The sequence below is a fragment of the Pieris brassicae genome, chromosome 5 (assembly GCF_905147105.1).
Source record: "Pieris brassicae chromosome 5, ilPieBrab1.1, whole genome shotgun sequence".
Taxonomy (NCBI): domain Eukaryota; kingdom Metazoa; phylum Arthropoda; class Insecta; order Lepidoptera; family Pieridae; genus Pieris; species Pieris brassicae.
The window spans coordinates 3,360,401-3,648,758 of record NC_059669.1 but is presented as its reverse complement, the minus strand read 5'-3'; the positions used below and the strand labels follow the sequence as shown (position 1 = coordinate 3,648,758).

The 288,358-nt window shown below is 32.3% G+C and overlaps 11 protein-coding genes across 14 annotated transcripts; 5 read left to right on the top strand and 6 right to left on the bottom strand.

The window, feature by feature from the left end:
• Positions 1-3,629: 3,629 nt before the first annotated feature.
• Positions 3,630-6,547, bottom strand: LOC123710078 (juvenile hormone esterase-like). Its single transcript, XM_045661770.1, has 4 exons — positions 6,418-6,547; positions 6,077-6,272; positions 4,643-5,934; positions 3,630-4,058 (listed from the first exon to the last, which is right to left on the bottom strand). Exons 2-4 carry the CDS (start codon positions 6,209-6,211, stop codon positions 3,890-3,892), a joined length of 1,596 nt encoding a protein of 531 aa, XP_045517726.1. The 5' UTR covers positions 6,212-6,272; positions 6,418-6,547; the 3' UTR covers positions 3,630-3,889.
• A 5,730-nt stretch (positions 6,548-12,277) lies between these two features.
• LOC123710101 (10 kDa heat shock protein, mitochondrial) lies at positions 12,278-12,901 on the top strand. The gene has a single exon (XM_045661802.1). It carries the CDS (start codon positions 12,435-12,437, stop codon positions 12,744-12,746), a length of 312 nt encoding a protein of 103 aa, XP_045517758.1. The 5' UTR covers positions 12,278-12,434; the 3' UTR covers positions 12,747-12,901.
• Positions 12,902-13,063: 162 nt separating this feature from the next.
• Positions 13,064-14,591, bottom strand: LOC123710099 (glucose-fructose oxidoreductase domain-containing protein 1). The gene has a single exon (XM_045661799.1). It carries the CDS (start codon positions 14,452-14,454, stop codon positions 13,252-13,254), a length of 1,203 nt encoding a protein of 400 aa, XP_045517755.1. The 5' UTR covers positions 14,455-14,591; the 3' UTR covers positions 13,064-13,251.
• A 2,983-nt stretch (positions 14,592-17,574) lies between these two features.
• Positions 17,575-24,580, top strand: LOC123710100 (transcription factor 23). Its single transcript, XM_045661800.1, has 4 exons — positions 17,575-17,706; positions 18,415-18,502; positions 19,413-19,560; positions 23,884-24,580. Exons 1-4 carry the CDS (start codon positions 17,613-17,615, stop codon positions 24,154-24,156), a joined length of 603 nt encoding a protein of 200 aa, XP_045517756.1. The 5' UTR covers positions 17,575-17,612; the 3' UTR covers positions 24,157-24,580.
• A 2,209-nt stretch (positions 24,581-26,789) lies between these two features.
• Positions 26,790-46,727, bottom strand: LOC123710031 (arf-GAP with dual PH domain-containing protein 1-like). Of its 3 annotated transcripts, XM_045661693.1 has the most exons (9): positions 46,508-46,727; positions 37,388-37,613; positions 36,521-36,694; positions 35,087-35,176; positions 34,777-34,782; positions 34,315-34,491; positions 33,210-33,445; positions 32,079-32,273; positions 26,790-30,261 (listed from the first exon to the last, which is right to left on the bottom strand). In XM_045661693.1, the coding sequence occupies exons 1-9, from the start codon at positions 46,587-46,589 to the stop codon at positions 30,197-30,199; spliced, it is 1,251 nt and encodes a 416-aa protein (XP_045517649.1). In that variant the 5' UTR covers positions 46,590-46,727; the 3' UTR covers positions 26,790-30,196. The 3 variants fall into 3 exon arrangements, with proteins under 3 accessions (XP_045517649.1, XP_045517650.1, XP_045517651.1); XM_045661694.1 differs by lacking the exon at positions 34,777-34,782; XM_045661695.1 differs by lacking the exons at positions 34,777-34,782; positions 35,087-35,176.
• A 1,150-nt stretch (positions 46,728-47,877) lies between these two features.
• On the top strand, positions 47,878-54,700 carry LOC123710359 (WW domain-binding protein 11). Its single transcript, XM_045662189.1, has 10 exons — positions 47,878-48,078; positions 48,149-48,274; positions 48,535-48,632; positions 48,845-48,991; positions 49,493-49,606; positions 50,260-50,412; positions 50,978-51,252; positions 51,540-51,667; positions 53,529-53,786; positions 54,464-54,700. The coding sequence occupies exons 1-10, from the start codon at positions 48,015-48,017 to the stop codon at positions 54,670-54,672; spliced, it is 1,572 nt and encodes a 523-aa protein (XP_045518145.1). The 5' UTR covers positions 47,878-48,014; the 3' UTR covers positions 54,673-54,700.
• Positions 54,701-65,205: 10,505 nt separating this feature from the next.
• Positions 65,206-110,822, top strand: LOC123709257 (ATP-binding cassette subfamily G member 4). Its single transcript, XM_045660419.1, has 10 exons — positions 65,206-65,510; positions 81,162-81,226; positions 96,871-96,991; positions 97,390-97,647; positions 98,036-98,222; positions 103,941-104,055; positions 105,387-105,764; positions 106,274-106,438; positions 108,198-108,454; positions 108,568-110,822. Exons 2-10 carry the CDS (start codon positions 81,172-81,174, stop codon positions 108,907-108,909), a joined length of 1,878 nt encoding a protein of 625 aa, XP_045516375.1. The 5' UTR covers positions 65,206-65,510; positions 81,162-81,171; the 3' UTR covers positions 108,910-110,822.
• A 4-nt stretch (positions 110,823-110,826) lies between these two features.
• Positions 110,827-115,224, bottom strand: LOC123709258 (serine/threonine-protein kinase RIO1). Its single transcript, XM_045660420.1, has 5 exons — positions 115,168-115,224; positions 115,002-115,075; positions 113,777-114,919; positions 111,800-111,989; positions 110,827-111,017 (listed from the first exon to the last, which is right to left on the bottom strand). The coding sequence occupies exons 2-5, from the start codon at positions 115,062-115,064 to the stop codon at positions 110,860-110,862; spliced, it is 1,554 nt and encodes a 517-aa protein (XP_045516376.1). The 5' UTR covers positions 115,065-115,075; positions 115,168-115,224; the 3' UTR covers positions 110,827-110,859.
• Positions 115,225-116,530: 1,306 nt separating this feature from the next.
• LOC123710428 (cysteine sulfinic acid decarboxylase) lies at positions 116,531-119,122 on the top strand. Its single transcript, XM_045662295.1, has 4 exons — positions 116,531-116,884; positions 116,993-117,280; positions 117,894-118,261; positions 118,393-119,122. Exons 1-4 carry the CDS (start codon positions 116,627-116,629, stop codon positions 118,994-118,996), a joined length of 1,518 nt encoding a protein of 505 aa, XP_045518251.1. The 5' UTR covers positions 116,531-116,626; the 3' UTR covers positions 118,997-119,122.
• Positions 119,123-119,603: 481 nt separating this feature from the next.
• Positions 119,604-127,796, bottom strand: LOC123709866 (multiple C2 and transmembrane domain-containing protein-like). The gene is made up of 14 exons (XM_045661455.1): positions 127,349-127,796; positions 126,749-126,926; positions 126,227-126,375; positions 125,708-125,851; positions 125,040-125,220; positions 124,101-124,276; positions 123,453-123,654; positions 122,892-123,037; positions 122,135-122,274; positions 121,576-121,622; positions 121,406-121,509; positions 120,570-120,679; positions 120,300-120,397; positions 119,604-119,730 (listed from the first exon to the last, which is right to left on the bottom strand). The coding sequence occupies exons 1-14, from the start codon at positions 127,768-127,770 to the stop codon at positions 119,677-119,679; spliced, it is 2,151 nt and encodes a 716-aa protein (XP_045517411.1). The 5' UTR covers positions 127,771-127,796; the 3' UTR covers positions 119,604-119,676.
• Positions 127,797-137,316: 9,520 nt separating this feature from the next.
• On the bottom strand, positions 137,317-268,372 carry LOC123709913 (collagen alpha-1(XVIII) chain-like). 2 transcript variants are annotated; one of them, XM_045661516.1, is made up of 30 exons: positions 268,229-268,372; positions 203,864-203,893; positions 176,123-176,202; positions 172,322-172,869; positions 158,609-158,680; positions 158,080-158,130; positions 152,546-152,630; positions 151,322-151,368; positions 150,385-150,486; positions 149,922-149,936; positions 149,462-149,617; positions 148,826-149,023; positions 146,665-146,835; positions 146,283-146,400; positions 146,017-146,103; positions 145,848-145,888; positions 145,550-145,759; positions 145,291-145,434; positions 144,692-144,700; positions 144,197-144,286; positions 143,748-143,994; positions 143,584-143,661; positions 143,174-143,271; positions 142,834-142,926; positions 142,136-142,279; positions 141,084-141,214; positions 140,454-140,633; positions 139,721-139,864; positions 138,584-138,667; positions 137,317-137,671 (listed from the first exon to the last, which is right to left on the bottom strand). In XM_045661516.1, exons 1-30 carry the CDS (start codon positions 268,249-268,251, stop codon positions 137,572-137,574), a joined length of 3,576 nt encoding a protein of 1,191 aa, XP_045517472.1. In that variant the 5' UTR covers positions 268,252-268,372; the 3' UTR covers positions 137,317-137,571. The 2 variants fall into 2 exon arrangements, with proteins under 2 accessions (XP_045517472.1, XP_045517473.1); XM_045661517.1 differs by lacking the exon at positions 143,584-143,661.
• Positions 268,373-288,358: the final 19,986 nt, after the last annotated feature.

Genomic DNA, 288,358 nt, shown 5'->3' with positions numbered 1-288,358 from the left:
AGCCTGGGTTGTGTTGCAGTGTGAAAAATAATGTGTTATTGTAATAAGTCTTTAAAACCGTGTTGAATTTACTTATACATATTCATTATTAATCATCATTCATTCACAAGATACAAAACGGTTAGATTAGTGGAATCAACGATGACGTTACTACTACGTTAATGTTTCTTAACTTAAGTGTATTTGGGTCATTTAAGAATTATAATAAACACATAAAACTTGACGTTTGTTTACGTGTTTACAGGCATGGTACGTCATAGGGACTGGTGCGACGCTATTGGCTGGTTCTTGAAATTATGGATGTTTAGTTTGAATATTTAAAGCTAATAAATAAATACTTAATAAAATAACAATAGAAAAGATAACTAATAATAGATAATAATCTAAAATGGTTTTTAAATCTTGTCGATTGGCCTATTAACGCCATCGGGACTGAAACATTTAATAGTATATTGTGTACTTAGTTTGACGAAATCAAATGATGTTATACATCTGTGTCAAATATTTACATGAAAGTATTTAGTTTTACACGCTGTAACCACAAAGTTGTATTTTTTTTCAAAAGAGGTTTCATATACATTCATACGTGCCATTTTTTCGTATGTGTAAAAATAATTTATAAAAAATATACCTACCTAAAACTAATTTTTATACGATTACCATAAGTATTTTTAAAATGATACATGTAACACTTTGTTGACATAAAAAAAGTATACACAAAACGCCAATTCATCGTGATTTGGGCATTTTTTATTTGTTTTACTTATATTGATTTAATGTGGTTGGTTTACGATATATTATGTAAAAAAGTAGCTTGTTTTTTGGTATTTCGTTCATTTAAAGTCATTTATGTAACCGGTGGAATGTGAATTTATTTGTAATACCGTGTAAACCGGATTAATCTTATCAATTTTTGAAAGTCCCTCTCGAATGTAAAAAAAGTGAAGGCGCAGAAGGAAATCATAAAATACTTTAAACCTACTAGGTTATTTAATTAATAATTCGAAATTATATTTTGTCAATTAATTATGTCTTACACTTACTAATTTACGCGTTCTTATGTCATTCCGCAAATCAATGAAAAATACAAAATTTTAAACATTAATTGCTAAAACTTATGATCCCAATTTTAATGAATTTTGTATTATAACAATCTACGCAGATTCATCATCAAACAAATTAAAATCTAAATAAGTACCCAGTTGTTCCAGAATTTCGACTACGTGACATCTGACGTCATCCTAAGCCGAAACCGTTTTGGCGTCAAGAACAATTACCTTAATAGTGGAATGTAACTTTCACCCTTAAAATATTTTTTAAATCGCGAACACTATCATTAATCGCATTATGAGCATATCAAACATGCAAATTACGTATCATGTTTGCGCCAAATGGCAAACATGGCTATGCAAATAGCTGTCAGTTGTCACCCCTCACAAGCCGTAACAAGTGGCAATTTTGTTTAACAATGCAATTTATGAACAGAAAAATGGACTCAGCACTTATTGCATTAAAAACTATATTTAAATGATAAAATGAACTCTATTTCTATATTAATAAAGGTGATAGGAGTTTTTTCGAATAAGTCCGTATGTCGTCTAAGGCACATGTCAACATTGGTCGATTCACGATTGTTAACAAATAAAAGTACAATTGCGTACAATGAAAGTCATCATTATAGTATGAATGGTGCCAAATGTCAGCAATTTGATAATTGATGTAAAAAATACTTGGAAATAACTTTTCAATTATGGATTAAGTGTAAATGATTTACATCCTCAAAAGGGGATTATATTTACTCATAATTTTGCTTATAACGTAACGTATATTCCAACTTTTACATAGGAATATTGTAGTGTCGCAATAAATTACGAAAACCACTTCAAACGGTTAGTCCGTACCGGTCATAAGTAATGTTCAGTCGATAAAACTTACATATAAACAAAATGTGTGTTCATTTCAATAGGATTAAGAAATTATCGGGTAAATTGGATTCACTGAAAATCAGATCTAAATATCGCGTTCCCACGCCGTGCCGCGGCTGTGCGCACACCTGCAAGACTCAAGACAATACAAGCCTACATTCCACTAGTGCCTAACCCTCTATGCCTTTTTGGTAGTATGGCACTAAAAAATAATATATGATTATGAAGATCTTGATTTATACATAGCGGAAAATTGGAAAGACTAGACGTCACTTTCACAACTAAAAAGGGGTTTAAATTTGAGGTACATCATTTATATCAGCGAAACAATATCCGGGTTCCATATAAAAACACCAGGCGTAGATAATTGTTACAAGTCCTATTTTTTCTATAAAACGAATAAACTACAGATATTCGTTAATAAATTTCCATTTTAATGCGCTTCCTATTGTAATGGGATTGTCCATACAGATAGTAATTACGTCCAAAAACGATTAACGAGCGACATTTTTAAGAAAACACTTGGTTAATAATATACTTTCAACAAATATTTCCGATCCAGAATGGTAATATTCCTTAGGAAATAGCCACCAGAAGCGCATGCGCAACTTCAAACAGCGACAGCGATACCGATCCCAACGTTTTTGAATGTAGTTGTCTCGATATTATGGTGATGGCTATTCGGCCTGTGATAGCACGAGTGAACCAGTTTCAAGTTACAAATTATACTACTTAAGATATGCATATGCATGCATATATATATATATATATATATATATATATATATCTAAGAGTGGTGTTGACCTAGTGGCTTCAACGTGCGACTCATCCCCGACGTAGTAGGTTCGACCACGTTCGATTTCTTACGATTTTATTCAGAAAATATTTAACACAAAAGACAATATTGTATTGAGTAATTTCAATAATCAATTGATTATTCAAATTAGGATGCTACAGCAACCTTAAAAATAGAAATATGTACACGTATATAGCAATAAAATTAAGTTTCCTAAAAACACTTTGTGTCTGCTTATTATTTTGTACATATGTCGCAGGCAACTAGCTTAATTAGTCGTTCAATTAACAGCCTAGCCTTTTAACTAAACAGCGCCGTTAAACTAACGACCCGAAGATTTTGTAACATTTAATAAACGGGCTGGCTAACGCTTAGGCCATTATCATGAAACATCGGACATAAAAAATATTTTATTAAACATTAAATTACGTCACAGCTAAATTCACATTATTATTGTCGCTACACTCTTACATTGTACTTGTTGTTTTTCATTTAACTTTAGAAAACACCATCGTGGTTTGCCGACGACATATTGAAGAGTTTTCGAGTTTAAAAGTGGCAGAAAGTGAAACTAAATTTAAATTAACAGTCAACAGTTGTGTAAAACAAAAAGAAATGTATATTTCTTTTTTTTTTGACGTTCATAAGTGTACATTGTGTTACCTATATGAATAAATGATTTTTAACTTTGACTTTGAACAGGCTAAGCAAGTAATGAAACATTATCGATCAAAGTCATTTGCCTAGATCAACAGTCAACTGGCTGAATATCTTTCAGGCCGCTAATTAAACGGCGCTGTATAGTTAAGAGGCTAGGCTGTTGATTAAAAGGCTAGTTACGCTAGTTGGCTGCGACATATACAAAATGCTATATTAAATTGGAATATTACAATAAATATAATTTTGAGTCTTTTAGTAAAATTGTAATTTCCTTTAATTTATTAAACAATATTTATTACATACAATCACATTTAATCACATACAGAAAATTGTATACTTAAAGGCATGAACAGTTTCTATAAACACTGTTTTATGTTACAAATGTTTGAAACACAATAACTTTGTTATCTAATTTGTTTTCTTCTGTAATAATTATGTAACTAATCTAGCAGACTTTTCATGACAAACATGCACAGACGGTTTAAATATATAAAGATGTTTATGTAACCTATGATTTATAATAATTTTTATACAGCTCTTTGAAAAGTTTCATACGTTTTGGGTATAACTCTTGTTTGTTGGTCAAATCTTTATCAATTTTTAAATATGTCAATCCAGTTTCCGCTACAGGCTCCCATATACAAGGTAGAGACTTGTCAGTCTTCGGTGTAGGATTTCTGTGAAATAGAGTAATGTATTTTTAGAATAAGGGAGTAGTTATAAATAAATAAGTTAATTAAATAAAAGACAGTCTAACTAAGCATCTCTTTTAGGCTACAGCCGTTACATATTTTTTATTATTATGATTATCTTTAATATTCCAATTTACTTTTATAAGTTATTTTATTCATGTTTTTCTCTTTTTATTGTGTATATATAACATTTATTTTTGAGCAGACTCTCAAACCAGAACTTGAGGCCATGTAAACACAAATCTACTAAACATTTTATTAAGGCAACTATAGTTTCTATTTTACCTTTATATAAATTTAAGGACATGCAGTTATATTGATGTTTTGAAAAAAAAAATCTTAAGACAGATAAATGAAGAAATAATATATTGTTATCATTTTTAGTGTATATGTGGACTTAGTAGGTGCTTACTAACACTTATGTGCTAAATTATTATATATGTTAGTTTTATGATGCATAATCAAATATTAGTCATATTTTATCTTAACTAAAACTGATATAATTATGTCTTAATTTCTCTGTCTTAAGAAATGTATTTTTTGAAAGATATAGAATAAATAAAGCTTACCCAAATTTAGCAAAATTAGTCCACATAGTACATAGTCTCTCCTTCACTAATATATCTGTTTCTGATAAAGGATCTTTCAGGATTTTACTCTTCACAAGGTAACCTCCATCATCCCCATGGCATGCACCTTCTCTCTCAATCTTCATTTTCTTTTTTAAATAATTCAAACTTCCATCATACGCAAACTCATACAAGTAAACTGGTGAATTGTGTTTTGCAATTAACATTGTGGAAACATAAACACCACCAAGAAAATCTACATCTGAGAAGAAATCAATTGCAAAGGAATCAACATCCTTGTAATTTTTTTCACCCTCCATATAAACACATTTTAGTTGAGTTTCCATCTCAACCTTTTGTGTTGCATCAATCTCAAAGGGAAGGTGAGATAAAAAGTTTTTCTCCTCTGTCAATTTTTCTAAAATGGGGCCTCCATGAGACACCATCAAAAGACCTTCTCGGTCACAAAAACCAGCCATATAAGGAACTTTATTAAACTCACCCTGAGCTAATAAATTATAAGTTGACTTAGTGATAAAAGGCTCCCAATCACCTTCTTCTTCAATAGTCGGTACAAAACCAAAATGAATACCTCCTCTCCATTTATCTAAAGCCAATACAATCATAGAGTTACTAATCAACTCATCAAGTGGCATCTTTTTCAGGTACTCTAATAATTCTTTATTATTATTTGTATTTTTTTTCTTCAAAGTTAGTATCATTTTGGCTAGATCCTTTACTTTTTGGTTAGTTGTTTGCGCCCAGTGCAATAAGGAGGATCCTGACTGAGCTATTGCTTTATGAAATAAGCCTTTAGCCGTAGGTGAAAGCATTAAATATTCAACAGATGCTCCACCAGCACTGATACCAAAAATGGTAATATTTCCAGGGTCTCCACCAAAGCTTTTAATGTTTTGATTAATCCATTTTAGAGCTTGTACTTGATCTTTAAGACCCATATTTCCTGGGGCATCTTTAGTACCCAAACATAGAAATCCTAATATACCTAAACGGTAATTTAAAGATACAACAACTACATCTTTTTCAACTAAATAGTCAGCTCCATGAATAGAGTCATCTGTTCCACTACCAAAGACAAAGCCACCTCCATGGAAGAATACCATCACAGGTAGAGCCACACCATCGGTTGGAAGTTTAGGAGTATATACATTTAAATATAGACAATCTTCATCCCCAACCACACTCATTGTCTCTTTGTCAAACTGGGCACATATGTTGCAATCTTTTGTAGCATCACGGACCCCTTCCCAAGAGTCTGGAGCTAAAGGTGGCTGAAAGAATAAAATAAATAACAATAACAATTTAGGCTAGAAAAAATATGAAATGTGATTTGTTAAATCTTAATTCATTACAAGAAAATTAATGAAAGACAAATGAAGCTTAAGACCTATTGAATTTATAGTGTTTACTTACAGAAAATCTTAGCTCATTTATTGGAGGTTTAGCATATGGTATACTTTTAAATGTATAGAACTTGGTCCCACTATCACTTTCACTTAAAAACCCTTGTAATTTTCCTTGTGATGTTTCTACAATGGGATTCGACATCTTGGTGATAAAAATATTCTTTGTTTGCACTTTAAAAATAAATCATCGGCCACCGGCAAGTCTGAAAAAAATATTAATAAGGTTTTAAAACACTTAAGAAAGTTTTTTTGTTGACTGAGACCTGTAAGTTATCTAATGTCTTACTAATTAGTATATTTTTATACTAAACTCTCAGATTAAATCTTGAAATATCATTAAATACTAACGTTTAAATTCCCGAATGTTCGCCAAAGTAGGACGTATGACATATACGACTTCTGCTGAAATTTCCGATGGTGATTGGTGAAGCTCTAGCGAAAAGCAGAAGCTCTGCCTTCAGCCTTGCCAAAACGTCAACTTTTTACCGTCATACTCTCTCTGCCACAGAATATAGTAGCCTGGATTTATAAAAACAAATTAAAGTAAACCCCCATCCACACTCTCCACGAGGAGACACGAGTGGAAATTATAATATTGGTAGGCACATAAAGTAGCAAACGCAGTTACCCCAATTATGTCCATCTTATACTTAGTAGATATAGTGAGAAACTAAATCGAGTGCAACCTTGACTCGCCAGTGTTCGTGGCAAGGGCTTCGACAATGCGCCTCGCGAGAGTCTGGAGCCGGCTTAAGCTTATACACATTGCATAATTATGCCTAATAATATACCATATATACAATTATTGCTAAAATCTGTGGGATTTTTTGTTGTAGTACCGTGACCATTAAACTGCAAAGCAGCATTAGGAAAATCAACAGTATATGCGATAGTGCCACCAAGTTCTTGTGACATTCTGAAGTAAAAAAATAATGTATACATACAGGTTCACTTTTAAGACATCACTAGAGAGGAGAACGCCCGATAGTTTTTTTCCTGCAACCTCTATTCGAAACCGCATCAAATTATTATAATATAGCTTATAAGTCTAAATAACCGTGCCGTTATGCTAATTTTTGAATTGACAAAAAAAACCTAACGATGCAAAATTAAGATAAAGATATTGTTACGAGCTAGGGGATCGGATAGAAATGGCCAGAGATCTCTTCAAGGATTAATTTTTAAATAAAATAATGAGGAATTTGTTTACACGAAAAATGCCACAAATTACGCACCGAAATACACTAATTACACACACACACACACACACACACACACAAAATACGGTCACTATTTACTTCGATTACGCGCAATTCCCACAGTATTTAATGAAAATCATTTACTCTATAGATTTTAGTATTTATAGCTTGTTGAGATTTTTTTAAAGCACAATTATAGTACCTAAAGTAAAAACCGAATATGCTAAAAATTACATAAGATTATCTAGATTCTAGACCTTTAAAAAAATACTAATCTGTGAACAAATTCAATATTCACTGCTTAAACAGAACATTTGTTACTCTGCCCGTAGATTTAGTGTCGAAATTCTAACGCATACAAGAGCGATAAGCAACCTAAAAAATCAGGCAGTCTGCACTAATATATGACGTACGGCCAACATCATATATTGTTCGCGTCTTGTTAATTTTTTACCCTCAAGTCTCAATAACACCAAAAGTTTAGAAGGGATTGCCTTAAAAGGTATTTTGGTCAACGATTGCTTAGCTCCGAGAATTTAATATAAATGTATATCGTATAAAAACTTTTTTATCTCTGTTTGTGTAAGTTTTATTATTCTTTAGTTTTAATTTGTACTATACTCACTCTTCCCTTAGTGTTTTTTTGTACTTTTAGTGTAATTATAATGTTAAAGTAATAATATATAAGAATATAAGTAACTTGATAAGATTATTGTCTCACTAGCGATGACTGATACAAGCCTCCGTGTGCTAGTCTACTGTCTCAAAGTTGCCCGTTCATGGTGGCCATGACCATCGTGGCCCAATGAATGAAGGCTCTCCACTCTCCATTCTGATTACTTTATATACTTCTATGATATATACTTTAAGTTTATAGCAGTGTTCAAATAGTGGTTAAGTGTGATTCTAAACCGTTAGCTTCCGAGTTCAGTTCAGTGGTGACAGATAATAATATATTAATAACTAGAGATTGGCTTCTTTTCTACCCACTCTAATACTTTTTCACATGCAAATACAGTATTAATTTTTGCATATTATTTGAATATATTGACCTGCCTACGACTCGTACCTAAGTATATCTTTAAGATTTAGATGTTATGCAGGGATGCAAAATACAGGCTTATGTCAAAACGTATAAAGCTGATGTAAGCTTGCTTGAAACAAACAAAGATGCATTTTAATTTTACTGTGGAAAATGAACGGACGCAAAACTGCATTTATTAAATACTAAGTAAACATACGATTGAATATCACATCAGTTGTTTTATATTTTGACAGTTATTTTGAATTGTTTGACCTTTATTATGTACATTTTTTGTGTGTTCTTATTTTATTCTACATATTAATATTCAGCTAAGCTTTACAACATATTATCTGAACTATGCGTTTGACGTTGCGAAGAATGGCATTTGATTAGGTTCAAACCAATTTCTTAATCGGAGTATTTTAGATTTAATATCACAAATTAATTTTATTTATATTATACATAAAAAATATAAGAAATGCAACGGGTGGCCTTATGGATAACAAGCAAACTTTATACACCCCTTGGTAAAGGGAAATAAACTAAAAAAATAAATAGGATGGTTTAAGTGCAAAAAGCGCATAACCAAATATTATAAAAATAAACCTTAATCAAAAATAATACAAAAAAAAAATTGAAAGGCTCACGGATTCATTTTGAGGTAACCATTTTTTTTCTATTACGTTTGTTTATCACATATTATTTGAACAGCATACATATTATCTAAAACTATCTCGATATATATGAATATTTTATAAAATCATTGTAATTGGTGAAGCGCGATTTCTATCCAGCATTCCTTGAGACTGAGATAGCCGGATGCGCACCTGTGAGCCGTTGCCGTGAGAACAACGATTTATCCTTGTAAAACACATTGAACATTTAGATGTGCGATCAAAGGAATTTAGTCTTTATAAACCCTAAATAAGAGCTTGTGAAAGAGGTTTGGAATTAGCGGTAAAAGCCTTTACAATGTGGGCTGTTTGTTGTGTTATTTTGTACGATTTGAACATTCGCGTAAGACTATTACTACACGATACCGCAACTTTTTATTTACATTGTGACCATGTTCTAATATTTTTGAATGCTCCAAGTTATATGTGTAGATCATACTATCACTTCTTATATAACTACCCGACACAAAAGTTTTGTTTTAGCCCGCACGCAGCCTTTTTTATATGTTCTATCAAATAGATAAAATAATGAATGAATGAAGAAATGGTAGAGGCGAGGCCCTCCTCCAAATCCCGCCATTCCTGTCTATATTGTGCCAGTTTCTGCCATGTACCGCCTGCTGTTTTCTTAATCTGGTCTATCTAAAATGTCTTCCACTTTTGCGTTTATTGTACCAGGGGCACCAGTTCAGTACTTTCTTGCTTCACTTTTCTATTGGCCATATGCCCAGCCCATTTAAACGTACTTACGTTTAATAAACTTTTATTTATTTGTAACATCTGCTACCTTAGTTGTTCTTCTTAATAATGTTTTCTTTATATATTCTCGAAAGTGCAGTAATTCGTTTATTATGTTATTAATATTCTTACTTCTTATTTATTTATACACATAAGAAATCTTACAGTGTACAACAACGATTCTTCTAGTTTTAAGTCAATTTGTTGGAGAGATACTTAACTCTCAGAGCTCTAAATACCCTCAAATGATATATGCCCTAGATAAGGACTTTTAAGGTAAGATTCTTTCTCTGAGTCTCTCCATAGAGGCCGTATAATAAATATCCGTATTTTGAAGAAGCATCGATAAGAACTGTAGAACAGTATGGCCTAGTGGCTAGAACGAAATGAATGAAAAGTGAGGAAACTGTGCCTTAGACCCAAAAAGTCGACAGCGTGCGTCAGGCACAGAAGGCTAATCACCTAGTTGCCTATTCGATTAAATGATCCAGAAATCTGAGGCCCAATCCTAAAAAGGTTGTAGTGCCATTGATTTATTTTTTATAATTACTGTGTCCATTTTTTTCTTTTTCTGCTCTAATTGAAGAGGCAATACTATATCAAAAACATTACAACAATATTATTTCGCTAATAAAATTGCTAATACGGTTATAATTATTTAATTACAATTAAAAAAAATTTATCCCAGAAAATATATACATTATAGTCACCGTGTTGTTGCACGTGTTTCTGAATAATTCAGATTTTTGCGAAATTCGGTTCGTACTTGGCCGTGTGAACCCAGTCGCATTACATATTTTACTATACATTTGAAAAGGGATTTTTACCGCCTTCTTTTAAATACTTTATAACAAGAAATTTTCAATCAAAACCTTCGGGTATGCTGTAAGTTGCGTGGTTAAACTCATTTTGGCATTTTTGTTCACACATACAATGGAAAATAGAACATTTCTGCGACTATTTCATTGATATTTTTATAACATGGAAGTGATCTGCTTTATATAAAAGCGTAACACTTTATATAAAAAAAAATTTCGAACGCGGAGAATTGAGATTTTTCATAGAAATTTTACTCGGACTTTGGTCGCATACGAGGCACTGACCCAAAATAATTCCTCCTTTTCCGGGTCAATCAATCAATCAAACCTTGGTCGCCTGGATTACAGGAACGCACATTACACTACAAAGCACAGAGGCGGTAATAAAAGCATTATCTATTATTACCAACGCTATAATTACTTTGATGGGAAAGTTCCTTATGTGAAGTGTTATTTTATTACTAAAGTAAAAGTATGCCGTAGAGGTATTAAAACTATAATAATTAATTTACTATTTCTACTTTCTATACAATATTTTAGGAGGCTAACGGCATGCGATATCATCGGATATTGCATGCCAATTAAAAGGTATTTTAAACAATGGTGCGATCAACAACTTTATAATTCATTGTGGCTGAAAGAGAAACGAGCCATAAATCGTGATACGCACGCGAGCTGGTTGTACATCTACGAGTACAATAGTTAGTAGCAGTTGAAGACTTTAAAATATCGATATTTTTTTAATCAGACTCCACATATTTGTATTTAGGACCAACTTACAAGGTTTAACAAATAGTCATTCGTATAACCAAAGACTTCTTATGCATGCGCTAATTGTTTGTTTTATCTTCCCTCACCCCGCCACTCACTGATGCAATGCTTTACCCTTAAACTGACAAATGAATACGATTTTGTATAGTGTTACAATTAATGCTACGTAGACGAATTAAATTTTGGTCACCTATTTATAACACAAAGAACCAACAAGCGAGAGGTGGTTAGTCCGAATAAAGATCTGTATGTGTGAGTATCTGAGTAAATGTTGCGCGCGCAGGTGTGTCCGAGACTGGCCGGCGCCGGCTACATTCCATCGGCGGTCACAACGCGGCGCCGAGAGCGTACTTGACAGTTATGGGCACAGATTCAGTAATTTCTAATAAAGCTCCATTGTTGAAGCTTAATTGTTTTGGTCCCATGCAGTATTAAAATCTATTTATTATGCCATATTATTATTATATCTAGGCACATTTCTATATTTTTTTATATTTCTGAAAGTTATATTCTTATTTCGTTCCAAGTGTTATGTTCCCTTTTTATTTAATAACGTAGCGTATATAAAACATTTGTTGTTACCGTCACTACTCCTTACTCAAAAGTCGATGCTAAAATATATATTCATAATTTACATCATCATAATATAACTTAAAATAAGCATTAGCTTTCTAGACAAGTGACGCCATCTCTGTGGGAGTAGATAAGAAAATGTTTATTTTCATTTGCCTCCACTATAGTGACATCTACAGTAATCATGTATGCAATTGGGGCTATTCGCGAGGGAGTCCTCTGCGTAGTTATCCTACCTGCCAAAAGGTGACGCTTGTCTTTTAAAAAACTGGGTTGATTGATTTGATTATATTTTTTGTGTATTTTTAAATATACATATTTATTTTCATTATTTCATAAGTATAGTACTTTTAAATAAAATATATTAGACGTATCTAGGTAAAATAATATAGTTTACATTTTCAACTTAAATGGCAACACAGAAAACGCATGGACTTCGAGCTCGTCAAGTTTTTTCGTAGCAATTTCATTGAATTTTCTGGGTAGCCGGCTACGAAAGTTCTAGATTTTCGATTTTCATAATTTGACTTTTCTCGTCAAGCAAAATATTAAACGATCGTTGCAAGAAATGGCAAACGCTATGAAACGTCTTATTCCTCTTTTGGACCGTGTTCTCATCAAAAGGGCCGAAGCAGTCACCAAAACCGCTGGTGGTATTGTTATACCAGAAAAAGCGCAATCTAAAGTGCTTCACGGAGAAGTAGTTGCCGTGGGACCCGGAGCAAGGAAAGATAATGGTGAATTTGTTCCTGTACTAGTAAAAGTGGGTGACCGAGTTCTTTTACCGGAATACGGAGGCACCAAAGTTTCACTGGAAAGCGACGAGAAGGAATACCACCTTTTTAGAGAATCTGATATTTTGGCCAAGATTGAGAATTAATTTTACATAGCTTTAGTTTCGCTTCGAATTACATTTTTGGTTAGATTTAGTTCATAGTAGTTAGTGGATGTGTATGCTGTGGTTGTGTAATGTTCAATTCAGTGGAATTGTGAAGCTTACTGTTATCTCTGCATTTATTATAATATTGTTATAAATTGTGGTGTATTATTTAAAACTCCCTTATTTAACCTTTCCTCTAAATTCATACTTGTATTAAATATTTAGAGGTTAGTTTGAACCTAATTATATTAAATATTACACAATCTTTTCTTAAATTGCTTAATAAAACGAAATAATACTAAATATATTGTATTTACATGGATCTACATTGATAAACATGTTAAAATAATAGTTGTGTATCACAGTCTACAGATCTTTTTGTACAATTTCTTGCTTATTCAATATATCAATATGGCATAAAATTAATTAATACTGGCAAATTTAAACAGCATAGTCCACAAATTAAAAAGGCACATATAAATGGCTAATATTTGTGATTATATAACTACTGTAATGAAATAGCTGTACGCCTAACTGCTGCAGAAAATGCTGGATTTGGGTCTGGAGTTTCGGTGAGAAGTTGCACTGAAGTCCACCTACCATCTTCATTTGATTGCCGTAAAGCTTCCATTGTAGCCTGTACTCTTTGCCCATCTTCAAATGTCGCAGCTGATCTTACAGGTTCTTTTATCCAGTCCATTTGCTCTTTGACTGGTAAAAAGGCTTCTTTTAATGCACTTATCAATTTGCAAAGTCCTTTGATGTAAGGCTTTGGTATGACACTAGATGTGCAACTTAAATCTTCAATATCTACATAGATTACGTCTTCCTTATCTTGTGTTTTTTTAATTTCTTCTTCAGAAGATTTAACTGTAGTTTTATGCAATTTTCCATGCAAATCTCCACCTCGTACCACCAGATATCCTCTTTTACTGTAAACATAAATCTCTTGATGAAAGCACACACCAGGCAGATGGTTGTTTAATGTTGCAGTAACTAATAATCCTTTATCCATTTGTAATTGGAATGTACAAAAGTCAGGTGCAGTTACTTTTCTTATACCATTAATTTTTGAAGTCTCTTGAACAAATGTCCTAAGAATTCCATGAACTTTAACAACCTTTTGACCACTTAAATATGAAACTAAATCTATAACATGGCTTCCAACTAATGTAAGTGTTCCTCCTCCCATTGTATCATCACACAACCAGTTGTATGTGTCTCCCAAGAGAGATCCCATTTGTACTCTTACATCTATTAAAGTTAGTTCACCTGGATTTCCTAGGTAACCGTCTGCTATACATTTCCTCATATGGGTAAATGCTGGCAAAAATCTCAGAGAATGGTTTATAATGGAAATTAGAGTTGGGTAATACTGGGCAGCATGCACCATTTTTAGGGCCTCAGCCTGGCAAAGCCCAGCTGGTTTATCGCACACTACATGTTTCCCAATACCAAGTGCTTTGACTGATATCTGAGCATGTAGATTGGGGGCACAAACTATAAAGACCAAGTTTACATTTTTCTTTAATAAAACATCGTCAATTTTGTTTGTAAAAAAAGATATTTTAAGTTCTTTTGCAGCATTCTCGGCTTCTTGAAGTGTCACGCCCCAGATTGCTTCCACAGGAAAACCTTTTTCACGAAGAAATGGCACTAATACCTTGGCCACTGCGCCCGTTCCGAATACACCTATTCCAGGCAACATTATTTAAATTCATTAACTATGCCACAATCGTCATTCATTACTACTATCATTCATGGAATAGTTATAATCATTGGCACAGTACGCATTAATTGCAATAAATAAAAATTCTCAACAAATTACAAAAACAATTGTTTTTTCTATGCCACTGTCACGCTACAAATGTCTTTTATATTTGACATCAGTGTTTGGCGTCAGTCGTCAAAGACTGCCAACTGCCATTTCAATTTAAAAATCTAACTAGAAACTAATTCCTTTTTTGGTTTTTAAATATGTAATAGAATACTATAAGCTAAATATTTTCGATGGTTACTTTTAACCTCTTTTTTGGTAATTATTTTTTCTTTAATATCTTGCTCACAGCTTATACAAGTTATTGATAAAGATCTTTGATTTTATCTCATCTCGTCATTAGGTTTACTTTATTTGAATCGTCTAACAAAATGTTGTATTTTATTACTTTCAAAATAATTTCAAGGCTAATTAATAGTTATATGTTTAAAAATAAAGGTTACTCATGTAAGTGGTAGAAAGAATAATATTTGTTAAGAAAACATTAGGGCATCGCCGTAAGTCAAAGTGGATGGCGCTTAAAATGAACAGAGCGGGTAAACTCCATTCCATGATGTGTTACACCTGGATCATTAGGGATGTCGCTATTCAAATTTATGTATTTATTCTAATACTTAATATTTATAGAGACGAACGTCGCCTTTACGACAAACACCTTATTTAAAGTTGATGCAAAATTGCAAAAAGCTCAAGGCTGGTCATTAAACCATATGGGAAATGAAAATACAGTTTTACAAGCGGTTTTTTAAAGGAAGGGAGAGAGGACGAAATCTCTTAGCCATGATCTACGTGAATGTAATTTATGTTCATGTAATATATCATTATATAAATATCCCAATTTCAATAGTTATCAACAAATGGACCGGATATAGCGGATTTATGTGGTTTGTTAAAGTATCAATTACATTTCTGTTGTTATAAAAATATTATTACTAGTTACATAGTGACATGTTTACTTATTAAAAAAATGTGTGCGTGTACTAGTGCACAAACGAAAGAAGTGATACTTCTTTATGACATTATTTTTCGAAAAATTGATCTCCTATTACAGAAATTAGTTAAATAAAGTTTAACAAAAGGCTTTTAGTAACATAGACATGAATACCGATGATATAATTATTTCATTTTACCTTATTACTAAGATTATTACAGAATTTCATTAATTATAATAAAGTTATTGGCATCATTGTTATCGTTATTATAAATTTTCACGAAGTTTCACTTCTAAAGACTGTTAGTACCTACTAAATTTTAAAAACTGTAGAGGGAGGGCCCTCCTTCCATGCTGGTTCAATATTACGAACGAAGTATAGACGAACCGAGGGTCAACACTATTGTATAAATATATTTTGTTATCGATAATAAATAGTTAAATTAAAAATTAAATTCAGTATATATGCCAACCCTAACAACATCCTATAAATTGCCGCAATCTTCACACCTCGGCTGGAAGTTGACTGGTACTTGATCACTTCCACAATTAGGATTGAATGACGTAAAAGAGAAAAAAAATTTTCTGGTGACAATGGGAATTGAAATTGTAGAATGGACATTATTTAAGTAATTTTGGCAGAAGGAAAATAGGTAAATATTATAAATGATCAAAATGTACAGACTTTACAGTGTATGATCACTGGCAAAAAACAAATATATTGTCTTTGGTGTATATTAAAGGGTTTTAGTTTAGGCCATAAAATAAAAAAAAGTTTTAGTAAATTTTTACTTTTTTTAAACTAATTATTAATTATGTTTGAATACCAACCTAATCTTCAAAGTCGTTATTTAAGTGTTTTTTTTTGCATTTGTCAAAATATGTCTACTCAAGAGTCCCGAATGAACTCAGAATATCACAGAGGTAACGCTTATATTAATTATTAAAGCAAACTAGTAAGTGGTGTGTGTAGCACGTGGTGTCAAAAAGTATTGAATTCCACGGATGTGACCCCGCGTACCGAACTGTCAATCGTTTCGTGATGAGAAACTAGTTACGTAAATCCTAAACCATCAATTAGATTGTATAAAATGTAATATTATTTTATTTCTTTTTATTTTCGGGTACTAGACTATCTAAAGTAAATAATTCTTTGTTGGGAAAAGTGATACTTTTATTTAATAAAATCCCAGAATTAGAATTAATTTACGATATTTGTTTTAAAATAAGTGTTGTTTTCCGTAGTCATTTTGTATGAGGATTTGATATTTTAAAAGAGTACCGAGAGTTTTTTACGCCGGCTTTTTCTCTCGGCCTACACCCTCTGTCTTCTTTGCCGATGAGTAGGGATGTCTACCGATTCGAATTTAATGACGTGGAATAAATGATACCTGTATCTTATATTCCATAATAAACATATTTATTTTTACAAATTATCAAAAAAATCAAAGCAAACGAAAAATAGACACTTAAATCTCATTAATAGCGCAATAAAGGAAATTACGGTAAGCAAAAAGATTGTTGTGTATTATAATTTATGTTACTAATCAATTGTAATAGTGAGATAGGCCATTAAATGATACTAAATCTGTATCCACTGGAAGACAACCTCCTTAACGATGTCGTCAGTCCACCTAGTCGGTGGGTGGACGCGCGGTTTTTTGTTTTTCCAACGTCTCCATTAATTGAGCCTGAAATTATTATGTTGTCTGTCTAAAACTCAAATGGTTCTCTTGAAATATTTGTGGATGTTCCGGGATGGAAACATAAATAATAAGTAAAGAAAAATACTAAAAACCACACTTGAAATTTCTAATAAAAACTGTTTCTAGCACAGCTCTTTCCTTTTTAAACAATGGACAAAATAATACATACGTCTAACTAGTCCTCTTTTCTAACAAAAAAACTATAAGTAAACTTTAAGCATAAATATTTAACTAGTGAATTATATTTTGTTTCATAATTCACATATTGGCTATAAAGGAATAAAATTTTACAAGTCCAATAAATAATCCTGAAATTCGGGCGGGGCTTACATCAGCGCCGCCCAAAACGCCGCCCGCCTTGCGCCGACGCATCTTGAATTATACACGGTACTCATCACGAAGGAACAACACCCCTTAATGACTTGATTGTGTAGTGAAGTGATTTTTGTGAAATGCCACGTAAAAGAGTACACAAATCGCCTTCGTTTGATAAGAAGGATGATGATGACGATGACTTCTTCTTTGATGATACACAGTCAAGTTCTGGTATGTTCAATATTCATATATTTTCATATGCGATAGTTATTTAATAATAATAGCGTTCAATATACTACTCTTCAACAGATGTATTAATGATCTACTGCTTAGCTAAATTATGTCCCGTATTTCGTTTGGCAAAGGCCAAAGCTGCCTCTTCTAGCTCCTATCAAACTTGTGTGGTACTAATATCCTTGTCTTTGTCTTGGTAGACTATTTTCTTTTATAGCAGCGGGCAAATATAAAATAGTTTTTATTGAATTAATTATCTACTAATTATTTATTTGATCGGAACTAAGTAAAAATATATTATTTCAAATTGACTTCAAAAGGTGTTTAAAAATTAATTTTGTACGCGTTTTTTTACCAAATTTTGTATTTTTGTTCTTGTGGCTTTTTATTTATTACCTATAGTTTCTTTATATATTTTAGTCAGTTAGCCTAGATTGTAGATGGAATTACCATTGAGAATGAACATTATAGTTTACTGTGAAATAAAATATTGCACATTATTTTAATTAAATAAGTCAGTTAACCTTTATTTAACCTGGCTTTTAAATACTCTGTAAAATAATTGTTAAATTTTAGCAATATATATAATTTAAAAAATATATATTCCGGTCAGACCTTAACATAGCATCCAGACATGCGTATTCCATTTTTAAACTCGTGGAAACATCTAGTTAAAGATTTATTTATTTTATTTTATTGCAACAGGGAGAAGCGGCCAGGAACCTCAACACAGAAACGCAGCTAATGCCAGGGAACGAGCTCGAATGCGAGTGTTATCCAAAGCATTTTGCCGGTAAGACTCTAGCTTATTCTATATTTAGTTTGACGCTAATTTAAACAACTTTTGGTTCTAATTAAAATAATTTTTCGGTTAGTCCATTTTTAAAGAAAGTGGAAAGTTGAAACCAAATAAACTAGAACGAAGAAAATGTAGAAACAAACCATTATTTAACGAATATTTTAAAGAATTAAGTAGACACAGTACTAACGATCTGTTACTAAAATAATAACCCAAATATACAACAGTTTAAAACGGATTAGATTTAGTTCTCCGTAACAGAAAAAACAATTTTTTATGTACTTTAATCGAAAACCGACGGAGTTAGCAAAAGTACCTACAAAGTGTTACTAATTTACCGATGAATATTGATAGAAAAGTAATATACAATATACAAAGAAGAGTACGATTTATAATTAAATTGTTCAGGATTTCTTTTTAATTCTTTTAGAAATCCCAAAATAAACGTTAATTCTTATTACTAACGGACCAGACAGCCGTTGTTGGGTAAATACAAATAAATATGTTATAAAATCTCGAATCCACTGGACCACACATTAAAATTAATAAATTTATCAGAATAGCTCGCTAGTCGTTTAGAAGGAGATTAATCACAAAAATACGCACTGAAGATGTACATTTGAGTAAACAATAGCTATTTTAAGAAAATTAATCAATTCGAATTCTTTTGTTTTCTAACGGCATTATTGTATAAATGTTTAATTGAAAGAAAACACTTTTTTAACCGGATTAAAGATATTTGTATTATTATAAACTTATAATTATTTACATAATTTTAAATTGAATTTTTTTTTCGACGTTTCGCGTGCGTTACGCGTGCGTGGTCACGGTGAAAATGTTTTCTTTCAATTTGTTAAAGCTATGTTAACAAAAGACAATACTAAATGTTTATTTATTACATCAGATTAAAAACAACGTTACCCTGGGTTCCGGCAGACACCAAGCTATCGAAGCTGGATACTTTGCGTCTAGCTGCTTCGTATATAGCGCATTTACGAGCACTGCTCCACGAGCCACGCTCACAGCATACACCGCCACATCCATTAAGTTTGGTAAGTATTTAAATCTTTGATATTAAAATTGCCTCCGAAAAAATTGGGGTGAATTTCATCATCGGACGTCGAGGCAGAATGCAAAATTCCATCCTCTGTATCTCGACGCTTGGTGTTCCACAACACAGCGCTTTTTAAGGCATTTTCTGCCGCGCACCGGCTCATTGTGGAACCAGTTGCTTGTAGAAGTATTTCTGAACCGTTACTACTTAGTACCTGTACCTACATGATTGATACAAATGCATTGATGTTTAATATAGATTAGTATTGTACCAACATTCGTATTAAATAGTCGTGACTTGAAGAGCGTTTCATTACAATACTATATACAATATCTTATATAGGCACGAATACCAAATAGGTACAGACCCTTCAAAAAAAGACCGTACCATTCCCTAAGTGGTCGGCAACAAACACGCTAATTGCGGCGTTGAATATGATGGGCGGCGGTTATCAGTTTATTCAAAACCAGCTATCGTAACAGGGCCATAATGTTATTGGTTATTATGTATCGAAATTATGGTATCCACCAAGACAATCATCAGTTTTGTATACCCATAGAAAATTATCATACAATACAATAGTAGTTTAACATCATACACTATGAAATTATCCCATAAGAACGATGTTAGGAAATCTGGCTTAAAAAATACTTATTATTTCACGCTGTCCGTGACTACCTAAAACCTTGGTTATTGACATATCAAGATTATATTTTACGGGTGCCAGTTAGTGCCTACGTATCCAGCAAAGATATTATATATAACGTTAAGAAAGCACAACCCACTCGATCCCATATGTAACACCTTTTATTTATATATTAACACTTCGTGGCATACATTAATATAATTGACATAAATAAATGAAAAGGAGGGCAACTGGCAGCCTCGTCGCTTTCGAGCGATCTCTTCTAGGCAACCACTCTAGTTTTTTAATGTCCCAGAAACGAGAAGATTTCAGTGTCATGATGCGCAGAAGTTAAGTTCTTCTTAACATGCGTGAACTGACCTAGATCTTAGGATTTCTATCATTTGTTTTTTATAATTGTTATTATAAATTTGAATTGGTATTGGATCTTCCTACCAAATGTATTTTCAAAGTTCAATTTCTCTAAGCAAATAGACCGCTGATCGTGTAATTGTTGACAATTTATTATCTGTCGTCGAGTCTAGCATTTATAAAGTGACAATAAATAACTGGCTTTGCCAAACGCCATCGGGACTAAATTCTGTCAACGAAAGATTAGAGGCACGTTCCGCGAAGCGATTGATCAATGGTAGGATTAGTTTTTATATAAACACCAATTTTGGTTTAAGTTTTTACTCGTTCATCGTTTAAATTTATGGATTTTGTGGTTATGGTTTCCGACCGCCGAGAAACTGACATTTTGAGAACTTTTTGAAGGCGTTATTTTCGTAAATGTATGCGTGTTATCTTCATTTATATATTATTTTTGCCCACAATAAACATGTAATTCAATTAAAAATAGTATAGTAAAGGCCTTATCGCATAGATATAATCTACATTCCTTCCAAATAACCCGTGCTAAAACAGGTAGGAGTAACACGAAGACGTGAAAAAAATTTATAAAAACATAAAGTTATATAAATTCCTTCACCACTACAAGGATACGGTGCGTGAATCGACGCATTTGTTTCTTTTATTTTAATAATAATTACAAATACTTTTACGTATAAGAAATAGAACTCCAGTCCTTGAGATCTTCTATATAAATATATAAAGATTAATTATAATTTTTCGCCCCTTCCGTCGAGACCAATCACAATTTTAATGATTAAAACAGTTCTTTTAAATCTGTTTAACACAGCTGTGCCTAAAACAGCTGATAGGTTGAAACTATAACTTTTTAATAATAAGTTTCTACATTTTTCTAGAGCCTTTTTATATCTTTCAATATGTCATATAAATAATGGATTATATAGATGGATAAAGGGTAGAAAAATATTCCAAAACGTAGTATCGAACAAAGATAGAAACAAAAAGATAACAATAACAAACAGTCGTTTGCGCGCGCGCTGACCAAAAGTTTGCAGCTGTTACTGGTATAAATAAAATTTATCTCCGGACGTTAAGAGATGCTCAACTTTTATTGTTCCTTGCCTTGAGGTTTTAAACAAAAGAGTAGTCGGAAAAAACATTATATCTGATCAATCGTGGATTTGACTGAATTAAACGAAAATATTTGTTTAAAACTTTTACTTAGCTGGAAATAGAGGGTTGCATTCCTTTTATGTGTAGCCAAGAAATCTCAAATAGGGCTCAATCGGAAATACGGAAGTGCTTATCCCGACGTTAAGGTGTGTTAGTGAATCTTGAGTGAATTCCAACGATTTCAGAAAAATGTACAGCCTTAGCTCATACAGTGTGGCAGAGACAGAATGAAAGTATAATAAATGCCATGGAAATGACAGCGTTAAGAAATATGTGTACATACAAGTACCTAATAGTGAAATACGTGAGCCGTATTGGTTAAAAGGGAATTTTGTAAGTTTGGCCATGTTGTGAACGATTGAATAAGAAGCGGTTATCTGAATGACCGAAGCATTCATAGTGAATGTCATGAACGTGGACGTAGCGAGAGATGTATGTCAGAACCGTAGCGAGGAGAGCTCTGCTTTCCCGTCTGGGAAAAAGGTAGATATAAATATAAATATAATATATGTATATAGTATGTTGCAGGTTGAAATAAATAGACTGCATTATTATTATTCATAGCTAGTTAATCTCATTACACCGCATTAAGGTACTTATGCGACTCCTTTAATCATGAGATTCCTTGTGTTAGAGAATGGTATACTGATTTTTACGAATATGGATCTTCAATAAGTAAATAAAATAATAAATTAAAGATTAAAATTATATATGCATCGGGAAAGCGCGCAAAAATATGGAACATATAACCCTTAACCCTAATAAATTTAAATTGAGTTTATTATTGTTTACAATTTAATTTGAGACTTTATATTTATTTATTTAAGATCCGTATTCGTAAAACTATATCAGTATACCATTCTCTAACACAAGGAATCTCATGATTAAAGGAGTCGGATAAGTACCTTTCTGCGGTGTAATGAGATTAACTAGCTATGAATAATATTAATAAAGCCTATTTATTTCAAATCAATTACCTAAAACATACAATTTACATTTATTATATTTTTCTTATTCCTCGATGTAACGTTTATTAGTACCATTGATCGGAACCCTTACTCGGGATAAGGTATCCTCGTTTTTAAATCCTTTCCTAGGGCGCCCTCACCTTCCTCTTGGTTCTTTCCACATTTTATTTGTGCCCCACTGCCTCTTCTATCAAGGGCTTTAAGTAAGACGTCTAAACTTTTGTAAATAGTTTGTTTTGAAGGTATTAAATATTTTATATTATTTAGTCTTCGGCTACCTCAATAATCTGGCTAAGACATGTCTAAGAACATTCTACATTCCTGTGAAATTTCCTAATTTAAATGAATACGTACACATGCATTTATCATCTATTGAATATATGTTAATGACATAGTTTATGGTTTTGGTTGTTCATAAATTCATAAAAATAGGTCGGACACATGTTTATTTGTTTATGGAAGGGTCAAGCAAGTGTTTTTCACACTTATGATATCCGATGGCACTGTGTGGGGTCCCTGTAGAATATTATTTATTGTTTATACCATAGAAGGAAAATGTAGCGTTGATATATTCATGTTTTATGGGCTCCGGGAGTTTCACCCACCGCACGAAACACGATGAACCTATTGTATCACTTCACGCCGGTTTTCTGTGAGAAAGTGGTACAGCCCCGGTCGTGCCTGCCCATTTGGCTGAAGCCCCAAAGCAACAGCATCGCACTCCCACTAGGAAGGGGTTTGACTGATTGCGCTGGTGAAATAACTTCTGTCACAGGTTATTTCACCAGTGGACGATGAGGTCGTCAAGTCCAGACGCCGAATTCGATGAAATAATATTCATGACGTATATTATTTTGTTTTCACTAAATTCAGCTGCAAGGATCGAATTAAATAGACTTATTGTCATTGAAAATACGTACGTAATGGCTCTAAGATATAGTATAAATTTATAAGAATATGATGACTAGTATAATAATGCTGTTGAAAATGTATAAACCTTTTTGTTTCGTGTCTTAATTGTTTAACAAAAAACGTTAGTTTATTAATTCATTAAGTAAAATCAATAAGATCTATTGTTAGCAATTTTACAAAGAGGTTTTAAGTGAAGGCTATAGAGCGACGAGCTTGATCATAATTGTAAAATATTATGAAACAATTTGTTTTAAATATTGTTTTATTTCAGGCATGGCCATTTACATTTCAAAATGGCGGCGCGCTCAGCTGCACCGTTTCGCAAAGATGGAATCTAAATAACGAAAACACAAACCGAAGTTCCCAAAGAGATGTCGGCGAGGAAAATTATCAACAGGAGTTTTCGGAAAATGATTATGAAGAGAGAAATTATGATGAAGCGGCAGAGCCTTCCTATTCTAATACATATTGTAATTACGGATATAAGGAGAACTATTATGAAATGAGAAACGCATATTCTTCTGATGTTATGCATAATATTTAAATTGTAAAGAAAATTTATATTCAAAGGGCCTAAGATTTCTTATCGCAACAGATATTCATCAAGAAATCCCAGAGGAAGGTTTATAGAAAAATCTATGTAGTGTAAAATAAGACGTCTTAACCTCACATCTGTGGTGTAAAAGAAACGCGACATAGCATGTATAACTATGACTCTCTTATGTAAAAAACCAATACATTTTTGATAATCGGAAAATCACAATCCACGGTAAATGCACTAAGTCTCGTCTATGACCTCTAGATCTTTTTAATGCCACTGTGTTACCACGCAAGTTAGTCGGATATGTAACTAATGTGTGTGGAATTGCGATTAGGCAAAGCCCATATCTAGTGATGTGAAAAATACAGTTTTAAACGAAAGAATAACGATAATATTTGCATTTATGTAGTTTACAGTGATCGATACAATGATAAACTAAATATGGTCATTTGTAAAATGTATGTAAAATAAATAATATATTACTTTGTTACATTGTTTTCTTCGCGTTCATTCAAATTCATTTTATAATATTTCTCTATATAATTCTTGTTTCCATTTAAGTGTTTCACTTATAAGGACTGAGAGCGTAGTAAAATAACATCATGAATCATTTAAATAATTCGTTAAATCTGCACGCTAAGGGCTGATCATATCATCATCATCAGTACAGCCCCTTGTCGGCCTTATCCTCCTCAAGTATGTTTTGCAACCTTGGGGTTCTGTCGTCGGCCATTCGATTCACATTCAACCATTTGACCATAAATTCAAAGATGTTAGAGAGTTTTTCATTGCAGCGTATACACCGTCCTTGCAAATAGGGCGAAGCCCAGCTTTCAGAACCATAAGTGAGCACTGGTCGCAGCAGAATTTTGTACAGAACAAGCTTGGTATTCTTCCTAAGAAGTCGCGATCGGAAATATCTACTAAAAGCCATAGTAGCAGTGATCATATTGCGTCTACTGATCTGGGCTGGGATAATTATCTTAATGTAGTTATTACAAATTACATTTAGAGTGTCTGAAAAAATCGGAAACACAATATAGATAATAACGGCCCTGTTTTTTGACATACATCTGGTATAACATACCTAAAAAAATATAAATAATTTCCGTTTGAGAGTGAAAATGCTGTGTCGACACAATCTTTAGTACATAGTATATAACTACATAGAATCACGTAATTGATAATACCAATTACTACTTCGGCTAATTGGTTTGGGACGAAAATAATGTTATTTGATATTTCGAAAATCAAAGATGTCCAAACGTTTGCGCTTATTTCACAAAATGGCATCAAAGTGGTAACGTGATAGTTTCCCGAGGATCTGACAAAACAAACCGAAATAGTCCGCAAAAAATATCACACGTCGGGACTTTTTAATTTTGTTAGAGACAAAGCGATTTAGTCATAATTTTATTTTACAAACTGACCCGGCGTACATAAGGTACGTACGTATATTGCCATATAAAGATTATTACAGTACTAATATCGCTATTAAATGGTATTAGATGGTGTAAGAGTGAAATTGTAGAGTTATAATATTCATTTTTTATGACAAATCCTTCATCTAATGAATCACTATGGGGTATAAATAATATAAAAATAGTTTACGGTCAAGCCGTTTCGGAGGAGTTTAGTTACAAATACTGAGACACTAGAATTTCAAATATTTTAAGGATAAATGCGATTCTTTAGTACCGGCTAGTCCTTTCGATACTTAAAATGCATTTTTAGTACTTACTTAAGTATATGACTGACACGTAAGAGAGTAATATAAAGGGGCTGCTTAGGTATTAATGATTGGCAGTAATAATTTGTGTAAGTTTTCGATCATAAGAGCAGTGTTGAATTTGGCATCTAAAATTTATTTAGGGCGTGGTAGCGTAGCATAGTTTTAACCCAGCTATTTAGTTGTTATATGAAATCTCTAATCCATATAAGTACATAATGATTATGAACGTAAATAAATCACAGAAGATAATCTCGTACATATAAATAAGGCAAAATTTCAAGAGCAAAGAGCTTGATTTTGTTCCCTTTGGTGACTCTTGGTGCACAGGCGCTGACTAAAGATTTAAATTGGCGCTCGGTGACTCCAGACCTGGTGCTTTCCCCACTCAAAAGATAAGTATCGGAAGATATCGAGGAAATTCTGCCTGAATTAAAGCTACAAGCATAAAATAATAAATACACACACAATTATTTCTTATTTAATTTTTCTTAGATTTTAGTATACTGATAATTTTAACTGAAACCTCAATATAGCTTATGTATAAGATTGAGAACGAAAATTAGGAGAAACTCCTAGCAAAACGAACACAAGAATTGTGCAGGATTGATGCATTGTATTGTAACTCTAAATTATTATAAAACACGTTTGCCTTTAAAACCCAAGGTACTCGTAGTTATTGTCTCAAACAAAGCTTTAATGAAAAACAACTTTTTAATGCTCTAGGTCCACAGGGGTATGGGTATGTAATTTAGAATCCATGGCGACGTCAAGATTTGTTATATCGAATTATAATATAGGCTTTTATTAAACATAAACAAAATTTCGATCAAAGGCTGCCATTTGATGCATATAAAGGTTATTTCTATGTGATATCGTGAGGCTGAGGGTTAAATAAAACATATTGTCTTGTGAATGTTATATCAGTTGACATAAATATATTTAATCATAATAATATTATGCCAGAGCACACAAATGAGTTAAGAACTAATAAATCATGATTGTAACTTAAGCGAGGCAACATTTTGGTAAATTTCATTAAATAATTACGCTAAAATTAACTAGAGCGATGATTCCCTATTTCACGCTTACACCACAGATAATGAATACAGTAGGGACAATAGAAACCTGTCAATTTTCGATATGTCAAAATATTTTTTTAATCTTGACTGAATAATTATAAATAAATGTTTAACTATTTTTTGTGTATAAATTCAGATTCAGATTTTTTTCTTAGACAGTCTTCTATTATTAGAAGACGAAAGATGCAGTGTTTTAATGTCCTTACTGTTCACAATACCGGTGCCTATCTCCATCATTACAATAAATATTATAGTTACGCAATGTTTATACAATGTCAATATAAAAACTATTTTAAGGAATACACTATGATAATATCATACAAATTATTGCTTTACAGCTACAAAATCTAATTTCAGGGTACAAACATTTTCTAAAAATCTAATTTTGTCTATGGATATACGAATACACCTTACCTGCAACCTTTTTGGTCTGTATAAAAAAATTTAGTCTACAATTAATAATATTTTTGAATTTTCAATACATTTCGTGCAATTAATGGTTAAGAGAATATTGGCTAAAAGAACGATCGATAATACTATACGGACTCTGCCTGTGTTTTTCTACAGATACAAAATCTAGCATTATCTAGACGCTACATTCTACCCTATAGAATATAGATATGGGTACAATCAGAAACTTCACAATAATAAATTAAAAAGAAACTTTTAGTAAACTCTTTATATCTATTTCCGAATTAAAAAACAATTGAATGATTTCATCTGAATATAAAACAATAAAATGTCCCGTTTAGTAACTTCAAGCAAGAATGGCTTTTAGGTTATCCAGTTCTTTTTTTGACTCAAAAGAATAGCCTAGCTAAAAGCTTTTGTTAAACATTTTCAATATAAGACAGTTGGTCTTTCCATATGTCTTTCATGCTAATGGATGATAATGGTACTATTTTCAACTATCAAAGTAATTTTATAGTATTAAATATAATTTTTGTGTAAATTGTAATTTTTGCGCCAAGGACGTTGTCACATTCGGTCACAGATTAAATATTTCAGAAACACAAACCAAATATACCCTGTGTGATTAGTTATTTCTGCATAAGTGGGATAGTCCGCTTAACACTACAAATTTTAGCTGAGTGATGAACGAACGATAGATGCAAAATAACTTCAACTTTTACGACCTCATCTTCATATATACCTATAAAATAACATTGTCTTGTCAATGTCAATCCTTCTATATTTACGACCATTTCTCCAAACTGGACTAATGACTCAAGAGCCCTACAAATACAGAGTATTAAACGCAAAGTAACGTGTTTGACATTCGAGTTCGCGCTAAATCTTGACTTTGACTTTTATCCTAAATTATTAGAGCTCATACGAAAGCTTTAAAACTTTGAAAAACACGGTTGAGCTACTGTTGCGTTACTATGGTAACGACCCATAACCATGGTAACGCTAGACACGCCACGAACGCTATCCGTCGCCATTTTGATTCCAATTTCAAATGAATTTTATCCAGCGCAGGCTTAATCTAAGTTTTACTGCCCAAACAAAAGCACAGACAGTTGAATTTCATTCACACCATCAAACATCCTGTATTATCAAATCCGATAGTATACTCGCATAAAAATATAAATAAAATATTATTTCTACCATGTTTTTGGCAGTCTCCTAGCTTTAATATCCTATTTTATATCTAATGCTTAGTATGTTTAACTCATTATTTATCATTCATAATTAAATTTGTTACAAACAAATGTATAGCTGTCAAACCATTCAGACGCTTTAAGCAATTTAAAATATTTCGCATGCAAATCTTCAACGAGAAAATAACATTAGCTTAGTATTTTTGATTTAATTAAATAATACACAATTTCACTCTGCGATTACACACACACAATAAATAAATAATTCACTACATAATTGTGACAGGGAATACATTGGATTTATTAATATTAATTATTGCTATAGCGTACTATATAAGATTTATATTTCAAAAATTTAAGTTATATTCCCTGTAGAACGTCTTGTAATGAAAGAGAGCAATTACAATCGAGATTGTAAGAAAAATGGTTTTGTTACTGACAGTAACAGTTTGATACATATCGTATCGTATGCTATATCGTATCAGATTACGATACGATATTCTTGATACTATTTCTGTGGTTGCATCTATGGAAATTAATTAATAAATATCTTAAACGTTAGAATAATTTTGTATACCGTATTTGGTGGTGACGTTAAATAAAATAAAGTCAAGGAATGAAGAATTTGCTCTCCGTAAAATCGTTGATGAGCAGGGCTACTAAGTATCTCAGTTGAAAACTTTTTGTTAACGTGATATGCTGAACTACAACAAAAACTTGGATAACGCAACCCAACAATAGGTTAACTATTTGGCAAAATGGTATAAATAATGTAAAGTATAATATATTTATACATATTATACTAAATATCACAATAAGCATTTAACATCATTAAAAATAGTGATATGAGATGGCGTCATTGTTTTAACCCACATAATTTAAACATAGAGTTGTGAGTCGACTCTTTGAATCACTGAAATATAAAATAGCCCTGCTGTTGTACCTTGACACAAACGTGTTAAAGGAATCTTAACCATAAATTTTCTGTTTTCGTTTCACTATACATAATATGTAGCTGCCATATAGAACTGTCAATATAGAATTATTTCGAGAAAATGTTTTTGTGCGTTGTTAAAAAGGGATGTATTTTATTACTTAAATTGGATAAATATACGTGAAAGATACTTTTTTTAATTAATAATTAACATTACCGTCAAATACACAATACTTAGTGTACAACATCAAGATATTATTATTTACTGCCATTATTTATAACTTATTATGTATATGCTATTGACATCTTTTCAAGTACAATATAGTAAAACGAATCATATTTAATCTGTGAATCTAAATAATAACCATACATAAAACTCAGTAGATTCAGTCCGTCACTAAATTACATATCAAATAATTTACAACATTCATTATAAATTAATATTAACGTTATAAATTCATACTGCGAAATTATTTACAAATGTAAAAACAATACCGGAATAAATATTTTATCTCATAAATTAAAAATGTCAATAAGTATGTATACGACTAATATCATCAGTCGTACGATATCTGAATCACTGTGTTGTTGCAGTTGCCAGAAACATTAGTTTTATAAATCAAATTATTGCTTAATTATTCCGGCTGTCTACAACCACTAAAGTATTGCTTATATTAATTTTCGTACAACATAACTACCTTCCTGAAAATATGCTGATAGAGTTCGATGTCGTCCTTTTTCTAACCAGTGTTGCCTCAACTGAAAATTAAAATTGTGATGTATAAACAAACGTCAATATGAATTAAATTAAAACTAGAGAAAGAAAATACGACGTGCGATCACAGAGTTTTAATAAAGTATAAGGAGAAATTATAATCTTAATATATATAAATCTCCTGTCACGATGTTTGTCCGCTATGGACTCCTGAACTACTTAACCGATTTTAAATTAAATTGGCACACCGTGAGCAGTCTGGTCCAACTTAAGAGATAGGATAGCTTATATCTTTAATTATAGTCGCAATTTTATTTTATTGCAAATTATTTGTCTATAATTAATTGTCAGTCACAATTATCTGTTTACTCCAAAAGATTCTAACAGATGTCGATACTTTTCGACTGGATTGAGTAAGTAATCAATAGATGGCACTGCTATGGTAAACCGACACACGTGTCATATAAGCTACAATTCAATATCATGATTACCACGTGTTATTGAGGCTAAAGTATAAATCAAATTTATTTTGTAGTAAACGAAATACCGTGAAATTCAATTATTTTTGGTGTTAACATAGCCAACCACGTGTTACTTAGACCGAAGTGTAAATGAGATTCAAATTATAGTGACGATAATACAGTGAAATTATTCTTTCGTGTCACGGTATTAAAGATAGCTAAAACCGCATTAAGGAGAAACGAAGTTCGCGGGGGCAGCTAGTGTCATATAATTATTTACTCCTTTAGCTTAATTCACGTTTTGGAGAATAGTGGTACTAAGTCAAAATGTATGAATAGAAAACTTGGCTAATAAACATATTTTTAGCTACATTAATTTGGTAGAAGCAGTGATGTCTTACAGAATGTTACCCTTCGTACCCACAAACACCAATAAATATCAAAAAGCCCATAAAATGTTGGCTACACATTTGATTTGATAGATCATTTTAAATATGAATTTAATTATACATTCAAGTACATGGCATAACATAGCTGTTATTTTGATTTTGGAGACACAGACACGAGTTATGTAGGTTACATAAAATATGCATATGTAACATCTTATAGTTATGTTACATATACATATTTTATCGCACACTTCAAGCCAATATTGAGCCTTTTAGTTTTTTTTTAAACCGCCACCAAACTTAATTCCCGCTAGATATATAGATATATATATCATGCATATTTTTATGAAAAACAAAGAATAAAAAAAACTACCCTTTAATTAAGTAGCTCCTAAATAAATGTATTCCTAAGAAACCTCTGGAAAACTGCCCCTAAATTTGGGGAGAAACCCTCCTAGTTGGTACCATTGTCTCAAAAGTGTTTTAAACGTAAGCAATATGTTTCCGTTCGTAAAGTGTATGCTTATGAGACAATGTTTGTACATTGTGACGTGTGAACATTTCACATTGTATGGTAATACGATTCACGTCAAACTTTCCAGTCGTTATAACTATGGGATTTTCTATCGTGACGTTCTGTCAATCCACGTCAATGTGACGACAGTGTAACTGACGTTTTGTGACGTCAGGCTATTGTATTGTATGAATAACAGATTACACATATGGAACAGATTATACAATGTTATATATAGATTTTGAACTTTTGAAAAATTTAACAATGTAACTAAGAAATATAAGGTTATGTAAAAATTATTACATATATATATATATATATATATATAAAATTATATTAATAATTCTGGGCTTGAATTCCATTTCGTCCTACCCTCCTTTAGCAGCTTTTACGCGTTATATTTCTTAATATCATTTTTTAATTTAGAAGAACTATTTTATCTGCTATTTGATAAGTAATGAAATGAGGGTATTTCATTAATTCGTAAAAGTACTTACTGGTAGAATCCTGAGGTGTGAGGGGCCGTTTAAGCGTATGCTGAATGACCGTTAACCAGCCAGCTCGGTCCTCATGAGTGGCTGCAGCAAGGCAGAATGTCCGCTCTGGAGTCACCAGATAGAAGGGGAATCTCGCCTCTTTACAACCGTTGCCTGTGTTCGATACTTTGATGTGGTACCCAGTTGACTCGTGGCCTGGAATTGTTAGTTAAAAAAATTATGCCTTAATCAAGAAATCAAGATACAAGTGGTCTGATGTACTAAGTAGTTTATAAATGTGTTAAGCAAAATTACATAAAGTCAGCAAGGGACTGGCGAGTAGAATGTGTGTCACTGTCACTTAATAAGTTCTCTGAAAGTCGTATTTCTTGGTGAGGGTAGCATCCATGTAAGGTGCCTTGTGCCTTCTGCTTTGCTAGTGATATCTCTACATTTATTTGCAGAGATCTGTGAATATTGTAACTTGGTCCCAGTGGATTGGGGATTCGCGACCTATTGCCTTGACAACCAGTTCAGGTTATCTGGTTCGCGACAGGCGGTATGACCAACAATGTTAGAACTCTTTGGAAGCATGTCATTGAAATAATAAAGATAATATTTTAAAAAATATACTATTCGACTTTTCTAATTTTTTTTGGGAATTATATTTCCAACAAAGACTAGGAAACAAGTAATGTACAAAAGCTGTAATAGCCATTAAACTGTAGGCATGAGATACCCAGTAATTTTAAGTTAGTCAATGAATCCCAAACAATGGTACATTCATCATCAGACGTTTTTCGTCTATTTCAGTAGTCGGTAAGCCAACATCTCTACCACCGACTAAGTCACTTGTATTTTACAGATAGAAATGCTCACGTGACAAAGCATCAACTACTATCATTCTCATACAAATTCGTTAAGCGTTAGTGAGTCACGCCTATCGAAAAGTGCATTTGTCTCAAGCTGGGGGCTTAGACAAGAACTTTATCAACACGAACTGTCATTTTCATACAAATTAAGACTTCGACTTTCTACATACTACTGTTAAGTCATCTTGACTAAACACCTGGTGTTCTTCTTACTTCTATTAAGCCAATTTTGACATTTTACAGCTGTCAATAAATGACACTTGTTTTTTGAATGACATACCGATAAATATCTCCCCCTTTGGGTAGGCGTCTAGTGGTTCGTCGTGGTACATCAGTTTCCTGTTGTCCAACGTGAACCATCTTCTTCTGTGGACATCTGATGCCCTGGGTCCCGTCTTCCAAAGCCAGCCTTCACGAGCAAAGTCTTTCGGTAGACGTTGGAGCAGGTCTGATTGTGGTGTTGAGGGAAAAGCCACTTGTAAAAGATGGAGTTTGGCGCATCGGATGGCTGTGTACCTAAATAATGAAAAATATACTTCATTTTTATACAAATTTTAGATGTCGCTAGATAATATTTCAAGACAAAAAAACTAAAAAATACTAATAAAATCCATTAGTAGTAGGTAAGTAATTATTACTTCAAATACTAAAATATATATGTATACGCAACATAAAATAATAATTCGTTTAGCACTAACGTCATCTATTGACTAAATAAACTACTAACAATTAACAACATACTAATGTAATCAAATAATTGTGAACAATAATGAATGGTACGTACGAACGAATGATCGCCATTACTTATTATTTAAGAACATTAATTGTTTGTAAAATACCGGTAACGGTATTTAAATCGGATTAGTGCATAGACGTATTTTATTTGGTGTTTTTATATATGTATTATACATATAGGAAATATTTATATTTAAGAAAAACACTTTTTGAACGGATTAAAGCTATGTATTATTATTAAAACTTATAATTATTTACATAATTCTAAATTTTACTTTTGACATTTAACACCAGTTTGTCTTCAGTCACCGTGACCACGCACGCTGAAAAGTACGACGACGGTTTTTTTTAAATGTAGAATTATGTAAATAATTATAAGTTTTAATATTAATACATAGCGTTAATCCGTTTAAAAAGTGTTTTTCTTAATGTGTAAAAGCTATTTTAACAAAAGACAATACAATATCTATATTTATTAACTCAAAAACCACTGGACTATATAGACAGTTTTGTAGCTTTATTTCTAGAATACTTTTTAATATTCAGCCGTCTTTTGATACACAGATAACAGTGTGTTTTTAAGCGACATCCTGTGTGATTTTTTTATAATTGAATTTGTAAGTATAATTTACTATATTAAAAATACGAACCAGCAATTAATTACTTCGGCGTCCTCATGATACACGTAGATGTGTCGAGTTGAGCCTTCCTTCATAAATGTGAGCTGCATAGAATTCATGTGACCGATCTTCGCTGGGGCGAAAGAAACGTTAAGTTCAGACAACTTTAGGATGCCCTTGGGTTCCTTGTTCTCTTTTACGTGGTACCTATAAAGAAAATAATATAGTGGTTATGAGGGAATATTACTTTTTAAAGGCATAAAGGTATAAGATTTTCTATCTATACACTGACGCCTTTTTCCCGAAGGCGTAGGCAAAGGTAAAGTTATGGGTAATATTATATACATATAAGATGTTCTATACTCATTTAATAGACGTTGTATTTAGTAATAATAGTGGCGAATATAGTTGAAGAACTATCATTATAAATTTCTTAAGTAACTCTTATCTGATCTTTGGTATTGTACAAAGATCACATACTCATTAACTTACCTGCCGCTGAAAAACGTTAATTATTAGACCATTTTTAAGCTTTGTGATCGATCGAAGCATGCTATTGATAATGAAAGCTGACGAGGGCATGAGTTGGACAATATAGACTTTTCTCATCAATTATTGATCGCATTTTGAAAAGAGAGTAGTTATGATTTCGTTTTATTACCGGTATTCATGGTTTTAATAGGACTTTTCGTACTTTGAAAGGCAAACGAATTCTAAAATTACATTAAATATTTTTTAGAACTCTTCCTGACATGTTTTGTACACAATGCTATAAATTTTGAATCGTCAATACTCATCTTACCTCAAACGATAGTTTTTGAGTCGTAGCCGATTGAATAAACGGCCAAGACAACCCGTTGCACCAGAACAAGCGTCAGTAGGGCGCTGATACCTAGGAACCATTCCGTTGTTTGAAATTCTTATAGAAGAGCGTGCAAAGGACAGGGTTGATTTTAGACGCGTTTCAAACGGATTTTACGTATTGACCATGATTGGTGTATCTCAAGGTCATGGTGACGTCGAATCCACCAATCACGAACAAGAACGTCAATTCGCACGCGACCGATGTGTCGATTCCGAGCATTCGATGCGTTTAATACCGGTTTTAGCAAACCATTTGGTTTTATACCGTTGAACCAATATCGATTTCCTCTAAAATACCGATATTTAAAGTTTTATTTAACCCGGATGTATATAAGTTTAAAAAACATTTATTTATATCAACTATGCAAATATCAAGGCTCTAATAATAAATCGTTAACAGTTGTTTATAGAGTATTAAAATTGCCTTTTGTACGATTGCGTAGGCTCTGATGACGTCAATAGGTTATCCTTCCACCCGAGAAAATTCTAAAGGCGTCGTTTTATACATGCCTCGCTAACCGTGGGCGATAATTGTATTAAAATTTTACACCTGGTTACAATAACGGCGTTACGTAGAGTAAATATTGGCGATGACGTTTTGAAACGTGGAATTTTTTGTCGTGACGTTGGTATTCTGTAGGTAGGAAAACTAATTAGGTATGAGATATCGTAATCTCTTATCGCGCTGGCAATTCGGTAAACAATGTTTGCTGTTTGTTGACATTGGCTGGTAACAGATAAAATAATGATATAGATAAATATTTCATCATATAATGAAACGATGAATAGAGACGGTCCCGCAACTATAAAGATTGTTTGATAATCAACACAATAGTAATTTAGAGTTTGTGGTTTTAATGTTATATTAATTTCGAATTTTTTTACGGAATTCAAAAACATAATGTACGTGTAAATTTCCGCATGTATTAACAAATTTCTGGAAATATTACATTCCAATATTGGAATTACTTCAAAATTGGTATTATAGGTATTTTAAGTCGGTTTAATTAACTATTACTTTTAAATATGATATGCTGTATGTGAATGACAATGAAACATGCATTTTAAATGATTTTCTTTAAATTACGAATGGATGAAGGCCATGCTAAATTAAATACCATTTCATTTGAGATTAATGAAGCGCACTTAATAAAAATGTATATACATATTTTGGCCCCAACTAGCAAGTTGTCAAACCATACTCAGGATCGTTAATTAAGAGTTAAGTAAAGATTTAATACCATAGCTACAATCTGAAATCAATATATTAAATCATTCGTTCACTAAGCAGCCATTTTCGTAGCTTGTTCTTTAGATATATAATCGACGAGTCACGGCTATATATCTACTTACTTACTTACTTACTACTTACTTTAAAGTGTCCTCGTTTTCATTTAGAACAAATTTCCTTAGTTGATATCTGCTGTCTTCTTTTCCCCTCTTCATCAGAAAACCTTCCATAGAGCCAGAGAGGTAGCTTTGGCGTTCTGGATGGCAAAATTCTTCTCGCTCGTATTTAGCACGAATCCACTGTTCTATGAGTACCCTGAAAAGTTGTTCTTCTTTTAGTCTCAAAAAATATCATAGTTTATCATCCGAATTAGCTTAGCAACATACTTCCATTTATAATCAAGAACCCTTATTTATAAAGTGAAAATCAGTATTGCACTATTTAACTAAAGTTTCGTCTATTTCTGTGTTTACTCTGTGATTATGAGACGGTCGTTATTGTTAAAACGGTGCAATGATACTTTTTTTGTATAGAGCTGTCTATTTAAAACTTTACCATCATTGACGTGTACAATGCAAAAATACTCATATTCTGCGAAAACAACATTAGAGATAGGCGTGACTGGAAAATTGAAGATTTTGAATTAACTGGGAACTCTTTCTCTATAAATATCTCAGAATATTAAAATTTATTGATAGTCTTTTGTTATTAAGATCTAAGTTTACCAGAATTATAACAGAATATCAACACTAATTATAGCACAATTATATTTGTTAAGACTGTTAAGTATCGGTTACAAATATTGTTTTCTATTCTTTTAATTTTTTTTCCGGTTGTGTTTTGGTTCGTAAAAGTGAAAAATATCAAATATTTTTTTTACAAATGTTTTATTAACGACTTATGATCGTTGCAGGTTTATTTGTATAAACCCACAAACTCTTACGAGAGCAATTAAAAGCTTTTGTAATTTTTGTTTCTTTTCTAAAATCTTTTTTTTTAATTACTCACTGAGGATCACTCTTAGCTGGTCGTCTGTAGCAGGGCGGTACACGATCCTCATACTTATTTCTTGCGGCAACATTACCAACTTCCTTCATACGATGAACCTGTGAATCCTCCCATCGGTCGAGCTCCAAGTGTTTGACCTTACTAATATGAGCGCCCATTCCACGATGTATGCTGGCACATCGCATGCATATGAAGATACCGAGGTTGTATGATGCCCAGTCTGGATCTGAAATATTAAAGCCGTGTGTTAAATTACGTAGGGCCAAATCCAGTTGGTCGCGAGCGCTCCAAAACAAATATATATTTGTATCTATATAGAGATAGTTCCATTACGTACACAAGTAGGATAGGTGACCAGGGCCTTAAGTGCCTGACACACGCCGTCTACTTTCGTCTGTGTAGCCAAAGCTCTATTTCCTCATTTTCGTCTTAAATTTATAAATCGTAATTAAAGTAATATTGTAGTAAAATAGTTTTAGAAAGGATTCGAAGCAATATACAAACAAGCAGTGTACAAAACTCTGCTGCGACCAGTGCTCATGTATGGTTCTGAAACTTGGCCCCTATGGCAAGGGAGAGAGAGAGCGAAAATATGGAGAATATTTTCGAGCGGCAGATTCTTAGAAGAATGTTTGGTCCTGTATGCGAAGACGGTATTTCGCGTATCCGCTACGATAAAGAACTTTGTAACATCCTAGACGCGGCCAACATCGTCCAATTCATAATGCAATTCATCGTGCAACAGACTCAAGTGGCTAGGACTTGTGCACCGAAAGGCGAACGACATAACCCCAAGGTTCTCTCACAACATGATGGTAAGAGAAAACCCGGTAGACCGAGGCTGGATTGGTGGGATGGACTTGTCAAGGACCTTGAAACAATAAGGGTGCGCAATTGGACAGGCCCACCAGGGGCTGCATAACCATTGGTGATGGTAGTAAAATAGTGTAAATATTTTGAAATATTTTATGAAAAGTAAATTAATATACATCATTTTATCTTTATTTAGGTACGCTGTGAGAAGTAAATATCTAGACACTTCTTTTCAATTTACTCGTAATTAACATTATTATATTAATAATCGAATTAAAGCAGTTGTAATTCAATCACGTCAATGAATACGTAATAAGATACAGCGTCAAATCTTTCTTAAGAAACTTTATCAATAACAAAATATGGTTGTGGCAAAGTTGGTCTGATGCTAGTCCCCACACTAGGGAGTTGTGTAATTAAGACTGGGGTTGTGGGTAACTAGATTACAACCCTTCCGTAGTTCATGTTCAAAGAAATATAAGATAAATATTTTTTTAAATAATAGTCTTAATGTTAAATATAAATAAAATCGTGTATGCCTAAGTATTCGTGAGTGTGTGAGTATGAATGGCTGTGTATGTTATATTATTACTAAAAACTGCTTAAATATTATAGTATTTATTTACATCTACAATGATATTAGCTATCAATGATTTATCTCGGGTAAATATGCAGGATGCCAGGGTTATTGAAGAATTTTTGATGGGACACAATAGATAAGTCTATCGAATGCATATCTTATTTCTTTTAAAGTTTCATCATTTAATTGAATAATAGCTGATATCATAATCAATAAAAATACCAGTGGCAATAAAAGTACCTTTTTAGTTCTGGGCCTTAGACTTCTTTACACCTTTTGGATGTAAGGCATGCCGGTTTCCTCACGATGTTTTTCTTCACCGTTCGAGCGAATGTTAAATACGCATATAGACAGAAATTCCATTGGTTCACAGCTGGGGATCGAACCTATGACCTCAAGGATGAGAGTCACACCCTGAACACAACACTGCCGAAACTGCGCTCTTAGGCATAATTTATAGCAAATTTTATAGATTTGCATTCACATAAATTTAGCATGTTTACATAATTAAGTCATTAAGTGTTATTTGAGATCAGCAATAAAATAACACGTGTAACAATAATGTAATAAGCAATTTTGTTATTCTGCAAATCATCAAATATTTGTTATAACTCCATAATAAATAAATAGTTTGCATGTTTAGCAACCATAGACAATAATATAATCAATACTGGTATTAAGAGAAAATATTAAACTACTGGACCGATTAAAAAACTATTTTAACCCTTCGTTATGATGAATAGACTATAGAATAATACGAAGGTACGGTTCTGTGTGAAATAACAATAGTGTAACTCAAGGTGTGAAAATGCCTATATTGCGTACCCTGCGGAAACTATTCACAATAGAGCAAAGTCAATATATTATAGAAGACATGAATTTCTGCAAAAACGATGTCTAACAAAAAAAAAAAGTCTATTTCCCGAGGCTATATAGAACGTGATACGACGGAATTAATACAGATGGAACCATAACAAGTTTTACATAATTGTATTTTTAAATTGTGATTATAGACATTATTAATACTTATTGATTATTCGGTGGCGCCACAGCCCTTTATGGATTTTTGTCTATGCCTTCTCTGCCTGGCCCGCGTCTTGTAATGTTTCGTCTCTAAGGTCCATATTCTAATTATTATTTATATTAGTCTTGGGCGATGTCAAATACGTCAATCTTCATACAGAAGAAATGGTTTGACGGTTCTTGAAACTAGGGTTAAGTTTGATTGACGTTCTAGAACACAGATGTAGACATGCCGGTTTTCACACGATAGACTGTATGCTTTACTAAATTATTCTCAATTTCGACTTAACGTTTCATTTTACGTAAAAACAAATTGTTTGTAGCAATTAATTTAGATAAATTGTTGAGGTCATTCACCTCGGAATTCACACATCATGAAATAAGTAACTTACAAATTTATTTTCGCGGTCTGTTTTAATTGCGTTAATTATCAAGTCCAAAAAAAGTACCAACGGAAAACGTTTTTATTAAGTCGCAATAAAATATCTAAATGAACAACAAAGGTGTTAAATCTTTGGCAATCAATATCTTAAAAGCCGAATAAAGGAATTGTAATATGATAAGTACGAACTCCCAAAAGTTCAAACCCGATAACCATTTAACAGATGCGAGATTCTCTTGTAACTGTGTATGCAGATTCGTATCAAAATGCCTTAATGCATTCAGAGATTTTAATATAAAATTCTTTATCGGATATAAGCGCGAATTTACTACATTATTTACATAACTCGACGTTTCGAGGGCCCTTGAGCAGTCAGCGAGAGATTGAGGTTTATTAAAATGTGTACTAAGTATTCGCGGTAACCAAGGATTTTATATAGCAAAACTCTAAAGAAGTAAGATACCAAACGATTCTTAGCACTGAGCCTAATTACGTCAAAAATGTTTGTATTTAATTTTGACACATGGAAGTTCTAGTTCGCGCCATGTCTCATTTCCGAATCTCACCCTATGATCCTGAGATTAGAGCTCAAAGGTAAAATTCGAGTCACGGGTTTGGTTAAGATTCATTCTAGTTATAACTTTGGTAACCTTATCCCGCAAGGGAACAAAACAAAGCAATTAAAACTTGTAGACAGTGATAGAGACAAAAAAAAGAAAGGTTAGGTTAACAATGTGGACTACTCGATGGATATGGAGGCTTGTACAGCAAATTTAAAGGAAGGTAGAGAAGAAGCGAGACGGACCGGAAGTAATTCCATACTCATCTCACTCCAGGGATCTTAATTATTCCTTAATATGTCCAAAACTTGTCTGAATATTCATAAGTAAAAATAATACAACTGTTACGGGGACTTACCGACCAATATCTGTGGTTAGTCATACCGATAATTTAAAAGGTAATTGATAATCTTAATCAGTAGAAATGTTTTCAATGACGAACTATTAATAGTGTAGTCATAGCGATATAATTATTTTTACTTACATTCTTAAAACAAAATGTTTTGTTATACAATTAATTAGTTTAAAAAAAACTACAGCAGAATCAGGCACATTGCGAAATATAAGTTAGTACAAACAGCCTCACACAGAATACATAGAAAAATAGAGTACGCAAGCCTCAAGTAAATAAAAAGTAAAATACAAGTTAGAAATAATGACTTGTATTTTACTAATATTTTTATGTTATGTGTTGGGTACACATATTGGGTTGGGTCGCCTCTGAATCTGTTTCATACACAGGTATGGGTCTCTGTTGACGTTCATATATGTACTTAGATACCTATATGAATAAGGTGCAATACGTAGGTTAGGAATCGGTAACCTGACATTCAACCTGCCGGATTCCTATAATTAATATATCAAATAAATTCTGTACGAAGACAGTTTATGCTATGGCTCTGTTTGGAGAGGTCTTTGCAAATCATGACTAAAGTGTTATATTTATGTGACCGTTCATTGGATTAGCATGGTTATTTATTTTAAAACATATACTAAGTTACACACAGTTCACCTAATGACTTCAATCAGCCAGGCTTCAATCGCCCGTCATTGAAAACCATGAGTAACGAAAATAGCAATAGCAATTAGGGACGTACAGATAAGGGGCCTTACACTTATAATAGCAATGCTGATAATGAGTTTTTATATCGCAAGATTTCAAGGTTGCGACATTAGCGCGCTTCATCGAACTTGCATACAAAACTATGGGATCGGTTTTACTAAAAGTGCAATAAGGATTTATTTCTTTTATGTTCTTTTATTTTTGTTATCGTTGTTTACGTGTTGTTATTGATTTAGGTTATAAATGTGTTATTAGTCATTATGATAAGAACGATGAAAGACCAAACGCTCCACGACCAAAGCTACGAATATAATATTGGGGAAAGTCCCATCACATCAAGGGAACATGGTATTTGAAGGCAAATAAGTATTCAAGATAGCCCCGAGGCCATTGCATTGGATAAACAAAATAATTTATTTCTTCTCGTTTTGTTGGTACTATGCGTCAAGTACAGGAGATTGAGTATTTTAAATAAATATGTATTCGTTAATGGAATAATCGTAATAGCCTTGTACTAATTGTTGTTATTGTAACATTTTATTATTTATTGATTAAACCGCGTAAAAAGTTAGCAGCTAACTCACGCAAAACTCCGCGGTGGTTCTCCGAAAATAGGGGCTCCCGTAGAGTGTTTATTTAGTAATCAGTTAAAATTCTAAATACACAGGTTGCATTGAGCGATGAAGAAAATAGCCATCACATGTTTACGCGTCACGCACAGTGACGCACACAAGCGTCCGTGGCCTCTTCAATGTGTTCATAGTCGTCGTAAATAGCAATGTTTTGGTCGTAACAGCTGTGGGTGGATCTTCTCGCACGTTCGAATAGCGAATTACGATCGTTAATCAACACGAAATCGATATATACACTTTTAAAACTGTTTTTTACAAGAATTTAAATGGTTTAAGTCGGAATTACGGGTTGGATGCATTTTTCCGTTTATTATATTGTTGTAATGACATGTGACTTCTTCGATACAAATAGTCCCCACGGGAGTTGTTTGCTGTGATATTGCGGGATACTCGATTGTGAGGGAGTTGCATGGATCGGGTTAGCGCTGCGCGTTCTTAAGTTTTCATGTCAATTTCACACGTGACGTGAAATGATTTCGCCAAAAATCTAACTAAAAACTGCCGAAGAAAACAAAGGCAAAAACAGAAAAAATAATTCATGAAAATTATGGTTTGCGATTGCTGATAATTATCTTTTAAACAGGTTATAGCCAGTTAGAACTCTACAATACAGAGAGATAGTGAATTAGTAATTACCTACACTTTCAAGTGTTAATTTAATATCGGCACAAGTTTACTAAATGTCAATGAACTTTGCCAAGATTAATGTAGATATAATTAATTGGATAAGTGTATAATTTAATATTTAGTGTGAATTATGTATTCACTTTAAACTTTATTTAAATGCTTTATAAGATTACCAGTTTTACTTATAAAAGGGTCCGTTTACGTCCCTGATACGATTTTTTATAGTTATTACAAAATGTGATTTTCTTTCCCAATGTTAAGTTTTACTTATTATACATATTAAATGGTTATATCCTCTGTATCGGCTATAATCAAAAATACATTACAAAATTTATTAATTTGACGTTTCGACGACTTGTGATCAGTGTGACCACAAATGCTAAGTTTAATACTATATTGCTTATTCAGAGACTAATCCAAGCGTGACTCTATGCGTCAAATGGTTTTTTGATTTTGACGGATGATTAGAAGCCCGTGTTTAGACCATTCAATTATCCCTTTATATTTATAATAATATAAAGAACCGTGTAACTTAGATACAACATATACAAGACTCATTAGTACTACTGATTTAAAATCACAGCTGGAAATGAATCATTGTCCGATTGGATCTTTTGTGGACATTTAAATGCCTTATACTCGTATCGCTAATTAAAAGTTAACGGCTACAACTCTTAATGAACGACTACGAGTAATATATAATATATGTATTAACACTCTATCATACATAATTTGCTTTTAAAATATATGTCAGTTACGGTGAACATATAATTTACGAATTTTTAAAAAAAAATTCTTCCAAATAAGAGAAGAAAAATTCAACTATATAGTATTTAGTTATTTAAAGATTCTTATTCGTTTAATTCAGATTAGGGACCTAATGGATGCTTAGCAACGCTTTTATTTATTAATAAGCCCTATCGAATATATCAAGAATAAGTAGCGTTCATAATGTTGTATTATGTACCGCTTGACCCACGTTAATAGACCTCTTGTGCTATATATATTTTTCTGACATATTTGACAATTTTATGCCAGCTGCGATCTGGGCTCCAGCAACATGTCGGGTAGCCCATCCCGAAATACCTTCATGCCAGTCTCCAGCTCCAGTTAGCACCTGGCACTCGAAAGTTTGACAGACAACAAGTACATGAATCACCCGTTAGTCGGTTCGTTCGTCACAGACGCACGCGGGGCTTTTTTTGAAGCTCTGTAATGGATACTAATTAAAAAGGTTCGTGAGCAGTCGCAAATAATTTGAATATATATAAATGTTTTTATAATGGTTTTTAGCAACGTTACAGAACATATACCATTCGCGTTAATTTATATAAAAATATATAGAAGATTTCGATAAGAAACTCATAGTAGGTACGAGAACGAAAACATTTAGGAACTTTCATTGATAAAGTATTGTAATTAAGAATTAAAGTATGCGAACGATAATCGATTTGCTTAATTAATGTCAAAACGAAATTGATAACTTACATCCGATAATGTCACAAAAATAAATCCGTTTTTTAATTAATTAAATTAGCATGAAGGTTTTATATTACATTTTTAATTTATTATTAGATAGACATAGATAATTCGAAAATTAAAACACAGGGCTCCAAACGTCACTGTTTACGTTATATACTTTCAAAACCGGTTTTATACAAAGTATGATTTTAGTATATTTATTCTAAATTTAAAAAAAAAACGTTAAAGCGAACAAGACATATCAGAGGATGAAATTGTGTCAGGTTTAGGGCTGGCAATTTAGTCTCTATTGCTATAGAATATTACTTTTGATAATTAAAGCTTGCTATTTTATTTAATAATATACGACTGACCAAGCATCACAAAGGCAATAAGAATGTCTCTGACGCCGCCGAGCTGAAGATGATCAGAGATGGAAATAGCAGCATGCGAAGGAGGATTAAGAGATTATACTTTTAAATAACTCATTACAAAGTAGACATTTTTATATTTCTATTTTTCTATGTTTTTGTTAATTTTATGTTCACCGTAATTGTCATATATATATATATATATATATGACGTGGTGTAATGAAAAAATATATGTATTATATCTTAATTAAGAGTTAACGGCTCTCTTAATGAACGATTCCGAGTATAGGCCTTTTAAATAAGTTTACAAACGAGAAGAAAGAACGAACGAAAGAAAATATAAAAATCTCTACTAAAATGTTTCGCACACAAAAACTGGATCAATTTACAGAAAAGTAGATCAAATTGCAGAACATTACCAAATATGGTAAAAATTGTAAAGATTCGGAATTGTTAAGAAAATCATTTTACTCATGCTAGAAACAGCTGATTACTTTTTTATCAAACATATGTAAACCACGTGATAGGTATATGGATAATAAGTTCGGTATGTCATTAACAATACAAATAATTATTTCGTGATATAAGTATTTCTGAAGATATATAGTATAGTTAATTGACCAACGAGAAAGAACAATTTTAATACCTATACATTAGGTATTAAAATCTATACAAATAAACAAGAGCAAAGGAATGTTTTGTCTACCTACTTTCACTTTTAAATGGAATTCTTGGAACATTCTATACCTGAGTCATGAATTTCGCGGAATTTTTAAAGGTTTTTATGGCATTAGCGGCCCGCCCCTAACTTCACATCGGTTTTGCACACAATATTTTATAAATAATTGGTGCGTCTTATTAGAGAAAATAATTGTGTCTCTACTTCATTTATTAAACGTATATATTTAAACATAAACAAATAATGTAACGTAACAACAATTATTGTTTATAATCAATTTGAGGAAAATCTGCTATTAACGAAAAAGCTCAAAATATGTGAAGCATTGATAAGAATAATAAAATAAAGGTGATGTATGTATGTTGTATGAATCATTATTTAAAGTCTATGAGAATCAGTGACGGTAGAGGCTTTAATGTACATAGTCAAACAAAACTAGACTTACTACGACTTCATCTGTCTAGAATTAGAACAAATTTAGCCCATGTCCTTTGGCCAATAAATATATTTATATATATTATTTAGTAGATACTTTTGTTAAATTGGTAAAGCTTTTTATTTGTTAATTGGTTAGATAATTTTTTGATCCTAGGAGTAGAATTACAAAATGGAACGTATAAAACAAAATATTAACCATTTCGCTACGTATAGGTATCAATTTACATTAAGCGTTCCTTCTACGGAATTATAACCGGAAACTGTTTGCTCTGCCGCATAAACCAACGATAACTTATGACTTTTTTTCATTCAGAATAGTAATCTATCTTACCAGTTGATGTCGACGATTTGTTTTCAATGAATGCATTTTACTTTGGGGTCACTGAACTCCAGAGCATGGACGCACTTACGCCCCCCGCCTATACACCATCCCATGGAAATACCACGCTTTTACAAGGCGAAATGAATCATTATTAAACACTCAACATACCCTCGGCTCCACAATCTGCACACACTTGATTTCCGGGTTTCTTAAGCAATTCCTGTAATATTTTTTCGTTGTGATCAACCATCGTGGAACTTTTGCATCAATGATTAAAGACACGCTGTAGCGTTTGGCGCTACCAGAAAGTCGAACACACGCTTTGAACGCGTTCTTTGCCACTGCGCGAGGCCGGAGGCCGAAGGGGCGACGAGCGAGCGAGACTACGACTGCGGCTCGAGCCGAGAGACGCGACGAATTAGTTCACAGCGCCTTACCGTCAGCAACATTGTCCCCATTTCACTCACACCTCCTAAAAAGTAGTTAGACAGAAAGAGACAAAAACAGAGGTCTAGTTTCAATACATGAATGAAATCAGTGAGTAGTTGATTATACGTATTTGTGCAGACGTAGTTGATGTCTCGTAAAATTGTCATTGTGTGTGTTTGGCGTAGTACGTGATATACGTAATACAAGCGCCGCCGTCGTCTCGCGTAAATACTAAAATACTATCCAAGCACCTATATATTCAGTCTGGCGCTAGGCAGACGCAGTGCTAGCAAAACTAGAATATATAATAGATATTCAGTAGATTTGATGTAGACTTGCTTTCTACCACCAAAGCCACAACGTATGTTTTTATAGCTTACAATGAGACGGCGAATATGTATTCAAAAAATACAGTAATAAACCTTTTATTGTTGTTGTACGTTCGTACCCTATAGATAACTGATTTTATATGTTTGATTACGATACAAGATTATAGTAAAGGCAATAATATTATACTTTATTAGAATAAAAATTAAAAGGAATTCCGAAGTTTTTATTAAATTGTGATTACTGAATACTCAAGATTTAAATAATTTTCAGTAGAGAATCTAATGATGCATACATCCGTATTTGTCATTTTAATAATATACTTCAAATATAACTGTTCTACAAATTCAAATTGAATTATGTTAATAATCTAATAAATTCTCGTTTATATCCGATAAATATAATTTCTCCAAATGGTATTACGTGTGAAAACCAAAGACAATGTTCAATCCATACCTACTATTATTTTATAATACAACATTTAAACATTACAAATAATCTACCTAGTGACGGTTAAAGAAAAAAATCGTTCTATATATATTTTTATTTATTATCTATTTTAAGAAACATTCTTTAGGACTTTTGGCGCAATATATTTAAACAGCGTTGTAAGAAGATATTGCCCGACAAAATAATAATTGATTACAAAAATTAAATTTTAGTCTGTGGAAATAATGACAGATAACAAATTTAATTTAAACAGTCTACAATAATATTCAAACGTCGATTGAAATTAATATGTACCGTTCTACTCCGTGGGTTGTCATATACGATCTGCCGAAAGCTGTATTTCTACCTAGTCTGTGAAGGAGATGGAGCTATAAGCTAGGAGTTTGCAAATAAATGTGATAAAAATTGTTATTATATTGAAAGCGAATAAAATTTTATTTCTTATACTGTTTAAATATATCAAATCAAAATGGGTCGACGATCAATAAATACCACCAAGAGTGGTAAATACATGAATCCCACGGATCAAGCTCGTAAGTATAAGCATCTCATAATTCTGTTGGTTATAAACAAATTATTCAACTTATTTGTATTGTGTTCAAGGCAAGGAAGCACGAAAGAAGGAACTGAAGAAGAATAAACGACAACGACAAATGGTCAGGGCAGCAGTCCTCAAAATGAAAGATCCCACACAGATTCTGGATGAGCTACAAAAAATCGATGAAATGGGTACTTAATAGTATTATTCATACACTTTTATAATCAATATTGAAACTAATGTATTATCTAAATTGGCTTAGTTTCTTTTTAAATTGTATTGCATCAGTGTAGTTAAAATAAACTCTACCACCTTAGTAAGTCATATTGATGTGAATAGATTTGTTTTTGTAATTCTCAGTAATAATGGTTTATCCATCATCTAGATATACATAATATTTTATTATGATAAGAGATTATATGTAATATGAAAGTAATTTTTTAACTTACAGAATATAATGTATTACAACCCTCGCCGCTGAATGAAAAAGTGTTGAAAGAGAAGAGAAAAAAGTTAAAGGAAACATTTGATAGGGTGTTAAAGATGTATGTAAGTAATCATGACAGGTTCATTCTTAGTTAATTAAATTACATCTTTATATAGTACAGATGGTCCTAATTCTTTTGTTTCATACTGGAGAGTGAGGAGAATCTTAATTGCCTTTATAGACTATTTTCTATAAAGCTGTTATTATTTCTATTATCAATTAGAATTAAAGATATACAAATAATTAATTTAGTTGTTTTTCTTTGTGTTTGTAGTACAAGGATGATCCAGAAAAGTGGGTTGACTTAAAACGTCAAGAAGTAGAGTATGAGAAAAGAAGAGCTCATTTGATATCTTATTATGAATCTGTGAAACATGCACAATCAGTGCAAGTTGATGATATTCCTTTACCAACACTACAGGTAAATTTTATGTTTTATAGTTTTTAAATTTTAATTTAAAAAAATAAGTATAGTTCATATAAATTTTATATTTAAATGGAGGCAGTAAAAATATATATCAATTACTATTGTGTATGTCACTCAACAGTACATAGGTATTTTCAAGTCTATTACTTTAATCCTATAAACATTACTTTTATTTTAAAGTAAAGTTGTATAATGTAAGTGTTGGTAAGCATGAAGTTTCTCTTTAAGTAATAATAACTACATATATAGTAAAAAAAATGGTATACAAACCAATTTTTGAGTCCAATTTAGTTATGTAATAAATATAGCTTTAATAATATATATAGCTTTACACCTATTAAAAAATTGAAGTCTTGTACTATCTTGTTATTTAGTCAAAAAGGAATGAAACACAAAATCAGTTCAGAGAATTATTTTTTTATTTTAATGAAAACACCTGAATAATCATTATTATAGTCAATTACAATAAATCTTAAACCATTTACATTATTACAGGTCCCTGATAACTTGATTTATGGAAACTTGCCATTACAAATACCACTTCCAGCTGATACATTACATCCAAGTGTACCTATGAAACCAATTCTAAAGAAGGATTCTGCATATAAAGTATGTATTTATTTTATACTACTAGTTCAAAGACAAAGCCACAAACAATTTTTATATTATAATGTCATAGAGGCTATATGTCAAGTTATTCAAAATATCACTACTATATGAATGCCACGGGGACTTAATTTGTACCACTTTGCAATATCTGAAATCTATTTAAATGTAAAGAATGTTATCTTTTATATGGAAATAGCCATAAAAACAAACGCATTACTAACTTTAATTGACTGGTTTAATTTCCATCTAGACAATTGTTATTGGTTAAATGTCTTAGAAAACTCACATGCAAATATGTTCAATTATTAATGTAATAAATATAGAAATGGAACTTCTTAGAAATGGGTCTTCCAACCCCAAGCAATCTAGGGAAGTTAAATGCAAAATTTAATCTAATTAAAATTGAATAGGAGATTAGACTCAAAAAAACGAATATTTATTTTTCACTCTCAATCATATAGAAGATATAAACAAGTGTAAGTTTTTTATATAGTTTCAGAGGTAAATTAAGTATTCTTAACACTTGTTGCGACATATGTAGGAGTTATTAATAGTTAATAGTTTGGGGATTATAATATTTACTAATGAACATCTTTTAGTGACAACATAAACTATTTTGTCAACTTTAACTGAAGATTCAACAAACTTTTCAGGAAAGACCAGCAGGTGTAGAGCCCCCAGGGGTTCCCCCAGGTCCACCACCTGATTATGGATTGTTACTCGCTGAGGCTGTCAAGTTAAGCATATCTGAAAAGAAGACCATACGTTTCTCTGACGTTGCTGATGACGGACCACCGGGAATTAATGTAAGCTATAAGCTGTAGCGTATCTAAGTTTAAAAAACAAAAGAGTGTGACTCTTGTATGTTAAAAGCATATTGGACTTTGACATACGGGGGTCATATTTTGCATTGTCTTGTTTGTGAATCTTACCATACCTTCTGTGTGTGTGAATTATTAGTTTAGGGAAAGTGAATAGTTAAGAAATGAAACAGATTTGTCGTAGGAATGAAATGTTGCTTTGTGACATCAAACACCACAGAAAACTTATGTTGTTGGTTACAGCAACTTAAAGCTGGAGCCCTTTTTAGTTAAATGGTTACATTCAGAAATCGAAGCGAATATCTTAGAACCCTTATTGTGTTTTTGTGTGTTGCTTAATTTTGACCAAATAAATATTTTTACTACCAAACAAACAAATTTGAGTAATTTTATATTTTAGAGAGCTTGACATAGAGTATATGGAGATTGTATAAGTAAAAAATACCTAACCAAACATTTTATACTATCATTGATTGATTGATTGACACGTCTTAATGTGTTGTCTTAATTGTCATATTTCAATATATTCTTAAACTATTTGGTTATATAGTTCATACAAAAGCGACAGACAGAAGATGTTGACGGCGAAGCAATGGATGAGGATAGCCCACCCAGCCCAATCCCTCCAGGTGCCCAAAACGCTACTGGTATCGCTGATGCCCCTGGGGTCCCTGGAGCCCCCGGTGCTGCCGCTGCACCAAAGCCCACATCTCTACAACAACGAATGTTGGCTCTCTCTGGGCAGAATATTGATGACTTTATGAAAGAGATGGAAGAGGTTCACCGAAAGAGAGAGAGAGATAGAGCTGCTGATTTGAATGCACGGTATATACATTTAAAAGCATTTTCTAAACAATATCATATTAATTTTTAACATTATTTACAACTATTTGCCTGTGTTAGTTTATTTGGGGTTGGAATAGCTTCGGGGTCTGGAGATTATTGTTTTGGAATTTGAAATGAGAAATAGTTTGATCTCTATTAATTTTGATTTTTTTATGGCTATTTAAATAACATCCTATAATATTAAAGCATATAAAAGCATTTACATGAACTAATTTACTTTTTATTTATTTAATGTTTACATATTTTTTTATTATTTATTTTTACAGGTTGAGTGCACTTAAGCGGACTAAAGCCGGTCGCGATAGTGACTCTGACAGTGAACCCGAGAACTCAGTCGACGTGGAGCCACCAGGGGTGGAAGTACGGCCCATGATACCACCACCGTTAATGCCAGGTACAGCTTCCTGTAATTTTCCCTTCCAGCTAAACAAAACTGGCGCTACAACTCAGTCTTGCCAGATCGTTTTTCAGGCACTCTGTGCCGATTTATGGGTCTATATTGTAATTCATATCTCGAGTCACGATGTCGTGTTGCTGTCAAATATTTCAAACTTTATAAAAAAAAAGTTTCAACATCTCTAGTCAAGTCTAGATTTCATCAGAATTACCCTGATTAAAGTTCTAAAATATACGCCTAAGACTCCTTGCGATGTTTTACGAGAGACAGAAAGAAAAGTCCTTTAATTCAGCCGTGATTTGAATGCACTGCCTTAGGGTTGAGCAATAAGTAATATATGTAAGAATAAAAAAAGTACTATTATGTTTTTATAAGTCCCCCACGATTAATCTAAGCAAGATATAAATGAAAATAAGTATATTCTATAAAATAAATTCTTTAGTTTATGTATTAGTTTAAATTAATACTATTTTTTATTTATATATATGTCACAGTAAAGTAGTTAAATCAGAGAGTTACTTGAATCTCTAGAGAGTTAATTAAGAATCGATATTCAATCAAGTCGCTTGCATTTTGATTCAAATAAAGCAGCGTCGAAAATGTTTAACTATCTGTCTGACCGTTTAGAATGTACTAAAACAATGTGTATGCCTAAAAAATACAAAAAAATATGACATCTCAAATTTAACACATACACATCAATTACATTAGAACATAAGTAATATATCAAAGGAAAAAAACTAAACAAACAGCCACAAATTTTTTTTTTAATAAAAATTAATAAAAACTGAAACTAAAAGATAAAAAAAAACAATAACAGTAATAAACAATGAGAATTCTCGACAAGAACATCTTTCAGCAGAACAGGTTTCTTGCATCGGCTATCTATGGCGCGTCAGTGTTTAGATTTGTTTATGACGTTTTACGTGCAGTTTTAAATCGTTTGAATGGTTTGATTGTTATAAATTTACAGTTTATATGTCACTGGCCTTAGTATATATATATATGTGTGTTAATGATTTAATTATGTTCGACGTCCTGGTGGATAAAAAAACTGTGTACAGTTTGTGTTTCCACCACATCAACTTCCTTTATATTAAGTACACTTTTACAATAAATAAATAAAAAAAATAAAAAAAACAAAACATTTGGTCTAACCTAACCACATTATTATTGTGATAATATTGTTTAGCTTTTTATAAATTTGACGAATATTTAAATGATCCTAATCCTTAGGATTGATTTGCTACAGTTCAAACGATTTGTATGAACTCAAGACTTGTAGATTAATAAGAGTGGCGGAGAGTTTCTTGCCAGTTCTTCTTGCCCGCTCTACGCCCTTGAATTGCGAACTGGTAGTAAATGTAAATTTATAATTAGTTTAACATCGTTACTGTCAACGTATATGAGTGTATTTCTTTTTACATTATGGCAATAGTTTTGACTTTATGCCGGTTTCAAGTAAAAGGTTGGGAAACTACACGCGAGAAAAAATAAAGAAAGACATCAAAAGTAAACAAAGGGATAGTTAAAAACAAAATATGTACATAAACATCTCAATATTATTATTGCTGATATAAGTGAACTTAATATAAAGGAAGTTGATGTGGTGGAAACACAAACTGTACACAGTTTTTCTATCCACCAGGACGTCGAACATAATTAAATCATTAACACACATATATATATACTAAGGCCAGTGACATATAAACTGTAAATTTATAACAATCAAACCATTCAAACGATGTATATACGATATATGAAAAAAGTTAGTTTGAGTTAAGTAATTTAGTTTAATTTGTCAAAAATATATTTTTATTACTTAAGAATAATTTTTAAACCAAAACTGCTATTTCAGGTCTACGTCCCCCAATGCTTCGAGTTCCTCCCGGTGCACCTCCTGGTGTTCCACCTGGGGTGCCTCCAGCGCCGCCCGGTCTGCCCCTTGTGTTGCCCCCTGGACCCCCACCCGGTCTCCCCGGTCGGCCGTTACGTCCGCCTGGGCCTCCCCCTGGTGCTCCTCCGCGGCTCATGAGACCGTTAGTGCCCCCACCGCCACATGTATCAGTACTGACGGCTGCCCCTCAACTGATTCAGAAGAAGGATGCGTCACAAAGTAAGTATTATTTATATAGTATTGTTTTATATTAGAATCAGTGACGTCAATAGATGATTTGCCAAAACGCTTACAATTACTTCACTTCAATAATTATTCGCAAGTCTTACGAAACAAACGTTAAAGATTAATTATAGTTCTAAAATCGTAAACAGACATCAATCAACAGATTCAGACATATTAAATGTAAAAATAATATATTATTATTGTTAATTGTTATATTTTTGTAGTGCTTTTTATTTTTTACAACCCAACGTCGATCTAATTACGGAGCGTTTGGGGATTGTTGGTTATGGAAATAATTGTTGGCCATGGTTTATTTGATATAATAATAAAATATAGTTGGATTTATGATAAAAATAATTCACCTTCTAAGTTTCGACTTACTAGTTAAGTAACACGTTTTACTCCAATTAATTATTAGTTCACGACAGATGGCCTGAAAATATTAAATGCTAGAAGTTTTTATTAGAAAATTTTCATTTACCCTAATATACAGAAACGAAACTAAGCGCCAAGTCTGGCTCCCGTACGACAATAATGTATTGGATTTTGATATACGGAACTCACGAAAGATTTCAGGGTGTGAACACCTGTACCTTGGATGAGCACCTAGAGCTGTTAAGCTGTCCATATTGATTTCGATATTGTTGACTATATATAAAACATCTTTCCAGGTGCAACAATAAGTGCGAAGCCCCAAATCCGGAATTTGTCAGCGGATGTCACGCGATTTGTGCCTTCAGCGTTGCGTGTCAAACGTGAAGATAAAAGGACGAAGACCGAGATCAAGGCAACAATACATAGGGCTGAATTGCCAAAACAAGTGCCAACCAAAGATGACGCTTATATGCAGTTCATGAAGGAAATGGAAGGACTATTATAGAATTAAATAAATATTAAAAGATTTTTGACTTTTATTTTTTATTATGAGGAATTGGGTTACTGAGAACTGACAGTAAATGTTAAATTAGAAGCATTATGTCTTTCATTTTTGTTGTTCATAAGTGTACGTTGTTACCTATATGAATAAATGGAGGGTAGACCTAACGGTATGCAGGTACACTAAACAATGTGTGTGTGTGGGCTGAGAGGTAAAATATATAGACGATGAAACCTTACTTCAATTAAACTTTAAAACATAGTAGCTAACACTAGAATTGTGATGTATGGTCAAAGAATTATTAAGTGTAAGTTCAAACTTACATTAAAATATGAGCATCACAGACTTATAAGTAAAAGGCCATTCTTAAATCAGTCGTCAATATTAAATTTAGTAGCCGAGTCATCATTGTTTAGATAGTAAATGTAATAATAAATATTAGTTAAACTAGCATTCGATATAAGTTGCCAGGAGTTCTTAGTAAGCTAGTAGGTATTACAGAATGTAATTTATTATTAATAAAAATACAAACACTATTTTAACTGAAGTATTGATATTTCAGTTAAATTTGTCTTTAGATCAAAGCGGTATTTGATTGATAATATCAGGATATCAAAATAATTAAATTAACCGAGAACTTGATTAATGAAGATACCTCCGTCGAACGTTTATAATTGGTTTCCGATAAGTCGTGCCTGCCCAACTCGTTTAAAGCTATTATATAACTAGTTTAATTAAAACAACTTTTTTTTGCATGAACCTTCCGTTAAAATCGATTGTATTTGGTTTAAGAATTCAATTGTCATACGATAAGCAACAGTTTTCAATAGTTTGTTATACAATTTCGCTCAGGATCAGCAAAAACAGCTAATTATCATAGTGTTTATAAAGTTGACATACATACAATGTATAAATTAGTATAAATGCAGCCGATGTTTTCTTTCACACAAGAAAAATCTATTACTGGTACTTAACCTAGAACCATGTTATTTGCTTCTATCTGTCCACCTTCCGCGCTTGCTTACCTAGCTTGAAAAAGGATCTGTGGTAAACTTGCAAATGGCCTTATCGCTAACATGCAATCTCTACCAGTCAACCCTAGTAAGGGATAACAAAAAAAAACAATAGAACCTTTATCTAAAATAAAGCAATTAAAAAAATAACCAAACTAAAACCAACAGTCTAATCTCATGGATTCATAAATTGCGGAGCAATACAAAAGAAAAGGATAGGATATGGTTAAGAAATGTTTAAAAGATGGCAAGTAGTCAAGCCAAGGGAATTGTATGTGGTTGGGCAGCTTCTTCCACAATTTAATGGCGGAGATCCTAAACGAAGCAAAAAAGCATCTATTAGAGGAGCGTATCATATAAGGACCTGAGAATTTAAATTTATTTTTAAGATAAGCGGGAGTTTTGGGATAGAAAAGAATTGAGTATAGAAGTTGAGGAGATGAGCGTCACGTCTGAGTCGAATAGGTCACCCGAGCTGCTTGCGGAAGTTAGACACATGGCATAAATATGATTCCTAAGATCACCTATAAAACGCATTCAGAAATTCTGCAGGCTTAATAAACTAATTTAAATCCTTACTACAAAACTTGTAAACTTTTTATGCGATTCATCGATTAAGGAAGTATAATTTTTTTTAGATTAAAACAGGCTGGTAATCAAACAATCAGTTTGATAAGAATAATATACACTACTACATACAAGGAAATAATCAAACAGATTTATCTAGAAGTAATTTTATCAATTTTAGAATCTATGTAGAATTTTGTTTTTAAGCAAAACAATTTGGAAATGGCTTATTAATTAATCATTTAATCTGACTGTCAAATTTATATTTACTCACTCGGAAATAAAAATGAATCAACATTGAATAGTTATTCATTCTAAATAAGAGGAAAACAAATGGTTTTCCTCTTCGATATGGTATTTCCTTTATTGCGATATGGTATATTAAAATTAATTTTATTCAAAAAGTTAGCATCTACTTATAGAAATTAGCGTCGATCTTTAATAAATTTGTATTTAAATTATTTATAACGATATTACATTCTTTGTTATTAAATATAATAAATAAAATATTAAAATTATCTTTTATCCTATTACTAGATACATTCTTCCATTTGATGACAATCTTTAATCGTATGGACGTATCACAAATAGATCATAAAAAGTAATGTTTGTTAGAGCTGAGTTGCCTACAAATTAGTTTTTTATTCATTGTTACCAACGATTGATATAAATAGGTACTATAGTTGTACTATTTCCTGATCAATATACGAAACAAAATAAAACTTAAACTACTCGACTTTATATTAGATTTGATTTCGTTTTAGATTTAATTTCGATAGAAAAATATATTTCCATATACGAGTTCCCCTTCAGAACAGAACATAATACAGCTCTGCATGGGATTGATTCAGGACTCAAAACTGTCGTTCCACAGTCAGTTTTATGAGTTTGTACTATTTGCTCTATATCTATACATATATTAAATCCACCCGCAATGGAATTGATAGAACAGGAAGTTCCTAATTTAACTTCCTGTTCTATCAATCATATTATATTAAGTACTACTAATAGTATTTATGAATATCGTGAGATAATATTAAAGTTCCTTGTTTAATTATTAGTATATATGTTGTATGTATACAATTGGGGGTTTGTGCGAATTCCAATTAGAGCTCCGCTTTGATTTACCATTTCATTGGATACGTATGATTTCCTAATCATAATCTTTATATACCATTCTCTATGTAGACGGGGAGCATCGAAATTTGCGCACAAAGCTCGCATTGGAACATGAAACCATAAACAATCGTATGAATTTCCCGTCCGTTGAAGGTCCGTTGTTTTTGCCTGACATTATACATTGTTGTGTGATGCTTCGATTTCATGATGATATTTTCTATCACTCCTCTGCTTTGGAACTCCTTAGCTCTTGATATCTGACGAGTTCAGTCTTTAAATTTATTTAAGAATCTCCTTTTATAGCCTCGTGATTGGCCACCTACATATACCAATATTCCAAGTGTTTCATGTTAATTTATGTTTTGTTTTGTTAATTATTTATACACTTCTTATACTTTACCCTCAGTAGGCGTGTCTCTTTGCATACTAGGGTTGCCTGGAAGTAATTGCTTGTTATCGATAAGGCCGCCCGTTGCCTCATAACTTTTGTAGTATGTAACCTGTGTTTTTTAAATGTATGTTTAAGGTAAAAAAATAAATATTTTCCTTCAGCGTACGAACAAGTATTAATTGAGAACATTATTTTTTTAAAATTATCAATTAAAATCCTAAATAAAAATAAAAACAAATCTTTCCAAAATTCGAAAAGGAAAATCAAAGTCATTTGTAAATGTTCGAATAATTACTTTCAAGACTGTCAATGATATTCGGCGACTCCAAAGATGGTCATGACCTTACAGCATTAAAATACAATATGGCACAATGGTTTGAATTAAAAAACTGCAATTCATTATTTTGGGAATCCTGTTTTCCGCATTTCCTGACATTAACGGGTATATAATGCGTTAAATTTCCTACATCTCATTTCACGCAAGATGTTTTTATGATAGTAGATTTATTGCTTTGTAAAATAATGATGACTTAAACAACGCAAAGGTTAAATGAGGGATTTATTGTACTTATTTTTTTGGTTTGGTCTAGGTTCTGGGTTACGTTACCAGTTACGCCTCAGGATTCGCCTACGCCTCGCCTATTTATTTGGGATACCAATGGATTTTAGGATAATGTGGATATAATTGAGAGACTGGTCTACGGGTTCCAAGAAAGAACCTGAAGCGGAAGTCACAACTTTTGTATGTAACGCCACGCCAACTTCATTAGCGAAGCGTGTCTCATGTAATAAATAAGATTTCTATCGAGGTGGATCTATTTTTTTGTACACTTGTTGAGTTCACAAGAGCTGCTTATCTAATTAGTTAAAACATCTAGGTATATAAATATTTTTTAAATGTATTTTAATTGTAGAATTATCGCTGTATTCATTAATTAATTAGTGTTGTTTTATTGTGTAGTTCTATCGCATTAGTGGTTACGGTTAAGACATAATAATTATGTGGGAAATAAATTTTAATAAAAAATTAGTTTATGTAAAATTATATGTATAATGTTTTCAAGTCTGATCCGGCCATGGCGGTCAATTTCTAAGACTGGTCATATTCTCAGTAGATAAGACGGACGTCCGTCATGACGAATCTCATGGCAACAGGCACAGGAAAGCTTTACCTGCTCATCAGATACACCGGACTGTTGAACCACTACCAAATTCCAAACATCTAGAAGTTAAAATTAACTAACCTTTTTCAAAAAAAATGTCCCAACCTCCAACCAATTAGAAACCTCAATGATTTAGTGGTTGCATGTTCGACTGCAGCATGATCTGCACCGCTGTTACGGGTTCATGCATTCTATTTACTTTAGTCAGGTTCAGGGGATTTATCAAATTTAAATATTACTAGCGGACCCGACGGACGTAGTCCTGTACGCACTGCGTTTTATTATACCACGTTTTATGTCCCACGAAAAAAGAATAAAAAATAACATTCAGTATACTATGCCCGTCTCCTGTTTTTCAGCTCCACACCAACTTTCAGCCAAATCAGTACAGCCGTTTTGTGGAATAAATAGTAACTGACACGACTTTCTTTTATAAATATAAATATATTATATGTATAAAAGCGTTACCTTATTAATAATACATTGATGAAATAAGCTTATCTACATAACCCGTTGTAGGAAAATTATTCTAAAGCAATTTCATTCGTTTTATGCAAATCTTGGGTATGTTGAACTTGTAAAATTGCATTCTCGTGTTTCTTATCGTAACTTGAACAAAGACTTTTCAACTTCATACAAAATTTAAAATTACATTTAAGACCAAATTATTATTATTAATTAATACTTAAATATTTAAAATAACTCTTTGTACAGATATAAAATACATTAAATTCTCTTAATACGTTAACAATTGATAGCGATTCGTAACTTGACGAGATTTTGCTTTGTCCTTTACATTAAAGACAATTAATTTTATTTGTCCCCGTTACCCGTATGCAATGTTAATATATACTAATATTATAAAGAGCAATGTATCATTGTAACGAATTAACTCATTGTCCCCTACAATAAAACATATTAACCATCTTTTTGTTGCACTGAAATAAAATAAAAGAAAATATGTTTATTATGGGATCTAAGGAGCAGGTATGACTTATTCCACGTCATTAAATTTGAATCGGTAGAGATCCTTCATCGGCAAAGAAAACAGGGGGTGTAGGCCGAGATAAAAAGCCGGCGTAAAAACTTTCGATACTCTTTTAAAAAGGTTACCTCGGTACTTCAATGATCCTAATCCTTCGATCTAATTTTGTCTAGTTCAAACGGGCGCGTACGAACTTACTCAGAGAAGCACCATTTACGCGTTTCTTGCGCACCCTAAATGTTATTGCTTGTGAGACAGATGTTTTTATTTGCACTCTGGCTGAATTCACAAGAATTGCATTATTTATAATTAGTTATAAAATGGTTTAGATTTTAAGTTTGTACTTGTTATGTTTTTAGCTTAGTTTTCTATTGCATTAGTATTAAGTTACTGTAAAAACAGGAAATAAGAAAATAATTGCTCTTTATTCATTTAACTATAATAATTGATGGTGTGGTTTTGTGAATAACATGCCAAAATATCTTTATAACTATTGCACGCATGATATGTCCCACGGGAATATTGTGTATGCCGTCTTAATTGTAACACACTCGTCTGGTATAAAATATTAATTATTCCATTCAATATAACTCTTAATGTCAACTGTAGCCTGCAGAAGATTATTGTTATTTTCTAACAAAAAGAAAAAAACCAGTGGCGCTACAAACTTTTGATCTGGGATTTAGATTTCTGTATCTTGTGATCATTTGTTTTTCTAGAAGGCAAGTAGGTAAACAGCCTTCTGTGACTGACTCACATCGTCGTCTTTTTGGTCCAGAGCATATACGGTTTCCTAACGACGTTTTACTTCAGCGTACAAGCGAGAATTAAATGCGCACATAGACAAACATTGGTGCACGACCGGGGATCTAACCTACGACCGGGAAGACGGTCGCACGCAGAAGCCACTAAGCGCAACATAACAAAGACAGACATATATTTATATTTTTATGAGCAATTATCGTTATGCGAAAATCTTCGGCTAGAAATCAGTACGGTGATGTCATACAATGAAACGCCCCAAGATAGTTATTCTGACTGATTCTCTACACAGTGTCATATCAGTTGCTAATGAGTACATGGATTGTGTAATAATTAAGCCAATTACCGCCTTAAATTCAATAAAAAATGGCATTGAAGATACATATCGGAATGAGTTTAGTATACTAAAGTTAGAATTACTGATAGCGACGTATATCTCGTTCGTGTTAAGTTTTTCATGTAAATATCTTTTTTTGTAATGAGAAATACAGTTCTTTAAACATTACAAAAAAATATTCAAAACAAGATATTTGTCCATATCATATTTGATAACGGTACAATGGTACATGAGTCTTAAAATGTGACACGTATGTTAGATAATCAACACAGCATTAATAAATTATCATCCACGTTCCAAAAACACATGGCCGTGAGTGGCATTGATCAGGTATGTTTTTTAGTAATAGCTTAGTTTACTATTTAAACAAAATATGTCATCGGGGCCTATTGCTTTGGGCGTGCGCAGTTTATCGAAGACGGAGCAGGAGGAGGGCCTAACAATCAGTCGTAAACGAACTCGCACTTGAAAGACTTCTTTTGTTTACCTAAAGCCGGCTATACACGACACTAAAATCAGTGGCGATATCGGGGTGGTCCCTAGATCGTACTTTAAATCGGCACGTGTATAGACAAATCGTAACTGAAATTTTATTGTTTACCCTAATTCAAAAATCGCTTCGGGAGAACTCACGATTTAGGGACGATTATCGTCCACTGATTTTAGTGTCAGGTATAGCCGCTTTAACCTTTTTTGTTTCTTGTGATAACCTTTTGTGATAACCTGTTTAAATTGTTATCTGTTCGATTTTTCTGTTAGTAATTCGGAACCTGCCTTTACATAAATATGTGTACTTTTATACTAATTAGAGAGACGATTGCCAGAACCCAACTGGATTTATTTTGTCTTCTAACGAACTAAGCTACTTCATGCGTTAAGATATCTCGTATATAGATACCGGCAAACTTCTTGAGCATTAAACAAGGTAGCGGGGGAAAGTTTGAATCGTACACAGCGGGACACAAACGTCAACTGATTTACCAATCACGTGATCGACATGTCACTCTCCCGCCCACCCATGTGATACCTAAAAATCGCTTCTGCGCAGCCAAAGACATTTGTTCAAGATTTTTGCCGGTATCTATACTTACTTCTGAAATGCGTTTCAGGAATTAAACTTGGGTTCATTCACCGTTCAAAGGTCATAACCTCTTTACCTGACCTATCAGCTGTTCATTAACGACATAATTTACTACTTGTATTACGAGATTTAACATTCCACTTAATGTCTTTTATTTTGGTCATGAACTTTTAATACCTCATTACGCACGGGTGTCGCTTATTACCATTCTATAGTCCAAATACAAGTTTCAATTCTAAAGTAAAGATTAGAGTAGAATCTACAACGTCCAACGTTATCTGAAGCGCGATATTTAGTTTTAGTACTACGTAATTCCGTTTGCGTCATTAGCATTATTGCAGAACTACATTGAACTTGGAGTTCTTCATGGTTCTTTGTTAGGTAGTACCAATGCCAGTCAATGATTAAGAAATTATTAAAATCGGGTTTGGTTTTACAGAGTAGCGGAGCAGATGATATTAGTGTTTTACGTCAGGTGTCACATCATTAATTTATAATTATTGCAGAATGAAGATAACAAAAAATAAACATACTAAACGTTTTATAATTTCTCTATTAAAATGCAGTTAAGTTACTGTAACAATATTAACGTAATACTATTAGTTTATTTTATTTTGGGATTTCGAATCAAAATCGGTACCTAATTAAGAACGGAGAGAAAAGTTATTTCGAATTATAATATGTATTTTTCTGATTTTCTGTATGGAAAAAATATTTTCTAAAAGTCCGCGCTAGTGGAATACCACCACGTGCCTAACAAAACCGTTTAGTTTTTGTCTAAGCTCTAAGGAATGTCTCATAATGTTTTCCTTAACCTTAGACCTTAGACCTAGAAAGTCTGGAGTTTGATATCTCGTAGGTCGACGTTTCTCATCGTCAGGGATGAGAAGCGCCAACACTGCCTTTTGTATAAAACGAAAATAAAATTAACATCTTTGATGTACGCAAGTGTATTGACCCCCTCAAAGCTGCAAATTACTAGAAACGTTATGTAAATAATGTGATGAATACGATTTTCGTAAAAAAGTTTTTAATGATTACAAATAATATCTACTCCTACGATTGTCACTATGCACAATTGGAATGTGTGTATTATACGATCGTTCTTAGTATTTTCTCTCTTGGCATACATCGACCGGGACTTTTTGCTTCTTGTTGCTCTCATACGTTTTTGATGTAACAGTGTTTTATAAAAATTGCCATAGCCACGTCGCCTCTTCAAAACCATGGAACCAATTAGCTATAACCATAGCGCCAAATCACCTGCTTCATGAGCACCATTTTCATACCATTACAAAACATATCTGAATTAGTTAATTTGCAACTGTATTTGATATTTTTTATTGCTTGAACTAAAACGTAAATATTGAACCTATGTATGAATATAGTATGTATTCCATATTTGGCAATATCTCTAGTATAATGGTTATTGGTTTTATATAATTTATGTTAGCTGTAGGATAACGAAGAACGGGATGGATCCTGGTTCCCTAGGCATACACAAAACAATTTTTATACCTTGAAAGGAATGAGGTGGTCACTAATATGGCGAGAAAGACAAATTCCATTAAAATTGAAAAGTGTAGCAAATTATACAGGAAATAAAAACTATTACATAAATTTTTAAGTGCGCAATATAACTATTTATCTTCCTTATATATAAATTTTAGAATTGCTTTTCCCTAACATATTTATAACTTTTGATTTTTTAAACATATTTGTAATACAGGCCAGGCGTCGGAAGAACGACGGTTGTTTACAAATTTAAAAAGAGAACATTAATTTTTCATGAATTGCTTTGCAACTGAATAAAGGCGTAGATATTTATAATAAAGACACCACTTAAACACATAAATGAAGAGTAATGAACACAGTTTGGGTAAGATAAGTTGAGACATAAAACTAATGACTATAGTATGCAAAAAAGTTATTGGTTTTTGACTTGCCGAACTCTTCGAAGTTTGAATCTTACCCTAAGACAAAAACAATGTTTGGCCATATATAAAACACTACCAACAATAAGGTTTACATTTTATTTTATGAAATATTTTATAGTTAGACATAGTAGTAAATATTGATGTCTTCTATAAAATTGTAGTAAATCACTTCGGTCTATTGTCAATCTATTATTTGTATTTTAATAACACCATGATTACATTTTCGAACTTTTCATACGGACTCCCAAGTTTTATGAAAATATTCCGAGCCTATGTTAATTATGGATAATAAAGGCGTCTAACAGTGCGAGAATTTTTAAATCAATCCAGAAGTTTTGGATCATATTCAATACAAACCTACAATCAAATTCTCCTTCTTTATAATATCTACACTAATGAAGATATGCCAAAGCCTTTAAGCCTGGTGTGAGCTCTGCAGCATCAACGGGGACCTTGGAATGACGCGTCACATCACGACGGTTCAGTCAGATATCCGCTATAGAGGATTGTCACCAGGACTATGCGACCATGCAAAGGATAGAACGTGTAACGTGTCCGCCATATAATTTGGACAGTCTCATTAAATGAGTAGCAGTTTTTAGACTGTTTCTTACTAATATATGCGTCATTTTTTTCCCACACAGGAAATTCCCACCAACTAGATTTCACGCCGTGATTATTATATTAAATATCAAACTTTGTCTATGGGCTTATAGCATTGTATCATTAATATTGGTGTACAAAAACCAATATGTCTATGATAGAGGTATCTTGTCAATTGTTCTCTGTCAATACTTGCATCCATGCAATGAAAACGTGTTAAGCATTTAAAGTTATTTATAAAAATAAATAATTAACAATGATAGTTCAAAAATTACAGCGTTATATGTAAATAAAAAGTATACTTACTTTGAACTCTACATTCATCACAGTAAATCCAGGGCAATCTCGTGTATGACTTATGAATCATCTACTTAGTTCTCGAATGTGAGTCGTTTGTTTAAGAGCCAATGTAAAGTATGTAAAGAACGATGAGAAGAATGGACTCAAAAATGTAATGAAACAAATTATTGAGAAATAATTTAATTGTACTCGACGCTAATCTGTTTCGAAACGGCATTGAATTGATAACATATCGTTGAATAATATTACTGTTTTGTCTATGATTCCATTGCGTTGAATAATACAGGTGTGTTCAGGAGCGCATGCGCCCGTTGTGACGTAATTCGGGTTGACAGGGTTCACTTGGCAGCTGCTGGCTTGGCCTCAGCAAGCGTGTGTTCAAACATTCAGTATGCCACTGCGCGTGAAACAGCGCTGACTGTGAGCATAACGTTCGAATTTTATAAAAATAGTCGAATGATTACGCGATTATCAGCGCGCGTGAATTTTTAAAATCTAAGTGCAATATTGTGCATCGTTTTCTTTTGATTTGTTGCCATATTATTGTACGATTTTTAAGTGTTTTTAAGTGTCAGTGAAAAAGGTGAGTTATCGATTGAATATTACATAATTTATTTGGGTTGCGCGTGAATGTATGTTTTCAATTGATATCGATTTATTTGTGCAATTTATCTAATTAAAATACTGTTATATTGGTACTACGCAATACGCCGAATAATTGTTGTTTCATCAACATCAATATTAAACTCCGTCAAAAGTGTTTCACAAGGCAAAATTTCACATTTAACACTTTTAAATCGGGAATGCATATAATAATTATCATCTCTTGTTTATAGTTGTTACTTATTACTAATAGGGGCATAATTAAAATTTTCTACAAGATTTGTCAAAAAATATGTAAGTATCGTTATTTGTAGTTACAAAGTAGGTTAGTATTTAGTAATCGAAAGTAAAGAGTTTTTCATTCTTTTTATTTCTTTGAAAATATCAGTAATTCAGCAAAAATATATTTTTAGGACATTATTTAAAATACATCAATTAAGCGGGATCAGACAGTATCTTAATTAATATTTAAAATCGCAATTAAAAAATATAATTTCGTCGTGCGGTACAGAGTAGCGCAAAGAGTATTTATATAAAAGGGGAGACAAAGAAGTAAACAGATTCTTATTACTCTCCAAAATATACAATAGCGGTTCAATGATGTGTTCTGTGCAGTTTGCGATTGGGAATAATCACCACCATAGACCGCAGCGCTCGAATATTACTGTGCTATCAATATAGCAATAATCCAAATTTACCGTATATATAATATTATAGTGCATTGTTAATACTTCATACTCATTTATTATATTAAGTTCATATATATAATTTTTTTTACTGGAAGCGATTACGATAGATATTTTAAACTGAATTTTCCTGCCTGTAATCTAATTATGTATTCAAAACATTCTAATTAGCCATTACTGACGTGTTGACATTAGTTATTTTCGTAATGGAAAATTCCGGGATTTTCATATTACAATTATGTGAAAATTTTCAATAATAGTTAGGTTAATAATATTTTAATAGAATATTGATATCATATGATTTCCACAAAGTTCGTACATACTCATTAAAACCCATGAACGAAAGGATCTGCCAACAGCGTTTCAGCAGTCACCCCCCATTAGATTACGCTACATAACCGTTTCCTCAGTTCTACACCAACTAGATATATTTGTGACATGTTTAGGAAGATAGATATGATTTTTATATTTTTTATAAAATTCGTTGGTATGTAATGATATTTACTGTTTGGATCTATGCCGTAAAAATATATGTAAAGTGTACAAACTATAATCATAAATTTATTGAATATGCCGATTTAAAAGATATTTTTTCACATCGACTCGTATTATTATATCAATGATTATATGGTTTATGACCGTATAATTTATAACTTAATAAATATTACAAGTTAATAAAAGTGTAATTTGTTCTCACTATTTACAATGATTACTACAATTATAACTTAATTAAATGATCTGCATATTAAAAATACGTATTTTTTTGTATAAACGTGATTTCATTGTGCGAATTGCATACTTTTTTGCTATTATTAATTAGGTTTAATTAGCGTAACGTAGATAAGTACATATATAGTACAAAATTATTGTACTTCTAAATGTTAATGTCTTTAAATAAATTTTAGACCATTTTCTTTAATGTCGTTGTTTAGAAGTGGCTTTGGAGTGCGCCTCAATCCTTAGGTCGTAGGTTTGAGCCGTAGTTGTACTCTCAATTGACTTTCTGTCTATATGCGCATTTAACATTCGCTCAAAGGGTGAGGGAAAAATTTGCAAGGCCACTGGACATGCCTTGGACTCAAAAAGTGGACGGCGTGTGTCACGCACAGAAGGCTACTTTTCCATTATAAAAAACAAATGATCACGAAACAATAGAAATCTGAGGCTCAGACCTAAACAAAATTACGTCACTAGTTTATTTAAATTCATTTTGTAGATTGCATGGACACGTTTATATCGGATATTATCGCGTTTATAACCAATTTGCAATTATTAGAATCGTATTATATACATTGTTATAAATGATGTTATTTAATGTGATCTGGTACACTGACTTCATAAATGTTAGTTTTAATTAAACTCATCACGTGTCTCTTAACTTATATTTCCATAATAGCCAATAAAATATGTTCAATATAGACGCACTTATGTACAGGAATATTTGATGCAATTTGTTGTTCATTTGTGAAACGACATCTGAACTGTTTTACAATTTTAAGGGTTAAGTAAGTCTATATTTTATTGTTAGAAACTTATAGGTCGCTAAATTATCTAACAAGGGATATAAAAACTAATTTGAAGGCATCGGAAAAAGCCACGAGTGTGTTGTAAATAATGCCTTATATGTCCGCGGAACGACTGTTTGGCGTGAGAAGATTATGTTAAGTTACTTCTAATTAATTTGCGATATTTGTTTTAAAATAAATGTTGTTTTCCATAGTCCTTTTGTATGATGATTTGCTATTTCAAAAGAGTACCGAGATTTTTTTACGCTGGCTTTTTCTCTCGGTCTACACCCTCTGTCTTCTTTGCCGGTGTGTAGGGATGTCTACCGATTCAAATTTAATGACGCGGAATAAATGATGCCTGTATCTTATATTCCATAATAAACATATTTTTGTTAGCAACAGTGAGTAATTTAAAAAGTTTTGTATAACGAAAGACGAAACTATTTATTCGTTTGTCATTTAATAAACGTATGATAAAACATGACGCATCACCATATTAGGGGGCTGTAGAGCAAGCAACGTCGTTTCGTGTTTCATTATACATTCTCACTCCTCTGCGCCAGTCAGCATTAACAACGGATCCTTATCCACATAAAATGTAACAAAAGAATATGGCTACTTTTGTATATGTTTACAAGGCTCATTTTCTTTTAATTGTGACCCCACATCACACATGTTAAAATGAGGACACTCACACACGTATGAAAGAATGTCAAAGGAAGGATATATACACGCGTGAAAACGACATGAAACGCCAACCTGATCCATACAACTTCCTAACAATCGAGTAGCCCGCAATATTGCAGCACACAACTTACGTTGGGGCTCGTTATATTGAAGAAGTCGCATGGGTCGGCCAAGCGTCCACGGATGATAATAATAAAAGCCTCTTTAATTTCCAACAATTATAAAAAAGGATCTAAAGCTTAGATTTTTCACATTTATTTTTCTGGAGAGGATCTTAATATGTCATATATGTTATATCCCTTCAGTATCGTCAATCGGAACCTTCACCTTCACGGGTAAAGTCTACTACAGCTTTATAGAACTTACTCTGACCATGGCTTTCTTTCTCTATCCGCTTCTTGCTATCGCTTCTATTATTTCTATCCACATTTTATTGAGGCGCCCTCATCTCCTTCTCCCCCTTAGTCCTTTCCATTTAGTTGTGTTTAAAGTCCAACTTTTATCTGTGTATCTTGCTATGTGCATATATGCTCCGCCCATTGCCGCTTCTCCACGAATAATGTAAATACATAATTATATAGGAATAATGAAAATAATAGTAAGTAATTAACATAGCAAGGAGTTGCTAAAAATGTCAACCGAGTTATTTTTCATTACGTTACGTTATTCAGTTTTATTATAAAAATTTTAAGGATAACCTTCAAACATAAAATATCTGATCATTGCTATTTAGACGCACTGTTATATACTTTAATAGGTTCATAGGTATAGTAACTTGAACAATTGATACGTGCATCGATTGACAAACATTATGAGTAACATAATTCTTAGATTATTCACAACATGTCATATATCGATCTATTATATAGAATATTCGTATCTAAGGCACAGGAGGGAGGTGATTTAAGAGGAACTGTAATTGTAAATTAAGATGTGGCTGGTTTTCTACTCTGGATGTCCTCTGCCCCACTTGCAGGACAAATAACTTTAAGTAAGTCAAGTAATTGTGTGAGATAATGTACTCTTAAAGCGATCGATTTAGGTCACATTAGTTGTATCTATTGAATAGCTTTGTAACAGATCCGAAAGTAAGACAATGTAGGAAGGATAGGGGAGCTCCTCCATGGATCTCCTGGACCTGACCAATCCTATAGAAGGATTCAAAAAACTGAGTCTACGTAAACGTGACTATTTATCTATTTGCGTATTTAACACTCACTCGTACGCTAAAGGAAAATATCGTGAGCAAATCGGCATGACTTAGACACAAAAAAGTCGAGGGCTCGTGTCAGGCACATAAGGCTATCTACATATATATATAGGATCACCTACTTGCCTATATAATATCAATGACTGATATAATGCATCGCATATGAAATATGTATTTTTAATTTGTTTAATTTTTTTTTGGGAAAACAGTTTTTACTTTTTATACTATTCCGGTTAATAAAATTATCCCAAACACTTGCATCATGTGCAAAAAGTGGAAAATTTCGTGTCTTAATAAAAAATACGGTTTTTAAACATATTTTATTCTTTCATATCCGCAATGTTTAATAATTTTTGCGCAATCATTATATAAATATTGTGCTACTGATTGTAAGATAATTTGTAATGTTTCGTTTATACAATAGTCATTAAAAAATAATATATTGCTATATTATAATTCTCAATTAAAATTCATATAAATCTGTTGTAGATTACCAGAACAATTTTGTATAACTCTAAAAAGGCTCAGCCAATGTGTTATTATAACATACCTAAGTTATTTAATTATTATTTTCTCAATATAAAAAAAAAAACAAATAATTTTCAATAACAAACAATATTGTTGAGCATCGACAAAAAAATATTCTCGAATCGTCGCAATAAAGTTAATTAAATCCGATTTAAGGCGTCAACGCATTGCAATCGTATTTGATATGGATAATATTAAAAGTCGTAAATAACAGCCTCTGTTCTTCCTTGTTATGTCGAAACACGTGAGTACGTTGGTATTCGCTGAATATTATCTTGGCTAAGTTAGTCACACACCGGTGAACTATTCTAGGTCAAGTTTCAGGCAAATTAATTATAAGAATAATAAAACATAGAAACACGGATAATTATGAAATGTCAGCTAAACACAGTAACGTATTCATCTGTAACCATAGCAACAAATACGCTATTTATCTTTTGAATATGTTGAATAGTTTGACCGTTAAAAATAAAACTCCATCTGTGGCGCACTATAAAGTATAGAGCCAGGTGAATGCGTATGTCACAAGTCATTTTGATTTTTTTCTACACTTATTCAGCGAGTAAAAAGGGAGTAAAAATAAGGCTACATTTAAAAATAAGACGTAATATGAATGTATTTTTGTTTATAATAACATTCGGATAATTCACATCGTCGTTATTACATTTAATAATATAAACATTCTTATTCAAATACTAATATGTACTAGACTCAATAAATCGGTTAAAAATACAGTTGTAAAATGCAATTATCGAATTCATTAAATCAAATATTTAAAAAAAAACAAAAAAATTAAACACCAGGATTACATTTTAAGTTTAAATTTCTTAACAAATTAAAGTAATAAATAGAATACAAGCAATACATAATAAATCTTGGGACCAGATAAATTTAATCATACAATTTGTAGGGAAATATTGAGATAAAATGTTTTCTATAATTTTCTTGTCTACAATATCTATTTTGAAAGCATTTTGGGCTTAAATATAAGTTATGATTAAACCACAGACATGGGATTATGTCTTGGGTTAGCGAAATCGATTACAAATCGTACCATAGAGTATGCTTTTTTGTTGCCATTTCTTATATTATATGGAGTTTGCAAATACAAATGCTTTTCTCTACGCGCTTCCAGTATAGAAAAGGTCATTGCCTCTGTGGTCTGTGATGTTTACCTAAAGGCAGGTAATGTAATATAAAACTTCCGATAACTGACCAGTTACGGTAACATCTATAAATTTATTTATAAACATCGTTTTAAATATTTACCCAGACGTTTAATCTTTAAAATAGTATCTGATCTCATTAATATAAAAATACCTGTTTTTTAAAATTATACGAAATTTTTAAAAACATAACAAAAAATACGAAGTGTGTCATATATTTTAATTCAATTTTATTAATAAATGTATATCGTTCAATTATTTAATGTCATTCGATATAGACGTTATTTCAGTAGTCACCTTTCAAAGACAATAGTCAATAGAACAGATAGTCGCAAATACAACATTATTTAACAGATAAGAAATAAAAACTTATTCCGAATTAAAGTATTTCATTTTTGAAATAATGTTTGAAATTTTTAGTTCGAACACGAATTTTATTACAAACTTAATGTAAAATGAGTAAGCCAAAAAGGTCTAGACTCAAGGATCAATATAAAGTGAGTATCCGACTATATAGAACTTGTCTAGACTGGATTCTCCTACTATACCGACTTGGCCTATATATATTACTGTGTATTTTAGTACTCTTAATCGTTTATATGTAAATATTGGGCCAATAAAACCTTTTTACTGTAATCGCATACTGTAAGATAGCAAAGGTCAATAAAGTTATATGCTATAAAAACGTTCAAAACCATTTTAAGTTTGTGGTTTTTTTTTTCAATTAAATAAATTGTCTTAGGTTCAAAAAAATACTTTTGAAAGCGTTCTGTTTGCTCACAGTACGGCCCTTAATTTGAGAGACACGTAGATGGTTGCGTTAAACAGTTTTTTAAAGATTGAGCAAATATAACAGGTAGGTTGTGAAATGTGTGATATGTGTCACTATTCGAAATACCTTATGTAAGTCATTTACTAACAATATAGTAGGGAACGCTTCTTTGGTGAATACGAAGAGTTCCAGGTATCCTTCTTTCATCCAATCTAATATCTTAGCAAATTTAAAATAGTAGTTATTATTCACTAATATCATGTTTTTTTCGTAGCTATGATGTTTATGCTTAGGATTTTGAGTATTGGAAGTAATTTCTTTTAAATTTCGGAGAATCTTACTCTATGCTAACTGTTCCGTCTGTATTAAATTACAATTGATGTGTAAAAATAGTTGAGTGTATGTTTAATGCGATTTATTTGAAATTATCTGTAAGTGTGATTGGTTCTTTATGAATTTCCTCATTTATTTGGTACAAACATAAAAATACAGAACGTTCCCCTTGGTGAACCAATTAGATATTTTTTATGCCATGTTAGATGGCAGTTGTTGCATTTAAAACGCGGTTATTTTAGTTCGAGGATATTTATATTCGGGTTCATTAAATCAAAAGTCCGCGGCAAACCAAAATCAAATCCAGATTAGGGTAAAAAACCGCCTTTACCGGCGTGGACGTTTACTTCGTACTACGCATACTCCAGTGAATTTCCGTCCTGCCCTTTAGGTTTGGGTGATACCATCCCGCGAAGGCTCAGGCCAAGGACCGTGTCTCGCACGAGATGCCCATGCGCTATTCGCCGGAAAACGCCTATACCGGTCGAGCTACGCTCGCCGAAACAGCCCGAGCTGAGCTGTAAAGGCCCTTAAGGCGAGTCAGAGCCATACAAAAAAATTAAAAGAGAGGATATTAAGAGAAGTGTATAACGTATATATATATATATTATATACGCGTACGAAATTAGTTATAAATACGTAGTTGTAGCCTTATCATAGTTCACGTCAGAATTAGCACGAAGGACTCGTATTAGTTGTGTCGAAATGTATACATTTGTAACGCAATGTTGGAAGTTGAACATTCCTAATTTTCCGTTTTCCTTATAGAGATTTAATAAACCACTATATCACCTGATCGCTATTTAGGTTTTTGAAATTTGGAAGTGAAATTAATTAAGTATGAAAATTCAGGACTTGAACTTAAAAAACATATTTTAAGTTTACATTACTAAGTAATGTGAACTGCCTTTCTTACCTGCTCTTCCTCTATATGAGTTCTACTCATGAGTTATGGACGTTGTGTAAGTTATGTTGACTCAGTTCCATTTTCAGTCATTTAGTCTGTTGTGCATATATTCCTGGCTAATTTAGCCAGCCTAGCCATTTCCAGAAGATAAGGACGGAGAGACCTTACTGCCCCGAGGATTTCTGTTCGTTCGGCCAAGTCTCAGCTACGCATTTCAGGACTACGTGGGTGACTGATTCCTCTGCGCTGAAACAGCCTCATGACTCATGAAAATGTCTGGTGAAAGAACTCGTATCACTACTTACTACGTACTTCGTTGGATAAACGTGGAATCAGCAACTTTCAATATCTTCTAACCGTAGACAAATTAATATAAAGAGGTTTATAATATTTAAATTTAAAAATGGAGCACTATTTTTTAATTAAATCGACATCATCCTTCTTGATACAACAGCAATAAGACGCCTACAGAGAATTACACCTTTTAAATGTAGTAACTTAACCTATTCTAGTGAGAATATACAAGTGCAAGTGCGGTATCTCGGATACAGGAACATAGTGTCAGATCATTATAGAAAACTAAGACTTAATGAACATTATTCACTAGTATTGTAGAAAATTAAGTCAACTTATTACTTACTATTACAAAAACATAATTATTGTTTATGCTAGATTATGATTAATTTTTTTTTCATCTTTTTGGCCGGTTTGTGCATTAGCCAGCGTTAAGTATAATAAAGTCGCATCCTCTTTGGTGAACTTTATTGTAGGAAAAAAAGGTTTATATTCAATTATGATGTTAATGTTAATCTGTGATTCAGATTTGTCAAGGCGATTATTCGAATTAAGATGTCATGGCCGTACAATAATTGACATTTTTACGGTAATGAAAGAGAGTTAAATGTCATCAGTTTTTAAAGTTCTACTCTTATCATTTCCTCATTTATTGGCCGATAACGAATTTCAATGAGGTCACGCAAGTACAGGAAATTATTAATTCGTTCCAGGATAGCAATTAGTTTTTGCATTGATCTTTCCTCAAGAAATGCACGACATCTATATCTAGTTATTTTTATCTTGATGAAGGCCTATAGTTTGTTACGATAAACATTTTAATGATTATTTGTTTTTCTTAATTCTCATTATGCTGAGATGCATTATTGATACAACGAGACGCCTAAAGAGGACTAAGCCTTCTGAGTTTATAATACTATAGCAATGTATAAGTTTTAGCAGTGTTGGCCAAGTGGCTTCAGCGTGCGATTCTCAATCCTGAGGTCGTAGGTTCTGTGCACCAATTGACTTTCTTTCTATGTGCGCATTTAACATTAGCTCGAACGGTAAAGAAAAACATCATGAGGAGACCGCCTTGCCTTAGACCCCAAAACGGTGTTCGTCAAGCATGGAAGGCTAATCACCTACATTCCTATTAGATTAACAAATGATCATGAAACAGATACAGAAATCTGAGGCCCAGACTTATAAAGGTTGTAGCGCCATTGATTTTTTTTATATCCTATATAAAAAAATTTATTTATTAAGTTTTAGGTAATTATAAGTGAAACAGCGGTATCTCGGACACACGAACATGGTGTCAAAACGTTGTCGAACACTAAGAGTGATAATGTATATTACCTTAGTTTAAGCTATTCTCTAGTATTGTATAAATTTAAGTCATCATATTATTACTATTAGACATAATTGTATAGGCTAGTATGTTAATCATGTACATGAACTCCCTTTTGTGAAGTCCAATGAAGTCATTGTAAAAAAAAAATTGTTATGCGAAAATATCCAAATCTAAGCGAAATACGCAAAAGCCTTAAAACTACGGTTAATTATGGGAATAGATATTGGCTTAACGATTAAAAAATAATATATATTGTTGTGCAGCAGGAACCTGACTATGTCAGGTTTTTATGTTTATTTAGTTATGAAATAACATTGCTTAGGCCTCATTTGGCAATCTAAATAGCAATTGCAAATATCTTAGAAATTTGTTAACGGATCAATAAGATTTGGGAGGTTATATTTATTCTTAATAAAGTAGGCTTTATGTTTACCCTTTGCTTCCTTGAATAATGAAATTTCATTAAATCTTTCGTTTGATATTATTTTTTGACGAAAATGTAGAAATTACTCCTGGGTCACTACTAAAATCTGGAACTAAAATAGCGTTCCCTACTACAATTGCTACGGATATTGAACGTAATATCCGCAAATTGGGTTCAAAAACGTTGATATCTCTATCGCTTTCGGAGTTGCAGAGTTAATGTAAAAAAATGATCTAATGTCAACTCCTTTATTTCCTTAGGTATTCGTTGTAGTACATTAGACGTACAATATAATAATTTCTAAATTACCCCAGAAACTAACGCAAGTATTGTTCACGCTTTTGTAATTTACTGAAGGAGAAATTATTTTCAAATATAATACTTTAGCACAAAAAGGTACTAAGAATTTTATTATTATTATATACGAACATTTCCAACTAAGAAAGTAGCTAAGGATGCATCCATTAACCCTGACGTCGAGCTGAAACCACAGATGCGATGGATTTCTTTAAACCTGTGGACGAACACTGAAGGAAAGCATAGTGAGAAAACCTATATGTCAAGGATAAGCAAGGAAAGAAAATTTATCGAAAAAAACAGAACCTAAATTGTCATTCATAAATTCTGCCTATATAGAAGCGTCGCAGAGTTTTGAATCGGATTCTCATTTCCTAACCATGGTTACCAAAGCATTGAAACATAGCATTATCAGTTCAAAACGCTGCCTTCCATTATAACGTCAAAAAGAGAGCAAATTCAAGGCCGTTAGCAAGTTAGAAGCAAGTTTTGCCATCGCCCCTGGCCCTGTTACTACTGCTTGTGAAAGTGTCACGTTCGAGAAAGATCCATTCTGGGCGTGAGCCGTTTCACCTAACCGCGGAATGCCGCAGCTTCCGAGCGTGTGCAAACTGCAATGTACACGGAATATATTGATTATCTACTTGTATTGCGCTTGTGTTCGTCATACGTCGACATTTGGTGTAGAGAGCTGTAAAGCGAAATGTTAGAAGGTCGTAGAAATATTATTGATACTATTCTTGAATCTATTCCTTTATTTTTATAATTAACCTTTATATTAGAACATTTATCCTTTAGCACGCTTTCGGTTACAACAAAAAAGTATTAACAAAGAAACCTTTACCAAATTCAAATATACAAACATTTTAATCGACATTATATTCCACCCGATTGGGCTGAGGATACAATATCTTTATACGAGTACAACACAATATATAAATTTAAATACCATAAAAAATAGTTTCTTTTATCGCACATATGTTCGTAACGTAGTCTTAATAACTAAAGTAACTACGAATTAATTGTACGAACTGTTGTAAATGTTTATAAAAAAATTCAAGTCAATTAATTTATTACGTACATTTGTCTTAAGTGACTGTTTGTTCAACCAGGATCCATTAACACTATAAAGTTGAACACTTTGAAATAAGTGGATTTTTATTCTTATTTTACGAAATTATGTATATGTATCAATTACTTGTGGTTTTGTACTTAATTATTTTAATGATAATCAATCAATCTGTATAAAATAAATTAAATGTATTCTTGCTAATAAATCTATAACGTGTACCGGAAGCTTCTATGATATAATATATGAAGTAACTATGTACATGAGCTTGTCATTATCCAGCATAGCCTTAATTATGCAGCTGATTAAGCATAATAAGTTATTTAATGTCTCGTTTAAGAATCCGGAAATATTATGCACGGGTTTTCCATCAATTGCAAAATTGCAAAGGTGTGGCGGAAAAAGTACACCGAAATTAATACAGACCTTTTAGCTTAGTCATATAAAAAATTGGAATACCTATATCTCATAAATAACTTATACAAAATAACAAATTCTACAGTATTGTAAATATATAAGTCTAAATGATATAGGAGTCATAAAGACACCTTTATAAACCACAAAGCAAGTAAATTTCAAGTTTATAAAGTTGAAATTTACAATTTTGCGATTGTAATATCGCCTGCAAAGGGATTCCAATACATAAAGTACATATATTGATATAAGCTCTTTTAAATTTTGCTAGTTCACAACGAAACCAAAGATTTAGAATCTCTATATGTTTCCACAGTAGAGATATTTGACATTTGACAATACAGACACCACACCACAGCGTGGTATATTTATTGTCGTGTGTTAACGCGTATTTAACAATTGTTACACGCTTGCTTTGATCTTACTACACTACTGGAAAAAGTGTCGGATAAAGATCTCTCTTAAAGAACTCTTTACTACACATTGACTTTGAGATGATGAACTTTTTAATAACTGGTTAAACAGTTACATGGTTAAACTTTGCATACAAATGTTCCTATTAAGGTACTTAGAGGCTTTAGGCAACAAATGAAAAAAAACGAAAGTACACAAACGGCCTTGTAAAACCAATCTTTGAAAGGATTTACACAATCGTGTTAAACAATGGACGTGTAAAATCCATTATGGTACCAGTTAACCGCAAATACTGATAATTATAGAAGGACTGGGTGTTTTAAAATTGTTGGGCTCAGTCTAAAACGTAGTAATTAGCCGTGCAAAAACGTTCGAACGAATTATTTTCAAAGTACTCTTAATATCTAAATGGACGCGGATGGCGTGAAAAAGTAACAAGTAAAAATACAAATAGTAGTTTCTATACTGTTATTTCGATAGTATATAAATTACTTCAATATGCTTTTTATATAAAAAAAATGTAGTAGTTAATATAGCAAGAGGCTCATTTGATATTAAATGATACCGATAGACACTTTCAATGCCGGAGAGCTTCAAAAGCGTTGCTGACCTATTAAGATTTGATACGCTCTTTTCTTGAATGACCCAAAGTCGTATTGCGTTAATACCTTATCGGGCAGCTGGCCAAATAGTGGTGGTGGGCGGCAATAAAAATGCTCAGTTGTGGAACGACAAACGAAGACTTGATATTAGTGGATTTTCATATTCTGCGTCCGATGTCCGATGATAAAATTCAGCTTATAGGTATTACGCCAAGGAATTAAGCCTCTCAGCAAGTGACTGGTCGCCTTCAATACTAATTAGACCTTTATTATAGATTGATGAAGCGATTACACAAAAACATAAAATCTTTTATGCATAATTTTCAGAGATCTCAATATTATTATTGACGTTGGCACTTAACTTAGTCAGATTTAGTAAGGGAAATTGCGCGCATATTGTTGGAAATAACTAAACTACATCACCGCATCTAAATTCTATAAGACCCCTTTGTATTGTACCTAATAAACAAAAGAGATAATATGCTGACAAGGAATTCTTTTTTTACGTCTTTTACTATTAAAATTGCGGTTAATTTAAACGTGAGTGTTCCTTCCTTCTCTTACTATGTAATCTTAATAGATTACTTATAGTTATTCATATAGTTAGTTAGTTAGTTCGCCAAAACATTTTATGATCTGGTATGCTTTATAAATGAGTCATTCTTATTAGTGATCGTTTTAATGACTGTTTAAAGTGTGTAATCGTAATTTATACTACTGAAAAAATTTCATCGTGAATATACCAGGTTTTTTATTTGTTGTGAGTTCCCAATTATAATTCAAAATTAAAAAAAATCAAAATTCTTTATTTGTTGTTATATGTGCAATAGAATTCAGAAGCTCTTCTTTAAATTAACAAAGTTTCAACAAAGATAACCAACACAATTGGTTTTAAAACGAGGGTACTGTAAAAATAATAAATATATGAATATTTGATGATGATGAAGTGTTGACCACATCATATATAATACATTTTCTACAGCATAAGTTATCTATCTATTCTAATGCATATGATAATTACGGTAAACATTAAAAAAATATATTACAAGTACATAATTAACTATTTTAACAAATTGACTTGCCTAATTTCTCTTCTTATCACTGTCATATCTATTATAAACGTACATAAAAACGTACTAAAACAGTTAACCTGCCTATTTGCAGTATTAACCGTAAATTGTTGTGACAAAAGTACGTTCTATGTTAGTGAAAGTTCCAAGACACTGTTTTGAGAGAAAATGCTGGTACAGTGATGCGAATCTGTTGAATAGTGAAAGCACAAAGAGACCGAAGGAGGTCAAAAATCAATCGCCAAGGTTATGCACTTTTAAAAACGAAATAATCGTGTCGCGTGACTGTGTTTTAACCATCAAATTCACAATTTGATTTATTAATGGATTAATGCATGAGTCAAATCTCATATTTATTTGATCAAACTTTTGCACGAGGCTGACACATTGATTTTTAAATTATATTCGAATACATAAAACTGTTTAAAATTTTAAATATTGTTGAATTATAGTAAATTAATCAACAGTAACGAGTACTTGGATTATTTGAATCATGTTAAAATTTTGTTTTCATTTCAGTCTCAACATATACGTAATACCGATGTTTCGCATAAAGTTAATAATGTCTTAGTAATTTCGTAATAACATTTTTAACTTTGTTCATCTATAAAATCGATTTCTATTTGATAATCGTAATCATAAAAATGATAACCTATTGTTATTCAACAAAATGTTTCGATAATTTAACATTTTCATAAAGTATATTTTTGTATTTTAAATATTGAGAACTTTGATGTGGCGAAAAGTTCTAAGATGTCTAGATTGTAATAGACATTTTTATAATACGCTTTACAAGTACATTTGACATTTGAAATTATGAATCGTTCAATTAAAAAATAAATTATCGATTCATCAATCAACAAATTATCGTGATTATTTAAAATTAACCTTCAATTATATCAGAGGCCTAAGGAATTCATTGTTTTATTAGATAAATCAAAAGAAATGGAAGCAAAAACTGTACTTCCTCAAAAAATCTAAATATAGATTATATCTATATTGAAATATTTTCCCAACATCGGACGATGATCCTTATCCAAAAACATCCAATAACAAAATAAACATAATCACTAAAACCCATGTGACCTTAATTTATTTTGGGAAGTATGTATTAGATGATGTAAAATTATGCTAATTTAACCTTTTAATTTGACAAAAATAATAGTACCGTGATTTAAAATTGCAATGAATGAGAACTTGGCCTAGAAATTAATTATGTTAAGCACGCATGATTACTTTGCTACATAGGCATTATCTTTAACTTATGCTGACAATTTACTGATATCCGTAAGGCAGAGATCACTTTAATCTTTCTTCTGTCATCGATGAGCATTTTCTACCAACATTTGTGAGTGTTGCTAGTAATTAGAACGCTTTTTAAACATCGGGAGATTTAGGATATTTTTGTTGGCTTATCACATTATTATAAAGGTACACCTTACAATAAGTAACAATCACATTCCCACTGTGTAGAAAAGTCGACATGGTTTTAATTTAGGCGTGTCAAGAATATTTATTTTAATGGGATCGAATATGTCAGAATTTGAACAATGTATAAAGATGTTTTTATTTACAATTTTTTTAGTAATAAGTTTTGAAATATGTTACTTCTTTCGTAGAGCTGGGTAGGCTGTTCGATAACTAAAAATATTGACTTTAATCGCTGTTCCAACATTGGTACATGAATAAATCTCTATATAAAATGTTTTTTCGCAAATTCCTTGAGATTATTCGCTTTGATAAACGATTTTTCACGTAATAATAAAATTCTAAAGCCAGCGACAAATAAAAATATTGCAATTGGGTGTTCTATATGCAATTTATATGCAAAGTTATTTTAGGTTTTATCTTATTTTTTCTTTTTAAATGCTACAATTGTTTATTATGGGTTTTGATTTTGGCTTTTTTTTACAGCCGGATAAACATGGATCTGGAGTTTCGAAATTTGACTTATACGGTGCAAAGTCGCATCATAAGAGGTAAGATACAGATGTAATTCCTTGACTGAGGTCATGAGTTTCGCAAACATGCCTGATCTAAGCACGCATAGAGAATACTGACATTACAATTCACACACACACACGAGTGCCAAGGAGGATATCACTCATATCAGAAACCAATAATTTTATTCTATTTAATATTTCTATCGTTTTCGTACCAAATGTATAAAGTCGGCGACATCGGCGTTGTATGGGTTTAGTATCGTTACAAAATAAAATTTAATTTAATTCAAGTAAAAACTTGGATTTTGGAACTATACTCGATGTCCAATTCATGCCAAGGAAGCGAAAATCACAAATCATTTTGAGTAATTTGATATTATGATACAGAGAACACAAATTCTGTATGTTACGTCTTAGAAAAAAAATTAAAAAGTAACTTTTTGAAGTATATTAATTTATCGACATTACTAATATAATAGATTCCCTAAGAACGAATTATATAAATTAATTACAATAATCGCAATCACACAAAAATCTAACGCATAAAATCTTTATCAATATATCAGAACTATGATAAAACTAAATTAACATCTTATCAATAATATTATGAAAGTTACTTATGTCTTTTAAATGAAGGCTAATTATTTCTACTAATTAATAAATTAATATGATAACTGCAAAAGTCAATAAAAAATGTCATTGTAATCCGACACGACGTCGCAATCTTAATGTTGCCAGCTCAAAAAGTGTATTGAAATACAGTTCGTTTACAAACGTCTAAATAATATAGTCTGTTATGTACCACGAAGTGTGGCAAATCACGTTGTAGAAATAGAAGCATATTATTTTCATATCATACGGAATTAATTTATGTATGCACTAAGGTTGTATTAACTAGTTCTCGATGCCTACGTACATATGCGCGAAATATTTAATCCATTACAAACATGTATAGAAATACATAGGTAGTAAAATTTGGTGTTGACCTAGGGGCTTAGTCAAGTTGCCTTAACAGTAGTGTATGTAGAAAGTAGAAAACTAAATTTGTATGAAAATTTGTCGACACGAGATAGAGTTTGAGATAGAGTTGAGACTTTAGAGATATAGCAATAAAGAGGAATAATATTTGACATTTCTCCCGTCATCGACACAACGTATTATCTCGGGAAAACGTATTTTTTAATCAAATTGTTACACTTGGTCCCAATGGCGTAACAGCGTAAACGTATGTCATAATATAACTTAAACAAGGTCTTTATGGCATTAAAACGTAAGCTTATTATCGAAACACATCGGTTTTTACGAGATAATAGTGGTTAAATAATAGATAAGTGCAAAAACCGCATCCGCTTGGGTTGCGCGTTCAAACATTGGCTAAATTGATTATTTTAGGCTCCTAGACAGATTCATATTTCACATATTCATAGAAAAACATATTCCATAGAAAACTTACTAAAGCCTCGGGATTAAGATGTTCCGGAAAGCAACATCTTGGTTTTAAGTTTTGATTTTGCATATCATGCAGTTACTTCTCATTTTTTATCAATCGCGGTCAATGACACAAACCTGAATCTATACAAAGAAAAAAATAAGTAAAAAATCACTGCAATTTGACCCACTTTTGCGCATATTTTACAGAAACGCGACACTGTTTCAATTTTTTTGTTCTTAAACAAGTAACTGTATTCAATAAATGTTTAGATATATTGTTTGAATGAAGGATAAATAACTAAATTTAGTTGCTTGAAATGATAATGTAAACAAATCCTCGCATTCGTGGCAACCGTGAAGTAAATTGTTGAATAAATACTTCGTTTATTCAACAATTTATTTCACGGTTTTTACTTTAGTTGGTTGTGGTGGTTGATTAACCGTGGCGTGTACCTTCTGGTAGAAGTTATCTAAAATCATCTGCGACCAGAGAAAAATTATCGATCTTTATAATAATTGATATATTTTTCATATAATCGATCTCTATATCGCGATCAATGGCAAGAACGCGTAGACACGAAACGTAATAAAGGAATGTCACTCGTCAGTCGAAAAATCTAAAGAAATCATCTTTTAGATTACAAATCGATTTATTTCAAAGAGATAAACATCGTTTATTTTGTAAAAAAAATCTGGTGGAAAAAATTAGTATGGTAAGTGTAGGTCAAAAAGCGTGAGTATGTCATTATCATAAAAAATTGTTTATCGTTAGTGGATCATGCTCAAAAGTAATGTGTCTCAGCCCCTGTGTCCAATAACATCCGAACCGCCACAATATTCTTTGGTTCATGAAAGTTCTAAATATTGACATAAAACGTAACGGATACAAACAGAAATTTATTTATATAAAAGCTTACTCTGGGCGCTGTCCCTAGCCAATCGCGTGACATCTCAGCACAACGTTGAGTTTAGTTTATAATGTAATAAATTCCCAAGTACATAGTATAGTTTAAAGATTTATTTAAAAAATGATGCGTTAAATTAACACGTAAACGGGACGTATGCGGGACACTATTTACACTTTTACATTTAAATCTGATCTCAATTTCTATTCCAGTCTGATTTAGTATAGAGTATCTTACCATATTATAATCATTAGTCGTCATACGTTTTAATCTGTTAAAACAGGTTGTGTCCGGTGTTATTTATAAAGATAATTCTATATTTGGGGCAATCACGACTCTTGGCTCGTAAACAAAAAGCAGCTCGTGTAACAACATTGTATTACTACATTAATTTACTCAAAACCAAAGACAATTTCAATTGTCTTTACGCGTGCAGAGCTGAAATTAATTTAAACATCAAAGACGACTATATCAGTAAAATGTTGTTAATTGTATTGTAATTTGTGCTTGTTTTTTAGTATTGATTTTGTTGTATGACACAGTATTTTTATTATTTTAAATGTTTTGACTTTTAGATCTGGAAAATCCACAAGAGACCTTTTAGATCCTTTTTATGACATGCATTGTAATATTCGTTTTGATATGTTACCAATAAAATTAATGTACTTTTTAAAAATAAAATATAGATAAATTTATATTTTACAAAATTTACCGCTTTGACATATAACATATATTTGAAGTCATATTTTAGTGCCGTAAAAATCAAATAATTCAAATGAATTAGAATTTATACCACACACATAAAAGGATTGGATTATCTAATGTTGACCTTTGATTCTTCGTGCGTAGTTGTGTTATTTTTAAAACGAAAGTACAATAGCAAATATGTGTTTTACGTCAGAATCAAGGAGTTACCAAAAATAAGCAATAACAATTTCCGTACGTAAGCTTATCGAAACTTACAAACTTACTCGACGTTAAAAACGTTTCCTCGATTTTTAATAGAAATGGTAATTAATTCTAAATAATGGCATTTCTTAATTTTATGTAATTAAGCGACAAGGCTATATAAAAATAGAGACAGAGTAAATATATTATTTATTATTATCACCAAGTTACATAACGATTATAAAATGTTTCCGACAGGCTGCAATAAGAAAATCTGCCATGAAAGAATTATTGGAATATGTAATAATAAAAAACGTTTATGACTAATTCAGCAACCATAAATATAAAAACACCCTCCTCTATGTATTCTGGGTCACAAAAAATGCAGTTAAAATGTATGCAGCCAGTGTGAATTATGGTCGTTAAAAAGTTGGATTAAGCTTAGATGTAAATTATAGTAAGCTAGTAATAATAAATACATCGTAATTGATTGTCTAACATGATATTATTGTGTGAATTATTATCATATTTATTACGTATTATTAGCGGTCTTCTTAGTTTCACGGAACTATGATAATTCGACTGATATGCCGGCGTTAATTGTAAAATTTACAACCTGTCGTATTTTTTAGCAAATACAAATTGTTTTAAACATAACGAATGTTGAATGCCATATTTATTAAAAAACATTTTTTATGTGGATAAAATTATATTTGTTTTTTGCTATTATTATCTAATTTGTAGGTATAATACGAGTTGGTGTAGGACAGAAAGCCTTACTACTGAATATTCAAATAAAATCACTTAAACACCTTTTTATTTATAAATAACTAACCTATCCAACCGGTTTTCCAAACATCTTTAATAAACAGAAAGTCGTTTTCAGTAAATCCATAAATTATATTAAAGTAATCGGCGGTATGTACTAATCGGAGGTAGGTATATACCCAGGAAATATTAATATGCAAAAATACTGGCTAGAAGGAAATGTGAGACTGATATACTATATATGTTAATTTTATTAATCCATTGTTTTAAAAATTGCTCGTAGATTTTTTATTTTTGTTACCTGTCGCGTATTACGCAATCGAATCCGTCAATTAAAGATTTATGGAACCTATTAATTAAGTTTTAACTTCTATATTTTTTTATAATTCCTTTGTTATGGCATGATATTTTTTTTAATAAAAGATACACATTCAATGCATTCGCTACGGTGGCACATGTCGGCGTCGTTTGTTAATTATTGTAGAAAGGCTCGGCATCGAAAACTACAAAGTTAAGTTCATTTATAATCATTGGATCTTCTATTGATACAGCGTACGAACACTGGTCTTTGTGTACCTCACATTCATTTAGTTTCCGCATAGGTCCAGATAATTGTAGCCTTTAATTAATTAAAGTATAATTTGACCTATATTTTTAATCAACGCTAATTAACGTGTGAAGATTTTGTTTCTTACATAAGTTCCGTAAGTATAATAAGCAAGTAAAAAGTTGTGTGATATTTATTGTTTTTTCTATTTTGATTTATTAACACCTATTACTTGCAACTAACAAATTCCATTATATTTTTGTAACGTATTTTCTTGTACGTTTTGATTCAATCAATTAAAAAGTCCAACCTTGTAACAAAGGGCGGAACCCAATTGAATTTTCCGGCAGTCGTAAGTCGTTAACACCAGTTAAAATTATATGAAACATTTTTGTGTTCATGGTATCTCTATATTATTTCTCTAGGCTTAATTTATTGTTTATGAAACTGAAGCTGAAGGCATTATACGAACTTTTAATAACTCAAGTCTTCTGAAACATTAAAATTAAAAGAACTGGGTATCAATAGAAATAAAAATTATCAGTGACACGGTTTTTCGATTTCAGTATATTTTACAATATACAATCGCATAGAGGTGTTTGTGTGTTTTGAAGTATTAAATTTTTGACAAAACTGGCTGTTTCAATACTGGTGCTGAATGAAAGATTTATATGGTTTTGTTTTTAATTCATAAATTATAAGGGAAGCTAAAACGATGTGAAGCAATATGATAAATGTAGTCCACGTTTAATATACATATATGTTATCTATCCTTTTATTTCACAATACATTTTAAATCAACGCGTTTCCGATGGAGATAATTAAATTAAATTTATCAATGTCATTTATACAACTACCAAATGATTAAAAAAAACGTTTAAGATATAAACCATATATTGAAACATAACAAATGCGACTCTCATGTTTTATTTAATTATTAAACTGATGTCGATAAATTGAATACATTTCGCTGTATACATACATATATCAGTTTGATGATACGGTTTAAATTAAATTAAGCTTTTTAATTAATAATACAAATACCTACACGTTATGAGATAAATATATCTCTATACATTTGAAGGGATTATAGCTGAAGGGACTACCACAGGTTCTTTATAGATGCTACGCGTATTTATGATCATGCCACAGAGTATAGTCTATTTGAAGAAAGATACAATACATAATGAAAATGATTAATAGTTGATACACTTTTGAAACTTTGGTAAAGAAAACCGACTTTTATTATATTAATTATTAATGACATTTGTGTATTTGAAACCAGTTCTACTTTATATTATTAAAATTTACTTCTAACAGCACCATACATTTCCCGATCCATCACAAACAATGTCATACTAGGATTAAAATATATTAATATTTTATCAGTTCACAATCATATTGGATTCTTTCCGGTATAATTATCAAATATATTCTAGAACAACTGCGTATATGTTAATAATGAGAAACATTAATATTATTACATTTTTTTAGTAATGATTCCTAAAACAATCATTGACTCAAGAAGTCGGTATATTTCCAGTGTAAGAAATTGTTACGTAAACGTATGTGGCGCTAATTAACACCTGACTTTGATAACTTGACCTTGTTATGGTTTCATGGTCACGGGGTGTATAACCTTAAGATTAAATTTAGAAGGGTGAATAAGTATTGTATCACATAAAAAACAATAATATGACTGCAGCCAAGTTCAATGCCGATACAAAGAAATAAGTTCTAGTGGCAAGAGAAACCGATGATTTATTTACATTAGGAGATGATTTCGTATTCATACACTTTCAGGTCGAACTAAATATGCAATTTTGACGTAGTTCGCTTAATGTTCGCTTTGCTTTTGGAAGCTTGCGAATCCGTCATTTTCTTAGAATAAAAAATAAAGGATTTTTAATTAATATTCTAAAAAGTTATACGTAATATATGTAGATATTATACGATATGATTATAGTTTATGGGACTACCACAGATTAATTATAGATGCTACGCGTATCTACCATGTCACAGAGTATAGAAAATTTGAAAATGTAACACATAATAAAATTTAGTGATAATAACTACACTTTTGAAACCTTGGGAAAGAAACCCGATGTTAATTTAATTATTATTAATGACATTTGTGTATTTGCAACCAATTCTACTTTAAATTATTAATAAGAATTGCCTTTTTACGGCTAATACATTTCCCGATCCATCACAAACACTGTCATACTATCCTAGGATTAAAAGATATTGATATTTTATCAGTTCACAATCATATTAGATTCTTTTCGCAAAAAATATCAAATATATTCTAGAACAACTGCGTATATGTTTTTATAGAGAATCATTAATTTTATTACATTTTCTTAATTAACAAGTCCTAAAACAATAATTGAGTCATGAAGTCGATATTTTCCAGTGTAAGAAAGCTCGTTACGTAAACGTATGTTGCGCTAATGAACACCTGACTTTGATAACTTGACCTTGTTATGATTTCATGGTCACGGGGTGTATAACCTCAAGTTTAAATTTAGAAGGGTGAATAAGTATTGAATCACATACAAAACAAAGATACTTATGACTTTGCAGCCATTTCAAAATTTCAAAGCGATACAAAGATAATCCATTGATTTATTAACTTTACATGATTTCGTATACTTACAATCAAAAACTTACAACATCTTTTTTTTTTAATGGAATCTCGCTGTTGGCCTTAGGGGGCCTTTTCAGGCTGCTTTGGCGAGCGTAGCTCGGCCTGAAATGGCGTTTTATCCCGCGGCCAGCGCAAGGGCGTCTCCTGTGAGACTCGAACCTAGGCTTGGGCCGTCGCGGAGTGGTCAATCGCCTGAAGGGCAGGACGGAAGCTCACTGGAGTGCGAAGTAGTAAAGGTCCTCGCCTTCCCCGGTAAAGGCGGTTTTTCACCCTAATCTGTTTTTGGCTATTTTTATTATTATTGGCCGTATTTGTTGTTTAGTTTAAGGAATTAAATAGTATGACACTATCTGGTCAATATATTCTTGTAACCCAACAGGGCACAACAACGTTTATGTGCAACAAATTTTTAAAACAAATGGTGACTTTCACCAGTATAATACTCGAAACAGAACTAATTTCAGTGTATGACCAACCAGGCTCCAGAAGATAAACCACTCCTTATATGGAAATTGTATTCGTTTTTACACTGAACTCAAAACTTAGCGATTAAAAGAGTGGTGGAGAGTTTCTTGCCAGGCCTTCCTGGCCGCACGTCCTTGACTTGTTACTAAATAACTTGCGAACTGTTAGTAAATGAAAAGTAAGAATTAAATTAACTTCTTTTCTGACTAAATCTGAATGAAGTTATTTTGAGTTTGAAGGACGCTGCGTAACTTTGAGGTCGTCGATGGCGCATTGGCGAATCCACGATGTCGTCAATTTTCAGTCTACGACATGCCGGTTTGATCACGATTATTTAAAAAAATACAGAAGTCCACTAAGTTTCCTTCGAATCTAAATCTTACCCTAAGACTACGACATACGCAGCTTGAAACACAGAAAATAGATATAGCATTACCTAATTAACCCGAATTTATATTTTCCAGATCGCAAAATTTAAAACAGTTATCATCTTTTGTTTATACGCGTCTAGACATCCGGCAGTGACCTAAATACAAGAGAAACAAGCACAAATATTATCATATCATTGAACTTGTCACATCAATTTAATTTCTATGGCTTATCGTAGGTCAAATGTGACTCGTATTTCTAAAGTCAAATCTAGTTTCATAATTTGTACTGAGAATGTATCGAAAGCAATTGATTGTAGTTCAATATCAGAGGCTTAAATCATTTTTTTTTCTAAGCCAATACATAACAAACATATATTGTACTTTTTCTTTGGGAATCAGGAATTATATTGGAAAAACACGTTTTGTATCAAGGTTTATAATAATTTACCAAAAATATTCAAAGAATTTTCTATTAGTGTTTTTATCAGCTTAATATATTAGTTTGATAATGTAATTATATATTTTAATAATCTGATGCCGTTGTTATAAAACAATATAAGAATTGACTATGATCATATGTTTAATGATGTATTTTAATAGGTAACTACTATGTACAATACTACCTTTGAATTTATGTAAGACAAATGCTAGCCATTCAGTGTAGCTATTTTAGTAGAGATTGTTCCACCATGATCTTAATATTCTCATAAATAAATTATTCTTATCATTAAAAAAATATATATTTTGTAGGTAGCAACAGAAGCCACATAGTGTATGTGAAAATTCGTTATGTCCAATTTAGATTTTCATTAAAATTATACAAAAACTATTGTTTTACTTTTCTAATTAAAAGTGATTTCTTTTAACAACATTCTACACTGTAAATAATTATAAATAATCAATGCAACCAAAGAAAAACATTTGAAACAATGATAATAATATGCATAGCAATGCAATAATTGCAAATTGTTCTAAATGGGAACGAAGCACATTGCATTGTTGTTACAAAACTCTATCAGTTCCACAGTTTATATATCTATAGTAGCACAGGCCAATAAAAAAAAGCGTCTTCAAATGTTCACCATTCATTGGCTCCATTGGGTCGGTAGTGGCAGTGATAGGAAGCGGTTAAAAATCTGCTGTTACCGTATCCAAGCTTTAGTATACACAGCAGCGATGACGATGGGAATGACGCAGGGAGGGTACAACGCTATTCACAACAAAAAAGGTCTCCTATTAAGTGTACCAATCAAGAATTCATAAGATAATATGCTCCATGAATAAATCAGAATGGTAATCATAACAGCACGGTTTAAGGGCAACACTGCCTTTCGGCCACTAGCCGCTTCAGTAAAGCAAGTCAGTAAAAGTAAGTACCTAAGAAAAGCGGCAGTGGAGATATAGATTATCTATGTGCGCAATTACTTTCAAGTATTTGCTGGTACGCGGGACGAAAAAATAAAGCATCGTGTGTGTTGATAGACCGGCGATTGTTTTTACAAAAAGATAATTTATGCAGAAATCTGGAGCAATTAAATATTCGTAGCGACACTTATATATATCAATGATGTCTAAAATAAATAAAACACGATATAATCCATTTCCTCATTCTTACGAGGTCATCTTAAAACCCCCTGATAACATTTAAATAACTTTCTGAGAAACTATATTAATTGCAACTGTTTGATCAGCTCTGTGAATCAGGGCTATTGTTGTGTGGATGAGCGGATATAACATATTGTGTGTTATATGTATGGAGATTTGATAAATATGGAATAAATAGAAGCACAACTGCGTATGATTCATCATTTGGATTAATCTAGAATTTTCTGGAAAAGTAAATGAATCAGAGACTGCCATGAGAGTTAGTAATATAGAATTTTATTTATTTATAAGTTATCTTACAGGTTCACATATCGATATTATAAAAGAAGAAAATTAGACAATATACAACGCAAAAACAGATTATGATAAACGATGAAAAAATGATAAACAAATTACATTAATAGATTCAAAAGAAAACTGAAATTAAATATTAAACAAATGACAATTTAGTATTTTGAAGGGAAAAGTAAATTGTACTATTGCTTAATAACGCCAAAGTATTGCCACTTTAATAAGGTGGAAATATTAACATCTTCATAATTTATGTTATAGTTAACTAAAACCTGAAACAATGGCGAATTACGTAGATAATTCGTGTTCGTACGAGGCTGTGCCTCAATTGTGAATATCTGAAGTGAATGCTTTCAGAAGATTTTGTCTAATTCAGAAATATATTGTGCAAATTATAATGCACTTTAGTAACAAAATACCAAAATGCACTTGAATGCTTCAAAAACCAACTTATTCACGAATAGTAGTAGAAGCTTCCCAATGCGTCGTAAGAGCGGTTCGATCCCTTGTCGATGTGTGATATCTCTGTATCTTTTACCGCATTTACCATGGAGAATTTACTGAGGAGTTTGGAAGGAGCATTGTTAATACCAGCAGCTGAGTTTCCCCATTGGACGTCAGAAGTCAAAGTCAAAAATCATTTAGTGTCATGTACACTTGTGAACGTCAAAAAAATAAATGCACATTAAATGCTACTAATTTTACATTTACCGCCAGTTCTCAAATCAGGGCAGAATACGAAATTTCTCCTGTATCACCTGGACGTCCGTTCCAAAACTGAGGATTATTTTTTTCAATGTAATAGTAGACAAACGGGTAGGAGGCTCACCTGATGTTAAGTAATACCGCCGCTCACATTTCCAGAAGGCTCGCATGTGTGTTGCCGGCCTTTTAAAAATGGGTACACTTTTATTATTATTTAAGGCACCAGCTACCCACTAAAGTGTTTCCGAACCATTTCGACATAGGGCCTTTAAAAAAGTCGTTGTATATTCTATGTTGTATGAGAAATGTGTTTGTGTGAGGTTCTTTTCATGTATTAAACAAAATCTAAAACTCGTGCTAATCAAACACGCGTTGTACAATTATAAAATTATAAACAAGGAAATAATAACTTGAAATTAAGTAGTCTTGATTTTTTTCAATAATAGTGACATCATCTAACAAAACTCAGTATTAATTGAGTACAAAACTCGATACAATCATCATTACAAAAACTATAATAATTACTTTGCGTGATGTGGGTTTATATTGTAAACCTACTAAGTATTATTTTCATTAGAATTTACGAAGTAATTGGATTCTTAGAGGTAAAAATGATCTTAACAACACTTATACACGTTTTAAAATGTTCCTTTAATAGTAAAATAAACAGTAGCACACGAGATCTTGTAAAATCACAAAACACTTAAACAAAAGACGTCATTTAAATATCAATTTACAAGTTTCAAATACTGGTCCTTATAAAATTCATACATACTCCATTTATTAGTAAAATAATGTATTTATATCGTACATACGTACGTTAAGCGTATACGCTTTAACGTTATACGCTTTAAGTGACTGTGGTAGTGAAAGATCGATAGGTTTTGTTATGAATTTTTAATCATTTGACTGACTAACGTTATTAATATATTAAAAATTAACAGTGTTTCCAATTTTCTTAACCTACATCGTAATAATATTATTATTTACATATATTTGGTTTATATATAAAACAAAACAAGTACTACGCAATAATAATCGCCATTGCAATATGTATTTCTGAATTTTAAATTGTGGTGATATTGTAAATGGTATCGTCTATGTGACATCAGACTTTGGTTGGTTAAACATAGTTTATGGTGCAAAAGGCTTAAACGGAAATGATTGAACGTTGAACAATAAAACTAATGCACCAAGTTGGATAAAAGTGTTTCTTCGTAACTTGTTAATAACCCTTTTCGGTCTGGGAATCAGATTTTAAACCATATATGTTTTTCATACAAACATTTAAAGCAGATTTTAACGTTTTAATACATAGTCAATGTAATGGTACCTATGATAAGAACCAATGAACTTTTTTCTACTAATTATTGTTTCCCCGTGAGTAGAACTCAGGACCTGCTAAGCAAGTAGGATCTAGGAAGGAACAAATTTAACGACATCTAATATTATTTACACTTCGTTACCATAATATACAAAATCATACATAAAGAAACAAAAAAGCAGGTTACATAAGTTATTAGACAACGGGCGATCTTATCGCTAACAAGCGATTTCTTCCAGGCAACCCTAATAGGGAACAGTAAAAACAAAGAAACACCTACAGAGGTTAAAGTACAAGAAGTGCATAATTAATTAACAAAAAAAAACTCAAAATAACGTGTTAAATTCTAAAGAAAATATATAAATAATAATATGTATAAATAAAAGTATAAAAGCTAATCCTAACTTTAATTGAGTCACAATTAATAAATTTTACGAGTAAAAGCAGGAAATTGGATTGCCATTGGAAGATAAAACTTTTTAGAAACCAGTATAAATATTTATAAATAAACAATGATATTAAAATTTGCTTCGTTTGTTTGTATACAAAGGACCAGTTCTCTTTGTTTTATTATCTGCATCGTGTCTCGGCGGGGAATACTGTTTGCTTTTGTGCGGTTTTATCTTATTTCAATGTTATTTTCGTACCATCATATCGCTTATATATTTATTTATTCACAAAAATACATACCCTACTTTCACAGTAAATATATAGTACTAAATACATAAGATACATATATCGCGACTTTGAGCTTACTCTGCGAAAATATAAAAGTTGGCATAGAGCCGGGAGACAGCTGCAACATTCTGTAGACGCAACGTCTTTGTTAACAGAGATCTCTGCAAGACACTCGATCTGGCCCTTGGTATCTCAAACAACCTCGGCCTTCGCCTAGGTAAACTAAGTTCTTGAAGAACACTTGGGCTGCACACCCTAAGGTTTTAAGTAGTAGGCCAACTGTAAGTTCCGTCTTGTTTCTAATTATTACTTCTAAGACAAATGTTGGGTACATTAAGGTATAGTAGGTACGATATATTATATATTATGGTTATGTATAAAATTATAACTTATATGTTAAATAAGTTAATAAGTCTATTTAATGTCTGTCGCTGTCCACGAGTGTTGTAAGGCATTTATTTGGATTGATCGGCGTGCAAAATGAATATTGAATATTAGTTAAAGTTTGATCGAAATGTGTAGTAGGTACTAAACCGAAAACTAAGGTACAGTTTAGTTTAAGTATTATAGTTACTCCAATGGATTTCGGTTCAAATTCCATTGGTCTATCTGAAGACAGAAAATATCTGCGCTGGGAACAGTGAGCAAATGAACTCTCATAATCTTATTTATTTATTTCTTTTTTTTCCTATTTTTACAGTTACTTAATACTAATACAATAGAAAACTAAACTAAAAACATAATATAAACATAACAAGTAAAAACTTAAAATCTAAACCATTTTATAACGAATAATTATAAATAAGGCAATTCTTGTGAATTCAGCCAGTGTGCAAATAAAAACATCTGTCTCACAAGCAATATGGGGTGCAATGCTTATATATAGGTACAGATATTATAGTAATTAAATCGCGTACAATGATTTAAATAAGCAAATTGTAATGAATTATCGTACCGTGAATGTGTAATGAGGATCCGGAAGTGTTTGAAAGTAGGCCGTCGATCAAGGTAGACTAGTTTTTAGGGTTGTTATTAGGGTCATGTATTGTACAAGTGCAGTTAGCAAATCGTGTTATTTACCCAACCGGAAAGACATGTACTTTCATTGGATTTCTATCTACGCGGTATTGTGTATAGTTCATTGGAAAGTTAAATAGATCAATAAGTGGCGCTACAAACTTTTTAGGTCTGGGCTTCAGATTTCTGTATCTGTTTCATGATTATTTGTCAATCTAATGGGCAAGTAGATGATCAGCCTCCTGTGTCTGAAACGCCGTCGACTTTTTGAGTCTAAGGTAAGTCGGTTTCCTTACGATATTTTCCTTCACCGTTCGAGCGAATGTTAAATGCGTTAAATAAATATAAAGTCAATTGGTAAGCAGCCGAGGTAGAACCAACGACTTCAGGGATGAGAGTCGTATGACTCAACAACTCCATCTAAGGGTCGAGGCTTAAGACTCCGTATAGTACACGAGTATACTTGTGAGTTGTGAGAATTCAAATTATTCCCTTTACATTTCCTTGGGTGCATACAGCACTGCAGATTCTAGCGGAGGGTAGTAATGAGTCGTTATGGGGTCAATATAATCTTCCTATACTTAAAAGGAACAAGGAAGAGGTTAACAATATCATGCATGGTAATTCGAAAAGCGAATTGGCTCGGAATTACTTCAGTGGGTAGCTGGTTCCACATAGCGGTGGTGCGCGGAAAAAATTATATATATAATCGAGAAAATAACTTTACAACAATTCCAGTATCAGTTCCATCCTTTAAACATTTAGGACTATAACATATTTCAATATGCAATAATTTCATAATAATTCGTAACTTTTCCGACACAAAAGGTTATTAACCTTTGTTGTATAATTTAACAAGGTGAAATATATAAATTACAGGTTAAACAATCCATAATATTCATTATTAAAATATATAAACCTCTTAAGTCTTAACTTATTCAATTTATTAAGATTTTAGCTCATAGTAAGTTTAGTCTAAACTTATTTCCAAAACACAAATATAATAATAACCTTCCTACATAGTAATAATAATAAAAAAATGTATAAATGGAATATACAAATACATACCTTCAATGCTGGCAGCTTTTACTCACTTATTGCGATACTTAATCGCTGAGCGAGGAAAGCACAAGTAGTGAGGTCACCGGTAGGTACCAGGCGCCAACTTGAATATTTAATAAGCACCGGTGCACTTGAACCCTACGGCCCAAGAGTCTCTACTCCAAAGGGAAAAAAATAAAGTTGGAGGAAATTTTTTTACGTTTATTATTTTCCGCCTTGAAAGAGTTGCACCCCAATAGAAAGAAAAGTCCTTTGGTGGACCCGTGATTTAAAACCACAAGTCAGATCTACGCATTATTAAATGTGTTTATAATTATACCGATTATATAACAAGTTTAAATGTTTAGTATAAATAAATGTACCGCATTGTATAAATTATAGTGGTTTTTGTCTTTGTTTTGAATATATCGTTATCTTAATTTGATTAAATTACATCATTTGTGAGTAATTTTAATTCGTACTTTATTTTTATTGCACCTTTATGAATTGGAAAAAATAAAATATATTTATAAAACTTACGAAAACTCTGTAGAGGCTAATGACTATGGACGCGAGTCAATGGACTTTAAATTTGACACATTTTTACACACGGGAGTGATATTTACGCTGACCTTCTGAAACGTAATTGTAAGAGGGTTCAAGTCCGAGCTAAGTCGAGTCACGGTGAGGGTTTATATAACCGTTTTGTATACAATGATTACATACAAAGTAAGTTTGATCTGTGGCTCGCGTTTGATTACACGACTTTCCTTAGCCTGGACTTCGACCGTTTTACACTATCTTATTATCATACTTTGTTCATGTTAACACTCGATTCTGTATCCCACTCTTGAGCGAATTAAACATATATAGATTCTTAGAGATCAATTCCCCTATGCAGGCAGTTATATAATAATAAATGTTAGCAATATATAAACAATAATTAGGATTTGTTGCGGTCCGAATGAGTTGTAAAATTTACATATGTTTTCAGGCTCATCACGACAAGTTGTGAAAGGCGTAAATGGAAGGTTTATGTCCGGACAACTGGTTGCGATCATGGGCCCATCTGGTGCTGGCAAAAGTTCACTGTTGAATGCTATATCCGGTTACAGGTAAATGATTTTTGTTTATTGCCGACGAGGATCATGAAGGAGCGAGATGTCTAAGATTTATGAGACGGCGTTCGGCTGAGAATTTAGTTGTTGTATATATAAGATTGAGGCGTTTATATAAATAGGAACCAAAAGTTAGACGAAACATAATTTAAAGTTTCCAGTGCACTTTATTGATCTTGTTTGGTCCAGAATTTATCTGATGATTATATGAAAATGTTTTCAAAGTTTTGTACATAACTCGATAAAATCGACCGTCATTGCAAGTTATATTTGTTGTTATATAGTTAAACCAAATCTATAGACGAGCCGAAGCAACGTTATACTAGCAAATCTTTTCGAACAATATCAAATTTATTCGAATAATAATACTTGCTAATAGTAAATTAACTTTTAAGGTCAAATGGTGTCACAGGCGAGCTATTAGTGAACGGCGAAGCACGCGATAACCAATCGTTCCAAAGATCTTCGTGTTATATCACACAAGAAGACTTGCTTCAGCCTTTATTAACTGTGCGAGAGGCGATGGACGTCGCGGCCAGCTTGAAATTGCCAAAAGGAAGCAAAGCCCCCTCAGAAGAGATATTACAAGAGTTAGGCCTGTTGGAACACCAGCACACTAAGACCGATCAATTATCGGGTGGACAAAAGAAGAGGTAGGTATTTGCAAAACAAGTTTTTTTAATGTAATAGGAAGCAAACGGACAGGAGGCGCGCCTGATGTAAGTGATACCGAACGCCGCCCATATTGTACTAAACACAAAATACTGCTCTCCAAGATTATCTAAACGACTTATTTATTATTGTCGTCCCACAAGCCCGTTTTTTATCGTCAGCCCGCCAAAAACTTTGACTAACCATATACTAAAAGTATAGGATTAAAAAATTCTGATAGTAATATTTGGAAGTTCTTTAATAATTTGGGATACGCTTGACATATAAAAAATAGAGTGATAAATTACATAAAGATCACAATGTCAAATGTAAAGACTAAGAAGTACATAAACCAATATTTTGATAGCTATATTTGAAATGTTTAATCAGGCTATCAATCGCCCTGGAGATGGTGAACAATCCTCCTGTATTCTTCCTTGATGAGCCGACGAGTGGTCTGGACAATGTCACGACTGTGCAGTGTGTCAAACTACTAAAGCAGCTCGCGAGACAAGGGAGAACTGTGGTCTGCACCATCCACCAGCCTGCCGCTTCGCTTTTCGAGTTGTTTGATCAGGTATTATAAAAACTTTCATTCAACGCATTAAATTGTGACTTTAAATTTCAAAGTAACCAGTTTTGACATTTCGCATGCTTTAACTTGTCAGTAATTTGTCGAATGTGTTATCTGTCATTCAATAATAGTTTCGCATGATCGAACTCATTATACGCATTGAATATATGCAAGGCTTGGCCAAGGTGGAGTATTATGCTTGCATTTTAGGTTTGTATAAATTTTTCTTCGAAGTACATAATAAGCATAAATTATTTACACTTATTAAAAACGGTGCTAAAAGCGAAATGTGTTTCTTGAATTTATTATTTCTTATCGATATATCCTTTATTAACTGTGATATATTGATGTTGATTAGCGCCCTTAAACTGATCATTTGTAATATCTATCAAACGACACTAATTCATTAGAGGTCGCAATATTGAATCTGTAATAAAATATAGTAAATCTGATAAGGATCTATATTCAATGTTGCTATTAATGGGTGATAATAATTTATGTTTTATCATTATTTGGTATCCAATGTTAACTGTCAAATGTTATTGCAGTTGGCAAGCTATAAATCAAGAATCCTTAGATGCAGTAGGGTTGTTATGCATTTATACAAAAAACACTCTAATTGTAATGAATACCTATTAATATAAATGTGAATGTAATTTTATTCAGCTTTGAATATATGTGCTTTTATAAATCGTTATATAGAGTTTAAATTGAAAACAAGAAATTAAACTTTGTGTCATACTTTACACATAGTAAACCATATTAATGTATTTTCAAATTTACCTGTTATGTTTAGAATAGGGTAGCTTCAAAGAACATCTATCTATGATAATAGTTTGACAACCCTAGCTGACGAGGTCGACTTTGACCTATTGATTTTAATATTGGGCAAATTTCTTACGTATTGGTCTTGTCTCATATCCAATGAATACACCGGATATATATATATCGGAAATATTTGTATCGATATAATGCTCCCGGTGAAATCTAATAAACCCTAACCAATTTATTAGATTTAACCAAAATCTTTATTATAAGCTAGCAATGCAGTGGCGTACAACCGTAAAGGGGTTTTGGCCTCACATTGCTTTTGTTCCTTTGATAAATTTTATTCCATAGACACGTAGGTGGCCTTCTATCTGACACATGTCGTCGACTTCTTGATTTGATATATGCCGGATTCCTAACGATGCTATCATTCACCGTACGAGCGATTGTTAGAGGCGCACATAGACATAAAGTCCATTAATGTATGGCCGGGGATTGAACCTATGACCTCATGTATGAAAGTCGGTCGTTTACGTTTTATAAGCGACCACAAAAGAGATATAACCATCCCAGCATTTAAGCATAACATAGAATAGTGCAGTGCAGTATATACGAGATATAGTAAAGAGTCTGTTCTTGGAAATAAAAATAAAACTTTTAAACGCCTTAAAATGACTTTATTTTTTAATGTTTAATGCATCCAATAATGACTAAATGAATCTATTTGTGTTCTTTGTACTTTTTAATGAATGGAAAATTAATGCGAATATTTCTCAACTTGATAAATCTTTTATTGTACTTATCGGTGTCAAGGTAGACATTATTTGTTTTTGTACATGATTATGGGATTTATTAGCAAATGTTTGCTTTCTGTAAATTCATCTTATATAGTCATCGATAGTTTTGTCAATTGGTTCAATTAAGTCAAACCATATACGACGTTACGAGATTATCAAATGACAGCTGACATCACGAAAATCCAACGACAATAGCACGTAGTTCTATACTAGACAAATAATGTATTTACGTTGTACTATTTAGTTTCAAATATCTCCACAAGCTCTGCTCAATTCTATACGTTGGGCGAGCTCAGGGAACAAAATAAAGTAGACTTATATTTATACATTATATATTATAGAGCCACATTAATCACATATGACCCAGTTAGGAATTGCAAGTCTAAGGAAAATTACTCTTTTCTTGACTTTAATGAGGTTTTAATGTGGTACATATGTCTAAAAGCTATCATAAATAAATAAGGCCATTCTGTAATAAGTATAGAATAAAATATTTCCTCATTACGGCATCGCATTAATAAACTTTTCTATATACGAAAATGTTATATCCAAGTAATACTTTAAAAGACTTATAAGATCGATGACTTGCTGGACACCGTGTTCAATGACCGAAGGTCTAACTCCATGTTCGTACTTCATAGCATACAATGTTGTATGGTAAAATCCTGTCAATACATTGATATTTTTAAGGCAACTTACTATCAACTCATACCTACCATGTCGAAACATATGTTTTATAGGATTTAAAACAGGACGTTTGTCCTGTCTTAAGCATTGCCTCTCACTTGTTACAAGTTTAATAAAAAAAACCTTATTTATTATTTTTTAAATAAAGAGTAATAATAATCTCTCTGTTTAATCGGCAGCTCATGTCTGAGCGTCGTGGTCAGCAACGGTCAATGTAGAGCGGACCATCCGTTTCCACCGGTTTCTGTCCAGCGCCCCTCTTATTACTTATAGTGTACAGTTTTGTGAACGATGAGTCTTTCACTTGATCGGTCCTCAAGTAATAATAATAATAACTTAAAATGAATTTAAAAAATTTGGTTCCTATGGCAGAGTGCCTTATTGAAACTATGTTTTTTATTTATGTTTACGCTAATAAGTTGATCGTTTAAATAAACTAGGTAAGAGAACACGAGTAAATTTATTCTGTAGTCACGACCTTACAGAGCTTGATATGGTTAATATTAGTGCCTTTCAATGAAATGTGTGATAATTTAACGTACTGAACCTAATATTTATCCAATTTATATATTTTAATAGTGTACCAAGATAGATATTGCATATATCTGTATTAGGTTATTATAAGATGCAGCCTCCATTTGATCTTTTGCTGCAGTAAGCAATTTTTGCCAGCCTTTCTTCCAGACAATAGGGAGTGTGGAACAATAAAAAAACACCTACGGAGGGTTAAGTACAAGAAGTGCATAAATACTTTACCAAAAAAAATAATAATAACAATAACTAAAATAAAGTGCACTCATATAAATATAAACAAAATGTAAAAGCTAATCCAATGTTTAATAAGTCTCTATAAATATATATGAGTAGCTAATAACGAGCCAGAAGTTATAATATATAGATGACATCAACATAATTATTACAAATTCTAAATATATGTCAAACAAGACAAGATACGATTCATCGGTTAGAAATCATGCTATAGGTAGCAAAGTCTGTATAGGTCATTAAAGTGATTTACTTCTTGCATCATTGTTTTATGCAGATTATTGTTTCACAGTGCACAAGAAGTACGAATAGCAAAAAAAACACATAATTAATGACTATCGTTCGTAATGATTTATATAATGGACACTTGGTAGGTATATGTTGGTAGTTATATAAGAATTCGATACCTTATACTTGGAGGCAGAAACTTCTATGGCTCCCTGTTCATGTCATTTACCTTTCAGTCCACAGACTAACACAGTAAAGAAATAAGGTTTTTTGAAATATGAATACCAAATGTTATGGCCGATTTAAAGTTTCCATACAATTAATAAAATGCGCGATTTAGTCCTCTATTTTGTATCGCATATTATTGATTGCATTCAGAGCAAAATGTAGAAATAACGTCATGTTCATGATTAATATGTACTTTGTAGTGACATACTATTGTATTTATTCTGCTGATATTGCAGGTACATAGATTTTTCTAAAAATAAATATGCATCTCCCATTATGTAAATTTCGAAACACTTAATAAAATATATATTAGCTTTTAATGCCATATTATTAAAACTTTTTGTGTAGATATAAATGCAATTAAAATTTCCTATATTATAATAACGTTGAATATTTAACAGCTAACAGCATAAGTGTAACAGAAATGGAACTGTGGTTTTTTGCGTTATATCAAATATTGCCAGATGGTTGCTGACATTATTTGGCAGCTGACAGATGACACTTGAGACAAAACCACTTTGCGGCAAACGACTTACTAACGCAAATTTGTATGGAAATGGTCACGTGACAGCGTGAGTTGATATCATTCTTATACAAATTCCTTTTGCGGTAGTGGGTCTGGCCTTTGGTAAAGCGATTTTGTCTTAAGCCCTCCAGGTGCTCATGAGAATCCATTACCTTATGTTTACGGAAACAACTCTTTTGTGTATTTCAGATAATGAGTAGAAATGTATTCTACACATTTTATTTTATTTTATTTATTAGCCTTCGTATGAGCATGATATAGCACGTATCACGCTATTATATAATCATAATTACGAACTATTGATTACAAATGATGTAGTGTTTTCACTATTGTTTGTCAATTTTCTTATCTTATACATTCGTAGGATTTTTCCAATGATTTTATGAGTGTATTGTGTTGATATTTATTGCGTAGTTCGCGATTGAAAGATGCCATATTTTACAATTATAATTATTTTGATTAAATATTCGTTGTCCGGAAGTCTTTTAAATTATAGAAAAGTAATGAATTGATGGCTTTTACAAAATCCTTACACCTGTGCTGGGTCTATTTTTTTTATTAACCTAGTCCAACGGGGAATGAAAAAGTCGTGAGAAAAGTGGCAAGTCTTAAACCCAAATGTCCCTGATGTGTGTCAAGTACAAGCGGTACCTACTTACGTAGAAAAACTGAATACGAGGCCGAAACGTGGCAGCTCCATAATTTACGAACTTAGTACTCTGTAAGATTTGTTCCTTGAAACAGATCAAGATACCTCGTTAACGCAGGCGTAGTTATAAAAGATATTTCTATACCAGTAAGATATTCACGAATCAGTCTAGATTTGGTCTTAAATGTTCATATTTGGTTATATAAAAACCAGATCCGTTAAGGCCCCACTTAAAATCGAGTTAGCTATAAAAAGTCGAAACTGGCCAACACACGATTTATATTCTGTGTAACGTTTATGATGGCTAAATTACTAAAAACTACTTGATTCATAACTAATTGATTTGAACCCTAAAGGCATAATCTTATCCTTATGGTCAAGGCTTCCTCTAATACCAATTCGACTTAGGGTTTTCTGAGAAAAGAGCGTACCAATTTTTAAAATGCCAGCAACGCACTCGCGAGAAAATATTTTTCAACTGGGACAACAGGATGCTTTAATGTGAAAATAAAATATACACCCATTTATTATCAATCCGCGTTAAACAAAGGATATTAAATAATTTATTGCTAAATGAATGAATGAAGAGAGTGCCTGCATCTGGCTTTACTCTCGGGTTGTATCTCCGACGATTTAGGTAATAGCCACGATTATAACACTAAGAAGTTAATAATAAAATCTAAAATTGGAAGTTGTATATTTTTATATACAAATTTTTAAACATAAATAAATGTTTAACGTTTAATGTTTAATATAATAGTCATGTATTTCAGAAAAGCTAACACATACTGTAAATTTAGAAATATATATTATTTTAATAAATAAATAAAGCCAGAGTGCGCAAAATGTTCATCCTTGGCTCGTACAATTTTTAATTTATTCACGTATCGTGTCTTCTCTTGTGTCTTAGGTCTCTATTAGATTAAGGAAATTATTGTAAAAAATCTAGCAAAAAAGTAAAATGACGATGCTGTACGCTAAGTGTGATGCCTAATTTGGTTTGCGTCATTATAGCACTGAACTACTTTTGTTTGGCGAGTTGGTATTTGTACTGATTTAGTTTACGTTTGCAGGCGTACATAATCGCAGATGGCCTATGCATCTACCAAGGAGACACTGAGGCCATGGTACCACATCTATCCAGCCTGGGCCTAGCTTGTCCTCGCCATCACAATCCAGCCGATTATAGTAAGTAACTAAATTATAAAACTTAATTAAAATAATTGCAAAAATAACTAGTGTATTAAATATTGAATTATTTTGGATATATGCCATATTTACAATAGCATATAACACTGGACTCTCATACAAAATTAGTGATTCGGACTTACCTATATATTAGAGATGTCATCAGTATTTCGAAGTGAATGACAATCATTTTTCTAAAGCTCTTCAAATATGTACAGATGATGGTTACGTCACCATATACACAATATTAGTAAGGTTAAGTGTTGTGCAAATATTTTAGTAAAGTTCGTTATTAAAGAAAATGTAAAGAAATATTTAAAGCAAGGACTACTAGATAGCCAAATGCCAGAATTGTTCGTAAAGGTGCAGTATTTGACATTTTATTTAAGTGCTGATAAAGGTTATTACCATGAACTACAATTTGCTACAATTCTTACTAGCTTTACGACAAAAAGATATATGCATTTAATTAGAACTTATAAGGCTACGCTGCTCATTCTACAGCTTAGTATCGTAGCTTATAAGGCGGTTTTTCTTTTCGAAACAATCATTATTTTTAATTGGACGATTCTTGCACACATACAATAATATAAATAAACGTGTAAGGGACTTTAGATTCGTAAAGACCTGTCAGTTAAATTGTTAGTGATAATGAAGACTGTTGTTGTTATAGAATCCTTATTTCTGATATACATAAATATATCAGTTTTACAACACAAAAAATAAGATTATAGAGTACAAAGAAACATCAACAATAAATATAGTATAACAATAATTTTATCAAATAAGACACAAATCTCTAATGTATTGTCAGTATAACGCACGCCAAACGTCTATCAGTGGAGCAACTGCGTTGGCACTTGTAATTGACCCAGACATGAGGATCCTGTCTACCTATAAAATATTGGATTGTTTCTGTTTGGGCAGTGGGTTTTTTATCTAGACAATAAAAATGAATAACATATAATCGGACGGCCTGAACTGTGCGAATCAGTAAGATAGCTTCCATTCGTATAGATACCGACAAACATCTTCAACAAATGTCTTGCCTGCGCAGAAATGATTTTTAGGTATAATTAGGAGGGGGGCGGTGGTGCGCGGCGGCGGGAGAGTGTCGTGTCTATCACGTGATTGGTAAATCAGTTGACGTTTGTGTCCAGCCCTGTGTACGATTCCCAAACTTTCTCCCACTCCCTTGTAATGCTCAAAAAGTTTGCCGGTATCTATATGAAAACTGTGACTCAATCTGCGTCATACAAAAGCCAATTTACTTCGCGAATTATTTTTGATAATAAAATATCCTGTATTCATTTATTTGACTAATATTTCAGTAATCGAGCTGACGGAGAGTCAAGAATGCATACAAATATTATCAGAAGAAATTCTCAACGGTAGTCTGTATAAGTCAACTAAAATAGACAGTACAAACCTGGAGCCAGGCAATACAATGCAATTAAAGATTTGTTATCAAACAGATGACAATGTTGGTGAAACGGAAATAGTATTATCAACAGACAAATGCACGTTTAACATGCAAGAGTATACGGCAGCATCATCAACAACTTTAGCGAGTAAAATTTCTAAGGACTCCTCAGTGGCCTGGATGAAAATGCAGAAAGTAGAATCCAAAGGATACCCCAGTACATTATCCCAACAGTTCATTATACTACTAACAAGAATGTTATTGCAAATATCAAGAAATCGACAAGGTGGGTTGATTTAATTAGTTAAAGAAACTGTTACTAAACGAGTAACTTTTTAACAAATATAATAAAGAAGTAAAATCTGCATTTTTACTATTTTTAAACGTAAACAAATAAATAAGACATTATTAAAACATTTGACTCCGACCGAAAAATTAAAATGTTTAACAATAATTAGCAACAACTCTCAAGAGCTAGATTGGCCTAGTGGCATATAGGTCTTAGGTTCGATCCCCGGCAGTAGGTCCATTGGTGTACAATGGATCTTATGTATATAAGCTCATCCAACACTGGCTCGTACGGTGGAGGAAAACATTGTGAGGAAACCGGCATGTCGGCAAAAATCGACAACATGGGTCAGACAGAAGGCTGATAACCTTCTCGTTTATGATATAAATATAATCAAAGAATGGAATCTAAGGCCAAGACCCCATACAGGGTAGGTAGCTTATTATTGTAAGATTTTTTAAAGCCTGCGCCCAATTCTATTTAAGGCAATCCAATATATTTTTTAGCACTATGGATTCAAACTATACATCACATAGGCTGTGCGATTTTGATAGGCGTATGTTTCTTCAATATGGCAAATGACGGTACACAGATGTTCAACCATTTAAAGATGTGCGTGGGTCTTGTTATATTCTTCGTTTACACACAAATCATGGTACCAGTACTAGTATGTAAGTATGTTTTTATCAAACTGAATCTTATTGTATTATTGTAACTAATTTTGTCTTTTTACAACATTTATTATGTCACCGTAAAATTGTAATTGTATAATCTATCTCGCGAGATTGCTAACTGTCCAAACATTGTGAACCTCAACGTACTGGGGGTTTAGTCAAGATGACTTAACCTACATACACTACTGTTAAAACATCTTGTATAAACCCCCTGCTTACAATTTAACGTATTATTATTAGGTAGATTGTATATCGAAGTGAAATCGTCAAATTACAATCTTGAAATTGGCAAATTGTCAACTGTCCAAAGGCTGTCCCTGATTGGTTGGCTTTATAGTAGATCGTTCTGTGTCCACAGTGTTAGGACTGAAACACGGGTATCAGTCAAACAAAATGAATGCAATTCAAGAATTATGACAACAAGTATTTATTAATTACTTAGTAGTTAATCAATAATATGTTTTCGATTTGTTTTTTACTATTTGGTCTAACCTAAACTACCGGTATTTATAATTTTACGGTGACATATATGCGCGTTATAAAAATAACTATATTCGAATCGTGAAACGCTTAATTAAAATGACACAAACTGATAATCCTTATTAATAGGTACCCCTATTAAATACCCTACCCATAATAAACCTGAATATAATTTATTGAGATTTTTAAATATTTATTCGATTTATTATTGATGGAAGTTGTATCCGGTTAAATTTATTTGTGCAGTATGTGTATTGTACCTAAAGATGTACTGTGTCCAGAGACCATTTTATAATCCGTTGAATGAAATGACTAATGATACATAGTTTTTAATTGAGCAAATATTCTTCAGTTTGTTTTTGCTAATTAATTTCTTATTTATGATTATATCGTGTATTAATGTTTTATTAGATTTGCATTCTTGTTCATTTAGGGTCTCATGTAAAGACAAGTACTACTGCTGCAATTATATTAACGTGACAAACATTATTAAACACTAAGACTGTTAATGAACTTTACCCTAGTTTAAACTATTCACTAGTATTGTAGAAAATTAAGTCAACATAATATTACTTATTAGCCATAATTCATTGGCATTGGCTGTAATTCATGTACAGTCGCATTTTTTTGTGAACTTTATTTTAGGAAAAGAAATAAATATTAACATAAGAAATATGGCTTTTTATTCTAATCTAAAATTAGCGTGAATAGCGCATTTGTGTAAAAAAACAAACGAAGAACAATTTTAGCAGTGTTTTCTAGCTTCGTTATCTTACTGTGATAAACAAATACATACATGCATAATAATAAACATTACAATGATTATAATCAATGCAACTGAGAATAGTTGCGAATCTGTGGGTGGAAGTAGTATTTGTAACCTTAAGTAAAATTGTGTCACATTCTCATTCATATCATTGTGCATCTCTTTCCAACATAATTAGATTTTTGAACAGACTTATGACGTTAATAAATAACATAATACAGATGTTTCTTTCTTGGGAATCGCGCTGACCGCCCCGGTGCACTACTCGAATATATAATACGTTAGTTTGTAGTAGTGGAAAATATAATGTTACTTACTTACTACTTATATTACGTTTGGAATCCATTTTTTATAGAACTGGGCACAAACGGGCAGGAGCCAACTGATGTTAAGTGGCACGCCCATGGACACTCCCATGCCAGAGGGCTCGCGGGTGCGTTGCCGAATAAAGAATATTTCTCGAAAGTCATTGACATTTATATGTGAGCTAAGTATTAATTCTGATTTCAGATCCCCAAGAGGTAAAGTTGGTTAAAAAGGAACATTTTAATGGCTGGTACAACCTGGTGCCATACTACGCAGCGTTAACAGTCTCGAAACTTCCAGTACAAGTTACCTTAAACATGATCTTTTCAACGATTGTGTTCTTCATGGTCGGAGTTCCATATGCCAATAATAGGTTCCTGACGTTCTGTCTAATAGGAAATATTGTTTCTCTGGTCGCTGAGGGTGTCGGGATGGCTATTGGATCGGTGTTTAGTGTTAGGGTAGGTATCTTTGTAATAATTTTTATAGACACACATATGGCCGCTACGCACTTACGCAGTTGGAAGTTTCATTACATGATCATAAAAATATTATCAATAAATTTCAATTACAGAATGGATGTGCGATTGGCCCGGCAGCTATCGCCCCTTTCCTTGGTTTAGCCATCTACGGCTTCGACTTCGCTCACAGAATCCCCCTAATAATGAACATCATCATGAAGACTTCCTTCATCCGATGCGGAGTAGTTGCCATGGTGCTTACAATTTTCGGCTTTGGACGGCAACCCCTCGAATGTAATGATGTCTACTGCCACTTTGCAAAGCCAGACGTCCTTTTTCAGTACTTAGATATCGAAAAAAGTTCAGTCTGGTTCGAAATATTTATAATGGTCAGTATCATGTTCGCCGTACGGTTTCTTTGTTTCATGGGCCTCAGGTGGCGGTTCGCGACATGATATAATTTAAGATAATTCCAGGTACAGAGTACAACTACATGTGATAGATTGCAAGTAATTTATGTTTGTGATGTAATGCATTTTTCAAACAGGTGAACCAAAGAATCCTGTATGGGCGTGATTGACTATGAATGTTTTAGTATTATTAGGACGATTTGTAAGCGAAGCGAGTAGAAGATTGTTTATGGTTCAAATAAAAAATTGACTTTTAAGCTCTGATTATTCCATATTTGAATTTTTTACACAATATGGAGTTGAAATTCGAGGATTGGATTAATCATTTGAATACGTACGTGTTTAAAGAAAAATACGCAGCATTTGGTTTTTCGTATGTTATTTTAAATAGAAAATGCTGATCCAATTAATGAATAAGTAACGTTATGTTGTATTGGGAGAAATACTTATTCTACATAAGTGTAGACAATAGCGTATTAATGTAATTTCCGTCAACTGTGACAATAATTGTTTGTTAATTTTTTTTGTTTCCTATGTTTGCGACTGTTTATCAATTTAATTTTATTCTATGGTCGTGATAAAACAATAAGTTTTCTCAAGATTCGTTTCTTAAAAAATGTAATAAAGCGATTACAAAAATTATGTAATAGCTTCAAGATTAAGTTGTGTGTCAATTGTTTTCTTGCCCAGTGTTAGTCTATTTTCTTGCATGATGTAATAGAAGGCTTAATAATACATACCTTACTCATAATCTAAACTCAGCAGTTTTAATAAATTAATGATGAGACTTTAGATTTTATACAAACTTAAATCACACACCATCGTAAGCTAATAAATCTGCTTCCTTAAATCATTTACTAATTAATACATCCAAATCCGAAGCTTAGTTGAGCATTACAGATATAATTAAAAGTTAATCGTTAGAGTTAATAAACAATTAAGTGAACGGTTGTATGTGTAAGGACGGAATTTCTTCTATATTACCACACTACACTAAACACGTATTATTAACACAAAGGACGTGTTATCCATAAATTATACCATGGTCATCATCGGGACCTTTACGCATTTAGAATTTTGAGTCAAAGAAATTTTGTACGTTTCGAAGCCAGAGTTCTAAATAGTATTTCCCTCGGATCATGTACTATTTAACTTTCTAAGTATGTGTCAGGTTTGAGTTTGACAGAACTTGATGATCCTTATTTCATGTCCTAGAGAATAATATCTATGGTTAATTCCAAGTTTAATTATTTATTATTAGGAAGTTTGTTATCTTTGTTATTACGGCCTATATTCGAGAACACAATGTATATTAAAACTGTTAACAGGGCCAGCAAAAGGTACTTAAAAAAGAAACTAAAAAGTTATTTAAGACATTTTTCATCTACCTCTTTGTGTATTTTAATATTATTTTTTAACATTCATTCATTTAATTATGTGTTTCATGAAAGTTTCCTTTGCTAGAATCTATTGAATTAGAAATATCTAGCTACTAGAAAAACTTTATTATACACAATAAATATGATATTAAAAATACAGAAGTAGGGAACTGTCTATAAAAGCTGTCTCAATTTAATTCTGCAGGTGTATTACAACAAAAATAATATAATATTGAAGATAAGAATATAAATATTGGTTCCTAAAAGCCTTTCTTTATCAAAGACCATTTTTTTAATGATGAAAGTTAAGGTACCTTAGGTAGAACTTGGTAGAGGTGTTTTATACTGTACTTAAATTCTATTGTATACATCATATTATAGAAGAGCCCGACTAATTGTGTCTAATTTAGACAATTAAATTCCATAAAATTGTATTTTATACTTAATATTTGATTGTAACATAAACTGATTATAATATAAGCAAACATATAAGAAATGTGAATATTATGTGTATACAGCGGAATCATTAGTTTTAATATGCATTTTTTTTTACTTTTGTAATAAAGAAAATTCATATTCTCTTGATATTTTATTTAATGCTTCAAAATATAAACATTTATTTTTTACTATTTCCCTTGTCTCGCCTCTTCTTAATATGTTTTTTTGTTTTAGTTTTTCTCCTTTCTGCTTGCTCCTCTTTGACAGCCTTCTTACGGGCTTTCTTAGTGTTAGGTGACTCATCTCTAGGTCTAGCTGAATTCTTGAATTTTGTTTCTAAAATTAAAATATATACATCATCATTTAATATTTCATTCTATTCAGATACAGCACCTTTATAGATTAGTGATAATCAATCAATGGTCAAATAACAAATGTTTTGGGCACAGAAGACAGATCACACACATACATACAAAATGATTATTGAATTAGAGAAATCTCTATCCAATACCAAAATGCAAATAAGGGAATCCAAATAACATGCATAATGTAATGGCAAGTAATGATTAAAAAAGTTTTTATTATTATATTTCTCCAAACCAGGTTCACATATAAACATAATAATATTAAATGCAATAATAACGTGTCTGGGTCAAAGGCATGTTTCGGTTACAGACAAATGATTTTATACATTAAATATTTGAATTAAATAAAGTTTTGCCACAATTTATTAATGTTACTGAGTACCATATTTTCTTATTGGGAACTTAATCTTCCAGGCAACCCTCATAGAAATAAATAGAATAATTACCAAATTTTATAAGTACTGTGGATCCAATATAGATAATTTCTTAGAAACCTAAGTTAGTGAGTCCCAAATGAAGCTCACAAAAGTCTGATTAGTACAGATATGCTTCACATATTTATTATTTTAAATAATTTGCCAAGCATACACCAAATATGGATTGATGGTAGATGTTACAAATTATTAGGCATCTCTTTCATTAGATATCTAGTTATATCTTTTTAAATTTATAATTGTTTTTTTTTTTTGAGATTTTACTTCTACCAAGTAATAGTTGTATACAAAACAGAGTATAATGAAATATGCCAATTACCATTATTATCATCATCTTCATTGCTCTCAGAATCGCTTCCTGATCCACTTTCAGAAATGTTGTCCTCTTGCAAGATGTCTGGTTTATCAACAGTACTTAAGTCTTCATTAAAACCAGCTATTTTCTTGTAAATCAAGTCTGCTGTATCACCTTTTTTAGCTTTATTTATATCCCGCTCATAGTTTATAACCTGAAACATACCATTTAACATGATTAAATATAATTCAATTATAGTCATATGATAAAGACACTGACTAATCTCTCTGGAAGGCATGTAAAAATTTGAACCAACAAACACCCACAAACTCTAAACCACCTATACAACTAGATAGAAACAAGTGGGTGGCATCTAAACTAGAAAAAGCAAATGCTTATGCACTTCTGGCTAAAGTATTTATACCAAATGAAGCCACTCCTGGGTTAGATGAGGCAGAAATAGATAATATTCTCCAGCAGGATTTCCAATTGCATTTGCCCTCGAAGATAGTAACAACAAGGGTGCCTCCCTTGAACAAAGAACCATATAACAAATGGAGAATAGAAAGGCACCAGGTTTCAACCTCATTGACTAAAAAGGTTCTCCCCGAATTACTTCATAAAGCTATAACTTACTTAACAACCCTATTCAACGGGATTATAAGTGTTGAATACTTTCCATCTTCCATAATCTTCCATTATGGAAGGTCTCTCAGATGATTATGTATGAACATGGGAAATCGCCATATGAAGTATCAAGCCTTACCGACCTATAAGTCTTCTCCCGATTGTCTCTGAAGTACTGGAGAAGGTACTACTACGACGGCTCTCGCAAGCTATGAATGTAAATTCTGTAACTCCAAGATCACCAATTCCCGTTTAGAGCACAACACGACACTATCGAACAAACTCATAGGGTGTGTAAATTGAAAAGCAATAGCTTTGAGCTAAAAGAGTACCTCAAGGCTCTGTACTTGGCCCAGTGCTGGACACCATATTTACCTGCCGTAGATCTCTACCGCGTACCCATGGAGTCAATATTGCAATCTATGCAGACGATACGGCAAGCCTAGCTTCAAGTTAACAACCCGAAGAGGCCACGTTAAAGCTGCAGCGTAGCCTCAATGAAATAAGCAACTGGTTCGTTAGGTGGAGATTAGGGTGAACACTAGCAGACATTCACACTGCGAAGAAAGACATGTAAATCTAGGAGGACAGCAACTGCCTGACACAGTTAAATATCTTGGATTGGATTTGGACTGTAGATTGACATGGCAAAAACACATTGAAACAAAACGGCGTGAGATCAACATTAAATATAACTGTCTGGCTGTACTGGTTACTGGGTAGAAACTCGAAATTGTCCATCAACAAGAAACTCCTTATCTACAATTCTGTTATAAAACCCGTGTGAACCTACGGAATACGATTGTGAGGAGCTACATGCGACTATAACAAAACATAAATTCAAAGAACACAAAACTACATCCTTAAACAAATAAGCAACTCGCCTTGGTTCATAAGAAATGCCGAAGTACATGAAGGAAATAAAAGTATACGCTCAGAAGTACAAGACTAGGCTGGAATATCATCCTAACCACCTAGCTTTTCTATTCACCCTACTGGGATATATAAACTGACTCAAAAGACATAGAACCCTGGAGTTCAGCAGCATTGACTGAGCTAATATTATTATGTATTCCTAATGAGGAATATCTCCAACCGAAAATCATCCTACATCTCATCTGCTCAGTCAGAAGACTGATTGCATGATGCACTCTTGGAATAAAAAAACTACACAAATAGCTTTAGTGGTGCACTAGTTTTATCTCATTAAGTATGAGTTGAGTTATTTGGAAAAAAGGTTTCTTTTTAATTTATTGAATATGGTTGCATTAAACAACAGTAGTGCTATGAAAGAATGTTTATAATATATTGCCTATCTTTTACTACATGTTGGACACTACTATAGTCAAAATAAAATTCTACTTTGTCAATTACCTCTGTTAACGTCTTTGGAATATACACATTTTTGAATGTTTCTTCTTCAATCTGCTCCTGGGCAGTCATCTCTTCAAAGTTTCTTGAAGCTACTTTTTCCGATAATTTTTCCATACATTCTTCCAAATTGGACTCATTAATTGTTGAATCAGTAATAAAATCAAACAACTCTTTAACAGTTAATGTAGCAACACCCCTTTTCCTAAAGAACTCAGATATATTTGTACAATCTTTACGTAAAAACTCAAAAGCATGTGGATGATCATGTTCTACAGATTGTGAAACATCAATCATAACAATATTGCCATTATGGTAAAGCAAATTATATTCAGATAAGTCGGCATGTACTAGTTTACATATATTGAACATTTTCCACATCATAAAAATACAATCTCTATACAGAGTACGTGCTGTAGTTTGTGATATCTCAACATCTTTTAATTTTGGTGATGGCCAGCCATTTTCACCCATAAATGTCATCACTAAGACATGACTCCGAAGTATTATCGGTTCAGGAACATTTAATTGGGCATTAAACAGCCTAACTAGGTTTCTCATTTCCTTTTCTGCCCAGGTTTTTACCATTTTTCTAGGGTTAGAACGGCAATAACCATTTCTAAACCTATATTCTCCTGAAACATACTTATCCCTGTCTTTGAATATTAGAATTGATGTTTTAAAAATCTTAACAGCAAAGTCTCTGCCATCTTTTGATGTAGCATGATAAACATTAGCTTCTTTTCCTGTTGATATACAGCCATTAATTTCATTAATGATTCCCCTATTAAGAAGCTTAAAAAGAATCATTTTAGTCCTTGGATCCATGACCTGCTCTGCTGTAGCTCGATCATGTTTGTCTTTTATTCTTATTCTATCACTGTCATTTTTTCTGTCATTCATTTCTATGAATTTTTGGGTATTGTTGGAGGGTTCATAGTGGTCGACATTAATCCGATTAACATATTTTTTGAAAAGTTTTTCAGTTGGCTGGTATGATGTTACTTTATTCGTAGGAGCTTGAGGGTTGACATGGTTCTTTTTCCTTGACCCTTGTGTAGGATCATCGGAATCATAAAAATAGTCATCTGAATCAAGATCGTCCTCGTCAGTACTTATATTTTTATAAGTAGGTGTTTCTGCAAACTATACATATTTTCAATACAATATTTAATTGTTAATTTTGAAATATATTAAAGTTATTCTTATGTGATTCAAAATGACTAACCCGTACAGATTTAACCTTAGCAGGTAAATCTTCCTCGTAGTCACTAAATTGACCATCACTCATGGCGAGATTCTCTAAATTTAAAAGTTTGAATTCAGTTCAATTTAATTTTTGAATTTCTAAATTTACTAAGTGAATAACCAATCACTTTATTATTTATATTTACCCTCGTGGACCCCAGCAATGTTTTATCATAGTCACAGATTAAATAGTGGTTAAGTGATAAAGAATGATGAGTATAGAGTATTGACAGTTGAGTCGACAGATGAGGATGAGAGTTTATGTCAACTCTGATATTTTATTTGTTAACTGTGACAATTATTAATTTTATTTTATGTTAGCATAAAACTTACTTGATTAATATGCAGAAAAATTAATGTTGTATTAGCATATAAGTAAACAATCATTTGGAAGACTTAGAATTATTAATTTACAAAATAAACCTACAGGCAAACGCAGCGAGCTGAGTTAAATACACACTAGGTGGCGTCCAATTCAATATCGCAAAAGAGCGTTCTCCCTTAGAGAACATTTTGAAAACCGTGTTGCAAAGTCCCTTATAGGAAAATTAATTTAACTAGCGCTGTCTTAGGCCGAGTTACGAGTAAATTAAAAATATAATCTATGTCATAATGCTGATAATTAAAAAGTACAAAGTACTTGAAAAATAAAATAATTTTTATTTTACCCTTGAAAAAATAAATTAGGAAAGTGCACTTATCTCATTAATACAATAAATAAAGCAAATTAGGAGGGGTCTTGATTGAGGAATCAGTCAATTTAATATCAATTGTATGAATCGCCATGGCTATTAATGTTTCTGCGTTGTAACGATTCAAATTTAAAACTTTTATTTTTAATCATACAAAAATATTAAGTCGTAAAAGCGACATTTCACATTTTTGTAAGCTCATTTAACAGCCGTAGTTTGCGGAAATATCTAAGTGTAAGTAGTGTAGTAAATAAACCTCCTAGATAATATGAAGTTCTTTTAATTTTCTGTTCATAATTGAAATTAGGCTAAAAACTGATTGCCCTTCTCACGCTCAAAATAATGACTGTAACAAATTTAGTCTATCTTGATGGTCGTTTGCAGTTGATTAGCCATGTAACAAAGGTCAAGTCCATGCAATTTAATTAGGGCTTTAAGATATCAAGGCTGAGGAAATGCATTTTAACTTTCAACCTGTTATTTTGTATTTCTCGTGGCTTTAGGTACCCTGATAATTAATTTTATTATGTTAGTACTATCTTTTGTCATCGTGTAACTATACGAATATTAAAAAAAACGTTATAGATTTGCTTACGTGTGTTGTTTTAAAAAACGCACCTTCTTGAACGCTGTCTTCTAGCTTCTATCCAGTTTCATAAAATCGATCAATTCGTGAAATTTTCTTTCTGCGTGAATTACATTGCATATTTCTACTCATTATTCAATTACATAAAATAATTTGTGTATAATTTGATAGAGCGCATACAACCTTATAAAGTGAATTGATCTCGAATGTATTTAAGAAGGCTACGAGAGGAATTGCGCACCAAAATTACTTTGGAAATGGCCACGGCCGCTCGCAACGTGTAAAATTGCAGCACATGTTCAGAGTTCAGTGAATAAAAAAATAAAAATGCCTGCCGATTCAGTTATTGTAGCGGGGGAAAAGATAGAAGAAGTTCTCTTCCAAAGCCTTACAGACAGGTCAAAGCATGAGGACTTTTTGCGACGCGCCGTGGATTTTTTGATGGAGAGAGTGGTCTTCGCAAGATCTAACCGATCATCGAAAGTTGTGGAGTGGGCTGCGCCTGAGGATATTAAGAAGATTATAGATTTAAAGCCTCGAGAAGAAGCTGTTTCTCATGAGCAACTGTTGACGTTTATGGCTGATGTGGGTACCAAATTTTATTATTATTTATAATTTCTATTCAAAGCGGAAGTGGGAACATTCCATGTCAATATGCTCTTTCGTCCATCCGTAATTCCCATTTTTTTTTAGGTTGCTCGTTATTCAGTAAATACGGCGCATCCGTATTTCGTAAACCAGCTCTTCTCTTCCGTGGATCCATACGGTCTTATTGGCCAGTGGTTGACAGATGCTCTTAACCCCAGCGTGTATACGTTTGAAGTGGCACCAGTCTTCACCTTAATGGAGGAAGAAGTTTTAAAAGAAATGAGAAAGATTGTTGGGTGGGCGGATGGAGATGGAATTTTTTGTCCTGGAGGCTCTATTTCCAATGGTTATGCGATCAGCTGCGCACGATTTCATAAATTTCCACAGATCAAAGTAAGACATTGTACATATTTTCTATTCAAGATATTTATCTTCTTAGCTGTTTCTATCTTCTATATCTTTGCATTTTCTCTTTTTGCCTTCGTTGCACTTCCCAACTCGTTGACGAATTTATATTATTATAATTATAAACACATTATTCCTAAATGCTTTATTTTGTGGATAAAATAATAGTATTCATTAAAAGCTAATCGCATATTTAGTACCACAGGCCTGCCCACAGTCTGTAATTGCTTCACAGGCTATTATGGTCACCTTAACCTGCTTTGCTTTTGCGTGTACAAGTCATAAAAACATAGCTTATAACATACAGAGTTTATAATTACTAAAGACCACGATATCATTATAGTAACGATACAGTAGAAATATTAATTACTCTGGTAGGATAAAAACTATCCTATATATATATATATGTAATTTAAATATATATTTTATAGCAAATATATATAAATTTATCATGGTTGTCTTTACCTAAAAGCGAAACCGTTTTTAACACACACACAACGAAGCATTTAACTATCAGATCTAACTAACTAATCGAAAAGTAAAAAAACCTTAAAATTATTGATAAATTATCTACGTATAATAAAAAATATTAACGTTTCAGACGAAAGGCGTATACTCAGTACCAAACTTGATATTATTTACATCCGAGTTAGCACATTATTCTACTAAAAAGTTATCTTCGTTCATGGGAATTGGTAGTGACAATTGTGTTACAGTTAAAACAGATAAATATGGCAAAATGGATGTTATCGACTTGGAAACAAAGATAACTGGTGCCATAAAGAAAGGTTCATCGCCATTTATGGTGACCGCCACCTCCGGAACAACTGTGTTCGGAGCGTTCGATCCTTTAATCCCAATATCCACTATTTGTAAAAAGTACGGGATTTGGTTACATGTTGATGCGGCCTGGGGAGGCGGAGCGCTGATGTCAAGAAAACATAGACATCTTTTAAAAGGAATCGAGTTGTAAGTTAATAGAAACTTAGTTGACTCCGTTTATAGTAAAGGAACTTTATTATTCTTTATCTGTGCGTAATGCATGCGGAAAACTTGACATAAGTGTGTAGCCTTCAATTGAATATATTTTTTATTTACAGAGCAGATTCAGTAACCTGGAATCCACATAAATTATTAGCAGCCCCGCAGCAGTGTTCCACATTCCTAACCCGACACAAGAACCTACTTGCCCAGGGCCACTCGTCGAACGCGCAGTACCTTTTTCAAAAAGACAAATTCTACGATACGTCCTACGACACTGGTGACAAACATATCCAATGCGGAAGGCGAGCGGACGTCCTTAAATTTTGGTTCATGTGGAAAGCGAAAGGAAGTGAAGGGTTCGAGAAGCATATCGATAAACTTTTTGACAACGCTGACTATTTCCTACAGCATATTAGACTTCGTGAGGGATTCAAATTAGTTCTTGATAAACCAGAATGTACCAATATTATGTTTTGGTATGTACCAAGGTGCCTCCGTGGAAGTGAAAATGACCCTGACTATAACGAAAGATTACATAAGGTCGCGCCAAAAATTAAAGAGAAAATGATCAAGGAAGGTTCTATGATGGTCACCTATCAACCGCAAGGGACACTTGTAAATTTCTTTCGCATTGTTTTTCAAAATTCAGCCTTGGACCACAAGGATATGGTCTACTTTGCTAATGAGTTCGACCGTCTTGGCTCAGACATAATTGTTTAAATAAAACGAGTGTAACAACCTTGTAAACGTTACACAATGCTAACCTGTGATCTAATTTATAATTAGTTATTACGTAGTTTTTTAGTGAAAGATAATTATTCATACAAATAAAAGAATTAATGCCGTTACATTAGTTTTCTTTAAATGGCCATTTTTGTAAGACCTGGCGTTCTAAGGGTCGAGACGAGTTCTTTATACACAAGTATAAGTGACTTACGGGAGTTACAACGTAGCTGTCTCGACTTCGAATTTACCGTAGTCTGGGCTTTCTGTCCTCGTAATCATTTTCCTATGTTACCTTAGATTTTTGGAACTTAGTCATGATCATCATGATTTCCTTACGTTTTCTTTCATCGTTTAAGTATTCATTTCGTTCATTCACGTCAGGGTTTAGGCTAATACCGCTCACGTGAATTAGTTAACGATATTTTCAATCGGCAATATTTCATAAATATCGTCACTATATGAGAAGGATTTAAACAGTGTCTCATTAGATTTATGTTAATTATAATTATTATCCTTTATGTTTTCATATTTATAAAGGATATTATTATTTTCGTTCTCGGTAATTAAGTTCACAGAATTTTTGTTAATATCTATTATATAATTCAGATCATATACAACTTCAACCATTAAAATGTATGTCATAATGCATTTTATAAAATAAAGTTTTTGCTTGTTCAAAATTCATTATCATCCGATATCTCTTCTAGTGGTATTTCTTGACAGTTAGTCTGAAATAAAAATTACTATTTTTATTGATTGTATGGATTAAGACTACCCGTTGCGCCATTATTTGTTAATTCGTGATACTCTAACAAAGTTTGTGTTATTTTAGGATTAAGATTTCTAAAAGCATAATTAATACTGTCTCCTGAATGTTAACACGGCTTTTAGTGCTCTGATGGAATGTTCGATTGGTGACAAGTGGGGCTTCGGATATTTAAAAGGATTGAGATTCCAGTTCTCTCTGATGACTCTAGAGTCTAGAGCTACATTTGCCGAATGAAGATCTAAGTTATAACATAGTTTTGTTGTAAAACGATGTATTTTATCAACTAAATTATGAATTTATTTTGCGGCAGTCATCTTTAGTTTTAATGCAGGCTTGTTCGCCATCAGTAACGATACTCTGTAACTTCGCGATGTTGACGTATTTGATATCAATTTTGACAAATTTGTCTCAATATTGTAACAACCAAACCAAAGCGGTGTAACGTTGAGATCGCGCGGTACAAAAACTCAAAATTAATGATCTGATGTTCCAAAGTACCACTGCAGATCATATTATGTGCAAACTTACCAAATTGATATCATCAGGAACTCTAGAGAGCAAATCTAATATTTCACTATGAGGTACTCTGTTGGGTTTCAATATTTTTCTTGTGAATTTATGGATACCTAAAAAATCAATACGTTTTAGATCAGATAACGTTCTTATTCTCTATCTGCCCAAGCAGTTATATTATCAGAATTTAGAAATAGTTTATAAAGTTATTTTTACTTAGTCAATGTCGATAATAATTGAGTTTAAAGCGATAATAAAAACTTTTACATAATTCAAGATACGTACCCCATACCATTAAAATGTATTGAAGTGGTATTAAAAACATAATACACGCAATTATGGAGATGAGGAAAATTGCCAAAAAACTTACGAAAGGCACTGAAAAATTGTATAAGCTGAAAAAACATAGATTTATTAAACTACAAATGTATTTAGCTTGGCCTTTTTGGCTGCGAGTTAAGTATTTAATTTTTTCTCTTGTTTCATTAGAAAATAGTATATGTTCAAAAGTCTAAATTTAACATTAGTATATATGTATATGTGTACACCCGATAAATCTGACATGCTGAGGTTACAGTGTATGGACACAAGTGTGATACCTATTCAATCATTCTTAACAAGGGGATGGATGTCACGACTTTAGATGGCTTTATTTTACATAGAACTAGGGGAAAACGGGCAGGAGGCTCATCTGATGTTAAGTGCTACCGCCACCCATGGACAATCTTAATGCCAGAGGACTCTCGAGTGCGTTTTAAGATTTGGTACGCTCTTTTCTTTAGGGACCCTAAGTTTAATCGATTCGGAAATACTTCAGAGGACAGCTGTTTCTTCAAAGTGGTGGAGATTTTACATTATCATTCAAAACTCAACAAAACTGCGTATTTTCTGTTTTTGATTTCTCCCGGGAATCGCAGCTGAGAGCCGAGATGGTTCGTAGTCGATCATGACATAATACATTAATTAGGCCACTGAGAATAGGGAGAATAAGAGACTAAAAAGTTCTGGATGTTTGTGGAAATCACAGATAAACAGTAAGCTAAGTAGTTTTAATAAAAAAATAATATTAGTAAATGTATGTAATCTATGTAGGAGATGTTTAATGTTAATTATATACGTACTTCTTAATACTTTCACCAAGGCTTGCTACTTTACCAACAAAGTTTTGAATTGTTTGAATCGTTTCTTGGAAATCTTGGATTCTCTGACGTAGGGACTTGTCTTCCTGGAATTATAACGAAACAATGTTCATTTCTGTATAGATGTTTGAGGATGTTTTATATTTACTAACCTTTTCTTTTTGAAAATTTTCCTCTTCTTTTGGTATTTGTTTTTTACCTAAAATTGAAATATGTGCGTAGTAATTTTGATGACGATCTATAAAATTCTGAAGAACTTTTATTTTTTTACTTAATATTATAATTCTTAATAAGCCAACCACTTCTAGTTGGATTAGAAAATTGTGGAATGACTTGCCTTGGAATGGAGGCTATTATGCGTGGTCTATATAAATACAAAATTGTATTTTATTACTCACTTAAAATAAAGCTATATTGTAATTGCGACCATGAGGTCGTGCGTTCGTATTTCTATATCGCATTTAAAATTACCTCGAACGGTGAAGGAAAAAATCACGAGGGAACCGGCACGCGCTTAGACTCAGCTGATCACCTACTTGCCTATAACCGTAAGAGAAATCTGAGGCCAAGATCAAGAGATGAAGCGGCAATGTTATTTTTATCTACAAAATTTTGAACGTCTTCTTAAAATAGCAGAAACATGCTTATACATTCTGTCTAATAACGGCTATCTACCTCATTAATGGTCATCTTGTTATAAAAGAAACTCACCATCCGCCAGAGGTCGATAAACACAGAAAGGCAACAATAATAGTAATGGTAGCATCCAGGTTTTAAAAAAGTAACAAAAAAATAACCAACAGATTAGCGATATAATGTTGGCTTTCCTTGATTGCCATTCAAAGCATGATCTGAAAAAGAAATACTTTCACCAAACGAAATGTATTATTATTTATTAATTTATTATATTAGATTGCTTGTCCCGTAATGTCCGAAACTAAAATCAAATTTATTATATATTTGATTTCAAGATAACCTTATGCTACGATGATTCACAGTTTATCTTAGTTTGTAAGAATTCTGTTAGTAATAGATATACGTTAAAAAGCTGTGTTTGCTAGTTAAAGCAGCTTTCTAAGATTTTATTATTATGCCCGTTTAACAATAAGTAAATTGACCTATATAAAGCTGTTTTTATAAAACTCTCCTCCGAAACAAAATTTTCTTCTTAGTAACTTTTGTTTTATACTGCTAAGTGATACGGGTTGTTTAGGACGTTTTGATATAAAAAAGTTTTAACCCTTTATTTTCTTTTAACCCTTCTACTTGTACCACCAACCCCGAATTTTAATATTAGCACTGTAATAATCTTCAACACTTATCGATCGATATCTTTAAATCGCATCGCAATACTACAAAGGATTATGTATTTTCATTTAAACATGAAAAAAGGAGTAGAACTAGGCATATTAATTATTTAGAAATTTGTCTACTAACTTAGTATAAATATTTATTTATTTGTACTTGCTTTAATATCCGCAACGCATCAACCAGCCACATAACTATAACTCTTCCTCTTGCTATGTTTCGAGCCAGTAAATGTCTGTCAAGCTTTTCTTCTGATTCCATTACATTAACTTCCTTAGGTGTTAAAACTTTCAATGAAGCCTTGATCTAAAGGAAATACGTATTCGCTTAAAATCTTTTTAGTAATATTGTACCTACTTAAGTATTTACAGGGTCTGAGTTCAATTTCCTGAGGCTGGTATTTACTTAAAACGCTTAGAAGGCTTTTAATTAATGTTTACTTTAAGGTAAGCTATATCTGACAGTCGAATTCGAGTCTAATGATATGATTCAGAAATAGGAGTAAGGATAAACTATAAAATCCCACTGTTAAAATTCGATACGGTTTTGACATATTGGAGTCTACTACTAAAGTCTCGACTGTGAATTAGGGTATAAAGAGCTGAGACTTTCTTCGAGAAAAGACCGGAAGAAATTCTACTGTCTATTCATCCTATATCAATAGGCCGTTCTAGATACATCGTGTGGCTGAGCTAAATATACAATTCTCAAATGCACTCACAAGATTCCAAGACACTTCCATTTCCAATAATATTCTCGGGTTATTTCCCCTGGCACGTTCGCGTTGCGTGCTTTCTTTCAATGCGTACCATTTTTTCCCAGGCTCAATGTTCAGAAGAGGTATTGAAATATTTCCCACCTCCTCGCCTTTCTTTTCATCGTAAACTGTTACCTCTAATATTGAAGTTATGTCAGTGACTTGGCTGAAATAATAGTGTGAGTTTTTAAAGTGAAATGTTTGAAGATGTGTGGTGAGACATTGCTAAAGGATAGAATTGAATTCATATTAATAATGCGACAATTCATTATATCGCGTAGACGCTTTACTGTAATTTTTTGAGAAATTGTTGTTATACTTTAAAATAATTTATTATATCTGTTAGTCAACGATGTCCGGCGAAGTGTTAACCAATAAACTATGAATGTTATCATTATAATTTAATAGTAAAAACCTATTTAAGCTGCGATGTCGTCGGTTCTTAGAAAATATAAAAATATTAGGCAAATAAGATACCAAATTAAAAGTACCTGGTCCTACCTACCTACCTTGATGAAACAAATGATGACGAAATCGATGCAGGAATCTGACGCCCAGAGCTAACATGTGTATGGTTGTTTTTTCTTTAAAAGTTATAAAGTGGAAACTTACAAATGAAACACTTTCATCCAACTTGGTGCATTAGTTTTATTGTCTGTCGCTGTAAACACCCTTTCATTGTTCAACGAGAGGATACAGTAACAATCATTTCCGTTTAAGCCTTTTGCACCATAGACTATGACGTTTAACCATCCAACGTCTGATGTGTCGCATAGACGATACCATTTCTAGAAAATGAACAGATTATAAACTTCAGAAATATTGTAATGGCGATTACGAGAAAAGATATTCATTTTACACTGAGTTATGGTCATAACTATATATATAGTAAAGTAATCCTTCAATTGGTAGATATTCGCGGAAATTCAACTCAAAGTTTGGGTTTTTGATGATCCAGTTTACAGTTTTTAACAGATATTGTAAAATCGTATACAGTATACATAATTAATTCACAAAACCAACGCCGGGTAATTTTAATACATATAGACCTCATTAGAACTTGCTTTTACGGTTAGAAGGATATAGAAACAGAAGACCGAATGGCATATAGGAATATCACCAAGTTGGTGGGGAGGAGTCACTTGCACAGGCGTTAAGGAACTTGGCATTCTTCGAAACTGGAACTAATGATTTTGATTTAAAAACAAAATGTAATTCACTTATTTCGTGCGAATCCTATTGTATCACTATAATATGACTTGTAATTAAGTGTGCATTCTAAACAATAAATACATTAGGAAGTATTATCAAAACTTCATTATTTGATTCTTCTCATTTATAAAAATATGCGATAAATGTTGTGGGTTTAATAATTTCTTAACATCAAAATACACAATGACTCTAATATACTTACATGACTAAACAATTACAATCTATTATGACATTTGATAAGAGGGAATCCTTTATTACCTATTTAAAAATATATATAAAGACATATCTATGTGTGTAGGATATATATCGATTATATTTATGTAGTTAAAATAAACTTACATACTTTCTTCTCAAATGTTTAGCCTCTCCTGCGTCATTATCATACATATTGTACAAAGTATTAATATCCGAAATTCCACTGATTGTTAGTAAATAAAATATTTGGATTTCCGAGTCATCTAAGAGTACTTGTATTTTTTTAGTTTTTTCCTTTTCTATTCTAGACAGATCTATTGTGTGTCTGAAAAGTAACATACATAAGAGATGGTAGGATACAACAAGTTGAGGTGAGGGACCTAGTTATCACACTATATTTTGTAAGCTCCTTAGAGGTATCATGCGAAGATGTTGGGCTCCGAGTGTCAAATAATCACACTCCGCGTGTTAAAAGGTCGCAATCATGTATTTAAACATTACAAACACAATTGGTTAAATAGTGACCAACGTATTTACAATATCAATTTAAAAAAGAGTGGCTGCGATCTCTCATTCGATAGACAGCCTTGATGAGCTCCATGATTTTTTTACCGACGTTACTTATACGAATAATGATATTATTACTGAATTAAGAAAACAAATGCAAACATTTTAATTAATGGACATCCTAGGTTCTCTCGGCGTTACAAAGATTCAAGATTGGCTTGAATTCCACGTTGAATTACATACGTTTAGGTCCAACGGAGCTAACGTAACATAACATAACTGAATAAATTTTCTTGAATTTTTACCTTCCTACTTTAACGTCCTTGTCCCAAACAACGATTTCTAATGTATGTTCATCCTCATATAAATTAAAATGGTGTAATTCTTGAAACATGACTTTTGAGTTGTTTGTTTTAATCATTTTAGATTTACGTTTTTCTGATCCTAATCTGAAATTTAAAAAATCATGTATTGGCTGGATGATTTTTGCAAACTGTAAACAAAAATTCCGTGTAATCTAGCAATTAAGGTATTATTTCGCTAACGTATTATGTTGCATTTTGGTGCTTATGCATCTGCCTTTATTGAGTAAATAATTAGAGACAGTAATTGAATATGAATGAAAATTATTATTCTGCATATTATCTATAATAATATAATGCATAATGACAGGTGCATAGACATCTTCTTTCTTGTGTTCATTTCTTTTTCTTTCTAATGGATTTATAAAAATAATTAGACTTGGGAGTCATTATAAGAGTAAAACATTTGCCCGATAAATGTTACATGACAATTAATGCGTTCACTCCAACATTTGTACTGACCTAATACGACAGCCAACGTATCGAGGTTTTTCTTCCTCAAGTACGTTAAACCCTGCAACTTCTATTAGAGCAATGGTGACAGTCGCAATTTTACACTTCTTAGTAACCCTTGTTGTTATGTCTCTCTTTGTAGTATTCGATAAAATCAGCTGAAACATTATCAGTGCTTATCAAGTATAGCACAATTTTTTAAACAATTAAACAAGAAATGAGAACGTTTAGAAGGCCTATGTAGCATATCAGCAAGATTGTTGTATTTTGGTGTTTATTGCTTTGTATGAGTTATTTTACAAAAGGCAGTTTTCTTTGGATGGATAAACGTGTATTGGTATCTAATCTGAATTGTTATATACATTTTTGCAAGTTAGGATTTATTCTATTTGTATTAGACATTTCTAGTCTGTCCTTTGTACTTTACGCTGAGATATAACGAGTAACAATAATCGTCTATATTAAAAATAATTTATTTTCCTCGACGTGAATCGATTGTCATACTTTATTAAAATCAAGTGCACTGTCTACCTTTTCAACATTACTGTACGAATTTCTTCTTTTGTTTTTATCGTTCTTTTCTTTTTCCTGTTTTCGCTTTCTAGCTTCTCTTATTCTTAAGCGAATACGACTTCGGATTGATTTTGGTGCTGAGGACGCGGGTTCTGTGCAGTCATCACTTAACGCGTCATCTTTAACTTCGGCTAGTCTGAAAAACAGATTTAATTTATATGTGCGTGACTGCTGCTGTTTCATAAGAGATTATGCTTTAATAACAGTTTTTATGACATAATAACGAACAAATTTGTTACTAAATCAATAAACAATAAAGTTGCCTTTTATTAATATATTTTTTGTTTAGATAACTAACAAGGTAATTAAATAAAAAACATTCACATTTGAATAATTTTCATCGTTCAATTGTAAACATTATAATTAATATTAAATTTAAGGTCTTAAATAAGGCCTCGCCTGTATCTGGGAACATAGCAGCAAAATGCGAGCATCACAAAAATAATTAAATACGCTTAAAATATAATGATTTAAGTAGCTTAGCACCTAAGATAGGTAGTTGACTTATGTGTAGGAATTTAAAAGATATAAATATTCTTGAAGATGTTAATTACTTACGATTCAAGACTTCCCTTAAATGATAAGTCAAAGAGGGAAGCGTTTTCACTTTTTTGTATATTATTGTCATCGTTTATTAGCAACTCGACTATGGGTACAACATTTCTTCCACTAATAATAGCCTCGTCATATACAATTTCACGGGAAGTGGAATTCCCATTCCCTTTAGCATCATCTACTTCTACTGTCATCTGCGTTGCCATGAAGTTATGACTTTTATCCTCTTGTAAAACATTTGCATTTAGTGGAACTAATTTTGTATTATGATCTTCTTTAACACATGCTAAAAGATCTGCAGTCTTTGCTTTTTCTAACTTCTTTTGCATTTCACAATATTTTGTTTGCACTCTCTCGTGTAATTTTGATATATGTCTACTTCGTATTGAATTTTTTTCTTTCCTTCCATCTTTGTCAATTTCCATTTTGTTATTTTAACACCTAACACACTATAATTATACGAAAGGAAAACTAAAACTGGCCATTAATGTTGATATTGATTGTTGATATCTTTAATCATATCTAATCTTTTGTGATTGAGCACTTAGTGATCTGTTGATTTTTACTATACATTTAATTATTTCCTATATTTTTTTAATTAAAATCAACTTCATTATTGTATAATGATTGCATATCTTAGTTAAATTATCCTTTACATATATGTATAAACAACACTCCAAGTCACCACATACAGTTATGTATTAGCAAAATTCCTAACGGTAATTGTAAAAATAATAACCAGTATAGAAAATACTTTTGAACTTTACGATATAAATTCTTTAAAACATATCCAAAAGTTAATTTTCCAGATGAATTCATCATACTCTAGTTAGAAAATTCTAACGACGAAAAAGCGTGAAATGCAGCAGAGCATCAATGTTCAGGTGAATATATGGGCGCCTCGCGCAAGAAGCCCAGCGGTTTGTCACGTCAGCCACAAATTATGACCTCAGCAAAATGCACTTCGTTCATGTTGTATCATACTAATATGAGAACGCCAGACAGCGGGAAAATGTATTTTAAGAATAAATCTTTTCATTTTTTACTATTATTAAATTTGTCATTTGCATCATGTTAAAATACAATAAACTAATGCATCACTATCTGTCTGTTAAGCATTTGGTATAGGGATAGCACATTGGGAATGACAGGAAAGTTTGTATAAAAGTTCATAGAATTCGGGTTCATAAAATAATACATCCGGTATAACTAGCATTCCTAATAGGTACGAGTTCGGGTTATACACTACAAACAAAGGCAGTGAAATGAAATGATAGAAAAAGTGGAATATGTTAATATTATAGTAAATTAAACCTATATTACATTGTCATAATGTTTCGTCCGTACTTACAAAGTATTTAAAGGTAAATAACTAAAGAAATTAATTAACAAATTAAAGTACCTACTGATTATTCATAGGCATATATAAGGCGTAGATGCCTTTATAAATAGTTATTTCGTTTCAAAAGTATCATGAATACTTGAGATTTATGGCAACTAATAATTTCCTTTTAACCAAATATTACACATTGTATGTGTATTGTAATGATTGTGTTTAGTTATTTATACAGATGCATTGCCAAAATGTATTAAATAATTACATTTTTTTAAGTCAATTCGCATAAAGTAGAAACTTAAAAATATACTTTTAGTTAAGTTTCTACTTAAGATACAGATTTCCTTTATAATATTCCCTTGTCAAAGTCTTTGTAAAAATTCAGCTCACGAATTTCTGATCACAATTTGATCGGTTGAGAGGACCTTGGTCTTGTGCGGTATTGAGATATCTCCCTTTGAATTTATGATGCCTATCTACTTTTATTACGAATTGGAAACGTACAGATGTCCCAAGATATGCCAAGGAATACGTTCGACGATTTTTAGTGACAGTTCTAGTTATTTTTATTTAAAGTCGTGGACTTTACTGTTCCGAAACGATAAGTTGGCAAAGGTAATCTAAGTGCATTATGGTTTATTATATTTTATATAACAAGGTGTGAAGGAAGGGCTTTGTGCGTTTCCTCCAACCTAAAGGGAATTCTCGAGCAGTCTAACCACTGACTGGCCGGGCTACAGGCGCAGTGGCTAAGGTCGAAAAATTGTATAAATTATTAACGGTCGGAACAACTTTGTTAGCGCAATTCCGTGTAGTGCTTTGTAGACGCAGATCGAAGGTGTCGTTACAAAAGAGTGGCGTTTTCAGTTTCATCATATTCAGGCATAAAAAGACTTCATCTACTTACCATACTCATCTACAAAATTTAAATTTAGTTCATTTCAGATTTTGTGAAGTTTAGTTTCTCTGATTATTCCATAAAATTTACATTTTTGGAATACCAAAAAAATCTTATGGGGTTATATAAACTATGTAAAAAAGTATTAAAAAACCTGTTAATTGATTAAAGCATTAAAAAAATTCAATCTTCTCACACTCGTCAAGTCAAAGATGATTAAACATTAATTTATTTTATGAATATTAAACACACGCTCTGGAAACACTTTGGAAATTATAAAAAAAAACTTATAAAACAAATTTGTCAAATTTCAATAATGAATACAAAATTAAACGTCTTAAAAATATAAGTTTTATACGCCATATAGCTCTTTATTAAAAGAGTAATGAATGAAAACAGAACTAATGAAGAGAAAACTTGGCCCAATGAGTTAGACGGTCTCAATTAAGTTTTAAAGCTTTCCAAGCTAAGTCGACATTTTATCTTTACACCACGAGAAACTTCAACCTAATTGAAAAGCAATCTTTTGAAAGAGCATTCTTTTAAATCTTTAATTAGAGTACCTGTAATTAATAAAGTTTAAATCAATTATCATGGCTAATAAGAATACATGATTGATCAAAGTACGAGCTTAATAATATGCCAATAATCATTGTCTATAAAATCACGCAAAATCTGACTTGTTAAACATTCTAAAATATAATAGTAGTCATATGAAATCGATGAATATATACTTGAATATTATGATTTTGAATATTATGGAAGTACATAAATTAAACTAATAGAATCTTCATACCCCATAACTAAATATATTATTTACCGTTAAATACATCTAATTATCTTTGTTATACATAACGAATAAAAAAATAAAGAAATTCTTTAATATTATTGCAATTTATAGTAGATAGGTAATATTAAAAAAAGGAATTTATTTAATGGATGATCAATAAAGCAGTAAAATAACTATAACACAGAAAAGGTTAACTATAAGCGAAATTATAAACCTACGAACCTAATACACATCGGGAATTTGATTTTAAGAAGTTAATATTTGCTGAAAGGTTTGATTAAAATCCCTTTTAATGTTAAGATTGAACTTGTGAAACTCAAGTTCACACTTAGCATGGAAACATTTGAATTTGTCCGTAATCGTAAAAGCTATCCAGATAGCTAGTTACCTAGATGTTATTTATTTTTAATTCTAACCATATAGATATAAACAATACGACCTGCGGTTTTGTTTATAATTAATGTATTCCATCTTCTAATTTCTAGTTTCATTTTTAACTTAATAATCTAAAAAGTTTTTTTCCGACGTTTAGAATTATGTAAATAACTATAAGTTTTTAATAATAATACATAGCTTTAATCCGTTCAAAAAGTGTTTTCTTAATCTAAAATTTGTATGAAAATTGAAAAAGTCTTTATGATGTCGTCATAACCACAACACTATATATATTATACTTAAAGATATAATGTACTTTGAACCTGAAAATATGTAAATGTAACGGTTAGGGTGTCAATAAAGAATTTTCGTTTGTACATCTTAATTTCCCTAAGGTCGACAGGAGTGACGCGTCAGAATCTCACTGTTTTCTTAACTGTGCCTTATTGATGACCAAAATATATTTCTACCTTGTTTGTAGGGCGTTCGCTAGTTACTTATCTTGATTCTAAGAGGACTGCATTGTAATATTTTTTTAAAGTTGGTCCATAGATTTCTAGAATTTGTTTGTATTTAGGAATTTTCCTTGTAGAAGGCAATTTGTCATAAATATTCGTGAATAGGCATTTTTAAAGACATTTAAATGTTTTGAGAGCAAGATACATGCCCTACTTAACTACTTTAGATTTATCAAATGCTTTGAAGTCATCAACTAAAACTAATCTACTGATAATGATGATAAATTGGTTGAAGTTGATTCCGTTAAAGATTTTTTTTAAACTCGCATGATAATATTAATTACAATCAGCTAAAATTATCAGGGGCTTCTAATATTATTGTTCAAGATGACTTGGTTTTGTTTTTCGTAATTATCTTTTTCTAATGATAAAAGTATATCTAAGATAATAATTAAAATTCATTATTGTTATACCCGCCCGCACAGTACGTGCCCCGGGTTCAATTTTCGGCGAAACTATTGTTTCAGTTGATGGGCACAATGATTACTAAACGTTTTTGCCTATAAATAAATTATGACCATACATAATGTGTATTTGTCGCCCCACAATCGACACTTTATTCAAAGTAAAGAAAAATATTATTACTTTATCTTATATTGCATATTAGCGCTTTGTTATTGTACTGTGCATACACACGCACTATTTCACCTTGCCTGTGCGTATTCAAACATCTTTCAGCAATCAATACCATCATGTATACCAATGAACTTCCTGTCTATGTGCTTAATTAAATTCGCTCGAACGACGAAGGAAAACATTGTGAGTAAACCGGCTTGCCTTAGACTCAAAAAGTCGACAGTGTGTGTCAAGTACCTACTTGCCTATTGACAAATAATCATGAAACAGATACAAAAATCCGAGGCCCACACCTAAGAAGTTTGACTGGTGATATACATTAAATGTACATACAAGTGAATTCTGAAAATTTTACTAGCAAAAGGCAGATGTATAGATGGCTCATTGAACACTAAAATAATAATAATCCTGTGGCGTAAAACTCTTAATGGGCCTTGGTCTCAGATTGTATCTATTTTCTCGATAATTTTATTTTATAGACAAGTAGGTGATCATCCGCCAGGGTCCAACACGTGTCAATTTCGAGACCAACACGTGTTCAAAACGGTTATGAAAATAATTTAAAACATTCAGATTAATATCATTTAAATATGTTTATTTATACAATGTTCGTGTTGATAAAAACTTGTGCTCATTATTCGTTTATGTTGTGAAAATGTAGTCATTGAGGTAAGGCCCATTTATCAAAGCGATGTAAATTAAATAAATAAAGTTTTGATGTTTATTAGGGTCTGAACAAATATACACGGGGTCGCGGTAATTGTTTTTTTTTTTCGCCGGAACATTTACAGCACACATTTAGATATGATTTTATATTCAAGTGTAATACAATCGTGAGTAAGTAGATCATGAATGTTTTTAAAACATTCACATTTTGATTATTAATTTGCAATTGCATGAAATTAACTTCAAATGTTATAAACATAAACTATTCCAATTTTAAATCCTATAGTCATTGGTTGATACGTTTTGTTTTTAATTTGCACTTTTTCGTCACTGTTTATATTTAAACGATAGTATTTACTTTTTTTATAACATAGTAACGTTAATTAAAAATGGATAAATACAATACAACACCATTTTTTTAAGTTTGGTCCCTTTAATGCTGGAAGCATTTCGTCTCTGTATTGCGATACTTCTTCGTTTAGTGAGGAAAGCACCAGTTACTCTGAGGTCACCGGTACAATCAACCAGGTGCCAATTTAAATCTTTAATTAGCGCCTGTGCAGTTGAAACCCACGGTACAAGTGTCTCCAAAGGGATTAATTAACGGATTAGTGATTTTGTCTATGAAACATACACCAGCTTTATATTAAAATATATATTAATACAGCAGTACCTACATGGCAGAAAGTTGCAAAGTACAGACAGAAAAAAAAGCACACAGGAATTAACTAAATGTAAATAGGCTTTTAATATCATAATTATTATATATCTTAATATAATAATAGGTTATAATAAATATATATAATCCAACTAGAAACGAAGAAGCTAATGGACTTTTATATAATCTATGTTCTATAAAAAGTATTTCTTTAAAATACTTAACATGTTTGACTACGTCGATGTATGATAGATATCTTTATACCAATGAAACGACATATTTCGTTACATTATTTAAAAGTAATTAATTGCTTAAAAACTCAAAATATTTAGTAAGATTTTAGGAAAAACTTAATAGATAATAGAACGATTGTCTATGCAAAACTAGCGAACAAGAGATCCCAAATTGTCATCAGTCATCATTGATGAACCAAGGAATAGCGAACGATTTTAGTGAAACTAGAATTTCCTGCAAAAGCGTGAACTATTCAATTGACGTATCAAGCTGATTACTGAGTGTTCGGGGATCGTCTGAGACTCAGTATAATTACGTGAAACCTACCCCGGAACGTGAATTGTACTGAATTCAAGCCAAATAGGAGAACAGATCAAATCCTACAGAAAGGAGCCATTTAATGTTGATACAAAGCCTTCACTTCTCTTGTATAGTTAAAAAATAAAATATGTAGAGTAAAAATAGTAAATCTATAGAGGAATATATAGGAAGTAGAATAAGACTGCCGAATTCCGTCTGTACAAACCAACTTCTCATTGAAATTCTAATACAACAGAATGAACGCTACTTATTCAGACCTTGATATATTCAGTAAAGACAAAATCAAAAAGCATTTATTCATATAGGTAAAACAATGTACACTTATGAACGTCAAAATAGTAGGTGTCGGTAGTAGTCGGCTGACCAATAAAAAAAGGCACAATCTTATATATAATAATATATCTTTTAGAAATTAATTACTTAGTAAAGCTTAAAACTGTCGTATTTCCTATCTTTTTCATAGTATAATATCTTTAATTATTTTCAACGTGTGATATATTTTATAACAGATCGATTTTAACTTATACTGTAGAAAATGTACACGATGTACTTTAGATAAAAATCAATCAAAAATCGCCAGTTGCGTGAAGAATAGCTGGTGGAATACATTTGCCAATAATAACAATGAACGACCGCAGAGTTCAGTGACGTGCCTAGCCAGAAAGCTAAAGCATAAATATATGTGAATAATTAACCGTTCCTTATTTAAAGGATAGGTCAATTCAAAAACATTTTTCTAATTACCACATTAAATTACGTCCTACAGTGGCAGAGACCTGTGAAGTTGGTAACACTTTAATAAGAAAACTTTCATGTTCGATTTGAGAAGTTTCCTTCGATGAAATTATTTTCCTTTTGCGTGTTCACCAATGTTAGATGATTGATGAGATTTGGTCTTTTTAAGAAGGTTCAGGGAGCAATAGTATAATCAAATATTAGTTTATATCTACATAAGGCACATTTGGGAAATTTCTAAATAGTATGTTATACAAATACTAATCAAAATAGTGATTTGGTATTTGAAACAACATTTCAATCATTTACATTTTATTCATTAATTTCTGTTAATTAGACTGACGTGCTTATTGCGTCTAGATCAAGCAAAGTACCGTAACCCTTACAATTTTTTTTAAATGGCTTGATTCCTCTTCAAGGTTTATAACTTTTACATTCATTTGTTCTGCTTCACCGCATCCTTCGCGATCTGTATACAACAAAGGAATTTGTTTCTGGTCATGAGTCTGTTAAACCGTCATAAGTCACTTACCTTCTCATCTACACTTCACAAACCTACACTTTTCCGTCAACCAGTGGTATCGCTGGTGGAGAATCACAATTTTATATTACAATATAAAATCTTTTCGCAGAGCATTACTCTATACACTATCCGTGATGAAAAAGACATGCATCTCCGTCGCTGAGTCTGTTGTACAGTCACCATTCTCAGTACACCATTGCATTCTTTAAAAAAACAGTAGTTTTATTTCATCATAAACTTCAATCAATTAAACGTTTTATAATTAGACACAACATTCTCTAATGTATATTTATTATTTTTCTGAATATTAATATATCTTTTTGTTTTAGTTGTGTTATATTTTCCTAAGCGTCAGCCTAATTTTTAGACATTCTGGTAATTTTTTAGCTAATTTAATAAAGTTACACGCGTAATCCTCATTATATAGTATGTTTAATCTTTAAAAAAATAAACACCTACTTCCATTAGAAATCTTTTACATTTAGTATTATGCCAGGCTATATATCAATATTTATATTTTGAAATATTTATTTAAACCCCCATTTGTCGGTTTAACACGATGCTAAGTGTTAAATACTATTAGATTAGTTCGAAATATTTCATCAACTTTAGTTTCCGTAGAACGTAGAATTGGGATATGAAATTTAAGTTTTTACCTGTGAATAGGAAGCAATTAATCTGTCAATTGCAGTATCGCAACGTAGATCGCACACGAGCGAGATTCGATTTTCGAAATTCACTACTGCATTAGTTAATAAATCAGTTTCAAGTAAATTGTCAAATTAACTGTGATTTCTATGTTGATTTCTTTTTCATTTTGTGCGATTTTTGTCATACTTTGTAGAAATTATAGACGTTTTTGATACGTAATGATTTGATTCATAAGTAAGTACTAACAAAAAACAAAAGACTGTTGTGAAAACATTTATTTAAAGTGTATAAATACATTCGCATAATACATTTTCGATGTTGACAAAAGCTTAATTCTAAAATACGTATAAATGCTTAATGGTATGTCATGTTATTAATATTATGACCAATTTTACTATTTTCGTTAAATTACTCCATAAGTATTATAAATCTTTGGCGTTTTTTCATAAAATACATGTACATTAGGAAAAAAATTGTTTAGTATCAATCACTTATTCTTCCACGTTGGTAATATCAATGCATGAGACTTAACAAAAAATTATAAAAAAATAATCACTTTTTGTTAACATTCACATGTAACAACAATGTGTACCTTGGTGTACCTTCAGTGGGTCATGAGGAAGACACACTTTTGTATCGGTTTCATTGAAATTGTTCTTCGTAGGCATATTAGAATTTTGGTTGGCAAAAGTACGTTTGCTATATTATTCAAAGTATATAAAGTGGACAACAAATAATTAAAAATACGTGTACATAACAATTTTGAAAATACAAAAACAGTAAAATATTTCGACTAGGCCACGCCTTACCCTAGTGGTATATTATTTAGGTACTAAAAAGCAAAAGCTAAAATTAATAAAGTACAAAAATTGCAGTCAATTTTCAAATATAAATAAAATAATTTAATATAAAGGTCATTGACCTCAAAATGTAAACATGTAGGTCCTACAGGGATAACAAGTTGTCGAATTCCTTTACGCGATTGCGTTACGAGTTTAGAAATATAGTATTGTGATTCAATAAAGTTTACCATTACCTTCAGATCCAATATTATTTACGAGTAGCATAATATATGTTTCAATTAACAGGAATTAAAAAAAAAAAATGTATCCAGCATTGTCGCTATATATTGCATCATCTACGTATGTTTTACAATGGCACATTATTATCTATAATTACTTGAATAAGATGTAAAATATTTATTTTTACTAAAATATACTACATTCAATTAAGTATAGCGTTAAAAAAACAGTATTAGAACGTACAATTCTTAAATAATATAAAATTTTATTACAATTTACAAAAAACTTTGACTAAATTATATTTACAATGCCGTGCTCTATCTACGTAGAATAAAATAACTTAGTATAATGATTTAATTAATTATTTAAATTGATACTTAAGTAATTTTTTTATTATAAACATAATACAGTCACGTGCTTACTATAATAACAACTAATACAAAGCTCTCGTAAATGCTTTAACAAATTGATAATACTTAAATTTTACACAATCAATTAATGTCAATAATTTAATTAATAACTTCTCATGAATCCAATAGTTATTGTTTTTGGTTTTGTCACCATAGTTTTTTGAACTTGCTAAATAAATATTCGAAATTCAAATTCTACTCGACAAGTGACAAGACAATATCTTCGACAAAGTTAACACGCAGCCAAGTATCGTTTTCGTTACCGTAACACTAAAAAGCATGCGCATGCATTTATACGTCTTACAGATTTCAAAACCTAGACTATTTTCAGAAAGGTATATCTTCATTGGGGCAAACAAGGCTTATAGACTAGCATTTTCATACTTAATATTCATTATTACTGATACAACTGTTATAATATAATGCCTCATTGGCCGTACGTGAATCGTTTTCTCATTAGTTAAATTGAGATCTTTATACAAATAATAATATATTGATATACATTAATTGTAATTAATCTTCTCTAAATGGTTGAGCAAATATATCATTAAGCAGCTCTTGATATTCCTCAGCGTTGTACAAATAGTCCTCGTCGTCATGCGTTGAATTGTACCTGGATTTTAGTTAAAACAGTGAAATAAGACAGATTTACATACTGAATAAATAGTTCCTATATGATAGTCACAGGGATGATAGTAGGTATATATTGCTACAAAGTCGGGTTGACTATTATTACTACGGGTTGATATTTCTCGATTTTTCCACATGTTACGAACGTTTTCAGTAAGCTGCATGTAATTTATAGCTATTTCAGGACTCTGAATCAGTTTTTCAGGCGTATTTAGGTTAGTTATACCCCTTTAGAGAAATACTACTCTAGACCGAATTTTCTAGGTGTGGCACAAGGATGGAATGTTACGCGAGAGAGAGGGAAGATCGGAACCTTCTCGAAGCCAGATTGAACACTCTAGAACGCTGTACGACAAGGACGGAGCTATGTACGAAAGAGATACGTACGTTCTAGAATTGTGCAATTGTTACTCAATAGCAAACCTGCCTAGAGAGTTCTCGCATATCGTTCAAGATTACTCCCAGGGATATATAAGTGAGCCGAAACGCGACCAATTAATTCAATCGAGGGCGATTCCGAGAAATTAACATTGAAGTGATAATGTGAAAATAGTGAAGACAAGTGTTAAAGTACTGTGTGAAGTGCTTGTAATTGAAGTAATTACTGACCGTATTTTGTGAGTGGTAATTAGTGTATTTCTGCGCGTAATTTGTGGCTTTTTAGTGTAAACAAATTCCTCGATAATTTATTTCAAAATAAACACTTGAAAAGATGTACGGCTTTTTCTAACCGATCCCCTAGCTCGTAATATTATAGTCTACATGAAATTGTAATGGCCGTGGGCCAAAGCGACGCCAATAAATGGAAAAAAACCTGAAATTGCCTGTATGAGACTTTTAGCCATTTTAATAAACAACACTGTTTTTTTATTTCATAGCAAATCAAAATTCATACCTGAATATACTTCTTTTTCTTCTGGAATTTAAGTGAGCTGTGGCTTCTATACATAATACTGCGAAGTGATTATTGCACGAATACCTTGGACATACAAAATTAATTTTATAATATACAGTATGAAAGTATAATATAATTAGTTCTAGCCCGGCATGCCTCTCTAAAAATGTTCAGACGTCACTCTAGGTATACGCGTAAAACCGACCAGTAAAATGCTGCGATTTCTATGGTGATCGGTCTTCTGTGCGTAATATTTTTGGATTTACATGTACTGCTGCTGTTCATTTCTTTATCTTATGAACAAATATGAATTTTGTACATGGGATACATAGCTGGGATCTAAACGTGTTAGCCTAGTGACGCCTAGTACATCATGTTGGGTTTTGGTGGATGACTGCTTTTCGAGTCATATTATGGAAAACTCAGACGTATAATAGACATACTTATAGACTTGGGAGCCTAAAACAAAAATATTTTGGAACAGACATGCCCTCAGGCATATATATAGATAGTAAAATGAAAATTATTCACGTTTGATGGAAGACGATTCACGGTAGCTGGTCTTCAATTATTACATTTTTCTAATAAAACATGTTAATGTTTTGCCCGTAATTCTCAATGAGCTTATTTTGAGGGACTGGGTAAATTGAATTTGAATTTAGTACAATACTCCACAATTAAGGGTACTTAAAAAAATCAATGGCGCTACAACCTTTTTAAGAATTGGCCTAAGATTTCTGTATCTGTTTCATGATCATTTGTTGATCCTGAACTAATAGGCAAGTAGGTGATCAGCTTTCTGTGCCTGACGCACACCGTCGACTTTTTTGGGTCTAAGGCAAGCCGGTTTCCTCACGATGTTTTCCTTCACCGTTCGAGCTAATGTTAAATGCGCACATAGAAAGAAAATCCATTGGTGCACGGCCGGGGATCGAACCTACGACCTCAGGGTCTGAGAGTCGCACGCTGAAGCCACTAGGCCAACACTGCTCAAGGGTACTTTTTACCCGCGACATATATCTTCGATTGATGGCGTGATCTGACCTTTTTGGTTTAACTTGGTTTTGTCAGTAATTAATATTTTAAACATTCCTTTATCAGAGCTATACACTATTAATATTTTTTTGACGAATATACCTTTCTTGAGAGAGCAGTTTGTGTGAATATAATGACGCAGCCATGCCCCTGGATGTGGGCTCTCCATTCTGCCATTCCTCACAGAACGTGTCCAACGCGCGTTCCCCACTTGCGTGTGAGCCGTGCCATATTAGTTTTTGTGGCCTAGAAGACATGAGTCATATCAAAAATTGAACGTCCTTGTGTGAACGTCATTTGATGAGTTCGTTTGATGAGCCAGGTGCGTTGTGGGATATTACGCAATTGAATATAGAAAATGTGAGAGATATTGATAGGTATATTTCATTTTCTATTAATTTCTAAAACATAAATAGAAAATGCACAAAATTCTTTTAAATTTTATGAAAACACTAGGGGATCCAAAATACATTGTCCTGTACACACTTCTTACATACAAAAAGAAATCTAATAATGTAAATCATTCTCGACTCCACTTGGACAAACAAGAAATGTCATTAAAATATGTCCAGCTGTTTAGGAGTTTAATAAGACACATGCACAGAAGATTTATATATATACCAGCTGTTTATTTGCTGTATAGATAATTAACCTAGGTACCGACTGCAGCGCCATTTGCCGGGCTGATTTGTGAGCCATGAAACCCAAACTCATGCAAAAAAATCATTCAAATTGATCCAGCCGTTTAAGAGGAGTTCAGTGTCACATATACACGCACAGTTCAATTATACGTATATAAATATTTAAAAAAAGGTTTAAATTAGAGTAACCATACCAATTAGAATCCATCATAATATTTTTCCCGCTAAAGCTGTATATTCGTGGAGTACCCGCAATAAAACCTCCATTTCCATCAAAAATATCAGAAAATGATTTGAATAGGACCTCTCCCATTATATTGACCACTGGTAAATGTCTGTCCGCGTAACGTACTGTGGAGTCCAGATTTTGTATCCTGAGGAAAATGGATAAATACATTTTTAAACATATGGAAACCGGTTACGTTTTAATAAAATTACCTAATTAAAAGATATATATCTCTAGAGGATAAACTATACTTATTAGATTAGATAATCTTTTCCTAATCACTCTCTCTCTCTCTTTTCTTCTCTCTGATATCTCTCACACCTGATAATAATATATTTTAAATATACCAACCGTTTTGGTACCGTGGCTTCTGTATAGAACATATACAAACTATCGATCATAGAAAGGAAATAAAAGAATGTGAGCTCTATCAATCTTTACTCTAAATAGCTTATTTATAAAGCATTTTAGATTCCAACCCATCACATCATAGCGTAGACAAAACGAACGTGTAACTAACGACGTTAGATACAGTAATGAGCCTGATAAAATACAGTAATATTATTAGTTAGTTATTAAAAAAGCTGCATAAGTTTACCTGCTCGTAAGAAAAGCTCTGAAAGTTCCCTTTAAACCGGAGCGCCTGGCTTGGCGATAACACGCGTAATCAGCGCGCCGTACTCCATGCATGTTACCTGATAGAGGTTCATTTAGAGCGGCTAAACGGAGCTGTAAAATAGACGTTGAATACACGTTATAATAACGACACTATATATTGAAACATACAACCCAGTTGCGTTCCTTATAGTGTATTACGAACATGCATTTTGAAGGTGTTATCAGGAGTCTAGTGACACCGTTGACTAATGACGAAGGAAAAGAGTGCACTTTCACATCTTCTCGTATTTCGTTTAACATTTTCACCCATCAGCTACATCTTTAGCATGTTTCCAAAAACAGTGTTAATTATTTGAAAAGTCAGCAATTTAAATAAAGTACTAAGACGTCTTAAAAAACCAGTGACACTACAACCTTCTAGTTCTGAGTATCAGATTTCTGTATCCGTTTTGTGATCATTTATTTTTCATAATAGGCAAGTAGGTCAGTAGTAGTAGTTAAAACACGTCCGAAGTGGGACTCACGACGTTTGGGCGAGTGTTAAATGCGCACATTGACCGAAATACTATTAGTGCACATCTGGGGATCGAACCAGTGAGCACACGATAAAACCATTAACCAGCAATATTCTGGGACGTCAAAAAAATACAGCTTTGTTTGATTTTTGTCGTAGTAAATACCTTAATGGAAATTAGGTACTTTTTAAAGTCGATAACCATGGAATCAACCTGGTCGATTTCCTAATGAAAACAATTATTACAGATTGGTCTACGCATGTATGTTTCATTGGGTGATAAATAAAAAGGTTCTTGGTTAATTAGGAACCTCCTTTTTAAATTATAAAAAGTATTTCTCAAACAATAAAAACGAATGCAAATGAATGCAGTTTTTTTGCAGTTGTCTCGTCTTCAAACATTCTTACTTCTAATAGGTCAGTGACTAACTTAAATCATGTAAAACCTAACTTATCACCAGTTACATACAAAAACAGCCGCTCGATAGTAAATTATAAGTATTGCAAATAATACTCACGCTTGGCCCGACAGGAGCGAGTACAGGCGAATCAACTAAATTGGATATTGGTCCCCTGTGAACAAGACTGGCTGCAGGCATTGGGGGTGTGACAGGTGAGTGCGTCGTTGTCAACGGTGCTGCTTGGGACACTACTGACCCGAGCTGGGAATAAATACACATTGCAAAATATTTATGATTCGATGATTGTTACTAAAATCCGTCCCTATTCGCTTCTCTATCTTCCTTTGTATTTTTGCACTTCTTATTTAATACATTATTCTCACAGTGGTTGCCTGGAAGAGATCGCTCGAAAGCGATAAGGCCGCCAATTGCCCTCCTTATCATTTAGTTATGTTCTTTTTTATATTGTAATGCAACGAAGTGTTAATAAATATAATCATAAAAATGAGTTTTTACGAAGTCGATTAAATCAAATATTATTTGTTATTAATAAATTATCATATCATACACAAATACCCCTTTCTCCTGCTTCCCTGCTCACCTACTTGCCTTTTATACAAAGTGCGCAGGTGTCTCTGTATTCTGAACCACAAGATACTCGGTTTAATTCAGGGTTTTAATATTTTCCCTAATTTAGCGAGCAAGTGAAATAAAAGTATCCTAGAAAGATAAGTATATTACTTATAGTTAAAAATGCTAATTAAATACATGACACAAGCATCGAAACAGATTGAAAAATATTTAAAAAATCTTACCAAAACATATTGCCATCCTGTATTCACTTTGAGGAACAGGACTTGTTCCTCCATGACATAGGCTAATGCACCAACGGGACTCGAAGAAGCAAGCTGATAACGGACAACTAATTATGTAATACATATATGCTATATAAGTGGTTTAATTTCACTAATACCACCGATTTATTGATAAAAAATTAAGTTCTAGTATATTTTTTATTTAAAATGATAAATATATTGAAAAACGTCGGGATATTTTTACAAAGTAAATAATTGTGATATTTAAAAGATTAAATGTTTACTATGATAATATGGCTTAATAGCTTTACTCATTGATACTGATTGGTTTTGTATGTACCCGCATCATCTCTTCGGTGGTCCGAAATACCGACGCACCTGGTACCGTTTTGCTTGATTCGTCTGCATGGTGACTTCTTGACTCGAAATTATCTCGACCTGCAAAGTGTGTTCCTCTGTAACTATTTGAGGACCGTGTATCTACATTATAATTTACTTATCAGCTGCATTGTTTTTTATAACACCATGCGCCTATTTTATTGTAGTATATTAATTTGTAATATTGACCTCCAAAGTACCTTTTTAATGGGCCTAAATGAGAAATGATTTGACTTTGTTTCAATTGTTTCATTAGGTACTTTGAAATCTCGTAGTAAGTCGCGTGAGCGTTATTACGGCAAGTAAAACAATGGTTGATTCTTATGTAGGCGTAACATACTTTTATATTAATATATAAGGCTAGGCACTTACCAAGACGCTCTTTAGTCTTTTCTTTTAGTTCTTTTAATTCTGTAAGAGCTTTTAATTCGTCAAAAGCACTTTTTTGAACTGTCCCATTGCGAGCATAAATTAAAATTGTAATTATTAATAACAAGATAATTAATTAATACGGTCCGCATTATAAATAAACTTACCTGGTCTGCCGAAGAACTTTGTACTGCCATGAATAGGGCCTTCTTCTATATAGCTGAGTCCGGGCTCTCCTTTAGGACCCACGATAGCTAGACCCGGAGATCCGGGAGGTCCAGGGGGCCCTGGCGGACCTGGCACATACTGGACAACATCCGACTTTGGAGCAATGCCTGGTGGACCCGGTGGACCCTGAATACCTTTGGGGCCTGGATATCCATTGTCACCACGATCTCCCTTTTCACCCTTGAACTATAAAATTTAATCAATATTTAGACTACAAATTGTTTTACAAATGTTTTCTGTTTCTTCATTGTTTTATATCGATAGTGATATTTACAATATTAATTTTAATTACCACATGTAATATTGCAAAGACGCTACAAACTACAGTACGCGTTACGTCTATAGTAATAGATTAAAATTCCTATTGATATTAGGTTTTATTACACACCATTGAGACATCCAAAATATTCACGCCTGGGTCTCCCTTTTCACCTTTAGGCCCGGTATTCCCAGGAGGACCAAATGTACCCGGTCGTCCCTGTAAGAATATTTTTTTTGTAAACGACAAATATTGGTAATTGTTACGATTCTTTTAAAAAACTATTTACGTAAGTCGTATGTATCGTATACCTTCATATTATAACACAAATTACCAGCAAATAGATATATTTAATGTGACTAAAAATGCTTAAAACTCTGGTATCTTTTATTAATAATGGCTTCGTCTTCCTTTATATTAAATATTTATTATAATGATCAATGAATCTTAGAACTTAAAACTCATAATCTAAAATTTAGTATGAATTTTTACTTTGTTATATTTATTGTATAAATAGGTAAAACTGCTTTATGTTTATGTTTGAATGTGTATTGCGTTTTAATGACTAGCTTTAATACAATAAAATATTGTTCCTAAATTTTATTAAGAAATGATAAAACAAACCTTATTATTCTAAACGGCAGCATGAAAAAGTTACAGGCATTTAATATAAACAGAAATAGCTTTTAATTTTACTAATCCGTAATATTTAAACGTGATTTAAATTAAATTAATAACTTTATTTAATTAATAACTGGGGTGGCCGCAGAGCAGGTTGAAAATAATGAACGGCTCAAATATAAGAGACTTTCCTCCAACGATTTGGTTCTCTTCGGAGTATATCATGGGGTTCAAGTGCACAGACGCTAATTTAAGATTAAAGTTGGCGCCTGGTAGATAGTACGGGTGACCTCAGAGCTGATGATTTCCTCGCTCAACGAATTAGCGTTAAAGGTACACCGGCTCAGAGACCAACCTTTTTAAATTTGTTTTAATTTTATTTTTCTTAATTTGTAATTATTTTTATTACGAGTACTATGTAGGACAAGAGTATTGTAAAAATAAATAATCAAATTAATGCTTAAACGTAAATCATTTTCTATGAAAACCTCTTTGTGAAGCTGCGAACATAATTGATTTGCATTTAAGGCAAAATTTCAATCTATTGATGTAATTATACAAATTTAAAGTGTTTACAAAATATATTTCGTATTTTAACTCACCATCCAACCGGGAAGTCCGATTTCACCTTTATCTCCGGCTTTTCCCGGAGGTCCAGGCACACCCGGTGGACCCTGAAGTCCTCGGGGTCCTTGTGGTCCAGATCGGCCTCTCCTACCTCTGGGTCCTAGATCTCCCTTTTCGCCCTGTTGGTAGGTTTTAGATATACTATATAAAAAGATTATTTATTGATAATGTATTTAAAACATTAAACATAATATTAATCCTCTAATAAGTTATAAGAATATTTTTTATACAAACCTTGACTGTAATAATGTCGGAACCGCCTGATGTTATTGATACCGGTCCCGGTGGGCCTCTCTCTCCCCTTTCTCCTTTTAAACCTGAAGCGCCCGGGGGTCCAGACATACCGGGCATTCCTGAAGGGCCAATATCTCCACGTTCTCCTGACTTTCCATCTTTTCCTGGAAAACCTGGTATGCCATCTTTTCCAGGGTCACCCTTTTCACCCTGTAAATAATTATAATACATTTATTTAACGTATTAATGTAAATTGGTCAAGTAAATCCATCATAATTATGACAATTATAATAAGTACCTTTTCGCCTTTCTCTCCTTGTAATCCGGCAACAACTCGACCTACAAAGAATATATTTAAAGATTTATTATTTTTTAAATTAAATTTTAAGTGAATTATACCGCTTAATGAAATGTTAACGGACACGTTACCAAATCAAAGCACATATTGAAATAGTTTTATAACTAACCAGTCGAAAGGAATTCTGAATCCTCTGTCGTGAAACCTGCGACAGGAGTCGATGGAGGTCCCGGCGGTCCGGGTGAGCCACGTTCACCTAAAAATATATAAATAAAATACATACAAGTATTTCGATTTTTTATTTTTCAGTATCTTGCATTAGAAATACAATTCAATAGAGAGTTATTTAATTACTAATTAAATGGATACGATATAGGATATTGATTTTACCAAAATTATTCCAATCATACGTTATGTTCGTTTAAGATTGTATACCTTTTTCTCCCTTTTCACCAAAGCGTCCGTTTGCCCCCGGTAGTCCTGGACGGCCATCCAAGCCAGGACCACCACGGTCACCTTTTACTCCTCTGTCACCTTTAGGGCCAGGATAACCCTGCAAATGTGGTATAAGAATTACACATCTACGTGGTAGTACTATGTGAAATGATAGAAACAGTAAAAACTTGCTAATAATATATTGATAAGATTAATAGATATAGGAGTAATTATTTGCAAAGATCCAAGTTTACTCAAGGGCAGGAAAATAATAGTAAATGACTGAACTATGACTCCCCCAGTAATAAACGTTTCTGATATTAAGAAATCATACATAATTTGCGCTAATTCTTGATACAAAAATCAACTGTCAGTAACTTACACGATCGCCTTTAAATCCACTTTGGCCTGGAAGGCCACGTTCACCCTTAGCTCCGGCAAATCCCCGTTCTCCTTGAAGTCCAGCGGGCCCTGATTGGCCAGCATCCCCCTTAGGACCAGGAGCCCCGGGTCTGCCAACTCCACCTCCGCCGTAAGCCCCCAAAAGTGATTCCTACAATATATGCAAGCATATCAGCTGTAGCTCTTATAAAAATCAAGTCTTAATTTGTAGGGTTAACAAAAAAAGAAATAGTGGCACCGTCGTTCACGGTCCGCTTATTCTAATAGGCAAGTATCAACCGTCTGTGCCTGACATCATCGATTTGATTTTTAGGTCTAAGATATGCTGGGGTTTTCTTCATTGTATGAGTGTCTATTAGTTGTGTACGTAGAAAGAAAATTTAATTGGTATCCAGCTGTTATAGGAACGCCCGACCTAAATGTAAGGTATATATATAATAACAGACAAATTAAGGTACAAAATAATAACTTTATGATAAAGTTTTCACAACCACCTATAGACACCGTGACACGTATGGATACTGCAGCACTGTGAAGTTATCAAATGCTACTTTTAAATTACAAATTAAAAATTAGTTCAAAAAACGAATTCGCTAAAAACATTCATAATAACTTCAAACAAGCCATAACTTCAAAACCAAACGCTCAAATAGGGGTTAAATGGTACTTATAATAAAATTGTAAAGGTGCTTCTTCATTGGAGTGTTCAATTGTCATAACGAAGTGATCGCAACATTTAATTATAAAGTTACCTTCCAATATTGCAAGAGTCGGACCGCGTCTTTTAAATTGATTTCGGTATCTTTGTTTGTTAAGTATTTTTTCAGCGCGAGCCTCATATAATATGCGATGGGAATAATCACAGTTTGCCCATTAACAATTATGTGGTTTATTCGTAATTATTTATCCGATATAAATTTACATTCTAAATGAAAACAGTAGTGAATTAGTATAAATACAGAAGTAATTATCCAAAATCCAAACTAATTATTTACATACATTTACTCGATCAGGCTATGTAATAGAGTAAATCCTTTGTACCTAATTACTGGTTTAGGCTTCCGGTGAGATACCGCCTTAGACCAGCCCATATAAAGGTATTTGACGTTGTTACCAACTTTGATGAATTTCTAGACGAAGTTTGACCACAAACAGTGAAAATCAATTTCCTTATCTCCGCCTCGATACATATCTAACCTTAAAGTGGAAAGTCGTTGCGCAAACTTTGCCTTGCCAGTTTTGTTTGCGGAAGACAAACTTTCCTTTAATCATTCCCCTTTAACACAAACTCGGAGACACTTAATGAAGAGGTAATCGACAGGCCTAATTTTATTCCATAACTTAGCAAATACTTTGTTGTTTAATTTAATTAAACTGATAAATTGAATAAAACTCCTTTATATCTGAGAGTGAGAGTGAGAGCGCCTATTTGTAATTTAGTAAAAGTATGTAAAGAATTTTTATTTCAATGTCGTAAATATTGGTTGTGTTTAAGCTGAATAAATATTTACTAAAATTAAAAGAGGTTTTGCATAGAACGCATAAACAGATTTGAATTAGAATTAATTACAATACAATAACTTTAATGTTAATGATTAACTATGGAAAATCTGATTGTGTTTAAAGAAATAAAAAGCCTTGTCAACATTTGTATATAAAACGAAAGCTCGTGAAAAGTAGTTTCCGGTCTAATAAAAGCTCGTAGCAAAGCAAGCTCCATCCATATTTAACGATACACTCGCAACTTACCTTGTATATTTGCCTAGGTTTCCAATTTGACTAAACAAGCAGCAATGGATGGCATGAAAATGGTAAAATAAGATCAGCATAATAAATTTCAAGTGAAAAGTCAGAAGAAGCTTTATAGAAAATTGCAAACAAGGGCCAACGTATTCTAAATAGTTTAAACTTGAGCATTGATTGTCTTTAGCGTATTGATTCTGCTAGAATAAAGGATTATGCTGTTTCACTTAGAAACTTTTAATTGCTGAATCGTGTGTAGTTGTTTTTATATGAAAATTGTTTTTAATATAGTTTTTTAATAATTAAGCATAAACATTGTAAATGCACCTTTTAATATGGTAGAATTTTCAAAAAAAGGCATTTATTTTTTTAATAAATAAACGTTCATAAATACTAACCTCAAAGTTTCCGTAGTCAGATGAACCGGGCGATCCAGGTGGTCCAGGTGGTCCTGCAGTACCAGGTCTTCCATCAACGCCAGGCTCTCCCTTTGGTCCCGTTATGCCTTCTGGACCACGGGGACCTTCATCCCCTCGATCACCCTTTTCGCCCCGAGGACCTATCGGGCCGCGTTCACCGGTTGGCCCCATTTGACCCTTAGAAGCATGTTTTAATTGTTATAGATATATAGTCGAACGAAAAATTATAATTTAATTTAGATGCATAGTTGATCCATTGGTTGATTACGCGTCTTGTGAAAATCAAAGAGCCGAGTTATTTCTGACGCGAAAATGAAGTGGTAATTTTGAGTTGGAATTCGTTCCAGGTTCTTTCTAGAACCGTTACTGAAAACTTTATTTTCTATTCAAAATTTGTTTTTGTTTGAATTAAAATGTAATCAATTTACAAAGAATTTCTTTGGAAAGGAATAATACAATTTTGTGAACATTATTTAATTCCGGAGTTTATAAGAATATGTTACTTATAAGATACAGGAATGGAGTATACATACTAGTGAGTCTTGATATCCCATTCAAGACTGTGGAAAAGCCGATATAAATTGTTTTTTACCTACACAATGAATACAAACTTACAGGTATGCCAGGTGGTCCAATTCGTCCTTCGGCGCCAGTGACCCCCGGAGGACCTGGAGGACCTCGGAGTTCCGGTGCCAACTCGAGGAGTGCCATTAGTGTGCTGCTGTTGCAGCCACATTGTCCAATTGACGCGTAGTTCTCACCAAAAATTTGCTACATGGGGATATTCCAGTCTTTTATATTCTTATGCCCATATTCAGATATGATTTGTAAGTCAAGATATTGTAAGATTTCGCAGTATTAATGCTTAAGATATCTTAGAGATTTTCAATAATATAACCTTTAAGTTTGTGGTTCATTATAGCGTCAATAGAAGTGCTGCAATATGACATATAGAACAGGATTTCAGCTGTAAGAATTAATACTGAATTGTAATCTACCTTTAGACAAGTTTTTTTTAACGTTTACATAAAATATTAGCCAATATTTTATGTAAATTTCAATTTTCGGTACGTACCTTTATATTCATCGCCTGAGACGTATGCGTAGAAAATATAAATACCATTAAGTAATTGCCTATTAATATAGTAGTTTTATATTCGTACTATTGGATACGGAAATTGTGTAATGCAACTAGCTGTTTACAGCCGAATTTTACGGTAGAGATGGCTTCAAATAAGTTTTAAGAAATTAATTTAAATTCTATGTTTTCATTTTTTATGTTTGAATTAAATATATATTTATTTAGCTAATAAAGGGTAGCGCTACAACCTTTGGTCTCGGATTTCTGTGTCTGTTTCTTAATAACTCTATTACCGACTTCTTTTTAGGCACGTGTGCCTCAGCCTTGCCAGGCATACTGATGTCACAAGCACCAGGACGTTATTGTTCGCCGTAGAAGGGAGTTTTAAAAGAATAACCCAACTCTCTATCGCATTAAGATCAAGCATTTAGAATCCATCAAAATGCTAGCAACTTACGTCATCTCCAGACGATTCAACCATGGCTGTTCCAGGAATACCAGGAAGCCCAGGAGGTCCTGGTGGTCCCGGTGGTCCTCGTATCGATTCTCCGGGTAAACCCTGTAATTACACAGAAAGGTATTTTACAAACAGGCCAACCTATATGTATTATTAAAAGGTACGGTCAAAATGTAATAGCGGTCGAGAGGCTTTTAACAGTCTATTATGTTTTTTAAATTTACATAAATATTACCTTTATAAAAACAGTAAATAATTTTACACAATAGTATCTACTAAACGTAATTCATTAACACAACATTTTTAATAACTTTAAGTTTACAAAACGTTTTAAATAATTTTTCTGAGCGAAGTCTTATAGGTATATTTATCTTTAAAGATTAAATTCATCAGAGCTTAGTATCAGTAATTATGTTTATCATGTAGGTGTAAACGTGTGGAGTGTTTGTCATTCCTCTAATCACAGATAAATTCGGCGTGAAATCTACGAATAGGAATAGTCTTAAATTACAGACATGGTCTTTAAGCTATGTATTATATGTATTAAATATTATATTGTATCTTTATGAAAATGTTCTCACGTCTTGGATCTATAAGTAGCTTTAGAGTTATTGTCTATAGTAACGTAATTAATAATAGGTATATTATCTATGGCTTCAAACTTTGTATCATGTCTTTATATTAGAATAACTTTATTTATTAAAAAAAATAAACAACTATTTCTGTGATGGTGGAACACAAATTCTCAATCCATCGAAGCGTTGAAATTCATTACAATACATATATTGTTATAATATTTGAGTAGAAAGAAGTTTATTAAAAATCAAGATAAAGAGAAGATAAAAATCAAATAATAATAATTCAAATAAGATTATCTATGTCAATAAAAATGTATATTAAAGTAACATATATTTATTAAAATAAATAAAACTCTTGCCCTTGGTCCTCTCTCTCCCTTTTCACCTCTTAAGATTGGGGCATAACCTGAAATAAAAAACTTAATGATATAATATATTTCTTTTACAAGTTACTTTTACATTTGTTAATACAGTATTATTTAATATGCTGTAACAATGTCCACACATATTTTTGTGCTCATTATTAAGCGACGTGAGATGTGATGTATGAACTTGAATGAGGACACACTCATTTGTTCTTTTATTATTAAAGTCGCAGACTACGTTCGATTCTCTTTATAATTAAATAGTCAATAAGTAAGCGGTAAAACTAGTAGCTTTCGTAATTTTATGATCAGTTCAAATTGAATTAATAAAAGTTATTTTGACAGAGCCTTAACTAAGATAATGTAACAATAAACCGTTGTGTATGATGCAATTATGCTAAAGTTGCTGCGGGTAAGATAGTATAAAATATATTTAAAAATCGAACGCCTGATTTTTAATTTTAAGTTTCGAACTTTTACACTTTGTCTCTTTTCACGAAAAAACAAAAGAGATAAAGATTTAGATTTAGGTAGAGTGCCTTTATTTTTACTTAAATTCTTAGACTAAATATGTTCTGTGCAAACTAAAGTTCTCGAGTTCATAAGTCACCCACAGTAATTAAGTATCGTTTAAAACAAACAGTCGTTAATCCAAGCAAACATGGTTACTGCACGATCCCTCGACTTGAGATAAATACGCTCCCCAAAGCCAGCTATTACACGGTGTCGAGTAAATATTGTATAACTGTTCAATTAACAGAAGATTTGGTTTATAAAAATATTAAATAATGGGAAACGATGTTACTGGTTTACTCGTACCTAGTTTTATATAGGATGGGCTTATACAAAACCATTATCGATAAGAAGTGCGTGATTCAACTTCGCCAAGCACTTTGACTACTTGACACAGATTTGTTTGGTTTAATTGTTGTACGGAAAAACAAATCCTGTGGCCTCCAAACAGACAAGGAAAGGCATTGGCTAATCGTGTTTCTAATAACCTATATATTCTTCTTAAATATCATTTGGTAATAAATTATAAGTATTATATATTACGTAATTACACTCGATTTTCAGACGCCTGGGATTTAGAAATCTTCGTTTACGCTAATACAGTAAAAATAATTATTAAAGAAAAAATCAATAGCATATTAAAAATCTAAAACACCATGTTTAAAGCATACAAAAATGCCCGGTCATTAATAACAGGTGTTTTACCGTTAAGTCCGGGTGGTGGAGGCGGAAATGGCGGAATTGTCCCATACCTCCCAGACCCCTCAACATCCCCGTCTTCTTGGTCCACCTGCGAAACAATTAATTACATAGAATGCATGTTTAAATACATCTGTGCAATAATTAAGCGGCTTACTCAGTACGTTTGTCTTTATTAGCTTAGCGTTTTACGAAATATTACACAAAATTTTTATCGGATTTTAAATGCGATGTTATTTTAACTTGGGTATTTTGCGATCTGGACGTTAACAAGTTAGCGTCCATTAGCAAGTATTTCAATTAGTTAAATCTTTAATCGCAATTAAAGTCGATAAAAACAAGGTTCTGGCGTGTTTAGTTTTGTTAGTTAGGGAGCGTTCAAGTATTACGTCACGCAATTTTTGGAGATTCTTGACTAGATTGGAGATGGGGGGGGGGGTCATGAAACGCCGCCGTAAAGTTTCTGTTTCCAATAGTAAAACGTTTCGTGACACCAACTCCAGTGACTCTTTAAACCTAAAACTTACCATTATGTGGTGTAAAGTGTACTGGAAGTAAAAATATATATATATATATTAACAATAACGCGTAATTCAATTCCCGCCCCGCATCGTAACGTTTTACAAAAGGAAAAAATGCGTTACGTAATACTTCAAGTATTACGTAAGAAGTAAATTGATGAGTGTAAAAAAGATGCATTATAAAGGACTCTATATGTGAGTACATACTCCTTTTATGAGTACGCAAACTTTTCGATTAGGCAAAATTAAGTCGGGTTATATGCCGATGTAACCAATAATAAAATGTTTGAAGATATACTTCTTTTGGCGCGTTAATGAAAAATTATGAGAGTAAACTTTTACGATGCGCGCGCACACCGTCGCAAAAAACCGACACCCTGAAGTTAGCATAGTCAACATTTTAAAATAATAAATATCAATTTCTATAATTATGTAGAAATATTATTTTGTAATAATGAAATCAACTTTTTTTACCTAGATTAACTAGATAATTCGTTCCAATAAAGCTTTCAATGTATAAAATAACTTTTTTGTATTGTTTGTGTCGTTTTTTTCCACAAACGTAGAATAAAATTTTTGAAAAGACTATTATAATGTTACGCCAGAAAAGTATAACTTCTAACGCGTGTACATAAGTACACACAAATGTATTTTTTAAATTTATAAATTATGATAAATAGTACCGGTGAGGTGAAATCAAAACCAATGGATGTATGGACCTTATTAATCAACTCCTAAGTTTACTTTTTAAAGTTACGATAAAACCAATGACTACTGTAACTCTAGCTCACCCCATTTCAAATATACCGTACCGTGTCAATGGTGTCATGTCAATTTTAAATCTATGAAAACCAAGAATCTGTTATTCTGTACCTATAAAGTATTATAGAAAAACATCTTATTAATTTTATTTAAAAGCTTGCTAATAGTTACACAATTTTTACACCCTTTGGACTAAAATGTATTCCACTTATTATGCATAAAAAAAAACTAAATTCGTAATAACAGAGATTTTACAGTGTCAGAAAAACGGATGTCTAGATTTAGTCTTTCTGTTTTAGTCATATAAAATATGGATAAGCCGTCGTCTACGAAAATCAGTTCACCGGTCTAACATAAGCTTCGAATTTATCGCAAAAAGAAGGTTAACCCGATAAATTGCCACCTAACGATAATCAAACAAGCGTTGACGAGCAAATGAACTAACATTTCAATATATAACATAGCATCAGTGATAGGCACACGAATAGGCTTCGAGCGTTTTTTTATGGAAAATAATTATGTGATAACAATTTATTATTATCAATGAATTATTAGATGTGTTTCAAACGAACCTATAGAAGGATTACGTATTGTTAAAAAAATTTGCGCGTTCTACTTTCTCTATATTGTCTGTGGTTAATTTGCCATATACACTACTATGACTTTATACTATACTCAATTACTTCCTTTTTTGATAATTTTGATAAACTGGCTGTACCAATTGAATCTGCTGTATTAACAATACAACTTATTCAACCATTAAATGATTATTCAATTACATTTACACTCTGCTAACACATATAATAGTGAATCTAGCATACAGTTCTAGCCATGATTAAGTTTAAAATACATTGAAAACCTTAAGAAAATGCCTAATCTCACCAATACCGCGCTGAGTATGTATCTAGTTATGTTACAACGTACGATCCCTGGGTAATGTTCCGGCCCCTCCTAGTAAAGTAAACTTTTAATTAACAGCGAAGCAAAACAAATCAGCCTTCTGACACACACTGTTTCAGTTGAAGCAATGACAAACTCTGCAATTTTTTACTTGAACGATGTCATGATTGTTTAGTACTATACATTTTTAGTGTTATATACATCAGATTTTAATTCTTCTGGCTGCTTCGAAATATTTTATTTTATCGTAAATTCTACTCATGTATCACTTACCAAATAATACACGTAGACGAGAATGTTCTTGGATACGATTTCGCTCTTTAAAAGTATATTTTTATATTTGTCCGCTGATAGAGTCGCGAGGCTTAGATGTAGTTTTTTTTCACTAAATATGGTTAATGTGTTCAGAGCTTTACGATAGCGAGCCATTGGCGGAAATGTTTGCATAACGACTTATTTGTTTACATTTTCGCGACAAAGTAAATACGATTCGGCGTCGGGAATTATTTTGTGGTTTCCAATGGGTATATTTGCTCGAAAATATCGTTGCTTTTATCATTCTTATCAATTACATATTCGATATTGCCCTCGATGTCTGCGTGGATAGAAAAATCGATATATATGTAAAACTAAAGTTTACTCCTTACGAACGATAATTATGATATTTATCGAATAGAAAAAAAGGGTAAATGAACGCATCTGCTAAAATGATAAGAGAAACAAACATATATCTGTAATTATTCGGATTATTTATATTACTTCAATAAAGCGTATTACATAAAGTATGTTACAAAACAATATAAATAATAATAATAATAACAATAATAATTGTGTTCAATTTATACAAATACAATTTTAGAGAGAATGAAATGGAATCATTCTTTTACACGTTCAATCCTACAGATATATATGTTTGTCTCTTTCTACGTAACGCCTCAACTTTTCGTGTTACACTTGATATTACTCCTCATAAAATTTCCGTACCGGGCCTTTTAACTCAAATCGTTTCTTAAGGAGTAAACTCCAATAAACTCCAAAAAAAAAGAAAACTCAACTGATTTATACTCGTAAGGTTCTCTTAGAAATGTTGGTGTGGTACGAAAACGTCTCCGAAGCTTGACATATTCAGTAGTGGGCTGATAAATTAAAAAAAAATTGTCTTAAAATCATAATTGTCTTATATTTAAAAAGAAAACTTGTAATATATACCTACTGTAGATATATGAATACTGTAGAATATGTATTATGTGGTGAACTTTAAAAAATAAATAACACCTAAAAAATCTATGTTTTATAAACACAGATAATGTATGTTATACGTTAATAAAACTTGGATTTATAAGCGATTTACTACAACCAACCCAGTGACACATCTATATCGTTTTTCTGAACATTTTCATAGTCAATCCTGTTACGGGACCAATTTGACCAAGACCAATCGTTTAACAACGCCCTATCGTCGTCGTTGTGTCACAAACACAATTGTAATACTTGAATGTAGAAATAAATATCCGTTAAAATTTACACTTTTGAATTTTTTAATTAAGTAAAAATTTATAGAAGTTTGTGACAAAACTAGGATGATATATATTATATTTTCATGTATATACAATGAGTAATGCGGTCATTGACGTGAGATGGTCATATTAAGCTTATCTTAAGAATGTCTATCTCGAGGCAATCTAACTCCTTGAGTGTATGTTTATTGTTATTTAATGAATATTCCTCATTCACTGAGTTATCGTAAAGAATTTCGCGGTTAAGTGAGTCAATAAAGCCCCATTTATATGTCAACCTGATCCGATTTAAGGGTTCATTGTGCTTTAAAAAAGCGTACCTAATCAGCATTTTTAAGTGAATAAGTATGAAGCGAAATAATTTGAAAGAAATTTATTTTTACCGCAACTTATAGTATAGAAAATGCCTAACGTAAGATGTGGTGTACTTTAGTAAATAAATAAATACATATGGCAAAATTTAATCTATCGTAATAAAAATCACGATCCCTCATGATATAAATGTCCTAGTAAAGTAGTTAAATCAGAGAGTTAATTGAATCTGTAGACAGTTAATTAAATGTCGATATTCAATCAAGTCGCTAGCATTTTGATTTAAATAAAGCAGCGTCAAAAACGTTTAACTATCTGTCTGACCGAAAGCCAGCGTGTTGATTAACAATGTAAAACAAGATGGTAAAACAAGACTCGGCCATGATTATTTCATTTGTTTTTGTTATTTCGGTGTGATCCTGTAGAACTGAGAGCTTGGAAATTCCATGTTTTGCTTTATTGTAAATGGTTAGGTTAAGTTATGTTATTCTTGTTGCTTAGGAACGTTTAGGAAACTCGTTAAACGTTTTGTTCACTCACTTGTCTGAGGGAACTTTAGCGACTTGATTGATATCGACATTTAATTAACTGTCTATAGATTCAATTAACTCTCTGATTGAACAACTTCACTGCGACATACATATTCGACCAACGATACTATATCCTCCTGTTTATTGGTTATTTTATATTTTCGCAGTCATAAAAATCAATATTTGCGGTATATCGCGGGATATATATTGCGGTAAATGAAATACATGTCAAGGAAATTAAGGTACTTAGTCAATGATTACTTTGCTGTTCCTAGAGTTAGTTATCTCTAGTATGAGTTTGATAAATAATTTGATAATATTAACATGGTAACGCAGTGCAAAATTAAGTAAGATTCAAATTTATTTAGATTTCATTGCATTAAATAAAAACGAATAACATAAATTGTTAGGGGAGCAAAGGGCTAATAAGCCATATTTTCTAGGCATCCCTAGTAAGGAAAAAATAAAAAAATAAATTACATATTATGACTCGTTTTTTAAAATCGATTTTTTTTGACTTGCGGATGTGACGAGCGTGATCTCTCGTGTCTGTGACTGTGTCCCCCAATACTTAAATAAATGTTTTAGGTAAACAGCATTTTCACTGTAAAATTGAGGGTGAAATATTAGTCATAAAATTAGTAAATATTATTATTTTTCAAACATACACAATAGTGCAAAACAATAACATTAGTATCAAGACGTCACAATTGGTGTTAGTAAGACAATAACTGATACTATTCCGTTTATTTATCCCAACCGCTGGTTCCTATTTCAAAATACCAGGCGTAAAAACTACAAGTCATAAATTACGAACCGAATTGAAGTGTCTTTAAGTGGTAAATTTTGATACGACAGATCATTACCGCCTGGTATAAAATAGAAAATTATGTATGTAAAAATACTTCAATTTGTCATATCAATAAAGTTTATTAATATTATTATTGGGATTTTGTTGGATTAGTATCAGTTATAACAAAAAAGTAAATAATAATCACCAATGAATTGTCAATATAAATCTCGTCTCCTTCGCCGCCTTTGCCTATATCCTGTCAAACCATAATTAATTATAATCTGTATGAAAGTAGGTCAGACTTATAAAATTGCGTAATATTTTTTTATACAAATGCAATTAAATAAGATTCTCAAGAGTCTCCTTCAAAAGTCCTCCTATAAAAGAATTTTCAAATCCCACGGGATATAAATAAATTTTGTATTGCTACCTTTGGACTCCGCTTTAGGGACCTTTTTGTATTTAATATTATATATGTGCGACTAATATTATTTGAATGAAATTTAAATAGACTAGCCCGTTACACATAAAATCATCTCTTTGTAAATGTTTTCCCTGTGATAAAAAGAGGGGTAGTATTCCCGTTCAAAGCTATTATTCTGATATATTTTTATTATTGATATTAATTTATCTATGCAGGCCTATTTATAAAATATCTATCCTACCTCTCTATCTAAAATCCTATGATATTATTTAAAGAAAAGTTTAAGCAATTATTATGAAAAAAGACTTACCTCAAATGTGTTCACACACTGTACTTCGGCTTGTGAAGGCGATCCAAAAAGCTTCAACTCTTGAAACGCACCCTGTATTATTACCAATGTTAACACTTGGAACCAAACTGATCGCATTTTGGCTGACAAGATATTATGAGGACGGGACCGATACCTTCACGAATATTGTGTATTTAATATTTTTTAAATAAATAAAATTGTTATTAACGAAATAAAATTATGAAAACACAAGTTTTAATGCTAACAGCATTAATCGTAAGAATAGATTAAGTAAAATAATGATAATGAACTGTAGTAGCGCTATAACATCCGGTAAAGATGCGCACACGCACCCGTGTCAATCAACGTATGCACTGTACAGCACTAAATTTCAAACAAACTCGCGCCATATCTTGACAACTTGTAAACAACCAGTTTACTGTGCTACCTGTGTATCCTGAAGTTATAGCTAAATAAACGCCCATGAAAGACCATTTTACGCTGGACGTGAGATTGTGTGGCTGATCGCTGTCATAAATCGGAATTGACAATGTTCGTTTTACTTAGTGTAATTTTGTACATTTTCAGTTCCTAATATTTTTATTTTACTTACTATGGCTGAAAGTCAGCTACTTATGTTTCGTAGAATATCACTACGCTGTATATAAATATATCAGGGAATCCTAGGATTATCAGGAAATTATATGATCAATTGACCGTTGATTTTAATTGTTGCTTTGGTTAATCGTTGAGATTTCTTCAATTACTATTAAGAATTTTAATTTAATTTGATTAGATTTGTATTGTTATTATTTAATTGTTTCATAATTTGCATAACGAATCAAAATATGAAATATTGTTGCGATCAATCAGAGCAGAGCAAATGCCTCCATGACGCCCACTTAACTCGCTAATGATGATGTGAATATCCATGGAATAACAATAATTTTCCGACAATATATAAATTTTACTTATCTAAACAATTATTATATCAATAAATGACACAGTAATACAAAAGTAAAACAACATTAAACATTTTTTACCACATAACTGCAAATGGATATTACAAATTCACCGAATCGCGAGTTGAGTTTAATAACGAAAAAATTTCCAACTAATCAACGTTGAACAAAAGGTGAACCTAGTCTAAAACAATTTTTCGATTTCAGATTTTTAATTAAAAAATACGTCGGACTACACCAGCCATTTCCATGACACCACTGAGTAAATAATATTTCGCGGTGTGTGTGGTTTATGGTGGGACAAAACGTTTTAAGTTTTAACGAGTTGCCATATTGGATACATTGAAACATGATTGAATTTTTTAATTTAAAATTGTAGCAAAAAAAAAATTTCATTTGCCGCATGTCTATCTTTCTCATATACACTATAAATCTAGTGAGTATTATCAAACTGTCATGTAACAGTAAAACCAAGCCAAACTGACAGGACGCTCAGTGATGTTAAGAGACAGCAGTACCTCTTAAACTTGAACACATCCAGAAGGCTCAAGTGCGTGGCCAGTTGTAAGTTGTTTATAAAACGGGTAATTCAATGTAAGCAGTGTCCGTAATCTATGTAAAACTAATGCACTAACTCATATGTATAGAATCAATATTAGTGACTGGAAATGAATTTTAGGTATTTTATAAATAATCGAACAAAATTAAACCCGGCCAGGTGCGCGTTCCGAACACCTATAAATGGTGTTCATGAGTGATTTTCATTTGAATAAACTTAGGCCATTCTTTACCGAACTCGTGAATGTGTTTGATTTGAATCTCTTTGTTATCAGATTGCGTTGGTTGCAAATACTGTATAGCTCATAATTATTTTAGCTTGGGAACGTCCTAAGGAAAGCAAATGCGGTTTTCGTTACAATGTATTTGTTGATGAAAGGTTAGAAAGCATTCAACCTGAGAAATAACAAAGAAACGTAGCAAAATGGGAACAAATTATAAAGCTAAGTTAGGACTCGAAGATTAAGAGCTACCATCCATTCCGGGCCATTTCAGAAAACATACGAATGCCATTAATTTTATAGGTCACAAGATTTTCTTCCAGCGCACCATCACGTAACCAACAACCAGTGGAACAAGATCTCCCTCGTTATTCCCTTAGTAATTTTCCCTCGGCGTATTTAAAGTAACATTTTATATGAGGGGTCTATATAAACTGGATACGTTATAATAACGTTGTATAAGGCTGGTCAATCTCTGGAGAATAATCGTTTTCGCAAAAAGAGTGATTTTATTTGAGTTTGATTGTGGCTATATTTCTAACCGGGTCATTAATTTATATTGAAGAAGGCTTTTGCTTTGATTGATACATGATATATGAAATGAAAGGCGATCGTTAAGAGGTACTACGCTTATAAACATGCATTTCTGGCTTCATAGCCCCAAAACGATACAGGATCTCAGAAAAAATAATACAATTCTTAAATAAATTTATATGTTTATTTTTTTAAAATATTATACAACAGATCAACCAAAATGATACCAAATATAACATCTTGATTGTTATATTTGGTATCACGTAACATCACAGTTATAAATTAACACGTATTCAGAGTCAAGTCTTGGCTTTTCCACAAATAAAGTATTGAGTTGTTTTTAGTTTTCTTTACATAAAAACAATGTAACAGACATTGTTGCTATGTTGTCGAAGTAACGCTTCAAGCTTAACAGTGAAAGTCTTTAAAAGAAATCGATATGCATATTCTATTACAACCTAGAATTATATAAACATTGTAATAAACAAATTACTTACAGATTCTACTGTCCGAGGTGCAGATTTCCATTGGCTATACATCTCAGCTTTACCCACTTTATGTTCAACACTATCGAAAAGTTTCATCGTAGATGCTACAGCCAGTCCGATCCCTAACAGCACTAACACTAGTAATGTACACATACACATCTTAGTTTTAGTCGATATCACCATTGCCATGATGCACTTTTTTATAACTGTTGATTAGCTTTTAAAATACATTTTTGTCTAGGTACAAAGTAGCTTGCTACGCTTCAAAACATTCTGTGTCTATATTAAATATGGTCAAAATAAAGACAATAATTTCAGATTTCAGAAAAATAATTTAATGCACATTTCAAACCTTTACGAGAGCCTTATAATACATGGGGGCTCAATGCCCATGTGCCTGATTTCCGAATAGTAATGTCATATTTACCACATATAACGAGGATTCAATAAAGTACTAATCTGGCCTTTATTTTTATGCAAAAGATAACGCCTTATAAAAGATAATAGCAAACATGTCTTAGGTATGCTTGCCATATCTTCATTGGAAAGATACTTAGAAAAATTATTTCGTACTTATTTTTAAAAACGTATATACGTAGCGAACACAATTATTAACAATAACATGATAATAATTTATCGATAAAATAAGAGATTATGCTTTCATATTTTGTTTGTTTTTTGTTCATAGAAGTATGATTAGTCATTGTAGATTTCAATTAATAAATAAATAAAACTATCGAAAACAATATTTTATACTTTTTAATCTTGACACCAATATCATAAAATTGTGTAATTCAACTGTCAAATATCATTCTTTTTTCAATATTCTATCAAACAAGTTAATGCCCTAAAGTGTGTCTTCAATATATTGTTATGGAAATTATATTACCAACATGTTTGTTAATAGTTCCTCAAAAAAATTAAATTGTGATTCTGTCTTTTCAGTAACGTCGTAAAGTCAATTGTACGATTAATATTACGGTTACAATTACAGTAATTTTTTTTTTATTATTTTGTAATTAACTTGGTATCTACGTCATTCTGTAGAAAGGAACAACTCTGTCTTCGCCAATCAGTCAGCACCCGCGTAGGTTTATTGATGTGTTATAATTGGCCCATGCCTTGTATCAAAGATAGTTAAAATAGTTGTTAATATTGGATAAACTCTATGACTACTGAAGCTTTATGAAATATAAATTATTTCACAACATAGAGATGTTGTATAACCAGAGAGTAATATACGCTCGATAAGGAAGCGAGACATTAAGAAAAGTGATACAACACTTATTTCCTTTTGAAAACTACCCACAGGATTGTTGGTAGGGTACCAGATAGTCCAATTTATAAGGAAGGCTATTACCACGCAGGTGAAACCGCAGGGTATAGCTAGTTTTGGTATAAAAACAAAAGAGGGTTGAGATGACTCAGGCATAAAAAATGTCTTTGTAACTACCCTCCACTTATTTTTTATACAACATAAGTAGGTTTTTATTAAAAACATATATGAACGCATATATGCAATAAATACTCTATAAATAAAGATTATACACAAATGTTATTTTTAAACAGTTGAGAGATCGAATCTGGTTTATTTAATTTAGGCTGTTGGCAACTGTTGAAAGTATTAGGAATACGCTGAATATATGAAGCCGATAAAATTGTGCAAGATATTTAAAAAAAATCGATGTGTTAATAAATAAAATTAACTTAATTGTTATTAGTATTCCTACAGATGATGTATAAGCTTATAGGAACTTTAAAGATTTACATATATTAAAAGAAATATTTGAGGCGTTGCAACACGCGTATGAAAATATTAAGATCGTGCCTAAATTTGTAGCATACCGTTCTTGGATGTTATTTTGAAATAATAATAATACCTGCTAATCTATTTCATTTGTAACACTTTGTGTAACACGAAAATAATTTCTTAATAAATTCATACAATTTAACATAATCGAAAAAAATCAGTATGTTAATCGGTGTAAAGGTGGACATGTCTTGTTATTATTTTGACACTTGACGCGCTAAAGCGGTTTACTATTGTTGGTTGTAATTTTAATAGATTATAGTAAAATAATAAAGAATCATAAATAAAAAAGATGTTGCTTGTTTTTAGAATTTCGTAAAACGTTCGATTGCGTTCCAATTATGAATTTCTTGAGCCATAGAGCTTACTGCACATGTCCTTTAGGACATAAGCAGTCACCTGATCAGCAGTACTGGACGCCCAAACACATGAGTATCTCGATCCAGCGAGAATGCCGCTAGTAATACTTTATCTAAGACAAGATATATTTAGGTTTTCAATTAATAGTTGCATTCGAATTTTAAAAGTTTTAATTACTGCGCGGGATATTCACTGACACAAACCACAGATTATAAACACCAAATCCAGTCCACATAGATAAATTGTTTATTATTTTAATTTACGCGTATTACTTTCGGCAGAGCGGTCTGCCCGCTAAGACAGTACTGTAGCATCAGCTGGTAGCAAGTCGATATCCCCAGCGAGTTGGCGACGTCTAGTCTGTGATGCTGACCCAGATCGAAGACCTCAAGGAATGGCAGATTATTTTCCTTTTTTATGTGGCATTAACAAGTGCGATAGATTTCTATGGATTAAAGTTGATTTTCACGTTTTAGAAAGTAAATCTTTCGCGTTTTTTTTTAATTTAAGAAGATAATATTAGAAATGTTACGTAATAAATGAATTTAATTTATAAAATAATAACCAAAGTATTGTGGTGGCGTATTTAACTTTTTGTTTAATTATTCACAATTCATTACACAACACAAAAACGTTTTCCAAAGTATGTAATTACGACGCAATGGGCGATCTTATCACTGTAAGATGCTTTCAAAATTAATGTCAAACAATTTAGGGCTTATTAAAATTTTCATAAATAATCAGAATTTGTCAATTATATAACGTTTTTTTTTACAGATCAACTGAAAAAATATACCAAACGGTCAATCTAAGAATATATATAGAAGCGTATATACCACAATATTACTTTATCTAATAACATAAGATAACAAATAATTCGGGTTTACTCAAAATTATCGCACTATTAGAGTGCCTCGTATCAGTTTTAGCGTCTTATCTAAGTGCTTTCCTATTCTTAGCTACACTAAAAGTATCGGCTTTCTGAATGTTTTTACGGAGCTTTTAAAACAAATAATGTTTTCTTAAACATAAATTTTTTTTTTAAATATTTGTAGCTTTGTTAGAAACTATTTACAACGCATTTTGTCCTAATATTCTTAAGCAAGATAGTAATAATAATAAAAGTAAAAAAATATTAATAGAAAACCAAATTTTAAATGTTTGGTCCCTTTAATGCTGGTAGCATTTCCTCGCTATATTGCGATACTTAGTCGTTGACAGAAAAGAGCACCAGCTTTGGTGTCACCAGTACAACCTACCAGGTGCCAACTCTAATCTTTAACTAAGCACTAGCACTTGAACTCCTCCATATCTCAACTCCAAAGCGAACAAAAGCAAACACAAAACACACTCTAACCAGATGTAAAACGTAAGTTTGTTTATCTAAAAAAATCTTTATATTTTAACTAAAAGACGGCTGGTGGATGTAAATTTCGCTAATAGCTTTATTTTTTGGAACTGCTTGCTATAGTGTGAACACGCCAAGATTTTCTACATATGGACCATAGTCACGGACACCAGGTGAGTAATTTCATCCTTCTAGATCCAAAAATCCAAAAAAAAATGTATGTACTGAACTCGGACGAGGTGCTTTTTCTCGTTTCTAAATCTTACTTTAAGTACTACGAAATTTGACCATAAACTATATAAAAATGTAGTTGTTTATTACGTTGTGACGTAACGCTTAGAATACATACAAAAATTTCCTCAAGACTGTGCAAACCTGCGTCAAAATGCGTCCGGATAATTGGTGAATTTTTGGCACAATCACAAGAGGATTTCTCGAGTCTCAACGGCTGTATTTAAGTCAATATAATGGCGTCGCCCAGTCTCCCGACCTCGTTATCTCAAGGACCACAGTGGGCTAGTTATCGTTAAATATTTACTTCACTGCTTAATCCAGGACTTAATTACAAGTAAAGATAGCCGACTAGCTAGTCGCTTCAATAGCCAGTCACTTTGTTGAATATAGTAATAAATCGTCTGATAACTTTAACAATCAAGTTAAATACGGGCTATAAGACATTAGAAGTATTAAATCATAGACTTTTAAAGAGGAAAATACGCTCAGATATTGTTCAACCATCATCACATGGTGTATCGTCATAGAATCATTTTTATAATATTAAATTACTTTATTAGTACTAAAGGCCAAAAGTTGAAACAATGTTCTGCGTACTCATATTTCAAGAATTAAAGCTTCGGAAAGCTGCATGTTTTTTTTAAATATTACTATGTTTGACCAGTGGCAAAGTGAGTAGTTATGGGGGTTATATTTTTGGTAAATATATAATCCTAGAGTAAGAAAATTAATAGTTAACAATAAATGATAATAAGTAACGTTTTGAGAAAGTTGCAAGCAAACGGCTTGGCATTATAATTGCATAATTATTTCTTACATTGAGACTCCGAAACAAACATCTAAATGATGACTTCATTTTTTTATACAATTTTTTTTTGCCCAAAGGGCAGGCATCGCACCCATTATAGTGGGTATGTTGCCAGCCTTTGAGGGACGAGTATACTCTTACTTACACCAATTCAATCGTCTCATACCACCGGGAGTCTATTTCATTTTGATATAGTTTTCTTAACATTCGTAGCAAATCAAATTTGGAATTACACTGAGTATTGTACTCTTGCGTCTTACCTAGTAATTAATTTTTTTTATCTCTATCAAAAGCAGTTATGTATAATGAAATTTTGCTTGCTTAAACTATTTTGGTCACTCGTAACATCAAACAAAAATCATAGTTGTCTATTAACCCTTCAAAGAAAATATTCGAAGGCTTAACCTTAAATACCTTACCTAAGCCCACATTCCTCTGTTATACATTCCACATAAATTATGTCCCTGTAATGTGGGATGGCTTCAAAGGACTAACAAGGATTGTGCACAAAAAGCTATAAGTATACCCTCAATTAGCTACAAACTTAGTACATCCTAACAGTATATGTAAAATATTTATATGAAATTTCCGTTATAAAGGCAATTTTTAAGTTATTTGACAGTACTAAAATACGAGTAAGTATTTTGTGAATGTTTCAGACATATTGACAAAATAATTTATCTGTAAATCAGACAGATTCGTATATCTAATGTTAACATTGATGTTTTTTTATAAATGATACCGATGGACACTCACATTTAAAGGGTCGCAAGTGCGTTGCCAGCCTTTTAGGAATGACTAAGGAACTAGTGCGTTTAATTAGTAGTCAATAAATATGAGTGAAAACAATTTTAAATTTGTTGCCAACATTGTGAGTATTATCTGTATTAGAAAACAAATTACGCGGCAAAAAAGAAAATTTAGATTGATTATCACGTTAAGTATTGGCTGACCTCAAGCTGCTACATGTCAAAATCAGTTCTTTAAATATAATTTTTCGGTAACAGCACACGCGACATCACCCCACTAAGTTGGTATCACATTGACAGCTGTCATTTGATAGACAGTGTTGGCACTACAGAAAAATTACGTGCTGGCGATACAACCGGTGGATCTAGACTGAGTTTAACCTCGCTAAGTATTTGATAAATATTTACGGTAAACAGCGTAAAAATAACTAGGATCTAGCGAAATAATGGCGGTTAAAATCTTCCAATACTCTTCTCTTATCAACGAAATAACGCCAATAAAGGTAATGGACTTTACTCGTTGCAAGTTAAAATTTAGATGAAGAATAATAATACCATAGAATTTAACCTGGAATTGAAACTTTTTAACCTTACAGTTAATTTAAAGCTTAGTTGTTGTTAAATAGCTTATATTCATTTATTAATAATTACATTGCGATCTACGATTACGATTACGACAACGATTACGTTGATAATTTTATGTGTACAAATATATACAATGAAAACATATACACACACATTCATAAACATTCAAACTCAAAATGATTTATTCATTTAGGTAACACAGTGAACACTTATGAACGTCAATAAAGAAATACATATTAAATTATTCCAATTTAACATTTACTGTCAAATCAAGGACGTAGAACGGATGAGAAGAACTATCAATAAACTCTTCACTCTTTTTTATCGCCAAGTTTTTTGTTTTACAAAATGCTTTTAAGGCGCTGCCACCATTACACCATGTTCCACATGACATCCTTAAATAATTAACAATACTAAATAAAAAATATATAAATGAAAAAATTAAATAAAAAGCAAAGATTTGTCCTCTATATCATTTGAATCTACATTATTTTATATATATTTATTTGCTATAGAATATGAGTATATATTTTACGATTTACTACTATTTATTTTGATCCTATCGTTATGCCATACCAATGGCGCTACAATCTTTTAGGTCTGGGTTTCGGATTTCAGTATGTGTTCCGTGATCATTTAGGTGTTCAACCTTCTATGACAAATGCTGCCTTTTTGAAATTAAGACATGCCGGTTTGCTCCGAGGTTTTCCTTCACGATCGAGTGTTAAATGCGCACATAGAAAGTTCATTAGTGCAGCCGGGGATTCTACGACCCCAGGGATGAGAGTCGCACGTTGAAATTACGAGGCCAACAATCCTCTATAACGAATAACAAAACATTCCCACGAAATGGGGTAAAAATAACCCAAACATCACGTTTATGGATTTTAACACGTTCATCCCCTTTTAACACACGGTGTAATCAAAACAAACAATAGTCACTGATCTAGTCGGTTATATTAACAACGTTACATCTGTTATAATAAATAATATATTTATAAACATTAATAGGAATTAATAAGTAAGAACATACTTTCGCATTTGCACTAATGTTATACTATAATATTAAAGCGGGAAAATATTAATAAGTAATTATTATTTATAATAAATGAATATGTAACCAAAGCCGAAAACCCGTTTATTATAATCATAAAAAATTTATATATAGCTTAGATTCTTTACATTCTATACATTATTTTTATAATGTTGTTACAGGATGTATATCCTGTAGGATATATTCTAGCTATTTCAGTACAGTCGATCGGAAACCCTTCGTGGATAAAGGCCTCTTCCAGCTACCTACTACCGCTTCTATTTCCTTTATCCACCTTTTTTTGGCGCCCTCTTCTCCTTTTTCCCCTTGGCCCTTTCCATAAAGAGCTTTAAAGGCCACCTTTTATCTGATTAACTTGCTATAAATAACTGCGGTACTATAATTTGCTCATGATAGACAAACAAAGTGTTGTACTTGCTAAACCAGCTTTTAAAAGAAGCTAAAGGTTCACATCACGCATTGCGTGACAGCTAATCAAAACAAACGAAGGTTTTTTTACTTTTAGAATATTCAAAATTGTTGTAAATAATTTAATTCATCCCCAATTTAAATAGATATTATTGTACGCTCGAGCCAGCACGATACTGGAAAATCAGTGTGCTGGTTACGTATCAAAGGCTTTCTGAGAATGACTTAATAAGCTATGAAATGTTATTCAAAACATCTGGAATATCTGGTTTGAGCAGAACTAAAATCGATTTCTGCTTTTATTATTTAACTAGTCAAGGTGAAGCACATCGCATGTTTGTTCCTTAAACTTTTGGTAGTACTTACGTAAAATCATGAACCTTTATTTTGCTTGTGATATAGAAATTATAATTCGTAATTAACAAGATAAAATGTTATAAAACATATACAAAATATTTTTAATAAAATTAATCTGATAATTATAAGATAGATTAAGAAAGTTACGTATCTGCTATTACATTTAATTTTGTATACTTTAATTGAGTATTTAAAATACTTGCCGAAAAATATTGCAAACTTCGATACAGTAATGATTTTTTTAAATCTAAATCAAATTCATTGTGATAAAGAACTTTTGTTAATAAAAACGCAGTGTCATATTTTCGATATTAAAATACTGTTTACTATTCACCCCATATCTTATTTAAGCTTACGTACGATTTGTAAAATAATATCACTTCTAATTTGGTGTCTGTGATGCCTCGAGAGCTCTCAAATGACATCTCGTTCAATCCCTAGCGAATGCATAATTCGCGATGCACGTTGATATCCTGAATCTGAATCCACTTGTGTCGATGCCTGAAGGAGCAGTTTTACTTGGAGGAAATTTTAAAATCTTTAATCTGTTTCAATATTGCTGAAAAATCTATAACGATAAATAACATGGTTTTAAACATATAATGGTCCTGATAATGTATATGACAGTTGCTGCTTCATAAAGTGCTTAAAATTTAAAAAAAATATGTATATGTAAATCGTAATAAAAGTTATATTTAACTACTACGCTTGTTCTCATATATACTTTTTGCTAAAAAACTACGAGTTTTCCAACGAATTTCCTCGTGAGTATTTGAATTTTCGAATTACGAAATATTGTGTTGCCATGCCAAATACAGCAAAAGGATTTTTAAACTAAAAGCGTGACGACTGTTAAACGAAGTCATTTTATATATTTCCAATAATTGGAGATTTAAATCGGCAGATCAGCAAAAAATTTGCTTGGAATGGATGTACTTTGGACAAGCCGCTCTTGATTCTTAAGTAATTTATTGTATCATTAAATTTAAATTAGTGTACTATTTTAATCAAAGCACCTGTCTGAGTTCCCAGCTCAAATAAATTTAATAGCGAGTCATTATTAGTAATCTGTTTAAACATTTGTAGGAGGATGAAGGGATATTTTTTGTTGTCATAAATGTCTAGGGTAGTTCTCCACGCAAGTTTCTAAACTAAAACAGCTTATTCAATTGCCGCGGTAGTTATAATTCCAGCATCTAAGCCAAAATGCTAACGAGGCCGAAGTTTGGGAAGTGTTGGGAACCGAGTTGTTTTTCTTGGCACTGCGCTTGGATGCTGGTTACCAGGTAAAGTTTCTCGCAAGTTTTATTTATACTATTTGCATATCACATTCCGTAATTCGAAATTTGAATGGTTATGTATTCTTTATGGAATATTATTATAATTATTTTGAAATTAGAGCAAAAAAATTTGTGGTTTGACTGATTGACATGAATTTCAATTAATTTGTGTAATTAAATTTAACTAACGAGAGTTTTTTTTACATGTAACAGTTTTAACAAAATATTAAACCTAATATTACTGTAGGATAAACTCCAGTACATTGTACGTAGAAATGTACATCGTTCTTAGTACGAAACTGTATTTATTTATTTACACTTCGTTACTGTAATATACAAAATTATACATATAAAAAAAGCATTAGCTAACAAGCCAATATTTATTTGTTCACGCCAAATATACAATTAATGTATTACCTATCAAATTACTTGTATTGTATTCCATAAATACATCATTTACTTTGACTTCAATTCAATCTTTATTTCTCTTTAAACTCGAGACGTACAATCTGCTTAGTAAATTCATTTGTTCACGCCAAATATATATTTAATGTGTAATAGAATTCAAATAAAAGCCATTTTTGATTTGAAACCTTTACTTTGATTCTATTAAATTTGCTATATTTAGTGCATCCCTAATTGTATCTTTCAGCGTTATAATGATATAACTTAAGAGATAGAAAATGTTACATAGTATTTGTACCTTATTTGGTATTCGTGTCTTTATAAGGTACTGAGTACTGTAATGAAACGAGGCTCTTCAAGACACGACTATTTAGTATAAGTGTTGGTACTAATCTATATTAAGTCACGTAGGCACAGTACATCCGCCTTAATAAAAAGAAAAATAAAAAAAGATGGCAAATTATATTATACATGTAGGCACATATAGTAAAGTAAGAAAGGTTCAATAAAACTATTTATATGTGTATTCAGCAAAGCTTTGTCTCCGAAAACACGTGATAAACGCATCCCTTACAATCTTGGGACGTGGAATCTTCGTAAAAGGGAATATTTGGGATCTGAATAGGGTGTGATGGATGACGTATGAGTGTATAGATTTTTATGTCGTTGTGAATGGGACATTATTGTGTCGCACATCACGAATATATATAAATTTTCTTAAGCTCTTTTGTCATACGAGATATATGTATATATTTTATATTATTACGTATCATCCGGATTATTAGAATGTTATTTTTATGATGCTGAATACATTACGAGTTATATCGTGATCATTAAGTCACTAAAAGGATTCACTTATCATTTTCATTATAATTCTCCCATTATTCTAGGATCAGGCTTGTAGCATTCCCACATACGAATATAACATTAACAAAAAAAAACTGATTTCACATATCAGAACACTACACTGTTCTATGGATTACATACAAATCGAGGTTCGCTTATTTCCAATCGACAAAATTGAGGAATAAAAACAGATATTTTTGCCAAAAAACTCAGTTCTAATTTGAAATCCTTTCTTGAAACTCAAACCCTGGTAATATTGAATTATAAAAGTCCCATACAAGTTAGCACGTAATTACATAAAGTAGTTGGTGGGAAAACGATACTAACTTCGGATAAGTTCAACTTAATAGAAAAGTTCCAATGGTAATGGACGTCAAGGGATTGGTATTAGTTTACCCAGAATTGGTACATACAATGTTCTGATAGTGATAGTTCCGTTTATTCGGTCTTTTTAGGTTTCAAAATCACACAATCTGTGAAGGTTTAGTTATTGGTCGTGAGGTTTGTATATTTAACGATATTTATCTTATCAGCCAAAATTATTAACACAGCTTATACTAATTTTAAGTAAGTTTTACTTATCATTTGAATATATTTAAGTTAGCAAAGGTAACCTTAGAAATATTTTATCTTAAAATGTACTGTATTGCTTACTGATATGTATTAACACAACATACTATGACAGTCCAAAGTTATTTAATAATTTAGGAAATAATTAGGTACTTACATGGAAAGCTCCAGAGATGAGTGGACCCGCCTGACCGACATACAAAGTCGAAGCAGAATCAAAGACTAATTCCTGCGGATTCCTCTTTACAACAACCGTATCAAACTCTAAGCAATTAAGAAATAACGTAACATTATCATTTGTTACTCTCAATGCGAACCGTGTCCACTTCTTAGAAAACGAAGGTACCACAAACGAAGCGATTGTTTGAGATAAGGCGTAAATATTCGCATCTGTATATAACAAAGAAATATTCGTCAACCCGGGACCAGACGGTATAAGCTGTACACCTAACTGGACAACAGTTTCCAAAGGGTTAACGACAGAAAAGAGGAATCCGCCATCCTTATTTGCCGGTCGTACAGTGGCTGTTATAGAGAATTCAGCGTAAAGTTTCTCGGGCATAAAGAGTCGATACGGAGATTTAATATCAGATCCCGGCTTGAGCCCGTAAGCCGGAAAACCGTCGAGGCCTTCATCGAAGTACTGGGTCTTCGGATTGCTAAATGGAACTCCGATAGCGTGCAGCAAGTCGTATTCGGGGATATCTGAAAAACGGAAACGTATAATTTATCCTTGTTTTATGTGTTATTTGAATTGCTTCGAGGTTCGTTATAAGTTTTCGAAATTGGCTTAGAATGAAATTGCTACATATTCGCTAGTTTATTTTGTTTTATACACGTGAAAGTTAATAAGCTAAGTATTATATGTAAAACTGTACGATGTAATATGTAACTTTGCTTAAGGTATTATTTAAATGTTTTATAAACTTCTTAATATCTTAAACACTTTATAAAAATCTAATTTACCTATATAAAATATTTCGTTCAAGATATAATTTAATAAAGAACAATACGGATAATTTTAGTTCATTTCTCGAACATTTTCTGTCAATAAATCGCTACGGTACCGTACTTGAAACGATTATTTTACACCTCAATTCCAACTTCGGGTGAGAACGAAATAGAGAATTTCGTTTCAGGCGAACAATTAGCAGTGCTTTGAACGGAACAGTAAATAGGTATCGTCGTTCAAAATAAGGCCATCGGTAAAGAAGGGATATACGGGCAGTGTAACAGTGAATTCACATTATACATATGTCAGAGCACTTAGTAACAATCCATATAATGAGCGAAGACTCTCACTCAATATAGTTCCCTGAAAAATTTACTACCAAACCAAGTAGTGGCCAACTGGAATGGGCTTCCGGAAAGTGTTTTTAGTGTAACCTCTTTGAACTCTTTTAATAGGTAGGATAATTTCTCAGAATACACAAATACGCGCGCAACTTATTAAGCTGTTAGTCTTTATGTCACAGTAAAGTAGTTAAATCAGAGAGTTAATTGAATCTCTAGACAGTTAATTAAAGATCGATATTCAGTCAAGTCGCTAGCATTTTGATTTAAATAAAGAAGCATCGAAAACGTTTAACTATCTGTCTGACCGTAAGCCAGTTGATTAATAATGAAAATCAAGATGGTAAAACAAGACTCCGCCATGATTATTTCATTTGTTATTGTTATTTCGGTGTTATCGTGAAGAACTGAGAGCTTGGAAATTCCGTGTTTTGTTTTCTTGTTGCCTAGGAACGTTTCGTTCACTTACTTGTCTCACGGAACTTTAGCGACTTGATTGAATATCGATCTTTAATTAACTGTCTACAGATTCAATTAACTCTCTGATTTAACTACTTTACTGCGACATGTATACTACGAAAAAATAATATAATAGTAAAATCTCGATAAATACTCTTAGAAATGGCGCCTTGTAAGTCGAAATTTCAGCAGTAAAACCACATGTATCTCGAAGTTCTTGTTAAGTCGAAAACTCGTTTTTTGCCGTTCCCTTGACATTCGAGTTATCGACTGTATAATGAAGTCCCCGGTGTCCGTATCTGTTTGAACGCGATAAACTCAAAAACTACCGAATGTTTCGAGTGCGATTCCGAGTGATTAACATCGAAGAGATAAAGTGCGAATAGTAAAGACAAGTGATAAGTAGTAAGTGAAGTGCGCGTAATTAAAGTATCTAGTGACAGTATTTTGTACGTGGTAATTAGTGTATATTCGGCTTTTTCCTGTAAACAAATTTCTCGTAGATTTATTTAAAAACTTAACCCTTGAAGCTCGAAGCTCGTAATATTTTGGTTATCATTAGGTAATATGATTGCTCTGTGAGGTAAGAGTTTGTAGAATACGTGGGAAAGGATGAATCGGTGGAGCTATACGTACGTCATTGACCACTGAAAGAGCAGTTTTTTTTTAATAACACATTCAGAAGCGCGTCTATTCGTAAAAAAATGTCAAAGGACCTTGGCAACAGTAATATGTTGCGTTAGGTGTAACCAGCTATCGCCAAAATATAAGTTTGTCTTAGCAAATTTACCGATTATGATGCGGTTGTTTTTTGTAAGAATGTTATCGTGATCGATATGGTTAATAGACATTGTAAAGAATTCATGAATATGTTCAGGCGTTTCATCAGATTTTTTCAGTTAGCTGCTGCAAATATCTTACGCTCATAGTGATTAATAACTTTCAAATATCACCATCATATCAAACACATGTATGCTGATACCACGGAGCTACTTTGATGTTGGAGTTTGGACGTTGTTGTCAAATCTCATTTTTATGAATTGAAAAATAAATATCTACATGATTTACATTTAAAATGAATATCCACAGATCTAGAATGAACTTGTGTTAGAGTAGCTAGCCAGATATAATAAGAATTTGTTAGTAAGAAAAGCACACGAAATGATAACTTTCTCTTTCGGTTTTTTTTTTAAATTAATGACAGACTCAGAATATTATCAGACAAATTCAATAGCCTGTCGCAAAATATTAAATAACATAAAAATACATAATCTATGCTAATTAGTTCAAATTAATTCCGCCCCTTAGCACATCGTTAAACCCAAAACCTATTACATTCTCTGAATCGTATAATAAGAGTTATTGCTTACGGAAGCTAGTAAAAAATATGGTTTATAACTTGGCGAACATGTTTTATTAGATATAAAGTATATCAAATGCATTTGATGTTTATAAAAAAACATCTTTGGTCGGTTAGTATTGGTTTATAAACGTAACAAAATACAGTAAAAAATAAATCAATGGCGCTACAACCTTTTTAGGTCTGAGCCTCAGATTTCTGTATCTGTTTCATGATCATTTGTTAATCGAATAGGCAAGTAGGTTATCAGCCTTCTGTGCTTGACGCACGCCGTCGACTTTTTGGGTCTAAGGCAGACCGGTTTCCTCACGGTGTTTTCCTTTACCGTTCGTGCGAATGTTAAATGTGCACATAAAAAGAAAATACATTAGTGCTCAGCCGGGGATCGAACCTACGACCTCAGGGATGAGAGTCGCACGCTGAAGCCACTAGGCCAACACTGATATGCAATAAAATAAATGTTAACAATAAATTTTGAGTCATGCGGTGAGAAGAGATTTGGATTGTATGAAAAATCTTTACAATGGAATTACTTAAATATATATATATATATAAAATAAATTAAATTAATAAATTAATTTCATTGACGTTTTAAGGCAACCTTCAGTGTTTGTATACTTCTGAACCGTTCATCTTACGGACTTTAAGAGAAGATGCAGGTAGGTGCATGGACGGCAGTAAGTGCTAAACTTACAAATGCCTATTTGCCCTTGTTTAAAATTTTCAAAACAGTTATAATTCTGCCAGGAATCAAACCAATAATGTAAGTAAGCAAAGTACTAAGTAAGCAAAAAAAATGCTTTTAATTGTAAAATTATAAACTTAATAAATTATTTCTAAACTTACCGTTTGGATATTTTGAACTAAAAAGTCCCTCGTTGCCGAAGCTGTGCGTTGAATGTAGGAGTAGCGACAGACACAGCAATCTGAAATATATGAAATATATATTACACTATGTGAAACAATAAACCTCTTTGAAACCTATAAGCTATTCTCTTATTAATTAGCTTGAATTATCACTCTCAAAATTCCGTTTCCAATAATATTTGCCTACATTAATTTATATGTGACTATTATAATAGCAAGAACGTCATATCTTGTACAGCGATATTTTAAACAAGAAAAAATACTATTGTTAGTGTGTCCATGGGCTAAACTAGACATTGGTATTTCTGAATTTTATTCATCAGTAAAATATAAAAATACAAAGATATATAAAGGGAATTGAATATTTGCAAGTCTGGTGATGGTCGAGTGAACCGGCTTAATTGATGAATTCACAATACTTTTCATTCTTAAATATGATTATTGGATTTCAGATTTTTAATACATTTGTTAAAAAACAGGAGACTTTAATATTTATCTGTATGTTTATGTAAATGTAATAAAAAATATGTAGTTAATTGTTTATAAAATATGTTTTGGTTATAACAGTTCATAGCTATAATATATACATATACTTTGTAAAATAATCAATGTTTAAGGTTTTAAAATATTTTCAAATTGTCCAATCCCAATTTACAATAAATTACTATATAAAATTCTTTTTGGGAATATAAGGTTTATAAGTCCAGAATTTGTACATAATCTAACCCTACATATGTTTAGATATAGAATATTAGATTAATTTAAGCATACATATTAATGTTTTGTATGTATATTATGCCTTAATAAATATTTAAATGAATATGAGATAACATTAGCTGAATAGCGGATCCAGTGATGCTGATGAGTTTAGGTTTCGAAATGCAATAGCATTTTTGGAACCACGACCACCTATAGACTGAAACGTGTTGGAATCGCAAGACCGAACGAAAGAACGAATAGTTTTGGTTTCAGGTATATATGTAAGTTTTGAAATATAACTGTTAAACTTGCTTCGACATACGATTCAATTCAATCACAATAAGCTATTATGTTTTTAGTATATATATATGTACATAATTTTTTAGTAAAAAAACTATTCTGTGGATAAATTTTAAACGTTAAGACGTAATATTTTGGCAGGAGCTATCAAAGTTCACAAAATTTCAGTTTTATGTTTATAGTTTTACTATCTACATATGTTATTAAATAATATTAATCGTTGTTTGTGCAATTAAGTGCAGGCACACTGAAATCATCAACGAAGCAAAGTTGTTGATCTCTAGCCAATAATAAACTCAACATTTACGAAGTCGGTAGAAGGGGATTCGATTGAATTCTATGTTCTAAATTTTTATTTCCACATTTCGATACAAAAGAGTTGAACAAAGAGTAACTTTTTTAGAATCGCATATTCTGTCAAAGTTTGAAGGCGATCAAATTTTGGTTCAGTCGTGAGGTCATGGTTCGAATTTTCATACTAATTGAATTAACGAAATCTGATTACCGCTAACGTCACGTGGAAACATACGGGCTTATTTTTTGACGTCTTGGTATAAATAAGCGATGAAACTCAGTTGTAGGTTGTCAGTAGGCTCGCAATAAGAGCTCATGGTAGGCCCCCAGCTGTACTCACGTCTTTAAAGAATTTCAAAGTTTAAAAAAATCTAAGTGAATAATCTGAACCTTTCTCGAATCCACTTGAACTCATCAAAATCAGCCTGACATTTAAGAGGACTTTAATTATAAACACAGAAGATTTATATCTAAAAAAAACAAGCTAGAAACAATTTGGATTGGAAAATTACATTATTCATATTTATTAAATGACCGTTCTGCGACGTTCAGACTTCTACTCGTTTATCAACTACCATCAAAGCAACAAATAATACAATCACAAAGTTTAATAAAAAAGGTATTTAAAAAATTCTATAAAATAAGGTCTGTCTTAAGTCTGTAAGTCTTCAAATTTTTTATTTAAGTAATTTTTGTATTATATCGCTATGTTATGATTTACATAGCAAACGCGTAGTAAACAGCAAATCTACTAAGGCTGGCCGTTTGTGCTGAAGATAAAGTGTGCGTATACGGGCTTCTCTAACATAGAACAGACTTTCCGTGTCCATACAATAGTGGACGCTAACTTCCTTACCTAAACGAAATGTCGTTGTCTATAAAAATAAAAATTAAATAAAATATTTTTTATTTATTCCTTGAGACTTGGGCAGTTGCACGGAAAAACTAAGCGAACGGATAGCAAAATGTTCCATATATTGTGTTGGCTACTAAACAGGTAGGATAAATATATATATAACCATACTAAAACGAAACGAAGTTCGCATGGGTAGCTAGTTATATATAAAATTAGCAATCATTCCAATAGTAATATTAATATGAATAATATATCCTTGCTCCAAATTGATAGACTGAAATGTATAGTTAACAATAAATAAGCAATTCAGTATTCACAAGTAATTAATTTGAATTACATACAAAGCGGAGTTAAAGGTTGTAGTTAAACCCAATGAAAGGGAATTGAGCAATAGAATAATCGCAGCCATTTGCAAGGTTTTATTCAAATGAGCGTCGATAATAAGCCGTGAAATGACAGCTGTAATTGTAGGTATTTGTATGAACAATTTTGTAATGTAATACATATTTTGTACATAGTTAAGACTGTATTGCATGCATGTGAGTAGACTTAATGTATAGAAACAATCCAAAAGCAAATGTGAAAGTTGTTGAAAACATTTTTGTTTTTGGAATCTCGCTGATCGACTTAAGGAACTTTACAGCTCAGCTCGGGCTGTTTTAGTAAGCGTGGCTCAGCGGAATGGGCGTTTTCCTGCGACTAGGGAGTATTGCGCTAGTGGCGGAAAAAGCGGAAAGTCGCGGCTTGGGCCGTCGCGGGGTTGTCAAATGCCTGAAGGGCTGGTGAAGGCAAATTTTTACCCTAATCTGGTAGTTTTTAATTTGTTGTTAGCTGAAGTTGAAGCTGTTGAAAAAAGTAGTGAAATATTTGTTTTATATGAGTGTATTGGTGTGTATATATTTGGCTGGCCGGCACTCGTGAACCTTCTGGTATTGAGAGTGCGGCGGCGGTATCACTTAACATCAGGTGAGCCTAGCCCGTTTGCCACATGTTTTATTAAAAGAAATATACTCTATGCTGAAGAGTGTTTATTCAGAGACTAAGGCTTTGCACCTATGTTTACACTTATTGAGTGTATACATGTCCAAGTGACCTGTGCAAAATGAATTATAAAAATAAATATATTAGGTTTATTTAAGTTTATTGTAATTAAGCATATACATGTTTCTTTAAAATAATTTACGACGTTTTTATGGAAGAGCTAGGAATCCTGACACAACGATTTTTTTCATAAAAATAAATTAATAAATCAGCGGCGTTACAACCTATTTAGGTCAATGCCTCGGAGTTCTATATCTATTTCATAATCATTTGTCAATTTAATTGGCAATTAGGTGATCAGCCTCCTGTGCCTGACACACATGGACGACTTTTTGGGTCTAAGACAAGCCAGTTTCCTCACGATGTTTTCTATTACTGTTGTTTTCTTTTTCGTTTTATTATTATAATCACCACACTAAACATTGAAAATAACTATTTATAACTTTCCTGCCTCTGTATTATTTCTAAGATAGTGACGTGAATCGTTTGTGCTTACCACTACAAGTAATGGTTAACAAACGTATTCCGAACCTCTGGGATATGTGACATTCGTTAAGACATCGAGGTCTGCATATTTACAATCACTAGTATGCATGGCCCCTTCATAAATAGTAATATTATTGTATTAGGTAGTATATTTTGTCATCTAAGTGGATGTTGTAATGTTCTTAATAACAAATAATTATTTTTAAACCGCGTGGTCACAAAACCAGCGTCCAATTTTTGCGATTAATGATTCGCTTCGATTTTCGCAACAGTTCAAATTAATTAACCCGAGGAAACAGAAGTCATGAGTACCAATCAATCAACCGGTGAGAACGGTTGACAGCGGTTTTCCTCTGCATTCATATGATTGTAATTGATTACATGGAATCGAGTTATTTCATTGTGGCTGTCATTTGCCCAATTTTCATACATACTTAATACAATTAGCCCTTTAATGTGCCATTCATGCTCGCATATGTATTTACATAAGCTGAAGCTCGTGTCTTAGTTCGACAATCCTTCTTCTTCTGTCAGAGCGACGTTTGTCACTTGTTTTTCTCTCTCATCTTTTATATTTTTTTAAATTAAAAATGGTTGCTCAGTTGAAACATTATTTAGAAAATAGAATCAAAAATGTTTTATTTTATTAAACTAAAAAATGAACGTTACAAACTACAGACAAAGAGACGACATCGTTTAGAACAACATACCGGTTATATTGACCAAATTCAAAGGTCCCGGCTGGTAAAAGTATAACAACGCCATCGACTGTTACCATCTTAATTTACGACCAAATATAAGTACATAGTCCCTTCGGTGTCGAATAACAGATTTTGACTGTATTTCATTCATACTTTAGGTTGTATAAATATATGCTATTTAAGTATGCATTTTAATTTGACTTTTTTGTATGACCAATTAAGTAAACATTCGAAATTCAAATTAGCTATGCATAATGCATATGCACGTACAAAGTATATTGTATTCCATTCAAACACCGAAATTTAGTCAATACGAGCTGTAAACAATAATTTCACAGTTCAAACAGTGACAGGTTCAAATGTGGGGTCTATAGGTTCATATTTAACTTATGTTCCAGCAGTTGAGATCAATAACTCTAAAAACTCTAACTTAACACATTGTTATACGACCTCACTTGTTACCTTTAAATCTTCTCTTGTATGGTAAATTTTGACTTATTTCCCATCATACATTCTACACCAATAATTTAAACTATCATATAAATTGAGACTTGAGAATGCCAAGAATTCAAGTGCTATTGACCTATCATATTGCTGATTCGTAATCACTTAACGAGGTAAGACAACTCTGAGATGTTAATTAATTTACAGACGCACTAGACTTGTGACATTGGAGCTAAAATGCTAAATTGGTTCTTGGAATGCAAACAATACACATTATGATTCTAAAATTACTTTTATAATCACAATCACGATTATTTGCTTATTTGTGGTTACTTATATTATTACCAACATGCACTGTTGATTTCTCAAAATATGGATCCTAAATATTTTTTTTTTATATATAGGGCCAGCCTGTTAGTTATCCCCGTTAAAAAAGACGATGCGACTATTGAATGCCTTATCCGACATTATCGACTTTTTTATATTACAAAAATAAAATATGTTTATTATGGAGCATGTGATACAAGTATCACTTATTATTAAATTTAAATTATATTAGTTTAGTACTGTAAGGATAGTTGTGTTTATTTTTGTGGATAAACAAATAAACTGGCACGAGTCTCAGCAGATAAGTTAAAGAATTTACTTTACATAAGTGTATTAGTTAGACGCACAAAATATATGTTTATTTTTTATATTATTTAAATATGAATTTATTATGTTTATTTATGTCCGACACCGAGCAAATTTACAACAAAAAAAAAACTATACGCACTGACTACATTGATATGTAGTGAGGAACCCGACTCAGTGTCAGGCGCAGAAGGCTGCTGACCTACCTGCCATTATACAGATGACGTGTCAGTTATATGCCATTAAGGAATTGATACCACCAGCGATCATTATTTTTATTACAATATTCAGTAATTCATTTATCCGCTGAAAGTGTATTTATATAAACATAAATTTCCACCTACATAAGTAGTCTTCAAAACTCCGTTCATAAATAACGAACACATTAAAATGTTATTCTTTGTATACACGCGATAATTCACTTTCTTTCCGGCAAATAAACATTAACATGTATAATATATAATTTATGCGCCTAATATTTCATACTCAATACAAATTAATGTGAGGTGAAAGTTCACTTTTTCGATACAAAGATGAAATTATTTATGGTGTGCGCTCGTTTTAGGACGACCTTAATTCTATTGACCTTTGACAGCAAAATTTAAATAAAGCTCTTGAATGAAAGTGCCTCCATAACTCTAGTGTTGGTTAGAAATAATGCCGTGTACCTACTATGTTCCAAACACATCGATCTTCATAAGAAAACATAAACAAGACTTAATAAGCATTGCAAGTCTTTGGTTACTAAAGTATGCATTGTGATTAAATACGCATACTTAATAAGTTACAATTTTATTAAATCGTTGAAAGAGCGGAGTACCTTGATGTACAGATCTCTCTAGGCTTAGTTCAGGGGCTCCAATATCTGCTAAAACAATGTAACTTGTTATTGAATAAAGAAATACAGAATTTGTAAAATAAATATTGCAAGACAGTACCTCAAAGCATTGACCTAGTAACAAATTTGACCATAGGTTGGAATGACGTATTTATTCTCACCGTGATCCTCTCAATACAATAATATATTGAAACGCGTATCAATACCAAGCAGATCCTTTCTTTTTATTTATACAGTACAGTAATTACATTTAACCAAGTTACTATACTGCTGTGAATGATTTAACAGCTTAATAGCAAAAGTTTAATTACAAAAAAGCCCTCACAGGAACCCTAAATACGTAATTCTTGTTCATATCCCTTGTGGCCCAATCTGGCCAACATCGAACTTCCAATCTAGTTTTTATTGCCGTACATCAATGAAGGTTCTAATCAAGTGTGATTTAATACCTTGACCTGCCCTTATCTCAGGATAATTAGCCATTTTAATGGGAAAATAGAGAAAAGTTTCCCGTACATGCAAGAGATTTATGTTTGTACAGCTGTTATTTGAGTAAAATTTGTTAAATGTCCCGTTTTGTATTCACCTGACGGCGTGTGTCTAACCGTGCTAAAGTGCTTTACACGACTTCGAAATTAAAAGGACATAAGACCGGCTATTAAGTGCGGCTTCTTTTGCGATAGTTTTTGGAAATTTGACAGGTTTTCTGGTCTTGTCTGTATCGGTTATAACGTAACTCTTCTGTTGTCATAGGGAGGTTCATCAACATTTGAACGGTTTAATTTTTTTTAATATTATGGACATTTAACTAATCTGTAACTAATAGCACTCTCTTCCCTGGAGATATTTGTATTATTAAGGGAGCGTTGTACAGGTATTAGTGGACCCGACGTTGAACTGTACAAACGTCTTAAATACCAACAACACATTCTCGAATCCAGTTAAAGACACAAAAAAGAATATCAAGTCGAGTTTAATTGGGTACGCACGCACAGAATATTGTAAGTATTGTATTGAATATATAAGTGAGTGGCCAAAGTTCGTGGAAGCAAAGATACTTTGATACGAGCTGAACCTCACATATCGGCCTATCATCCGGGTGATGGCATCACCCTCATGTGAATTTTTTGCGCCGACTATAAAATTGGTAGGAACAAAAATTTGCCACATTTCAAATCTTATTGACAGAACGAAGTCTGTAGTGCCCGCTAGTATTATATATAAATTACTGCTTCTATTGATAATTATTCTATTTCTATTCAAATAATTATTGATATTACGTTATACACTGTATCAACTGTCAAAATTTAAATCCTCTGTAATACTCGGTGTTGACGAATCAGGCATTTTGTTTTTATCCTCCATGACTATAGTTCCAGCAATTACGACAACATCACAAGATGTAAGATTTTTGTTTAAACTATAAAGTTAGAGCAGTGTTGGCCTAGTGGCTGCGTGCGACTCTCATCCCTGAGGTCGTAGGTTCGATCCCTGGCTGTGCACCAATGGATTTTCTTACTATGTGCGCATTTAACATTAGCTCGAACGGTGAAGGAAAACATCGTGAGGAAACCGGCTTGCCTTAGACCCAAAATTCGACGGTGTGTGTCATCACCTACTTGCCTATTCAATTCACAAAAGATCATGAAACAGATACAGAAATCTGAGGCCCAGACCTAAAAAGGTTGTAGCGCCATTGATTATTATTATATTGTTAAAAAAAGTGTGTAATTTTTTAATTATGAAAAACAATCTAGCCTATACAATAATTGAGGATAATAAGTCATATTATGTTTAATTATCTACAATACTAGTAAACAGCTTAAATTAAAATTAATAGTCTGTGTTCTATAAGATTTCGGCACCGAACGTCGTATCGTGTGTCTGATGGCTCTATTTTGAATTAAAAAATGAAAGTAATAATAGCGCTTAAAATAGATTAACATAAACATTCCTATAAAATTCTATAAATATTTGATAAACCCATGAATAAATTATTGCACCTCACTTAAATGGGTATAAGTGAATCCAGCCGATCCATATTAAGACTTAAGTAGGATCTAATCCCGAGGAGCGATGAAGCTTGAATAAATCAACGTGGAACGTGGTTTAAATTCGCTCACGTGAAAATCTTTAGAAGACGCTATAAAACTTGATTTTACTTCAGTGAACTCTATAACTTTCTATCTGGGCCACTTGATAAAATTAACGATTATTACTATCACGTGACTAGAAACGTCATGCAGTTAATAAAAAAACTATATTGTCTGTGGTATATGCATTCGATTTTCACATTATTTAAAGAATCGACTGCTTATCTGTAATCTGAGACTCTGTCACGTCAGGTTGACAGTTGACTAAATCATATGACGTTGAGCAAAATGTTGCCATATTATATATTATTTAACAAAAACCTGTCTCTGTTTATCACATATTTAATACATTAATGTTAGAGATAATATAATAAGAGAACACGATGCCATTTGTTTTATTAGAATGGCAACACGCAGTCTTCTAATTAATAATCACCATAATTTTAATTTCCTTTCATTCTTTAAGAAGAAAGAATAATAAACTAAAATTGAAAAAATATATGATAAAAATAGAATACATCTAAAAGCCAGTTTTTGTATATAATGGACATATATTTTTTGATAATATGTATGTAGGTGATATGCCTTTTGAGGCTCAGATAGAATTTTTAGGTCTACTCGGATCGGTTTCCGCGCAATATTTTCCATCACCTTACGAGTTAGTGTTAATTGCGTACATAGAAAGAAAGCTCCATTGGTGCTGCCGTGTTTCGAACGACCTAAGAATGGACGATACTATCTTCTCCTATACAGCACTATAGTCGAATATTCTATATTCAAGTGACGATGTTACAAACATTAATTATATAACAATCATTAAAATAGCTGTAACATTTATTACCCATTCAAAGGGATCAACAGTTATTCAAACAATTACTTTTGACTTATGAAAACTTAAACCTAACATTACCGAAGTTGAGTTGAGACGGGCGTGGACGAAAAGAGGTTGCCAACCTTTTTGAGACAACAACACTTATATTTGTGTGCATTAGAATAGTCGTATTTTAAATACGTGGCATATAAGATGCGTTTTAACGTGACAACGTCTAATATAACGATGAACGCTGGCTGCACGCAGGAAAAAGTATGACTCATTGTCCCGTTGCACTCATTGTCCCGATAAGCTCAGTGAATGCTTGCGCCGCATCCATCTCTATTCCACTCAATTGGCATATGCGTCTGAGTATTCACTCCTTCTTTGTTTACAAAATAGTGACAATTCAATAAAAATTATTCCATTTTATTCATAATGTGCAATCATTTCATAAATGTTTTGTTATGCGTTGTCACGTCAAACTATCATTTGTAAATCGACTTTACAGACAACCATTTTTTGTTACAGCTAGAGGTTAATTCTTATGAAAACTCGAGGCATATGCAATTCTCGTAAAAACCACACACTGTCGCATTCATTTCATGCCTTCATTTCGTATAGATACATACGTAGAAACTATATACTTAAGTAATTATATCACCTTAAAATAACAGTTAAGGCCAAAAAACGTTAGTCTACAATCTCTTAATTATTCGCTGCTGTAACTGATCACTTCGGAGAATCGGCTCAATGCTCCGAAAGACCTTTGTCGAGTGTCAAAGGTTACTTACCCCTGGGCAAAGCCAATTAATGCCGTACAGCGTGTCAAACTGCAATATCCAACTATACATTTGACATTATTGCATGTCTTTGAGATTTGGCAATAAATGCGCCGAATCAACTGAGCCTTATACACGCCTAGCAATTATCGTGACACGTTTCTTAATGTTTGCTTGAAATTTTATACGTAAGATATTGTTTGACTTCGTTTGTGTGTATATTACAAAGCTTAGAAAGTAAATAACGCCGACGTTACGATGTCGCACCGTTGTGCATAAAATAGTAGGATATATATATATAGATATATGTAGGATTATGTTTGAAAATTAAAATATAGAAAAACGAAAAGCAATAAATTTTCTAAGGTTCCTTTTTTAAATTAATCTATTCGTCATAGGCTAATACTATGGCTATACATACCTCTCGTAAAAAAGCAAATCAAGAATACTTCGAATTTTGAATTTGAAGTATTCTCGGTGGCATTACTGTTTGTGTGAGAAAAGAAAGATACCCAACAATTAGTATTCAATTGTCGAAACAAGTATGCCGGCGTGAAATCAAGACATGATAAAGTTAAACAATACTTCAATACTTTTTACCCCTTTTGTATGCAGGCGCTGCATGCATAAAAAATGAGCTGATTTTTTAACACTGTTTTCTTTAGAACTCTTTAACGTTCGGTGTGATTAATGACTCAATTTCTTATGTTCAAGATTAAAAATCGTACGTTCAGAGTATTTATTGACTTCATAACTTCGTTAAGGCTATTTGACATACACAAAGTACTCAATTATAAATATGTTAGAAATCAAATTTAAATTCATTTTAGTATACTTTATTACAGGTAAACATTGAAGAATTCTATTTCTTCTTATTATAAATTTAAATTTACTATCAGTTCTCAAAACTAGATCGTAGAGCGGACGGCAAAAAATTCTAAATTTAGGAACGAAAAAGCCCAAATTAAACCAATTTGTAAGTTAATTTTATTTTATTTAAATGTTTTAACGAACAAAGCGGCAACATTCCATCTCCAGTTACTTTTAAATTACAATATATCGAGAACAATTCAGTAATTAATTCACGTTAGCGAACAGCAGATTACGGTCGAGTTAGTACTTAAAATTTCAATCAGTGAGGATACAGTGCGTAATGACAGCAATGGCCATAGCATAGAAAAATCAGTGTTACCAAATGAAGAAATATCTTGTGTTGAAATCATCGCTAGGTGCTATTTGGTCCGGTTTGAAAAAAATTTATTAAGTTTTTGATATGAAGGTAATACGAAGTTCTTTGGTTTATCAAGTATTTTTATTAATTTTATAAAAAAGGCCATTCTTCATAAGATGTACACGTAAGGTTCAACTATTATAGTTGGTTTTTTGTCAATAGTGTAAGTATTTACGGTGAATACTTTTCGTATCTTTACAGGTATGATTTGTAAAAGTTCTGCCTGTCCTTGTAGCAATGAAGAGACGGTAATGTAATATAATGTCCTCAATGACTGTCCAATGAATACGACAGGTATAACACTGAATAAAATCTATAGGAATAAGGGTTACGGAGACGAAAAAAAAATATACTGGAATTTCCTATAAATGTTATACAGAAAGTTGTTAAATATAATTGGTAGTACTGTTTAATCAGCCGGGTTACCATTAAGTAAGTTATTAAATACCTCCGATGACAACACAGTCGGAGAATTAGCTAGAAAATATATTTTAAAACTATTGACGATAAAATACATATACAGTTTATGAATTGATGTCATTATTTCAATAAAAAAGTAATAAAAACCCGTTTTATAAAGGAACCATAGATTCATCACTTGTTTGTCAAAATTGTAATTGTTTTATGATTACTAACAATTGTGTATTATATTGCAATTTAAGCGATGATTTGAAGTAACTCCTTTTAATAATCTGTGACAACGCTCACATAATATTCAGTGCAGAATTCACTTTAATTTGTATGGAAATCGCTTAAATTATACTCGTATAGCGGTCATGCGATACCCTCTCGAAATTCAGTCTTTGTGGTTATTAAAGGAAATTTGTGCTTATTAATTAGCAAACTCTTGATTTTTTACAATGCTAACCTTGACGACGCAGTCTTAAAACACAAAGGCTGTATCTGACATTTATAATAATAACCAATGGGACTACAACCGTTTTAGGTCTGGGCCTCAGATTCTGTATCTGTTCATGATCATTTATTAATCAAATAGACAATTAGGTGATCAGCCTTCTGTGCCTGACGCACGCCGTCGTCTTTTTGGGTCTAAGACAAGCCGGTTTCCTCACGATGTTTTCCTTCACCGTTCGAGGAAATGCTCACATAGAAAGAAAATCCATTGGTGCACAGCCGGGGATCGAACCTATGACCTCAGAGATGAGAGTCGCATGCTGAAGCCACTAGGCCAACACTGCTCATCTGATCTGACATTTACAGTCCGAAAAATAAAATATTTTTGTAATTTTATACCATTACCAACTCAATATATGAGTAGTGATGGCTGTATGACTATGGCCATGGCTTCAGCATGCATCTCTCATCCCTGACGTCGAAGGTTCGAACCCCGGCCTTGTACTAATGGACTTTCTCTCTATATGGGCATCAAACACTTGCTCGAAACATGGAGAGGAAACTGGCTTAGACATCCACAAATAGTCGATGGCGTGTGTCAGGCACCGAAGGCTGATTACCTACTTGCGTATTAGAAAAAACTAATCATCACTAAACAGGTTTTTTTGTGATTTCCGCATGTTCTTGTCAGCGTCTTTTCTATTGTTTTGTTCAAGGAAGCAAACAATAAAGGCTTAAGTAAAGAATAACGTTTTGTGTTATGTAATTTATTCAAATTAATTTAATTTATTTATTTTCCATATTTTAGAGATAAAGCAGAGCTAGCGGCTATCGATTCTCAGATCGTACGCTCGAACTTTGGTAGTGCAAATGCATTTTTCTTTGCGCAAATTACACTTGTGCAGTTGAATTTTCTTTCGTAAGGAAGCCAGGTTATCTGAAGCTCTGAAGAAATCGACAGCTTGTACCAGATATAGAAGGCTAGCTTACTTCTTGAAAAAATTAAAAATGAGCATAATCGGACAGGAAGACATTGTAGTGACAATATTTGTTCTTCTCTCCTATATTCGAGATATTACTACTAAAAGAGATTCACCGGCATATACACAAATTGTTCATATATATATATTTGATACTAGCGTAAAGAAGCTATTATCAAACAAACAACACAACAGCCACAGGTCGGAAATAACGAATAATTCCGCTCATAGTCGAACGGTTTCAAAGACAACATAACATTATTACGATAGTGCAGCAGGGCACCATTTTAAGTTGACCCATGAACTGCCTCCATTCCTAACAAAACAAGAAAGTACCGTCCGCAATCTTTAACTTAAAAAATAATTTAAATTTTTAGTTATATTTTTAATTTATAGTTCCAGTTCACAGCCTGGAAGACCAAGGGGAAGAGGGAGAAGAGGTGGATAGAAGATATAAAAGCGTTAGCAGGAAGCGAATGGAGAAAGAAAGTCATGGATAAAGAAGCCTTTAACGGAGAAGAGGTTCCGATCAATGATAGGGAAGGAAGTTACACACGCATATTTCGTTAACATACGTGGTTATTTGGTACATAGTTTTGTTTATTAAATTCACTGGCAAATTTTTATTAAAATCTCTCTTTAAAGTAACTTTCTGTGGTGTGATTATGATAATGATGTTTCTTCTATATAAATATGGTTCCTATGGTAACCGGTAAAATAAAACTTTATACAAAAATGGTGGCGCTACAATACTCTTAAAGTATTCCATACGGATTTCAGTATCGGTTTTCTTTATAATTTTTTTCATAGACACGTAATCAGCCATGTGTGGCTGACAAGTTGTTAGTTTTAGCCATGCTGTCCTTCATCGTATAAGATTGTAATAATTGCAATTCTCATACCAGAGCTTTTGCTGATAGTACAGGGCTCAATAGGAGTAGAGGGATCATCGTGTATGGTTAACGATAGGGTGAGATAACAATATGTCCAAGGTTCTGTTTGTCACAATGGTTCAATTAGGTATCGCTGAGATAGACTTGTAAATGGAGAACATTTTGTATTGTTCCCGAAAGACTAGTTCATGTAGTTATGTTTATTTTAGTTATTATTATTCATAAAATCTCGTCTACGAGACAAAATGTAACTAATTGTGGCTTATCATCATCATCGTCACAAGCCATTTGGGCCTCTTAGCCTCCGCAGGTATCTCGTGCGTCTTGTGTCTAACTTTGAAGACCTATTGTATCGAGATCCTTGACAACTCCATATCACCATCGCAGCCTCGGGTACCTCTACCGGGTTTATTTTGGGTTAATTTTGACTTATGAATTCCTATTAATTTCATTCATTCATTTATTACATACACTTTGATATATTTTATGTCCTTTTTAAAGTATGTCAACTAGTTTCTTTGTAACATGTAAAAAATATCTCAGAACATATGGCAAAAGTAATTATAATCTTATGATAAACAAATTACTCTCAGTTACTGTAATTTGGTATCTAAAGCAGTAAATATATAGTTTATTGTTAATTTATAAAGCAATATAAGTGGCTTAGTTTTAACTAATGTATTTGTAATTTAATGTCGGATCATCAAATTTGTTTATTATTCAACAAATTACAAGCTCATTGTTTGTATGTAACGTTTTGAATTGTTTAATGCTGATTTCGTTGTTATACAATTTATCCGCATCCGACGTTTTTATAGGCAAGTTTTGTTGTAGTTCTATTTTGTCTTACCATTGAAACGCGGCGAACAAAAATTCATTATTAAGATTGGGACCGCTGTAGGTATCTCTCTCGGGCTTTGGTGCGGTATTTTTACATTTCAATAGTCACCATTATTGGCTTCGATACCGCTTATGTGAGTGATATTCTGTACATTTAGTAGCAAACCCTAAAAAACTAAATATATATGTATATTGCTAACTTATATGCTCGGACGTTTCCGTATGCAAAGCTCACATATATGTAAAAAAATATCATTATTCTTGCTGAGTAATCCAACACTATTACATTGTTATAATTCTATTATTATAAAGAAAGCTGAACGTAAAGCTCTCGACTGAATCCCCGCTTTTGCTTCGTTGGTTTTGCAGAAGATAAGTTGCCACCTCGCAAATTCTTCGGACTCGTACCTATCACAAGCTTAGAGGGGTTTACGTTTGTATGACTTGTTTATAAGTGACTTGTGTCGTATCACCTTGTAGCCCACAAGTGCAATAGATGGTTCGAAATGGTTCTTTAACTTTTTAGTTAAATACATTTTTAGTAAACATTATTTAGAAGTAAAATTTATCAGAAATTTCGAGAATTACTACTTCATTATGAGTTGGAAAATATGTAAGAAGCACTGCAATTTAATCGACTTAGTAATTTTTAAGCTCTTGAACAATCTTCAGTTGTTAATAATTGGCAAAAGGAGCAAAGGTTGAAGATCGTTATAGGAAATGTAAGGCTACCTTCATAATCTTAACTTATAAAAGTCTAATATTGTCTCTCATTTACGTGAGTAAATGTTTCTTAAACGAAATAAACGTTTAGTATGTGCTAATGTTTTCAGCTAGGTAAGAAATCCTTAGAGCAGTATTCAATCCCCGGCTGTGCACCAATGGATTCTGTGAAGGAAAACATCGCGAGAAAGCCGGCTTGCCTTAGACCCGAAAAGTAGACGGCGTGCGTCAGGCACAGAAGGCTTATCACCTACTTGCCTATTCAATTAACAAATGATCATGAAACAGATACAGAACTGGGATTTCTGACCCTTTCTGGCCCAGACCTAAAAAGATTGAAGCGCCATTGATTTTTTTTTAAATCCTTAGATCTACTCACTGCCAAAATAAATATTTTCTATGAATGTGTGCGAGATTTTGGTGATTTTGTACATTCTCAATCAACTAAAAATCACCACAAGACCGTTGACTATCATTTATAAACGGGTGCTATCATTTATAACCAAATAGTCTCGACAAGTTGGTAATGGTAGGAAGGAAGGAGGCAGGAGAAGTTGGGGTTGATCGCATACCCGTTGGTCTGACCAAATAAAGAGAATTATAGGTCTCAACATCCCTAATGTACTGTAATGTACAAGCTGAGGATATTTAGGTAGGAATTACTTAGGAATTTCGCTTAGGAATCTTCAAGACAGGCACGATCGTCAGTAATGAAGATTGCGAAGAAGAAAAAGACTTCCATAGACATATAGAGATAACTATACTGATACAGATTCTACTCCGCCTGCACCGGGGCAGGCGAGGGCCTTCAATTCGTACGGTTGCGTTTACGCTCACTCCTGTTAGGTTCCGTTCTGCCCACCATCGATTGACCACCCCGCAACGACCCAAGCCGAGGTTCACACAGGAGACGTCCTTGCGCGGGAAAACGCCCATCCAGGCCGAGGTACGCCCGCCAAAACAGCCCGAGCTGAGCCCTTAAGTCAAACAGCGAGATTAGATTCCCAACAACACATTCTACTGATGTATCTTTTTTATCTTAAAGCACGATATAATAAGAGGAGCTATTTATAACCGAAAGAATCGTTCAGTACATATCATATCTTGTTATAAAACTTTATAGATATATAAGGTAAACACATCCTTATCCCAGCAATATAAGTTGCACAAAGAAATCCTCAGACAAATTAAATGCAGCTGTGAACTCCACACGACTTGATTAGCGCACACTTAGATTTATTATGAACTGTTAATTATGAGAAGGGTTCTCAAAAGATCAAAGATTAGAATTAAAAATAAACGGAGAATATGTATCACATTTCCTATGCTCGCATAAGAAACGGTTTGTAACAGAATCACTGTATTTTTTTAGAATAATATAAAGCTTACAGAAGGAAATGAAAGCGCGTTTAGTATTTATTTTAAATGTTATGATTTTATCGTAGTATCTCATTAACATCCGCTACGCATAAATCATGCAAAAAGTAAGGTCAGTGCAAATTTCAGTTTAGTATTACTATAACAAATAATGCATCATAAATATTTGTGTGTAAATATAAGCCAACTTGCTCGAGCTCCTTCTATATATCTTATAGTATAGACGATCTGTGATAGTATAGCTGTGCAGTTATCAATACTACCGAGAACAGCCACTTATATTGCTTTACAACAGAGTTATAATTTAGATATATTTTCATGGAGACTGATGAGATGGATATTTTAAAAACTGTTTTAAAAATATAATAAAAAAAAAAATTTTTCATCTTTTAATATGTACTTAATTAGACAAAATAAGCATCTGTAATTGGCCATAAGTCATATGCAAAAATGTATGGAAAGCTGATTGAATTCCGATCATAAATACATTTCATATACACAATACAGATGCCTTACATAAAGACCTGTCTTTGTTGTAGATCAGGTACAATAGGCTTTACTGAATAATGATAAGGAGTTGATAATTTTTGTGATTCGAATCCAGTTTAATGCATACTAGACATACCAAAAACAATCATTTTTTTTATTAAGCAGTGTGCAAACGGGAAGGAGGCTCGTCTGGTGTTAAGGTACTATAAACACTCACATTGCCAGAAGGCTTGCAAGTGCATTTCCGTCCTTGTAAGAATTGGTACGCTTTTCTTGATTTCATCTTTATCATATTATAATATATGATAAGATAATATTTCATTAATATTAATGACATTATAAGAATTTCTTTTACTTTAGTGTAGAAATAACTTATCACAATGTAGGTTTGCTGCAATCAACCGGAAGTAAGACAGGTGTCAACTTAAAACCTCAAGATAAGTGTGAAAGCATTTCCTGCCACCGAGTATTTGTGTTAAAACAACATACAACTACAAAATATTGTCTACAACAGATGATATTGTGTTTTCCAATTTATGTAAGACTCCACGTGATAATGCTACTACTAGTTTAAAAAAGCATAATAATTGAGTAACTTATTTTTAAACGAATATTTGCATACCTAAAAGTCACTGTTAAATCTGATTTATAAACAGTATTTAACATACATATTTGTGTAATACTTCGAGATTTTTATTAACACAAGTCATTAACTTTAAAAAAAGCATAATAATTGAGTAACTTATTTTTAAACGAATATTTGCAGACCTAAAAGTCACGGTTAAATCTGATTTATAAACAGTATTTAACATACATATTTGTGTAATACTTCGAGATTTTTATTAACATAAGTCATTAAGTAGCTATAGAATGTGACTTATGTGTGACTGAATTATTTCTAAACTTCTTGTAGTGGGTTATTTTTGATAATATTTTTTTACCAACAATATGTAGATGGCTCTTATATAAGTAATACTGACAAACCCGTTTACAACGTAACTTAATGTCGAACCCGATTTGAAATTCAGTTTTTTATCCCGTAATACTAAGATGCCAAATTAGTACTAACAATATTAAAAACACATTTAATTTTTTTGAGGATATTATTGAAAACTGTTTTTGATTAGAGGTTTCCAATTCCAACCAAAACACAATCATTAGAAATCTATACACAGTAACGCTGTTGATAGAAAGTGAGAAAAATAAGTTTCGAAATGTTATTTAAAAACCAATTACAATTTCATTTGTAGGCGCGTTGTAAACATGACGATCTTCCTGCACTTATGAAGACATTAATCATTTGCAGTAATGAAGACGCTACCACAATAACTGATTAAAGCACCCCGCTGAGTCACAACATTACTTGTCTACTCTTGATAGAAATGTATCTGTGACAATACAGCATATACAGGTTGGTTTAAATTTTTTATAAAAAATAAGTTATGATTCTGTTTTCTTTTTAAATTACGAAATACATTATTTTTAACTAGACGTTTTTTAATGCTACTAACAGTTTTTTTATACCTACTAATAGCTGTATATATATGTGTAAGTGCAGCCGATTCCATGTGACGAAGTGCTGGTTTGTGACATTAAAAGTCTTTAAAAGCGCTCGGTGGTAGAATGTCAGACGTTAAGTTGATGACACCAACACCATGTTTATTATTTTGGGAATGCTATGCTACGTAAAAACTTGCCTAAAGTGAAAGTAAATTTGAATTCACTGTTTAGTTCTCGCTATGCACATACATTTTTTTTCTCTTTATGATATAAGTATACATACATAAAATGATACCAAATCCAGGACGAAAGAAATCCAGTGCCTATTCCTTCGTGAAAAAGGCGTCAATGTATAAGTAAATAAAGTAGTCAAAAGATAAAATGTGATGTAACATTTACAAGAATTCATTGATTGAAATTCTGGTGAAATTAATTTGATACACTGTATTTTCTTTTGACGTAAATAAAAATACTGATGCTATATTTGGTTTCATATTTGCCTCAAATAAATGTCATATGTTCACCAATATGACAGAAACACAACCCATTTCAAGTTAAAACCGCAAAAAGTAGCTTGTTCTTACTAAAACATGCCATGTACATCAAAGTAAATATTCATTTCATTATTATATTCAAGGTTTTAGTTGGTTTTATTCAAATAATACATTGGAAAGTTTACAGATTGAAGTTGTAAATTTCGATCAATTTACCGATAAGGTAATAAATTTCCTTTATAATTGTGGTCCTTTATCCCACCAATAGACATTCTTAAATGTTTTTGGGATATACACGTATATTTTATAAATACCGCTCGTATGTATAAACACAATAGTTTGTCTTGTTGTGTTAAGTTTGTGATTAATAACTTTAATATATTTAATGTAACCTAGTTCACATACGTTTGATATTGCTAATAGCCCTAAAATATGAACACTACATATGATATCAATAAACATCTGACAGTTTACATAATTTTTAGTTTTAAGCATTTATGTGAGACGTCATTATCTCAAGAATATCTCCCTTTAAATAGAACAAGAGCAAGTGAATGTGACATGGTCTGTGTACTGATTCGTGGTAAGTGGAAATGTATCTACATTCTACATATAACGTATTGTATATATAAACTTACAAAGCTAAATTTACTGACCAATACAAAGAAAATATCGCTTTTAACAACACAAAAACAATGTAAATCACGGTCCCTTTGTAAGCCTATAGCGACGTCACTATTTCAATCTGTCGAGTTTTGTATCTCCGAGAAAAGTTCTTGCCGCCTCCGGAGGATCGCCATTAGTATATAGGATGTTCAAACACTAGACTGCGATCCGACTTCTTATTTAGGATTAAAGCACGAAAGGGACTTACAGGCCAAAGTGTATATTAGATCTAAAAACTTGTGATAACATGAGGTATAGTGGGTATAATTAACTCGGATGTATGATATACGAAAATATATTTTCATCGAACCTATGAAAACGATAAAATACGCTTTGATACAATTTTGTACCAGAAAAAAATGTTACAACTTTGACTCCCATCACTTCTTTTCATTTATATGTAAACTTTTGGTCAATTGGAATCCATAGTGCATAAATTAGTACTATTATAGGTATATAGTATATACAGGTATGTACCTATAGTATAAGTTTTCTTGGTTTAAAGTACTTATGTGTATTTTACACACATCCTGGATAAAGAACCTCGATGCAAATGTTCAATTCGCGTCGCAAGCGTATTTGGAGGATTGTAGATATGTTGCAAATAGGATCTAAGGGTTGGAATGGAGCTTTGAGATTTACTATTCACTGGCATCCATTAACGACTGAATAAAACTGTGATTTACAAATAAATTGGTATCATGGGATGTGTCAAAAATAATGGTTATAGAACGTATATAAAAACCTTAACGAAAGATAAATTTATGTGAATAATTTATCTGAAGAATGCAAGACCGACTGAATTCGAACACATATTCCATCATTTACACCTTGACGCCTGGCGTACCACACAGCACTTTTTCTTCGTGAAACATGTGAACCAGATCTTTGTGGAACTAGCTGCCATTAGAGGTATTTCACACTGATGAAACTTTTCAAGAAAAGAGAGTTTGGTACGCTCTTTTCCCTCAAAGTTCAAACACGCATATGTTTCGGTGGTACTAAATAATCTATAAATCTCTTAACATATTAATAAAGTATTTAAAAAATTATAATTCAATCAATAATTCCTGATTAGTAAGTAATTGGTAAGATTGGGAAGGGATTTTATTGCTTGCTTGAATGTAGTATGAATTTATTTAAATTTTCACCAAATGACTTTAGTAATGATTCAACTCGTAATAAACCTTTGCGGCTATCATGTCATAGTAAAAGGACACACCTTTCGAAGAATACAAAACCTTTGGCTACTCAGATAGAAATGTACAATTATTTTAAATCAAAAAATAAATTCCTTCTATTCATATCATATAACAATGTCAAAGTACATCTTAAAGTGGTTGTACTTTTAATACAAATACATATGTTTACATACATTTCTACATCCCAGCGTATTACTTCCTAATTCCTAAAGGGGCGGTCTAGTTCCTTAATAGGGCAGTAATCGTATCAACGACTGATAATGCGTTTTTCGTTGATATTACTCACCCGTATTGTCATGATAGCTCGCACCTAATGGCCTGTCATGCGCAGCCCGCCATTGTTTTCATATAGATAATTACCTGTCCCTCATACGAGCAAGTTATTAATTGATTACTATTATGTACCATTTTTTGATCGACAAATGTATGGAAAGTATTTTTTAAATTTTAAGTAGAATGGGGACAATGATTCTTATTATTATTATTAAGCCATTATTGCTGACACCTAGTTAAATATATTAACACTTATTTAAGGAACAAAAAAAACTTAATTCTAATACATAAATAAAACTTAATCTAATACAACACTTAACCCGTTTTGGGTTATCAGCGTATCCTGTGACACATAGGTAGTATCCAGCTGCTTCCATTCCTTTCTGATGTTAGCAATTCTTGTCCAAGTTTTGCCTACTATTTTATTTATTGCTTTTTGCTTTTTCCATCGCGTGGTTGCCATTCTGTAATTATTTTTGTCCATTTCAACCTCGTCATGTGTCTGATCCAGCGCCATTTCAATTACCTTATTTTCTTTATCATGTGTAGGGTAGAGGTGGTCCAAAGTAGAGGACAATGATTCTAATCAAAGCTAAATCTACAGTAATACAGAAATGAAGTTTCCAATATTGCAAGAAATCTCTGCCTACTTTGATTTTTTTCTTCTAGTAGGTAGACAATTGTAATAGATACAATTTATTGTGATTAATATTTGTGTACGTTTTTGTGAACGTCAAAATATACTTTTTTATAATAATTTGATATCTACTACCTATTTAATGTGTCTTTAGTCACTTAATAAGGCCGTGCCAGTTGGATATAAAAATAAGAATGATTTTACTTCAAAGGAAAAGGAGAAATGTAAGGTACTTCTCACCTTACATAATTTGAATACTTAGTCACTATATATATCAACATAAAATCTTCAATCACGATATAAAATAAAGTATTGGTTGAGGTTTTACCGCCTGACTGCTTTTTAGAGAGAAGATAAATATTACCCTCATTTATATATGCAGCCTAGATACTGTGTCGTCATTACATTACCGTTTTTATCAAAGAGAATACGAAATCACATAGCATACCTTCATAAACTCTATTGAATGGTATTGTCTAGCATAACGTAGAAACCCGTCAATGAAGACAATACATTTATTCTACTCACACGTAACTTTTGTACGTGACATTTTCCGTTAAATCACCTTTCAATGATTTTACTTAGGTGTGGAAAACTTTAATACACTACATTTTTAGTTATAAAAATCTAATTGGAGCAATATAATGTTATTTTTAACAGTTATGTCACGATTTTGCCAGCGGTAATTCGGGTCCTATAATTTACATTGTTTATAAGTAATTATTGTAAAAAGAGCTAGTCAAAGTTGTAAGTGTCTAATTTTATAAAGTTCTTTTTATTTAAACATATTTATAGTTTGTAAAATGACTATTAGATACGGATCTTGAAATTAAAAAAAAATCAAAGATTCATAACGCTTCCGACACCTTTGTGATTTTACTCATACTTTATGATATGGATATTTTCTATAGTAATAATATCTCATGTGGGATTAATACGATGCGATCAAACAAAAGTAAAAACAAATATCTTACGTTTTGTACTAGATTGAAACAAATTCACAACACTATAAGCCCTCATTGTTATTGCAAATAAATTACTATTGAATAACTGTATTAAATAGATTTCGGTAAATAGAACAGCTAAGATAACTAAATTAATATAATTAAATCACGAACGTTGATTAGTGTCAGTTGCTTTGCTTGCGCAGTTGTCGCCCATTTATTAGTATTTCTCGGAATTTGCACTGGAAAGGTCTGAATTAACAAACGAACATTCGTAAAGTAATTAAAGAAATGACTAATAATATATAGTTACATTATAACCTCTTCACACTCCAATTAATAGTCGCTACCATAGACAATGCACAGAGTTCCGACATATGTCATGGTTCCCTGGCCTCGGCTAAGATGCCTATAATTAGGACACAGTACCCATAGTTCTTTTCTTGGTTCAAATACTTAAATTATTTTTATAGTTTGTATGTTTGTTATTGTTGTTTGTATTATCATTGTTTTTTGTAGCTACTTAATTTCGCTGGTGGTATCCGCATGTTGTATGGATAGCAACGCTTTTCATAATTTGTATGTACATCAATTTGTTGCTTTGTTTGTTCAAAAAAATTATGTTATTACAGGTCAAATATTTACAGAATGGTTATGTGCAATCTGCTTTTGAACGATCTGGATATTTTTTAGACCGCCCATCTGATTATTGGGGCATTCTGTTAGCACTTGGCTCTCAGGTTCTTTTTTTATTGTTTTGTAAATGTTAGTGTCTTCTTTTTATTGTTCATGTATGTAAACTTATTAGTTATATCAGAAGCATTAATTTTGTGCACGCTATTTGCATATTATGTAAATTATTTATTTTTTCTATTGTGTGGCATATAATGTCTAATTATAAAAAAAAAAAACAATCAGTGGCGCTACATTGACACATTTCTATACGGCTGGGATTTCTGAATCTGTTTCATGATAATTTGTCAATCTAATAGGTAAGTAGGTGATCAGCCTTCTGTGCCTGACACACGCCGCGTCGTCGATTTTTTGGATCTCAGGCTAGCCGGTTTCCTCACGATTTTTTAGTTCAACGTTCGAGCGATTGTTAAATGTGCAAATAGCCCGGGATCGAACCTACGACCTCAGGTCATCCCTGAGACCCATGCTCTCGTCTTGTCTAACTATAATATTATTTATTATAGTCTACCAAGACTTTTCCTACTTATGTTATATAGAGGAAAGATCTATACGTTTGTAATGAATAAACTTAAAAACTGCTGGCCTGATTAAAAAAATCTTCAATCAATATGAAGCTGAATTATTATAGCTATAGGCTTTATAATATCTCGGTACAATCAATAGAAGCATAGCACCAATGAAAAATGTTTATAAGCGGGAGAATTATTTTGTTTTTAAAGCTTCCCTCAATATTCTCGTTCAACACTAGTTGAGATCTTACGAACTGGGTTAATTTTTTTGAAAAAAACTTTATTATAGCATCGCTTTACGACCGAATTCATAACGGCGTTAATAGTTTTTTTTTTATTTCACAATTGTTATTTTGGTAGATTATATTTAAGTTTGACTGATGCTACAAGTTTGAATAGGTATATTTTATAGGTATATTGAATAGGTATAGTATTTATTTGACAAGTAGATAATTGGTTAAAGACATATAAATTTATAGTTATAACCACTGAAGTATTTCCCGTACTAGGGTCCTTCAAGAAAAGAGCATACCAATCCTTAAAATGCCGACAACGCACTCGCGAGCCCTCTGGCATTGAGAGTGTCCATGGGCGGCGGTATCACTTAACATCAGGTGAGCCTCCTGCCCGTTTGCCCTCGTTCTATATAAAACAAAAATTTGGAATTTCAATAGTAGCGATATAAGAAACACAAAGGTTTCTTGTTCATGAGCGATCCCTTTCAAGCAACCAAATGTAGGTTTATAAAAAACTGTAATTTCTGTAATTTTTCTAAACTGTATACTCAATTGGTAATTGCGTACCTTTATATTGAAAATTGAATTTTTACCACTTTCCTTCTCGGTATTTTAATTACGACCATAAAATCACCCTATAAAATGTCCCAGGCATATTTTAGTCTCTACTGGAGATCTTCAAGTGTATCTCTTGCGCAATAAAAACGAAGCTACAAGCTTATAAATTGGTAATACCGCTAGCAATTAAAAAGATGCATTAATATCGATCTAATCTCATTGCATGAGTTATGTTTGATTCTTGACCACTGATTTATAGTCATGAATAAAAAAACCGGTGCTGATAATGGTGTTTTAGATTTGACAGAATTGACTCATTATTTACCACTATTGGTAACTTGGCCTATTAATGATATTAATTCTCAAGGTCTTATAAATTTATAGACGGTCTCTATGGTATCAATGCTTAAAAAAACATTTGTTTTACATATAATTTGGTTTTAAGAGTAATAATATATTGAAAGAAACAATTTTTAACCGGATTAATGCTATTTGTATTATTATAAACTTATAATTATTTACATAATTTTAAATTTAAATTAATAGTAAAGTTTATGAGGTATAGTTTGGGTCGCAGAGCCAGTTAGTATGGGAACTTGTATTTATATATATTTAGGAATGTGTAAAACTTTATGTTCTGTTGCGTAATATACTTTATACATAGTCTTAATAAATTGTATGATCTAAGTATTGGTAATCAGTTAAGCTTCTTGAATCTACGCGCGAATTTTATTTTTAGTGGTATATAAATATATATATATAGTAGTATATATATACTACTACTGGGTTAGGCAAAGAAAGTTTATAAACCTCGGGAACATATTATTGAGAAAGAAATCAGTTTAAGATTCAAGGCTTCTCAAGTATGTATTACTTAGCGCATTGATCATTGCTAAGGTTACGTAATGCATGCAATTGTCAAAAAGATTGCTAAAAGCACTTAGTAAGACGTATTTGTAGGTATTTTTGGTTCTAGTGGTTGGGTTAGTTTAATTATTAAATGCATAAATATATAATAAACATTTGAAAAAAGAAAATTATAGGTTTCTTTTACCATTTAAGGGTAATCGTTCATTTAATAAGCCAGCTGGTATAAACGGAAATTGACTTTTTTCGCAATTTAATATTCAAGACGAGGAATTGTTGCGGTGAAGTTGGCATACAAAGGAGTTTGTCTGTTCGTGACTAAGAAATTTTAATAGAAAAATGTAAAGGTGTCGCTATGATGAAATCGACTTAAATATTTAAGTGTCATAGTTGGCGTTGTGCATGTATAAAACGCGATAGCATAACGACATATAGTATTGTAACTAGTATATATAGTAGTACATACAGTATTGATTATTTATATTATGTTAAATTTTGCAGTTATTATTGTAATATTAATGTTCTATATAAAATAGTTTACACTCCCATATATATTACTTGGCCGGCAGCTGAATTTGGTAATACCGTCGCCATTTCGAAATGTCAGACTGACATTGTTTATTTACTGTAATTTCTTGGTGCGTACAATAAATAATTTTACTCCTCCATCTAATAAAATTCCTATTAAAGGTTTTTATTCCTAACTCATTATTAATTACAATGCCAAAGTTTTAATTGTCGAACGGTTATGATTGCTAGGTATCTTAAAATATATTATTATATAGTACAGGTAACAAACCTATCATATCAGTTTGTACCACATTTATTTAAGGCTAAAACTATGCTTTGTAAATACTAGTATACATTGCTTTCTTAAGACTTTTCATTTCAATAAATTAATAAGATGCCTGCATGACCTCAAACTATTACCTTTATAATGGTTAATTTTTATTTACCGGCAATACTAAAATCCATGACAGCGACACTCTTATCGGCCCAGAAAAGTTTGTACCACCGTTAATAGTGTGTGTTCAGTGGTGTGTCATTTCGTCGATAGGTTGTTTCTTTGAATAGGCTTGGTTTGATTTTGATTTAATTTAATTAAGTAATTTAATAATAAAAATATCTCTCATGGACACTTTTTTTGCCTATTCACCATACAATTAAGGGTCTGAAAATATTATCATTTTAATAAAACACTAGTATATTGAATACGTCTGCCCGTCCGTAGGATGAATAATAAAACATTACATATATGTTCTGAATTGTACATAAAACAGTAGAGTTAAAGTAGCATAGTAACATGATTATGGACTAAAAAAACCATCCAAATCATTTGCGCAAATTGAGTTATTAGTAATAAAGTAATTGTAAGTTAAACCTTATCGTAAGATTGGCGAAAGACGAGATTAATTTTAATCGAATGGTTTAAAACAATGGTTCTAATGCTATTGTTCTGGAGGTTTTGAGGTAACTCCATTGGTAAAGCTCTGGGATTGGAATAGGAGATTCAGTTAATTCAACAGTAATTATCATAATATTGTGAGATTATTATCGTAGTTTAACCACTGACATGTTGATGGATTTTATTATTTCACCCTTATAAGCCTATCCCAAATATTACTTCGAAAATCTAATAAAAAGGAAGCTCGTGTTTGTAAAAATCGGCGTATCTAAAATATCACATGGAGTTTTCATTACTCGTGTTCTAAGGTAATGAATCCAGACTTAGGCCTAAATAGGAACGTACTAAAGTGAGAAATATAACATACCTTGAAAAATGCTTCGTAGACATGAACAACCTGAAAATAAGAACAACTATTAAATCTCAAATCTAAAGCAAGATTTACACTTAACCGATATCCATACAAATTTACCAACACGTTGTACTTGAGATATCTCGCAATTTATGTCTACTCGAAACGGTTTCACTTTGTTCTTATAACAAGGAGATAAGGTTCAAATTTGTTCCTTGAGATCCAGTGTAGCAGCATCGTTGGCTGCCGACACCGCTCGTTGTCACCGAAAGATATATGATGTTGTGTCTCTATATACAACGATGAGACAAGCTAATTCCCTTGCCTTCTAGTACAAATCTATAGCACTTTCATAAGAAAATTGGGACATAAGTTTAATATATAATGTGAGATCTTTAACACCTGGAAATAAGTACTCAAACATTAGTTTCAACTAATTATTCGTTGGATTTAAATAATTAACCGCTGTTAAATACGGTCTAGAATGATTTACGTTTCGTAGGCATTTCTACTTGTATTTTATAATATATTTATTTTATATAAAACGTGAGGCAAAGGGCCCCGTGGATATCCTGATGTCGCCGCCAATCGACACTCGCAGTTACTTCGCAGAAGGGTCACAAGTCCACGCTATATTCTTGGGTCGAATTGATTCTGAAATCTTTCAATGGGTAGCTGGTTCCATATAGTGGTGGCAAAAACTACTTAAGATCTGCTGCTGCGCTCAGTTGTGGAACGAAAGACGTCAAGGTGATACAGGTGGAATTTTTCGATTCTGCCTCGACGTCCAATGATTAAATTTTACACTAAAGACAGCATTCAATGGCTTTAGAAAATATATTTCCTAATCCCGGGTATCGAACAGGCTAGATACCATAAAATACTTATGTATTTGAGTTCTGAAGTATTTAGTTCGTAATTAGGCCTTGGGACGCGCCTATTGTGTGTATTTATTTAATGCGTGTACACTTTTTAAAGGAAATTATTCCTGTGGTAAACACAATTATTGTTTCTCTTAATTGTATCCAGAGTTAGGTTAGAGAGATAAGTTATACAACATGTGTCACCACTAAATCACAGAGGAGAACAAATAATTCGTCTGCTATAATTTTAGAAATTTAATTACTAAAAAATTTTCATAACATTATTACAAAAGTGTGTCAAATGTAACATGTTTTATTGCCATATAAAAGTTGCGTTGATAATCTGTGATGGATGAGCTATTAACCTCATGTAACTTCCATAATTGACTTCAAATGAGTCCTGCCCATATGCAGCGTGGATGCTTAATAGCATCTATTTCCGATAGCAATAAAGATGTTATTATTTACAGTTTATCTCATACATGCGGGTGATATGTCCAGAGAAACGTTTGGCATTTGTTTTTTATTCATAATAAAATCTTTGTTTATACATATTTCTTTTTACTTCTGGTATTTTGGTGCTGTTCTGTGCAACTAAATAAAAAATACTTTCAGTGACTAACTAATATTGTTGCGTTGGTTTAAGTCCAGTAACTTATATTGATAGAAATATCGAGTACTAAAAATTCGGAAATCGTACATTTCCTACGACCGCAGTTTTGAGAATCACACATATTATGACTACTGGGCTAGCACTGTTATGTACAGATGTACTATCCAAAGACTATAGGACTTTTCCTTATAATAATATATATCAAATTATCGAAAATCGCCAATTATATAATACGTAATCAATTTGATTCCTAATTAGTATCCAATAACCAAAAACACGAAATAATTAACACGAATTTCTACGAAACAGGAGTTCAATAATTATTTTTCGCCTTAAGATCAAAGTGTTCCCAAGTATTTCGATACTAAACAATATTTCCGCAAAATCCGTGTTATTTTCTACTTTGTTAATTTGTTATTGTTTGATTATTATTCACTTTGAAACTGTAATTAAACAAAATAGCAAGAATTACAAAGACAAATAAGCATGGAGAGTTTCCGAACACTGGTAGCTAATAAAATATGTATTATTAAAATAAAATGGTTTATTTTTTAATAAAGTTTACGATTCAGTAATATTTACTTTTTGATACAATTTTATGTTGTCTATTAATATTTATTGGAAAAGCTAAGTATACATTTAAAAGTCACAAAAGATTATCATTTTAGACTCTAAATAACGCCTCAACGATTAATTTTACGCATATAGATTTCTTATTGGGTGTTTAAACAGATTCGTGCTGTGACTTTCTAGACAAAAAAACAAAAGACGATTCAAAAGTGACAAATATTTGTCTACTCGTTACAGTGGTTGTTATAAACTTCGGCGCAATCATCACCACGATAATGATGGAGCTGGGCGTATTTATTCCTCGAGGAGTAAGATATAATTGTACTTCCAACTTCTACTTTAAAAAATCTACCACGTTTTAGTTTTATTTTGGAATTGGTAAACCTTGTTACACTAATTTACTTTCTATTTGCGTATTTAATACGACTATTACAAAAAAATGATGACACAGATGCAAGCCAGACCAATAGTTAGAGTTTTTTTGTACATTTTATGGAAATTACAATAATTTTTTAATATTTCAGATTGATACTCCAAAAACACAGTTACTTTTTTGTCAGTTGTTATTAGTTTCATTTCTGGCGGTCAGCGAGATAACAGTGTCGGTGTTTACTAGATACAATACTTACGAATTAGGGTAAAAGGTTCCTAAAGAAAAGAGTAACGCTAAAGAAATACTTGTTAGTTAATCAAACAATTTTTGCTTGACGACTAGTGACAATTACTTATTAAGTTATTTAGAGGATGTGCGGTGCGCTGGACTACACGCGGCCCGCGGACACTATGAATTATATAATAAATTATAACAATAACAAAGCCACTTCAATTCTATAGTGTTTGATAAAAAATACATTTCAAATGGGTGTTAGTTTTCTTATTATACTCTACGTTAGTTATTATCACGTCGGGGTCACCAATTTACCTTATTTGGTATTCGTATGACCTTATAAGGTACAGTGTATTGTAACGAGGCTCTTTAGGTCACGTCTATTCAATATGAGTGTTGGTATAATCTTAACATTTATAAATTACGCGTCAAGTTGTTTGTCCACTATGAACTCCTGAACTACTTACCCGATTTCAATTAATTTGCCCACCGTTGCACTAACTATATATATATCATTCTACTGTACGCATGTATGTCACTGAACTCCTCCATAACGGCTGGACCGATTTGATGATTTTTTTATTGTATGCGTTTGGTTGGAACCCTGGATGGTTTAGATTCACAAATTCACGGCAGATGACGCTGCAGTCGGTGCTTCCATACTTTGTTTAATATCCTAATCGCTTAAAATATCATGCAGGACAACGTCTGTCGGGTGTGCTAGTACTGATGTATATAAAAAAAAACATACATTTATAATAATATAATATAGGCAAATATTTCCGTTTCTTTGTACATTGCAGTACAGACTCCATTTGGGTACACGCCTTCTCCTAAGACACTATGAATTAGGGAAACAAATCAAATTTCCTAAGAAGGAAAGGATTTCGCGATGGAAATTACTTATCTAGTTAGAAATGCTTTCAAATGCTAAGTTAAACTAAAGTTTGTCAGAGCGTTGGCGTTTTTAGGGAAGCAGATTGATAGATCTAGAAGACCTAAAGGAAGTTCAAACCATATTCACGATTTTTTGCATAAATTTGGCAAAAAATTAAAAAAATGGAACGCCACACCACCTGCCCTTTTCACCGCCCCAAGTTGCTGATCAGAGTTCGAACCGAGCAACCCCTATCTAACTCCTATTATTTGCGCAGGCCGTTTACTTTATCGTGGTATGAAAGTTGGAGACGGAGGCTGGGAGACCAGCTTTCAGTGTCGATGTGCTGCCAAACGTTTAAAAATTACAGCCACAAGGGTCCACACTCGGCCATTTTAGCCAATCATGATAAGATCTTTTTGGACTAAAACCTCCACCCCATCAAATTTCGCCAGTTCTTTGCCAACTACCGGAAATTCGATCCTGCAAGGTATCAACGTTCAAGCGGGACGTTGAAATTTTTACCAGATTTATTCTTTATCCCATGTTGAAGTTTATACGAAGACGTTAAAAACACCCAACTTCTGGTTTAGTCGGCTGTTTCGTCGAAATAATAATTCAATTATTCAATAAAGATAATTCTTTTCATTAATATGAAACGCGGTAATTCAGTTTTACATAGTATGAAATAATACAGCTTTATTACAGTAATCATAAATATATATATGCTTATAAAAACTTCGTATCTATTATTATAGTAACCATACAATCAGGATATATACTGCGCAAACACGAATGCCGCAATATAAATATTATTCAGCTTTCACTCAACATTTGCTTTATATATTTGAGTAAATAGGAAGGAATAGGTATGTGTAAGTGATTGTGAGTAATGACTTATATCTATAATATTACAGTCGTTATTTCTTTTACTATTTCTTGGTATAGAAGTTAGAAGTCTTTGTAAATTACACGTGAGTTTTTTAAAATATTTATATCTCGATAATATAATTGCCAATTAAATGTGAAGTTTATAATTGAAAAAAAAAACATTAATAACTTTATAAAGATAGTAATACGTAACCTCTTAATGTAGTTATTATTTATTCTAAATTAGAAATCACTTCTAATCGTACGTAAAACAATGTCAATGTTAAGTATCATTCTTTAAAGACATTTTATTAAACTTAATGTAATTAAAATTAAATAAAAGAATGTATTCGGTACCAACGCGAAAACGTCTAGTTAATATTCTGCATACATCCTATGAAATTTGATACCAAATTACCTAAAATCACACGTAACTCCCAAAAGATTTTGAATTATTAACCGTATTCTCTATAATAGGGTACAGGTTATCCCGCGGGAGTCAAAGGGATTAATCTTATATAACGTACTTTAATATTTAACCAAGACATTAAGTTCTGGGTAAACTAGAGCGTAGGGTTGCCAGTCATTTATATGGTATCATAGATAATTTGGTTTATAATTATCAGAAAACTTAATATATATATTATATAACTTTTTGTATTTTGGGAATTCTTATTAGAATGTATGAATTAAGATTTTTTTTTACTAATAGTATGTCGTGTTTATCCCGGAAGAACTGTGTTCGCCACAGGAAACATAAAATAATATTTTCATTTGCCCTTAAATCCCGACAGGATAGGTACACCCCGGTTACAAGAATCTATTAAATTATTTAAGGATGTAGATATATGTGTTTGGTCTATGATTAACATGTCATAGTTTTACAGAAATCATATAAAATCCAAAAAATACTACTTTTAAATTTTTTTCCCATTGTTTTACATCAGTAAAAAATTGGCCTAATTTGACTAATGTTATAATTTATATTGATTACACTATATTTAATAATAGTAAACGACCTCCTCAAGAGTGAAAGCCTCAAAATTATTTCACATGTCTCTAAGATTCGCTATTATTTTCCAATCTTTCAACGCTATCTTTTTAATTTCATCTTCCCAGGACTCCAATGGGAGTCCTCTTTTTTTATTCCACTGATCCATTCCAAGTTAAGATATGTTTGACCCATCTGCCATCACGAACGCGGGCGATGTGATCGGCCCATTCACACTTTAATTTTTGGAGTGAGTTACCACGTAAGTTAGGTATTACAATATTCTTCCCTTTGGCTTTTATATTTTATAAACGCCCACAGCTTAATAGCCCATTTTCATACTCGAATCTTCTTTACTATCGCCTTATTAAAATCATCCATACATACATCAATACGCTAAGATATTTATTTCTGCAAATAACCTTTGAACCGATTTGGAAAATCTAGTAGAAAGGTTGAACATTCTTTAATGTGTACTATTATGTAATTAATTACAATTTGAAATATATTTAAAGGTGTAATATTACTGCCAAATAAATTTACCTATCTCCTATAATTTTTATTTCCCCTTCAGAAATTCATATCTCAAAAAGTACTAAAACGTTATCGATGAAATGTAGACTGTTGCCTAAGTTGGAATAAATGGGATAAGATATAATCAAATTCAAAATAATTTATTCATATATTTAACACAATGTACAGTCATGAACATCAATAAAGAAATACACATTAATTCCTTCAAATTTTACATTTACTGCCGGTTCTCAAATCAACGGCGTAGAACGGACGAAAAGAACTGGCAATAAACTCTATATGACATTTAGTTTCTGAGACATTAGTAAACATAGATCGTCATAGAAAAAACCCTAGTTATACGTCAAACAGATACAGAACCTCTTTTCGTAAAGTTCCCATTTTTAATAATAGCTAATTAAAATGAATAATATGAGGGTTAATGGGGTTTCTGTAACATGACCTAAACCGCAGACTAACGGCTCCACTGACCCTATAATAATATGTTGTTGGTTTGTGACACTGCGTTAACGGTACGTGCAACGAAAAACCACATGTTTGTAAAATCGATTAATCCTGTATGCCATATTTTAGCATATTTTTGAAAATTATATTCAATGCTTAAATTTCAGCGTTGGATAACGTGTCATATCTTTTATTTACGAGCGTAAAAACAATCGTTATATTAGCCTAACAAATGAAAATTTATTTTAGCGATTCTCTTTTGTTTTAATAAATAATCTTAAATTGTAGGCAATACGTTTACATAATATTGATTAATTTCAGCAAAGACACTGAACAGAAGTTTAAGAAAACTATTGTGCTCTTGTAGTTAAGGGTGGGAATCTTAACTAAGACGTAGTGCTTTGAAAGCCCAGCTTTCTTATCAATTTATATTTGCTTCGTCTAAGAAAGACATATTCATACTGACACTGATAATCAGACGTTCCGCAACGGAACCAGCTGCCTACTTAATTATTTCCGATCCAGTTCGACATAGGGTCCTTCAAGAAAGAGCGTACCAATTCTTAAAAGGTCGGCAACGCACTTGCCTCCTGGCGATATAAGTCCAAGGACGGCGGTATCACTTAACATCAGGTGAGTCTAATAAAAATAAAGAAGTTGATCACTGATTACATACTTATCTAAAGGCCAATACCCACGCTAGATTATTAAAAACGTCAACGCGTTATATTTTAAATATTTCACATGTCTTTATACTTTAAATTTAATAAAGCAATTCTTGCATAAGTGAAACTTATGAGGTTTCGCAGGATTACACCGCTTCCGAGTTCCACTTTAATCAACGTCTCTCCAATTTCCTGCAGACGAGGTGTAGATAGCAACACCTAGTAGGGTTTCTGCAACTTAATAGATTTCCACGGGCTGATGTTACACATATGTATTTCTTTGTGCTTCAAATATATCCTAAGTCTCACTATACCAATTTATTTATTGTTAAATTGTTTCCCGATCCACTAATATCCGGTTATCCTGTGTGTTAGTAATTATTTGTAACAGTTAGTCAGGAACCCTCTCCGGTATAGGCCTCCTCCAAGGCTTGCCATCTTTCTCTATTTCGAACTATTTGCATCCATTGAGGACCCGAGATTTTTTTTATGTCATCATCCCATCGAGCGTGTTAGCATGTAGTTACTACTTTCGTCTACCTGACTATACCAATTATTAGGTAATTATTTTAATCAAATTATTACTTTTTACTACTACTACTTTTACTTTGTACATAAATAAAAATCTGTCAAATTATTTAGATTTTGTCTAGAGTAAATATTGTGTCTGATTAATTTCAAATTTTAATGTGAAGTTTATCGAAGGGATTCAATCAGATGCATTCAGATGATGTAAACACAAAAGGTGACTAAAAGATTAGCAATAATACAAAAAACTAAGACCAGAAAAAAAATATTTTATTTAATTGTTAAATTGCGCAAATGAATAGGTATTTAACTTAAATTATTTTAGTAAATAGCATGTATTTCTTATAGGACTTACGATTGAATTATTATGATAAAGTTAAGCGGTTTAGATAAACCTAAACAAATAAAGCTAAGAGGGTAAGCTCCTGAAATTTGTAACATCCTGAAATCCTGAACCCGAAATTTGTCACAAGGTCTAGATGGTCTTGACACAGTTTTACAAATCCTTAATCGAGACACTTTAACTATAACTTTTATTCATAATTAAATTCATACTTAAATTCAGTACAACTACACCTTACCAAAAGCAGCGCTATTCTGACCCTTTTTATCATAGTGTTAATACTATTGGACGGAGGGAAACAATAGTGTAGTTTAGTTAAAACGTTGCAATAGCAATTAAGTTTGTATGAGTGCGCATATCGAATATATGACTCTGTATACACTTGCACATATATTCATATATATGACATGGAAATAGCTGACTGATTTGGCTAATTTGATCTTGAAATATTTGGGAATAAATACATAATAAGTAATAAAAAATACTGAAAACGACAATTAATAATTAAAAAATAATAATAACTGTTCCCAGCTAGGATATATTTGGAGTCTATTTAGAAATAAAATACTGTCACTTAGTTGTCATTTATAGATGCCTTCAGAAGTTGTGTTACATAGTTATAGTTTTGTATTAAGTTTTGACACAAATGTACGTGATACGAAGTTCACTGGGACTCTTTTAAGATCAAACTAAAACATAAAATTAGCATAACCCTAAAATATAACTACATCTCTAAATGGTATGAAAGTGTCGTAGGCGCGTATTCCTTTAATAAATACACATTTGAAAAATATTCTAATGACTTTTACATGTAACATTTATCGCCCTTTATTTCTTCGATTGTATTTGATTATCGTTTTTGACAACTCCATATTTTTACGTTATGTTAAGTTCCGTTATCTTTAAACTGTTGATCCACCGCTATCTATAAAGAATTTGTGATTATAGATAGCGGCGGTTACCTGATCTAGGAGTCTCAGACGTTTGATGACAACTTACAAAAATGCACCCAAAACAAAAATAATGTAAATAATGTTGTATATAAAAGTAGCTGCCTCCGCGAATTTCGTTTCCCCTTATATGATTTTACTTAGCCTACCCTTTTTAGTACATACCAACGTGGAACAATATTTTATGCTACCCTAGAGACTGTTTGGTTTTCCGGAATGAAAACTTTTTAAGTTTTTCTGTGAATTTTCTTTCAGAGTTTAAGATTTAGTTTAAAGTTTTTAATTAACAAATAAAAAATAGGATTTGATCGTAGAAGGGTGAAAATTAAGGAGTTGTATGTATTTGTATGCTGTATCATAAAAAAATAAAGATTTAAAAAATAACATTTATGGGTCACCCTTAACAGGGGGATGAAAGATAGATGTCCAATTCGCAGATCTAATCGATATGCACACAATATTCCATGAAAATCGGTCGAACGATTTCGGAGGAGTTTAATTACAAACACCGCGACACGAAAATTTTATATATTAGTAATCATATGATATTCCTATACATTGATATTGGATATATTTCCTCTTAAATGATTTAAAGCATAACAAATTATATTATTATCATTATAGAAGGATGGAAGAATATTATTTTTTACATTAAAAGATTACTCAGCTGTTACATATTGTCTGGCACGATATTGCAACAATCAATAGTGGGCCGGTACAATACAGTTGGCAAAGCAAATAGCAAATACTTTTCTATTGCTTTATTTCGTATACTTCGAAACTTCATTAACATCGAGTAACTGAATGTTAACAAATTAAGATCGTTCAGTATTGAGCTTTAAATAATCTTATCCGATGAGTTTTTATTTCCTAAGAATAGACAATTGTTGTCTTTGTCGTTTGTATTTCTATAATTATTTTTTCCTGTTATTTTGTAGTTCATTGTAGGATTTTTCTTATTGATTGAGAATTTACTTGCTCACTCGCTTCATTTACAAAAAAAGGCTTCCATTTAAGTGACACTAACGTTACCTATAAAGAATATAAGTTTAGTCGAACTATTGGGCATTATTGTAAACGAGAATGTTATAAATTAAATTTATAAGTTAGGTTATATACGGGTTATATAACCTAAAATAATTTAATTAATTTTTTATCATTTTAATTGAGTATAATAGGCATTAAATTAAGTCTTATGTATACGACAAATCCTGCTAATGGCTCTATTCTGTTCCTGGGTTCCATTCCCAACAAAACAATAATCGCTATTTATTTTGTCTACTTCAAAAATGTCCTGACTGAGAAATGTTCACTTTGCCATTGGGGTATCAAGCAAATAATCATTTGTTTTTAAAGCTGACAAGCTTTCCGTCTCATATAATTTTAATACCTAAATTGTTCTTATCATACAATTTATGTGAGCTTTTATAAAAACAAACACTTAAAAGTTACTTTGGTATAAGAAGGTAGTTTGAGAAAATCTCTTTTAAAAGCATCCAAGAACGTTTTATAAGATTGTTCAAGCCTTAATGGCGAATCTATCCGCAAAAAGGCGATGTAATTACATCATTTTATCAAAGGAGATTTCCGTTTTGTCTCGCTTAAACAAAGCCTTGTATTTGGAAAATGTGCGGTTGTCGTTACATCACAGTGGAAATATACTAAATGTATAATAGAAGAAATAGTGTTGACCTAGTACCTATAGCGTCATTTTATTATTATTATATTAGGCCATACAATTTGTCAGGAATATCTACAATTATGCAATTGAACGTGACTTCTGTCATTACAGTAACTTTTAATATAATTGTTTTCCGTTGCGCATAACAAAAACATCTTATTTTTATTTGTCAACTTATAGGTTACCTATGTACTCAATTAACATAAAACTAAACCATACCGTTATGCAAACTTTTGACTAGAACCTAACACTGTTTTATTTCTAAACAAAAGTCCTCAATATTTTTGTCTCGAATGTTGTTATTTGCATAAGTGTCAGGACCGATACTAATTAATTAACTACAGTTTCTAAATGTGTAAACATACTAGTCTCATAAGTGTATACCTCTTCTTCCATATACTATTATTATTATATTCATAAGTATAGTATATTTAAATCATTACATGGATTTTTTTACAGTCTAGATTTCTCGAACATAGCCGGCTAAGGCAGTAAAGTGCGACCGTAATTAAAGTCATTAAAAATAATTCGCTAAATTAAAACCTGAGTTAAACTACTTAAGAAATATAATCTTCAGATATCCTTTAAACTTACGACAGCCAGATGGAGGCCGTTAAAATTTTGTTAGTTTTCATTTAAATATCACCGTGTTTATTATATATGTATAGTTTTTAGTTCATTTTTATATTAATAGTATCTTATTAAAGATCTTTTTTTCCATAAACAAATCTAAAACGAAAACGACTAATAGGGAACCTATAACGATAGAAATAGGTGGAGATAATATCAAATATGTAGATCACTACGTATATCTTGGGCAAATTATATATATAATTTAAAGATCATATGGATCTTGAGATAGAAGGAAGAGTGTATTGCGCCTGGAATAGATTTTGATCCCTTAAAAGTACTTAAATGTAAAGACTTTCCAATGACAGCTAAGAAAGAGGTGTTCAACTTATGTGTGCTACCATGTATCACATACGGCTGCCAGACTTATTAGGCATTATCTCAGAAACATCTTTTAAACTTAAGAACATGTCAAAGAGGAATGAAAAGCATGGTGGGTGTAACACTGAGACATCGCAAAAGAGTGGAAGAGATAAGATTAACGACCAAAGAACATTATAAATAAAATAAGGCAATTAAAATGGCTCTGGACCGGGGACATGATGAGATATAGCAGCTTGATTGCTGTTTCTTTGTTTTCTTTTAAATCATCACCAAATTTTACTTGAGTTGATAAGTACTTGATTATTACAAGACAATTTCTCCCGTTTCACTATGAATGCACAAACAACAAATAAAAGATATAACCGCAGAATATAGCCACAAGTACTAGGATAGCGTTAAGGCCAATAAAACGCGACGGTATAAAAGCGATAAAAAGTTTTGAAATTTTTCAAGTAATCGTAGTGTCTAGTGCGGACAGGAACAAAACCAATTGCTTGCGATTCCTTTATTGTTAAACTTTTGCAACGTGGTTAATGCGATGTGGAAAATGTAAAAGCATTATACACATCTTTACGAAGCTTTTGTAACTTTGCTAATATTCGCTTTAAAGCAACGGTAACTAAAATGTTTATGATATGGTTTAAAATACAATGAATAGGGCGTCTAAGTAGACAACGGTGTTAATACATTTATTTAGAATTTTATAATTATTTACATTTGCTTTAAGAATTACATAAATAAAACATATAAGTTGTTTAAGTTTTAAATTGTTTGAACAACAAGTGACTCAACCTTTTGTAATTATAGTTATATTGTTTTCAATCTTTGGCTTATTTTGTTAGCAGTGGTATTATGAAATCCACCAATCAAATTGAGACACTTAAAATTTTAAAATACACTGAACCTAAAGGGAATAAAAATTAAAATTGTATATTTTTAGTTACAAAGTATTTTCAACGAAACAACCGCGATTTCAGTTTTGTCACAAACATATCGTGTAAACAAGTTTTTTTCACCAGATGTCGATTTTACAGGAACGGGCGTTTGGGAAAACGTTGCAACTATTGTGTGCCGAACGCCATCTGCACTACCTAATATCGTATCGATCACCGAACAGGAGATTGGCTGGCTTTTCTTATTGATAGAAATATTTTTCCTTTACGGACTTCCGGCGTATGGAGGCGTTTTGTTTCCTGCAATATCTTATATTGCAATAGTTTCGATACATTCTTTGAGAACACCGTACATATATTTTATCGTAAAACTTTTTCGGATCTGATAAATATAGAATTATAGTTTTGTGTTCATTATAAAATTTTATCTGATTATATAAATAATCTGTCAAATTATGTCTGTCTTTGGTTTAGAATAGAATATAATCAGATCCGATGACCAAATTTAATTAATATGTCCTAAAACTCACAATAATTCTCAATAGCAATTTTGCCAACTTCGCTTGGCATATTATTCAATAGGGTTATTGAATTGCACATTTGCGATTTTGCTTAAAAATTTAAAAACCTAAAATAGGATGCACAATTAAGATATATTCTATAATTAATATGTAAAAAAAGGATATGTTATCCTTTTTTATAATTTTTTCTTATGACGGATAAAGTTGGCCTATGATTTGCATCCAATTATCGTGTTTTAAAAGAATGTTGGTGTTGTAAGACTAATAATTCATATCGAATATAACCTATATTTCACCGACATCTAGAGTTTGCACTAACCTGAAGATTGGTATACCGGTATTATGTTTAAAATGAAACTTTGGCTAAGCATTCTGTAAAGCCTCCGGTATGTTAGGACATACAAGTTAGACATGTAAGAACAATGTTGAGGTGCCATAACTATCTGATCTCCAACATACAAGCCACATAAGTCTTTGACCCGTAATGTGTATGTTCACTGTACCTTCGTGAGAGGAGTGACAAATTTACCCTCATGAACTCAAACCACGATATATGTAAAAATAACAACGCTTGGAAACATCTGATAGTATCGAAACTGTAATGGATGGTAGATATTATTGACAACACCGTCGCTATGTAAATGAAGTGCATGATAGCTTTATTGCATATTCAGTGGAAAATTTAAAATATTCACGAAAATCTTCGTTTATGTTTGATTGGTACACTGACGTAAATGGATAAATGCATAGTTAAAATTATTTTTTATGAAGGTAATTTAAAATTTAGTGGATGGGTCACAGAGCAGTTTATGTAATCAATAACGATTTGTTTTACCCATATTGGGTAAATCTGGCGTCAATATCATGTTAAAATTCGCACTTTGACCCTAAGAAATTGTACCCTTTGACATTGTAAAAACGTGTGGGTTACCACCAATCTACCAATTATTATTCCATTTTATTTTTTGTAGTAAATATGGAGGGGGGTCTGGGCCTATTATTGTACGGTTAAGCACGACATGCTTGCATCGCATAGTAGCATAGGCGCAGGACTAGCCTACCAAATTTTTCTGATGGGGGCGAGGCCTTGGGAGTAGCGGAAATCATTGGGATCTCCACTGCAAGTTTGGTGGATTAGCCTTCCCGAGGTTTGCCGACCCTGTTCTTGGTCTAATACCTTATGTAATAGACGCATATAATATAATATTTTTGTCATATTTTTAGAAATAAATAAATAAAATAAAATCACAACTCAACGACACCGATTTCGCTTATTCTTTTTTGTATTTGTTATGGTCAAGAGAAGGTTCTTATGAAAGAAAATTAATATGCATAGCGCATTTAAAATTCTAACATTTTTTCGTGTAACCCAGGTTAACTCGTTTGACATAACATTGACAGAATGCATGCTGTAAATATCGTCAAAGAGGATGTAAGGAAAATTAATATAGTTTAAACCAATTGCTTCGATCGGAGTTATAGATAGATAAAATATAAATAAAAATACAAATTAACTAATAATTACAGTCGCTAGTTGCTTGCGGCATTAATGTTAAAAAATCCATATTTTTCACATGACCAGTTATATGTCGCCTGTTCCCATGTCAGAATACCAAGGAAGTTTAATCATATTTTTTGTTTTGAAATTGAACACATTTTAGTTTCGTAATAACACCTGCGTTTATGATATCCAGTTATATGTCGCCTGTTCCCATGTCAGAATACCAAGGAATTTTAATCATATTTTTTGTTTTGAAATTGAACACATTTTAGTTTCGTAATAACACCTGCGTTTATGATATATCTACTTCTATCGCTAACGTGGATTTAGCCACTTTACTTAAACCTAAAAAATTAAGGTCCTGAATACAAATATCGTTGAAAATCTCTATGCGATCAGTGACGAATAATCGTAATCGTAAAAATTTGTGTTCCCCTGTTTTCAAGTAATTTATAAAATCTATAATAGCAATATTATTGTAAAAGATTCTATGAAAGTTGAAATTCATTTAACTTTTAAATTGTAATAGTTTAATAGAATAGCTCAGTCAGTGATCAATTTATATGGAGAGATTATATGACAAGTCAAAACAACAACTTTTACCTGTTATCAATATTATTAATAGTCTAGTCTGCGTTCCCACCTATTAGTCAGTAATAACTTAATATCTTGAGTTGTCGACTCTTGCGCATAATTTTCAGATGTTGTAACTTAAATGTAACTTGATTGCTTACGTTTTATTCTTGATTTTCTGAACTGTTATATATTTACTTATTATTTATTTTTAGTTTGGATTTTTTTAATGGTTTGCTTCTTATATTATATTATGCATACATAAAAGTAAACGAAGCCAAGCCAAAATATACGTAAAAGCCATGCAATAGTTGTGTAATCATTGTTATAGTATTTTATTCTTTTAGTAATAAATGAACGCACAAAAAAGATCCAGTGGCCCAACCCTATTTGAGTCTTGGACTCAGATTGCATCCATTTCTTTGATCCTTTTTATTTCATAGACAAGTAGGTGACCATAGTTTTGTCTGACATATGTTGTCGCTTTTTATTTTGAGACATGCCGGTTCTGGACAAAAAGTCCATTAGTGGACAGCCGGGAATCGAACATACGACTTTTGGTATGAGAGTCGCTTTCTAAAGCCACTGGGCCAACAGTACTCATAAAACAATATTTTGCTATTAGTCATAGCTTTAACAAAAAAAAATTCTGCCGACGCAACAAAGTTTTTAACCTATATATAATTTAATAGTTTATATGTTAATAAACAAAAACACAGCACATAAAGTAGAGAATGAACAGATATAATGAAAACAAAACTAGAAACCTCATAGCTAATTATACTAAGTGTGAAAAACACATTCTACAATTGAGCAAATATTTGTTCCATTTGCCGGTCTTGTTAAAGCACTCGAAAACCTCGCAACTTGACTGTTAGCCTTTTTACACGGTTCTCACCGGTGTTCTCTCGTGTTTACATCGATTTTTATTCACAGTATCGCGCAAATTGTCTATGTATCCGGTGACTTTCTAGTTATGTTTTCACTTTGATTCACACAATACAAATAAGACGTGATTTTATGGTAACATTTTTAATATAACGTAATTATTTTCGAAGGCTGGAATATCGTGACTAGGTTGTGCCTCCGGCACTGGCATATTCTCTCTGGATCTCAAAATCAACATATATGTCATGTGTACATGTGTCTTTAGGTACACACAGTTGGATTTTTCAGTGTGAATGTGTCGTTCTTACATTTGTATCTGACAGATCGTCTGCGCCAAAGGCGTAAGAATACAAAAAGGAGAACAATAAACTAACATTGAAGTGTCACCTTGCATTGGAAGCAATAAAACTGACAAACAGGATTACCCTACAGTGGATAAAAGTCTCTGGGTAATGATGCTGCCGAGGAGCTTACAAAGATCCAGAATGATGCCAGCTGGCCTGCTCCCACTCCTTCCCTTGTTTGCAGGTGCGAACCTGGATTCCACAAAGATCCACAGAATTTAAACATGCAGCAGACTGCAGACAGTCCAAAATTGCACTGCCATGCGTAAACACGCTAGTAACAATGCGACTCTAAGCCTCAACAACATTAAATTAAAAAAAAGATAAAATTAATTAAAAAGACTGTGATGGGTCACTGTCTCCTGAATAAACACATCCTTTGTTCTTTGCGTGACAGACGTTGTGTAGAGCCAATTTCAGTGCAGAGGAAGCAAGTCTCAGTGGAACTTGCCATTGGCCAATGTGGACCACCATAAACAGTTACTTTATTTCCGATGGATTTCTACCAACAAAATCTATGTAGTTTTTGTGTTTTAGGAATTAAACAAATACGACACCATAGTGATAATCTTGTACACATTTATTTTATATTACCTCGTCTGAAACATATCGGTAGTCATTTTTTGTGATATAATATATTAAGAATAATTTAGAAAACGATATGAGACACAAAATGTAATTATATGGATGCACTTTTGCTAATAACAGCAACTTAATTACGCTCAAAAACACTATACTCAATTCGATAAATTCGAAATTTAAAAGTTTCATACAAACGTACAATGTAAGCGGTCACGAAACTTTGAACATTAGCGCAAATGTTAATTGAATGAGTTTAACATTGTAAAACCAAAATTCGTTTGTTAACTATTAATACAACACGGAGGGTAAAATATCATTTTAGTTGCCAAAATCGTATCCAGGAACGAAGTTTTGCTAACTAAAATATACTGTTTTAGACCACTATAATACCATTTATCGCAGCTTGTGGTCCTGTGTATGGCTTTTCCTCGAAATAAGTTAAATTGCAAAATGATTTAAGATTATATCCAAAAACATGTTGTTTTTATTTACGCGTTTTACACATTTTAAAATAAAATGCGTTTTTATTAATCCGCGCCGACCTAACTAATTAAGACATCAATTACTAAGTATGTATTAAAAATCATTACAAATGTTAATCGATAGAATGTTACTGTTTTATATTCAACTGTGGTTTTGAATGTTCTATTTTGTAATTCAAATTACTGTCAACGATAAGAATATAATCTGTGAATACAAGAGCATTTCTAATATTTGAATTGTATGTAATCTGTGTACCGATAACACAGATAACTTAACATGGATCGTAAATTACAGTCCGGTCACCTATTAGTCAACTATATTGAATTAATATTATTAAATGCTCACAACTTTCTCTGTTTAGAATTAGGATAAATTCCGTTGAGTACATGAAAATTTGCAAGTTTTTCTACAAAATCTTTGTAAGCAAATTGTGGGATGTAGTATACAGGTATTTTCTAGTATCTATATCAATGAATTACGCAACAATGAGCTTGTAGGAATCTATGATAAAATAAACCTACCTGCTTACGGATAGTCTGGGACCTGGATAAAGATATTGAAGACAATATAGGCTAGTTATTATTTATACCAAAAACAAATTAATTATTTATGATAAACAATTTGTTTACACTTTTATATTTAAAGTAGTAAACTTAAATACAATAGAACAGCAATGGCCTTGTAAAATATAGACCACAATTCATTAGAATTCTAAATGAATTCGGCTGGTAAATAAAAACAAAGGGCAGTCGCAATCAGATAAAAACATGTCGATTTCTCCGTGACATGAATGTTCAGTGGTCACTCTTTGTTCATACAATTTACACTTACTTAGAAATTACTATTGGAAGAGCTATGAACGTGTAAAATGATTCTCCTTATTTATAAAAACACAAATGTTTTACGGTTTAAGAATATATTTATTTCTCATAAGGATTGCATACATCGCTTACTGAGAAACAATGTATCAAAATCATAATCAAAAGTTTTTTTATTTCAAATAGGCCTTTGCAGGCTCTTATGAAACGTCTAGTTGCACGGTTCCAAAAAGTGGGTCTCATGGAGAAGAACCGGCAAGAAACTCCATGGACACTCTTTTCAACAATGTCTTACAAAGACTCGGTTACAATAGTAATACTCGGCTGAAAAGTTTATATAATGCAAAGTATACAGAGATTCTATACAATGCAAAAGAAAATTGAGTTTTTACTGTTAGTGTAAAATGAGATACACACACTTGCACAGCGCAAGTTGCCAGGGAAGCCGCACATGCAGAGATGAATCAGCGCCATACATCTTTATCGTCAACATAGTCTGGGATTTTATAATACGCTTTTTTAATTAGGATTCCTTTGATGACGTTTTTGAACTTTTTTGTCGAAAGATCAGTTATACACTTCGGTAGCCTGTTGTAGAATCTGACACAATTCCCAAGAAACGATTTCTTCGTTTTTATTAATCTACATTTTGGGACTACTATTTTATGCTTATTCCTGGTATTTATACAATGAATATCGCTTTTGACAGTGAATTGATGAAATTTTTTACGAACAAACATGATATTCCCTAGAATGTTAAGGGAAGGCAACGTGAGTACATTAATTTCTTAAAATAATTCTCTTAGAGGCTCGCGGGGGCCAAGATTATAAATTGCACAAATTGCCCTTTTCAGAAGAATGAATATGGGATCTACGTCAGCCGCTGCGCCCCACAGTAGAATACCATAGGACAATATTCTATGAAAGTAAGCAAAATATACAAGCCTAGCTGTAGCAACGTCAGTAAGCTGTCTTATTTTTCTGACTGCATAAGCTGCAGAACTTAGTCTACCTGATAATGCTGCGATGTGAGCTCCCCATTGTAATTTACTGTCAATGGTTATGCCCAGGAAAACGGTTTCAGTGATGACTTCAAGTTTGTCACCATCGAGTGTTACGTTAAGCCCTACTGGGGTGACATTAGGTAGCGAGAATTTGATAAATTTAGTTTTACCAGAATTGAGGAGTAAATTATTCGCGGCAAACCATTTCGATAGAGTTAGTAAGCTATCATTGACGTTTACTGGACTGGAATCTTTCCTATTGATTTTAAAAACGAGGGAAGTGTCATCAGCAAATAAGATAATTCCCGATATCTCAGATATCACATACGGGAGATCATTAATATAAACAAGGAACAAAAAGGGACCCAATATGGAACCCTGCGGAACGCCCATTTTCACTATTGATCCAAATGATCTCGAACCACTAATTTCTAATTTGCTGTCTGTTTGAGAGATAGGACAAGCGTGAGAGCTTTACCACGAATACCATAGTGGCTCCACTTACAAATGAGAGTATCGTGGTCAACGCGATCAAACGCCTTGGATAGGTCGCAGAAAATTCCTACGGCATCCTGCGAGTCCTCCCAGGCGTCTAAGATTTGGGTAATCAATCTTGCACTTGCGTCAGTAATAGACCTACCCTTTGTAAAGCCGAACTGATGGTCATGTAATATGTATCAAACTAAGATAAATAATTTTAGTAAATTTGAGCTTATATTGTGATGACAAGATACAGACCAGTGCTTTAGCTAAAACAGGTGATTAAAATTTATGAATAAGGGGCTTTAAATAGGCTTCACGTCACAAAAACAAAATGTTCCAGTTTTTTATTCAGTTTAAAATGTAAAATACTTTCGGTTCAAAGATACTTTATTTCTCAAAGAATCGTGTTATGAAATTATTTGAAAATAAGCTATATAAAATAAAAATATTCGTTTCTAACAATATGTACAATATTGTTTCCAAAAGTGCAGGTAGGTTGCATTGATGTATGTTTTGTAAATACATATTTATTCCATTATATACATAAAAATATATATATATATATATATATATATATAATTATTTATTTTTGTTACATTACCGATGTAATTATCATTGATTAAAGGTAACGAAATTTTATAATACAACTCCATACGCTATATGAGTAGCCGGCTTCACATGGCTAGTGATTTATTTAAAATATTTATAAAATAACTACATAGTTATGATATGATACTCATAAGCCAGTTATAGACACTATATACTTTATTTGTCATTAAAATGGGAAGTTAAAAATCAAATAACATATTTAATACTAAATACCTGAAGATGTACGAAAATGATTAGTCTACAATAAACATAGTGATACATTACGAAATTTAGGTTATCTCCTGACATAATAATGCGGGATATGAAATCCTTGTTTGTACTGTAAACAAGGACGACACCAGAGGCAAGAATCCGACGTGGAATAAGGAATTAGCTGGAATTTACAATTGCGTATGAATTCTGAGAATAAGATGTGAGAATTGAGGAAAATGTCGCATATATGTAAAAATGTTGTAAATAACTATATCTTATAAGCTCGCCAAATGTAATAAAATTGAGAAACAGATATTGTCTATGAGGACGTAAAAAAGGAACGCTCTAGACAGTCTACTTTAAGCGCCGCGGCTTGCAAACGACAAGTGAAGTACTGAGGCGTAATTAAGCACTTTTTTTGGACAATACATCTTTGTCTGCTATCAGTGAAATTTTACTGATTTTGACATTTCAGATTGACTATTATATTATATACTAACCCCACAATCTCGGAGACAGAGCAAATAACATACTTTAATTATTATTTGCGCTTCAATATGAAATTGAACTCGATACCCCAGGTATCATAGGTATGTGAGCTTAAATATCGTGAAGCTTTTATTGACTGAATTTCTTGTCTAAAACAGTCAAACCTGGATAGGTAAAAATTGAGAAAGCGAGAAACCTCTATTAATGAGAGGATTTACCAGGTCCCATCATTTTGCCCTCCTAAAACCTCTATGAATGAGAAATATAAAACCCGTATAAGTGACAGTCATTTGTCACGCGTTAACCTCTATAACAGAGATTGATACTTACCTATACCTCTATAAGTGACAGTTGAAAGCGTTTAACTTTTGCCATCTATGACATATTCTTAAATTTCGAGCGACCCTTATTTAATTCAAACCAATTGTGCGTCTGTTATTGTTTTCTTATTACCTATATGTATATAGTTCGAGGAACTCATTCTATTAAAAAATCCAAATGTGTGTACCGACTTGTTTGTCAAGCTTAATACAGTCAATTCATAAACAGCAGTTGTTTAACGGCATTAAAGACGCTTTAATTTTCTGAATATGCGGCGGTTGATCAAACCATATTTGATAGAATTTATGAACTTCAAAATCATAAACCAAATTTAAAAACAAAATCACAAAATAAATTGTCTGCTTTTTTCAAGTAAATGTTTATTTATTTATTTACACTTCGTTACACTACAATATAAAATAAATGAACATAATTAAATCAAAAGGAGGGCAACTGGCAGCCTTATCTCTTCCAGACAACCACTGTGAGTAAATATTTTTTTTTATTAAATTACATAAGATAGATAAATGTTATAATATTAATAAGATTAAACATTAATTTTCAGCTACTATTGCAATAAATATGTAATACGCATACATACACGTATTTTATTTCTAATAACGTCATATTTGCCGTATTTTTTAGACCTCTATAAGTAGAAACTTGGGTTAGTGAGAAATCTTTATTAGAGAACTAGCGATCGCGGTCCCTTGAGCCCTCCCTTATCCAGGTTTCACTGTCTTATGAGTGGTACGCTAATTATAAAAATGTATGTTAAAATTACGATGAATATGGGATTCTGTTCTATTACCTTGACTATTGATATTCGATCTTAATACTTGATAACTTTATTAAATTTCTGGAATTGGCAAGTGCGATTTAACAACGAATCATGAAATCTATATACATTTTGTAATAGACCAAGATCTAATAGCCAATCAATATCGACAAATTGCGAATGAATTCTTATTTTTTTTAAGTTAGGCGATAAAAAAAGAATACTAAAACGTGAGAAGAGGTTGAATGAGGGAACACCCCAATCGGCGCGTCGAAAATGATACAATAAAATTTTATCTCCGGAAGCTCGCTTCGGCACGTACGTGTTTTTTGGTCTGTGTTTAAACTTCGCGGTTCAATGCGATAAATGTAAATTATTGGTATCAACCTATACTGTTATTCATTCATTGGTATGGAATTAATTAAATGGCTTAGGAGAGTGCTTTCTCATTGTTATTTTGCTCTTGTTAAGAGGTGGCTAATAGCTTGAGTGCGTGTCTCTCACCCCTGAGGCTATAGGTACGAAACCCGTATTTACATTCTTTCCGGAACTTATGTTTCTATGTGCGAATTTAACTTTACTTACTCGTGCGGTAAAGGAAAACATCGTGCCAATCCGCCTTCGAATACTGTTTTCTTATTATTCTATGAGCGCATACATGTTAAATATAGTAATAAATGTTATGCTATTAACATGGTTACGAAACAGATACACAAATCTGAGACACAGAGCAAGGATGATAGCGCCACTGTTTTAGATAAAGCCAATGCTTAATTAATATATGAATAATTCGGTAGTAATTAGAAGCATTGTAACACAACTCAGGAGTTACTGGGATAAATCGCTAATATTGTAAAAAATATTTTTTTACTGATGAGAAAATGTCTTTTTTAACAAATTTTACACCAACGCAATCACTCTACAGGAAATTTGTCACCGTAACCATGGTTACAATCTTGAGAACTTTACAAAGGCTGATCAGCCAGATATTTAAAGAATTCTTAGCATTTATCCAAAGAAATAAAATTTCTGATATCACTTAATATATATTACATTTAAAAACATTCCAAATTGACAACAAATTATTAAAATTTAATTACACGAAAAATGTAATAAAGCGAAACGGTTACTATAACACGATATCTCATTAAATGAATTTTCTCATAGAAGTTCCGGCCATATTTTAAGCACAGATTGGACGTTTTACAGTTTAATGAGTTCTTAGCGGGTCGGTGGTGTTCCGTGACGTCACGTTTACTTTATTTATTCAAGTAACCATTGGAGCAAGATGCGCTATAAATATTTAAGTGTGACCGCTTTAGGTAGACCATGGAAAATGTGAAGTTCTGGGGGTGCGATAGTTCTATCACTATAACTATCGAATATTCGAATACTATATTGTTTTTTAGTACCACTATTTTATAGTAGGTTAGATATCAGTCAGAGGCTGTTTATGCGGAGGAGAATCACCCACGTAGTCTTGGAATGCGTGGCTGTGGCTTCCCCACAAACAGAAAACATTATAGCAGCAGGATCGCTCCGTGAAGTCTGCGAAATGCTCAGACCACAGCCAGCACCGGAATACTTGACATATCGAACGACGTTCAGTTTTGCGGTCAATTGGAGGAAAAGACTAAATAAGTCTCCAAAAAGCTTGGTGTGCTCAGCAAGGCGAGACGGTACTCCCTATCCGAACAGCTGGATCCTTTGGCTTTGCGTAGAAGTTAAGGGTCGACTTAGGGTCCTTCAAGAAAAGAGCGTATCGATTCCTAAAAGTCCGGCAAGTCATTCGCGAGCCCTCTGGCATTGACTGCCCATTTGCCACTGCACGTTTGCCCCCTGTTCTATAAAAAAAGAAACTTCTGACCTTGTAGTGAGCGAAGCTGCCTTAAGTAGCCAGGACTTAACGCACAACGTACCAAATGAGCGTGTAAGTGCGGAAACTGAGTTCACACTTACATTCATACATATAATTATCTCGGCAAAAAAAAGTTCTTGACCAGTTGGAGGACAGGTTAGCCGGGATCTATTTCATATAAAAATATTAATTAATAATATTATTTAAGAAAATTAAAAAACAGACTTAAAAATTATCTACCCATGTTGAATTATTATTACCGATCATTGTTGAATTCCCGACAAACAACAATTTTACCGTTGTTTTTGTTCCAGTGATAAAATTTGTTGTCAAGCAGGAAGTTTTGTGCAGTTTTTTTCACAATTATCTGATAAAAATGGGACTATAGTTTTTAATGAAAATATTCGTATATATACAAAATAATGTTCAGGTATTTCACAACGAATAGCAATTTTCGGAATTTAATAAGCATTTTGTTAAGGATTGTTCAAAAAATACTTTAATATATCGACTACTATCAATTGGTAAGCCATCACTATTCACAATTGACAAACATTCCAAAGAACGGTTCTATAATACCATTAAACTGTTTACCGACTTTTAACTACCAGTTAAAAAATCACTATCTTAAAGCGCGATGTTAAATATTTGACTTACAATTAAATTTTAACACTTATTGATTTAATGATTAAAATACTTAAAGTATAGTGTAATCAATAAATAAATAAGTTCGTTACTGGGCGAAAAATATTTGTAAAAGAAGTGACAAAACAAAACAGACTTTGAGGTTTGCAGGTTGTATGCAAACTAAATCGTCGAGATCGATATCGCTATAGAAAGTTACGGGAACTACTTCCCTAATAATGAGGACCAAGTTTACGCAGATATGTCTGTTATGTTGGGTACATCAAAGACATCATTCAAAAATGTTACTGAAAATATTTCCCTCCATAAACGCATTTCTCTTATACTTGCATTAAACAAGGTAATTACAATACAGTTTACTTTGCAATGAGAATATCAAAGTGTACTTTTAAAGCAACCACTTTCCTTAATTTACATGAAAAGTGTTAGTGCTGAACTGTTTTCTTCAAAGAGATTTTAATATTCCAACTTTCTTACGGCACCGAGTTAATGCTCTTTTTAAATACCTCTTTATAAGGATAACAAAGGCTGCGGGAAGGTAAAGTTATAAATAAATTAAAGCAATATTAAAATATAAAAATGAGTTCCTAATTCAGAATTTTACTGTATTAAAGAAGGCTCGAATGAAGTTCGGTGGCCGTTGTTCTATTGAGATGTTTAAATAAGACTATTTGTTTAAAGCTGAAAACTGACTTTAATGGTTTAAAATATGAGCTTATAACTAACACAAAATAAGGGGTAGTGGGGTTGCAACGCTTACAAACAAACTTCGCTTAAATTTCATAAATCTAAATGACACTTATGTTATTGGACATTATCGTATACGAGAATGTTAAAATGCAATTTTTGACCATGGTAAAAACTAAAGGGCTCATATTGGATTCAAGTGTGATGAATGTTAACAATTTGTTTACGCAATTAGTAACTAAAATATTTATATGTAACTTAACTAATGTTGGGTTACATAACTCTCGTATCTGTGGTATTTACAATTTTTAATGAGAATCTTATTTAGCTTGACCTGTTATGGTCACAGTAGTATAGTAAATGAAATTGGACGTTCCTGTTGGAGGCTTGGTTTGACAATTTGGCTTACCAAATGTGGTACTTATACCATAAGTTCTGATGATAACTTGTGTGGCCTATTGCAAACGTCCGAGGCTTGTTTAGACTATTTCATTTTTTATAACCTAGAGTTACTAGAACTAAAAGTCTATACATACATACGGCTCGCTTAGCTGCTACTTTTATTGGTTCATTTGTAAAGCAAATTTTTTTTTTGTTTTTTTTCATGTGATGAAAATATTGATATATTTTACAACAAACTTCCAACTTACCGTAACTTAGTTTATCAAGCTCTTAATGGGGTTTAAGTTATCATTTATTTTAGTTATTATTATTATTTTATTGTTTTAAATATTATTATTACTTTTTTTAGTTATTAGTTCGTGGGTGCTTGTTCAATTAAATTTATGTCTATGTGTGTAAAATTTGTTATGTTATATTTTCTTGTATAATTGTATGCGTACACATTGTTTTAGAACTTATAAATAAATAAATCCAGGGGTTTGATTAGAAAAATGTGTGCGTGTACTAGTGTACACACGTAAGAAATGAAACTTCTTTATGACCTTATTTTTCGAAAAATGATCTAATACATCTTTACAGAAATTAAATTAGATAAAGTTTAACAAAAGTCTTTTATTATCATAAACATGAATACAAATAATACAATTATTTCATTTTACCTTATTACTACTAAGATTTACTTGATAATTATTACTATCATCGTTATTATATATTTTGTTACTAATGGCTTCAAATCGAATCAAACTAATTCGAATCAACCGTGGTAGGGGCAAGAAAAATATGGAGCGTAACGGAATAATGTGACGCGTAACCGAATAATGTGACGATAATTCTTTTTCAACGCCGATAAAGAAGTTTCACTTAAAAACGAAAACAAAAGAGACTTTTGCGCAAATATGAAAATAGCTATTGTTATGATCTACGGGTTTACTTGATAGAAATTACACACGGCCAACGACTTTATTCTGTGTGATGGGGCATGATGAAGTACGGTCTGCTAATTGAGACCCACCAAATTACTTTTAAGCTAGTACATTTTCTACATAATTTTATACTTACAAAAAACTGTTTACCTTAAAAAAAATCTAAAATAAATTAAAAGCATATTTCAGCATCTTGTAATTTGCAAGTTTAGTGCACTCTTTTTTGTTTACTCTGTCCTTTTGCAGCCAATTAATTCGCCAAATTCATTATTATTCAGTTTAAGAAATTTGTAAGTGAATAATTGTTGTTATGAGTGTTGTAAGACAAATAAATATACACAAAAATAGCGTATTACGCAGGCGCGTTATTCAACAGACACAATGCAAATACAGGAACCACAACGGCTGAAACCAATGAATACAGGTGACATAAATTATTCAAACTCCAACACGGGTCGATAAACCCACTCGTGACCGAAGGAAACACTTATAGCTTATTCAGGAATGCTCTAAAAATAACAAGTGAATGTAAAAACTATGGAATTTAAATTTGGAATCCATCGATTGATGTATTAGATGTAGGTTCTAAATTTAAATAATTTGTAGGTAAATATTTGTGTTGGCCTCTGCTTGCTTTGTTCTTTGATTTGTGCTTGCCAAATGGAAAATATGATTTAATATAAACTTTGGAATTTTTACGAGATGTATGGTTCTGTTGAGTCGTTTGTCGAGTGAAATTTTACTACGTAAAGAGGATACCACAAACACTTGTTTTCTAATATCAAGCTTTAAATAAGCTAGTTTAGCTATAACTATTTAAATTTATATACTTAACAAGTAATTAAATTTGGAGGTTAGCGCGTATAAACATATATAAACAGCTTATTGGTATTTCTATTTTATTATCGCCTTCAATATTTAACGGTTAAAATTATGCACACTTTTGTATCAGACTTATAAACGAAACTTAAACATGCGACAAAACATTCCTTTACTCTAGATCATTATAGTACAGTTAGGAATAGGACGAATTGATTAAAACATGACACAAGCTTTGGTTAATTGTTTACATTCATCCAATCATCAGATGAGATATTGTATCTCATAAAACCGAGAGAATGGTTTGAATCCATTTAGTTCCTATTATTTTATTTTAGTATCATGAGTATTTCCGTTCCATATTTAAATGCTTGCTACCGTTTCACTTTAACGTTATTTCTAAATTTAAATCTAGGACGGCCATGCTAAAGTTGTAAGTTTAAGTCCCAGGAAAATATAATATGACCTCACTCTTTATTTGTATGTCAAAAACATTAAACGAATTCCGGTTGTTACGTCAAAATGTATTAACACAAAATTCACCTTCAAGTTTTTTGAAAATAGAATGCCATACATTGTTCGATTCATCTAGATATGACTACGTCATATCCGCATGATTTCTTATATTTTATTGCGATACTTACAGGAATACATTTGTTCTGATTTTATTATCATATTTGTGTTTGTTTTCGGCGGATCATGCCAGTTACAACTTAGTTTTGTTAAGGGCCTCAGTATTCTCACGTCAACTAAAACAAGAACATTTACAGACCTCTGTATACGATCCAAAGTAACCCTCTTTTCTTAATAGCAGCGACACCAGACAATGTTCTAGACAACGACATAATAACATCCTTAATCCGTTACAAGTTTTTAACTTCGTTGTTTTCATAATAGGCCATCAAGATTCAATAGCTATTCAATACAGAATGCGCTATTCATGTAAATGAAGGTAAGACTATGCTAACGGTTGGAAGAAGGCTCTAACAAGAGCTTTGTGTGGGCTTACAGACTCTGACTAAGTGCCGAACAATGGGGGCGGGAAAAGTGCTTGTTAGTTCGACTGCCGATCTAAATATTGATTGGATGTAACGACTTAAAGTTTGTAAGCCTGGGAACTGGCATATCAGCTTTTACACTGATGCCCTGCATTTCAAAATTAGTAAACTGAGTTTTCGTGGGATTAGTCGTTGTAAAATACTTTTGAGGAAGAACTTAATTGTTCTATTTGTGGAAATGTCGTCAAAGTAAATAGTAACATCACCTACATGTAGGTGATATATATATACGTTTTAATCATTAAATCCATTTAATAAATATATACATAACGCCCTGAATGTCAGGTATGACCACTTTGTATAGAAATATCTTTTGTTTTCTTCTGTTTTGAAGCAAGATGTGAATTGTATTGGAAAATTATGTCATTTATGCTAGTGTTTGTATTTTATTTTATTATACATGTTTAATTTTGCTCCAAACTTGCTTAAATATGTTAAAACTAGCCAAATCGGTTTAGCCCTTCTTGAGTTATAGAGAGACACATGAAAAGCAATTCATTTCAGCAGCATTTTGATATTTATGTAAGTTTGTTAATAATTTTATGTACGCTTTATATTATGCTTTTTTGAATTCAAACTTAAAAATACTGTTTCATTTACATTAAAATATTGACAAATATAAGGCGAACCCAGAGTTGGTGCTTTTCTCGGTCAAAGTATTAATATCGCAATATAGCGACATTCTGACATCATTAGGGCCACAGGGACGCAACTATATAAATTTGTTTGTGTTTTATTATTCTGAACAGCTTTAAATACACCGATATAATAAAAGTTAACCTTTGTTTGATTACAGTGATAGAAACTATATTGTTAACAAATGGCAAACATAATATCATTGTTTTAAATATTGATGTTTTACTATGTCAAAGTGCAAGAAATTATATTAAATGTCAAATAAGAACATCTGTTGCGAGTTTTTAATGTTTTTAAAATAATGTAAAATTAAATTAATTAACCTTAAAATAAATGTAATAAAAGCAATCATACTAAACACATGGAATTTATTATTTAAACAAAACCAAACAAAGATTTGAAATTTTTAAAGGTCACACCTTATTCGCATTAATAATAGAAAAAAGCTATTGAATACATTGAAAGTTTTATTATAACTAATTATCTAGTTAACAAGATATTGTGATATTTATGAAAGAAATTGACATTTTTTTTTATGTTGACTATGCTTACCTCAGGGTGTGGGTTTTTTGTGACGGCGTGCGCGCATTGTATAAATTTACTCTCATCATTTTTCCCTCGCGCGGCAAAATAAGTATAACTTCAAAAATATTTAATACAATTAACCTAATTCGGTTGTGTTGTGTAATGGTGTGTAAGTTAGTGCTTTTGATGTTTTAACATACTCCGACAATATCCTTTATTCTCTATTTTAAATTTCCGTGTTTGAAAACGCATTCCGATAAAGTATTTTCTAATTAAACGTTCGAATATTAATAGCATGAATATACGTGCAATCAGAGCAAAAGTGAACTCGAATTTGCGGCCGAGTTTGCTTAGTAGAGTTCCTGGTTACTATAAGCTAGGAATATCTTATTTATTATAAGCTTTCAGTTCCAAAATAATATTTGTATATAGACCAAGAAGATTTATTTGTTTGCATATCGTGCATGCTGAAAGTGTTCTATAATCGTTCTTACGTAAGTTATTAAATTAATTTTATCAATAGTTAACACTTACTTTAAACGCATAGTAAAACTAAAATTCGTTAAACAGACAATTCCTTGATATACCTAATTTAGAAATCACATAAAATATAAAAAGGCTTGAAGGTAAATGCACTATAGTACTCAAGTACGTTAACAATATATAATACTTCGTATTTATTCATACTACATATACATTTGTCATATAATAGTTGATAAAAAAACAGTTAGTTAACGTGATTCAATCCAACTAAAGGTTTACATAGGTTAATTACAGGTAATTAAGCTTACAGACCAACGCTCGCTTTGACAACATTGTGGAAGCGCAGAATTTGGCTCATTAACCTGACATATAATTACATATGTGGCTTATTCTAGTTAATCGATCAAGTGTATTAAGTGGAATTAAGGTACAAAGTAGGCTTTGAGTGAAATATGTATGATTAGTCATCTATATGTATAAGATATTTTGCGAACGATCGCATAAAAACAGCCAAAACTTTTCAATAATTAATAGATGATGGGTTGGTATTAAAGAATACTTATAATGTTACGACAAAATCAAATTTGTTTCAATATGAATTATACTTGGAATTACATGATACGAAAATTTAATATCGAGATTATTGAAGCTAAGTAGCCTTGTAAGCATGGTTTATTTAAGACTAATATTGGGAGTCAAGATTTGCGTGTTTTGACTATGACTATATCCGTTTGTCAAAATCCTATACGTTCTCATGTTCGTTATGACTCCGAACCTTTACACGTAATATGAAAGCGAATTTCTCCAACTTTGATTTTGTTTCCTTTGAATAGGAGACTCTTGGGTTTTAAGTGCATAGGCTAATTAAAGATTAAAGTTGGCGCCTGGTAGATAGCGGTGATCCTAGAGATGGTGCTTACGAAGAATGTATCGCAATACAGGGAGGAAATCCTGCCAGCGTTGAAGGTACACTGCCACAGGGACCTATTTAAACTTGTTTTAGTTTTCAATTTATCAATTTATAATTATTATTATATAAAGTAAGAATATTGTTAATACTCTGCTAGTGTTTTATTAAATGATAAAAGCTCTATTGAGTAATATGCAACATATGTATGGCTTTATTATACCTAGTCCAGCCATAAGTTCTGTGACAAATGAAAATGCATTTTTTTAATGAATAAATATTATTAAAATTTATACCTACATATTTATTAAATTCTCAGTATTAAAAAAAATCTATTCGAAATGGACTTCAATCTTTTTGGCCACAAATCTATAGATTTACGCACGGTTTTTAAGGGAAATTTCGCTACTGCTTGGTCCAAAGATTTTTTAAGAGACTCAATGTCGCCGTGTCGTTTAGAGCAGGCAGTGTCCTTTAAAACTGACCATAATTTGATGGGTTGAGGTCTGGGCTAAATGAGTGCCAGTCTTCAGCTCTTATAAAGTCCGGAACATTGGTTTCAAGCCAGGCTTGGGTAGTTCTTGCCTTGTGACCAGGTGCAGAATCCTGCTGGAAAGTCCATGGTATATTTTTAAAAAGCGTATTGCTGAGCGGTTTCACAACATGATCCAAGACTGTGTAGTTTTGTGAATACTTGATAAGACACGCCCCACCAAACCATCACGATATGCGAACATACTGCTGATACCAAGCCTTTGATGTGTCTGGAATATGAGCAACAGCTCCATACCCGCACTGTGCAAGCCAATCACTGCAATCCTATTGTCTTAAATACGAAAAATATGTGAAATTGCGCAAAATCAAAAGAAGTTTTTAAATTTCAAAAGAATTAAAAAGTTTAAAAAAAGTTTTTTTTATGTAACAGTACTTAAGGCCAGATTAGTTATATATGTATAATAAAAATTGTTCTACTCCATGACTCTCTATGCTGGCATAGGTCACCAATCTGTGGAACACCACAATATATGGCTCATTTAATTATTTAAGCAAAATGTTATGTGGAGCATTTTTTAACATGAGACCTCAAGATCCGCAATCAAACATAAACATAACAAGACCAATAAAGCACTTGCAAATCGGTTACTATATTGAAACATATAGGAAGCAATTTCATCACAAGCGTACCTTGACGTTAAATTAACGGCTCTGCAGCTCTGATTGATAAAGACGCATGCGTTGCCAAGAAATACTATCCTAATTGCAACTGGGGCTCATAATGATTTCATCTCTACTATTAAGTTATTAAATGTCATGTACAAGTTAGCAAGATAGCGTGGCACATATCTTGTAGGTAACTTAAGATACTTAAGGATACAAAAAGCTCTGGTATCGATTATTATATTGGATTTGTTATTTCTCTTAAAAAAATATGTACCACAAAGAACGGTTCGGTGGCCGTCGATACACAATCTTATACTAGAATAATAAGTCCTGAGTACATACCTCGTTACAATATCTTCTTACCAGGAAGAAAGGCACACAATGTTATCAGCCGTAAGGATTTGGAGAAATTCTATTAGTTTGGGAACAAAGAGAGGTTAGACTGATGCTAATACCTTGCCTCACGATAGTTCTCAAAAAAGCACTAAACACTCACTATAAAATTCTAAATGGTGGACGTAACTATTATCAATTATAATTAACAAAAAGTATATATCAAAATAAAAATGTGTCTAACGTAATTCGAGTAGTCGCAAAAACGACTCAACTAATAAATGTGACGGTCGGCCGAGAAAAAATTTAGGATCACCCTCATCAAGAATTATTAAATCAAAATTTTGTATTTCGAACAGGAAGGAACTAGCATTTAAGATACAGGCTAGGCCTAGTTTAAACGCTAGTGTTCATATAAGTATATTATGTATAAGGTTAACCAAAATGAATATTATATGTCAACGTTTTGTTGCCTACTGTATGTTTACAACCTTTAGAATTAACTACAAAATGTAATGTTTAAGTGAAATAAAGTAATTTTTATTTATTTATTATTTCATATCGATTTTTTTTGTATAAGTAAATAACTTTTGATTGTGTTTTGTGTTTATTTTTGATTGTGTATTCTGTTTGTGGCTTTTGTGTACAATGTAATTATTTAGATACTGATTAATAAGTACCGGTACGCAAATAAATAAGAATAAAGAAATAATAAAACTATGAAAGGAGCGCTTTGTTACTATTTTATTGCCTATTTATTGGAAGACCTTTGTTTGGCTACGCGCTAACCTTGACAACTAGTGGTTCGAATTTAGAAATAATTTTTAGTGACTGTTAGTTATAATATAATCGCGCTACAGCCATATATTAAAATTAATGCGTATACGACAAGATACTCACAATTGTTCCATGTGCACACGAATTACCTGTATTATTCGCCAATTTTTCGGGTTTTATCTAACTATGACACTAATTATGAGGATGTTGATATTTTTCACTTTACTAAAGAGGATGTGAGGGAATATTTGAAGAGGCGGGAGGACTTTAACTTTGTTTAACTGTAAAAATTTAGTTTTTTCTCTGAAATATTAAGTATTTATTGTCGTTATTTAATTTATTGTCAGATTATTTTTCTTTTATTTATTTTCTGTTTCATATATGTTGTTTATCTATGTAATCTATGTTGGCTTTGTATATTTTCTTAAGTGATTTATATTATTTAGATTACTACTAAATAAATAAATAATATTTTATACAATTTAAATTATATTGCATAAAAGATGTAGCATGTTTACTTTACCGTAAAGATGGCTCAATATTTGTTTATTAAGTCCACTTCCTACGCGATAATGCTACTGTTCAATAGATGAATACGCAATACAGTACATACGTAGTCTTTATTATAAATCGAAGAAGTATAAAACATGTGATTGACAGATGCGCAGGCGCATGGACCATAAACAGTTATAGCGTATTGAAGCAACTGCCTGCGTGATAACGCAACGCGTAAGCTTTTTTGAGTCAAAATATTTACATTATTGTATATAGTCGAACAGGCAAGTGACAATTACTATTTCTCCAAAAATACTAAACTAATGTTATACCTTTGAAGAATGTAATTGTTATGATATAATTTGTAAAAAATATCTTGTATGTGTATTTTCTTGTTATATACATTTGAGAGCATTGAGAGTGTCCATGGGCGGCGATATCAATTAACATCAGGCTGCTCCCTGTTCTATGAAAAATAGCATGTTTCAAGAAAAATATTCAAGATCAAAACGTTGACTCTAATTAAAATCATTTCTTTGTCTTTGGACTATACAAAATATCACCCTGTTTGTTCTAAGATATTAGTATTTATGCGTTTTTAATTATTATTATTATAAATAGTAATAAATATTGAATTACTTGTAGTAACAAAATACTATTTAGCGTTGTGACAAAGCGAGATAAAATTTTAATATTAAACGTATTGGATGAATACTTATATTAAATTGAGTTTCTTACTTTAGCAGACTCCTAGACTAAAGCTTACATCATTTATGTCACCAAGCTGCCCCCAATAAGTACATTCAGTCGATTCGTCTTCAAACAGAAACTTGTTGGCATCAGTTCCAGTTTTTGCTGCCTTTTTACAATCGCTCAGAAAGGAATTTTAATCTGCCGTAACCAACTCATTGTTTTGCAAATATATTGACAGAAATGCTACTTTTTCACATAATTGCTTGGCATTTAGCCTGAGATCATTGTAGGCATGTTAATATTTATGGTCGCAGAGGTTTATTTACAGAATTGTCGGGCTTTTTATGATACGCTTAAATAAATCTTGGTAAACGTAGTATGGCGTTTGTTTGGAAAGTCTGCGTGTATTTCAGTTTAAGTTCGAGTGAGTAGTGTTAGCCTAGTGGTTAACCCACGACGGGTTTGAATTCGGGTGTGGACCAAAGTTACCATAGTAGATTCCAACTGGAATTTTCACTTTTGTAACTTGGGATATCAGCTGTCTGAATAAAGACCATATAATCTATATAAATAATGACAAGATCTATGTATGAAATAATGTATTGCCTGTGGGCGGTTAGCATTATGCGCAAAAACGTAATCAATTATTACATCATTTTCGCTTATTCAAACTCAAACTTAAGCTAAACTAGTACAATTATGAACGTCAGAAAAGAAGTTAAATTAATTGTAAACCAGTCGCAAGTCAAGGGCGTAGAGCGGGCAAGAAACTTACCACCACTCTTTATAATCGCTAAGTTTTGAGTCGTACAAATTGTTTGAACTAGAGCAAATCAATCCCAAGGATTAGGGTCATTTAAGTTCAATACTATAAAATTTTATTCTTAAAAGTATTAAATTGGTGAATCATGCAGAATCGCTACTAAAATAGGAATTTATGTAAATATTTAAATTGACTATAAAACCCGAATAACACTAACAACAAATTATTATAATATTTATCAGTTGTTAATAGTTTTGAATGAGGTTTTGTCAATAAACCCACGCATTATAGATACAAGTGCCATAAAAGATCTTTAGCCTACGCAATTTTCTTAAAACTGTTTTTCATCGCGCGAACAATTTGCGTAACATTCGCAAGGAAAATTATCCAATTAGTGTGGCGTTAAGTGAGAACTTGCTACTTGCTAGTTACGTGCCTAAAACAACCGTTACTAATCATTTTACTCGGTACAATATGTTTCAACATGAAACGTTTTAGAAACCTTTCTGTGTTAATATCTGTTATTATTATGTTGTTTATTCCTACATAATTATGTATTTACAATGTATATTTGGGGATGCTTGGCCCATTCGGTTTTTTTAGTAGAAATAGAACCCTCGTAAGTTGTGTTGCGATATTGACGCTACTCGATTGTGTGGAAGTTGCATGGATCTGGTTAGCGCTGCGCCTTTTTCAGTTCTCATGTCCTTTCTATAACATATTTTCATAATATTTTCCTTATTTTAACATGTGTGTTGTTTGAGATTTAATAAAAAATGAAAAATCTAGTAGAAAGTTTGAGATACTTTTTGGTGTTCTTTCATAGACAAACGAGCCTATGAAGCAGCCATAAAAGGCAGCTGCCTCAGCCCACGTACACCTATGTTGATGGGTGCGTTGCCTTTATTCGTAATTTACACTATAGGTAAACTTCCGTATATATCTGCGTGATCTTTGGAATAGAATTGAATACTTCTTACAGTAAAAAGGCGTGTTAATTAACACAGGGAAAAATTACGCATTACGTTTTGAATTATTTGAAAAATCACGATAAATAAAAACAATAGTCGCCTAAATGTTCTTTAAATGAAATAATATACTTTATTTAACGGATGTATCAAAGCGGTCTTTCTAAGAAACATAATAAAACCAGTTCCTTTGCGTGATACAGTTGCATTATCATTGATCTATTAGTTTTTATCCGTGACTGCATCCGCCGCATTTCATTCAAGATAACTCCGTTGCGAAGATCGCCGTTACATTTTGCAAATTCTTTTTGCTGTAATAACAGTATAATAAATTACAGTCTAAGAATTACAAAAATCTAAGCCATCGATATTAAAAATGTCAGCTTTTAGAAGTTTTATACTTTTTTGCATACGCACGCCATGACTAATCATTTTCTAAATATAGCGTAGTCAAATTTAAAGCTGTAAGGCTAGCAACGCTATTTCCAGCCTTGCGGCAGTGTGTCCAGGGCGTCGGTATCACTAACAGCAGATGGACCTCCTGCCCATTAGCCCCCGTTCTATAAAATCACGTTCCTAGATAAGTACAATAGTACAACTACATGTGTTATTAACATCTAAAAATATTTAAGGTGTATTGATTAAGCTCCCAATAAGAAACGGTTTTGTAATACAACATTGTATTTGATTTATTAACAGTGAAGAAATTAAAGAGTAATTTTAATTAATAAAAAAATAATGATTTATTTAATAGAAATGATGAAGAATAAGCAACCAATTAGCTACAATTCTTTCCTTTTGTTACCTTAATTATTGAATTCACAAATGCCCAAATCTATTTAAAGGACTGCATATAGCTATAACTCAAACAAAGATAATTAGTATAATAAGAGACTATGATATAACTCAAATAAGACATGTCCCACATACTCTGGAAATAACGCTACTAAAATAGACGTCTATCATTCATGTTGTTTTGTTTGTCTGTCTGCGAGAGCTTCTACGAAATTGCATGGGTGGTCCCGCTCTTTAGTAGGTTTATAGATCCTTAGATCAATATTTGCCTTACTACGAAGTCAAATGGCCCAGTTGGGATGCGAAAGCGTATGGTATTTTATGAATGCCGTCAATTCAGACTTTTCTGGAACGTGGCCTACATTTGCTGTTTCTCAAGTGTTAGACCGTACCTGAAAAAAAGAAGAATTTTTACAAAAAAATATTACGAGATTAGAAGTAAATATAATTAATTATTCTATTTTGTTTACTGGACCGGCGGCAAGCGAGCAGGCTCACTTGTATACTGTGCAAAGAGTCAGTCATGAAACCTAGCAACATTGGAACACTTGGGGAGAATATCTCTGTTGAAAGCGGTATTATATAAATTTAGTTAAATTAGTGTTGACATCGAATTCTTTCATAAGATGGCAGGCTTGACTTGACCATTTTTAATAATAACTTTAGTATTATTCATTTGTAACTTCTGTGTCATGGTAATGAATGTTATAAATTTTACGAAGTAGCCGAGATAGCAGCCCATGGTCACCCATTCCTTGCGGGCGCGTTGCCGGCCTTTGAGGGAGGACTACACTCTTATATTGAATAGTTGGAGGTCTTATCTCTCAGGGAAGACCCCTATGGGGAGTTGAATCCACAGTTCGCAACCTTGGAAAAGAAACTGTCTTGCGACGCGGACTGTAGAAGACTTACAGTCATCAAGCTGATGCTGATGAAATTTTCAATTGATACGGCTCGTACGGTGTTGAAATAAGGCTGGAAGGAACAAATCAAACAATTCTTCAGAGCAGAGATTATAGATAGAGCAATGTCTCTGCGTAGAGAGAGAGAATCAAGACGATATGTTGCTGATTGACAATTCGAAAAGCCCTTCACTGAGTTCGGTCAAAAGGAAGAAGCTGGTATTTAGGAGCATCAGCCAAGAGATGTGAACAGTATTACATACTCATATGAGGTCGTACTGGAGCCGTGGAGAGCTGCATACGTTGTACCTCAGTGAAGTATTAAAGTTGGAACTCAGTCTTAATATGTCAAGATATCACAAAATTACTTATAATTGTGTAATTCAACAATTTAATGCAGTGCTTAAAATTTAAATTTGTGTTTATTTTAATCCCTTCAGAAAGCATGTTATTAACCGACTTACTTGAGCAAGTGTAGTGAAGCCGTAGACTATAATTAGGTAATCTTATATAGTAAATATTAAACTTAATCTTGTAAACGCATAATTTATGATAATACCTTTTATTAAGAACTTTTTAATATTTAGTGTTCGTTATACTTTCAGCTACTATTTTGGTCTTGCTTGGTTAATTAAAATACTTAAATTTGACTACTACCACTGTTATAGTTGAGTATCAATAACGGATAAAGATGACTTTTATATGAATACAATATTATGATTGTCATTCAACTAGGCAAATAGATTTTTTTTCACTAATGTGGCAAGCCTGTAACTTTAAATTTTTATTTGCCGACAGTCGAACGATTGACAGTTAGCGCGTAAGACTTCATTTGGCTACACAGATAGTATCCTTTCCCAACAAACTCAAAGTAATAAGTTAAGAATTCTTGCCGCTATCGAGACTATTTATATTAAAATATTCGATGCTTTTAATCAAATTAAAACGTTAGGATTGCATTCAATATTTATGCAGTAAATAACGATAGTTTCATTACAAATTCAAATTAGTTCCTTCAAGTCGATAAGACAAATTGTTTGGCTAAAGTTTGATAAAATTTAACTAAATATTTAGTCTGAGCACGTTCGTAGCTGAATAATGCGATGGTAATTTGGGTATACCGTTAAATCCTTTCAACCAACTGAATCGTTCATTAAGATTTAATGGTTGTTTTAGATTTTAAATTTTAATAAGTTTATCATAGAAGCCATAATCCTACCTTATTTTATACACATAGGTCCGCATGTTCGCGTATAGGAATAAAATATTAATTTCATGCAAAAACTTATGTATGGGTACTAAACTGTCACATACATTTTTGTCTTGAATGTATTTCAATTTATTATTATTATTCAATTTGTTATTGTGATGGCCAAGTGGCTTCAGCGTGAGACTCACATCCCTGATGTCATTAACATTCTAACGGTGAAAGAAAACATCGCGAGGAAACCGACTTGCCTTAGATCCAAACAGTCGACGTGACCCAGGAGGCTGATCACCTACTTGCCTATTAGACTGACAATTGATCACAGATACAGAAATCTGAGGCCCAGACCTAAAAACATTGTAGCGCCACTGAATTATATTTATTTATTTTATGTTGCGAAACATTTGACGTTGACGCGTTTAAAACAAAATAAACACTTCTTCTATCTTTAAAAAACACATTCTGAATGAATCAGTTAATATATATACAGTTACCACAACCCAGAACTAAATGTCAACGGTTTTCTCAAATAAATAACATTTCTAAGCGCACATGTTCAAAAGTGTTCTCAATTATGTAATGTTTGAGTTAATTGCTAGTGACAAGATTTACAATCGCTCTCGGTCAGAGAACATCTATAGCTATTAAAATACTGAAGGGATCTTTAAAACTGTTGTCATTGGCTTCCAATACTCTAAGAGGTTTTCGTTCTTACTGTTATTATATTTATATATCGTTCGTTTTACCTAATGTTATCTTCCATTTTTTGTAGTACGAAGGTAAGGCTGCCAATACATTCCATGAATTATGTGTTAAATAATTTCTGTTTTACATCTTAAATTAGATGAACACTGGCCCGTGTGGCATCAGTTGAAAAAAAATAAGTTTATATTTGCTCAAATTATATATAGTTTTCATTTTTCTTCTGCCTCGTAATTAGCTACTTATATATATTAATTGTGAGTCAATTAACCTTTGGCAGAGCTTTTACATGTCTGTTTATACATATTTTTATTTATATTTTTTCTTTGGATTTCATTTTATTTAATTTTAGTTATAGTTGCATGTTATTTTGAGTTTTTTTTGTTAATTAATTATACACTTCTTGTACTTTACCCTCTGTAGGTGTTTCCTTTCTTTTATTGTTCCATATTAGGGTTGCCTAGAAGAAATCGCTTGTTAGCTATAAGGCCGCCCGTTGCCTAATAACTTATGTAACCTACTTTTTGTTTTTTATTTGTATAATTATGTATATTATGGTAACGAAGTATAAATAAATAAAAATATGTTTTTTTAATTACAAGTTACGTTTCATATAGATATACCGATATACATCTGTTTAAATAAACTATATACAATAAACAAAACTAAAAAGGCTTTAGTTAAATTTGTTAATAAGTTTTCCTCTAAAATTGGTTTTATTTTTTTATAAGTAAAACATTTACAGGAATAGCTATTTAGTGCGGGATCTATTTAGGATGTATTAATAATTGACGAAAGTTCATGCAATAACACTGCCCTAATTATTTAGATACGATAATGATTCACAGCAGGAAGTTGTAGCGCGGACGCTATTTAGACACATTTGTCGCGTTAATCAATTGGTGATTTAATTACTGAAATTGATGTTCTATATCAATACATAAGCGTTTAGAAACACAAAGTGACAAATCCCAACTCAGTTATATTCTAAAACTATCATTAAAAACAGGGTTTCGTGTGTTGTTAAACATAATTAAAACTCAATACAAAAAAACTTACTTCGCTTCGTCAGAACATTGACAGTCCATTCTGAAACTGAGCGTTAGTGATTTCTTGCAATGAACATGATTTGGGATTTGGACATAACGTAGTTTAAAAGTTTTCCTTTAAACACAAGTAATCAAATATATTTTTTAATAAGGATTCTGACTGTAAGTATGAGATACGGGAAACAGTAGTAGTAGTGGTTCGAATACGACTGCGAAGTTTTTTGAAGTATTTTACTGTTATGTTTTACGACATGATTTGGTAAAATAACAAATCACGATAAGTCCAGGAGCTGAACCAATTCTTGGTTGTATATTTGGTGAACGAAACGTGCACCAAAAAAATATTTTTGGTGCACGTTTCGTTTCTCTTTCAGAGACTGAAGCGTGATTTGGAATGAATATTTATAAAAAATGAAATTGATTGGCACAGTTTTAACTGGAGTACTTACTACTTACTTCCGTCTCATTATATCAACTTACATTTACGCTGTGATGAAAAGAGATGGATGAGTAGGCACTTTAGTTTGATCGGTGCAAGACGCTTACACGCTCTATTTCAATGTTAAGTTCAGTTAAGGTTTGCTATAAATTCGGGATAAGCGTGTAAGCTCGAGGGAAACAAACAGATTGTTTTTTAGAACTTACTTTTAACTTTTGAAGTGAAACTTTTTTAGGCACATGAGGGTAAAATGTTTACGGATGAAATGTCACGGAGGTGTGTACGTTTTTGTCGTAGAAAAGGGAAAGACAGATTGAGAGAGAGTGAGAAAGGGAGATCGAGAAAAAATACACGCTATTGGTTGATGTATTTATAGTAGAACATTAAATGGTAATTCGATCGCATAACGTCATGTGCAAAAACACAGATTTTTATTTATTATTATTAGCACGTATACAGTATGTAAACAATATGAATATAGATATACAAATATATGGAGTGATCATATACTGGTCCATGATTATCTATTGGGGCTTTTACCGTAATAATAATTAATTTACAAAGAAGTTTTACTTCTAGTTTGTACGCACGCACTTTTTTATATTTGCATATAAATCAAAACAAGTTAATGAAGCAATATAATGTTAAATATATTTTACATTTCTGAGCAATTCAAAATTTCATTATATGCATTCGTTTACGCTTATACGACTTTTTATAGTTAACTAAAGTTTCAAGTTATAGTGAGTGTTTAGTGCGTTTTTGAGAACTATCGTGAGGCAAGATATTAGCATAACCTCTCTTTGTTCCCAAACTAATAGAATTTCTCCAAATCCTTGCGGCTGATAATATTGTGTTCCTTTCTTCCTGGTAAGAAGATATTGTAACGAGGTATGTACTCAGGACTTATTATTCTAGTATAAGATTGTGTATCGACGGCCACCGTTCTTTGTGGTACAGCAGGCTAGTTTGAAAAGTAAATGAAAATTATTTAACCTAAAAGAAATCACACGGTTAACAAGACGTCTGTGTTCCTAGAACTAGATTGCTTTAAAAGCTTTAAAGTCTAAAGCAAAAACTGAAAGCGTTTTTGATATGAACAAACGCTAACAAATTTTATAGTGATTTAACGGGAAAAATGTTTAGTGATATGTCAAAACTGTAAGGAATTTCGGAAAGCTTTGCTAATTTTTGTCACGAAATAGCTTGGTGGACTTAAAATAAATTATTTTCATTGTCTCAAATTAAGTAAGTAATTTGTTAAAAAAATTTCAACAAGATAAGTTGATACCACAAGGATCGCTGTTTGCAATGGTTTTACATTAAAATAGTGTTGGATGTTGATCGCCTCTAAGAGATTCTGCCGTCCTTACCTCTTCCAAATATTTTTCCATAAAGCACTAAAATTATTTATAATATAGTAAGCACTCAGCAGCTTCGCGTGATGTTTGAATTGATTTATAGATAATATTTGACGAATTCGGGAACTGAGCAAAGACAAAAGAATGGATTTTTGAGGTACATCTTATGAATCAGAGGGTTAGATTTTTAGCTATTGAGCTGCTATAAAGCTGTTGCTTCCCTTAATTACCTGTTTATTACGCGTATAAAATGTTTATACCCGATGTATATAGTTTTATGGCACAAGATAAAACCGCTGACCACAAATTGTTTTTCCAAACCATTAGTAGCATGCATGAAACTAAATTAATATTTTAATCTATAAATTAAGGCATAATTTAAGCTGGGTGGCTGGATTAAGATTAATATTTTTTGTACGTAAAAGGAATTGGATACATTACATTCTTAAGATAAAACGCACTTTTTCCTACTACAATATTATTTTTTTATAATGGGTACGAATTATAAAAAGCATCTAAAAACATTAAAGTATTGGTTTTTATTGTGAATTTATTTTTAAAAAGTTTTGAAGGAACAGATGACATTCTTTAATAATGACACAAAGTTATTTCGTAAAAATATTATTATCAAATACATGATATATCCAATTACTTTTACTATAGACAATTCAAGAGAAATTATTTAATAACTTTCATAGAGAAAGAAAGTTGATTATTAACTTCACTTTTGTTTTATCTCTTATAAAGTTGCTCTCCATCACCGAATCTTATAATCTTCATAACCTGCCACTTAATGCCACACACAAAGTCCCAGGCTCCACTCCTTCCTTATTGGACCTTATATTTACCTCTTCTCCTGACCTAGTTACCAACCATGGCCAACTTCCTGCTGTTGCTTTTTCTCATCACGACCTCATTTATTTGTCTCTCAATCTTAAACCTCCTAAACTAAAACCCACCGTAGTCCTTAGGCGTAATTTTGCTGCGATCGACACCGAGCGTCTGCTTATAGATGCGGCCAGAATTGACTTTAGCACGATTTACGAGTGTCCCACCCTCAATGGTAAAGTTGATTTACTAAATGCCTCCATCACTAATCTTTATGATATACATGCTCCTTTGAGGCCCGTTAAACTCAAGCATTTACCTGCTCCTTGGCTCAACGATGAAATCAAATCTTTGATTAAACAAAAAAACCGTGCTAAGGCCAAGATGAGAACAGCCAAAACGGATAAGGAACATGTATTTTACAAAACCTTGCGCAACCGTTGCAACACGCGTTGTCGCGATGCGCAGAGACGACACATTCACGACTCAGTGTCTAATGGGGATCCCTCAAAAATATGGAAATTTTTAAAATCTCTGGGTATCGGTAAGCCACCACGTACTGCCATGACTCCCGATATCGACGTAAACAGCCTAAACGCCCATTTTACCTCTCACTCCACTTCAAGTAATATCGATCTGGACTTAACACTTGAGTATATATCATCTCTCCCTCGTCCTAGTTTTCCATCTTTCTCTTTCGATGAATTCTCTAGTCAGAAAGTTGAATCGAGTATTTCTTCTATTCATTCCAACGCTGTTGGTTCTGACCTGATTAGTCGTGCTATGATCATACCTATTCTCTCTCTTATACTTCCTGTAATCACACATATTTTTAATTTTTCCATTTCTATAGGTGAATTTCCTTCTTGCTGGAAGGATGGACTTATCATCCCTATCCCCAAAAAGGCTAATCCTAGTACTTTTTCAGATTTTCGACCCATCTCGATTCTGCCATTTCTATCCAAGGTACTTGAACGCCTCATACATGAGCAATTAAATAATTTCCTAAACAAAAATTCCATACTGAATCCACTTCAGTCTGGGTTTCGACCTGGACATAGCACTACTACTGCTCTGGTCAGAGTAGCCGATGATATTCGCGAAGGCATGGACCACAAACAACTCACAATTCTCACACTGCTAGATTTCAGCAACGCTTTTAATACTATTAATTTTAAAATTCTAATGGGGTTGCTTAGATCTATTAATATTTCTTCTCATGCTGTTAACTGGTTCTCTAACTATCTTAATGGGCGCCGCCAGTGTATTAAGACAAGCGATTGCATATCTCAGTGGAGTTTGATTGAATCTGGCGTTCCGCAAGGTGGCGTACTTTCTCCTCTTCTTTTTGCTATATATATTAACTCCTTAACTTTCCGACTTTCAACTAATTTTCATTTATACGCTGACGATCTTCAAATCTACGTACAATCAAGTCTCGATGATCTCCCGCAAGCCATACAATCTACCAACAATGAGCTGGCAAAGATAGTTGACTGGAGTAAAAAATTTGGTCTTCTAATCAATCCCAAAAAGAGTAAGGTATTAATTATTGGCAGCCCCTATTTCACGACGAGAATTGATTGGGCCAGGATATCCCCTATCCATATCGATGGTGTAATTTTAAATTTTAGCCGTACAGTAAAAAATTTGGGGGTTTTATTTGATCAAAATTTATCCTGGGAGCAGCATGTTAAAGAAGTTAGCCGAAAATTATACGGTGCCTCCAGTATCCTTCGACGTCTTAGTAATTTTCTTCCCTTTAGTACCAAAACCTCACTGGCGCAATCTCTCCTCCTGCCTTTACTGGACTACGCCGATTCCTGCTCCTCCGATCTTAACGAGGAATTGCTAAATAGACTGGATCGTCTCCAAAATTTCTGTATCAGATTTATATTCGGTCTAAGAAAGTACGATCATATCTCTGCGTTCCGTAAGCGGCTAGGCTGGTTGCCAATTCGTCAGCGACGCGATGCTCATGTTCTTCATCTCCTATATTCCATCCTGTTCAACCCTAAAACTCCTTCCTATCTCAAAAATGATTTCAATTTTTTGGGAGCCCATAACTATAGCTTACGCTCTTCCGAAAATTATACCCTTGAAATCCCATCTCATAACTCCTCCTTTCTTGGCGATTCCTTTAAGGTCTCCGCAGTTAGGCTATGGAATTCACTTCCCGTCCCTATTCGCTTAGCTCCTTCTTTATCTTCCTTTAAATTTCTTCTGTACAAACATTACCTGTCCACATCGTATCCCGAACTTTCTTACTAACTACTAACTGACGTGAGACTTATCTTAAATTATCGTGATTTATGTGTCTTTTTACTCTTTAATGTATCTTTAATATTTTATTCCTGTTTAGTTGTGTTTAATAACTGTGTATTACATGTATTTTGCACTACTTGCCTATCTTATTTAATACATTTATTTTTTTTCTTTACTCACAGTGGTTGCCTGGAAGAGATCGCTCGTAAGCGATAAGGCCGCCAGTTGCCCTCCTTTTGATTTAATTATGTTAATTTTTATTTTTATTTTGTAGTGTAACGAAGTGTAAATAAATAAATAAATAAATAAAAATAAGCATTTTTTATTTAAGTCCTCGCCAAAACTCCATCGTCTATCACTGATATGTCGAAATTCAAACTATTTGTAAATAGCTAATATGCGTTTTATGTAAATAAACAGAGCATTTCTTTCTATTTCAATTTTATTAACACAAAATGAATTTAAACCACATGCATCTTTATATCTTAATACTTTTTAAAGTTTAATTAAATTTTAGTCAAAAATTGTTTCATAACATCGTTACCACAGATTAATAAACTTTCTAATTAGGGACAGAGTTTGTCAGCTCGTTAGTCCTATTGTGGTCTGTCCTTTCTTGCATAGTCTGCTATGTTTGTTGTTTGTTAGTGAACATCGCTTTGATCGTCTTATAATTTAAATACGGAAATATTAATGTTAACACCATTAAATTATATCTATTTGAATTGTCTTGTTTTCGAGAATATTATATTTAGCTTTTTATAAGCCTATTTTAAGAATAAACTTGTACTTCTGTTAGATCTTTACGACATTTGTCTCCATAGACAAATATTGCACAGCGAAATAAAAGGAAATAAAATATAATATTATTTTTATCCTATTTCCACGCTGTCGAACATGAAATGTACAGACATATATCGATATTCCTTACCACTAACTATACGTAACGGTTAACATAATAGATAATATTTTTGTATGGAGAATGTAGCAACGATCCGTGGATGGTGTTTGTACTAAATAGTGACGAATATATCGTTCAAAACGAATTCCGGTAGTAAACAATTTGTATGAAATAAGTTCGTTTCCAAAACTGATATTATTGTAGTGACTTGTATGCTTTAGTACAGTTTACAATGTTTGAAACTGTGAATAATTTACGAGGTTACATATTTCGAGGTTTTCTCACGTCCGCCCTAAATATGTGCCTTTGTAGTTTTTCTAATTGCTCGTCATTAAAACTGTGCTTGGAAGGATTTCCAAAATATACAGCTTTTAGCAGAATATCAAAAAAGAATATTTAAAAAAAGGAAGAAAATAATGGAAGTATGGTGTCGATTTAGCTTAAGGCAGGCACAACTTGGACTAACAATAGAAAATGATGGAAACAGCTGGAAGAGGCCTATGTGTCACAGGACCCGCTGATCACCAAAACCGATACATCTGATATACTAGATTAAGTTGTGTAACTAAAAAAAATATATATTATTCTGTGTGTCATCAATAAAGGTTTAATAATAATAAAAAAGTCATTCGAATCAATTGAAATTATCTGTACTAAATTTGTTTCATATAGCCGGTACTCTACCTGAGGTTGTGCGTTCAAATCAAGTCGCATATAATGCTTGCTTACATCAGCATATCTCCCAAAAATCGGTTACATGTCAGGCTCAGGAGGCTGATCCTACCTAATAAAAAAAAACTCTGAGGCAAAGACCCTCTTCAAAATATATTTGTGTCCGAAGAGTTATCTCGAGGATTAAGAGAACCAGTGATTTAAAAAGATCTACTACATATGCATTTACCACGTGGAAGCAAGAACAAAGTGAATTAGGATTGACTGTTAAATCTAGTATTCTTTTTTATAGAACAGGCAGGCTCATCTGATGTTAAGTGAAACCGCCACACATGGGCACTCTCAATGCCACAAGGTTCGCGAGTGCGTTGCCGGCCTTTTAAGAATTGGTACGCTCTTTTCTTGTAGGACCCTAAGTCGAACTGGTTCGGAAATACTTCATTGAGCAGCTGCATTCACATGGTTTTGATGCGCCGAAAATATTGCCTTAAAAAACGTTAAGGTTGTGGAACGACGGACGTCGAGGTGATACGGTAATTTCGTATTCTACTTCGACGTTCGAAGATGAATCTCAACTGCAGGTATTAGTCTGAACATCTCTTCTGAACACTATCCATGGTAAATGCGATAGAAGATGCAGAGTGACCCTATATCTCTATGCAACTCCGAAGATCACGCCGCTCAGAAAGGTAATGGTCGTCGACGATTCGAATCGACAATCCTTATCTGTATATGATATGGTGGTTCCTTAGGAGACCTTACAGGGGGAAATGGTATTACAAAGCATGTATCGTTGGATATAAAACAGGTTCATCTTGACTTAGAATGTCCTCCAGTGTGATAGCAAAGCCATGCGGGTCGCTACTTATCAATAACTAATAAATTATGAATTATGTATGGATTTTTAAAACAGCAATAAATCAGAATTCAATCTTGTTTCGACCTTAGACCTTCGACATCGCGATATATATGTGAATCATTTCACCTACTTTGGGATATCTCACGATATTTTATGTTTCCTGAGTATTCTGTTAGTACTCAAACTAACCTACATATTTGTTGTTTTCATCTATAAAACGGTAAATGTAAGTGAGGAAAAATGTGATAATTAATTAATGTTTCTAGTATATTGTTATCAGTTCAGTCTTCGTTTGCAAAGAAGGGCTTACGTAAGCCAATTTGTAATATAATATATAATGCCGTGAAGTTTGTTAGTACATATCTTGTTGTTAAGCACTGTGGAGCCAATTCTAAGAAGTGTGAATGTATTGGAGCTTCTAAAATGGCTAGCCAAAACCTCCACGCAGAATGGCCACGATTCATTGTCAACATATATGTAAATTTCATAACTAGGGGTTGAGGATTGTGGAGTATGTTATGTCGATGATAAACATTATAGATTGTCAAAAAATATGCTTTAATGAGGTGTACAGCCTCTTTAATCGCTCATCAATTCCTGAAATAAGCAAACTGTTTATTGATGCACCAATAACGTGTTCATAAAAATAGTAATTATAAGAAGTTAAATAGTGGAATCATATATATAGAAATACGATGCTTTCAATTGACCTTAATATTACATAGCGCTTTTGTACACAAAAAAGGGTATCTCCCTTAAAAGACTTACATCTACACATCGCTCTTCCTGCTCCCAGGTGGGAACTACATATACAGATGTTCTCAACACCACTCAAGGAAAAGTTTTATACTGACAATAGTATAATTATTCATCACGAACTACATTTGTGAAGAATCGATCTCCTGATAAAAACCCTCTTACGCTTCCTCGTAATTTTTATTTACAAGAGAACATAGCAATTTATTTTTTAATCCATAAAAATAGCAAGCATCTACTATTGTGTGTATAAAAGTCCGCGAACAGGAATTCTTCCAGACACATAAATAATGTTGTAGCTATTTTTATAAAATATCGACATGATTGATGAATGTCTCGAGTCGACATCAACTAGTATCACCAGTTTCAAAAGAGTTATACAGCTTTGAGAAAAACATCTGACACTACCCTGACCTTCTGCAGACAACTTGAGCGCTTTGAAATGTCTTAAAGTATGTTTTAAAACCTAACGATTCCGGAGAAATATTTTTCAAGGGCTTCTCAAAAGTGTTTATTTTATTGCAATACTTTTAGCTATTCGCTTGTATTTTCTCATGGTGGAGAACCATAATACAGAAGGTGTAATATAAAGTCACGTGGGATCATTTATCATGAAACTGTATTAGCAAGGTCACTTAGATCTAAGTCATGCTGATTTTCACACAATTCTTCTTTCAGTACGATCAGAAGTTAATTGTGAAGAAGTTGTAAATTTTGGCTAGCATGGACTACATCCACAATAAAGCTCATCATTTGCTTTTTCTTTTATTTAATAGAAACCAGTGTTTATTAAAAATGACAACAGTATGCAGTGCGTGGAGCTGCAGATAATAATTGGTAATTTTTTTTTTTGCTTTACAAAATTTTCTGGTATTCTAATTGTATATTTTTTGTAACATTTAGGTTTACCTAAATTGTCATACAGATATAATATTATGTGTGTATGGTCAATCTGAATAAATAAATAAAATAAATCACTGAAAGTTTTTTTTTATATTTTTAACTATAAGTGCATTTATATATTCATGTATTTATTTGCATTCCATAACGTTTACAAAAGATGTTTATGAGGCTTAAAGCTAAGTACAATATTATGGACCCTGTTAGGGCACAGCAAAAGAAGGCATTATGAAACCTATATAACATAGCTAATAGCAACACAATAAAAAATAGCACATAAAACTTCACACTCCCGGCTAGTACCAATTACATAGAATAAATTTTTTTTATTTATTGAATTTTGTATATTTAGGGATTAATAATCATGAAATTAAGCTATATTTTTATCTTCTAGGTACTCATTAACGCTATAATAAAATTTACGTATAAGAAGTTTTTTTAGTTTGTTTGTAAATATATGTATCTTTTTTTCATTTCTTAGTGTCTCCGGTAGTTTATTATAAATTTTGATTGACATGACTAGTGGGCTTGATGATCCCTTGTAATCGGGAAGATGGTAGGTTTAGGCGTTTTTTGTGTCGAAGTGTATATCTTGTCTGTATGTCTTCGCGTGTGGTGTATAATTCTTTGTGTGTATGGGCAAATTTACAGATTTCCAATATGTATAATGAGGGTAGAGTGATAATGTTTAGTTTTATGAAATGTGGTTTGCAGCTGTCTGTTTGTTCTATGTTAACTATGATCCGAATTAACTTTTTTTGAGTTGTGAATAGTGCTGGTGCGTCGGTGCTATTTCCCCACATTATTACACCGTAGTTTAGCCATGCATGCGCATAGGCGTAGTAGGTAGTTAGAGCGGTTTTCAGGTCCGTAGTCTTTTTAATTTCCCGGAAAGCATATAAAAATTTTGATAGTTTTGATTTTATTTTTTGTATGTGTGATTTCCAGTTTATGTTTGTGTCTATTGTTATACCTAGTAATGAAAATTCTTTAACTTGTTCTTGTGTGTTATATATAAAGCATCGACATCCAAATTATTATATTAGAAAAACATTTGGTAATAGATAGTCCAAATGTTGTTTATCTGAACAGTCCAAAATAATTATTGTTTGAGAAATCTCGCATTATGCGTAGAACTTGGGGATTATAGAATTAACTATAATATTATTTCTATTAACTTCAACGATAAAATGGTTTTATCTGATACCTAACATTGCGTTTTAAGTCGTAGATAAATTTACATATATGTAAAAATATTGCACGATTATTTGGTATTACTCAAATCAGTTTCCAGACGTAAGTTAGCAGATTTGTTTAATGTTTTCCGCATTCTATTATACAATATTATTCAGTCTTATAAGCGAAGAGAACCATTAAAAACGGAAATGGATATCACTTATTTTGGGACCTGCACTATAATTTATGCCCAACGAATCGTAATCTGGCTGCCCAAAAGTAGGCACACAAATGGACATAAGTAAAACCATCAATCAATCGTTCAGGAAATATACGTCACTGTATAAGAATTTCGTCGTCTGTCGAATTTAAATGTGAACATAATGATGTAGCTACGTGACGTGAAAAGCAAAAACGCTTAAGAAACATACAAATTAATACAACTATAACGCGAATTCACGTCTATTGTATGGCGATTCACAATTACAAGACGCTAAATAGAAGCGCAGTTGTAGCTAAGTTGGTTCAAACGTTGTAAATTAACCCGTAAAATTAAAAATCCGTTAGAGCCAAATTCAAGCGACTCTAGCGTTTTGATAGTCAATTTTAAAACAAAAGAATAAATACCAAAGAGCGCCTATATTTGGTGCAGTGAAACACGATCAGTGCGTCATTTAGTGAATCGCGCTAGCATATACTCGACGAGCATAAATCATAGTCTTGCGCAGTTAATGAGTCAAGCAAATATTTTTACTCTTATTGCAATGTGACAGGTGACAGTGTATTTACGTAAATCTCGCTTCAGATGCAGACAAAAACAACACCATTGATATTTCTCAGACATAAGTCATGTCTATGTAGTATATGGGTAAAAATTATATCTGTTCGACACATATAAACAAACCTCCTTTGCACGGCAACTCGCGAGCCTTCTGGCCCTCGTTAATGTATATTTATATATTACACATAACGATAGTGTATGGTGAGGGCACAACCTACTCGTGCGTTTTTAGAACGGATTTAGAATGTACTTGAAAAAGGGCAGGTCAAATGCATACATAATCGAAGACTGCGATGAACATTATGAAAGTGGTTCCTCCACTTTCCACCACCTCCACCAGGAAGGTATATGGGCGTAACGACGGTAGGAAGTAAAAGTTTGTGGTCTCTGTCCCCTTTTAGGAACGCGCGTGGCTTATACAGATAAAATAAATACATTTTTGTTAAGATATTTTGTAACTGTCTGATACAAAGCAAAATTCATTTATTTATCAGAATATAATAATTTCAGAAAATCCTTGTTAAGTAAGATATAATATAATATAATAAACATGTGATTGTGTGAATCACTTTATATTTGTTGATTCGTTGCTAGGCAACCATAATCGTTTGTATCAGTATAGGAATATAAAGTTTCGCGAAAGTTTTAATTAGCAATTCTGTTACTGGTTCAATATACGCTAAGTGATACCGCCCATGGACACTCAATACCAGAACGCTTTGTCAGCCTTTTAAGAGTTGGTACGCTTTTTTCTTTAAGGACTCTAAGTCGAATTAATTAGGAAACGCTTCAGTGGGAAGCTGCTTCCACAAAGTCGTGGAATAAAAGTGCCCAAAAGAAACGAGTAGAATTATCTATTATAAATTATTTTATTTAGTTCTCGATGGTTCAGTGGTTATGGGTTCTAATGGCGGAATGATAAGAAGTATGTTCAAACAATCTAAAACCTTATTAATAGCAGACAACGAACCTTATCGTTAACGAGCAATTTATGCAGATTTGAATTTTACATAATAGATAAAATAATTGAGTCACTCTATTAACCGTTATGGCGGTCTTGTCCTCACATTGAATCTGCTTTCTTTGAGTGCTTTTTTATTGGCAAGAAGATCATCAAAGGTCAACCTTCTGTACTTGACACGTGCCGCTTTTGTGGTATGTTTACAAGATGTTTGCTAATATCCATTAGTACACAGCCCGGGGTTAAATCTCATGAGATCATCAAGTCACGCGCCACTAAGCATAATCGTAAACTAGTTCAAAAAGTTTTTATATATAACGTATAATGAAATGCATAAATAGAGTTAATAACATGTTATTAAACTCTTGCATAATATACTTACTTCATTAAATCCAGAATTATATGGGTAAAAGTTAGTAAGTGCGAAGTCATATCTTCGTTTCACGCTTAATAGAAATTGCTGTATGATTTGAATTCTAAACTTAGAGTTAAGAAGAAGTTAAACAATGCGGAAAATACTCACATTTAGTTGCTTAAAGGTGTTTTATCGTAAGGGTATATATGCAAATTAAAAATAAATTATTCCATTTAATTTAATTCCGTATCGATTACCGGAATTTATGTTACCGTTTTCACTCTCTGCCAAACTCAAAGTCTTCTATCAAAATATCAGTAATGAATATCTACGAGTATCTCTACCAGACTGGTATATTAAAAGAGGGTGAATGTTACGTAGGAAATTTAATTCCGGATTAGATAACAAATCGCTTATTAGCCTTAAAAGACTTTGTAAGCGCTTCATAAATCTAGGGTGAAATTAAACTTGAACTAAATTGCTCTAGTAACCGTTAAACCTTTATCGGCTCTTTTATAAACCTTCATCGACTCTTTTATAAACCTTTATCGATCATATAAGATTAAAGGGACAGTATAAATATTGAATTTATTTGAAATTGGACCTGGACCGGGCACATGACGAGAGATAGGAAAGGACAGGAGATAGAGAAAGGAAAAGAGGAAGATACGCTGGTAACCAAAACCAGCACATGATGTGTTGGATTAAGTTAGAATATGTAACAAAAACACGTGTTTATATGTTATACTGGATGTCAGCAATAAAGGCTTAATAATAATTTTAGATTAAACGCAATACTAGCAAGATTCATTTGAAATTAATAGAAATACTATTAATAAGTAAAACTAGTTTGCAGGGACTTGTATACACTATTATCCACGTTTTCCTACGGCATTCCTATTAATCCTTCAATTCTGTGGCCTGAACGAATTCCATTGCGTGGCCTAATGAACTTTCTCAGGTTTGGACACAACTGTGCAGAGAGCAATTATAATAAGAAGTATAAAAGCTTTACAATAATAATAAAATAACATCGCATTTTAAAATCAGTTTTTTGAAGAAAAAAAAGTTATTTTGATGTTACAACTAATCAAACACAAGTCGCATAAGACATTAGGTATACGTGATTGAATGGGTATGTGAATGGGTGTGTGCGCGTATGTATTTGAAAATGCAGCTGAGAGTTGTTATATGCGTGCACTGTGTCTGTAATAGTTTTTGGAATTTCCGAGTCAGCCAAAACAGTGATTAAATCGTAGTCTATTTTATCAAATATCTTCCTCGAAGCTATGAGTAATGTAGCGTTTCGGTATATGCCAGGCCACTTGCTTTGAGTCATAAATGAGTACGGCGCTTTATTGCATACGAAAATGTCAGATTTAACTATGACCAAAGACTATGACGTAGATATCGTAAATTTTTAATTATGGAAGTTCAATGGCCGTCGTTTTCAGATGTTTTTCGCGAGCGTTGACTTTCGCTCGTGTTATGTTTTGTGTGGATCTTTTACGACATTCGATTTAGACCGCGCGTGTTTTAAAGGAATCCATACATACTGTATATTACATATTATATATTAGGTCCTCATGTATGAAATTGGCGTTTTGTCGTGCTGTGACCTCAAATATATCCTCCTTGGTTAGCAGTTCCAAATTCAATTTTGAAACTGTTAACTTGCATTTGTTTTTCAAAAACCTGGCCAGACGATTTCGGCAAATGTCTATTGTCAGCAACTGCAAACCATGATGGAAAAGCTAGCTGCGATACAACCTAGGCTGGTAAGTCGCTTTAGGCTACTGCTGGTCCACGACAATGCTAATCCACACACTGCACAGCAGACTGCTACCAAATTAGAGGAGCTTCAATTGGAATATCTATGACCTCTACCATGCTACTCGGACCTTGCTCCAAGAAATCACAATATTTTTCGAAATTTGAATAACTTCTTCCAAGGTAAAAAATTCAGCTCTGATGGGCAGTCGAAACCGCCTTTAAAGATTTTATTGATTCCCGTCAGAATGTTTTTTAGTAACGGGATTAATGAACTATAAGATGGCAATGGTACATACATTGATTAATTAAATATATTTTATTAAAAAAATCTACTTTATGTTCCTCCCATACAAAACGCCAACTTCATATCTATGTAGCTTATTCTTCGTAATTATTTTGCTGAGTCAAGCGAATATTTCTATTGAACATCGAATTTATGTAAACGAGTCTTGCATATGTTTTGAATAATATATGGTAATTATCTATTAGATAAAGGATTAAGGGTGAAATTTACAAAAAGAGGCTGTTATTATGCATTTAAATATCAGTGTCGTATTACAACAAATTAGAAAGTTGTTCCATACTATTATCATATTCAAATTAATTATACGCCTACATCAAAGATTCTCTGTTATTAGATAACCCACGCAATGAGATGCTTATGAATTGTTATTATACTCAATCAAAATCGATGCGTTTATACATACAGTAAAATGTTGAAAAACTGAGACAACTATTTAAAAATATTTCTTAACGGAATGTTTTTTAACTGCAATAAATATATTGAATGTATAAGAAAAACTATTAACATTTATTTATATAGAACACGTCAGGGATCGCGAGTGCATTACCAGCCTTTTGAGAATTAGTACGTTCTTTTCTTGAAGGACCCTTTGTCAAATTGGTTCGAAAATACTTCAATGGGTAGGATCTAAACAGTGGCGTTGCAACTGCCTTTATAACTCAGTTGTGGAACAGAAAAATCTTGCCAAACATACTCGTGTATTTTTTTCAACCGCTTTAACAATTTAAACAAAAAATATTGTAAAAAGAAATACTATATAATTAGCAAAACAGGATAACATATCTTGCAATACATTAATATTAACCGTGATCTATGTGGTATAAAATTGTTTCAGTATAACTAGAATTATTATTATTTTCTTATGTAGCCAAGTCCATATTTCAAGGATGCTAGCTTAAATGTCATTGCTTGTGGCGGTGTTCATGCGTCGGGTTATTTCTTTCTCTAAAATATGGCCAGGGGGGCGATGGCTGACCATGCGTCATACTCGTGAACGGGTGCTACTTGAGGTGACTGGTCGTAATTTAATTCGTGTATGCGGTGATGTTAGTTATTTCGAATATGTATTTGCGTGTTGTTCCCACGAGAATGTAAGTGCGTGCTCCTATTTTACCATGCCTCCTGCTGATAGAGGATCTTTGACAATCTGATAAAAATCTTTGTTTTTAATTTATTTTAATATATTTATTGCTTAAGATGTCATGTGGAACATGGTGTAATGGTTGCAGCTCCTGACAAACGTTGTGTAAAACAAAAACACTTGGCGATTAAAAAGAGTGGCGGAGAGTTTGTTGCCAGATCTTCTCTTCCGTTCTACGCCCTTGATTTGAGAACTGGTAGTAAATGTAAATATTTCTTTCTTTGACGTTCATAAGTGTCAATTGTGTTATATAAATAAATGATTTATGACCTTGACTATGATTATTTTTTTCTAATTTTTTTATAGTTTGAAGAAAGATTCTCTCATGGTTTGTGTAATTGTGGGTAAAAATAAAAATTATTCATTATTATTATACTACCCTCCCTTCATATACGTTTCAAATAGGTCGCTCTGTGACGAAGAGTCCGGAAAACTATAGCTGTGGAAGCGAGCCAGGAATAAGATGTTGCTGACGCTATTCATAACACAGGTAAAATACAGAGCAAAAGGGTTATTCTGGATTCGGTGATAATTGTCCGGAATTTAGTCTCATAATCATTGCGCTTTCCGTCTTGTTATTTATTACAAATGCTTCACGAAGTTATCCTGAATCGGAGTTATATTTTTTTGTCAAATAAAATTGAAGTCACGACACGAGTGTCAAGGCCAGTCTGCTTAACCACAAAGATAATGATTATGATTCAGAAGGCTTTCGCACTAGTATCGTTTCTCAAGTATAACAAAGCTTCCGTTACAGCTTTAGCATAAGTGAACACTTAAAATGTTGAAATTAGATTTTGTATTGTTACAGATAGACCCTTAACGTTATTGAATAGTATCAATGAATATTTTTTTAGTATTTTTATTAGTTTGAACATACATATGAAACTCAATAAAGGATTTGCGTATCGTTTGATTACGTCAGAATATGTTGTATTATGAAATCGAGTCAATTGCCTTATTACGGAATGGGCTTTAGTTTTTAATTTTCTTTTTGTTTAGTTCAAACTTATGATAATTTTATCTCTTTTATAGTTACTTGGATTGGATTAATTGGATATTAAACATTAAATTTAATGGAGACATTTAATTACCAGTGAATTTCCCAATTTTTTTTGTATGTATTTGTTTAATATCAAAGAATCAGATGCAAACTGAGGCTAAGAGGTACTTTGCGATATTATATTATTATAAGTGTATATTAATCAATAAAACATTTATATCATCTAACCTCCTTAGACTTAGAAGGTTTACTGAATGTATGAGTACATTTAGGCAAGCCGGGCTTCGAAGACAGGACCTCGGGTTCGAATGGACCTAAACCACTGGACCGCTCTGTGCAGTTATTAGATAACAAATAACTTGTGTGTATGGTAATAAACGGCGAAATTTTTTATCTTATAATTAAGCCAAGTATATTGACCATTCTCACTGATAAGACGAAGTCAGCTGTTATCACTAACATAATAACCTAAATATATCATTTAAGTTGTAAATTATAACATACATCGGGCAATTGTAATAAACAATGTTTATTACTTGGAGACTTTACGTCTCCTTATAAGAGATTGCGAAATTATTGTTATTAAAATTTATTTATTGCAAGCACTATATATTTTACAAGAAACATAAAACTTAATCTAAGTTTTCTATGACTATAAATTTAAAGAAAACAAATACTTTTCATAATTATAAACGCAATAAACGAAACGTAAAAATCGAGAATACATTATAGATTGCTTCTTTCCATATATAATATGTTTAACATTACACATTGGTATTCAGACAATTTAAAATTCGAACGCCTTCCGTAGATAATAAAATAAATAAAGAATGACAGTAGTCAATAGACAAGCGCCGGTACGGGTCGGTCGTTCACGCGTGGATACGCCTTATTAATAGACTATCAGTAATGCGGTCAAAGATTTTAATAAACAATTTTTAAGGAAAATGTACTGATATTTGTTACTTTTTTAAATTGGATTGAAGTATAAACTGTACAAACATTTTGCATGAAAACAAACTAAATTTTATAAATAAAAAAAAAGCATTTAACTCAAACAAGATTCTAGGCGTACGCAAGATTTTTGCTTATTATTTTTGAGGGTTTAACTAATAAACTACTTATTGAATTAGTATGAAATTTTCATTAAATATATTAAATTTAAGCTTAATTAACTTTATTTTACAATCGTAACTAAAATTAAAATTGGATAAAGATAAGTAAAATAATAATATAATGCGCATAGTGGCTCGCTCCAGCTCTTATTACAGATAATTTTTCGCGTATCAAATTGTCAAAGTAAATCAGCACAGCGCAACGGGATTCGTCATGCTCAGCTTTATACAAAAAATACTTATCTGCAAAACATCTTTGCTAAATTAAAATTTGCTAAGTCAATGTTAGCAAACGCAAAATATTTTCCTAACGTGATTTATAACCGTTCAAAGCAAATGTTTTCTCGTTGCTATACAATAAAACTTTTATTTGATTAATAAAATGAGTTGTTAGCGTAAAAGTTCATCATTCTACCTTGACTCGCAGTCGAGATTAATTTCATTCTCTTTATAGCCCATTTCTCGATTACCTTGAATCATCGCTCGGTCAATTGACGTCATGTCACGATTTTGACTCAATTGTTAATACTCGACTAATAAATTAGTGTAATTTATAATGTAGACGGTAAAAGCCTACTGAATCAGAACCACTCTAGAACACATGAGCCTTTCTTGATACGTTTGCGTAACCGACAATTGAGATCAATATTATTTTTATATGTTTATTAATTATTCTAGTGATTTAGTATTTTCGTGGTCTAGGTGCCGTTTATGAACCTTAATTTGGCACTCGAAGGCATAGAAAGCTGGACAAAATTATAAAGGTACCTCATATATATTAAAACATACTCCGTTTTATTAATTAAAGAGACGATAAGAGAAGGTATTCGTTTTATACAGCACGGCCTTAGTAGCGTTAAGGTGTCAGTTCCATGTCGTTAAATATTTATTTATTTATTAACACTTCGTTACACTCGAGCGATCCCTTCCAGGCAACCACTGCGAGAAAAAAAATTACGTAACCATGAAGTGCAAAAATACTATTTTAAGACAAAACTAATGGAACAAAACACTTAAAATTTATGTAAACAGAGATCAGGAGAATATTTACAAAAAGGATACATGAAAAAGACAAAAATAAATATATGTATAAGTTGGAAGCAATTAAAGACTTAGTATTGAAAGGCATGTATTATTTTATGTCTCAGTTTTATCGCTTAGTCTATTGTGTAATAAAACGTAAAGCTCTTTCTAAAGCCCGTAAACAACGAATAAGACCCGCAAAATAACGTGTTTAAGCGATTTGTATTAAAGACTATTAGTTATTGCCAAATAAAATCAATAATATTATATTCAATCCGTGGAGCGTACCCTTATAGGCGAATCTAAGAAGATTGCATCTGTTTCAATTATGATATTTCGTATGAACTCCCTCTTTGTCTGAAACATTTTATTGATTTTCAGGAAATTCATCGTGTTGGATGCTTTAGAATGTTTTCTCGTTTAAGATCATAAATCTATTGATGCATTGTCCATTTGAATGCATTTAAAGTGTATTTATTATTCATATTATATGACAGCAAAAGTTACACTTGTATAGAAAAAATCAGTAGCTCTACATCCTTTTTATGTCCTCAGGAAGGTAGTGAGACGCGACCTAACACACACCATCAAATTTTACCGACTCGCCGGGTCTAAGGTATGCCGGTTTCCTCACGATTTTTTCCTTCATTATTCCAGCGCATGTTAAATGCGCACATAGACAGAAAGTTCATTGCTGCACAGCTGGCGATAGAACCTATTACCTCAGGGAGGAGAGTCACACGTTGAAGCCACTAGGCCACCATTGCTCTTAGCTCTTAGCTCAATCCCAAATATTTTTTCTCGGCCGATCGTCAAATTTATTAGTTGAGTCATTGTTGAGATTTACTCGGGTTACGTTAGACACATTTTTATTTTGATATATACTTTTTGTTAATTGATAATAGTTACGTCCACTATTTAGAATTTTATAGTGAGTGTTTAGTGCTTTTTTGAGAATTATCGTGAGGCAAGGTATTAGCATCAGTCTAACCTCTCTTTGTTCCCAAACTAATAGAATTTCTCCAAATCCTTACGGCTGATAATATTGTGTGCCTTTCTTCCTGGTAAGGAAGATATTGTAACGAGGTATGTACTCAGGACTTATTATTCTAATATAAGATTGTGTATCGACGGCCACCGAACCGTTCTTTGTGGTAAAACCTGAAAGTCCATATCAATATTTTAATACCAAAAACATTAGAATATAAGGAAAATGAATATTTCGATTATCTTTTTGTATCTGAGCGTGCTTTGTCATAGGTTATTGTACTGGGAATGAATCGATGCTCGCTGTAGACAGAAAGCGATTGTTTGAATGACATCGATCGGATTATATGTATATATAGAAGACTTGACACTCCAACGCTACCGATTTACATAGTAAATCACTGAGTATTTCTTTAACTTTCTTTTATTATTCTATTACAAGAAGTTTACCATACATGGATTAGATTTCAGTGAAATTGGGGACAATTAACTTTATTATATGTAAAAAATATTGTTATAAAATAATACAACTTATAATTAGTTCACTTAGGTGTTGCCAGAATGCAATCTAAACTCGCAGGTAATAAACATAAATCTTACTTTAATATGTAGCAACTAAAACTTTACTTTGAAGGACCTGTTACAAAAATATATTTTGAATGTTAAAAATTGTAAAAGTAAAGTGGGGGCCAAGGGGCAATGCTCCAAGCATTAACCACTAAGCCACATAGCACCCAAAACTTTGATACGAAAACAGTAAAAAAACTAATTTCTTGTATGTATTCTATCTTTTCTAAGAAATATTTGTCTATAAATATGGAAAAGTGTGAGCGGTGTGTAGTTCTGGCCTAGTGGCTCAAATGTTCGGCTTACATCTCTATTGTCGAAGGCTCATTCCACCGAGCGGGACTTTCTCGATCGTAGGGTGACATAAAACATCGTGTTTCCTCACGATTATTATGGATGTGTCCCAAAAACTTGACAGAGTGTTGGAGACTGTAGGCTGATCACTTACTTGGCTATTAGAAAAAACAAAGGATATCGAGACAGATACGGAAATACGAGGCCAAGCTTTTAGTGCCATTGTTATTTTAAGACTGTTTAACAATCACTAGATCTTTAAAATTACAGTGAGTTTTGAGAAGAGCTTTACGATAACTACATTTTATTTTTAATAGTGAATGACCACCGCAGTCCATAAACACCCGCAGCTTCCGAAAATCGTTGCGTAGTCTATTTATAGTAAGTGAAGTTTCGCGCTAAATTTCGTAATCCTAAGTCTAAAGGAACCGTGATGCCTTTAGTATTGGGTTCGGTTTCAAAGCCGATCATATGTAATATTTATTTTGTAATTCAATTATAGGCACAAAATCCTTCATCTGTTTTTTTCTTCAAATGACACTGTTAACGCAACAACGAACTTAATGCCTAACCCCTTAAAGCCCTTAGCGAAACCTTTTTAATTAAATTACATTGGTCAATTAAATTAAAAATTACAATTGTTTCTATTTATATTTTCATCGCTTGTATGAAAAGCTAAAGAGCTTTATCTTCCTGCATGTAAAGCCAGATGCCATTCAATATGCATATATTATTATGTATCGTAAAATTAAAAGCCGGTCAAGTGTGTGCCGGGTCATGAATTATTCGAAGCACTACGTGAACTATTTTATCTTGAAATGGGTTAATTAATGTTCAGTACATTATACTTAACTCACTCTAAGTTCATTTCTGACCTCATAATTTTGTGAATTTGATGAAATGATTTTTAATTTATAGAGCGCTTATAATATATTTTATTTTATTGATAAAAGCTTGCCAACGCTCGGCACACTGATACATTGGTACACAAAATACACTTTTAAATGTGACAAGCACTTAGAGGCAAACATGACATACATGTAGACATATATAACATTTAAAAAAAAACCTGTATTTACTTATGAACACGCGTTAGAATTTATACTTCTTTGGCGTAACAATGTAATCCTACGTTTGCAGAAAAAACGACACTAACAATAGAAAAAAACTAAAGTGTTGGCTATAATTTCAGGGTGTCGGTTTTTTGTGATGTGTGTGCGCGCGCATCGTAATAATTTACTCTCATGATTGTTCCCTATCGCGCCAAAAGAAGTATAACTTAAATAATACAACATAACAGGTAGGCAATGCAAGTCTGCCTCAAGTAGGTAGAGCGTAATGCGTAGGCAACTGTGGACGGTGAGGTCTAGTCAGATCAAATCCAGGACGTACTCTAGTACGCCCCTTCTATAAAAGGGAAAGGCCAAAATAACCCATTACCGACGAACATGCATGGTGAATGTCATGAAAGTGGATAGGGAGAGGTATGGCAGGTCCGTAACTAGAAACTATCCGTGGTTCTCTTCTACCTCTTCAAGAAGAAAGCGTGATGTTTAAATAAAAAGTATGGAGTCCAAATAACGCTGGTAGTACAAAACTCGATCAAACGACTTTCTGTAGTAAAACAGCCTCAGTCTATTAACTTACTGGTAAACTCACATCAATAGACGCGACGACTCTTGCGTCGCTTTTATTTCTATTCAAGTACTTAAACACTAATATTTACACAACATTCATTTAACTTAACATACGCCATTCCATCTATAGGTAGAATCGAAATACAAATCAGCATTAATTAGTCAAATCAAAAAATTATATCAGTACCTTTGTTACGTTCCAATGACTACGCTTTCCTATGAAATTCGTTGTATATGACATAATTTTTTTAAGGCAAGGCTAACAATAGCTAGAATGATTTACTAGTAACATTCAACGCACTAATAATTTAGGTATATTGAGAATGTTTTAAGTACCAGATGGCAAGATAGAAGTATGAAGTACATGATGTGCAAACTACATCAAATTTGGATATACCGGGGTATTGTTTTTTTATATTTTTTTTAATAGGTTTGAAAATATTATATTTGATTGTAATGACTACTAATATAAAAGATAGATTCGCGTTTCTGATTAGGAATTACATTTTTGAATTAAATACTCAATTAAATTACTAAAGGTTCAACTTTTTTCAAGATAAAACTTGAATGTGGAGAAATAGTATCTAAAATAAACGTTATTAAGTAGAAAGAAAATAATGTAACCTTGATATAAGCTCATGTTTACGCTTACTCGTAATTACGAATCTAACAATGATTCAATAATAAAATCTTATATTTTATTCATGTTTAAAATATACTTCGAAGTTCTTCAAAAATGCATTAAAATGTGAACAACTGCAAAAGCTCAAAGCGTAGCAAACATTCTGAATTTTTTTTTCGATTTTTCTTTAAAGTTTAAAATAAGCTTTAACTTCGAGCATTGATAAAAGTTTATATAAATATTTAAGCCGAAATTCCGTTCATATAAATGACAATAGGTTTTGATTAAACTTGGCATAGACAAGATTTATATATAAAAATTTATATCGTAAATATAGACAATGGAAGTCGCGGTCGTTAGTGCGTTATCTTCTGTTTATATACAAATCATTCTATAACAATGCAATAATAATAATATCTAGAAGGAGAATGCTAAACAATAAATAATATTTACAAATATTTATAAAAACTAAAAAAAAAAATGTTTACGTCCATCCAAAAATATTTAGTTGAAAGTAATTGTTGCATCTGTGTGATCGTATTGACTGCGAAGTAACCCAGAAATATATTTAAAAAAAGAATCCTCTAAGTTACGGTTATTTTGATAAGCATGCTCTTAGAATATAGTCAAAGTACTTATATTAAGGATATCTTAGTATAAAGTTTGTTGACATAGTAACGAGCATGCGCAGAACTTAATATATATCCATAAACAATGAGGATGTACCAGCCTATTACCGACTGAATATTGTAATAGAGAATACGTACCGAAACATTAGGTCACAAAGGACAATGACCCTAGTGACATACGTAACAAGGAACTCTTTATGAATACCATACACAAATCAATAAAACAAAGAGAAAAATACTTTAATACAAAACAATAATTACTAAATAACAATACCTTATATTTTCCATCGCGATCATATTCCGTCAAATCTGCATCCACAACACAATCACAAACATATCAACCGGCAAAGTCTTGTCAAAATCACGTGGTAGATAACGCTTTCGTCAAAGCGCATGACATAATGTATAGCGTACTAACCTCCTACACAGTTCGCGAAGAACTAAAGTCTAAACGCAAGTCGTCGTACACGTGGCGACGTCCGCCCTTCCAAAACGTTGTCAGACGGAAAAAGAGACTTTCACACAACGAATTAGATACGATTTTGTTTCTTAGCTTAGGATATGTTTATTCACGTATGAAAAGTGCAGTAATGATCGAGATTCGATGTACAGATAAGGCTGAGGCGTAAAGCTATTGTTGTTGAAGAGATATTGGAAAAGTTTGCAGCGTAATCCAGCCTTTCAACGGTTTAAAGGATGTTTTTGGGTGCGTGACATTTTAGAGGGCCTTCATTAAATTTGTTACGAAGATTATGAAATAGATACGGTGTGTTGATAAAATCTGAGATGGAACTTGAATGTTCTGATGACTTGGCATTTTTATTGTATTATGTAAGGCGTTGGCCAAGCAAGTCGTGCAATCAACAGTGAGGTTGTGTGTTCGAATCCTGGCTAGAAAATATATTTTTATTTCCTTGAGAAAATTTAACACTTGTATGGAAAGTCCTTTGAGTATTGGTGTGTCAGTCATGTCAGCGACTAGTGTCAGGCACGAAAGACTGATAGACTACAAAAAGTTGAATAAAGACGTTGCAGAATTGTATCTGCACAATGCATTATTCTGTATGGTTTCTTCCCCAATTCCGCACTGCCTTTTTCTCAACTCTTTATTAAAAAAATATAAATTACACAAGAAATAATAAACGTTTTAACGTTGTAGTTTGTTGTTGTTTAAAGATAATTTATTATACTCTAGCTCTCCTATGTTTTTATTTATTATGCCTACAATTATAGAACCATGTTTTGAACAATCATGATATTGTTTACATGACACAATCTATCACCGCGTAAGTTTGAATAGACTGGTTACTGGTTTTTAATTAATTATTCATAATTTATGGAATTATACATAAGAGAAATATATAAACTACATTCATACGCTATTTTAGTATGTTTTTACATCCTATTTACATATAAATTAATATGTATATAGAATAATTAAGTAGAATGATGTGTTTTAATTACACACTATATTTAAAAAATCCTAAATATATTATTTTTACCCTTAAGTTTATGATTCCCAACGCTAAAGTCTCTTATTTGTTTTATATTATTAAGTACTCATACAGTGAAGACGAATTCCAGAAGAAGCAATCCAAAATGACACCTGTCCAGTACCAAAGGACCACCTACTAGCCTATTATTGAGCAATATTCAGTAAATACTATTGATTTTAACGGTAAAATGTTTCCTGTATACTGTATTTTTTAAATTTTCATACAAACAAAAATAATAAAAGCAGTTTATTTGTAGCCAGATAGTGTTATATAAAATCAGTAAATACAGTACTAAGTAACATTGTAGAACTGAAATTTATAAAGATTGTACAATAAAACATAAAAATCTGTTTAATATTATATTAATAACACATCGTTGCAAACAAATTGAGTTGCAAACGAATCGGCCTACAGGACATGTTAATAAAGCACAGGCAACCTGGAACGGTTCTGCGAAATAAATATTAAATATATAAAGGTGGCAAACACAACTAAAAGAGCGGGTCTTGCGAGTAATTGCGTACCAGCTCGCCCATGAATATTGTAAAAAAAAAATATTACCGATGTAGCCGTAGATGTATATAAATCTCGCGAGACGTGTGACACACTATTCGGGAACTACTTTATTGTAATATAATATTGTATTTTCTAAAAGTAAAATTTATAGAGATTAAAAATTTGAGAGTTAGAAAAAGTCCCTGGACACAATGGCAGGGAAGTAAAGTATTAAGAAAAACACTTTTTAAACGGATTGAATGCGATTCGTTTAAAATTATGTAAATAATTATAAGTTTATAATATTAATACATAGCATCAATCCGTTTAAAAAGTGTTTTTCTTAATGTGTAAAAGCTATGTTAACAAAAGACAATACTAAGTAGAGAATTATTAAAAAAAAAACAAATTAAGTACAAAAAATTGAATAATTTAGGTGAAGCATCTATTAAGGGTGTGAATGTGAAGATGTGGTATGGTTGTCTTTATAATTAATAGTTAGATATTTTTTCAGATATTTAAGCCAATCATTCGTATTATGCCACTCTTGGGTGCCGAGATTTTACACTGTTACATGTTACACCCACGAAGTAGCCTATTATGTTTAATGAAAGGGAAATGTAAATATTTACGTAACAAATCTTCAATGAATAGAATTGAAATGAATGATTCGTCTCGGGTCATTGAGGCAGAGAAAGGTCATTGATTTGTAAATGTTCATTGGTTCTTTAATCAATGGAAATTTTAATAAGTTGTATAATATAGTTTTAAGATTGCAATATAAAAGCAGCTTTAGTCTTATGGCAATGGAATTAAATTGTTTTATTTTTGATGACATTTATATGTATATACAATACATCAACTTGTACATATATATATATCATATACATTATTTACAAAGTGCTGCCTTACCGCATATCAGCTAAGAAGAAGATCAAATTAAGAAAAACTTTACACTTTTAATTATAATGATTTACAATTTTATCGGAATTTTGAAAGTGGAAATAATATCTTACAAAAAAATTAACAGTTCAATATGAAGTATTGAACTGGATAAAACATTTATATATTTTTTTCATGCACAAAGACATTATTTAACAATACGATCTTCCCTAGCTTATGACTAATAAGTAACTGAATACTAACCTTATTTACTAAAAATAATATTTTACATAAGAAAGTGTCAAATGACAGTCCTTACGTCTGTATTAAGACACTCTGTTCTTGTGTATTATTTTTTCCACTTAGCACTTAACACATTTAAGCCTGACGTGATAAATATAGGTAATTAAAAAAACTATACTAAAAATAGTACAGATATATATAGTTGTTAAGAAATAAATTAATGTTTATCCTACGCCAACCAATGGCATCCTTTTGACCCTGAATCACTTCGCATTGCCATCAGCCTCAGCTTAGGAGTGCCCATATGTACTCCCCATAAGTGTATCTGTGGCTTAGAAGTAAGTATTCTTGGACAGCATAGCATCCATTGCCAAAAGAGTACAGGTCATTTTTCCCGCCATGCCGCGCTTAATGAGATCATGCGCCACTCTCTTGCCTCCGTCGTTGTCCAGCTATATTGAAGCCCACATGCATCTAGACGATGGCAAGCGGCCGGATTGGATGTCGTTGAGCCCTGGGAAGATGGGTGGGGGGGATGGGATGCTACTTGTGTGGACACGTTAGCTCCGTCTCATCTCCCTCGGACAAGCAAAAAAGCTGGGGCGGCCCTAGAGCAGGCGGAAAGTAATAAAAGGCTCAAATATAACTCCATACCTCCAACTTCGATTTAGTTCCCTTTAGAGTAGAGACTCTTGGGCCATGGGGATTAAGTGCACAGCTGTTAATTAAAGATTTAAGTTGGCACCTGGTAGATAGTACCAATGACCCCAGAGGTTATTTAATGATAAAATTTTATTTTATCATTAAATAACCTATCAGTAACGCATATATTCCACGTAAAAATCTCTTCATTTTTCAACCAAATGGTGTAGCAATTTCGTTCTGGGTCGGCCACAAAGCAACATTTGTTTGCCTAATTACCTGCCTAATTACGACCACAAAACATAAAACCGATAGCCGTCACAGCTAAACACGAGATGGGTATCTAATTTCACAAATTTCGTCGCCAGATATTTGAAATGGCTACATGACCGCGTCGCAGGTTGCTATTCTCAACTCATACGATAAACACGTACATAAAAATGAAATATGTACGATATTAAACCAGGTGAGTAAAAAATACCAAATGTTTATGATATACCTTTATGATGTAACAAATAATAAAAAATAGATAGAGTGGAATCTCTATAACTCGAATGTAAAGGTAAAAAGTTCGAGTTAATGAATTTTCGACTTAACAAGAACTTCGAGATACATATGATGTAATTGCTGAAATTTCAACTTACAGAGGTGCGAATTCTAAGTGTATTTATATCGATAAATACAAAATAAAAATCGTTTTAGAGTCGAATTTGAATAACAATTACGTTACTTTAAAATTTTAATTATTAATGTATTCATACATTGCACGTGTACAGGAGAAAAAAAATAGATTAGAAGCCCCGAACCCGAACATTAATTTTGGTTTTTGTTGCTATTATTTCGGGGAATTCCAAGTAAGTCGTCATTATATTTAATTTACTATGATTTATGGAGTTTCCTTTTGAAATTCGAGATAAAGACTAAACATATACTTCGTAGGGAAATAACATTTTGTTCGAGTTACAAAGTCTAAATAATTTGAAAAATTTATTGTGCCAAACATTTTAAAATATATCATAAATTAATATCCATTTAATGAACTTTTTAACACAATTTTATGTCTATTAATAGTAGTGCAAATGGCGTAAGTTCCATTCACATTTTGTATTTTTAAAGTTTTTACATGAACAAATATAAGGAGTTTATTTATACTTCCAAAAAAATTTACAAAATATAAGTAAATACAGTATGTATTACAACCAAGTGAAAATGGAAAACTTAAATTTAGAAAGCTTTCATAATTAAAAAAGGAAATCGGTTTAATAGTAAAAGATCAATATTACGGACACATTGAGTGTAAAAAATTGTCCACATTAGGTGAAACGAGATTGTTAGTGCAAATGGCGAAATTTCCAGTCAAAGCTTAATGCTAGTCAAATGATTTCGTATTCAATGTAAGCGGATGCATATATCATTAGAACACAACATGACTGCGTTACCATTGGATTTACATTATAATGCTTACTTAGAAGTGTCCGTTACATTGACTACCTATGGTGTTAATTTGTTGTCCATTGTACTGGTAAAGATAATGCCACGTAGCTTAATACTTTTTTAGGCTATTTTTATGTAGATAAACAGAGACTTATTAATTTCATTCACACTCACTTGGCTGGATATTTGGTCCCAACCAACCACCTGGTTTCCAACCTTTCAAAACTGCAGCGGCTCTTCCTCCACTCTGTTGATCCTGAGGTACCAGTAGGCTATTGGTTGAAGACCGGTAGTTAATTCTTTTTCTTTCAGACAATTTATTCCTTTGTTTGCGTTTTAATTAATTTAAGACAAGTTCGAAAGTGATATCACTTAATAGTACCAACTTCTGAAGTAAATCGTACACAAACTGCCAAATAAAAATCACATCACTATGCTGCATATGCATTCAACTAAAATTTAAGCAACTTATCCTCAAAATTTAATTCGTTATACGGTCATTAGCTTCGAAAATAGACCCCCTGCGACAATCTCACGTAAATTTGTCACATGAAAGGACGTTTAATTTGCTGTTTCACTAGCTGCTAATTACAACTTTGATTGCTGTGGCCGCGTTGAAACGTGTCACAGAGACGCAGTGGGCTACGAATTTGTTGTATTTCAAATGGATATTAAAAAAGTAATTGGAGCTCGGGACTTCGTCTATGTATGAACGACTAACCTAGATTTCTAGATTTTAAAATACAGACTTTTATCGCATGTCACATAATATAAGTTTTTACAATTAATAGATATAAATTTTATTGAATCCTACTGCATGATTGTTATATTATTGTGTATGAACTATTATTGTTTTTTGTTGTGATATTAAATTATCACTATTATTAAACATGTATTTAGCTTCGGACTTTAGGTAATTAAACAATTTTAACACATTTAGATTTACCAAACCAATTCGACTTAGGGTCCTTCAAAAAAATTATATTAATTCTTAAAATAATCATTATCCACTAGTCTTGAGTGTGTCCATGAGTGGCGTTATCACTTAACATCAGTTAAACCTGCTGCCCGCTTGTGACATGTTCTATAAAATACTTTGAAAATATTTCAAACTAGATTAAACTAGAGCTCTAACAGTTCCAAAGAAATATAAGATATTTTTTTCTTAGAACAGACCATTTATCTGAATTCTCAAATCTCAGTTTAATGATAAAAACATTTACAAAACTCGATTTTGTATTCATAAAATTGCATTTAGGTTAGGAATAGTAGAAATATCGCTTGCGAATTGGTATTATTTTGATGTATGCTTTTACAGACAATATTTTATTTTGATTGTCTTTTTTCACCCGGATATTGCACAGCTGTGGCGTGGCAACTTCTGTCTAAAAGTATATCCTAAAAGCTTTTATAAAATGGAATCATATTTGAAAATTATGAATTTTGTAATTCGCCTTAAAATAATTCAGAATTAGAATTCAGATTGTTGAATTTCTTTTCGGAACACATCTACTGTGGAAACTAATACGTATATTTGAAATACTTCACAAGTTACTTTAAATGTTAAGAAATACACTCAATCGACATTTATCTTAGCAAAATCTGATGTAATTTTTTGAAAATTTGAAAAATAACTCTTCTACTGTACAATCGACACATCTCTGCCCAACCTGTGTCAATTATACAATTTCCATTTCAACTTCTTATTTATATACAAATTAATGTAATGTAATTAAAATCGTTAATGTTTAAAGAAAACACGATTGCTTTGTCGTTTAATTTCGTTCCCGTTAGCGACCCCAAGGGGACGTTCAGATGGAGTTACGGCACTGAAATTAACGTAAACAAACAAAATTAGACAGGAAATGGTTAATGTAAATACTTCGTGTATGTTAAGTGTTTCACCCGAGGTAAATTTTAAATAATTAGAGTAAATTTGTTTATTACTCCTAAATAATTTCAAAGAGGTTTACAATGAAAAAAATCATTTCTTTAAACGTTTAGATATTTCAAGAAGTAAAATATAATAGTTAGGTAGGTATTACCTATAAATTAATATGCAGGAACTAGTAAATGTTTTTTTTTAAATCTTATTTATGGCCAGTGGAGTTCTTATGTGATAGTACTTGAAATTAAAGAAGAAAATTCGTATAAGAGAGTTAATAGAAGAATATTGCTTTTGATTTAATAGAATATTGTTTTAACTGTAAAAAAAACGTGCTCGTAACTTGTCTAGTCACATCTATAACAACTCAGCTCACAGTTCTAGTTGTACAATTTGTATTTATCGTTTACGCTAGATTAAACATTTTAATTATTATTATTGCTTTATGAATAAAGTAAATGTACAGAAAACACCAAAGCTTTTAGAGTAAATAAAAAAATTATTTATTTTATTTAACTAAATATAAGTATCACATGTTACATTGAATTTATTAAATTATCGTTGCAATATATAGTCAAACATAAAAACAACATTCACTCATATCAAATAATTAACTCAAAGAATTGAGGCTAATTTGTAAATAAAAAATAGTAAACAATTGTTGATTTAATAATGTTTTAATCTAGTATTAATTATACTATACATAAATATACTAGTATTAATTAATGTACCAGTATATTTATTTATTGAGAAAATAACAATTTTAATTGTTGTAATAATAACTTAAACGTGTTTTTATATGATCCTGGAACATTAAAGCAAATATTATTCTGAAGTCGTATAAACATTCTGAATTAAAAAAATATTGTGAACAGTTGTATATGTTATATTTCCTGGAGTTAAACAAGGTTGCACGTCAGCATTAAAAATAATATCTGCACAACCTCAAAATAAATAATGACAAATAAATTACATTAAACAAAAAACCACTCCAGTTGAGTGAAATCAGAGGCGTTCTTAATTTACATTATTTGTTTTATTCGTGGAAACGTTTAGGGTTTTTGCGAGCATTATCCCTTAAACAAACTCAGTCAAAATACGATTTTAATGGCTATAAATATTGCGATGTTTATACGTAAAAACAATAGTTATTGCAGACGTATTGTATATGTTGATTGCCCGGTTTCGTTGAATGTGATAAAATTATCATACTACATTGTCACATTAATAAAGGATTGTTTTTAATAAATTAAAAATGTGTGCATGTACTAGTGTACATACGTAAGAAGTGAAACTTCTATATGACCTTATTTTTCGAAAAATGATCTACTACAACTTTACAGAAATTGGTTGAATAAAGATAAATTAGATAAAGTTTAACAAAAGGCTTTTATAATTATAGACATGAATACAAAAAGTACTCTTCGAATCAACCGTGGTAGGAACAAGAAAAAGATGACGCGTAACCGAAAATGTGACGGTAGAAAAATAAGTTTCACTTCAATAAAAATAGTTAAAAATGCTTTGGTTTCTTGTATGCACACATTTACTGTAATTCACCATTTTACACTATAACTCATTAAACGCTCAAATTAGGTGTGATAAGAAAGGAAAATTAATCGAAAAAAACCATCATAATTGTTATTTTGTTTATACAATTACTGAGTAATTATTAATTATTTAAAGAAATGAATATTATCAGGGCTTACCCTAATCATATCAATTTCTTTAAGTAAAAGTATAAATAATATACAGACACCATTATAAATGTATTAGGTACTATATGATTGTCATATTAAATGCATTCGATTTTGTAATCGAGGATACAAATGCACTCAGGTAATGGCAGTTGTAATAAGAGAAATCCACTTTAAGCCTTGTTTGAAAACTTTTGCTTCGTACTACGAGTATGTATAACTTCATGTGTGCTTACAAATGTTTTTATTATATTGCTTGCCAGCCAATTCAAAATTCTGCAAATTTATCTTGTATTTATCATAAGCAAAGAAATATATCTGTTAAATATATAAAATAATATATGTGTATGGCCGGTGGAGGTTCTGATCCCGTATGACCACTTAAAGAGCTGCTTACCGCGAAGATTATTGTTTTTGTGAAACTCACCTACCTGCTTATAAACTATGAATCAAATATATACGCAGAAATATGTTTGCTCTATGTAGCATTCGGATACGGGACTTCATAAAATATATATAATATATAAAGTATTATTATAATATTATAAAGTACATAATATATACTATATAAAATAACCCCTTCCCGGCAAAAAAGTCCCGAATGCAATCACCGTAGCTAACAATAAATTAAAAGCCCCCCCGCGCGGCATATAATAATAGTCATAAACAGATTTGGGTAAAATGCCTGCACCAGGGAAGACCTTTCCTTCGTACTTCGCTCACTCCAGTGAGCTTCCGTCCTGCCCTTCAGGCAATTGACCACTCCGCGGCGGTCCAAGCCGAGGTCCGAGTCTCACAGGAGACGCCCTTGCGCTAGTCGCGGGAAACACGCCCATTTCGGCCGACCTATGCTCGCCAAAACAGCCCGAGCTGAGCTGTAAAGGCCCTTAAGGCAACCAGTGAGATTCCATTGCCATAAAGAAAGTGATATGATTATGAATAATTTAATGCGTTTTTGAATCGCGGCTGTGCACTATTGGTATTTTTTTTCGTGTACTAAATAAACAGTAGCTCTTTCGGTGTTCTTACGATTTATTTATTTATTTACACTTCGTTACCATAATATACAAAATTATACATATAAAAAAAAACAAAAAAAAGTACGTTACATAAGTTATTAGGCAACGGGCGGCCCTATCGCTAACAAGCGAATTCTTCCAGGAAAGCCTTATATAGAACAATAAAAAAAGAAACACCTACAGAGAGTAGAGTACAATAAGCAAATAATTATAAAGTAAATAATAATTAATTAGCAAAAACTTGAAATAACATGTAACTATAACTAAAATTAAATAAAGTAAAATATAAATTATAATAATATATGCCATGTCTTGTCCTGAAGACCTCGGGTCTCAGACAAGGTCTCAACAAGAACAATCTAAACCATATAGGGTTGTAATGTCACTGGGTTACTGTGCGGAACTAATTACATTTGTTTGACACATAATAAAACGAACGAAATAATCAACTACGATTGTCATTATACGTCACAGAGCTGATAATTAATAACGTCAAAACCATTGATACATGTGGTATCCAAGTAATATTACCATCTCCAAATAAACTGTACTTTCCCTGCCGACGCAGTTTTCAAAGAGAATACAGGCTCGATAGTCAAACGCGCCCAGCGTTCAAGAAAACAAATATTGTCAGGCAGAATAATAGTACCAACTTGCTTATAGCATAATGAAATCGACGCAAAAATATACTTTCCTCAATATTTAAAGGCAACAAGATTTGTTTGACATATAACTATGAAAGAAAATAACTATGTCTGAAAATACGTGTATTTGTCTAAGAAAATATATAAGATTCGTCATTGTATTCGCATTCATTCCATTAAACATTAGACAATTTGAGGCGATGATAACGGTGTTAAACGTCCGTTCACGAGTATAATATAACGCAAATTGGACATCAAAAGCGCATGCTAGGCCATAAACATTTACTTCCTAGCTTTAGTCCGCCCAATTTAAGAAGACACCTTTCTTGCACTTTCTACTTCACAAACTAACCGATTTATCAATCTAACCATTATCTGTTAAGCTTATTTTTATAAATTTTATAGGCAATGCTTTTAATTTGATGTAAAAACTTTAAAATACTCCATAAATGTGGTTAATATGTGACTAATAACGATTATAAATGACAGTGCACGATTTAGACAGGGTTCAAGATACAGTGGATACCTTGTTTAGGCTACAGGAATAAACAATGATAACCCTATGTGCGGTCTTGGCGCAAGATTCTCTAGAGTGTACCCAAATGTACTTAGCTAAAGTGTGTTAAGTGGACAAAAAGTTAATAGCAATATTAAAGGATCGCAATAATGAGGCTTTACGAGCAGATTTGATACAGACGATTCTCCGTAATGTAACAAAAAGCTGAACATTGTTGTATGAAATATCTACATTGCGTAACCGACATCATGCAACTAAATCATTCTATATAATTATGTCAGTCATTTTAATATGATATGAAAAGAAATAGTAAGTTGGTCTTATTTATAACAACACATTTTCATTGTTGCACAATATATTTTTTTTTAACTAAAAATTACGTACTATGTGAAGGCAAGAGTTTATTTATTTTAATAACTTAGGATCACATGTGTCAACAGTATTTTAAATTATTACTAACTATACACACCGAATACAAAACACACACGCACGTGTATCACGCAAACATATAAAACAACATTCACTCATAACAAACAATTCATGATTACAATATTTATAAAAACCTTATTTCTCTTTGGGACCAGTGTTGGCCCATCGGCTTCAGCGTGCGACTCTCATCCCTGAGGTCGTAGGTTCGATCCCCGGCTGTGCACCAATGGATTTCTTTCTATGTGCGCATTTAACATTCGCTTGAACGTTGAAAAAATAACATAGTGAGGAAACCGATTTGCCTTAGACCCAAAAAGTCACTGAAGGCTGATTACCTACTTGCCTGTTAGATTAACAAATGATCACAAAACAGATATAGAAATCTGAGGGCCAGACCTGAAAAGGTTGTATAGCCATTGATTTTGTTTTTATTTCTCTTTAAACTTTTGTATGAGAATCGACGCTAGTTCACTATTTTTAATTTGATTAAAATATATCTATGGCTTTATTAAGAAAAATACGATTAGAATTTAAAATTGTGTTACTTAAGGCGCAATGCAACTACTTTTAAATTTTTGATCCAGATTATAACAGTAATATTGAGTTTTTTTTTACGAGAATCAATGCTCTTTTATAAAATATATATTACATACATTTATCTTTACGTCTATGGTAGAAAGCGAGAGACAACCAAATTTTTCTGACACTATAAAACAAGATGACGAAAATTTAGTGAGTCTCATAAATACTGTATAAACATTACCTATATACGAAATTGAGAAATCTCATTAAGCTGAACAAGAATAGAAAACGTGGTGACATTAAAGCCTTTGTTACTCAAAGCGACCTCACGAACGTGTAGTGACAGTATTTACTTTGACACAAATGATTTTAATTCATATGCCCTTTAAAACAGAGAGAAATTACTTGGCTTCCTATCACGAATATCGTAGATGATATTTTAGCAATATTGCATTTTGTAAGATTCTGTCTGCGATGCAGTGGCATTAAAAGCTTCATGCCTAAGCTATTTAACTAGATAATTATAGCTTTCAATATTTATTATAAAGGAATATTATAGCTTTATAAACTATATAATTTAAATACTATAATTATGTAATGGATTAGTAATAATAAGTAGAATTAAAATAAAGAGTTTTAGGCTACCTCGCTAGAAGGGGTAAATTATATTCTTACCCCAGTTATAGATACCGGCAAACATCTTTAACAATTTTTTTAGGTATCACTTGGGTTCAGCGGGAGTTGACGTTTTTGTGCCGTACTGCGCAAACTTTCCCCCACTCCCTTGTTTAATGCTCAAGAAGTTTGCCGGTATATATACGTTGATACACACAGAGACACATATATAGGTTGTCACTTGACTTTATCATTTTGTATCTTGCGCACACAATCTATTTTTACATCTAATTTTTGTTAGAAATGAAATTCATAAAATTTTAAATACTTTCAAATTCTGTTATGCACAATTCGCTAAATGAATGACTAATAATAACAATTTTTCGTGTTTTGCATTGATTGGTCTTGTCTAAGATAATTAAAAGCATTACATAATTAATACAGAGTGAAAAGATCTCGTTAGACTATTTTACACATAAATTTACATAAATTTTTCACATAAATTTGACTTAATTTGTATGTAATGTGTACGATGACACAATTGCTCGAGTCATCAGATTAATTTTAATCGTAAATTTTATGGCGCTTAGCTGCCGTCACGTGAGACTGATCGTTTTTTGGGATCATACAAACATGTTGGAATTATGGTGCAATCGGATTTTCTTCATTAATAACGATTTGTGGAAGTGGCGTTGATATATTTTTCAAGATAGATAAAAAAATCAAACTTCTCTATTTCTCGATCTTAATGTAATTTAGAATACCAGGCAGGCAATAACCTTAATTTGATTTGTTTGCCTTATTCATAGTATGTATGATATGAAACCCTTCAGCCCCCAACTAGCAGGCCACATGCGCTCAGGTTTGATTAAGTGTTCGAAAGCATTTCAACTTTCACAAGGATTACCACCGCGGAATTCCATCCTTTTTGGGGTATACAATATATTTCCCTAATTCATTGTGTATGTGGTATCCAATCCTTAAGCTCCTAATCTGTTTATTATTTATTTTAAGGAATGTAGACCTATTTTCTCTAACCCCTGAATATTGTGGTTCCTAACACCATACACTATTATCTCGCAGCATACGCAGCGTACGTATACCATTTTTGTATGTAATGGGAGGAAAACGTGCAGAAGATTCACCTGATGCAATACTGCATGTATAATATTAATGGCTTCATACACGTTATTGCGCAAAAAAGAGGTTTAAAAAGGTAAATGTTATAACACTTTTTTAATTTACAAAGAAATATGGAAGTGTTCAAACCTTTTGATTTTACGATCAATATAGTTATAAACGCTACTAAAATTTTGTATTTTTGCATTTGATGTTACTAAAAATAAAACTGCAATTGTTTAACATCACGGAGGTGGTCCAGTTTTATAGTTTCATTATAAAATTTTCATAATATATTCTTCGTAACGGCAGATCAATCGACACGTCCAAATTGCCCGTTTTTACGATTTCCTGTAGCTCATTATTTTTATTAGCGGTGACAATGAACTATGCAACAAAATATCATTGATATTCCGATCATTATTGATAGTGATATATTATGTTATCGCCTTGCCATCGGAATGAAAATCTCATACCAAACATTCTGCGTCTGGTTAATACCTTATAATGGCCAATGAATTAAAACATACTTAAGAAAATATTTATGAAGGAAGTCATTTCTGATAACCAGTAATCATGTTCAATATATTATTTATCTCAGATTTATTAAGTTTTAATTAATTTATATTCTTTATATTACGTTACTTTTACTATCATATAATACAATTTTTAAGTAAGAAAGTAAAGCGAAACTGAAAGGCTGGCATTTTGTTCGAATTTTAGCTTGAACGGAATACGAGTTGTAGGTACTTATCGCGATTGTGTGTGTCTGCGATTAGACTAGATTTGTTTGACCAACCACGAGCAAACGAATAACACTATTTCGTTCCGATTTCTGTGCGTTACATTCCCTGACATAATTTTTTATGCAATTTTTGCTATATTCTTAACTTATAATAATAATGTAATATACAGTAATAATAATAATGTACAAAAAGCAAACTAAAAAGTTTGGTCCCTGTCCCTGCTGTATTGCAATATTTATTCGAATATTATACTTTATATTTAAATATACAGTAAATTATCCAAAAAGTGCAGACTATAGAATATACACAAACATCATAAATACTTGTTAATTAATTGTAATATAATAAATAAAGTAATTGTAATAAATTGTAATGTAATTTCACTTTATGTCTTAGTTAAAATTTAGATATATTCATTGTCTTTGATTACATCTATCATGCTTAATATCTTCAAATCTCACGACATTTAACACTATAGTTAATTAACCAGACATGGATTATGTAAATACTACGAGATTTAATGTATATATTTGCTTAGAAATAGCTAGTTGAAATCGTGATTTCTATATTTGCCGAAACGATACTATGAGAATAATTATATATTCAGGGTTAGGCGTGGCTTTGTGGGTAAGGGTCTGGAATAAAATATGCAATACTAAAATGAATCGTTAATTTTTTTATAACGATAGCTATTGGATTTTACGTATACGCTTTTAGGAGGTCATGAAAAGCGTCGGGGTTGCTAGAAAACATCAAACCCCAGCAGAGGCTTTATCGGGTGAATTTTTAAGGAAAAGAAATATTAATTATAATCTTGGTCTAGAAAAGCCAATGAATTAACTGAGAATACAGTCATGATACTTTAAAACAAATATATGATACTGACACGAGTTTAAATCAAAACGTTCAATAGAATTTTTATCTCAAAAAATGCCAATCATAGTGCCAAAGTTTACAAACGCTGGCGGCAATAATTTTTATACAAATATTTTACGCGGTCACCAGCAAGTATACATCACCAAACTTTTCATGAAGCTTTTGATACTGTTATTAATAACTTACATAGCTGAATTTGAATGACATGAAATTTGAGCAAATTTCAAAGGATTCCTTTTGACATACAAAAAAAAAGGCAGCGCGTCAGCTTTATATGAAATAAATGTATTTATATATTTTCAGAACCACATACAGACGCAGTTTTGCTCAGGATGCTCACAAGTGTGACTTGATTAGTCAAGAAACTTTGCAAGATGTTATGCAAAATATGAAGGTTATGTACATTACAATAAGATACAACCAGAATGAGTAGTCAATTGCAAATGCACATTTATTATAAAGTATAAAGGAAGGATAAGAAAAAAAGCTGTGCAATGTCTAATTTAGACAATTAAAACTAATTAACGTACAGCCCTATTCGCATTTCAAATTATCAAAATGGCACATCGTGGGACAAGGCGACCGCAAATTAAAGTCAGTGCGAAATTTAGCGCGCCAGTGAGGTCATTGTCTAAATAAATATATATTATCTAATACACAGACATTTTGCGACTGTGGTCATGCAATGTTATGGAGTTCTAAAGTTCTTAGTTTGAGCCTGGGAGCTGTAATTAGAACAATGTAACGGTGTGCTACTATGAACTTCGCTTTCAGAAGAGGAGTAATAGGGTGGGACTAATCGATTTAAGTGAAACTTTTTCACACTTCTGTGTTTTTTAATATAGGAGAGGACATGGCGCCGGCACAGACCCCTGGCAAGGGATCAGGAAGATCTGTAGCCGAAAAGCAAGGCAGCAGGGGAGTTTTCATAAAAAGGTATCTCATTTGCTTAAACTTAGGTTTGGTGAGCTTGTCGTCTTCCACCGGGCCAGGGCAACAGCTACTCCGGAAATATCCTCATAATATAATGGAAATAACTCATATTTACCTTACCTTACCGGGCGTTACCTCTTGTGCTATTTATCTTATTGACATATTTGACAGTTCCATAGCTGATTTTTACAGATTCGATCTGTGCTCGGCCAACACATCGAATAGCTCGTCCCGGGTGGTGAGGATTTTGTGGTTTTAAGTTGAAACCAATAGTTTAAAAAAATGAAAAAATTATACAAATTTACGCCTTTCGTGTATAATTCATTTGCTTATAAGTTTTTATTTCAGACAATAAATATATGTACCTATTAATTGCATACTTTTGCATTGTCATTCACTTTTTGTAATCTGAATCGAGTATTGTACAATTTGCTTTAAGATGGTACTAAAAACAACTCATAAAAGAGAACTCAACTCAATTTCATAAACAAGAGCAACAATAAATACCATAATAAAACAAACTGTTATTAACAGATATAAGCATCTATTAAACTCAATTTATCACTCATGGAGTCACTGTTGAAATGATTTGATTGATGATCGGGTTACTGTATCAACTTAACAAACAAGACGATACCGTGGACGGTGCTAATGCTTCACTGATATATATACTTATATTAAATTAAACCTAAATATTATGTTGTAATGTCTAGAAAACTTGTCTGAATTATATTATTTGATGTACTTAGATATTACCATTGATTTGCGAAAGAAGTTGGCATTCATTTAGATTTCAATTCTTTTTAAAAGAAGCGGTTGAAATCGTTTATTGATATTGAACTTCAAACAAATTTCACATCATGTGTTCATATCAAGCTCATTATAGTAACATATGGCCTTTGGTATGGGTACTTGGTTTGGGCTTAGAAGTTTCCAATATCGATACTGACAACCCAATTACTATAATGAGCTTTTGTCCAACGCAATCCCAAGGTTGCGACGTAGCACTACGGATATTGAGAGAAGTTTATCGCATTTGCATACAAAAACGTCGGAATCGTTATCGCTGGTCCAAGCACCAGTTACGAAGTAAGGACGCAGATTCTATATAGGCGATAACATGCCCCATTGTCAGCCTGTAAATGCTACTCATAGATCTGGGAGCACGGTAGTGCAACCGCCAAGTCGAGTAAAAAGCGGCTCAGCCGTATTATCCTTTTTCGAAGCCTGATCCATCATTATAACTTAGGTTACACTTGTGAATATCAATAAAGACATACATATAAAATATAATATACACATACATTCTTATTTTAAATTTACCGCCAATTCTCAAATCAAGGGCGAAGAACGGACGACAAGAACTGGTATGTGTTAATAAGTGATAATTTTGTTACCTAAAAGAATCAACGATTTTGAGTTTGTTTGTTCTTGTAAATTGTAAGATTAGAAGCCTGAATGTTCGTCAATTTATTTATTAACCTAAAATATTTGTAATATTGATATGGTATAATTTATCTCACAACTTCTTACGTCAGAACTGCGTTGCATAGTTTATTTTTTTTTACAAGTTAATATGTTTTCGATGGCAGAGTCATTTCATTTATTGTTACATAAAGTGATCAATTCCACGTTCATACTGCGACATGTATGTTATATTAGAGCGATTACAACTAACCGTATCATGATTCAGCTATGCCGGTCACAGACGGACAATTATTGAACACGATGACGCATTTACGCAACGAATTATAATGAACTTATACGTAAAGATATCTGTCACTCTCTATACGACTACTAATTTTATTGAACCCTCACATTAATGTGAGAAATCTTTTGGATCTACCAATGCCTATTATCAGGGTATGAAGAAATAATTACAACATTAAATAAATTAATTTATAACAATAAATAAAATGCCTTAAGACGCTCGGCTGCACAGCCTTAGTACAAATCTATAAATTTGTTTATCTAATTTGTAAATAGTTTTTAAATGTAGTTTAACGAAAAAGCAGCAATTTTATACCCGATCTTTTGATATAGTAAAACTGGAATGAGGTCTAATATTTTCGTGATTTATTTATAAGTACGGAAAAGTTTAACTTCGCGTCGTGGTACCACTTTTGAATGAATTTTTCTTCATAAATATAGACTACTGTCTTCATTTAAAGTCCAGAGCATTATAGTTGGTTACTGGAATCAAATTGAAGAACAAATAGCAATCGTAACTTCACCATAATATGGCAGTTCGCAGTAATATTGTTACAAAACATTTTTCTGAGTATTGCTCAATAGATTCTCGGTGTTTGTACCTGACTCCTCATTGAAATGTTTGTGATAGCTTTCCTATACATACAGCAAACATAGCAGTCACTTTTTTAATATTGATTTATGAGTTATTGCGGTTATACTACTGTTATAGACAGTATTTACTAACATGGCATATTTTAAATAGTTTAAATTTAGGTACATTGTTTTGTACACCGGTTGTCTTTACTATTCGATATAAAAACATTACGTATACGCTTCAACGTATGTGCTTCAACTAGTTATACTGAATATTCCTTCAAAGCCAGTAGCTAGTAAAATGCAAACGAGTTACCAGGGATTAATACTAAAAACAGGCAGAAATCAAAAATCAAAATATTAATATTAAATCAGCCTGTAACTAGAACCGAAACGCAAAAACGATTTGTATCGTAAATGCACGAAATCTGTTTATTTCGATTACTCGATATAACAGATGCGACGGAATTTGAGGGTGAGGTCACGTATAAAACTTTAATCGTATCAGAATATATAGGTAGTATAAAAACTATTACTTAAAGATAACAATTCAATCTCTTTCAGGATCTTGCTCTTGGATTGCGTCTGTTTTAATCTTGAACCTCGATTTTTAGTTCTAATATAGCTTTCTCACTCCTTCGCCCTTAGTAGCCCTGATAAGAACACTATTTTTTTTTGTTCTTAATGCTCCAAAACGATAATATCGTTGTTTATTGAATGTTTATTAATAAACCAAGTAGCTTTCGCAAGGTACGAGGGGCTATGAAGGTAATTTTTGCGGTAAGCAAATACATAAATAAGCAGCTTGTTCACATTATTGGGCAGATTATAGTCTGCGGATATGTCTCTGGGTATTACTTAGTATTTACAAGCTGTTCCCACAACTTAAGCTGCGTTTTTGAATTTGAACGTTTTTGAAAATTCATAACGGGAAATGTTTTCGTACAGCTTTCATAATTTAAATATTGTTCAAGCTTTTGAAAATTTTCTAATCTGCTATCACAAGTGGTGAGCAAGTCGTAGTCTATGTGTTCATTTAGCACAAGTCCGTACGTTGAAGGAAAACAGCGTGAAGAAACCGTGTGTGACTTCTCATAAAGTCGATGGCGGGTGTCAAGCACAAAAGGTTGATCAGCTATTGGGCTATTAGATTTTATTATCACGAAACAGATACAATTCTATAAAGCAAGAGCTCCAAGAGCAAGGGTTGTTGCGCCACTGTTTTTTTTATCTACCTACTGTCAACAAACTGGTAAAAAACTATTTTATGGTCATTAAGTGGAACTAATTTAAAATATAGCCTTTTATTTTATTTTTGCGTTCTATCACTCCTTATAATTTTTACTGTATAAAGCGATGTGATCATAGTTTTATATGTATGTAGATTTAATGCTCTTAAAATCAAGGTATTTTACACGAATAAGCCTGTTCTATATAGATTAATGATCAAGGATGTGAAAAATTTGGCACAATGTTACTATCATATGATAAGTCAGTTTTTTAAATAATACTATCATTACTGAATCATCATAAATTATTTATTGAAGTTTACTACATCATACATATTGCTATATATGCAGTATGGTACAAGCTATCTTCATACTTTACATTACGATGTAGGTTAGCCTTACAAAGAATCAATTATTCACCTTATTTAACGTAAGAAAATGTCCAATAACGAAAACACTTTACTTTTGTGATCTATTTTTTGTCCACATATCGCTGTTTAGCACTAGTTTAAATGGTTTTAGTTGCCGTATGCAAAAGTAACAGAACCCTAGTGGACACCACTAGTGTTTAAAAAGTACATTAGATGAGGAGATCAGCAGCGCCCTGATCGTGGAACCGGCAGTACTAAATAAATCCGTATCAGAGTGGAAAAGAATGTGCACTGGTCTATGTCTCACTCTTCATGCATAATAAT

What these genes read in the sequence shown, in the direction of transcription:
- LOC123710101 (XM_045661802.1), top strand. Translation starts at nt 12,435, where the DNA reads ATGGCAAACGCTATGAAACGTCTTATTCCTCTTTTGGACCGTGTTCTC.
- LOC123710031 (XM_045661693.1), bottom strand. Translation starts at nt 46,589, where the DNA reads ATGGTTGATCACAACGAAAAAATATTACAGGAATTGCTTAAGAAACCC. An exon ending in GAAAACGAGGACACTTTAAA is followed by an intron (nt 35,177 to 36,520) that starts GTAAGTAGTAAG and finishes AATGGTTCCTAG; the next exon opens with GTATCAGCGCCCTACTGACG. An exon ending in GCCGAAGTAATTAATTGCTG is followed by an intron (nt 33,446 to 34,314) that starts GTTCGTATTTTT and finishes TTCATTATTTAG; the next exon opens with GTACACAGCCATCCGATGCG.
- LOC123709257 (XM_045660419.1), top strand. Translation starts at nt 81,172, where the DNA reads ATGGATCTGGAGTTTCGAAATTTGACTTATACGGTGCAAAGTCGCATC. An exon ending in GCAAAGTCGCATCATAAGAG is followed by an intron (nt 81,227 to 96,870) that starts GTAAGATACAGA and finishes ATATGTTTTCAG; the next exon opens with GCTCATCACGACAAGTTGTG. An exon ending in GATCGGTGTTTAGTGTTAGG is followed by an intron (nt 108,455 to 108,567) that starts GTAGGTATCTTT and finishes TTTCAATTACAG; the next exon opens with AATGGATGTGCGATTGGCCC.
- LOC123709913 (XM_045661516.1), bottom strand. Translation starts at nt 268,251, where the DNA reads ATGATCGCGATGGAAAATATAAG. An exon ending in AGGGAGAGAGAGGACCAAGG is followed by an intron (nt 150,487 to 151,321) that starts GCAAGAGTTTTA and finishes GTGTAATTACAG; the next exon opens with GGTTTACCCGGAGAATCGAT. An exon ending in AAGGAGAGAAAGGCGAAAAG is followed by an intron (nt 145,760 to 145,847) that starts GTACTTATTATA and finishes AATTATTTACAG; the next exon opens with GGTGAAAAGGGTGACCCTGG.
- LOC123710428 (XM_045662295.1), top strand. Translation starts at nt 116,627, where the DNA reads ATGCCTGCCGATTCAGTTATTGTAGCGGGGGAAAAGATAGAAGAAGTT. An exon ending in TGTTGACGTTTATGGCTGAT is followed by an intron (nt 116,885 to 116,992) that starts GTGGGTACCAAA and finishes ATTTTTTTTTAG; the next exon opens with GTTGCTCGTTATTCAGTAAA. An exon ending in ATAAATTTCCACAGATCAAA is followed by an intron (nt 117,281 to 117,893) that starts GTAAGACATTGT and finishes TTAACGTTTCAG; the next exon opens with ACGAAAGGCGTATACTCAGT.
- LOC123709866 (XM_045661455.1), bottom strand. Translation starts at nt 127,770, where the DNA reads ATGGAAATTGACAAAGATGGAAGGAAAGAAAAAAATTCAATACGAAGT. An exon ending in TTTAAGGGAAGTCTTGAATC is followed by an intron (nt 126,927 to 127,348) that starts GTAAGTAATTAA and finishes TCTGTTTTTCAG; the next exon opens with ACTAGCCGAAGTTAAAGATG. An exon ending in CGTACAGTAATGTTGAAAAG is followed by an intron (nt 126,376 to 126,748) that starts GTAGACAGTGCA and finishes ATAATGTTTCAG; the next exon opens with CTGATTTTATCGAATACTAC.
- LOC123710100 (XM_045661800.1), top strand. Translation starts at nt 17,613, where the DNA reads ATGCCACGTAAAAGAGTACACAAATCGCCTTCGTTTGATAAGAAGGAT. An exon ending in TGATACACAGTCAAGTTCTG is followed by an intron (nt 17,707 to 18,414) that starts GTATGTTCAATA and finishes TTATTGCAACAG; the next exon opens with GGAGAAGCGGCCAGGAACCT. An exon ending in TTATCCAAAGCATTTTGCCG is followed by an intron (nt 18,503 to 19,412) that starts GTAAGACTCTAG and finishes TTATTACATCAG; the next exon opens with ATTAAAAACAACGTTACCCT.
- LOC123710359 (XM_045662189.1), top strand. Translation starts at nt 48,015, where the DNA reads ATGGGTCGACGATCAATAAATACCACCAAGAGTGGTAAATACATGAAT. An exon ending in ACAAAAAATCGATGAAATGG is followed by an intron (nt 48,275 to 48,534) that starts GTACTTAATAGT and finishes TTTAACTTACAG; the next exon opens with AATATAATGTATTACAACCC. An exon ending in AGAAGGATTCTGCATATAAA is followed by an intron (nt 49,607 to 50,259) that starts GTATGTATTTAT and finishes CAAACTTTTCAG; the next exon opens with GAAAGACCAGCAGGTGTAGA.
- LOC123710078 (XM_045661770.1), bottom strand. Translation starts at nt 6,211, where the DNA reads ATGTCGAATCCCATTGTAGAAACATCACAAGGAAAATTACAAGGGTTT. An exon ending in TAAATGAGCTAAGATTTTCT is followed by an intron (nt 5,935 to 6,076) that starts GTAAGTAAACAC and finishes TTATTCTTTCAG; the next exon opens with CCACCTTTAGCTCCAGACTC. An exon ending in ACTAATTTTGCTAAATTTGG is followed by an intron (nt 4,059 to 4,642) that starts GTAAGCTTTATT and finishes TCTATTTCACAG; the next exon opens with AAATCCTACACCGAAGACTG.
- LOC123709258 (XM_045660420.1), bottom strand. Translation starts at nt 115,064, where the DNA reads ATGAGTGATGGTCAATTTAGTGACTACGAGGAAGATTTACCTGCTAAG. An exon ending in CTAAGGTTAAATCTGTACGG is followed by an intron (nt 114,920 to 115,001) that starts GTTAGTCATTTT and finishes AAATATGTATAG; the next exon opens with TTTGCAGAAACACCTACTTA. An exon ending in TGAAGATGATGATAATAATG is followed by an intron (nt 111,018 to 111,799) that starts GTAATTGGCATA and finishes TTTTAATTTTAG; the next exon opens with AAACAAAATTCAAGAATTCA.
- LOC123710099 (XM_045661799.1), bottom strand. Translation starts at nt 14,454, where the DNA reads ATGTTGCCTGGAATAGGTGTATTCGGAACGGGCGCAGTGGCCAAGGTA.